The sequence below is a fragment of the Camarhynchus parvulus genome, chromosome 17 (genome assembly GCF_901933205.1).
Source record: "Camarhynchus parvulus chromosome 17, STF_HiC, whole genome shotgun sequence".
Lineage (NCBI taxonomy): Eukaryota > Metazoa > Chordata > Aves > Passeriformes > Thraupidae > Camarhynchus > Camarhynchus parvulus.
The window spans coordinates 6,228,640-6,516,997 of NC_044587.1; the positions used below are offsets into that span (position 1 = coordinate 6,228,640).

The window sequence follows — 288,358 nt, forward strand, 5'->3', positions numbered from 1 at the left end:
CAGCCAAGAGCCACCCAGCTCCTGGTGCTCTGTAGGGATGTGTAAGGGATGTGTAGGGATTTGTAGGAATGTGTAGGGGATGTGTAGGGGTGCAGGGGATGTGCAGTGGATGTGTAGGGATGTGCAGGGAGGGATGTGCAGGGGATGTGTAGGGAGGGTTATGCAGCGATGTGTAGGGATGTGCAGGGATGCTGCCGCTGCTGCCCGGCGGCTCTGCCCGGCCCGCCCAGCTCCTCCAGCACATCCCAGCCTTGCTTCCACGTGCCTTTGTGTTGATCAGAGCTGCGCTCTCCCCCAGCGCATTCCTGCCTCGCTCCACCACGCGTGAACCGGCGATCACCCACTTGCGCTCCGTGAATAATTAATATCTGTGTCACTGTGCTTCCTCCCCCGATCGCTCCTCCGGGGCCGGGGGGTTCCAAGGTCACCGCGGGTGGCGGTCCCGGCAGCCTGGGGGGCCCGGGTGTCATTGTCCTTGCGGCTGCTCCCCGCAGCTCCGTGCCCGGCAGAGCAGCGGCACAAAGGGAGCGGCACCGCTGGGGCCTGGAGCGGGGCCAGGCGGGCAGGGGATGCGGATGCAGGCGGCTGCCGAGGGGGTCGTGACACCCCCGGGCCTGCCCGACCCCTCCGGAGCGCTGCAGGGGCACGCAGGGAGCAGCGCTCCTCCCTCAGAGCCGCTTTGTGTCCCGCTGCCATTCACCGGCGCCTTGCTCGCTGTCTCCCAAAACTGAGGCCGGGGAGGATGGGGGGAAATTTCATTTTTTTAATAAAAATTTTGACCATAACGAAAAGTTAAAAGCTTTAAAAGCCTGTATTCTTACAAATGGAGCGCGCACACCCCACTAAGAAAGGCGGCCGTGGGTCCCCCGCCGCCGCTGACGGGGGCACGGCAGCTCCGGCCCGGTGCCCCTCACGCCCGCACAATGCCGCCCCCTCCCCGCCGCGCACCGCCCCTCGGCCCGCCCCCGCCCGCCGCTGATTGGCTGTGCCGCGCCGTCAGGTAGGGCGGGCGCGGCGCTGATTGGTCGCGGCGGCGCGGGGCGGGGCGGGCGCGGCGCTGTCAGCCGGGGCGCGGCGCGGCGGGAGCCGCCGGAGGGGCGCAGGGCGCGGGCGCGGCATGGCTGGCTGAGGCGGCGGGAGGAGCCGCCGCCGCCCGGCGCCGCTCCCGGCCGCGCTCGGTGCGTGTGCGAGCGCCCGCGTCAATGAGCGAGTGCATGGCGGAGCCCCGCGCCGCACCATGAGGCGCCGGCCGAGCACCGCGCTCGCCCTGCTGTGCCTCGCCGCCCTCCTGGCCGCCGCCACCGCCGCGCTGCCCGCCAGCGCCGCGCCGCCCGCCGAGCCCGGCAGCGGCAGCGGCGGCCCCGCCGAGAGCAGCCTGGGCACGGTGCCGCCCGCACGGCCCCGCGGCACCGCCGCGCCCGCACGGGGCAGCCGGCGCCGCCGCCGCCGCCGGAGGAGGAGGAGGAGGAGGAGGAGGCGGCGGTGGCGGAGGAGGAGGAAGAGGAGCAGCAGCAGCAGCAGGAGGAGGAGGAGGAGGAGGCTGCGGACAGCGGCCCCGCAGGTGAGCGGCTCCCGGGCCAGGCGGTGTCAGCGGGGCCACCGGCCGGGAGCGGGACGGGGCTGCGCCCCATCCTCCGCCGGGCGGACAAAGGCGCGGCCGGGGACGGGGCGGCGGCCGCCCGGGCCCCTCCGGCTGCGGCGACCCCCGTGCGGGGCGGGCGGGGGGAGCTCTGCGCTGTGGGACCCCCCGAGCATCGCCCGGCCCGGCCCGGCCTCCCCGCGGGGCCCCGTGCAGGGCTGTGCCGGCTCCGGGATGCGGTCTGCAGGGGCAGCTGTGCCCAGCCCGTGCCTTACCGGGGCTGTTACCGGGGCTTTTGGGGAGCAGCGGGGCAGGTGCTGCTCCAGGCTGCCCGGAGCATCCTTCAGGCAGTAGTCCCTGGCATGCACTGTGCTCCCGGTGGAGGAGATGCAGACAGGTCCTTCCCATCACCTTGCATCCAGGCAGTGGCCAACAGGGAGGATGCTGGACTCGGGCATCCCCCGATGGGATTTTGTAGGTCGAGTTGCTCCACAACCATCTAGCGTCCCTGGTGTCCTGCCTCGATGAGAGAGCAGGGTTAGTGATGACTTGGGGTCACCGGAGCCTGTGTTCTCGCCAGTGTCAGGAGGTGTATTTGCAGCTCAGCAGGTGCTGGGGTGCTCACATGGCATCTGATGGATGTGCATGGACAGAAACAAGTCCCAAATTTATCTCTGCTGGGAATGATGTGTCTCAGTGCAGCCTGTGTGAGGCCTCATCCTGCCCCTGTGGTGGTCGGGGCTTATACAGAGCTGAGGAAGGTGCTATGGCAACAGGAATACATGGAATTATCAGTGTAGGGTGTAAGGAGGAGAGAGGTGAAGGGTGGATGGGAGGGCTGTGCTCTCAGGTGAAGCTCCTGGGTATAGCATGCACTGACAGCGCTGGTCACTCGCTGGGAGGGGAAACACTGATGCTCTTCAAAGCTGAGACTTCAGTTTACCTATAGATTAAATAGGCAAAGCTGTGCTGGAGTCCAAGGATGGAGCTTTGTCCACTTATTTTACTGGAGAACTTGGCTTCACTCTGCAGTTCCAAAGCTTTATCTTCAGACACATGCAAATTCTATAGCACTGATTCTTTCCTGGTTTATATTTATTTTTTCCCTTTGCCTGGAAGATGTTTAGCTTAAGTACGTTGAGCTTCCTCTGATGTGAAAGGGATGCAGTCTGTTCTGGTAGTGTTAGCAGTCTGAACAAGAGGATTAATCAGCTTTTTCATTTGGTTAGAAATAAAATCGACTGAAGATCTGGAGTCGCTTGTTTTTCAGACTTTAATTTACTTTTTTCTGTTGACTTTTCTCTCTTTGCTTTTTCTGGAAGAAACAGAATGGCTTAAGATTGGGAATTGCTGATAAAGGCAGGATGAGTTGAGTGTTCTTAAAGCAAAGGCAGTTTCTTCTCTTGTGCCTGATCAGACAGAATGGACTAAGCAGCTCAGTGCAGCACAGTGAGATGCTCTGGATGCCAACCAGGGGATCCACAAACACATCCCAAGCTTCCTCCAGCACATTTCCCTCTCTGACCCCTGTGTTGTGTTTGTTTCCCTTGGTATCGATTAGTATCCATTGGATTTGGGTCTTCCACCCTGAGCTCCAATGGCTTCATCAAGAGCCTCCTGCTCCTGCAGGCAGTGACAAGTGCATAAGGTAGCTTTGGGATGCTCCCAGATTCCGTGGAGGATGCTTACATAACATCCTCTATGTCTTCTGCCACTGTCAGGGATGGAAGTCTGGGGAATTTTGTGTCTAATCCCTGCGCTCCCATGGGCTGCCCTCACCCCTGTGCCTCAGCTCTCACTTGGGAAAAGGGAGCATGGAGGATGAGCACTCCCCACCACCACCCCTGGCTGTGCTGAGTCTGTATTCTGGAGGCCAGCATCACCCTTTGAAGTTTTAACGTGCTAATTATTAATGGCTACAGCCACTTAATCACAAAATTGCTCTCTGGTGCCTTCGCACTGTGATGGTGATGGCCAGGGCAGGAGCACGTGGGCAGATTGTCTTCTCCTGGAGCCCAGGCTGTTAGTCCTGAGCGTGACAGGTTGAGATTAGCCCTGGCTGAGGGGAGAGTGCTGGTGTGCTCCAGGGCTGGTGGGTTTTAGGGCACCTGAGGGTGGTGAGGCAGCATCAGGAGGAGATGCTGGGCATCCCCTGTGTGATGGGGGAGCCTGGGCTGGTGTTAGGGGTGCAGGGTACAGCCGTGCTCTGTGTGGGAGCTGCTCTCCGTGGGTTGTGTGGGGTTTTCTGTGCTGCCCCATCTGCTGTGACTTGTGCAGAGGTTTGCTCTCAAAGGCTGTTAAGCACCAAAGCCACAGCAAAGCCAGTGGACATAATGGGCTTAGCTGAAACCCTCCCTTTGCTTTAACTCAAGCATGTTTTCAACATCACTTTTCCAACTCAGTAGGTAATTAATGCATTATGTGCTCTGTTGCATTAAACAAATGGGCCTTTTCTCATGCACATTATTAGAAAGGCTTCCCTTAATGTTCACAGCATTATCACTGATAAGAGCTTGGTGTGAGAGGCCTCAGGGCCAGTGGTGTTCAGAGCTACCAGGATTTAAATTCTGACTTTGGTGCATTTCTCATTCTGATTTAAGAAGCACTTCAGTTTTCCTCGAGCTGCCTGCTTGCTCTGTTCTTGTCCTCCTCCTTTTCCCAGTTTCATGATGTTTATTTTTCTTTCCAAGCCTGTGATCATGTTAAAATCCTGGATTTTGTTTCTAAGGGAAGTAAATTGCTAATCCTTATGTTTGTGGAGACAAGCTTAACATATCCCCCGCCTTATCACCAAAGCCTTCAGCACCCACCATAGAGACTCTGCCTCTTCCTTTTATCCCCAGCAGTCTCATTTTAAGCAGGAGCTGGAGCTTTCCTGGGGACTCTAGCTTGGGAATGGCTGCTGCTTGTGTGGATGCTTGTGCTGGAGCAGAGATGCAGCTGCTGTGGTCCTGGTTGGACTTTCCCTGCCTAGGGAACAAAAATCCTCAATTCCAGGTGGTTCTTAGGGCAGTGTTGGGTAACGTGGGTCTCTTTGAAGGACATTTTGTTCTGACTCTCTTCCAGCCCCGTGCACAGCAGGTGGGTGGGCTGAGAAACCCAAATATCCTTTGACAGCCTTGCTGTGCTGGGTCAGCAGGAGAGCTGCACTCAAACCCTGGGTATGGTGTCTTTACTTCTCTCCTCCCTGCTCTTTTGTCATGTCTCACCTGCCTTCCTGGGTCACCAGCTCTCAGGGGTGACTTTGGGTCTGACTCCTCACCTCTGCAGCACGCAGGAGGGGACAGTGAACGATTTCTGCTGCAGCCACAGGGCCAGAAATGCAGGTGGCTTGGAGCATTAACCACAGGAAGGTGACACATGAAATGTGTGAAAGCTGAGTCAGTGGCTGATGGGTCCCCAGCCACCAGCATGGGGCCACCTCGGGCTGGGGAGCTGCTGCTGATGGAGGAGGTGCAGCCAGAGCCCCTCAATGGGGGTGGCTGCAGCTTTGGGGGGGATTAGCTGATGGGTTTAGCTTGTGGAGAGGAGCCTGGCAAATCCCTGGGGGCGTTGGGATGACCTGGGTAATTGGCTGGGCACAGGGAAGGTGACAGGCTGAGGAGGGGACTGGTGAGTGCTGGCTTTGTCCAGCTGGAGAGGGGGAGGGTTTTGCTTTTGTGCATGAGGAGAAAGGTGTGTGCATCCCCTTCTGGCAGGAGGGGTGGTGAGGGCAGGTCTGGGGGGTCCCCACAGCACTTAGAGTGTTGTAGAGGAAAGGCTGGTCCAGGCCACAGAGCCATCAGCAGCCAGACCCTGCCACGAGGGTTTGGGAGCTCTCAAATCCTGCTAGGACAGAAACAGCCAAACTATTGAAGGTAGTTCCAGGATCTTGTGCCATCATCCCTTTTGCAGCTGTGGGTCACTCCTCCTCTTCTCTCATGCAGCCATTAGATCCTTTGGAAGAAATCTTCCCACCTGTGTATGGGTGCACCTGCCTGACTGCCCCTGCTCTGCCTCTGCCCCTGTGGGGGACAAGCAGGAGCAGCCAGGGGGGCTGAGCTGGAGCTTTCCTCCTGCTCATTACTTGGGAAGGCAGCTTAAGCCTTCCTTGTTTGAGGGCTCAGGATTGTGTTCCATGTGGTTACAGAGATAACTTGTGCTCAAGGTGCTAGCAGGATTTAAATTTATTTAAAGAAATGGAAATGAAGGCATGGATGTGAAAGCTGAGGGATAAGGAGGATGGTCTTGTTCCTCAGGATCAGCACGGGAGCAGCCAGGACAGAGAGTGCCTTTTTTCAATCAAATAATAAGTTTGTATCTTTGAGCTTTAAATAAAGACATGCTGCCCAGAACAGAAAATGTCACTCCCTTGCCTTCCTGCCTGCCTTCACGCTCCCATCTGAATCATTCTTGAATCAGATGCATCCAACTGTCCTGACTCAAGATTGAGATTCTGGGACTTAGCAATGCTCATAAAAATCAGGATATTTCTGGGAGGATCTGTAGAGCATTGAGGGTCTTGTTTGTTAGTTTCTGTCTGCTGGGATTTTGCTTTTTGTTTTTATTTTAAACAGTAGCTGAGATTCCGACATATCATCGCTGAGCTGCCACTTGGAAAATGGCCCCACCTGTGTGAGGTGATGTTATTTACCTGGCTGCTGTTGGCCATACCCAAACACCAGCCAGTGGGGAGGCAGAAGTGCTGGAGCACGGAAACAAGTGCTTTGTCTGAGGTGTGTGGTGGGAGATGTCCCAGTGCCTTTGCTCCAGGCCCTGCGAGGGTGGCTGGGACAGGTGGGACAGTGCTGGAGTGTCACCAAAAAAACTCTTGTGACACACACTGGGGTTTGCACAGGGTGCAAAGGTTGTGCCTGTCCAGACAGCTGGGATGGGCTTCCTGGTCAGTGCCTGGTTCTGCCTTTGGAGCACCTTCCTGGTGCTGCTGCCTGTTCCCCCCGAGGCCCCCTGACCTTGACCCTGTCTGGCTGTGCCACAGGGGACAGTGGTCAAGGAGTGATGGTGTCAAGGCCTACACTGATGTGTGACCCCCCATCCCCAAGGGGACTGTGGTCCTCGTGCCACTCCAGTGTGGCCCTGCAGGTGGCTGGGGTCCTGGGTATGCCCACCCGGGTGGCACTGATGGTGAGCATCGAGCCTGTGGCAGTGATGGTGAGCAGCGTGAGGACAGGGACATCCAGGACATGCCATGCCCCAGGGCTGTGGGCACAGGGGCACAGAACAAGCTGTTCCTGAGGAGCTGAGATCCTGGATGTGAAGTTCTGCTGAAGACTGAGGAAAGACTCCAGCGGGTTTTGACGAGAGCCCTATGAACAACCAGGGCTGAGGCTCTGTGAGCTGGTGACATTTGTGGAGCTCACAGCAGCTGACTGTCAGGGAGTTGCTGCCAATCTGAGGTGCTCACTGGTGCTTCCAAGAAGCAGCAGAGCCATCGTGGTGGTGTGATGCATCTGCCAGCTTTGGGAATAAAGCTGTGCCAAGGCCGGGTGCTGCAGGCTGGGATCCTTTTACAGCCGTCTGCCTGGAAGGGAAGGCTCCTTCTGCTTTACCTCTGACAAGCACCTAAAAAAATCAAACAAAGAAATGATGTTGAGGAGCTGGATTTTTGTACAGCACCTTGACTGCACCTGAGACTTCACTGAGCTCTTGCATGAGGATGGAGCAAGGGCTCAGATTTGCTTTAAAAGTCCTGGAAAGCTCCAGGCTCTGTTGCCCTGGCAGGTGCTGCATGTCTGAGCTCAACAGGGCTGCCTTGTGCAGTGAGGCATTGCTGGGTGGGAGTGGGCCCAGAGGGGCAGAGTCTGGCACTTCATAATTGGTTGGGGATATTAATATATTTTATGAGCTAAAGGCTAGATTGCAATCCAGCCATCTGCCCTGCCTTGGGGAGTCGTGTGTCTCCAGCACCCCAGGAGAACACAACCACTTGCAATTCAGTCTCATTAAACTGGCTAAAACCCAGATTTCTGGTTCACAGGAAATTATTTGCTTTTTTAAAAAATTATTTTGACTTTTGGGTTGTATCAGACTGAAGTGGAATGGTTGTTCTTGCTTTGCTTCTGCTCAAGCTTCCAGTGAGCTCAGTGAGTGTCCTGTGCCTTGAGGCTGCCCGGTAAGATTGTTTAGCCTGGGGCTAAATCCATCCCCAGTGAGGGGCTGGGGGCTGCTGGGTCCCTGCCAGGGGGAAATGCTCCCAAAATCACAGCAGGGCTTGTCTGGAAGGGTCTTTTATCGAATTAAAGCTTGTCAGTCTGGAAGCATTTCCAACAAGACATTCTAGACTAGGAATAATTGACCCTCATTTGTCTGGCACAACATTTCCCCCCTATTCAATAGGAAATTTCCCGGTGCTGGCTCCTGCAGCTGCCACTCCTGGAGGAGCAGGGCAGGCTGTCCCCTGTCCTGCCAGGGTCACTCAGTGCCCACAGCTCCCATCCCTGCACGGAGGGATGCAGGGAGAGCGGTGCAGCCCCTGCATCCCAGCTGCCTGCTGTCCTGCCAGCAGCTTGGCTGTCTGCTCTTGTTTTCTCTGCCCATTTAATAAAGGCAGGGAGCAGGGAGGGGGCTGCTCGATCTGCCTGCTTTGCCGGGATTTCTCCTGGCTGCCTGTGAAGAATGGACCCTCCCAGCACTGCCGGGGCTGACATTGCCTGCCGACCGATGGAGCTGCCCAGAGCAGCTCCTTTGTTGGAGGCTGAATTCCTCCTCTGCCTGCTGCTCATCTGGATCTTGCCATGCAAAATTCCTGTCCCTTGTGTCACCCAAGGTGCAGCAGGGTCGAGGTGCCATGCAGGCTGCCAGTCCCCGGGTTTGGCAGCAGTTCTGCTCCAGCCCTTCAGGGCTTTCCCCCCACCCCAACTCTGAAGAGATTTTGGAGGTCTCTGCTCCTCATTCACACACACAGGTCCTATTTCAGTGAATGAGGAGCTTCCCTGGAGCTGCATGAACTAATGCAAAGCCTTAGCTTGCTCTTGTGCTGCTTAAAGGAGGATTTTTCTTTTTTTTTTTTTTAATATATTTCTGAACACCTGCTGTATGAATTAAATTTGCCTTGTAAATGTAACCAATTCAGAGTCTGAGCATGAGCGATGGGTGTTTGCTTTTTGCCTGGAAAAAGAAAAAAGCAAAAAACCTTGAAGGTTTTTTTTTTTCTTCTGGCAACTTGGCTTTAAAGCAGAGAAGCCAAGGCACTTCTTTTTTAACCATTTTTAATTCAGTTGCCCCCTGTTCTTATAAATAAGCCCCCAGAAACATGACGAGGCAAGCATCCCTGCTATTTATAGCTCTGCTCCGCATGCCTGTTTTAAAAATCGGGCAGCTAAATGGCTCTGCAGCCTTTCAGCAAAAGGCCTAATGACACAGGCATTTTCTATGCATGGATGGGTGGGTGTTTAAAGGCTCTGGGTGCTGAGCCTTTCGCCCTGAGCAGGCAGCATGGTTTTTGCAGCAGGGAGTTTTTTCCTGGGCACTGCCCCATCCTGGAGAAGGGGCTCTGGTGGGCTGCACCCCATGGCTCACCCCTGCTCCAGCCACTGGGGATGCTCCCAGCAGGGTCAGTGCTCCCACCTGCCCCCTTGGGGTTACCTCTAGACGAGATATATTGATATTCCCCAAGTTGTTTGGGTATTTTTTAAATAATAAATTGAGACTGCATTGACCTTACATTCTTTTTTTTTTTTTCCTCCTTTGTGGCATCACCGCCCTCTAATGACGAGGCTGCTGGTAACCTTTACCCGTTTAACTGGTCATGCCACTTCTCAGATGAATCTGCTTTATTCCTGGCAAATTATGCAGCCACAGTTTTCAGGCAGCTTTACTCTATTTTGACTGACTGGCTGACTATATTAACTGATAGTGCTGCTTGGGCTGCTTTGATCCTGTATTATTTATGGAAATGATGGCACATAACTCTGTGTAGCTGATTAATGCTGCGTGTATTTTTAATACGCTGGTTCTCCTGTTTGATCTGTGCTAAATGATTATTCTCTGATGTGTTCCTGGGTTCATTTTGGCTCTTTATGAAAAGGAGATTGAAATGGACTGTTTGTTTTGTTGCCTTTTTTTTTTTCTCCCAGTGGTCTCATCGTGGGCTGCTTTTTCAGCTTTCACAGGTCGTTTTCCCCAGCAGGGCTCTGCCCGCCACATGGAGCACTTACACTTTATTGCTATTAATTTGAGCACTTTGTTGGTGACATTACTCTAAATTCATCCCTGCGTGCACAGTTGTGGGAAATTTTGAGAAGGTGGAAAAACAACCTTTTAGGTGATGCTCAATCCTTCTGTGCCGTTGCTGAATGAGGCTGTGACTGTCAGTGAATGGGACTCAGGTCCAGCAACACCTGAGTGAGAAGAAAACCACTCTAAAATGTCAGGGACGTAATTAATATTTTCTGTGCCCTGTCACAGGATGGCTGGGACTGGTTGATATTAAGAAGATGGCTTTAATTGCCAGGGATGTGTGTGCTCAACCCACAGCTTCCTCCCCTGCAGTGTGAGATGTGGTCGTGGCTGGGGAGGGATCTGTGGGCAAAGCTGCTGTTCCATCCCAGCAAATACCCCCTGGCATGTGCAGTGCAGCGCTGCTGACGTGCAGGAGGGAGGCTCGTGTCCTTCATGCCTCCTCCAAAATCCACCCCCAGCACTGGATGTGGCTCATGGGGTGCAAACCAGGAGCTTGTTCCATCTGTGAGCTGGAGGATCAGCATTTCCCCTTCCCAGGGGCCTGGTAGAAGGGAAGGAAGTTGATGATTTTTTAAATATATATATTTTTTCTCCTTTCTTTTGTAATAACTGCTCATTTTCATGGCACAGGCAGGAGTTGTCTCCAAAGCCCTGCCCTTACCCTGCACATGGTCACATCTACCTTCTCCCTGGGCACGCTGTGTTCCAGCAATAACAGGTTTGTGAGGATGCTTTCATGAGCAATGCTGTAAAGGTGCAAAAGCAATGCTCAAAACCTTCAAATGAAAGCTTTTCTTCCCTTCCTCTGAACAGTCCTTTTTGTCAAAATCAGCAAAACATATATCTTTCTGCAAAAGATCCCTTTTCCTTTAATGGGCTTTTCCATTGAAAACAGTTTGAACTTGATGTTCTGTTCCTTCCCTCCAAATTTTTCAAAGCTCCTTGGGCTTTGAAAACTTCAATGATTCCATTTTTGTTCCCTCTATTTAAAAAATGTATAGGTATATGTATATATTATATATATTTTTTTCTGCTAGCTAAAGGTTTTATCTTTTATCCCTAAGCAAACATGATAGACTGGGTTTTAGGGTGTTCTTTCTCTGCCCCAAAATAGACATGCTCATTTGAGCAGTTATTTGGGGAAAAAAAACCCCAGGATGAATGCAACATGTTGGGCTCTGAGGGAGCAGGCAGGATTTGGGAATTTTTTTCCCTACAAACCCAGCTGCCTTCCCAAAACACATCTCGATGGCAGATGGGTGAATAATGGGGCAGAGGCACCCACACCTTCACCGTGCCACAGGTTTGGAGCATTCCTGGCTGGGGAAGGGACAGGGAGCTTGCACAATGCCCCAGCTGGCAGTGCCTGGGGGGCAGGAGGAGGGGTTGCCATGCACCCCTTCCCACCCCAAACTGCAGCCTGGCCTCTGGGGAGCTGGGCTGGGTGCAGTGGGAACCCCAGCAGAGCCCAGGGAGGATGTGCTCCAGTGGTTTTCCAGGCTGGAAGGGGGTTGGAGTTGAAGTGGAGCACACTGACCTGTTGGCTGGGTGTTTGCTCACTTGCTGCCAGCACAGGTGATGCTTTGCTGGAGCCTCCCCAGCTTTGTGCCCTGCCCTTCCCTGCCATGGCCAGTGGGTTTTTTCCCAGTCCCAATACTTGAGGAAGGATCTGAGGGGAATTTGCCATGTTTTCCAGCTCCCCACCTCACTTGGATGCTCCGGCACTCCCCTCCCTGTGAACATCCATGTCACACTGAGATCTGCCCTGTGGGGTTTTCCAGCAGGGTAAATCTCACTGTGACATGGATGTTCACAAGGAGGAGAGTTCCCAGACAGGGCTGGGGATGCCCAGTTTGTGTCTGGGGAGCTGCTGGGCTGTGTGGCATCCCCTGGGCCACAGGGCCAGCTGGCACAGGGAGCAGATGGGGAGGTGGAGCTGGGTGCTGGGCCAGGTTTCAGGCTATGATAAAGCAAAGTGACGTAGAAAACTAAATAGCTGTTATTGGAGAAAGGCAAACAGAGCCTTCACCTGCCTCCAGCCTTGCTGCCTTCAAGGGCAGGCTGCACACCAGGCATGGAGCTCCCTGCAAGAGATGTTCTCATCTTAATGTGCTTGCTTTGTCTTGGCTGTGTTGTTGAGAAATCCAAGTTTGACTCCAGATAATGAATGACAAACATTTATCTGGTCTGAACTGTTTTATTCTGAGCGTTTTCTTCCTCCTGGAAGTTCACAGTGAGTTGGTGACAGCGTGCTCTTTGACGTGGATTAGTGCTGACACTGGCAGTTGGATCTTCCCATCCTTTTCACATCTTGGTTGTTCCTTTTCAAGGGAGGCTTTTTGTACATGTCTAATCCATTTAAAATGAAAGATAAACAACAAATGGACCAGTCTCTGAAGGGACAGTCAGTTACAGGGGTGGTACTGATTTCCCTGCAGAAGGCAGTGAGCTCATGGGATGGATGGAATGACAGGAGAGAGCCTTCCCCCAGCACCTCAGTTTGGTGTCAGGGGATTTTTGGTTTACAGACCCCTTAAAAGCTTTCCAGGAGATGTGTGGATGGTGAGTTCAAATTCAGGGACTGGAGAATTGATGCTCCCCTCTCTCTGCTTCACCACCCATGGTTTTGTGATCCCTCTGAGAGGATTCCCTGCATCCACTCTCAGGAATGTACATGAGCTTTGTACATGAACTTTGCCTCAGAGGTGGCATCTCTCCCACCTGTATATCTGTAATTCCAGGTGATACATTTATATTTTCAGTGGGTGCAGTATTGGCCCTGTCAAAGCAGAGTCTCAGGGCTGTGTCAGGCACTGGCAGCTCCCTGGTTCAGTAGGATTTTGGATGCCTCTTTGCAGGTGGGGCTCAGATCCTTCTTTCACCTTGTTTCTTTCTGACAGCAGAGCTGAGTGGAAGAGGAGGCACTGCTCCTCCTCCTGCAATGCCAAAACAGTCATTATGAAGCCCTCAAAAATGAGGAAATGGTCAAGATAGAAATGTCAACAAACCTCTCCTAGCTGACCCATTGGCTGCAGAGGAAGCTCTGTGGTTTTGAGCATTTCTTTGGCTCAAAGATCAGGCTTGGTTTTGCCAGCCCCAGACTGAGTGTGCTGCTGTTGCTGAGGGTAATTCCCCTTTGGTGATGCTGGAGGGCTCAGCTCTGGCTCTGTAAATCACACTTTGCTTTCAGCATCTTGGCTCAGGCTTGGTCTCAGCTCAGTGCCTGAGCTGTGGGTGAGGTGGGGAGTGCTGCACAGGGAGCCTGAAACCCTTGTGCCTGGCTGCCTCCATCCTTCCCATCACACTTTTAAAGGTTTTGCCTATTTACAGAGGATTTGGGTGTTCTGTGGGACAGAGCTGTTGTCTGTTGTACTTCCCTGAATGACCTGGTATTTATTGTAGAGGTTTCAGAGAATTGGCTTAGGCTTTAAGTTACTGTTTGTTTGTGGTTGCTGAACTTGTGCTGTTTAATGGAAACATTTCCCTTTGGTAGGAGAGCTATTGCTGGAAATAAGTACAGGTAATAAATACCTCATGGCCAAGGCAGAAGCTGGGACAGGATGGAGCTGCAGTGTCCATCCACAGTGACCCAGGAGAGGGGAAAGAAAAGCTGATGTTCAGCCCTGAGTGGAGTCATCCATGTGCTGCCGGGCTTGGGGCTCCAAGCAGAGGTGAGGGGGAGGCAGGGGCTGGCAGGTGGGCTCTGCCCCTCTCTCTGTGCAGGGGGAATTATGCTCTTTAAATTCATGCCATGGCTGCAGGAAGTTCTGCAGTACAGCTGAGCTGCACCATGCTGGCTGCTCCCCTCAGCAGATGATACTGGATCTGCTGCAGTCCCCTGTTTCCAGTGATAAGTGATGACTTTCTCCATCCAGGTGTCTTTTTCCATGACGTGTCCTGACCCATATCAGTTCCCTCTTTGAAAGCTTGGCTTCTCCTCCATGGATTTGCCAGCAAATTTTGTCTGGCTGCATTATCTACGACCCAGTTTGGCAGGTGCTGGCTGAGAACAAAGGTGTGAAACAAGTTCTGAATGTGGGAATTTAAGTCACTCGCTGTGAGCTCGAGGCAAAGACATCACTGTGCAAAGTACAGCAGGGCAAGTGCAAGGCTGCATTATAAAATAAGGGAATAAAATGTAAGGAACAGGAAACTTCCCAGCTCAGATGACATTTTCCTTGCTCTGTCCCAGCAGCTCTCCCTGCTTGCAGCACGTTGTAACTTACAACTCCTTGTCTGGCAGGAGTTGTGGTAACTCCAAACCAGCCCATAGCACTATGTCATCATAACCTTGAAACAGGACCCAAATGGCAAAACCTGCCCCAAACCAGTTGTGATTACTCATGCTCTGTGCTATCCCTTTCCCCGCTGGGCTTTCTGCTATGGTAATTCCACTTACTAAGCAAGGAGACAAAACACCTTTATTAAACTTGGAACCAAGCTTGGGAGCAGAGAGAGGAGCAGGACTCGCTGGCTGCAATCTGTCAAAGAGTTTTCTTCTCTTGTCTCCCTTCCTCTGCATGGCCTTTAAAGTGAGGGAGAGAGGAACAAAGATACTTTGCTGTTTGTGATGAATAAAAGTCTGCATTTAAATATGTTTGTTTAGAGTAGAGAAGAATTAGGGATTTGTATTGGGAATGAATCCTGGGATTTGTTGGGGCTTTGCTTCTTCTCCAAGCTTGAAAATGCAAAGAGCTGAGACAAACTGGGGTCATAGCTCAGGCTCTGGAAAGCTTCTTTTTATTAACACTTTCAGTTAGTGTTTATTAACACTGTGGATAAAAGGTGCCTTTGTTAACGGGTCTGTCCCTTTGCTGCTTGGCTGGAGGAGCTGAATCTTGAAAGGAACTGCCCTGGGCACCTGCTGGAGCTACTGATGAAAGTTTTCATTCCAGATTTTCACCACAGGCTTAGAGATAAAATAGCCTGACACACTCCAAAGCAAGTCTTCCTTCTCTTTCTCATTAAAAAAAAAAGGTTAAAAAAAGTTGTAAAAATGCCTCTTGCTGTCTGTGTGCCACGCCATGAACGATGGGCCCCTTCCCTGTGTGGAGGGCATTTCATCTCACAGCAGTGTGACCCCCTCCTTGCTCCACCTTCTACCTCTTGTGGGTGTCCAGATGCCCTTGGAGTGCATCTCCTGGCCTGGGGAATGATTAGAGCATTTAAAAATCACTCCTGCATGCTTGGAGAGAACCCTGGGCATGATGCTTGTGCTGTCCCTAAGGTGAAGACCATTCCCAGGGCGGGGTGGGGGCTGTGGCAGCCATCCAGGAGCAGCTCCTGCTTCCAGGAGATGCAGAGCACTCCTCTGCTGGGGGAGGATGCACTTCCAAGCATTTTTATACTGATTTATGGGTTGTGCTGTTGCTGTTGGCATCTCCTTTTGTTCTGTCTTCCCTCCCAGTGTAAGAGTGCTGTAAATGAGGGAGGAAGGAAGGGTAACTTCTGACCACATTCATCCCAGGCTGGGCTGAGCTCTGCCCAAAGTCCGTGAGGCAAAGCTGCAGCTCCCTCCATACACCAGTGAGGAGCTGGTTGCACCATGGTTGCACCTGGTGTAAAGAAATGGAGCTATGACTTCACAACAAAAAAAGCACTGCGTTTTGCAGTGAGATCAGCCATGTGTGAGTGTTTGCCAGCTCCCTGGGAACCTCCCAAGAGACCCCAGCCCTGCAGCTTGTACATGGTGTACCTGCATGGGGGCGGGAGGCTGTCACTGTCCTCAGCACTCCCCTCCTTCAGCAGCTGATGGCACTGCAGCAGATGTGTTACCACCTACTCTGGGATTTCTGTACTCAGCAGAAAATGGCTTTCCAGCAGCCTGGACTCAGCCATTCCCTTTTTTTCCTCCCAGGCAATGTGAGCCATGGCTGGGGATGACAACCCCTGCTCAGCAGCACCCACGGGGCTCTTGGGTTGGGTGCTCTGTGGGTGCTCAGCCCCAGGCTGGCTCTGGAAGGAGGAGCTTGGAGGTCACATCCATTCCTGCCAAAGCTCAGGGAGCATCAGGAGTTGGTTGCAGTGACTTGGGAGAGGAGGCTCTGTTGCGTCTGCAGGCAAGGTCTGGAGGGGAGAAGGCTCTGGGAGGCTGCATGCCTTGCAGCAATGGGTTTTGGTTTGAAGTAGCTTTATGGTGTCAGGTAAGTGTGCAGGCAGGAGGCAGCTCCTGCCTCTGGGCAGATCCATCCCTTGCAGGCTGGACAGAGTCCCTGCTCTGCTGCATCCCTGGCAGTGTGGGGTGGCTGTGCTGCTGCTCCTGCCCCTGCCTGGCATCTGCCAGCAGCACCAGCAGCTGAAAGTTTTGCTTCTCAGCAAAGCCAGCTGTTACTCTAACGAAAGGTTTGACCCTGTTCTCACTGGTCTTGCCCAGAGGAGTCTCTGGGGACCCTGCTGGGAAGGGTAGGATGTGATCAAGGGGTGTTACCCGAGCTCATCTCTGTTCTCTCGCTGGTTATTCACACAGCACAACTTTACAGCCCAAACACAAACACTTGGAAGGATGGTTCCTGCTCAGGGTTTTCTCTGAAGAGCCTCAAATCTCCCATAAATTAACGTGTTCATTCATTAGTTGCAACTCCCCGAAGCACCGAGCAAAGTTTGTGAGTTTAATTACTTTTTGCAGGAATCGGAGCACGCAGAGCCTTCAGCAGATGATTATAGTTCATATTATTCATGCAGCTCTTCATAATCCCTTGCTCTGCTGGGCCGTGGTCAATAGAGACTAAAATTGGAATCTGCTCATAAATTCCCATCCCCATCCCGTGTGAGGTGTCTTGATCATCCAGTGAAAGCGTTTTGCTGACAAAACAATTCAGTTTCCTGAGAGGTGCCACGCAAGTGTATCTGTCAGGAGGGAATGGGCTGCCAGGGTTCTGTGTGCTGTGGGGAGGTGTTTGCCAAAGTCAGTTTTCACCCTGTTTATCTCTAAACCCGGCGTTGGGCTGGCTGGGTCTCACACTGGGTGGTAAAAAATACAGAGATTTTCAAACAGAAACATGGAATATTTATATGGTTGCAGACGTTTGTGGAAATATTAGCGGGGAAAATTTAAGCAACTAAAGTAGAACGCCAACAAAACTATTTTTAAATTAATTAAAAGGCTTGGATTCATTTTAATTTTTTTTAAACTGTGGAGGTTTTAATCCTCAAGTATGTATTTGGTCTGTTTGAAGTTACTGAATTTCTTGTATCATAAACATTTTAGGGCCACATTCCTCTTTGTGCACGGTCTGCTTCGTAAGAGACCCCGGAGGGTTTGTCTGCCTGTGGAAACTTATTGTTCTATAGGAATGAATAATTCCTCAGCTGCAGCTGTGTAATCCCCCCTGCACAGCTTTCCTGCCCTATTACCTGGATCTTAATGACTCCAGGACCCCTCCTGCTTCTCCTGACATCTCCTTGTCCCATCCATGGGAGCTCCTCCTTGTGCTCCAGCAGACCTGTGAGCTGGGGATCTCCCAGTGCTGGAGGAATACTGAGTTAATCAGAATCCATATTTTTCTTTTTTTTTTTCCCCTGATGTTTACAGGGTTTTATCCTTTAGTCTCCCAAGACAGCTTTACACCCGTGAGTCTGGCTTTTGATGCAGTTTTACTGGGGAACGAGCAGGTTCAAAGCTCTCTGCGCAGGTTGCTGACTTGTTTAGCATCAAAAAGGAGGAAAAAGCAACAAAATTGCTCCGTGTGGAGGAGCTTTCAGGAACTGCTCAGAAACCTCATGCCTGCAGGTTGCGTTGCAGGTGCAGGGAAGGAATAGAAATAGGCAGTCCCAGGGAGTGAGCAGCCTCTGCCTTTGGGGAGGGTCTCAGGGTCATGGCTGGGGGGGCAGGAGGGCTGTGAGCTCTGGTGGGGAATGATCTCCATCCCTTTGGAAAGGCAGGGGCTGACACAGGTGAGGCTGAGCTGGAGTGTGGCTGAAGCCCCAAACCTGTCTGCTCCAGGCTGATAAAAAGTGCTTGTGCATCTGCTGGCGACCCCAAAGTTGGGACCTTGGCTTTGTGCTGCTTTCCAAGTGATAAGTGAGAGATTTAATCTGATAAAATATTCCTCAACAGATGTGCTTAATCTTCTAATGATGTTACAAGTGATGTATATGAATTGAGAAATTGTTGTCTTTTCCCCCTTGTTGACCTGTAAAAGCCTTTTATGGAACAACACAAGTGACTCTAACACTCTTAACAGCATTAATGTGAACAAAGTTCTCTTCACCATCAGCGCCTGACTCTGCAGAGCCTGGAGCTTGATGGAGGCTGTGAGTGCCCAGAATGTGGCACTCAGTAACAAAGTGAGTGCAGAATAACAGAAAATGTGTATATAATTTTTTGGGGGGATAGGCAGAGATACTGTTCTTACCTCTTTGGCTTTGCATTGTAGCCTGAAGTGAGAGTAAATTACAGGTCTGAGCACTTCAGTGCACCTTCATGATGCAAGAGTTGACTCTTATTTTGTGCTGAGTGCTGTCTGGATGGGAATGAGTCCTGGGACTTGGCAGAACTCCTCCTCTCTTTGGGAAGCTGCAGTGCTGCAGCTCCTCTCTGGCCTGTTCTTTCAGGAGCTCTTAGCCCATGGCAGGTGTTCCCCAGCTCCCTGGGGGAGAGCTCAGCCAGGCTGTGCCCTCTCAGATCTGCTGCAGCTGTGGGGAAAGGTTGGAAGCCAAAGCATCCTTGCACTGGGATAACAACTCCTGCACTCAGAGCATCAGTAGCATCCAAGTGAGGAGGGATGGAGCTGAACCCAGATTCCAGTCCAGGGCTGGACTGGACCACTCTGACATTGTGCATCAGAGCCATGGAAGAGATGGGCTGGAGCTCAGGGAATTGTTTTACAAGGGCTGGGTAGGATGGGACCTTCCCTTTAACAACTGGCTCATGCCTATTGTCACCATCCCACTGTCCTCACCTTCATCCCATTGTGGGGGAGGTTTGACACATCAGTGCATTGTACTGAGGGGATGAAATGTCTTCTCAGGGGGAAGGGAAAGAGCCTCTTGAGAGGCAAGGGGAAAGACAGAGCAGTGGTGCAGCACAGCTGTGCCTTTGGCTGTAATGAGGAGAAATTCCCAGTGCAAAGAGCAGTGTCTGACTCTTTAAGAGGGATTTGTGTGTTTGGGGGAAGAACTGGAGCAGTGCAAACAAGGAGAAAATAGAACTGCCAGGCTGGCTCAGAGCAAAGCTTCACCCACCCAGGAAGGGCCAGAAGAAGATGCCAAGAGGACAGGGCATGATCCTGACTTTTCTGGACAGAGTTCCAGGCCTTTCCCATCAGGATGCTTCTTCCAGATCCCTGTGTTTAACAGCCACCAGTGGACCTGTCCTCTGTGAGCTTTTCCAGTCCTGCTTTGAAGCCACAGGTATTTCTGGCAGCCAGAACATCCCCTGACAATGAGTTCCACAATTTAATTACAAGGGGAAAGGAAATAACTTTGGATAGATTTTTAAACCTGCTGCCTGATCCCTTTATTCCTGTCTTGTCAGGAGTGGTGCCTCCAGAGGGATTGAGAAGGGGAAATGGAAGAGAAGGTAGGGCTTGCATTTGGAAATGAAGTCTGGGGAAGAGGGAAAACTGCTAAATTAATATAAAAACAAAGCCTTTCCAGGGATGGAATGCTGTTGTGGGCAGTGGTTTAAATCCTTTGGGATATCTGGGGAGTATTTGGGGGGTGAGGTTCTTGCTGGGCTGTGTTGGCTTCAGAGCTGCAGGTGCCAAACTGGGGCTGCATCTCTGGCTCCCAAAAATCCAACAGTACCTCCAAGTTAGAAATTAATTTGGTTTTCTTCCCGTCATCTAGTCTGGAGAACAGAAAATGTCTGTCTCCTTGGGGATGCTTTTGCAGCAGGACAATAAATAGCATCTGTGGGCCTCCACAGCTTGCTCTTACAGCTGCATGTTCTTATAATGAAAAATGTGCTCCTTGGGTTTTCCAGGCTGGCTCCCAGGGAGCAGGTGAGTTCATTCAGGATCTGCACTGGTTCAGGATGTCCCCAGCTAATGTGGTTTCACAGAGACCTTCGTGCCTTTCACAGTGCTGGCTTCTTTACCCTTTGTAAATATTTCACCTGTTTTCTAAATTATTCATTCATTAAGTGGCTTGGAAAGGAGGAGGAATCATGCTTATGAAATGTGTGAAAACTTAAAACACTGCAAAGCTGAAAGGATGTGAAAGAAGTAATTTGAGGAAGGATTTTTTCATCAGAACAAGCCCTGTTTAAGTGTTAGGAGGGGATGGGAGATGAAGGGATGTGGGATGATGATGGATCTGGCACAGGCTGGGATGTTGCTGGGATTTGCAGAGTTGGGGTTTGCATTGGAATGGGATTTGGAGGCTGAGATCTTTATTAGGGGTGGACAGGGCAGGTGGCACAGAGTTTGAGGTGGCCACACTGATGGGTCACAGGGCACCCTCAGACCTGGAGGTTCTTGGTTGTGTCAGTGCATTTACAGCCATGCTATGGACCCAGTACAACATAAAACATCTATTCTCCAGTTTATTGCTAACTTATGGCTTTTGCATACTAAAAATTAATTGATTTTCGGTTGGGGCTAACTGAAATTGGATGTTAAATCTTTCTCCACACAGCAGTGTGCCCCTTGCTTCCCAAATGAGGAACCTTTCCTTCCACTCCACCTTCTTCCAAGCAACAACCAGTGAAGGTGAAATATTGTTCCTGAATGGAGAGGTGTTGGGTTTTTTTGTTTGAAGGGTAAGATGGCAATGGCACACATTTTTATGGTGCCTCTATTCTTGAACCTCAAAACATCCTTTGCTGTTAATGAATTTAAGCCTGTCAGTCCCCTCACGAGCAGAGGTGGTGGGTTTTGTCTGTGATGACCACGTGCTCTGAGCTGTAGTGTGGTGCTTTGTGGGGAAGGAAGGGAACCTTGGTGGTTTAGCAATGGGGAACAGGCAGAGACGATCAGGGCTGGGAGGCCCTGGGGGGCAGGGGAACACCCTGAGATGGGGAAACTGAGGCAGAGCAAGGATGAGTCAGGATAGCAAACTGAGAAGAGTCAGAGCTTGGACCAGTGCCTCATCCCTGAGAGGTCTTTGCCCTTGGCTCCCTTGCTGGTGATGTTATCCCAGCCTCAACACAACCCTCCAGCCATGACTGTGCAGTCTGGAGTGGGACATCCTGGGGCTCATCCACTCTCTTCATTCCTTTGCCTTCACAAAAGCTCTCAGTGAGGTATTTTTGAAGGTTATCTTCAAAAGCAAAACACCAGCCTGAGAAAACTGAATAAAGGCTCCTAAAACCCAGGCTCTGGCCAGAAGCCAGGACAGTGTTCCCTGATTTTCCTCTGTAGTGCTCATCCTCTTTGCTGTGTTCCCAGAGCCCAGGGCAGATGTTTGTTATCAGTTCCTGTTCTGGCTCAGGACCGTTCTCACCTTCTGCCACCTGGCTGCTGTGGGGACAGCAAAGTGTCCTTTAAATCAGCCCTCAGGTTTTCATAGCCTGCTGCATCCTTGTGCAGCCCTTGTCCTTGGTGGAGTTCAGATTCCAGTGCTGCTGTCTGAATCTCCTCCGCTGCCCACCCCACACAGCTCTGCGGTGTTTTGGGGCTGCATCCACGTGTGAGCAGGGCTGGATGCATTTGGGGTGGGCAGGGACCATGTGGGGTGCTGCTCCCCTACCTGGGACCACCATCTTCAAGGGTCAATTCCTTGAAGACCCCACCTACCCCATGACCCCCAAAGATTTCTGGAGTCATGGGGGTAGGTAGGGTCTTCAAGGAATCAACCCTTTTGGGAGACAACTTCTGGATCTGTTGAGTTGTGCCTTAGCACACACTTGGGGTGATTTCACAGCAGACAGGCTCAGCTGCTCTCCCCATCACTAGCAGAACCAGGCTTCACCAAGCAAAAAGTGTTTTACCAGTGTCATTTTGGATTATTGCAGCATTTCTCACTCTCCTGAGGCGCTGCCATTGCAGTGGTGTCTGTGTTGCTGTTGAATTTGGCAGCTCAGGCAGAGCCTGACCTGAACTGGGGCAGTTTTGGTGGGCAGGAGCGTTGGATGGAAAACAGTGGATGCTACAAAGTCAGGTTCAGGTTCACAGTGCTGCCATCCTGCTGGAGCATAAGTGATGGGGCAGAGCTCCATGGTGCTGATGGGGACCATCCTGAAGCACTGCCCTGTCCATCCAGCCATCCATCTGGAGTGTCAGGATGGTGGCTCTGGCTTTGATGGAGCACAGGGGTGGTCTCCACATGGAGCTGCTCATCCCCCTGTGTGGAACCTGCCCTGTCAGTGCCTCCCATGCTATTAGAATGGACACAATGCTCATTTTCTTCCCTTGATCAAGTCTGGCAGGTCCAATGGTGCCACAGGTTGAGTTCTGAAAGGGAAATTTGTTTTGATGCATGTTTGACAAACTCCAGAGTGCTTTTGCTCAGGTTTTTGTGGTTTCTGCTCTGGTGGGAGAGAGAAACCCAAGTGCCCAAATCGATATGGTTCTGCTTGGATAATTGAGCTGGGAATTTAGTTCATTATGTGAAATGGCTGTTGAAGTGGATAATTGGATCTTGAGGTGTTTGTCCTATCTGATAGTTTGGATTGAAGAAAATTTAGGTGCAATTTCACAGGTGTATAGGCACAACATGGCTTGTGTGGGGATCCTATGGTGGAGTAATAAAGCTAAATAACTCACATTTCTTTGTGTGCTAGAAGAGCATGGATGAAAAGGAAAAGAGCTTTAAGTCAAGTTTTCTTGGGATGGGGACCTGGCCTCTCCACTCCCCCTAAAGTGCCCTGAATACTGGCTCTTCTCAGGAAATAACAAACACCAGCAGTTGTGTAAAGCCCCTGATGCTTTATGCACTATTTCTGCAAATAATCCTTGTTTATAATTCAGTCTTGCCAGAAGAAGACTTTAAATTATTAAGGCACTAAATATTTTGCAGTGAAAGAGCAGAGATAAAGCTCTTGGCAGAAACAAATTGCCAGGGAGAAGTTGTTCTCTTCAGTGCATTTGGGGCTTTAAAGTATTACAAGAAATAACGTGTGGGGGGACTGGGAATTCACCACTTGATCAAAAGATTTGCTTCTCTCCTAAAAAAGCAGCTGTTCAGTGCATGCTTTCCAGAACCCCTGGAAATACAGTGTCCCCAAAGACAATGTTTGGGTCCCCAGAGCCATCCCCTCTCACCACAGAGCTGAGGGTGGTCTGGTTTAGGTGGTGGAGGTCCCTGTCCTGCCTCCAGCTCTACCACAGCGTTTGAAGTACAGTTTTCATGCACTTGGTGCTCCCCTGAGGGCAGATTTTCAGGGGATTCTCTATCCCTTCCTCAGGAGTGGGTGGTGCTGCTGCCAGTTTGCCCTGTCAGAGTTTGTTCTGTGGTACCAGGGCTGTTCCAGTGGTGTGGAATGGAAGCTCTTAGAATTAATGACTTTGCAACCTGTTGCTGATTTTATCCTGATATTACTTACTGCTTGTCAGCTCCTGGAGTCAGAGGGCTGGGTGTGGGTATGTTCATAAAGACATTGTGTACAGCTACGTATAGATAAATTTTAGATAGTTATACCCATAATCTTGTAGCTGTGATTTCAAGCATGAGCTGTGGTGTTTCAAACCCTAAGGTGCTCCCAATGTGGTTTTTGTCCATCATCTCAACATTTTAAAGCAAAAATTATCCTTAAAGTGGTGATGGGGGTATGCAGAGGGAGTGGTGATGCCCTGTGATGGTGTTCACAGGGGTCTTAGGATGAGGGAAGAGATGAGAATGTTGACTCCATGTCAGAAGGCTTGATTTATTATTTTATGATATATATTATATTAAAACTATACTAAAAGAATAGAGGAAAGGATTTCATCAGCAGGTTAGCTAAGAATAGAATAGGAATGATGACAAAGGCTTATGACTGACTGAGACAGTCCAGACAGCTGGACTGTGATTGGCCATTAATTAGAAACAACCACACGAGACCAATCACAGATGCACCTGTTGCATTCCACAGCAGCAGATAACCATTGTTTACATTTTATTCCTGAGGCCTCTCAGCTTCTCAGGAGATAAAATCCTAAGGAAAGGATTTTTCAGAAAATATCATGGCTACAAAGCCCTGGCACAGGGTGCCCAGAGCAGCTGTGGTTGCCGCATCCCTGGAAGTGTCCAAGGCCAGGTTGGACGTGGCTTGGAGCAGCCTGGAAGCTGTCCCAGCCCACAGAAGGAGTTTGGAATGAGGTGGGCTTTAAGGCCCCTTCCACCCCAAGCCATTCTGCAGTTCTGTGGTTCCATGCCTCTGTTTCTCTTTCCTTGCAGGAGACCTGTGCAACTGCAGCTCGGTGGGCAGCGCCGGATGCAACCTCACGACAGGGCAGTGCCACTGCCTGCCTGGCTACACGGGGCCACGCTGCCACAGCTGTGCCCACGGCTTCTTCCCCCAGCAGGGAGGCCAGCAGTGCCAGCCCTGCAGCTGCAGCCCTGCTGGAGCCACCAGTGAGCAGTGTGACCAGTGAGTAACCCACGGTTCTGCACACAAGGTGTTGGGATTTGGGGTGGTTTGGGTTTTGGGCAGGAGCCGGTCTTGTCGTCTGTGCTGGTGTTTAAAAGGAAAAGAAATAAGCAGGAGGGAAGCTGGTCTTAAAATAATTTATGAAGATTATAATTCAGCTCCTGAATGAGGAAAAAATATCTGTGGTTGTGGCAAAAGCCCTGGCAGCCCCCAAGGGAGCTGACTTGTGTTTTGGAGTCTCATGGAAGCAGAACCTCTCCTAATGCCTTGTGCATCTCTTAGTCCCTGTTGGGCAGGGCTGCCCTCACTCCTGAGCTGGGAGGGGAGCAGAGGCTGGGGTGGAGCATGGGGACTGTGGGGGGTTTCTTTTCCAAAGGGATGGGTTTTATGCCAGAGGCAGGCAAAGCTTTGTGCTCTCACTGAGCACTGGGGTGGAAGCGGCGAGAGCAGAGTCAGCTCCTGCCTTGCCTGGTGTTTACAGGAACCAGAGCTGATGCTTGGAGCTCCTGTATAATGAATGTGTTCCTCTTCATTTCACCTCACCCACCCTCACATCTTGCCTTGTGAAAGCTGGCACGCAATGGTTTTCCAAGCAGTGATCTGCCAGCCATTAGAGGCAGTGCCTGAGCTGGGGGATCTCTGTTCCTGCAAGATCACACCCAGCAGCAGCCTGACCCACTGGCTCTCCACCTCGTGCTCATGGGGACAGCAAGTTGCAAAGTCTCTCCTTGGAGGGGACCTCAGCAACCACCCTGCAGCAACTTCCAGCCTTCCCAGGCTCCTGCTGCCTTTTTGTCTTCCAGGGCTGGGTCTGGGCTCAGCATGTGTTGAGCACCTGCAGGTCCCTGCCAGGGCAGGGGCTGAGTCAGAGTCAGAATGCTCTGCAGGGACATGCTGCCTGTAATTATTTTATACATTATCTTTTCCCAAACGACCAAACCCTCTATTGATGTCCTTCCTTTTTGTTTCAGTGTTGCATTTTTCTGCTTGCATAAGCTCTGACAATTCAGATCTTAAAAGTAGCTCTCCAGTTGAGGAAAGTGACCTTCTTACTAAAAGAGGTGATTCTTGAGGGTGGAAAATATGAAGTTTTATCACTTATTATTTTTTTTTAGTGGTTGTTTTAGGTATGGGAAGATGTGCCTGGAAGCATCAGGGTTTGCCACAGAATTGAAAGTGTGATTGTGGTCAGATCTATTGGAAAGGCAAATTGGGCAGAAAGGCAGATGGGGCAAATCTTATCCTTGGGAACTGGGAGAGGAGGGGAAATGCTGCTGGAGCAACTGGGTTAACTGGAGGGGAGCATTCTTGCCCCAGCTCTGGGTTACTGGGCAGTGGGTGAAGCATGGACATGTCTGGTGTCTCCCCATGTCTCACTGCATGGGGCAAGCCAAGGAACGCCCTTGGGAGCTTCAGGTGAGATGCTCTGAGTTGTGAAGGAGAATGAGGTGGAGTTGGAGCCATCTGTGTGGAGCCAGAAACAGCAGGGACCTCCCCAGCCTTTCCTCAGCACCATTTCACAGCCTGGAGGGGTGGGGGAGATGCTCATTCTCAGCCATTCAGAAGAGACAGCACAGGGCAAGATGTGGAGGGAGATTTGGGGAGGGGGGATGTTGCTAACAGAGATCACTCTGTTTCCCTTCCCGCCTCAGAGGGGTTTGCTGCAGACAGAGATGACCTCTGGGTGTTTAAAAAGAGAAAAATAGGTCAGTTGTCTGTGTTACAGGGCTGGGGGCATCAGAAGGGCTGCTGTAGTGATGTGTGTGGGAAAATGGAGTGGGACACAAAGGGCAGCAGGGCAGGTGCTCCCCCTGCTCCTGTTGTGTCAGAGTGGGCACCGGGGCTGGGCACAGCTCCTGGCTGCAGCTGGCATGGCTGGGGGCAGGCACCAGGGGTGGGGGGATCTGCCCTGATGGTGGGAGAGCCCATTGCAGGGAATTGGGTGTGTGAATGCAGGAAGGGATTTTTGGCTCTCCTGCTGGGAGCCCTGGGTGGCTGCTGAGCACTCCCTGGAGGAGCAGCAGTGTCCCTCAGGCAATCTCTGCTCAGGGATGAGGCACGCAGGCATTGCCCAATACCAGCAACCAGCTACTGTTTTGTTGACATGGTAAATCCTGTAAGTTGTACACTTTATTTATTTAATAAAGCACCAGCCCAGCTTGACTTGCACAAGCGAATTCCTGTGTGAGGCTTCAGAGGAAAGCCATGGCTGTTCCAGTGGGGCTCTGGGTGGAACAGCAGCAGAGATTTTGGACTCTGACCCTTTTTAAGGGTGGCTGATTGGAGGGGCAGAGTGCCCAAAGGCTGAGCCCTCAGGGCACACAAAGATCCCTCTTAGGTTTCAGTCAGCTCGCCCAGGCTTTTACAAAAAGTGCCTTTTAAATAAAGCACCACCATATGATGATTATTAGTATTATTCCTCAGCACGCTCTTAGGCTGGCCAGATGGCAACCCAAGTCCCCTGTTTGTTAACCAGACCTCAAATGCAGACCATCAAACAAAAATTAATAAAAAAAAATCCCTTTCCTGAGGCACAGAGTTGATTTTGGGAGTGAACATTGACCTGACATGCTGTCGCTGTGAATGGGCTCCATGGCTGCTAATCAAAGGTCTGTTTTGGTGGTGGTTTAAATTTGATTATCTAGGAAGATCCACACAGATCCCCCTGTGGGATGGCAGAGCATTTCTGTGCTCTGGTTTGGGTGGTTTTTTTGTTAGATGAAAAGCTGTGTGTGGCTCAAGCTGAGGGGCTGGATGGAGCCCTGGGCTGCTCAGAGAGGGCTGACACATCTTGGGGAGGGGAGGGAATTGTCCCTGCTGTGGTTAACGCCTAGAAACCTCAGAAAAAATCACATTTCTTTGGGCTGGATGCGGTGCAGATGCTTGCTAAAGATAGCTGTGGCCTGGAAGTGTTCACAGTCCATGGAGGAAGGGTGGGGAAAGAAGCTGAAGTTTCAAAGGGCCATGGTCAAGGTCAGAGTGGTGGAGAATGAGGACGCTGACTCATGTGGGTGCACGGGCTGGGCTGGCAGGGCTGTGTGCCTGCTCTGGGGACAGGGACAAGTGGGGAGGGTGCCTGGCAGAGGCCTCAGCCCATGGGGATGTAACCCCAGCCAAGAGCTGCATCTCTCACCATCTTTTGGACCCCTCGAGTTGAAGGCTGTGCTGTGTCCTCTGAGGAAAGCAGAACCTCCCAGCCTGGTGGGGGAGTGGAAGTGATCAGGGCTGCTGGGGAAGGTCCCCATGCCCAGGCTGGCCAGCCCACATCTCCCCTGTGGTGTCCCTTTTTTCTTTCATGAGAGCAGCAGTCTTGTGCCTGAACTCTCATCTCATAAGGCCAGGCAGGGAGCCAGGGCAGAGGCAGCAGGAGTGTGGGCTGGGCTTGGTGGTCTCCAGTCCCAGTAGCCAGGGCAGCACTGGGAGCACTGGGGCTCCTCATGGTGTTTCTGGCCCTCTGCACCCTTTGGCACCCAAAGTGCCACCCGTGTCCCCAGCTGAGCCAGGGCAGTGGGAGCCAGCACACAGAGCTGGGATGAGCAGGGAGAGGGAAGGAGGTTTGTGTGAGGGAGCTTTTGGTTCTGCAGCCCTCGTGCCCTGGTGTGAGGAGCTGTGCAGGCTCAGCTCTTCAAACACACCCTGAGATAATTCTCCATGCAAACCTGGCCTCTGGCTGTGGGGTGGGAAGGACCAGGACTGCAGGCAGCATCAGCCTGGATGAGACAGCATCCCCCTCCTGAGGAGCAGGAGATGGCAGATGACTCTGCAGTTTTGGTTTGTTTATTTTTACCTTGCTGGCAGCACTGCCCATCCCCATGTGGCACTGCAGATGCTGGCCCAGGGCAGCCCAGTGTGACCCAGCTCATCTGCAGGAGGGCTGGCCTGGATTTACCTCCTTTGAGGTGTTTATCCCAACTTTTCCTAGCCCAGCACTGGGGTGTGAGTGGCTCTTCCTTTCCTGAAGCTGTGGGGGAAGCATGTTTAGCCCACGAGCAGCTGGCCCTGCGTGGGTGCTCCTGTGGGTTTGGGATATGAACAGCGAGTGGAGCTGTGAAGCAGAGATGCTGCTAGGAGATGCTGCTGCCTGGCAGAAGGGTTCAGCTCTCAATTCCCTGTTTCCCTGTTTTGTTTTTTAACTTGTCCTGGTTCTAGGGAAGAGAAGTGATGCAGCAGTACCTGTGCCAGGGAACAAGGGGAGAGCTGTGGCTGCTGTGAGTTTTAAGGATCACAGAATCACAGAATATTCTGGGCTGGAAGGGACCCACAAGGATCATCCAGTCCAACTGCTGACCCTCACAGACACCCCAACAATCCCACCCTGTGCCTGAGTGTTGCAGCTGGAGCTCTGGTAGCCTTGGGGCTGGGACCATTCCCTGGGGAGCCTTTTCCAGTGCTCAGCACCCTGTGGGGGAGGGACCTTTTCCTGGTATCCAGCCTGAACCTCCCCTGACCCAGCTTTGCCACATGGTTTACCTAAACCCAGGTTAGCCATCTAAACTGGGTTAGGTTTTCCCAGTTCCCTTAAAAAGCTCTAAACTAATCATGTACCTATGCTGCCATTGTCCCTAGAGCAAACAGATTCCTGTTAAACTGGGGTCTGTGGATCAGTTTAAGTTGCTCCCTCTGCCTGTGCCTCAGTTTCCCCACAAGTAGAAGGGCAGTGGGAAGCAGAAGCTCCAGCAGACAGCTTGAAGATGATGTCTGGTCTCCTTTGGTTGCTGTGGGCTGACACCCCATGCCCAAGGGTGCAGTGCTCTGCTGCTTTGCTGACCCAGCAGCCTTTCCTTATTGCTGCTGCAGAGCCAGCCCTGCATGGCTCCCAATTCCTGCATGGCTCGTGCTGCAGGCTGGGCATAAGTCATGTGAGAGGGAGCTCCTGTCACTCATTTCCAGTGAAAAAAAGGTGGAAAAATGATAACACACATAGAAATACCTAGGTGTTAATTCAGAGATGCTTTTCCCCCTCAAGGGGACCTGAGGCTTTGTGTTCATGTTAAAGGAGTGAAGGCAGAGTGTCCCTGGGAGCATCTGGGCATGGCTGTGCCCTGGAGCAGGGAGGGCAGGGGCCATCCCTGTGTGCTGCCTTTGTGGTGGGATTCTGTGTGGAGAGGCTGATCTTGTGACCCCAGCTCGTGAGGATTTGCAAGAGCCTGGACAAAGTGCTTTGTTGAGACCTTTGAATAAGGCCTGGGGGTTCTGGGGGTCCTTGGGAAGCTGGGCAGGGAGAGCCACACACTGGGATTGGGGAGCTGGTGGGTTGTGAGAAGGAGCAAAGAGACTGTGGGGACAGCCTGGTGTGGCACAGTCTGGACACACCTTGAACCTCAGGTGAGGCAGGATTTGGTGGGGTTTTTTCAGTGGTCAGGAAATGCAGGTCCATTGAAATTCAAGGTTTTTGTGGAGCTTCACCAGCCTGCAGGGCTGCTGGCCATCCCAGACCCCGGGGGTTATTTGGGGGAAGTGATGGAGTTGTTGTTTTGCATAGATAAAGTCTTCATTTTCTGTCTGCAGAGTGTCATCACACTTCTGAAATGTCTCTCTTTTGCGTGGGATCTCTTTCCATCCTGCTGTATTTCAGCAATCCAGTAAAGCACATCAGGCACTGCTCCCCTTTGGAGCTGGAATCCTCAAGGACTTGTGCTTTAAAACCCCCCCAAAACCAGACAAACCCCCTTTTTCTCTTTAAAAAGACTGCTCTCCCTTTTGTAGATTGGATGAGCACAACTGGTGGCTCATTATCTCCCAGTAATGCCTTGTCAGCATCACTCTGCAGAGAACAGATCTTGTTTTGTAGCGGAAATTATTACATGTGGACGTCAGAAAAGCAGAAGAATACCCTGTTAAAGCCTATTTTTCTGCATGGTTTAATTATCTAAATCTCTCCCCTATTCCAGCCTCTCACATCCTTTATATCTGATTAGCTCTCCTCCTCCTCTCTGCCCCCACAGGAAGGTAAAGGCACCTGAACCCATTTTTATTCAGTCGCAGGCAGGAATGGGAAATGAATGAGTGACTGGACACAGCAGCAGGGAAAGGTGGATTGTTATCATCTCCCCTATGGTAATTATGGCTTCTCAGAAATCCTGTTATTTTGGGGATTTTCGAGCAGGCTTTGCCATTCCTGTGTTGTCTGTTGCAAACTTCGCTGCTCTGGCAAGCACTGACTGCCCTCAAAAAGAAATATGGGCTCAACTATTTAAGCTTTTGTGGCTAAATTCTGGTTGAGAGGTGGTGCCCAGTGTGTACTTCAGGCACTGCTTGTACCCTGGGTCTTCTGCTGTCTGAGCAGAGGCACCAGCAGAGGTCTGGGGGATGGAGGGACCCCTTTGGGCACAGTGGATGTGTTCAGTGGGGGCCACTGAGTGGCACCCCACTGATGTGTCCCTCTCTGGTTCCCTGGCCCATCCCTGCACATGGTCCCCAGAGGTTACTCTGGGAATCCAGCACCCACCAGCTGAGGCTGAGACTTTGCTGTGAGTGAGGAACTCCTGGAACTGTGCAGGATCCCATCCAGCCTCCCTCTCCAGGGTCAGTGTGGACCTTCCATTGCCTCCCTCCCCTCCTTCAAGGGCACCTCACCTGGAGGGGACAGCACAGCCTGGAGATCCCTGGCTTTGCAGAGCCCAGCCCTGGAGATCCCTGGCTTTGCAGAGCCCTGCCTGGAGATCCCTGGCTTTCCCTGGTTCCTGGGGGAGCTGGGGCTGCAGAGGAGGAGGCGGTGGCCAGACAAGGTGGCCCTTTGACATTTACAGAGTGGCCTTTCAGAGCTGTGAAGTGTTGAAGTGTCCCTGCTCCTGCCCTACAAAGCAGCTGCCATGCCCCAGCGCGGAGTGAGGAATGTGGCACACAATGGGCCAGTGTTGGCCCCCATAAAGCTCTGCTTCTTGTGCCCTCCACAAAGGGGCTCAGAGCGAGTGGCTGGTGCAGGGCTTGGCCCTGGCCCCACTGACTCTCCCACAGAGCCACCTCAGCCACCAGCAGCTTTGGGTAGAGCTGGGGAGTGGGGAGGAGAAACCCAGTGTGGGGCTTTTTCCTGCTCTCCCCTTCCTCACGTGCTGATATTCGATAACTGAGGGACAGAAAAGTCAGCACGTGGGTTGGGAGGGTGCTTGGTATCCTCAGGATGAGAGGATGTGGCCTCAAGCTGCACCAGGCTGGGCATCAGGAAGGATTTTTTCATGGAAAGGGCTGTGCAGCATTGGAAGGGGCTGCCCAGGGAGGTGTGGAGTCCCCATCCTGAAGATGTTCAGCAGACTGGGCATGGCACTCAGTGCTCTGGTGATGATCAAAGGTGGGACTCAGTGATCATGGAGGCTTTTTCCACCTGAATGATTCTGTGATTCTGAGTGTTAACACCATTGCTTTCCCACCAAAGTGTCTTGGAGCATTTGGCTTTCAAATGTGAACTTTTCCACGTTGCCCAGGAAGGTGTAAGAGAGATTTATGCCCTGGCCGCTGTCAGACACCACAGAAAATCAGCACTAAAGGAGCCCAGCTTGCTGGAGGAACACTCCATTTTTGGAGACATCTCTTCTGAATCCTCCTAATCTTGCACAGAATCCTTTTGTCTTATCCCATCAAAGTGTGACAAAGCCTTTTCATGGGGTTTGTTTTAAAGATGCTCATGGTTCAACACGATTTCCCTCATTCCCACAGTGCTGTTGCTGCTGTGAACTGTGGCTGTTCCAGGGACACCCTGTGCCCTGCTGGGGCAGCTGAGGGACATTGCTGTCACTGGGGCTTCCCCAGGGGACAGGTGAAGCTGGAGATGGCACCTGGAGATGTCCAGGGAAGGGCTGGTGTAGCTCTCACTTCCCTCTTTCTTAGGGCAGTGTGGCCCTGCCCAGCTCTCCTGGTGCTGCTTGGGGAGATGCTGAGCTGGGCAGGGTGTGTGTGTGCGCTCTGGGCTTCAAGGGAAAACAATAAATGCATTTGGAAAAACTCTTGTTGTAGGTTTTGCGTGGCATGCCCTGGTTTGAGACCCATGGGAGTTCCCTCCTTCTCTGCCTCTGCCCCAAAATCTGACCAATCTCACATGTTTTGAAAATAAAGGCACAAGAGCTTGGTGCTGTGCTGCTTTAGCTGGGTCTGACATGGCCAGGGAGTCCCTGGGCTCTGACTGGGGCTTTTCTGGTGTCTGGGAATATATTCAAAATTAATTTCTCCATTCCTCCTCCTTAGGGGGGAAAAAAAAGAAAAGGAAGAAGAGGAATGATTGGAGCTTGCTGAGGGTTTTCTGTTAGCCCATTAACTGTGCACAGCTTGTCTCCCAACAGCCCCTAAGGCCATGGTCCTTCATCCTCCCATCCATCTTGTGCCTGTCATGTCCCTGCTAAAATCAAGATGTTTCTGTGGAGGAGGAGTGGAGACCCCTTGCAGATGTGGCTGCACATTGTGCTCTGTCTCAGGTCACAGCCACTTTAATGCTTTTTTCCCCTTGTGATGAGGCCTTGAGTTCCTGTGCAGTCTGTGCAAAGTGAGGGCACTGCCCCAGCTCCCAAGGCCAGCCCCTCACTCTGTCCTTCCCCAGCCCCCAGACCTGGCAGGAAATCATCTGCAGGATGCTCTGTGTTCCCTGTTCTCTGTGCCCTGCTCCTGAGGCACTTCCAGGTGAATCAGAACTGCCTGCACTCCTCTTTACCAGTACTCAGGGGAGGGCTGGGTGTCTCTGCTGTGTCCCCTTGGCTTCTGTACCTGTAAAGCTGCAGTCCTGTGTAGAATCCCAGCTCAGGGAACATTTGGTTGCCACCATTAGCACAATCCCTTGGCAAGTGATGGGATCCTGTGGCTCTTTCCCCTTGAGAGGAGTGGAAGGGAGCTGTGGGGACTGGAGATGAGACATAATTTGGGGTGTAGGCTGTCCCCTGCCCCAGTGTTTTATTTACACTGCCCTGCCCCATGGCTGTGGGAATGCTGCTGCCTGGGCTGGCTGTGTCCTAGTCCAGCCCCAGGCTGTCTCCTGAGGCAGAACAGGGACCCTGAGGGTGCTCAGGTGAACCAGCTCCTGCCTTGGGGGGTCCCAAACCTGGCATGTGGCCCTTGTCCCCAGAGGGGACATCCATCATTCCATCTGGATCCAAGCCTTGGATGTGGCTGTCCCTGACCAGCAGTCACTGCCTGCTCCTTTGGCCAGTGCCTCACATGCTGGTGATGGTTTTAATCAGTAGGAAACATCTGTAAAGTTGATGGATGATGTGATGGTGATACACACCACCTACACGCTCTCCAGAGTGAGTGTATTCATAAAAATCTGGTAGAAACCAATGCTGGCAGGAGACTTTGATTACTGGAAGTCTGGTTTTATCCCAACAGATATTTGTATCAATTCTTTGTGAGAGCTGAACGTTGGCTGGCTTCAGAGGGGTTAATCATCATCTGAAGTGGAGTTGAGTAATTGATGTTGCTGCATCAAAACGTTTCCCTCTTCCCATCCCCCTCGTTCTCCCCACTTCCCCCCAAAAAGAAATTCTTGGCTGATACTCAAAATCCAGTTCAGTTCTCACTGTTCAACTATTAAACTGTGGGCCTTTTCTTTCGAATTTCTGGATTTTTATGGGCACAATTGGTCTGTTAACAGGATTTTTTTTTTTTTTGGTTTCAATGCATTTATATCATTGACCTTTGCTTTAAAAAGTGTCTGACAGACTTTGCTGGGCTGGAGCTATAAAAAGGAGTGTTGTAAGGGGGCTTTATTCTGTGGAAGCAATGACCACAGGCAAAGCTTTATATTTGCTGAGTGATTTAATTCTTGCACATGCAGGACTTGGCTCTGTGCCATGTGTAACATGTTGAGAAAAGGTCTGTTCAAGAGGCATTCAAACCAAACTTTCCAAACAGTCTTTTTTTTTTCCCCCTCTTCTTTTTTAAGCTTGCTTTCCTGTTATTTCTAAGCTAACGAGTAAAATCAAGGGACTGTGCCCCAAAATGCTGAATTGAGCTCCAGCAGGGTCATTGGGGAAATAAAGCTCCTGGAAAGAAATGAAATGGGAGTCTGTGTGGAAGCAGGGAGGAAGAGGAGGGTGTCATTGAGAAAAAGGCTGGGTCAGGGACACGAGGGAGTCAAACAGAGCTCTCTGAACTCCGGGAGGAAGCCAGGGAGGGTGAACATGATGCAGCTCAGATGCTTGATCCTACAAAACCCTGCTCATATGCTGCATCCCCAAAAGATGTGTTTTCAGGCTAAACATCAGATTTTCCTCCCCACAGCACTTGCTTTTCCCTGCCTGTCCCTGCCCTCTTACAGGAATAGCAGTAGCAGGCAGGAGCAAAGAATAAAAAGCTGCTTTTTGTTTGCGCTTATTTTAAACACTGTGACAACGTTTGGATTAATGTTGGGTCTTGTGAAAAGCTCTTTAAAAGTCAAACATTCTGAGCTGCTTACCAGCCAAACATACTGAGCTGCTTACCAGCATGCCTTTGAATTTTGCATCTGCCTGCTGTACTTCTAGATAATGGCCTGGAGAGCAAGGAAACATCATATTTCTTTCTTCTTCTTGTAATCAGGCCATTAAATATCCTTGAGATTTCAGATTCTGCAGGTATTTAATTGTGTAGCCCCTTGGGCTGAGGTCCATATTTTGGTGAGTAGTTCCTTTTCCTTTGGCAAACAAACAAACAAACAAACAACAGAAACACTGAATTATGCTAATTTCTAACAGAACAATGTCTTGCCCAAAACATCTCAATTTACTGCATTTTAGTTAAAAACAACACATCAACAGTGCATCAAACATCTATTAGTTTTAATCAGCAGATTTTTTTCTGGAGGCTTTTTAGGAGCAAACTGTGCCTTGCTCAGTCTTTCCAGGAGGAGAGGGGGAACAATGGATGAGCTTTGTGCAGGCACAGTGAGCCCTGCAATGCTGACTTTAAAAGGAACAGGAGGTTACACAGGGGAGAGCTCAGAGGGTGATGCAGCATGGAAGGGCTGTCTGTGGGTCTGTCTGTCTGTATCACCCCCTCTGCAGATAAATCCATCACCTGGAGGGGACCAATGCTGTTTATTTGGGTTGCTGTGGTGGTTCCCTGCAGCAGGCAGGGCTGGGGTTCCTGCAGGTGCCCCCAGGGCTGTCAGGGATGTGCAGAGGCACTGGGTGCTCTCACTGGATGCTCTCTGCCCCTTGCCTTGGCTGTTCCCAGTGTGCCCAGGTGGGATGAGGCACCTCCAGCAGTGCCTGTGCCCAGGGCTGGATGGGAAGGAGCATTTATCCATTCCTGGGATTCCTCTGAGAGTTGAGCTAAATGCTGCCAGTGTATGAAGTCTGTTATGAAAGCAAAGCGTTGGAAGCTCTCTGTGTGGAGAGAGTAGCGCAGAAAGCCAAAGGAATGAGGGTAACCTTTGCTTTTTATAGCTCCTGGTATTTGTTTGCTCATGGCAGCCACCAGCAATGCCCTCTGTGTTCACAGTGCAGAGCTCCACCCTCCCTGCAGTCACACTGTGCCCAAGCAAACAGCTCCTGTCTGGGTCAGCTGGAGTGGAAGCCTCTGCTGGGGAGGGGAGAACCCTCTCTTGTCTCTCCCTGGCTTTACTGGGTGGAATTCAGCTGGAGAGAGGGGTCCATGGAGATGGGGAAGGATAAATGGGATCATGGAGGGGAAGAGGAGGGAGTGCAGGTGGCTGACACCTGCCCTGGCTGGAGCCAAGCAGGACACATGAGCTGCTGCCCCAGCTCCCAGGGGAGCCAGCAGAGCAGGTGCTGAGCAGGGAATTGTCTGCTCACACGAAAATCTGGGAGGTGCTGCTCAGCACTGGTGTGGAGGGGAGAGGATGAGCCAGGTGGGTGCTCTGGGATGGGTCAGGCACAGTGACCACGGGTGTGCCAGAGTCCTGCAGGACCCAGGGCTGGTGCAGGTGGAGCAGGGACTCCAGAGGGGCTGTGGGAGCATCTGCTGGGGCTGGTGCAAGGGAATGGCTCTGGGCCAAGGCTTTCTGGAATGAGCAATGATTTCTGGTGCCCAGCTGGAAATTGCTGTCAGGGCAACTGCCTTGGCAGACACTCATCCTTTCTCGAAGTCCCCATCACTTTTTGGAAATGGCTGCCCCTGGCTTTCATGTCCTGCTTCCAGCAGAAAGGAAGACAGGGAGTCCAGAACCCTGCCTGCAGGTTTGTACCTTGGATGCTGCCAGCACAGCCAGATCTCACTGTTTGTTTTTCCCTCTGCAGCTCTGGGAAGTGCCAGTGCAAAGCTGGTGTCACGGGCCTGAAGTGTGAGCGGTGCAGCGAGGGCTTCTTCAGGTTCAACGAGAGCTCGTGTGAGCCCTGCCAGTGCCACAACCTCTCCCACAGCTGCGACAGCTCCACAGGTGATGATGTCCTCTTGTCACCATGGGGGTGCAGACTTCACCTGCCCCCTCTGTCTCTGCTTTTTCTGTTCTCATTCAGCACACTCCGCTCTTGTCCCCTTCATCTACGTCTTTTTGCCTTGCAGCCCCAAAATCTTTACCTTAAAGCTGAAATGGAAATGCAGGGTTGGGGTTGCTCTCCTTTGAAGGAGGGCAGTGAAGGCTGTGTGCTTTAGTCCAGAGCCCTAACTCAGCAGCGTGTATCAAAAACTGGGCCTCTATTGTTCTCTGCACTTACACAAACACACAACATGGGCTTTTAAAGACCTTTTGTTTAGCTGCTGTTTACCTGGAAACATACCCTGTGCTGGCACTGACGTAAGGGGACTTGCTGCCACAGATAACAGGATTAGAGCTGCTAAAAACTGCCAGCATCTAATTAATACTGCCCACTTCTTACAAATTGGCCTTGTTCATTTTCCCTGATTATTTCTTTGACTGTCTCTCACTCAGATGTTGATGGAGTGCAAATGTTGAGGCACCTGTGCTTGAGCAGCTTATGGGAGGGCAGGGGGAGCCTAATTGCTCTGTAATCTCACCTGGGAGGAGAGATCCTGGAGGAGCAGTTCTGGGGCTGCCTGCACAACCCCACTTCAGCCACAGCACTCGCTTCAAATTCCAAATTCTCCTCAGAACTTCCAGGCTGAAAGGCAGTTCTGTAATATTTATCCAGGAGCTTAGAAAGGGGTAATAATTAAAAGTAATGTTGCAGAATTTGCTGGCAGAGAGGCAGAGCTCATGAAATCAGGTATTTCTGGGCAATTTTTTCCTGTGTGTTCCTTCATGGGCTCTGTGTTTGCAGCAGAGGAATGCCCTGGTCCGTGGGCACTGGGTCTGCGTTCCCTGGGGGTGAATTCCTGCGTTCCCTTGAGGATGAATTACTGCATTCACTCTATACTGAACTCTGTGTGCTTATGTCCTGCCAGTGCTGAGGGATACAAGGCTGTCACTAAAGCTGTGCACACATCAGCTGTCTCACTGATTTGGAACTGGGTGTGTGGGTTTTGTGGAGGAGGAGGATAATCTGCTCTTCCGTTTTGTTCCCTCAATGTTCCTCCTGCTCTTGATTTATCAAAGAAATCCCAGCACAGACCTTGCTCCTGGGATGGGGCTGCTCTTTCTGCTGGGATTGCCCAGTGCTGCCCACAGCATTGCAATGAAAACCCCTCATTTTGCTTAATGACCTATTGTTGATTTGACAAAAACTTTTTGCTGCTGTGGCTGAGGGAACCAAACAAAACCAGAACAGAGAACGAAGTTGATTAAAAATTAGATCGGATGCCTGCTCTAGAGACTGCACTCTGTGTGACCTCCCCAGCTTTACATCAATTCTGTGTAGCCTTTCTCCAATTTTCAAAGTTTTTTCCCATTCGTGCTATACTTTGGGCTCCCTCTGCTGGCTCTGCAGCCAGCTCCTGCTTGGCATCGCTCTGGCCAGGAGGAATATTTGAAATTACTGGGCATAAATAAATAACTTGGGCAGCAGGAGCTCCCCAGCTGACAGAGCTTCCTCTGGCATGACCCTTGTACTGTGTGTGTCTGTGCACTGAGGTGGGCTGGTGCTCCCCAGCTGGGGTCCTGTGAGGTCTGATCCTTCCTGAGGGCATTATCAGGATGAGAAGTGCTATTAATTATTAAGGATCTCCACAGTGATACCTGATTGCATGCCCGTGCATGCTCTGCCTGGCTGAGCAACTGCTGACTCAGGGAAACACTGCCATTGGCAGGGCTGCTGGAGATGGATGTGGGTGATTTCTGCTGATGGGAAAGACATTGGTCCTGAAATGACCAAGGCAACACAGCTGTGATTCCAGATTGATGCCCCTGTTAGAGCCTGGGGAGCACTGTCCAAGGCAGCCTTGCTGTGACCAAGCAGATGAACTTCCCTGTCCAAGACATCCATCCCACTGAAACAGCTGATCCAGGTTTGCAGCTGGAGAAACCAAGCACAGCAGATAATTTTCCCTTCTAAACCTGACATCTCTCCCACAAAAACCACTGGCTCGTGCCTGACAGGCTGCTGAGGGAAGAGCAAACAGTGTGTGGGAGGTGACGCTGAGCAAGGGGTGCTGGCAGGGCCCTGCTGGGTGGGTGAATCAGCCACTTCCTGGGTTTGCTTCCTGCCCTTGGCAGCAGGGCTGGCTGCAAGGACATGCCAGGCTGCCTGGGGATGCTTGGCTCTGGAGTCATCACTGTGGGAATTGAGGAGCAGCAGCCATGTCGGGCTCGTGAGGGAGCCAGACTGTTCTGATATTAATAAGAAAATCTGCTGTGGTCTTTCTAACAGTCAGCACAAACCTCAGTCAGGATTTTTTCCTGTGGTTGATGCTGATATGAGACTTCTCCATCCCCCAGGACTGCTGGGTCAGCTCAGTGGATCTGGCTGTGCTCTCCCACTGCTCTGGGCCACCCCAGTTTATAGACAGGGCTGTTGCCTTTGCAGACTCTGGTACATGGGATTTAATCCAATCTTCCCTCAGCTCCCTGCCACCTCACCGAGGAGCCAGCTGAATTACAGCATGTTCCTGCTGATGGATGGGCTTTATATAGAGGCTGTGCTTTTGTAACTAAGGAGATTTTTCTTCTGGGTCACAGTAGTATCAAAATGCAATTTGGAGGCCATTAGGAGACGGTGCCTGTGAAGACACAGCACGTCGAGTTTCTGATTCAGGGGCTTCCCCAGGAAGGGCAGGTGGCTCATGTGAGTCCCCACTTCTTCTCTGCTTCTCTGGGAAGGTCAGTGACTGCTGCTGCCTTGTCCTGGGGTGGAGGAGCTGGAGCCATGCTGGTAGGATGGAGCTGCCTGCCCCCAGAGCAGGACAGTGGCATGTCCTCACCCCTGACCACCAGCCCAGGTGTACAGGTGTACCCAGGAAGAGGCTGCACACAAAAATCTAAAGGCACAAACCTCAGGGACCCCTCTTGAGAGTGGGGGACTTCCAGCATCAGTGTTCCATCTCACTGGTACAAATGCAAACTGAAACTGCTTTCCTTGAGGAGAATCTTAACACTGATAACTCGTGTTTACCTGCAGTGACCTTTTAGTGGTGAGCTGTGGGGCCTCTCTGCTGGGGCCACCTGCTTTTTCACATTATCTGTGTGTGTGTGGAACGAGGGGATGAGCATCAGAAGGTCATAAGAGGCCAGGCTCATGTTTTGGCCAGAGGGCATCCAAAACCACCTGTGAGCTCTGATAATTGAGTGTGTTCCACGTGGATTCTCGCTCCAAATGTTCTGCTCCAGTTCCTGCTGCTGAATGTTTGCTTGTTCTCCTCTCTGTTCCTCAGGCACCTGCCTGGACTGCCAGGAGAACACGGAGGGGGAGCACTGTGAGCTCTGCAAGGAGGGTTTCTATCGGAGCACCCAGCCTGCCCACGGCTGCCAGCGCTGCCCCTGCTCCACTGTGGCATCCACTGGCACCTGCCACTTAGGTGAGGCTCTTGTTTTGCTCTAATTCCTCATAATGAAGGCTGCTCTCCTCAGTTACATTGCCCCTCAGAGTGTGTCAGCCCAGCAAGGTGTTTTATAGCCTGTGGAGCTCCTGGTTGTGGGCACTGGAAGCAGCACCTGCTGTGATGGGTCCCTGGTGCTTGTGTTGCCTCTTGTGAGAGCAGCTGTGCAGGGGAGGGATCAGAATCACAAAATGATTTGGCTTGGAAGGGATCTTAAAGTCTGGTTCCAGCTCCCAGTGTGTTGCTGCAGTCTGCTCTGAAGAGCCTGCAGAGTTTTGCAGAGAAGCTGCTGAGCTCGTGGCAGCCAGGAGGAGGGCAGGAGATGCTCAGCAGTGCCATGGTAGCCCTCCATACTTCTGAGCCTGCTTCTGAACATCTCCATGGGACTCCATGCAGAGATCTCCCAATGTAACTGAGACAAATCAGAGCTGTAATAGTCAAATCTAAGACTTTTTTTTTTGATATTTCCCTAATCAATTTTGCAAGCAAGCTGCTTCTGGCTTTGTACAGGCCCAAAAGTTCCTTTGGATCACAAGCATCCCTGATATAGTTCCAGCTGTTCTCTGAAATTGCCTGTTTGAGATGGAAATGTTCAGGAATAATAATCTATTTCCTTAGCAACGTGCTGAGTTTGCTCTGTGAGGTTGGTACAAGGCATCAGAACTCCCCAAAGCTGTTTTTTCCCCTGCTAACAGAGAAACTGCTGCAGTTTAAAAGTTGTGTTTTCAGCTCAAAATTTGAGATTGGTCAATACTTGGTGGCTGATTTTTGTCAGGGTGCCTTGTGGTCAGTCCCCACAGAACAAACCCCACAGCAGGGGCGTCTCTGCAAGGGCTGTGCCACATCCCTGCTTTGCTTTCTGTGTTCTGCAGAGCCTGGCGAGAGCGTCCCGAGGTGTGACCAGTGCAAAGCAGGGTACACTGGCCTCAACTGCAACCAGTGTGACAAGGGCTACTACAACTCAGACAGCATCTGCACGAGGTGTGAGTGCAACGGGAACGTGGACCCCGCGCTGTCCCCCAGCGTGTGCCGGCCCGACAGCGGCGAGTGCATCGGCTGCCTGTACCACACCACGGGCTTCCACTGTGAGCTCTGCCAGGAGGGCTACAGCAGGGACTCCCAGGGCACCAACTGCACCAGGAAAGGTAAAAAATGCTGCTCAAGTCAGTGGCAAGGCTCACTGTGCTGCTGGAAAAAGGTTGGAGAGGGAATGCTGGTAATTGTTCGTGTTAGTTTAGATTCATCTGGACTCTGGTGTAGAGAAGAAAACCAGATCTTTGTAACAGAATCAAAGAATGAACTGGGTTGGAAAAGATCATCTAGTCCAACCTATGACCTAACACCTCCTCATTAATTAAACCATGGCACTGAGTGCTATGTCCAGGCTTTTTTAAACACATCCAGGGACGGTGACTCCACCTCCTCCAATTCCAATGCACAGTCATTGATGCCTCCTGGCCTTGAAGGGTGGTTTAGAGTTAGCTCTGTAACCACCCTGATTCCAGACCCTGGCAGGCACTGCTAGTGAACAAGCTGGAAAAAACCCAACCCATTTGTAGTACAACTGTACAGTGAGAGAAAATGGTTCTGGAGTTGCTCCTTCAGTGGTTATCTGGAGGTTGGTTTTCATGGTGGAAACATTACCAGTGTGATGTATTAGATGAGAGAACCCAGAGTTCAGGGAAGTATTTGGGCACAAATTTGTCCTTGTCATGGACAGATTCAATTCAGATCTTCCATCAGGAGCTAATGTGGTTTTCACTCCTGTGCTGCTCACTGGGTGTGTAATCACAGAGTCCTTCCCTGCTCAGGGAGATGATCAGTACAGCAAAGTTGGATGCTCATTAGCTGTAACAGGGCTGGAAATGGCAATTTTACATCAGCTCATCCATGATCTGGATGTGTTTAAAAAAAGACTGGACATGGCACTTGGTGCTATAGTCTAGTTGAGGTGTTAGGGCATAGCTTGGACTTGATGATGCTAGAGGTCTCTTCCAACCTCATTATGCTGTGATTCTGTGAAGGCACATAGAGAGGATATTCAAAGGACCAAAGCGAGTGTTTTCAGCCCCAGAGCAGGTGGTGCTCCTGCTGCCATGGGTGGCACAGCAGGGACTCACCCTGGTGCACTGTGGCTCTGTGCCACCCAGCCAAGCACCGCAGCCTCCCTGGGACCGGGCACGTGGCCTCCTGCCAGAGCTGCTCCACTGCACGAGGCAGCAGCAGCTCTGCAGAGCCGGTGCTTCAATCAAGCAGCTGGATCTGAGGCTCCCGTCAAAGCTGCCAAAGCAGCCCATTGAGGGAGCAGCTGCTGCTCTCAAGGAGCTGCTCTGGGCCATCTGGAGAGCTGGCAGGGCCCCGGGAGCGGAACAGGCAGCGCCGTGTCACGGCCCGGAAGCAGCGCCGGGGCCAGAGCCCCGCACTTCACCGTGATGGTCCCGGGAGTGCCAGGAAATGTCTTCACCCCAGGCCTCCCTGCCAGCCCTGAGCTGATGCTGACTCACACATAAAGCCCAGAAAAGTGCTGTTTCCTTGCTGGTGAATCAGCCATTGTCTTGGTTCTGTTTTTTTCCCTACTTACAGCTTTGCCAGGGATTGAGTGTTGGTGAAGGAATTTGGAAATGATGACTGAATTCCTCATGCCCTTTTCCCAAAGCCAGAGGTTTTCCAGGAACTTCTTGCTCCTGTCATGCTGCTTCCTATTGCAAAATTTTGCCTGTCATGCCATAGAGAAATGCCTTCTGGCATTCAGCACCCTGAGTGTCCTTATCAGCCTGAGGGAACAGAGGAGCTGTTGCAGGGAGGGGACTCTGAGCAGAACCTCAGTCAGGTGTGTGATGCCCCTTCCAGAGGAATTTCTTTCTCAGTTGCCTGAACTGGGAATGTGACAGCCCAAAGTTAAACTTGTGGGAGTTCCCCTGAGGGCCCGTGGCAGGACATGTGCTGAATATTTCCAGCTCCTGTTGCCATTGGAGATGGAACTTGGTGCAAAATTAGTCCTTCGGAAGTGACTCTCCTCCTCAGTCATAATTGCTAGATGTTCAGGAGAGCTGGAAGCTGGATCTATACAGCATGGCACCATCAGCTGTAATTGCTGCAGCTGTACATGGATTTAAAATGAAGTTGCTTTTCTCTTGGCAGGAAGAGAGTGGGAAAGAGGATGCAGAGAGTCCTGTGGAGCAATAGGTGCAGAGAACATTCTGGCTGATTGAGGCTTCAGCTTGTGGAGTGTTCCTGTTGCCTGAACTTGAGAATCTAAAATAGATCAGGTTATTCATGTGAGGAAATGCTTTATTAGCTACATTTGTGAGCTTAATGCTACAGATTTGTGGTGCTCTCTGAGGCCTGTAGCTCAGCAGGTTTGATGCAGGCGTAATGAATTCACATCCCACTTCTGAGATCGCAAGGTTAACCTGACTCCTGAACTGAGAAGGGAGTTTATCCATGGCTGCTGGAAGCAAGGCAGGTTCTTGGCTATTTAGGAAAAGACAGAGCACAGTCTGGCAGTTCCCGTGTTCTGATCCTTCCTGTGGGCACCTATGCTAGCAGCTGAAACCAAACCAGGATCCCAACTGGCCTCTGATGTGTTCAAAAGCTTCTGAAGGACATCCACAATCTTTTTTTGTTGTGATTTGGTGACCTCCTGCTTCTGGCTGTGTAGACTGGGGATCTCCGTGTGGCTTGTGTATGACTTCATTCAAAAGCAGAACTGAGGTTATTTTGCCCTTTTACCTAAAGTGGTGCAAACACTGAGCCCACTGCAAAATGCTGGGATGGCTGAGTAGTTGTGGTTCATTTCTTCAGTTTTGATCTTCTTGTTTGTACAAGTAGAAATAATAATACTGTGAACAAAGTCCTACATCTGGTGCACTGGTTGTGAAGGGTTTAAGCTCCTGGAGTTGCTGTGTCTGAGTGTGCAGCCCACACAGACACCAAGGGACACTTTGGTTCAGAGTCTAAACTTGCTGAGCTTAGTAAAGTCCCATTTTCCTGGTCTGAACAGGAGCTGGGCTGGGACTTGCTGTCATCATGAGCTCCTGTATTGAACCTTGAATCGTGACTGCTGTACCTGTCCCTCAGCACCAGGCTTTTCAGAGCAGTCCTGTAGTCCATGGGCACTTAGCACACAGCATTGTATTAAAAAACCCCACACACCTCCCTGGACAGACATTTTCTAAACTGCTTTGAAAAAATACCAGTTTAGCAGTGTAGCCTTAATTGCCATTAATAACTGTGATATAAATGTCAAATCTCTTACATTTGTGTTCAATTTTCAGCTCAGCAGATTTTTTATTGATCATTTTTTAATTTGTTTTGTAGAAGCCACTCCAGAACCAAGGGAGTTTACAACTTCTGCTCCAAATACCACCAAGGCCACATCCTTTTCCACGGCAGTGCTAAACAGTACTTTGTCACCAACAACTCTACAGACAATATTTCCTATAAGCTCCTCTGACAACAGCACCTCTGCTTTTGCAGATGTTTCATGGACTCAGTTTAACATCATTATTTTGACAGTGATCATCATTGTTGTGGTCCTACTAATGGGCTTTGTGGGTGCTGTCTACATGTACCGTGAGTATCAGAACCGAAAACTTAATGCTCCCTTTTGGACCATTGAACTCAAAGAGGACAACATCAGTTTCAGCAGCTACCACGACAGCATTCCCAACGCTGACGTGTCGGGGCTGCTGGAAGATGATGGCAATGAGGTGGCCCCCAATGGACAGCTCACGCTGACGACTCCCATGCATAATTTTAAAGCTTAAAAGTCATCCAGCTATTCCAAAGTTTGCTTCTCAAAAAGTTACAGGGCTTGTGGAAGGGGTGTCAGGATCCGTGCCAAGGCTCCACGCAGAGGAATTTGCTCTTCAGATACTCTCTGGTGCAAGGCGTGCTGTAGCTTGCAGGTGAACAGGAGGCAGTGTAGTGCACCTGAATTTCAGGTAGTGTGGTGAAATGCATTCAGTGTTCTCCATAAAGATCCATAGAATTCACTGTTGTTATAAGCTGGATTGTGCTGAATTGAAACTTTTTTTATGAAGAGGTGGTGGGGTGGAGAGAGCAGAACGCGATGAGGAGTCAGAAGCTACTTGGTTTCCAGCCAACCCAACACTTGTGTCTTCATCCTTTAGTTTGAGAAGTAGCTCATGAATTAACAGTGGAATTTCAGGAAACAGATCTTTGGAAAGGCATCATCTTCATTCCTGACAGAAACTTACTTGAAAAGGAGAACAAAAAAAAAAAAAAGGGAAGTAATTGTTCACTGTACTACCAAAAGGCAAGTAGGAGGAGTGAGTTGCACACTGAAAAAGTCACCATTATCTGTTCCCACTAAGCAGGGAAATGGGAAAAAATCCTAAGAACATTTGAGTTAGGGAAGAGACTAAGCTTTTCCCTTTCTGAGTATTTATACAGGGTGATGATGCTATTAAGACATAGCAATCCATTTTTTTCTAGAAGGAGTTAATGAACTTGTATAGTTTCTGTGCAAGGGAAGACGACAAGACATCTCAGGGTTGCCATGTAAAAATAAAAGCCAGGCTTACTACCCTACCCTGATAGAAATGGTGTGTTCTGTATATAAAATGTAATATATCTTCTTGGAATTGTATTTGTAATTATTTGTAAAAAAGACAAGCAACCAACTGACCAACCAAAAAATCCCCAACAACAAAACCATGAGCCCCTCCCCAACCTCCCCCACTCCCCAGGTCATGTTTTATCCTCTAGGTTTTAATTGTACAGCGGTTAGTGACATTGTTTAAAAAAGAAAAAATCATGAGGATTGTTTAAAATACTGTAAATTGAGATGGCAATATTGTTGGAGCTGGGCCTCTGGCAAACACCAACTGCTTAAAGCTTTTCTTCCACTGTCATTGAATAACTTCTTTTTTAGAGAAAATGTGAATGCTCCCTACTTGTATCTGTCAAATTTTGCCATTCCTTCAAATACAGAGTGAATACCAGTGTTGCCATGACTAGGGCTGAGTAGGTGTCCAAAAACTGGATGCACTAATGTATTCCTTGCTTTTAAGTCTCTCTACAAAATGCAAATACGCTGTCACAAACACCCTGAGAGCCTGGGCTCATTGGCTGAGGTTCTCCCAAGTGGGTGCTCATTGTGTGGAGGGATCCCAGTGCCATCCCTGCTGAGCTGACACGGCAGGGGGGACGTGCTGGAGGGCTGAGCTCAGCCCCTTGGCCTCCTGAGGGCCAAAGGTCTCCTGGATTTGGGTGGGAGCAGCTTTGGGATGAGGAGCTCTCAGGACCCGATGAGCGCTTCGAGGCTCGGAAGGTAAAAGGCACAGATGCTTTCAGAATTTAAAGTAGCACAAGGTGGTGGTGGGGAATCAGCTGTTAAAAAAGCACTGCAGGGAAGAGGTTTTTCAGATTCCCCTGGTTTTGGTGGGAGGCTGGTGGGCTGTTAGCAGAGAGAACAACTGACAGGCATCACTGCACAGGAGGTCACACTACGGAGCTCCTGGGTTGGTACCTGCAGTGTGTGTGCCTCGGGACAGGGGCTGTGCAATCTCTCCCACCCCTGGAAATCAAATTACTGCATGGAAACAGGGCAAGAAACAAATATTTCCAAATCCTCACTCTTGCCCAGCCTCAGAGCTGCAGCTGCATTGCTGTGTGTGGTGGGGCAATGGTGATACAGAAGCTGGTGGATGTATCCTCTGAGCCAGGAAAAAGTGAATATTTCTCCAGATGAGAAATGGTAGAGAGAACATGTTGGTTATTTATTTGTTTTCAGTGCTGTGAGGAGGTTTCTCTTATCTTTGGAAACTTTGCAGGGGGGTAAGTAGGTGATTCAAACACATGCTCAAAGATGCCATTTCTGCCTCAAAAACTTGCTGCCTGATTTAAACTTGAGGCATGGCAAGTCAGAACGAAAATTGTTGAGGGTGACCAAGGGAAATGATGAGGGCAGAATGTGGAATTGCATATAGGCCCAAGCTGATGGAAAAAAGCTGATGGAAAAGCTCCTGTTGCCTGCAGTGGGCCAGGGTGAGGTCCCATACTTCAGGTAATAAATCTGGCTCGTGTCATTGAGAGCAGTGTTACTTTTAGCTATAAAACGGGGGAGGACTGGAGGAGAAAATTTGGATATTGCTAATCCTTGAGTTACTCATCAAACTTTTAAAGAGCAGGGTGGTGACAAACCAGAAAATTTCCTGGAAGTTGTAATTATTTAGAGGTGCTGATCTAGTGATACACTTGCACTTGGTCACTTCATGGGGTGAGGAAAGGTAATTTAGGAAGTGTTGGCTTCTGGGACTGATGCTAGCAAGCAAATCGAAGGACAGGTTGTTCACTTTAATGTTTCTAAAATACTTTCGCAGATTTTTTAATCTCTGCCACAAAACACCTCTTCCTTAAATTTTGCTGTGACTGTGGGCTGCTTTGTAACAGGAACAGGCTTGGATTTTGTCTCACTGTAGATCTAGGGACCATCTGCTCCAGCAGAGCGTGGGCTCAGGTGCTGAGCCCTCCTAGTCCCTGCCTGCCACAGCACAGGAGGTGCTGGCACCTGGGCTGCTTCTGACCTCCAAAGTAATCCAGAGGCTTTGTGTTTGGGAAGAGGAGGAGTCAGGATGCCCTGCAGGGTGGGACAGCTGCTGCCTGTGGATTGCACAGCTGGATGAAGGGATGGAGACAGCCTGGAGATGTGACGGGAAGCTTGGATGGGTGGGGGGACCTGGCTGCCCAGATCTGGATGGCACAGGATGTTCCTGAACAGGGAGCACAGTGAGGATGTGGCACTGGCACCGTGCTTGTCAAACGGCAGAATGACACAGCAGCCACCTCCTGCCACCCAGGCCTTGGCACACAGGAGCAACAGTAATAAAAGGAGATCAATGCCTCAGCAGGGAAAGAATAAACAGCTTCATGTTTGCCTTTGGTGATGTGAGATCAGCTCATCCGTGCTCTTATCAGTTCCCCTGGCACCATAGGAGGGGAGGAAGAAGCTGAGCTGGTTCTGTCTCCAGTCACCTTGAGTTGGGTTGTATTTGGAGGGGTGACACTTGTGCCAGGGTACTGAGGGCACCAGCACCATGCTGTGTGTCATGGCTTGTCGTGAGGCTGCCCAGATGCTGAGCTTTGTCCTGAGGGTGGGGTAAGGGCAGCAAAACCAGAAGTGGACTCTCAGGGCTGTTTTGATGCCCAGCTGAGCAGCCAGTGAGGCCAGGGGAGGGCACTTGGTGACTTGTGGGGCTGAGGTGGCAGTGAGGTACATGAGGTGTTCCTGATGGCCACTGCAGCACCTTCTGCCTGGGAATGCTGGCCAGCTGCAGAGCTGTCACAGAGAGGGCACTCATGGCATGGGACAGCAGCTGCAGAGCAGAGGGGAGGTGTGACAGGGCAGGGCGGTGGTGGATGTGGGAGAGCAGCTCCAGGCACCGTCCTTGGCAGGGTGAGGGCCCAGCTGGTCTGGCTGGGGTGAGCCCAGCCCGGCAGTAAAGGCGGAGGGACAGAAGGAGCAGATGAAGGGCACAGAGCTGGGGTGGGGCAGGGCTCGGGGCAGCCTGCAGGGCTCTCAGCTTGGGGGAGCACTTGGTGAACAGCAGACATGCAGAAAAGTGATTGAGCTAATGAGGAGAGATGATCTCCAACCTCGTGGACCACTGTAGCTGGAAATAGCTACGAGGAGCACTAGCCCTGGGGAGCTGTCAGGAGATGTCAGCCACTGGAATGATAATTCCCTTGGACCAGGCTGAGCAAACTTAGCAGGCATTTAGGAAAGAGGAGGGGAAATATCCAGCATCCTTCAGGTATCCTGGGCCAGTTAACCACTGCTGTGCAGCATCATCCTCTTCAGTGTTACAGGCAATGGAAATGTGGCAGAAAGTTTGCACAGTCTCCTTTAAATAAAGGATATAAAAATAGTTTTCTCTTTAAAGTCAAGTTTTAGAGTGAGCTCCCACAGGACTCTGCTCTTTATGTGTCAGAGGAATGGATTAAAATAAGAAAAATGTGGGCCTTAAAAGTTGTACTTGCTCCCATCTGAAACCCATCAGTCTCACTCTGCATCCAAATACGGCGTCCCCTAAGCATATGCTATGCTTACAAAGGCATTTCTAAAAAGAAAAAAAAAAGTGTATGATTTGAATATATGTCAGAATTTATACAGAAGAATGTTATTTAAAATGAATAAAAATAAATGTATATAATTTGTATCTATGCCACTTGGATTTTTGCATTTGTGTTTTTGTTCATTGAATTTCAGCAAGAGTCTTCCCAGTGACAGAAAGGATTGAATCCAATCTCATCCCAGTAATAACATTTGTTCCAAGAGAATTATTCCTTCATTATGCCCCTGTATGTGAGATGAGAACCAAGACACAAAAACGTTTTCTATCACACATATTTATAAGCACAGTTGACATTCTGTGTTGGAAAATCCAGCTAAAAATTGAGCCCTCTGATCTCTTGTGTCTGCTATGAACCATCCCAGCCCTCAGCTGTGGTTGGGAGCCCCACTGGCAATGACTGTTTTCCCACTGTTTTCTGTATCATTCACATGGACACATTTTGTCAGAGATGTGAATCACTAACACGGAAACCCTCAGAGCAAAGCTGGAAATGGGATGAGGATATATTGTATCAGATTTTTCTTCATGACCACAGATGGCTTTCAAAGGCCATTTTTGTTACAGATACTCTGAAATCCACATCTGTGGCATCAGTTCTGGGAGTGTTTGCAGAGGGGCCTGTGGAGAACTTGCATTTCCTTCTTACCTGGCAGAGTTAGGAAATTGATTTTGTTTTGCTAACACAACTGCTAAAGGCTCTTTTTTGGTGAAAACTGTGTCTGACTCTTCAGCCCTTATTAAGCAAAGAACTTGGAGAGGTAAGGCTTCATACACTGAGTGAGCGCGTGGTTTTAAGTGTTCATTCAGATGTTTGACTGAGCCAGAGCTGTGTAAGGAAGGGCCACACTGGTGAAATTCAAAGAGTTTATCGAGACCTGATTTGCATTAGCAGAGCAGTTGGATCGTGCATGACTTAACTTAGGAGGAATCTTGCTGTGAACTGTGTGAGGAGGAGGCAGAGCTGAGTCTGAACCAGGTCCCCAGAGCAGGGAGTGAGAACAGGAGGGTGAGGGGGACCCGTGTTCAGCTGGTGGTGACATCAGCCCTCCCTGTGCCAGCACAGCACAGCACAGCACAGCACAGCACAGCACAGCACAGCACAGCACAGCGAGCAGCTGGCTCCCGTCCTGCTCAGCTCAGCCCTACCACTGCACTCCCCAAAAGTCCTTTCCCAGACTCTCTTTAGGGCTCTGCCTGAGGTGGGAAGGATCTCCATCTGCCTTGAGAAGAAGGAAAGTTCCATCAAGGCTTCCTGGCATGAGGGTTTAGTGTAATCTCCCCAAATGTGCTCTTAATGAATTTAAGGTTAAACAACATTAAGCAGATTATCTGAAGGCAAGTTGTTAACTGCTTCTAAACAACATTTCCCAGTCCTGTCTGCCCCTTGCAGCTTCCTGGTGCTACTGCAGCTTGTAAAACATGGGGGAGTGCAGTAATTTCCCAGGGAAATGTTCCATCCTGGCTGTGTGTATACAAAGAATCATAGAACCACAGAATGGTTTGGGTTGGAAAGAACCTAAAAGATCATCTCGTTTTCCCTCCTGCCATGGGCAGGGACACCTTCCACCAGAGCAGGTTGCTCCAAGCCAGCTTGGCCCTGAACACTTCCAGGGAAGATAGACAGGGATGTATGTCTATATATCCATATCTTTGTCCATCAGACAGCCACTTCATGAAGAAATGAACTTCCCTGCTGATTTCCTTTCGACTCCAGTGTGTTGGACATGGGCTGTGACTCTGCAGACTCATGTGCTCTGTGTGCAGAGTGATTTACTCTGCACTTGTGGCTGATGGATGCTGATTTAAAGACCTACATCAAATATGTAAAACCTTGCAGAAACCTTAAACAAGATTAAACAAATTGGTATTATCATTTCAAGTGAGTGGACTTAGTCATTTTATGAAGATCTGCTCTGTAAAGGAGGAAAACTCACATTTCAGCCTGGCTGACCAGATCCTGGTGCCATATGGCAGACCTGATTTTGTGAACTTAATTTCAGCTTGGCAGAAGCCACTGCAAAAGGGTTTCAGTCACATAAGGTGACCAGTGTCTCTTGAGGTCTCTCATGGGGGAGTTGAAGGGACTAAACATCCCTTGGGGTCATCAGACCCCAAATGCAAAGCATGAGGCATGTCCAATTGGACAGGAGATGGGCTTAAGAGCTTTACTTGTGCTAAGCAGTGCCTGGCACTTCTGGCAGTTTGGGACTGCTGCAGCTCCATCATGCCCTTGTACCCATAAAGCTGAAAGAATTAAGCAGGGATGGGAAGCCCACCATGACCCTACACATCCAGAGCTGCAGTGGCTGCTCCCACCAGTCTGGGGCATTTGACAGGTGAGTGTCAATCTAAACAGCGCAGGTACATGGAGGAAATGGAGTTCACAGGGCACCCGGCCAACTGGGAATAATAAACTCACAGAACTGGGAATAATAAACTCATGGAATTCATGGCCTGTGGTCAGCCCTTATCCGTGGCCTAATTCCTGTCTGGCTAAGAGTGCCCTTGAGACAGCCTAGAGGAAAAAGTGAGTGAAACCTGACCTGAGTTGGTACCAAAGAGGAAACCAAATCCAAAAGAGGAAACCAAATCTAAAGCACAGGGTCACTCCTGCGCTTCCTTGTGTTACAGAGAATGGTAAGAGCAAGTCCCAGCATGAGGCACCACCTGATGCTCGATGCAGTCTGGGGGCAGAGTGGCTGGAAGGCAGCCCAGGGGAAAATGGGAGTGCTGGTTGAGAGGGCTGAACATGTGCCCAGGTGGGGGACAAGAAGGCCAATGGCTCCTGGCTTGTACCAGCAACAGTGTGGCCACAGGAGCAGGGCAGTGATTGTCCCCTTGCTGAGCACGGCTGAGGCTCCTCGAGTGCTGTGTCTGGTTCTGGGCCCCTTGTGACCAGAAAGACCTTGAGGAGCTGAAGTGTGTCCAGGAAAGGGTCTGGAGCACCAGGAGCAGCTGAGGGAGCTGGGAAGGGGCTCAGCCTGGAGAAAAGGAGGCTCAAGGGGGACCCTGTGGCTCTGCACAACTCCTGCCAGGAGGGGACAGCCAGGGGGGTCAGGCTCTGCTCCAGGGAACAACAGGGACAACAGGGAATGGCTTCAAGCTGTAGGGGCGAGGTTCAGGTTGGACATCAGGAGAAATTTCTTCACAAAATGGGTGATTAGACATTGGGAAGGGGCTGCCTAAAGAGGTGGTAGAGTCACTGTCCTTGGAGGCGTCCGAGGAGTGACTGGACATGGCACTCAGTGCCCTGGGCTGGCTGACAAGGCAGGAATTGGTCAAAGGTTGGATTCCGTATCTCAGAGGTCTTTTCCAGACTAAATAATTCTGTGAGTCTGTGGTGATGTAAATAAATATTGCACGGAGGCATTTCAATCCTGCACACGGGTTCTAAATGTATTAAAGGAAGGCAAGGATGCACAGCAAGGAGGGTCTGGAGCTCCACCTGTGCCCGGCGCTGTTCCCCTGGCCATGCCCCTGAAGGAGGGGCCACAACAGCAGCATTTAGTGTAGTTCAGCATTTCCCGCTGTGCATGTTCAGAAATGTCCAATGCAGCTGCATTTTCTCCCACAAAAACTGGGAGAGCCGACACGCTTACAACTTCGCTTTAGAAAAGAAACCTCCCAGATCATTCAAAATCCGCCTGCACGGATGATGACAGCGGCTGCCTGCGCCCTTGCCCGTTGCTATGAGCAGTGACCAGAATGTGGAACTAACGCGTGTTTATTTCTTCCGCCAAGCCCAATGACGGCTGTGCCCTGCGGGGAACATGGTAAACATCAGCGCCAGCGGCTCTGCCAGGCTCGGCAGGAGCTGGGGCCTGGTGCCTCCCTTCCAAAGCCTCTCTCAAATGGGGACACTTTTGTAGCAGAGGCGGGGCAGCGGCTGGGATCACCCTGTCCCCTCTCGCACCACCTCAGGGGCCCCGGCCCCTCGGGCTGTCATCCCGGGCTCCTTCCCTCACTCGAGATGGCGCCCGGCCGGCACCCGCCCCGCTCTGCCCTCAGCCAGCATGGCCGCTGCTCGCCGAGCTCGGCCTCCTGCCCTCATCAAACATGGCGGCTCCCATTCACTTCCCATTGTGCCCGCCCTCCTCGCGCTCCACGGCGGCTTCAGCGGCTTCAGCGCGCTCGACGCAAAGATGGCGGAAGCGATTGCGAGCGTTTGAATTCCAGGGAAGCCGCCAAAGCCGCGCACAAAGGCGGCGGGCGCCGCGGGAGCCGAGCTGCCGATCCATGGATTCGCTACCAGGGGAGGACCCGACGCTGCCGCTGCCGTTCGAGGCCAGGTACGGGGGAGCTGCGGGGCGGGGATGCGCTGGGCAGCGCGGGTGCGTGTGGCGGGGCCGGGCCCGCCGGCCGCGGACGGGCTCAGGGGTACGAGCCCGCGGGCGTTGTGCCCTTAGCGATTTCCTCTTTCTTCCCCAGCGCCCTCCAGCTGCCGGACATCTCCCGCGGGGACCCCCAGCCCGGCCCGCCCGGCCGACAAGGTAAGGCTGGATCGCGGCCGGAGCCCGCACATCCCTGCCCCGCTCGGTGCTTCGCGCTGGTCCCCAAACCTGCGGAAAAAAACCTCAAACTCGCGGCAAAAAGGCAAAAAAACCTCCCTTTTAAGTGATGCGCTTTTTGACGTAATTTAAGAGTTTTTAAGGCCAGCAGCTGCTGCCGTCACTGCTGTGTGCTCGCTGCCTGCGGTCATTAGGGCTTTCAGCCTTATATAAGATGATCAGCGGTTTTGTGCGGCGTGTACTTAAAATACTTGGAATATCCATTGAGGCCGTGCTGCCCGGTCGCATTCTGCTCAGGGTTAGGGAAGTTGCACGCTGTGCATCATCCAGTTCTTGCTCTGAGGTTTATTCTTGACAGTGCACCTCGCATAGCCTGATTCCAGTGTACATCGTAATTTAAGTGGGTGATGGAATTTGGGAGTTCAAGTGATGGACAGCTTAGCGTGATCAGAAAGGAATGTAGATACTGACATGTAATGTAAACAGGGGGCCAAGCAGTGCCTCTCTCACTTCCCTAAAGGTTTTGTTATGTTTAGATTAGTGTAGACCTTTGCCAAATTGAAACCCTATTTAGAGAGATCGTGCTGTCTGAACTGATTCTGTCTTCTTTAATGTCTAGTAGTACCAGATGTGGCAGAAGACACAGTCTCACCAGCTCGAGCTCGGACCATGAAGGACTATGAAAATGTAAGCAGAACTTTTAATGTAAGACTCAGTGACAGATTTATGGCCAAGATATTTCCAGCATGCTGGCTGAAGTGTTGACTCTTAGCTTTTTTCAGTTGATACACATCTTTTGGAGGTGTGTCCAGGTGAATGTCCCTGTCCATGCTTTGAACCTCCATTTCTTAAGTGTTGCTTTCAAAAACTGAGGCAGGAGTTTGTTGTTCAGGGCAGTCAACTGCTGTACTGAAGCTGTGAAACAAAATTGGCACCCTCTACTCAGAAGTTCCTGCAGCTCACCAGAAACATCAGAACTTGGTTTGCACATCTGTTGCTGATTTATTTCAGGGAAGCATCAAGTTTATTTTCATTTAGGTTAGTGTGGGATTTGGCTTTTTAATTCATTGACTACAGTATAATGCCTTTTAAATTTATAGTGTGAGTGTGCTTGGAATGCTTGTGTTGTTGAAGTCTAGTATCATTGTGACAATTCTGTAGATAAAAGTATTTTGGCACTTAGTAGAATATAAAGGAAAACATTAGATTTTAAAAATATTTTAACTGTATTGGCTTTTTAAATTGAATAAGACAGTTGGTTATGTCTGCTGAATGCTGATTTGATTGGGCTGTGTTGCAGGACAACTTCCCTGTTAAGAACTAGAGTGAAAAACTTTTGAGTTATTTATTGTTGTGTGAAAAAGCTGTAGAGGGGAAGGCAATCTAAAATCTCTGAGATGATTGCTACAGATAAAGGCTGTGGCTGCTGCCTTTGGGCTGTGCCAAGAGTTTGCAGTTTCAGTGCTGCTACCTTTTGTGGCAATGCTGTTTGAAATGAGTGGTTTCTACAAACTCTTTCAGTTTCTTGTGGCCTTATATCCTCCCTGCTCTTTGCTCAGAATTTAAAGCTTGTTTTGGAAAGCCTTGTGTGAAGGATGTTTCTTGCAGTCTGTATCCATTTCCCTTTCTCTCTTTTCTGTGTGTTGGCTGGGGTAGACAGACACTGCCTTGGCATTGGTATGTGATTAAAATCTCTTACTGTGATGTGTGCCAAAGACCTCAGTCCAGAATATACATTTTGCTAGTGGTTTACTGTCTGCAGGGTTCCTGGGCACAGGGGAATAAGTTGCAGAAAGAAGGAAAAATCAGTTGCTGTTTGTCCTGTGTGGTGTAGAGCAGGGGCCTTCCCACAGATCTGGCATCCTCACGTGCTCAGACCCCTCACGTTACACTGAGCTGTAAAACTTCCCGTGGCATGAGAACTTTTATGGATGCCAGCAGTGTAATGAAGCTCAAAGATCCGTTGCCATGAAGGAAGAATAATATACATTAAGCACCAGTAAACTTATTTCTGTAACTCTGTTACTCATACAGGCTGTAAGAAGGATGTAATGAAAAGAATGGGCTCTGGCCTTGTAGCTCAGAGAGAACAGGATGGATGTAATGACCCTTAAGTGGGCTGAAAGGTGGCTCCATGTAGGAAAGGTCCTTTAATGTTTGTACCTGGAGGAGGTGCTGAGCTGGATAATGTTGGAGGTGCAGGTTTTTGAATTATTTATGATGTCCCACTTTGTTGCAATATGAAGGTAACCATTCTGTTATAGAAAACATGATTACATGGCCAAAGTGAAAAGCATCTCTGAGGAGGACCTTGTTATGGGAAATGAGGTGTTCATGAGCAGACAGGGTGATGGGTATCAAATAAGGGAGCTGGGTAATGATATTTGGGGGATTCTTTCTTGTCTCACCAAATCCTCTTAGAGTTTTGCTGTAAATCTAAAACAGCCTTTGTAGTTGTAAACTGTTGTACTGTGAAACCACAGCCACTGCTGACAAGCCCCTTTTGAACAAAACTGGCTCCATGCAGACTTGGAAAGGAGCTAATCTGAGCTAGGATTTGCTGCCATGCTGTTCATGCTGTGGAATATTCTGTGCACTATGTATATAATTGTCTTGGTTTTCATTCCTTTTGTTTAAATACAGAAATCAAAATGCATAAAGGAATTAAGACTGAGTCTTCAAATGCCTAAGTTCAGAGGGTTGCTTTTAAAATCTTTTTGCAGTGTGAACTTTCTCACATTTTACATGTTTTCTTTCATTAAGCAATAACTTATAAATTGGCTGGGTGCTCTAACATTCATCCAAGAAGCTGAACATCAGAGATGACATTTGTTTAACTCCTTGGTTTATGATTGCATAGTCTGTTTCATTTGCCTTTTGAAAATATTACCCTTAAGCACTTTGGTTTATCTCTGTTGCCACTGAAATACATGTAACAAGAGTTGTGAAATGCTGAATTCTTTTGAAATTATTTTTTCCTTTTGACTCAGAAATATATTGAATGTAGGGAGACTAATTAGAAGTTCAGCTGGTACAACTTCAAAGTGTTTTTGTCATTTGGACTTTTTCTGAATGAGCAGGGACTGCTGGGAACGATTTACTGTCAAGTTCTTCAGGGTGTGGGAGTGAACCACAAAGTTTATGTAGGATTTTCAATTGCTCAGATGATTTTCACTTTTGTGAATAAGGACAAGGCAGCTTTCTGTGCAGGGATTATTAAACTGAACAGTTGTTTGCAGATGCAGGTTCTGAGTGCAGTTACAGAAAGTAATCTTGGGTTTCACAAGGCAAATATTTTGGAAATTGTATTGCTAATAATTTTTACAAATAGCACTGTAGTGTTCTGGAAAAGCCTACATAAATATTTTATTAGTAGCTCTGTAACATATTAGATTTCCATTTGCTGAAAGCATCTGGCAGGGGACATAAATCTTATTTGAATGAATGTTTTATGCTTCATCTCTTAAAAAAAATTAGAGGGAAACTCCTTTCTTTAATGAAACCATCAACTAAGTTACTGCTTCTACAAGGAAGGTTAAAAGTGATAAGGAATTTTTCCCCAAAGAATTGCACTCTGAATTATGGGATGGGATAAAGGTTTTACTGGTGTTCAATTGGGCTCACTTGTGTGCTTGTGGCTTTTCTTGCTATGAGTAAAGTTACCTGGGTCCTGTTAATGAAACTGCCTTCCCAGGCTTTTGCTTAGGAAATATTTCTGTTTCAACATGAAAACTGTATTATGTCTTGCATTTTGTTCAAGTTCTATCATTTAGAAGGATTACTTAGTGTTGTTAGATTAACAAATCTCTCCTGAATTCTTACTGTGTCAAGTCAGTCAGTATTTTGATACTTTAGGGAATAGTTCAAAGGGCACATGGCTATTATATATTTAATTAACACCTTCACAATTGGACATGTGTGTCACTCACATGTGTGTATGAGTTTAACTATGTTGAGGAGATGGAATTCTGGTCTTGCACTGGTGAAAACAAAACTGTTGGAGGTTAGGATTTTTCCTTTTTTTCCCTTTTTCTCATTATCTTTCTTCTTTCACAGCAAATCACTGATCTGAAAAAAGAAAACTTCAACCTGAAACTTCGTATTTATTTTCTGGAGGAGCGAATGCAGCAGAAGTTTGATGGTCCCACTGAAGAAATCTACAAAATCGTAGGCATTTAGAAACATTTCCTGGAACTGTGTCTCTTTTTGAAGAGTTTGTTTTGTTTTGTTTGATTTTGTCTGTTTCACTTGACTTTTAAGTCTTTTTTTGTTATTGGAAGTTTAGGTGTGATTATTTTATTCTGACCTTATCCTTTTCAACAATAACTTAAATTAAAGTGACCTAAACAGGTGCTTTCCTCAGGTCTCTTTTCCATAATGAGATGGAAACTCGAGTCTCTCTTGATGCATATTTCAGTAGTTAAGAACATGAATTGATGTTTGGGTAGATCACAGTCGCAGCTGAGTATTGCTGCCTGGTCTTCTCCACTGGTGATTTTGTTGTAATTGCTGGTGTGTTGAAATGGTGTTTGTCAGCTTCCTGGCCAAGGAGTGCTTTGTACAATTACATCATGAGAGGTTTCCTCAAGCTATAAAAAAAAATAAATCTAAAATTACTAAAAACCTCTGTAGTTGATAAAATCAGGTTTTGAAAAGAAAAGAATATATCTTGTAGCTTAAAGAAAATATATGCTTGGAAACCCTAGAAATTCCCAAACTGAAGTGCAGTACTCCCTATTAGAGCAGTTAAACGTGTGTGCAGGGATTTGTATTGCTTGAGTGCAATGGTCCTTAATGCTACTGATATTTCTGGAAGGCTTCAACCTTGCAAAATCTGTCTTTTAGCAGCTAAATGTCTATTCTTATCCCAATGATACTTTATATTTGCTGGTCCAAGCAAAAAGTAATCTACACACTGCCACTAACTTTTGGGATGGGTGATCTTCCAGTTCTTTGCAGACATTTTCATTCTTTTATCACAGAACATTGAGCTGAAAGTTGAGATAGAAAGTCTGAAGCGTGAACTGCAGGAGAGGGAGAAGCTGCTCGTCAAGGCCTAGTAAGCACCAGTTTATTTCTTGATGTCCACTACTTCGGATTTGTTTCTATGTGTTTCTGTGTGTTTTGTGCTTTAGGAATTGGAGGATCTAAAGGGCACTTATTTAGAAATGTCTGGTTCAAAACTAATCCAGACTGGCAGGTGTTGATTGCCCCACAGGCCTCAATTGCAATGGAATTTTCTTTGTTTTCCTGGAGCAGATGAATTTTGTTTGATCTCTCCAGGTTGCTCAAAGGGTATTGCTGTGCTTCGAAGGGAACCTTGCACAAGGTCATGCTAGAAGGCAAAATTTAGGTGGCTGTCATGAACAAGTGGTCATCTGGTGTTGAGCAAGGAGACACTACCTGTTCTTTTCTCACAAGGTGTTAACAAATACTGAAAAGGCAAATGGAGATCTCAGCATCTCCATGTCTTCAGTTTATTTCATTGCTGCTTCCTGTAGAAAACACAGCTCTGCTGAAGGCTGTATAGTGTATTTGGAAGCTTTAGAAATATAAAGGAAATATTTCACTTTTTCGTCATACATCTAAAATGCTTCTTTATCCACTGTGCCAAGGCTTTTATGTGGAACTCACAGACAGCACCCAAATTGCTGCATAGTCTGTAGAAGTTTGTATTGAACCTTAAAGTGATAAGCAGGTACAGAGAAGGTGGAAGATGCTTGTGCATAATCCATCAGCCTCTGGGACCTGAAATGTTTTCCATGTTGATATGCACTGGGATTTATGTCTGTGTTATTTCTCTCAGTAAGGCAGTTGAAAGCTTGGCCCAGGGTGGTGATGCTGAAGTGCAGCATGGAAAAGAAGCACAGAAGAAGATGCAGGAGATGGAGGAAATGCTGACTGGCAGAATAAACCTTCTGGAAGAGGTGAGTGACCACAGCTGAAGGAATAATAAGGAATCACTGCTGTCTTTGTCCTGTTATCTGATTTTTGATACTGTAATCAGCATATATTTTCATAATGTCTTTCTTCATTCCTCACTATCTGTGCTTGAGCCAGTTTATTCCTGTATTTATTGTTGAGTTCTGGTTACTTTACAGGGGAATTTTAGTGTAAAGGGAAAGGACCCACAAGGATGACTGAAGTCCATTTAAGTGAGTTCCTTCAAGGAGCAGGAAAGAGGAATTTGCATGACCTCTTATTCATTGTAGTGGAACTGGGATTTCTGAAAGCATTCTTTGTGCTGTTGAATTGGTAGAGAAGTTCTTAAATTGCTTCCTCTGTCCCAGATCAGGCAGTCAGGCTGGTGTTTTCCACATCTGATAGGTTGAAGAGCAGATTTTCTGATCTCATGGTGATGGGTTATTTTCTGTAGCCCAAAGGTGGTGTTGGCCTCTGACATTAATTTTATTCTGCTTATGAATTCAAACACTGCAGTGTGGTTTTAGTCACAGGTTTACACAGCACCATGTAGTTATGTAAATCTAGGGAGTGCTAACAAAGATTAATTTCCTTCAGAGTTCTGGATTGACAGGTGAATGTTGGCAAAACAGCTTTTCAGGAGAGGGGTTGAGTGGGGAAGTTCCGGGGTGAAGGAGCTTTTCCTCTCCCTGCCCCAAAAAGATGCTTTTTAGTTTAGATATGAAGGCAAGGGGGGAATGGCTTGTTAGGCTGCAAGGAGGCTTTTATTTCATAGGAAACTAAATTGGGTGAGCACAGCAGGGAAGCTTGCAAAGTAAAAATGAAGATCTGAATCAAATTTGATGTAGTATATGGCAAGTTCTTATGTATGTCTTTTTTTTGGTGTTTTCCATCTCTGTGAGTTGGGTCACCCAGAGGAAGTTGACTGAAATCTCTGGCTGTTATCTCCATTTCTTTTGCTGTTCAAGAGAAAAATGTCTGGTTCATACTTTATCAATTCCTGCACAATATTATAAATGATGTTGGAGAGAGTTCCAATTAGCTACAGTGAGCTTGAGAATATTAATTTTATTGAACAAAAAAGTCCTTCTTTTAACCTCTTTCATTTAAGTGTAGCTATTTATTATGATAGTGAGAGGACAGTGGGACAAAACCATTTTATAATTGCTAAATCTAAAACCATAGCATAGGGGCACTTTTGTTTCTAGTTCTGCTATCAGTTAGGGTATTTTTTATTTCTTTGAAACAAATTTCCCTTCTTTCTGTACTACAGAAAGTGGATTAATCTTGAAAATACAGACACAGAGTTCAGAAGCATTTACAAAGAACTTGAAATACTTGGTAAAAGTTCCTAAATTAAACTTCCTGACATATGTTGGATAGAAGAAACTTCAGTATGTGAAAAAATTTATGAGCATTTAGTTCTTAGAGGCATCAGGATTGTGTGTTTTAATTTCAGAATCTTAAAGCTGCCCAAGAAGAGGTGGAAAAAGCCCTTGCAATGACAGAGAAGGAGAAAGCTCTGAGAATTGCTGCTGAGCAGAAACTTGCTTCAATTATCAATGCCCCTGCCAAGGATGTGGACAAGGTTACAGAAGCTGAGAAAGACAGGTCAGAAGTGTTGCCAGTAATGTTTCTGACTGCTGGAATTCTTTATTGTTAAAGTGTGAAGAGTCAGCACAGCTTTGGGTTTGATTATTTGGTCCTGCCCTTGGGTACAGGAGAGTTACTGGCCACCCATGGAGTGAGTGGCAACACAGCAACCAGTTCAGTGCTTTGTGGAGCAAAGTCATCTTTAAAAGTTCCCTGAGAGCCTGAAAGGGTCAGGATGTGTGAAACATAAGCTCACAGGTCAGGCTGGTAAATTTAATAGGAAGAGAAACACTTTTAGAAATACAATCCAGGATACATCAGTGGTGGCATCTTATGCTGCAAAATTTTCATGTGTAACACTCAGGTCTGCCAGAAAACATCATTATTTTTCTTGAAATACTGGGAGTGTGAAGATGTGTATTGAGAGATGACAACAGCACTGACCTGACTTGTTTTTAGTATGGTGGTGGTTTTTTTTTTTTTGTTTCTGTGAAATGAGAACCACTTAGATACAAATTTAGATGAAACTGACTGCTTGAGAGACATTTGCTGAAGGCACGTAAGGATGTGGTGTGTGGGCTAAGAGAGGAAATAGATTAATAAGGTTTTTGTGTGTGCTGTAAAGGACAATGTAAGTAAAATATTGAAACTTACCTGTTGATATTTGAGGTGATATTGGAGGAAAATAAGAATTTGCAGATAGCTCAACCTTGTTTGCTTATGTTAAAGTTACAGCCCATTTTCAGGTTTTCCAGGGTTATGAAAGTCCTTCCTTAAGTTCTACAAGTATTGTCTTGAGTCTTCACTTAGGAGAGTTGTCTGCAAGATTCACTGCAATGGCTGGAGAATTGGTGGTAGATGGTGCAAGATTAATACTTAAAATCTTGTAATTTTAGACTTATAGAGCAACTGAATCTGTCACTGAAAAGTAAAGAAGCTTTAATTCAACACCTCGAAAAGGAAAAGTCTCAGAGTGGATCTTCTGATGGGAACTTGCCAGCAGAAAAAATCAGAGAACTTACCATTGCCTTGAGGCTTGAAAAGGATAGTGAGATAGAGGTGAGGAAACTGCCTGATGAATTATGTGTTATAAATCTCATGGGGGGTAGGATTTTAAAGGTTTTATGCATGACACTATGTGAATGACATCAGCCAATTTTTAAAAATATTATTTCCTCCTCCATTTTCCAGTTCCTTACCATTCATGGGTTATGCTTGGCTTGGTGGGCAATATTCATCCTTATTTATCCATTCCCTCAGTGAGAGGTTGTGTTTCCCACTGACTTGATGCCTGTGGAATAGACAGAGTGCAGTTACTTTACAGAAGTGTATATTAAAGAAATCCTAGATGTTAATAGATCCCTCACTGGATGACATAACTGCTATAAAAGTTAAGAATGTGACTTGAGAATTTGTTCTTGGGAAGTGTCTCTGCTGTTATGGGCTGAAAAAAAAGCTGTAGTAAGGAAGGTAGGCATAAAAACCTCTCATAAAATAAAGTGCAGGTTTGCCCTTTAGCTCACAAAAGGTACAAGAATCAGTCTTCTATTTCACTTGGCTCCTAAATAGGAAGACAGAGATCCTGAAAGCTGGAATGTAGAAACAGGTCCTGAGGCTTCTTGTCTTCTTTTTTTTTTTCCTATTGGTTATTCAAAGACAAAATTAAAGCTGGCAGAATTAAGAAAGTTAATTATGGAGGCTGTCAAGCATCTGAGATTTTTTTTCTTCCCTTTCGTTTAGGAACTTAATATTGCTCAGCTCAGTACATAGACACATTTTTTGTCTATGTCAAGAAACTTTTATGATTGGATTGATTGGAGGTAGTAAAAGTTTTCAGTTCTGGGTGATCTTGCAATTAAATCTGTGCCAGGAAAACCTCCCCCGGTTTCACAAGAGTATTTGTGTGTCAAGGTGAAAACAGCATCATCTTTAATCATTTCACAGGAGGTGGATAGAGTACATATGATCATTTGGGGGGCAGTATTGGAGAAAAAAAATCTGATGAATACCTTTGCACAACTCTGGTTTTATGTATGATTACTTTTTTGAAACAAATAATTCTGTCACCTCCCCAGGGAAAAGTGCTAATTAAAATCTCTCTTGATAAAAGCATCTTGCTGACAAAGATAAATGTCACATAAAAAATGCACCTCTGTTAACTCAGCAAGTGCAGTTGTTCTGTCTCATGCATGGAAGAACATGTTTTGAGTGTTTTTGTTCTATTTTCTTTTTTTTTCTTCTTAGTTTTGACTGGCTTATTTTATGCCCAGAGTTTTTAAGCTCATTTTGCTTCACTTTAATGCTTAATGAGTGTATTTGTGTTGAGAATGAATGCAAGTGGCCATAACAACTGTTTTGTTCTCGTAGGCTCTTAGAATGGAGCTTAAAAATGAGAGAAATTCCTTTGAAAAAAAAATTCAGGTAAGTTCCAGTTTTGCTTCTGTTTCCTTGACCCCTTTCAGTGTGTGTTGGGCTCCCTCTGTTATCCTTTCATAGGCACAGAGGCCTTGACTCCAGGGAAGCAGAGCAGGCCCTCTGTTAAATTCTCTTTTATATGGGATGACAGGAGGACCCCTCCTGTTTTTGAAGCAATTTTCAGTAAAGCTGATACACACACTCATCAAATATTGAAGCTGATGCTCCCTTCTTATACAATATTCCAGACACTTCTTTAAGATGCTGCCTCTCATTTTGGGAACTGTATTTTATGTTGGTAATCTGAGTAATAAGCTCCAGGAACTCTGAGGGAGTGTACTTATTAATGTGCAGTTACAGTATCTCTTAGTGGGAAGTTAATGCAACTTTTACATAATCTAATTTAGTCACTGCAAGAGGAGCTGCAAGAGAGAGAAAATGAGCTTGCTGTTGAAAAGAAGAATGGTTTGAAAAGGGATAAAACTATCCAAGGACTAACTGTTGCCTTAAAAGCAAAGGAAAAAGAGGTGAGGATCATTGTGAACTTGCTGGTTTGTTGAAGTACCACAGAGGGGGGGTGTTGTGTGTGTGTGTGACAGGGTCTGATCTCACTGGAGCCATGAGGAGGCTTTGAGTGGGTCCCTGTCACTGCTGTCACCTCTCCAAGCAGTTCTGCTTCTCTGCAGTTTGGGCTCTTGGACTGAAGGAGAGAGGAGAAAGTATCAGTTAAGTATCTTTCTCCCTTAAGAGCCTGGAAGAAAAATGTTTTCAGCTGCATACTGATTTTTATCAGCTCTGAGCACCACTTAGAAGATCCGAGGGGTATTTTATGTTGTTGAGTAAGTGGAGCTGTCAAAGGCAGCTAAAATGAGAGAGGTCAACATCAGCTGAAATTCAGATTGTGTGGAAGAGTGGGAAATACTTCACTTGAGTGATAGGCAGTCTAGTGAGTGTGTAAGAGCAAGAATTTCTCTATATAAGATTTACTGTGATGTATTTGGTGTTCTTGTAAGTGTTTTGTGTAGTTGGATGAATGTTTAATGAGATGGGGTAGAAATTCTGCATTGCCATCCCTTGGAAATAACTTTTCCTACATAGTATTCATTTCACTTTATTTAAAGAATGAGGAGCTGGCTTCTGAAATTGAAGAGTTAAATGCTTCATTGGCTAAGGCAAGAGAGGCAACTCACAAGGCACATGTGCAAAAATTCAAGGTAAGAACAAGCAATTTGTTGTGATTTCCCCCATTCCTGCTCCTCCCTTCTCTCTGATTCCACACAGCAGGCAGTGCTTGCTATCTTTGAAAGCAGAGGAATGGAAATCAGTTTAAAATGTTGTTTTAAATTTTTTAATGTTTATTACTTTGAAAAAAAAATCCTAAATAAAATTATTTGAACAATAGTATGTTCAAATAACTTACCTTGTTTCTCCTTCTTGTTTTTTGGGTTTTTTAAAAATCTAAACCAACTGAGAATCTTTAAGGGAGAAACATGTAATATCAGAAAAGTTAAAAATAAAGTCACAAATATCTGGGGAGCTGAGGTTATCTTGAGGGTTTTTTTTTTTTCCCCAAAAGTATGGTGCCAGCACAGGCTTCCTATTAGAGTTGAACTGGGTGTGAGACACCTGCTTGGATTTATTTATACAATAAACTTGAAACCACTCTTTATAAAATACTGGAACGTTATTTGTGAAAATGTGATTTTAGTAATGCTTTTTGTGTGTGTGCGAAGGAGAAAAGGCACTTGATGATTTTTTTAAAAAGTTCTGAGTTTAAGAAGTGTGCACTGATCCCTGCTGCCCACAGAGCCCGCAGTGCAGAGTGAGTCCCGCTCCTCAGCACTCTGCCCCTTAGCTCCAGCCCTGAGCTGAAGGCAGCTCTCTGTGAGTAAAAGGTGCTGCAGAGCCCTCTGCTCCTGTCACCTCTGCTCTGCTCCAGGGCCACTTGCAGCTGTGTGGTGGAACACAAAGTAGATCTGTGCCAAGGGGAAGGGTGCAGTCACCATCCCAAAAATGTGCAGCTGTGGCACTTGAGGATGTGGGTTGGTGGTGAGCACGGTGCTGGTGCTGGGCTGGCAGCTGGACTCCATCCTAAAGGTCTTTTCCACCCTTAATTCTGTGATTCCATGAAAGAATCAGTAACTTCATGCCGTAGTCCAGGTTGAAACTGGACTCTACTCCAGAAATAGTTTGATGTAATTAAAGCTCTGTGAATCAATAATACTGCTGTGACCTTGTCTGCACTGTGGGCTCCTTTGCATGTCAACCTTTGTCTCATTCTTTGTCACCTCAGACTTCCTCAGCCTGCGCTGGATGTCATGCAGAGTTTTGTTACATCAGTAGAGGAAGTTTTTAGTGTTACACTTTCCTTGTTTTGTCATTTCACTGTTTCTTTGCACCCCAATTTTGATACAGTGGGAAGAGGAGTAGAGTTTTGGGATGTAATGGTGGTAAAAACTCCCAGGCACCACAAACCCCCTTCTGGAGGCTGAGTGCTGTTGTGTGTTTCAGGGTGCTGCAGATTACCAGGCTCTGCTGATGGAGAAGGAGACCCTGCTGGCAGAGCTGCGCTCAGAGAACCTCACCAAGGACGCTGAGAACCGCAGGCTGCAGAGAATCATTAAAGTCACTGGGCAGGAGCTGAGTGATCTGAATTTGGAAAGAGAGAAAATGGAGAAGGAGCTGGATGAAGCACAACTGCAGAAGAGCAGAAGTGACAAAACCATTAATGTTATTATCACGTTTTTGCTTTATTTCCTAAAGTCTAGAAATCATTTAGTGCTTTAGCAGGTCCTTTTCTAACAAAATTAGGTTTTTAATTTAAATAAGTTCTGGGAAGGAAGTGCCTGACACTGCCTAATGCTGTGTGTGAAGATTGAGGAAAATTTTGGCACATAATCTGCACAGAATAATGTTTTAAATATAATTTTGATAGTTAAGTCCTAGAAAAAAACCCATTAACCTTTAGAAGTGGTAAATGGTTACTGTTGATCCAGTTTTTCAGATGGGAGAATCTGAACATCAGGATGATGTATGTTTATGTTTCTGCCCTATTTTTCTTGTTGCATGTCTATAGATTATCTTAAATTTCACTACTTAAACTGTCTTCTGATTGTGACCTGGAGCCAAACCTCAGCCTGCTCTCTGCTCTCCTAGCAGGGTCACTGTAAAGGCTGTATATTAAATAACTTCTGCTTGTAAAAGACCCAAAGCACAGGATTAATTCATCACAGTTTAACATAAAAATGAGGTGCTGTTCATTAATTCTGCTGCTTCATATTCTCTTGAGGGTTTTTACCTTGCTGTGGGCATTCAGATGAGCTCTCCTGCTCTCAGCACTCACAGCTGATGCAACCAAGTGAATGACCAAGTTTCTCCTTTTCTTCATTTGGAAAAAGGATGCACCTTCTGCTGAGGCTTTGACACAAACTACTTCTCACCTGAGTGCTTTGTCATGTGGGTTTTGTTAAAGTCTTCTCACCATTGCTTCCAGGAGGGCAGCATTTGCATTAATGAGCAGAGTCCTGCTTTCATCCAGAGTCTGATCCTCCTCAGTTAGGGATTAGTCTCCTGCTATATTGAATTACATAAAAGATTTAATGAGCCTGTCTTTATTCACTAGATGTTTTGGTTCCATTATTAAATAAGGACCTTAATAAAGCAGGGAGACGTGGAAATTGCTGCTCCTGCACTATTCCTTAAAACCAGCAGAGGGGTCTCTTTACCTGCAAATAAATGAAGTTCCTCTCCCCCTCCTACTCCCAATTTAACGCATTTTTGTTTGATTGTCAACTGTGGTTTGGCTGCCATCACGAAATCTCTATCTTTGGTGTGCTTTGAGATTTCTTTGGGGCGTTGAGGTTAAGGAGAGCGAGAACAGATCGCTGCTGTCAGTAAAACAGCCACAAAGAACATTTATTGATTTGAAGTATTTTATATTTAACTGTCTTCTCTATTCAGATTTTTTTTTCATCTTTCAGGGCAGCTAGAATATAACTGTACAGAAAAGACAGGAAAAATAGGACTGAGGAGGGAGTTGCTAGGGGATTTGAAGTTAGCTGGATTACAGAAGCCCTGTTTGACTCCATTATGTCCAAGTTTTTCATGTAAATGATGAGCTCCTTGGGGAAAAGCATTCCTGCCAAAAGATGAGCAGTCTTATAAAAATTATATCCCTAACCTATTTCCTACTCCTTGCAGAACAGCTGCTTCAATTTCAGAGCTGCAAGTACATTGGATAGAGCCACATTGCCTGTGAAGTGTTGCCCATTAAGTAGTAGATATGTGGGAGTTAAACAATATGCTGTGAGATTTTGCTCTTTGACAAATAGGAGGCTGCTTCGGTGATTTGCTGCAAACTTTTTATGAGACAGCCTTAAAAACTCGGTTCTATTTATGCTCCAAGATGCCTATTCATCAGTGTTTCTATTTTGTTGGAATAAAGTTAGCAAAAAAGTGTATAAACTGTAGAAAATGCCCTCAGTCTCTGTAATGAACTGCTGCCCTGGCTCTTCACTCATTCACAGGGAAATTTGCAGTGACTTTCCATGTACTGTAATTGGGGTAATGCTAAGTTTTTGCATCTATTCATTAAAAAAACTCCAAACACCCCAACAAATAACCCCCCTAAAATGTATTTCATGTCCTGCTGTAAACCCAGTTTGTCAGGACATGAATTGGGCATTACTGTTCTGGAAGGGAAGAAGGTAAAACTACATCAAATAAGATTGTTACGTGTGAGCTGATCATCCAGATCACAGACTTGGTCCAATTTTAGGAGTTTTCTGGATTTAGGGGTTTATATATTCTTTAAACATGTTCCTGCCTTAGGATGGGCAACTTTAAAAGATATCTGAAAGAGGTTTTAAAGCTCTTTCAGTTCTGTGCTTTCCAAAAGCTGTTGTTAAGCATCACAATCAAGATGCTGTTAAACATCACTTAAAGCTCTTTGGAGCAAGAAACTTTGGACTTTTATTTTTACACACTATTGGTGAGGAATAAACATCTCATCCTTGATGCTGTTCATAGCTGTGATTGTGCTGTGCCTGTAACAGGGATGGAATGCTTCTTCCTTGAGAAGTTTGTTCAAATTTACGTGACTAAACACTTCACATATCCATTCTCTCTCCAGGCCTAAATGTAGACAGTTCAAGTGTATTTACTAGATATTCATATTTGATCAGTTGGTTGGGGAAATGCATAATAACTCATTAGGCAGAATTTATTATTTAGTCTTCCTAGCTGTAGTTTAGCCTGAGAAGAAGGTTTTGGAGCTTCACAACTTAATTATTCACCAAACTGGTTTTCATCTGACAAGGAGGGGGAGGCATCTGCTCCAGTCTTTTATATTAGAGTGTTTCACATTCATTTTTCTTAGTTCAGCTATCATTAATCATAGGAGAGTCTCTTGGGGAAAAGGCTGGCAGAGAGAATTGCAAAGTTTGTGCTCTGAGAGCTGTAGGTACTATATTACCCTTGCTAGTCAATGTATAGAAACCAATAGATTTTCTCCCAGACAATTTGAGTGGTCAATGAGTTCAAGCAACCTGCTACAGTGATGGATAGTTTGGTGTGTTACACAATTCCAGCTCATGCAAAGAAGGTAATTTTCAGTCTCACCTTTAGCTTGCCTTGGGAAGGATTTAGGGAGTTCTGGGGGCAGAAATAGGAGAGGCAAACTTACGTGCAAATTGGAAATTTCACACAGGCTGTTCTACTTTTTCCACAATTACATCCCTTGTCAGTCCAGCTCTTCCCATAAACCTGGCCATTGCAGAGCTCTGCTGTTTTAAGGCAGAATTCTGGTTTCTGCACCTGGCATGTGCTGTGCACCAGGAGCACTCAGATAACAGGTGGAGTACAGTTGTTGCAGCAGCATCTTTCTAACTCTGCATGTCTGTCATCTTCAAGCTGCTTCTGGTTTTCACTAAGAGTCACAGTGTTGGTCACTTGAAGTTGCAGGCCAGTTGAAAAGTCCCCTGAAGTTTAATTACAGGTAATGTGTCAGTTCAAGCCACTCAGCAACATGATAGTATAAAAATAACATTTAAAAAAGCCAAGGAGTGACCTTTGCAGCCCAGGGAATGTGATAACACTGCTGTTGATCCTTTGCTTCCAATTCCAGTGCTGTGTGGGAATAGGTTTAATGTGACCCACTTGAAGAGTTCTACAACTTGGAGCCAAAAGCCTTTGCAATTATCAGAGCTTCCCACTGCAGTTTGTATTTATAGGCAGCAGTTAGGGAAAAACAGGAACATATTGGAGAGTTTGGGTATCTAGACAAAACTTGGACCTGATTCTGCTGTTCTTCAGTTTTCTTAGTCAAGCAAGTGGTTCTTTTGCTCCTGAAAAAAAGCAGTTTGTAGAACTGAGGGTCAGGGTGTAATCATTCTTTGAATAACGTTTGAGGGGGTTTTGGGAGCTGTTAGGTGTTTCTTAGCTGAATCCTGGAGATGAAGCTAAAATGAAGAAAGTAAACCAAAAGGCTTTGTAAATGACATTTTGCATTTAATGTGCAAAATAAACAGAAATAAAACACTGAAGTAATAAAGTGATGTTAAGGATTTGATGTGAACCTGCATGAAGCAAGGTAATTAAGTCAAGAAAAGGACATAAAACAGTTTGTAAAGAGACTACAATTAAAATGTCACTAGTGCTATTTCTTTGGACTTCGAATAAGAAACAACTATTAAATTTTAAATCCCTGTGGAGGTAAAAATAAAGTTTATAAGTGACTACCATATGTGCAAACTGTTTAAAGGGCTCATGCTACTTCACAAATGGGCCCTTTTGGGGAATAAATAGCAAACATTTATTTGAAGATGTAGGTTGTGTTACCTGGTTCTTTGGGTCTGAACAGAAGTTCAGATAGTATAAAGTCTTCTGTAAGTTTTAATTGTTTAATTTTAGGTAACAGCTCCTGTGTTACAAGTTTCTACCTCACTTTCTTCCACACAGTATGTGCAGTAGAGGAAAAGTTTATAAAATGAGGTTGGTGCCTCTGCAAGCTTTGCCTCCTTCAGCTGACAGTGTTGAAACTCCCCAGCCAACCAGCAAAAATGTTGTGACACAAAACATTGGTGGTGGGAGAGAAGGTATAAGGACAAAGAAGCCATGTTGGAAATTTTTCTACTGCCCTGTCTCCTAAAAGTTTTCCACTCTAACTGTGAGCTGGCTATAAATTCCATGCTAATAATCTCACATATTCACATAGATGCAGTGATTGTCTTGGTGCCCAGCAGAATGTCAGGAATAGGAATTGTTTGATGTTACTTCTTGGGACCCAAGGCTTTGTCAGGTGGCCAGACTTTGAAACCCCATGGAGAGCTGAGGATGTTCAGCTGGAGTGGGACAGATCTGTGGGGCTGCAGAGGAGAGCTGGGATTGTGGTTGGTGCAGCCCAGGAGCTGCTGCTCCTCCATTGCAGCATTCCATGTTGGTCCTAACAGATCTCAGAGTCCTTGGGACTTGCTGCTGTGTAGAAGCTGTTGAAAGAGATTGTTCCTGTTTAGGAGCAGAATGTCCACATTTCTCTGCTGGGAAGCTAAGATGTGGAGGTAATACAGCTAATCTTGGAGCTGCAGGAAGTAATTAACAGAGCCAGAGTCAAGATCAAGTTCTGTTCATCCCTTCTGATCATGAGCTTGACCTGGTTGATCATTTGAAGTTTGTGTTCTTGTCAAAAGGAAAAAGTTTTAACATTTCTGGCCTTTTGTCTGATGCCAAAGTAACCAGTGTGCAACAATTTTCATGGTGTGATGAGAAAAAAGGCAAATGACAAACTGAATCACCTGTAAGCAATTTTCTCCTATTTCTAGCCAGAGAGTAAATTGACTCAAAAGTGAATGTTCATTCTGACAACATCTATGTGCATAATATTCCCAACAGCCTTGGAGACCAGCCATTTTGTATGAAAAGCATTTAAACAACAACCTAGATTTATAGAAGAAAATACTGACATCTTATCTGAAAGTTGTTCTTTCTTTAATCGTATTCATTGATGCCAAGAGAAAGTGGCTTCAGTACGTTCTTCAGTGACAGTGTGGGTTGTTAGTCTTAAACTTTCTTTAAAGTTGATTTGCTGCATATTCAGTTTCTTTTTTTTTTTTTTTGTAGGACCTTAGAAATCAACTAGAGAAATTACATGGTGAAATGACTGAGAAAGAAAAAGCAGTTGAACACCATTACAATATTCTTTTGAGTGAAAGCAATCAGAAGCTGCAGAGCCAAGAACTTGTTATAAGGCAGCTGACAGACAGTGTCAATCACAAGGATCTGCTGCTTGAGGTACGTACACTTACTCTGAAATGAAAAATGGAAAGTTATCATTTGATTTTGTGTGGGGAATTATTACAAAATCACGTTTGTAGTTGGAGTTATTGTTGATTTTGAAGATAATCCTTCACTTCTCATAATACTGTATTTGCAGAACAGACCTGTAATTACAGAGTGTGTGACATTCACCAGGATTTCTTGTTAGGGTTTTGTGAAGCGTGTGGACAGAGGGGGAAGAAAGCTTTACTAATACTTATGTAGGATTGTCACTGTTATAAAAGCTCTGAAGTGCTCATGATTTTCAGTTTATTGTGCACAAAGTGGAAATTGATAAATAGATACTGAAATATTTTACCTTCTTTTCTGGGAGCCTGTATTGGAAGGTTCCTGCCTGAATGGTAACAGGCCCCTGCTCAGTTTTCACAGACTAAAAATTAGTGATGGTATTCAGCAATGCAGAGAGGAGTTGAGGTTGCTCTGTACCTGGAGACAGAGGTGCATGCCTTGACTTCATTTTTTAATACTGAAAAGGTTGCATATCTATGTGGCTTTTGGTTTTGCTTCTGGTGTCTTAAATTGAGCTCTTTTTACAAGGTGTGTAAATAACATGTTCCAGGTCATCTTTGGATATTCTTCTGAATTTTGTTAGGTTTTGTATTTTGCAGTTTCAAATTAGAGTAAATTTTGTAAAACTGCCTGTTTTCTTTTGTTAGAGACTTGATGGAACAGTTAAAGAAAAGGATGCAGAGCTGCAGGAGCTCCAGAATAAATGCAAGAACCTTTTAAGAGCTAATGAAGAACTTGAACTGAAAAATGAGGGTTTAGTAGAGGAGAAATGTGCTGCACAGACTCAACAGTCAATTATCAAGATAGTCAGAGAGCTGGAGGTGAGTTTTGCATAACTGATCATTTGCAAGTACCTGAACTTCAAATTGAAGAGAATTTTGACTTTGGCTTCAAAGCTGTGGACTGATACATGTTGTAATTCACCATGCTTTGTGCTCTGATGAATTTATATGGCATCACTAAATTCCCTACTTTCAGATGTTTTGCCTGCCATAAAGAGGTGGGGTTTTTTTGGTGGTTAGGGCAGACATAATTCACTGAGTGGGAGGATATCTGCATTTCTGGAGAGAGGTGCAGAGAGGAGTTTGTGTACTTTGGATAGATAAGGGGAAAAATTGCACAGAGCTGGTGCCTACAGGAGATAAATGGAATGTGAGGATAAATAGAGGTAGGAGTGAAAACATGTCCAGGGCAAAAAGAAAACTGCTTTAAAGCAAAGAAGAACTTGTACAGAAATATGTATATTAAAAAAGGATGAGCTATATATGCCCATTACTTTATTCGATGCCATGAATTGAAAAGATTTGTACCTGTAGTGAGAGGTCAAAATTCAAAATTTTAGTTTTAGAAGTACTTCCTTCTCTCTTTACCTTCTGTTCTAGCAAAAGAAGTCAGGTACTGTTAAATTTTTGAATCACTGCCTGACTCCATCAGTGCATCATGGTGTACAGATCATTGAACAAATGAGCTGCTTTTGAAGGTACATTTCCTGTCTCTTTTTGTGTTGTTTGCAGCCTGGTGTGTCAAGGTTTCTAAAAGCATCAGGCAAGGTTAAAATAATTAGACTGGTACACAGTAATGGTGGAGAAAGCTTTTTCATTTCTTTGATAATATGTCAGTCATTAACAAGACTTTCTCAAGGAAGTTCAAAATAAAGGGAGCCAGTGGCAGAGGAAACATAAGTGCAGTGTTTGGGTCACATTCTGAGCAGTCTGGTGGTGACATGATGAATGTGATGGGCACTATAATTAACCATGGGAGAGACAAGAACGTGTGGAGTCCTGGTTGTGTGACCAGCTCAGAGGAAAGGAGCTGCAGCCCTGTTTGCCTGGGCAGCAGTGAAGGTTTGTCCCAGTACACGTGAATGTGCAGACACAGAAAATGGTCTGGGAAAGGCTGGGGGGAAATTCCACTTCTGCACAACAAACTGCAGTGCATGCACCTAACTTCTGTCACAAAGGGACCTAGGATGGAAAATCACAAGGAATTAATGGGAATCAAACAGTGAGTTGCCTGTGTACCCCTCCCTCTGTTCAGGTGGGTAACCAGGGCAGGAGCAGTGCAGGAAATCACCCAGACCCACCTTCTAATCACAGCCCATTCTCTGCTCCGTGCACTCAGTGACTGAACAATAGCTAATCACAGCCCATTGTCCTCTCAGCTCAACCTCTGTGTCACCTGTCTCCTGTAAGGACCCACTTGGGCATATTAATCACCAGTTTTTGGACACAGATTAGCCAGAGCTCTGCTCTCATTGGCTGCCTGGCACTCTTGGATGGCTTTGCTGTGCTGCACTGACTCTCAACAAACCCACAGCTGGATCTTCCCCACCAGAGGGGACAGAAACTAGGCTCTTCAGCCTTGCTGAGCTTTTAAAGTTGAAGAAATTGATTGGAGAGATGCAGAACTTTTCTTTCTTTCAGCATATCTTTGTGCTTTATTTTAATGTAATGATAAATTTTAAAGCAACCAACACCCAGAGCTCTGCTGGGTGCCTTGGCCAGGCCAGGAAAGATAAATTACAGATTCTAATTTTGGAGTTTGGATTTTTGAGCCACTGTCATGGTCTAGAGAGAGTGAGTGAGGGCATTGATAATTAGGCGAGTTTGACAACTTCTGAATCAGGGATCTCTGAAGTCTCAGAGTTAAATGTGTTTCACAGACAAGGAATTTAGAAATTGGAAGAAATGACCAAATTCTAGTGATGGATGAATGGATGGATCAGTGAGGAGGTATAGCTAATATCCTTCCCTCAGTCATTTATCCTTTAACCTTCAGAGATTTTGAAATGATCCTGAGGGTTGTTGGAAGCACAGGAACATTCAGCGAGGCAACTGGATATTCTTGTGACTTGCCAATAAAGTTATTTATTGTGGGGATATAAACCTTTTACTTTCATTGCTTACAATCTAAGGAACCTTTAGTGAAAATAAGTTATGTTTTCCACCACTGCTGCTTAGGAATAGTATTTCAGACTTAAATATAGGCTTTAACATATTAGATTGCCTCCTTTCACGGGAATATAAATCCTTCACTGCAATATGGTCCTGGATGTCTTGCAGCTATCTCCTCTAACACATTTTCCCTCACACCATGTGTCAAGAGGTTTAATGTTTCATTAACTCCCACAGCATTACAGTCTATTTAAGTTACAGAGCTGCCTTATGTTTTGTGTACCGTCGGGGAGTTGATTGAAATAATTCACTCCTACGCGTTATTTAGAAATGACAGTAATAATGTACAAAAAAAAGGGATGTTCATGCTGCATCTCCTCATCCTTAATATTCATGAAAGATTCTGAAAAAATCAGGAACAGCTCCTCGTGATTTTGCTAACCTTTGCCTAGGTAGTTGAATTTAGAATTTAATAATTTGTGTATAGCCGGTGACATTTGGAATTAAGAAACAGCTCATGTCTCCTGTTAGGCAGAAAGAGTTGGGAGGATTTCATGAGGTTACTGAGATTTTGGTACAAATGGAGAACCCAACATGTGAATCCTAAAAGGAACAGGGAAGTGGAACAGGGTTTGTGTGTGGCACTGCTTTGTTCATGCAGCAGCCATTCCTTCCCTCATTTGTGCTCACTAACTCTGCACAATGACAGTGCTCTGCCAGGGCTTCAGAAAGAGCTTTAATTAGGATAGAATTCTGTAGTGTCTTCAGTAATAATTGCAAGGTTTGGATCAGACATATGGAGGAGTTCACTAGAACTTTTAACAGAATGTGAAACAACTAAATTAAGTAAAAAGATTAATTTTTTCCTGTTGCTTTCTACGTCATTGGTCACTGTTTGTGATCAAACTTTTCCTACTTAAATTACAACCCATGTATTTCTTGCTTAATGTCTCTTCTTGAAAGGCTGAGATTCCAGCACATTGATAAGACTCCTTAATTTAGGCTGCAAGATGTACTCTTAAACTTTTTTTTTTCATGAGATTATTTTATTACTGGCCTCTGGATCACCCACCTCCATCTGTTTTTGTGTTCTCCGTGCTCAGTCAGCAGCTTTGCTGGGAGCTCTTCCTCTGCTCATCTAGATAATAAATTAGATGTGAAGCTCAGGATTTTTCACTTTGATACAGAATAGTATTTAATGTCTAAATTGCACTAGAACCTGGAAATGTCTCTTAGATGCAGCCTTTAGGTATTGTTAAATTTTTGAATCACTGCCTGACTCCATCAGTGCATCATGGTGGACAGATCACTGAACAAATGAGCTGCTTTTGAAGGTACATTTCTTGTCTCTTTTTATGTTGTTTGCAGCCTGGTGTGTCAAGGTTTCTAAAAGCATCAGGCAAAGTTAAAATAATTAGACTGGTACACAGTAATGGTGGAGAAAGCTTTTTCATTTCTTTAATAATGAGACTTTCTCAAGGAAGATGATGGCAGCTGAACATGGAACACCTGTCCAAAGGCAAGGTCACTTCTTCAAAGACTCTGGAGCATCAGTGGTAGGAGCTGCAGCAGGACCTGCCAGGCAGGTTACCTTAACTGGAGTCACCTGAGCACAGCTTGATTACATTTGCAAAATATTATTTAACATACTTGCTGGCATATTGTGAAGTAAGAGTGTAAATAATTAAAAGTAAACACCGGTTGTCCTTGCTTTTGTGCTGTTTACTTTGCAGAACACTGAATTGTTCAAATTAGCAGTCTTTGCATCTTTAGTGTGAACTAACGAGATTCTTTTGTAGCTGAATTTTTTTTTGGTTGCAATTTCCTCCTTAGGAATTGCAGTTGGAATAATAACAGCTGCTTAAAACTCCTGGGTGTAGGTTTCTTCCTTGTTAATGATCTGTTCACTAATGATTTAGTATCTCTTAAGAGTTCCCTTAGCTGAAATTCTCCCTTAGCCGTGGCACCTTTCTTGTTCCTCCTTTCAGTTTTCAGTCAAAATAGAAAATAGGGAGAGCCAAAAATTCTTTAACAGGGGCAGAATTTGTGGCCGATAATAATGCATCTAAATTTGCTATAATATCCCAGTTATTTTCTCCTTGGAAATGACTGATATGTTAGATACTTTTACATAGTAAGTGCAAGAAAATAGACCATGAAGTAGCTGCATTTTTTACTTCCTGCTGAATAAGTGACTGTCTGGTTGTTTTGGAGTGAAAAAGTCTGGGGAAATTAGTGGATCCTTACTGAGATGTACCATAAGAGTTTATGTTTAGTCTTATAATAATAACATTATCCTTTCTGTGAGCAAGACTGCAGATAAACCATTTTCTTTTCTTCATCCGAGTGAAGCAGCAGCTTGTAGTGTGCAGAAAACTGACTTATGGAGTGTCTGATATGTTCATCCTTTTATTTGGGGCTCAATATAATCCTTCTTGTTCAGAGTTGGAACAGAATTTGTTGGATCTCCTCACCCCAAAAAAGCCAGTTTTATCCAGAACACAAAGAGGACTTGTTCTCAAATGTGTGCTTGGAGCTTTGGCTTGTTTGCTCCCCTTCCCCTCCTCTGGGGTAGCTGCCTGCCAGGTTGTTCCTGTTGAGGGAAGTTTGGGAGTGAGGATGCTTTTGTTGGGGATGGGGGAAGCTTCTGGGGCTGTGAGAGAAATGCTGGAGCACTGTTGAGGTGTGTGATTCACTCATGGTGGGTACACAGTGAAACAGTCTTTGCCTCCCTCAATAACAGCTGGATTTAAGGACAGTGAATGGTTCTCAGATCCATGTTGGTGCTCCTGTTCAGAAAACTGGGATTTCAGCTGCTTCCACAAGTGCTTCAGGACACAAGCACACACATGGGCACAGACATGAAAATCACGTTGTAAACACAGGATGTTCTTCTTTTCATTTAGGAAAATAAAGAAGCTGAATATGAGAGGCTGATCCTTGCTTTGAGGAAAGAACAGAATATTTACTCTACTCTAGTGAAGACCTTCAAGGAGTCAGATAGGTAAGTGCTTCTGCTTTGGGGGATAATCTGAACTCAAAGGGCAGAAGTCAGAAGCTGTAAAAAAATGTGCAGCTTTACTGGAGATTAGTTTGTTCTGGCCAGTTGTTTATAAGCTCTCTGTAGTAGTCTCTAAAGAGAAATATTTATGTAAGTGAGTTTCTATTATCTAAATTACTTAAAATGTTTCTGAAAATGTTTCTTTTTAGATTGGAATCTCAAATGAGCCCTGTTTCCATTTAGGTACCAAAGTAAGCAGCTGGATTTTCCATACTTAGGTCTTTTGTTTTGGCATCTGTTGTAAAACCAAATTGCAGTGAACTTTTGGACACTGGACAATTTGCCATTTTTTACTCCTAAAATACAGATAATGCTTATCTTAAAAGTGACACTGTGAGAATTTTGATGAGAATATAAATATGCAAGATTTGGGAGAAGGTTAAACAAAACAGAGTAATTGAAGTTTGCATTGTACACTTTCAGTGCAAAGCATTGAAAAGGGTGGCAAGAGCAAGTGTTTTTAACCTTTTAAAATCAAAGAACCCAACAATTCAGAAAGAAATCTGCAGCCTACTCTGTATCCTGTTATTGCTTGCCAGTTGAAGAGGAGATGTTATGATAAAGAAAATTCTTAGTCTGTAGACAAATGAAATTTAAATGTTTTATAAATAATTTACTGCTATAATTGCAAATTTCTTAATGAAGTATTTAAAACATTTGAGAGCCAGCTTCTGAAAGCAGTGGCTTATACCTGCCAGCTTTGGGGGAATGTTTATTTATATTTTGCAGTTGTTTTATAGACCACTATAGTTTGGAAACCATAAAGAGAAGTAGCACTAGACTGGATGAGATCTGTGTGTGAGTTAAGCACTTAGCAGCAAGGCCAGCTTGTGCTTGGCCACAGCTCAGGACCTGCTTTAGATACTAGAAAAAATAATGAAAAATAATGCTAGCAGTCAGCTGATGGAGATTGTTTCTGATTTCATATGAAGACTGAGATCTGGCAGTGGCTCCTGCTCTGTGGGCAAGCAGAGGCTCCACATTCTGTACAGCAATGACAGCAAAGTGCCTGTGAAACTGGCTGTTCCTAGAGTGCCTTTCAAATAGGCAAACCCAGAACTGCAGGTGTAATCACTGGGCTTTTGCAATGAGCTTCTGTAGGATCAGGATCACTAGTCCTGATCCCTGATATGGGATTTTGAGTGCTGTGTCCAGTTCTTGGCCCCTCAGGTTGGGAAGGATGTTGAGATGAGTGTGTCCAGAGGAGGCAACGAGGCTGGAGAGGGGCTGGGAACACAAACCCTGTGAGGAACCCCTGAGGGAGCTGGGGGTGCTCAGCCTGGAGAAAAGGAGACTCAGGGCTGCCCCCATCACTCTGCACAGCTCCTGAAAGGTGCCTGTGCTCACCTGGGGCTGGGCTCTGTCTCCAGCAGCACCGACACAACCAGAGCACACAGCCTCAAACTGTGCCAAGGGAAATTCAGGTTGGATAATAGGAAAAAGTTTTTCACAGAAAGGGTGATAAAGCCCAGGGAGGTGGTGGAGTCACCATCCCTGGGTGCGTTTAACAAAACCTGGATGTGGCACTGGGGCCATGGTCTAGTTGAGGTGTCAGGGAACAGGTTGGACTTGATGATCTTGAATGTCTCTTCCATCTCTGTGAATTCTGTGATTTTGGACCGCATGGAGCAGTCAGTGCCTGTTGTGCCACAACAGCAGAGGATGCACAGTGAGCTAGGGCTTGGAGCTGCTTTTATTCCTGCATCTCCCAGTTCTAGGGGCTGGAATGTGCTGGAAACTTCATCAAGGCTTGAATAATCCCAAACTTCTGGAGAATGGATAAACAAGCCCTGCAGATACACAGATGAGGAAGCTGGGTTTAATTGCCATCAGCAGTGACATGGATTTTGGGCAAACATCTGTTTTCTTGCTGACATCTTCTTTTAGGCAATATTTATTTTAAGCAACCTGGATGGTTATTTTTCAAAATGAGTTACTGGATGTCAGGACCAAGACATTCCTTCTCTCTCCAAGAGGGGAATCAGGGCTTGTTCTTATAAAACCTTTAACTCATGAAAATGAGAAAATGTGCTTACCTCGCTTCTAGTCATGTGTTGGTTTGGTTTTACTCTTAATCTTTTTTTGCTGAGCATTTAAGAGAGCTCTCACTTCAAAGAAGCTCTTGTATGAGGATGAATTGTTTAAAGCAGTAGTTTCTTGTGCAGGAACCCCTGACAACAGCACACTTGTCAGGAGACAGACTGAGAGGCTTTTCATATATGTAGCCTTTTAATTAATGTGCATCTGCAATACTCTGTTATTCTCGTGCAAGTATGATGTGCTCTGTGTTCCTGTACAGTCTCCCATCAGGTGGATTGAAATTTTTTTAAAGATCCCTGAATTCTCTGGCATTTAGTGCAGTGGCTTGGAAATTCTGCAGCAGCTTAATTTATCTTAAAAACACTAAGTGGAGTAAATGCAAAAATAAATAATACAAAGAGTTCAGTAACAGCCTCTTATTTATTTTTTATTAAATCAAATTTATTTCATTTTATTGCAATTTCAGGTTGGTTTATTTTCAGCACTTCAGTCTTTTTACAGATTGATCAGAACTGCCTTGTTGGTGTAGTTGAAGGGTGTGGGAAGATGTAGCAAGGGGCAGCTGATTCTGGGACCTGAGGGGCAACTGATGCTGAAGAGCTTCAGTAGCAAGGTTGCTTAAAAAATTAATTCACCTCGACAAATTATAAATTCTAAGTTTGGACATTTATGCCCCGTTGTGGTAACTCAGATAATTGAGACCATTTAGAACTCAAGAGGTCTTTTTACAGGCTGTGAATAAATAAAGAAATAAAACAGTTAGTTGTGTCTGAGTCCTATTTTCAATGGAACAGGATCTTTTGATATTTTTCCTAAGTGCAGGATTAGATTATCTGGTGGAGCTCTGTGGCAAGGGAACAAAGTTTCCATGGTCACCACATAATGGAATACACAAAGCCATCAGCATTATGTGATAATGATACTTTTCTGGCACAGTTTTCAGAAGATAGTAATTTAGATTTTCCTTAAAAAGAGCTGCTCAGAAAGAGGCTGGTAGAAGAGCTCTGTCATGGGGAAGCTGATTTAGGCAGCAGAGCCCAAAAGAGCAGGAAAATGCTGTGTATGTAAACATTTAATCTCTTCTTTCTATGTAGGGATTTGTTGGTGCTTATGCATCAGAATGATGGAAGTGTGGGATGAAACCCAGCCATGGGGAATGGGAAATGGCTGCAAGCCCGAGTGGAGAAAAAAAACAGTGCACACCAAAATGTTTTGAATTGAATCTCAAAGATTTATTTGTCCCTTTTTTCCCCCAGTATAAATAGCTTGCAGGTGGAGCTGAACAACATTTTCATGTTGAGAAAACAACTGGAAGAAGATGTTTTAGGTAACAGGAATCTCCAGAAGATTTTACAAGATCAGATTAAGGACATGAAAAATCACAAAGGTTTGTATCCATGCCCAGCCCAACCCTCCTCTAGCACAAAAGAAAAGTGGTTTTATTACAGTCAGTTTGCTGGCATGGAGAAAAAATATTTGAGAGTAAAAAAGGTGTGAGAATATTTCTTTTTGAAAGGTGCAAAAAGATTTCTTTTTGACTTTTTATACAGTTGATTTGGTGGATTTGTAACAGAATGCCTTGGAGCAATCAGGGCACATACAGAGGGAGAGTTTCTCTCTTTCCAGGCAGCAAATGTTAGAAATTCCATGGCAGTTCTACTGCAGGGATCATTTCACGCTGCCTGCAGCTTTGTACCCACAGAATTTACTGCTTTCCACAAAAGTCAGAGATTCCTGCCCTGGGATCACTTGGTGGCCATGGGATCACTGTCTGACCATGGGATGTAATCACTTCCCAAAGAGCTTGTGGCTCAGGCACTGGTAACCTCCTCCTAACAGAAGTATTTGCAGAGAAAGAAAAAAATACCTAGAAGTTTTGTTACTTAGTAATTCAGAAAAAGTAGAGCTTTTAAATATAGCTTAGCTTCTGGCTTTTTTGCTGTATGTCTTGTAAGGTGTTTTTAGTATATTCTTAGATATAGGAAAGAATATAAGTGGGTATCATTAAATAGTTTACTGCATATGTACAAGATGTTTCTGTTTTATCCCATAGGGGATATATAAATAACAGTAAAGCCTGTTCACTTCCCCTTTCAACTTAGATTTTCAATTTTAGCATCACTTGACAGCTCTGATAAGTGACAAAAGGTAAACTTCAGCTGTTTCAGAGTTTCCAACCTCAAAAGCCCAGAGATAATCAACAGCCAGGGTGGGCCAAAGGGTCTTGTGGATACTCCAGGGTTCTCAGGAGCTCTTGTGCTGAGGGTGAGGCTGGTGGGAATAAAGGCTGGAAAATTATTAATGATTTTTGACTTTTGGGTCCTTGCAGCAGCCACGGGATCAGTGTCAGAACTGGGAGTAGGATTTGCATGTCTCTTCTTTGTCCTAATTTAGTTATGCTTTCTCCCTGTCTAATGAGATTTATTTCTAGAATTGACTGTCATTTATATTGTAAATAAACAGGTGTTTATTGAAACATAAATAATTCCTGCAGTTATAGAGGCAGTGAATAAGTAACTATTTTCAATCCAATTACTGCATTCTTTTGACCCAAAAGCAAAATAAGTTCATTAACTTTGTCTAACCTGGCATTTTTCCTTGAGACCTTGATTCATGCTCATAAAACTGTAGTTAAAATAGAATAACTATTCATGCCTAACTTATCCTTCCTAAAAATTATTTCTAATTGTAATGCTAAATATGTAAATTATAATTCAGAATTACATTCCCACTCTTGCTGATAACCACAGAAAATACAGCCACAGAAAATGCATCAAGTCTGTGTGACAAAAGCACAAAGAAATATGAGGACAAATTTTTTTCAATTAAACAGAAAGCTTATTTTGGGAATGAAACATTCTAAGTGGCCTCCCACAGACTTACTGGAAGGTTCTTATTGGAAATGTCCTGTGCATTCTGTGCTGTGTTTTCCTGCAAATGGAATTTCTGAAATAACATCTGTCCTTGGCTATTTTGGCAGATGAAACTCTATCTTTCTGTGGAGATCAAACATCTTATATGAGTATCTGTTTAGGAGAACAAGACCATTTAAGCCTTCAGATAGACCATCTGTCTCTGGAAGAACTTAAAAAAAAGGTATTGATCTTTTTCATTATTTACTGTTCCTAATGGCTTAATTCTGCTTTGTTTCTAGTTTCTATGTCTCTCATAGAAACGTTTATTTAGGTGCAGTTGGGTGGATCTGAAAGGATTTGAAGCTCCCATCTCTGTGGTTTGTGACCCACCTTTTATGAACTATTTAGACTTTGTTACACCCATGGGCTTCAGAACCAGCTGAGAGCTGAGTGATTTCCAGCCAGGGTTTTGTGGTCTTGGACACCTGGACCCAAGGTTTTGACTCAGTACAAGTTTCAGACTTCATCTACATCGACTCCAAAGAAAGGTTTTGCCTTGAGCATCCCACAGTGTGTGTTTCATGTACTTCTATTAATCATGGAGGTGGTGGTGTCTATACTCTATATTCTGTATAGCACACTCCACCCCAGGATTTGCAAATTTTTTGGTAAATAGGGCGTGTTACAAAATAACCCTGAGGTGAGTTCTCTATTCTGTGTAAGGAGAACTGAAATTTAGAGGTGAAATATGCAGACCAAACAATGAATCAGTATTGGAGTGCAGAAACTTCTTCTCTTTCTCCTGATCCTGCACAGTGACATCTGATCCATGCACCAGTTCATGACAAGGAATAATTTTGAATATGGTTGGTTGGGAGTGAGCATAAGTGAAGTTTTTCTGTTTCTCAGGGACAGCTGAATTGTAGGCAGGTGCTCATGCTCTGGAGGTGGGTAGTCTGAAGGAAGGAAGTTTGTCTTGGAACAGGTGTCCCTAAAAAACCCCAGATTGTGTCCCAGTGCCATTCTGGGGTTTCACCACTTTTTCTCTGAGCATGTTCCTTCAGAAGGCTCAAGGACACTCATTTGGAAAAGATATTTATAAGTAATTTCTTACTGGAAAAAGGGTGTGACTGAAAGCTGACCTGGTTTTCCAGGTATATTAATTGGTCTGATAAAAAGATTCCACTTTTTTCTTCAAACTTCTTGATACACTTCATGGCTTTGTGGCCATGAGAGTTTTGAACCCAACTGCTCAGTCAGATTCTGTGTCTGTGAAACTGCTCAGAATGAGAGTGGCTTTTAAAGGGGTTGGAAAGAGAAGAACATCTTGTTCCTGAATGCTGCTTCTTTCCAGTAATGCTGTTTTTTCTTGCATTAAATGTTTCTTTTCAGATCAGCTGTTTGTGTGAGTGCCCTCAGGTTTGTTCTTGCTACTGAGTTGTGAAACTTGTTACCTAAACTTAATAAGAATGACACAGACTGTGAACTACAGTGTTCCAAATGAAGGTCCCTTGAACTCTAATTCACAAATACAGCAGCAGGTTTCCATACCTAGGGAGATGAACACAGGAGCAGATACAAAACCCAGTGCAGTTTACATTTAGCTGGAGATTTATCTGCCATCATTTGTTTTCCTCTTGTTTGGATGTTACCACTTCTGCTTGTTCTTCCTTTGGTTGTTTAGGTTGCTGACCTGCTCCTGATGGTCAAAGAGCTGCAGTCAATTAATCAAGAGCTTAAGGCCAGACAGTCTGGATGTTGTACAAAGGATTCTCAAGGAAAGGAAGCACTGGAAATACTAAACCACAGAGAGGTAGGTTTTCTGTTTTAGAGTCTGACTCTCACATCCAGTCTGCCTTGTGGAGTCATTTACATCAGTGCAGGAGTGTAAAGCCCTTGGGGCTGAGGTTGCTAATTCCTTATAATAACTTTTTAAATTAATGATGTAAGCAACTTTAACATGTTAGCACGACAGAGAAGCAGCTCAATGCAAGTGTTCAGTGATGTGTCAAGTTGATTTTAAGGAAACAACATACTCATTTAAATATTAATTGGGTCTGTGATCTATTTGTTTTGTCAATTGAAAGGGAGGGAAATAGTTAATTTTACAAAGAAAGCAATATCTTAAAAAACATTTTAGTTATTCCTGTTTGCTATTGCATAGTCATTCTCAGGCTGTGTCTAATTATTTAAGAGTTTCCTTCAGATCTCTGATGGATCTTCAAAATAGGAGGGTTCAGTGTAGCCAAAACCCAGGGAACAGAACTTCAGCTCACCTAAACATGTGGCTATTTCTTCATATGGAACAGAGAAGTGCCTGAAGAAGGGGTCAGCACTGTAGTGGGTTGCTGAGAGGTGCCAGGAAATAATCCCTGCTGGGTGTTTCATTCATTTCCCCAAAGCTGGGACTGTTCTCAGCTGTGTGGAAGGAGAGACCTTGGCAAAATCCTTGCACTGGGAGCATTTTGGGTGCTGGGTCCCCACGTGTGTGTGAATGGTGAAGGTTGTTCAGGAGGTTCTGGGTGACCCTTCCAGCTTGGAAAGTATTACTTGAAATGTGGTAATTCAAACGCTGGTGGTGTTTGTCTTTATGTTCCTTTGTGGCTTTTGCTTTCGGTTCCATCCTTGTGCAAAATGTATTGAAGAGGAAGGAAAAAATACAAAAGGAATGATGATGGTGCTTTGTGTCTTGAATTTCTGAATTAAACTCAAAAGAACAAGATTAGAAATAGTTTGAATCGGTTACATGCAGGACTGGCTGATTCAAGAACTGGGAGTGTGGAATTAATGTTTTTTCTGCAGAACTCAGGAAAAAAGCTCCTGTCTTTTCCTGGATGTGCTGCAGGTGTACTGGGACAGTCACAAAATATTTTTTGCTTCAGTTTTAAGACACAGTCATGCTGTCTTTAATTGAAGTATATTTAAAATTAGAAACAGACCTTTAGGTGTGCCATGGTTTTATTGAAATGGTGAATTTATACGTCACTGAGAGGTTTGGGAGAAGAGCTGGTGGGTGATCCCTTTCCAGGTGCCTGCACTCTCCATAATTAACATTTTTAGCAATTTGTCTATCATCCTGCAGAGGGCTCTGCATCCCCGTGGATGCCACAGTGAATTCCAAAGGAATTCCTGTCCTGTGCCAGGATTATCGTGACAGGATGCCGTGTGCTCCTGCTCCCCTCGACATGATGGGTACATACAGGGCTGCTCACTGAAGAAACTGCAGAATCAAATGGAAAATGACACAGAGTGAGGCTTGTAAAATATAAACAAACCTCAACGTTCTGGGAAAGGAAATAGGAAAGTTAAATATGGTTTTTAATCAGTGCCAGAATGATTGTAGTACTATTGAGCTCAAAAATGAAAGGATCTTTAGTTAGAAGTTTTTAGTTCAAAAGCTGTCTTTTTATCAGCAATAAATGACAACCTGGATATTGGGTTATGGGTGTCACAACAGTGTGTTCTGCATATTAACAGCCACTCTCAAAACCCCCCTTTTTTTTGTGTGTGTTTTTTTGAGCTAGAATTTATTGGCAGGTAGTGCTGGGGTGACAGTGACATCTGTGTTATAAGAGGAATTTGGATATGGGATCTTTCTCAGGTTCCTAAAATGCTCCCATCCTGTTTTTCCTTCCCAAAGGCAGAGCACAAGTCAGGAATGTGCACTTTGGTGCCTCTGCAGGCTCTGACAGCTCCTTGTCCTCTGCTCCTTGGCTTCCTGCTCATGCTGGGAGGGAGAAGGAGGAGAGGAAAAGTTGTTTTTGTGCTGTCCTCTGAACATCTTCCTTCTCAGAGAGGAGCAGCCTCCGTGATTTCAGCTTTCAGGGCTCTGGGGAGCTTTGCAAACCAAGCACATCAGTGCTTCATTTAGGAGAAACATTCTCCTGGTTTTCAGTCTCCACGGAAATAGTTGAAAACAGGCAGCTTATTTTTGGTAGGCTTATCTTTCTGGCCTTAAGACACTTATTTTCTTTTAATATTTTGTTGCACATGAGGTCATATTCCTTGGAGTACAGGATGTGTCAGCCTCTCAGACACAGGACCATAGTGCAGTGATTTATTGTCATAGTGTATTTACAGCCTGTTGGTCTTATGCAGTAATTTCATTAATGAATCCTCACTTATTAAACCAAATACCAGCCTGGGAAAAGCTGATACTAAATAATGTTGATCCATAAAAGGTAGTTGCATTGCATGGATAAGTTACATGTGCAAATAAGTTTATTTTTTAAACACAAATTTAGGGTTTGCCCTGAACCTACACAAGGAAGATTCAACCTGAAAAAATAATAGTTAACATTATTGGACTTTTGGCATCCCATGATTGCAACAAAAATTTTTTTTTTGCAATGCATGCCCTACATATACCCTAACCCCCTCTGTGTCTTTCACCAGCTTTCAAATTGTCTTTACACTGTGTTGTCCTACAAAACCAAGTCTGAGTGAAAATACCAAGATAACCCAAACATGACTTGAAAGTCAGTTTTCCATACAGAATTCTAACTGTAAAAGGCAAATATATTAATCCTCTGCACCATCCAGTTTGTGCCTTTTAGAATTCATACCTAAAACCATTAGCCTTGCTTGCACTGCAAGGGGCTGGGAGATGAAAGGAGTTTTCTCATTTATTTAGTATATATATGTATATTTTTATATACATATACATATATATGTATATAAAATACACAGATATAAATGTATATTTTATATATATATATGTATGTTTTACATATATTATATATATGTATATATGTCTATTTTTAATCTAGATATATGTATTTATATATGCATACATTCAGTGCATACTCAAAAAATCAAAACCAAACCACACACATCCATTCAGTTCCCAGTGTTCTGGGGAAGCAGAACTCACTCTGTCCCTCACAGGTTGGGCTCCTCTGTGGCAGGGCTGTGTCCTGCCCATAGATTGGGCATAATGAGAGTTTCCAGAGGAGCCACAGAGATGCTCCAAGAGCTGGAGCCAGGCTGGGAGAGCTGGGGGTGCTCACCTGGAGAGGAGAAGCTCCAGGGGGAGCTCAGAGCCCCTTGCAGGGCCTAAAGGGGCTCCAGGAGAGCTGGAGAGGGACTGGGGACAAGGATGGAGGGACAGGACACAGGGAATGGCCTTTAGATGAAGGAGTGCAGGTTTAGGTGGCATATTAGGAAGAAATTCTTCCCTGGGAGGGTGGGCAGGCCCTGGCACAGGGTGCCCAGAGAAGCCTCTGGATCCCTGAAGTGCTCAACAGCATCCAAAGGGGTTCTGCGCCTGCTCTCAGTGATCCTCGTGTCAGGGACTTGGGTGCTGCTCCTAAAAAAGCTGAATCCTCCTCTTCCTCTTTGCTCAGGCAATGAGATGGGTTCTGTGGGAAACAGGGAGTAAAAGATGATTTGGCAGCATTTGCTGCAAATGGGCAAATTTAGGCATAGACACAGCAGATTGTAACCTTCAGTGGCACAGTAAATCTTTCTAGTGTACAGCAAGCCACATGTGCTTAGTTTTAAAAGCATCTATTTCTTGAATGCTGGAGAAGAGCCTAAATTGTGTAGCAAATAAAAATAAATTCTGGAAATTGGAAAATAAAATAGGCAGAATGGGGACACGACTGAGGATGCAGAGCTCCTTTGCCATGAGAGGTTATATGGTTTTTATATGTTCTATAAACTCTGAGGAGGAAGGGTTAAATAAAAATGAAGGAACATATAAGATAAAGTTTCACTTTATTTGATATGAGTAATTCCTGGGGTTTGTATTAATTTTCTTTGATCTTGTTGAAGGAATCTAATTCAGTGTTTGTTACTTTGTATTACAGGCTTTTTTATTTTTCTTTTAAGACATATCACTGACTTATTTATGCGCGTTTCATATCACAGTATTTTTTTTTTGTGCTACATTTTCACGTCATTCCATACTTTGTGTAGTGTCTTGAAACACCAGAGAAGCCTGTGATGCAGCCTGAAGATGGTGACAATGACAAGAAGGTGCAGAACAGTCAGTTTTGTGAGAGGGTCAGTCAGGTAGGAGCATTATGGGACAGTGCTGTCTTCTCTCTGCATACCTTTAAAATGTCTTCATTTTCTTAGAGCATAAAGTATTTTGCGAACAAAACATACTTTTCTTGGTTTCTGATTTTGCTTTCAACTAAATGTTATCTCCTAGAATCTTTTTCCTGTATTTCTGGGCTGGTTTTGCATTCAAGATTGCTTTTGCTTTCATTGTTTTCTGTTTGAGTACTCATGGTCACCCTGAATGGGGGTGACAAGAGTCCCTTGAAACTGTGTTTCTTTACATCCACACAGGTTGATCTCCTGCCTTCATTGCAGTCAGGCCTGGAGTACAAATTGTGTGAGATTCACTTGCTGTGGTTGAGGCAAAAATCCTGTAGATCTTTCTTTAGGGTTGAAATGCTTGATAGCTTGGTAAATGGTAAACTGCATTTTTATACAAACAGGAATCTGCTGGCCTCTCAATCTAATCAATGTAAGATAAGGCATCAGGTAATCATAAAATAATTCAGGTTGCAAAGTGATTTGTAATGTTGAAGAAGGATGATATTTTGCTCTGTGAAATCTGTAATTTCTGTGTTTCTCTGTTTACCAGGTGTGCCTTCAAGTATCTTTGGATTTTCCTTGTGAGGTGGATAAACAGGTAAATGATGTATTGTAAAAACTCTTTTTGGCTCTTGGTGCTGATGGGGATTGTACCCAGATGGGCCCAGATTGAGTTCTCATGTCATTGCTGCAGATTTTGATTGTTTAATTGGGGTTTGAATGGCTGTGGAGATCTCAGGTAGAAATTCCCTTGGACACATCCATGGTGTTTTATACAGAAAGTTGGCAGCTTGTAAATGCTTCCAAGTTTTGTCCTGTCCCAGCCATCAGGGCTTGAATCTGGAGATCCCAGGACAGAATCTGTACTGTAAATACAAATGATTCAAAGCTGAGCTAATAAAATTGTTAGCTGCAGTCTGCAGGCAGCATTCCAGAAGTTTCATACCTCTTGTTAGATAAAGACCTTCAGGGAAATCTTCTTACTCCTTACTAAACAACTGATCCCTATGAATTAATCATATGAAATAGATGTTAATTAGTTTTTCTATTAATAAATAGTCAGCAAAATGTCTGTGGGTGCTTCTTAATGTAGATAAAGAGCATCAGGAATTACAGAACCTGATTACAGAAAGATTACAGCCCTGAATTTAATAGAACATTACATACCTGTGTAATAAGACAATGTTTGCAATTTTTTAACAGATAACTCCATCAGGCTATTCAGAGAGTATCTGCAAAGACAGACATTATAGGAGTCCAATTAAGCCTCAATTTGAGCATGATACAACTGACAAACACTTGAGAACAGGAATGAGTGAACATGAAACAGAAGAGAACTTGCTCACATCTCCTCTAAGAGAAAATAGAACATCTGTGCTGGAATCTACGTGAGTATGAGGGATATGCACTGCTTTTGACAGTATTTCTATTTGGGAGGAGAATAAGGCAATTTTGCTAAAGTGAATTTAGATAATGGCACTGTCTAATTTACCTGAGAGATTGGCAAGGCACCTTCAGAGCCATTTTAGTCTATCATGCAATTAAGTAATTAGGAAACATACTATCAGTAGAAATCCTTAAAAAAAAAACCCATTGCAAGAAAGAAACTCTGCAAAGTTACTGATCCAGGGAGCTTTACTGCAGGGACTGATTGTTTCCAGGGTGGGGTCTAACAGAGTCAAAGGGCTTAGTTGACAGTAGCTGCTATTTTTCTTGAAAAAACCAAAATATCTGAGAGCACAGGCCAGTGAAAAGTGGTGTGGTGGAAGGGACAACACCTTACTGCTGTAAAAACAAAATGTAAAAGGATCTAAGGATGGAGGGATTGGAGTTAGAGTGACTTTTTACAGGGGTAGTTTTGAATGGGTGGTGCTGCACACCTGGACTGCCTGGACAGGGCTTTGCTGCTCTCAGTTTAGGGGATGGGGGCCCTGTCCTACACTTGACCTAAAGGGTTATTCCATGTGTAGGACTGGCTGAGCTATGTTCTCAGTTCATGTGTCACTCTCCATGTAAGAGAAAACACTTGTGGACCTAAATCTATTCAAGCCCTACTGGCACCAGTGGAATTGAAGTGTGTGTGTGTGTGTGTGTGTGTGTGTGTGTGTTACACTGGGATTTGATCAATTCCCAGCCGAAATGCTCATTTCCATAGGAACTGGACAATCCCAAGCAAGGAAAACCACACACCCTGACTGATTTATCCCAGTTTCATGCCCACACCATTTAATCTCCTGGTTGAGAACTGAGTAGTTTGCTGTAGGTCATTCTTATGTTCCTTTCCTTGATCTGTAGCTCCTTTTCCTTCTCTGGTTGCTTTCCTGGTCTCTGGACTGACTATGTGCAGAATTCTGTGACTTTTCAGTGCTGGGGGCAGAATCTCCAGTGGAGTTACACAAGTCAAACCCTGGTTTCTGTGTTCACCATGCTGCACTTGGCTTCACTCAGGCAATTCTGTGTTTTCACATTACTATTTAAAACTCTCCCAACAGGCATAAATTGTCTTAGTTGTCACAGGAGTAGTTAGTGGTGAATGAGGAGATACTACTCCCTTAGAAATGAAGAGAAAACATTGTTTATTTGTTATCTTTACTTAAAAGTTGGCTAATGAGTAATTCTAGCACCGTCATCTTTACCACTCTAGTGTGTAATTTTTCCTGTGTTCAAGTATAAATGACCAGGCTGATGGGTGATGAGCCTGTGCTTTGCATAGCTGAATTCTCACTAATGCCATTCGATGCCAGAGGAAGCCATAAAAAGCCTAGTTAGCTTCTACCATTTCAAATGCTAAATGATACAAATGCAGTTGTTTAAAACTCTGGTTTATATGTTTAATGGCACAAACAGCTCTCTATTGGACACATGAAATTTTCTCTAGAATTCCAGAGCTTGCTTGTGCTTTAACTGCCTCTTATTTGGCTTCAGTTTCTCTTAAAACATTGCTGTCCATGAGCTTCTAGTTATCCATGGGGCAGTTTGGTGTCTGTAATGAGCTGGTTTTGTAGGCTTTTTGGCTGATTTCTCACTTTTCATCTTCCCTGTTCCATTAGAAATTCATGGAGGAGTAGATTTGTACAAGAAATCAACATCAGGGCCAGGAGTTGCAATTTGATGGTCCTTGTGGGTTCTTTCCAGCTTGGGCTAATCTATGATTATCTATGGCCTATAGTCTGGTGTGCTGTTGGTATAAATTAACTTTTAAGGTAGAGAGTAAACTTTTTGAGAATCCATTCATATTTTTTATATTTCTGTGTTAAATAGGAAAAAAGTCATGATGAGGCAATTTATGATATAATTCATGTTGTGAAAAGGTTCCAAAAACTCTGTTAGTGAGTAATTCATTAGTGAGTAAAAACAGAACCTCCTGGGAATTTCAGATATGTCACAACACAGCAGAAGGGTTTCTTGGAAGGTATTTTTGTTTGCTTAAATAAAAATCTAAATTCATGTCTTTTCTCTCCTCTTTCCTGAGTGTAGCAGACAAGAACAAATGAAAATTGTAAATGAACTGTTAGATCATCTGAACACGACAGAGGAAGAATGTTCAAGTGAAGATATAGAGAAAAAGGATGAAAAAGATCTTAGGCAAATGATTATTCAACTAAGAGCTCAACTCAAACATTTCAAGCAGGTCACTAAATTCTTAAGGCAGCGAGCAGAATTGAAATCAGCTTTTGATGGGGAAGAGAAGCTTTATCCAGATGCAGTGCCACAGATTAATAAGGCGAGTCAGTTGTTGAAAGTGGAATTGAAAGATGCAGCTATGCAAACAATGACTTTAGAGAGTAATGTCATGAGATTCAAACATGAAGGCAAAAAAGGAGCCTCAGAAGAAAAGTCAAAATATTCAAGATTAAATGCAGAAGCAGAACATCAGCAAGAAAATGTGTATAAGAAGGGTGAACAGCATGAAAGACTTTCTTTTACTAGAACAAATGAAGTAAGTTTATTCTCCTTTTTGTACTTAGGGAATAGATGTATAAAAAGGGAAAAATATGTTTCATTTCTAATATTAAATCTTGCTTTTGTATGATTTTTAATATTAGGAAAAGAGATGTAAGCCAAATATATTTTCGATAATTGTTCTTAATGTTCAGAGCTTTTCATCTCCTACTTCAGCGTGCTTTAGAACATTAATTAATTGAATTTCAATTCTCCCTGGGACCACACACTCGTAAATATTACAGCTTTTGGAAAAAGAGAGTCTGTGTTTCCTTGTTCATAATGTACACAACTAGAGTTCTTGGAACTGATGAAGTCTAAATGACAAAAGTGTTCTAGAAAATTCCAGATTTGCATCACATCAGGCAGCAGGCTGTGGAGGGGTCAGTGGGACATTCCACAAACTCAAACCTTAATTTTAGGGTTTTATTAACATCCTATCATTGTGTCTTGCTTCCTGAGAAGTGTGCCCAGGAGTGCCCTGTGGCATGGGGACCGTTTGTTGTGTTTGTGTGGCACTGAGTGCACAGGGGCTGTTCTGGGAGTGCAGGCTGGCTGTGCTCCGGCCAGATGAGTTTTGAAGCTTCTGTCTGCAGGCAGACTGTGATCCCAAACAAAGAGGTGGGAAAACAGTGTCTGCTAAAGAGTTCTGTGTATTGTTTCAGCAGCAGTGATAGGAGTGAAGCTGAAAACTCTTTGAAGATCTTGGCTCCTGCAGAGCAGACAAAGGGGAGCGTTGCTTTTGATTTTGTGCACTGCTAACAGGGAATGTTGTAGCACCTTCTGCAAAGAGTGGTTTCCATAACTTTAGTGATCAAGAGGTTTCTGAGAGGTAGCAATTAGATGTGGTTCATTTTTATTCCAGCTTGTTTCTCTTGGGTTCATTTTTCTGAGGGAAGGGGCTTGTAAATGAAGTGATGTTGATAAGGCTTTGTTCTGGGCATGAAGTGACAGGACAAGGGGAAATGGCCTGAAGATGAAGGAGGGCAAGATACTGAGATATTGAAGATGGATATTAGGAAAAAATTATTCCCTTTGAAGGTGTGAGGCCCTGGCACAGGTGCCCAGAGAAGCTGTGGCTGCCCCTGGATCCCTGGCAGTGCCCAAGGCCAGGCTGGATGGGGCTTGGAGCAGCCTGGGACAGTGGGAGGTGTCCATGACAGGCAGGGGGTGGAATGAAGTGACCTTTAAGGTCCCCTCCAGACCAAACCATTCCATGATTTTGTGATTCTTTCTGCAATTTTCTTTTCTTTTTCAAGTTCCTGTTTTTCCTGGGTTTCAGTTTGCTGTTCTTATTCACCATTTTCCAGATTCCTCTCTGGTTTAATCAGTGGCACCCTCAATGCAGCCTTTGAATGAGTTGCTTTAAAAGCCTTCTTGTTTGGACTAATGCACTGTATCTTTAGCTTTGGAATGGCTTTTATAAATAATTTGATGTAGCCAGCTGAAGTGGCCTTTGGGTAATCTGGGTGACAAATGTGTCTGTGCCACAGTCCTGAGACAGCTGGAAATGGTTTGGTGTTATTAAAGCAGTTTAGTTAGCTGGAAGTTCTGGATTTATTTTGCAGCCTGTGAAGGATACTGTTCTCATATATGTACAAAAGGAATTGAGGATGGCATTTGGAAAATGGAACTTGTTTTTTATGATTTTAAATTGTGTAAAGACTGTAATTGCTGAGAAGTGAATGTGGAAAGGTATTTCAGAATACATTGAGTGGTGAAAGAAATTAGGGGACTTAACAGCACTGGTGGAGCAAATGAACAGCAAAATTATAAACTAAATCTATCTGAACATGCCATTATTGGTTTTTATTATTATTACACACAATTCCATAACTCTCATCAACACATGGCATGCTTTTATCTTTTTGGAGACAGGACTGGTTTATGCTGTGGGGTTTAAACAAGGAACATTTATTTTATGCGGAGTCTTCCAAAAGTGAGAGGCTAAAATGTAGTGACTTAAGAAATGCAGCTTCCCCCAGCTCCAGTGAGGGAATGTGTGTTACAGCAGGAAATGGAAATCCTTCAGAAGCAATTTATGGAGTGGATGGGTGAAGAAACTGGTTTTGTTCATACAGGATTTCTCTGTGGCAGAATAAATGTCCTCTGGCTGATGCAAAGTTATGCTGATTTTCTCAAAGCTCTGCAGGTAGGACATGTTGGGTGGAGACTAAAGGAAGAAAGGAAAATAAGCTTAGGAGTTGTTGAAAAATGAGAAGGATCCTCAAATTAAAAAAAAATGGTTCTAAGGGAAAAAGTTGCTGAGCTGGCAGACATTTATGATATAAATGACAGTGGGAAGTAGCAGTTGGAGAGGTCAGTTTGGGTGAGAAACTGTTTTCCTAAGGCAGCCACAAATCCAGAGCTAATTGATACACCTGGTGGTTAAAAGCCTTTGGTAGGCACTGCTGGATTTGCTGTCCTGCTTCAGGAGCTGGAAAGTTACAGATGCATGAACAGCTGGGACTTACAGAAAATTGTACCACTGAAATGGGTGTTTTGCCTCTCTGAATGTTTCTTTCTCATGTAGCCAAGGGTATTGCAATTTTATTTTCAAAACTAACGTGACAGCTGCCTGATTTTACAGGAGAATTTTTATTTTTCCTGGCCTGTTTGTTTATACTTCCTACACTTGATTGTTATACACAAGTCACTAACTCCCCATTTTCTTCTATGCCTTTTTCAGGCTGGCTCTGCTTCCTTGCCCAAGAAGTCCCGGCTGCCTGTGCTTGTGAGATCCTGCAGGGCATTAGGAAATGTCCCTTTGAACTCCTGGCTGCAGAAATCAGCTCCAGAAGCACAGCATCCTTCCAGGGCACCTCCTGAAGGTCTGAGAACTTGTGAAATACAAACCATACCATTTCAGGCACAACCTAATGGAGAATTACTGCATGAGTCTGGAGCTGGAAACCTTCCAGAGGAGCCTGCACAGGGAAACACATCAGGGAGAGGTAAATAAAGAACAAATCTGGTGACTGTGGTCCTGCCTGGAGTAGTGGCAGCTTCTCTTGCAGCAGAAGTAAATGCAGATCATCTTTATATACGACAATACTGCTTAATCTTGCAAGTTTCTTGAGTAGACAAATATGTGTAGACCTTGAAAAAAGACCTTTTTTTCTGTTTGCCACTAGGATGTAAACCAGCTTTTTGTGGGACAAAAAGTGCTGTGTACATGTGTAAGGTCTGTAATAAATGGCAGAACACAAGGTGCTACATGTGCACACATATATCAGTGTTAGGGTAAATTAAAAATTCCCTTAATAAGATGCCAAATTTAATGAAATCTGCCTGTAATGGAGACAAGAGAGTATAAAAATCCTGATTTTGTTTATGCTGGATAATTAAACTTTTCCAATATTCCACTATCAGTCAAGTCAGCTGTGTCTGTTCCCACTGTGGCTGGGTTAATTTAAACTCGGTTGTTGACAAAGTACTATGATCAGCAAAGTATGACAAATTGTAAGACAGAGCAATGGGTATTAGATAAAGATTTGGGGTGGTAGAAAAATGAAAATGCACTTAGCAGTTAGATTAAAAACTAAGGAGGGGTGTGAAGGATAGGTAAGGGAAGGTAAATATAAAAATAAAACTCAGACAAATTGTGGGTGAGCCACTGTCAGACCCAGAGGATGCAGAGAGTGTTGTTAAAAATAACATTGTTGTGGTAAGGCACAGATATGGTACAATTTGTTATAAATACTTTGGGTGATGGGACTGGAGCAATTAATTCTGGTAGGTGCAAAACCCATGGAGAATCCTGAAGGGCAGGGCTTTGAATTAGGTCCTGAAAGGAGTCAGGAGCTGCAGTCCTGTGATTTCCTCTCCACTCTGGCTTTTTCCCTTGGGTAACAGCTGTGCTGCACACTTGCTGATTCTGAGACTTGCTGCAGTGATTGCAGCAGATTGGTTTGTGATCAATGCTCACACTGGAGAAACTTCTAAGCCTTTTTTCTAAGCTGAACATAAAACATTTAAAAATGCTCTAGAGATTGATTTACTGTTCCATTACAAAGGGCACCTACAAATGTTTATCTTCATTTGTTAGTAGGAGCCTTTGCAATGAATTCTGAGTGGTTGCCCTTATAATTAGTTCAAGTATTTAAAGATACTCATATTATCAGTAAAGATTTTCCTGTTCCAGACTGTCATAGAGCCAGGTTTGTGTTTATGAGATGTGAGGTTTTTTACTTTTTGATTTTATTTATTGATTTGGTTGCTTGGTTTTGATTTGGTTATTTTTAAACTATCCCCACTTAATTTTTTTTCAGTCTCTTACTGATTTCTCTTTTACCTTTCCTCACTGTTCTCCAGTTGTCTCATTGCTCAAACTGGATAATACTGAGACCCAGGTGGAGTTCCAAGATGTTGATCCAGGTACAGAGGACAAGAATGAAAATGTGAAGGACAAAAATCAGCAGAACTATCAAGGTAGAGCATTTATATGGTACAGAATTCCAAAAAAAAAGGAAATTTAAAAGCTTCAATTTCTTCTGAGTTGTACAAAATTGTAAATTGCTTCAGGTAATCACTCCCTTGCTGTTATTTGTGGATTTTAAATCTGGTTTTCTTAGCTGCTATGGATTAATTGCTCCAAGAATCCAAGTTGGTCTTTCAGGGTTGTGCTTTCAGAAGGGCCACAGGGATTTATGAGTCTGGTTTCCAGTAAAAATAATGAGTTGTATGCCTGACTCTGATCTCTGTTGCTAATGACCTCACTTCTGAACTCCTCTCTGAATTAAATGTTTGTTACTGCTTCTCCATCTAGTTCTGAACTATTGGAATGAAGCAACTGAGTGATAGAATTTTGCTTATCTGAATTATTTGAAGGCATTCAAGTAGGCTGAAACCTAATGGAATCATTTAATGAAAATGTAAATAGACTTAATGCTGTGTGTTCCACGTTTGTGCATCATCCATTAGTCTTTTTTGGGAGGGCTTGAGTAACCTGGGTAGCACTGGAGAGTGCAGAGGATTTGGCCAATTCTGTAATCCTTTGGTGTGCAGGGTCCTGCTCAGTGCACCCTGTGGGGGTGTGGACACAGGGAGCTCATTAGTTCTCCTCTTTAATTAAAGGGCACTCTTGCATTAAAAACCATAGCCAGTGCTCTGATCTGGAATATCTTTGTTAGGATCTCTTTTTATTTTCTCTGTTTGCTACCTGGAATGATGCATGGAGTCAGGGTTTCAGAGTTTGTCTTCACCTGATGTTGGGGATTTTTGCCATCTGTGTTACTGCAGCAGAAGTTCATGGGTGCAGTGTTGCATTCCCTCCTTGTGTCCTCCAGAATCCATACCCAGGCACTTTCCTGGAAGCACTTCCTTCCTTTGGAGTGCCACACAAAATGAGTAGAGTGCAGCAAACATCCTCAGATGTCAAATCAGAAATGGTTTGGGTTGGAAGAGACCTTAAAGCTCATCCCATTCCCCCTGCCATGGGCAGAGACACCTCCCAGTGTCCCAGGCTGCTCCAGCCCCTTCCAGCCTGGCCTTGGACATCCCAGGGATGAGGCAGCCACAGCTTCTCTGGGCAGTGTTGATATTCCAGATTCACAGCTTCATTTTATTCCAGCTATTAGGTAATATTTATTTTTATTCTCCTGATCTTGGTCTTGGGCTTTCATACAGAGCTGCTCCCCCTGAGTTTTTGTTTTGATTTACAGCTTGAACCTGGACATTGAAATTCTCCATGGAAACCAATCTGAAAGTATTGCAACCTGTCTGAAAGATCAATGAATTGGCTCCCAAAAGGGAAGTTCTAATTCAAAGTGATCTTTTGCAGAACTAATAGAAGGGGAAAATTTAATTTACTGGTAACTAGAAAATAATCATTTTGCTGGCTACTTACACCTACAGCCCTCAATATGCACAGAACTCTAAACATGGATCTTCTGTAGGAATTTATGGCTTTTATTGGGCTGAATCTGAGGTGATTGCATTACTTAGGGATGGCAAAGTCACCTGAGGGATGTGATGTTCATATCAAATGTAAAACCTTTAATATCAAACACTTTAGTGGGGTTTGTTTAGAACGCCTTTTAAAAAGAAGTTATTATAGCCTCCTTTTCAAATTTGACTGTTTTGTTGACAGTCTTTTTAAAATTCCACTGACTTTATGCTCCAATTGATTTTGTATAGATTTTTGAGGTGGGGAGAAGAAGAATATTTAATTAGAAGCTTTAGGAGGAACCATGTGAAGTCAGAGTCTCCTTTGCCTCATGTTTGAGGTTATCATTTTTGTGGCTGGAAAGGTCTGGGCTTGATCAGTGCCTGATTCAGGAGAGCATATGGCAAAAGGAATTTTCAAGAATTTGGGAAGAGAAAGTTGGTTGTATTTTGAGTATTGTTTATTTGAAAGGTAATAAAGGTTTTGAAATACTTGATGTGCAAATTGAATTCATGGCAAATCACAAAGAGAGGTCAAAAGTTCCAAACTAATAATGTATAGCTTGTAATTACCTACATTTTGATTCTGCTCTTATAGAATTGAAATAATTCATTCTAGTGCTGAATGTCAGGTAAAGAAATACTAATATTCACACACAAGCCTCCTGTTTTTCAGAAATGCAAAATCATCATAGCATTAGCAATGGGAATATCCAGAGTTCATTAAAAGAGGTGGATGAAGAGTTTTATCCCATGGGACACGAGGACACTGACTCAGCCCCTGCACATTCAGACTCCAAGTGCCTGTGTGCTCACCAAGAGAGTGGAACAAGAACTGATGCCCTCCAGGGCTGTGGAGCCACAGAGGATATAGAAGAATTGAAACAAAGAGTTAAGAATATGCAGTCTGAGCTTGAAAAGTACAAAATGTTCCTGCTGCAGCTGCAGGGCTCTGAGCAGCTCTGGTTCAGTGGTGTTTCCAGTGGGGCTGTGAGGGATGCAGCCCTGCCTGTGGAAGGGTTTGTCACACCAATACAAGGCACAGCTATGGAAGGAGTTCAGACATCCTCTGGTGTCCCTCAGCTGGATTTGGATGAGATCCACACCAAAACCAGGGATTCTGAGTCTGTGCAAGCACCTGATATGTGGGCAGCACAAAACCTTAAGGAGCTGCTGTTGGCCAATGAGGCAGAAGCTGACAAAGAGCAAGTTGTGAATGTGCATCTTGATGCAATGTATCCTCTTCAGAGCAGTCTGAGAGCAACATCACCATCCAAGTGAGTAAATCTGCTGCTCTTTGAGCTTCCCTTTAGTAAGCAGCAATATCAAATAGCACAGCAAGGTGAGATGAGGATAATTTTATTCACAAGTGTTGTTACAGTAAGGGCTAAATTTCACTAACATTAGCATAAAGGAACTGAAATGTTTTGTTAAAAGACCCCCTAAGTACAAAACTGATAAATTTGTGCTATCATCTGTGCCAGGCACATCTGTCTCTCCCACACCTCAGGCCCACAACTCTCTTTGCTGTGAGAGATCCTCTCTGGAGCCAGCTCAGATCTCAGGTTACCTGTGGGACAGGCTCACCTCTGTCAGCAGAGCACCACAGCCTGCAGCACTCAGGATATTTTCAGGTGCCAAGTGTAGGAAAATGGAACACCCCATTTAAGACAGAAATGTTTTTGTGGGCAGTGGGCTGGCAGATTGGTGCTGGCCCTTCTGTTTGAGTGCCCAGACTTGGTGTGTAAACATAAGATGTTCACGCTCTAGTTCCAATTTATTTTGCAGTTGAGGGCTGTAATGCCTTCCTGTTAAGGATGTGAGAGGAGATAAATATAGAATTAATGAATGAAATTTTATAGCATAAGCTCATAAGCTGGAAAATCATTTAGGGGAGACTGAAAAGTATCAGTCTTGGATTTTGTATGAGGCTTGGGGCAGCATTTTGGCTGCATTTGTACAAATTGCAAACATACAATGGGGGATCATAAGAGTGAGCCTTTTTTAACATCCACCCTCCTTTTCTCCCTTTTAAATATTGTTATTGTGCTGAGGGCCTGTGAAATACCAGAAATTGTAACAAGGAAAGGCATTCAGCCTTGTGCTTTTCTTCCAAATGCTTGCGTGGAAATATTTGGAGACAGCGAACAACCACCAGCATGGACTATTGTGTGTGTCTGAGGCTCACTGTTGTAAAATACAGTGGTGTTACAGAGTCCATAGGAATTTATATGCCTTGAAAATATACCTCATCCATTTTACAAAGAAAGATCCAGCTGTGAATTAAGGGATGAGACCCTGTGGATCACTGTGAGGTTTTTATGGCCACTGTCTAGGACAATGTCATGAGTTACAAATGACAGACCCCAAAATGAGTTATGCATCTTTTCCTATACAAATGACAGTAAAAATGCTGTAACAACCCACATCACCATAGATTCTGTTTGATTCCCTGCATCTTTTAACATCTTCTCTCCTTTTTCCCTGCTAATGGGTGATTCTGGAGAGAGAATTCTGCCTGTGGTACAGACAGTGGCGGTACAAAGGGGTTGCCTGCATTTGCAAATGTAAATTCAATAAATAAATTCAGTTGATCTGAGTTGAAATTTATATCCTGGCTTGTGGAGTTTGGGCATCACAGTGGTTGTCATTATTTCTTGCAATACACATGCAGAGATGTGGAGAATTTTCAGACTGGGTGAAACCATCAGTTCAGAAAGTCCAATACCTGTTTTGGCAGGAAATACAGTTTCAGAGAAGGTTGTCTGCTTCCATAGGGAGTTAAGAAAACCACAAAACACCAAGCCAGAAAAAAATCCCCAACCAGTCAGGAAAAATATGTGTATTCTTGAAAAAAATTTACATGTATTCACTCTTATTTAGTTAATTTGGCACCTTTGCTGCCATCCATGTTCTTTCCAAGCACGCCATCAAGTCATCCCATTAGTTTTGGCCCATTTTATAACTGATACAGTTAAGTGAAGGAGAATAATCTCTAAATACCAAACTCAACAAGCAGAGACAATACATCTCTCATTGTGGCTGTTAAAAGCATTTTAAAACCAAATTGAACCACATAAAATTATAGTTTAGGAATATAAGCTTAATTCCCATTTTATTTATATTTAAATATCATTTATGGCCAGCAAGCTTTACAGCTAATTTCATTTTCTCAGATATGACTCGTTGGTTCACTCACAAGTTCGGGAGCTGTCCTTCCAATGCCAGCAAATCAAGGAGATCCGCTGTGGCTGTGCCACCTACCTCCAGCACCTCAGCAGCCTGGTGAAGGCCTTTGAGGAGCTGCTGCAGGCCAGTGATGTTGATTATGACGTTGCTGAAGGCTTCCGTGAGCAGCTGAACCAAAGTGTGCTGCTGTTTGAGAAACTGGAGATGAAATTCCTCTATGGTGAGCAGCACTATTTGTGCTTCTTGTCCGATCGATGAACGCCCTGGGAAATGGGAAGGATTTTATTTGGTTGTTGGTGAAAGGAAGCTTTCCTTGCTGTTGGTTGCTTTAGGATGGGTTATGGGGAGGACTGTCATGGAAGGTAAGATTTTTATGATCCACAAAGAATCACAGAATTGGAAGGGATCTCTAGAGATCATTCAGTCCAAGTCTGTGCCAAGGCAGGGTCACCTGGAGCAGGTGACACAGGAACATGTCCAGGTGGGTGTGGAATATCTGCAGAGAAGGAGACTCCACACCTGTTTCACCCTCAATGTAAAGAAGTTCTTCGTGTTGAGGTGGAACTTTTTGTGTTTTACTTTGTGGCCATTGCTCCTTGACTGGGTTTTACTTTTGTAGCTGTACTCTTTATTGACACCTGCTCATTGGGGTCATCTCAATACAAGCATATTTTAACTGCCCCAAAAAAATAGTGGTTGTATAAAAGTTTTGTTACACATAGCTTCAGGGTTTCCTGTTTCAGCCCAGCTGACTGTTGAAGACACCTGGGGACATGACTTAGTGCTGGGCCTGTCAGTGCTGGGTTGAACTCAATGATCTAAGATGTCTTCTCCAACCTAAATTATTCCATGATTATTTTAAGGGATCTGCGTTTTGCTGCCTGCTAGTCTGGCTGGAAATGTACACTACCATTCATAAGAGAGCTAAAATACAACTGTGTTTTGGAAAATGAGCATCACAATTGACATTTGGCACTAGAAGGAAGAGTATAACCTGCATTCTGCCTTCAGTCTGTAGTTTGGAGGAAGTTAGCAGGAAGGGGATGGAAAGGGATGCTGTTGGAAGGAACAGCAAGCAAGATCTTTTCCTGGCATCACAAGTGCTGCTCTTGCTGACCCAAAGAACCAGCAATCCTTCACAGATATCAGCTGCAGGAGCAAAACACCTGAGGTGCCTGAGATGGGGACTGACCCTCCCATCCCCCTGGAGCTGCCTCTGCTCAGCCCCATTTGGGGCCCAGCCACAGCATGATCTGTGTTCTGCCTTTCACTGCACATCATGGCAGGATGTTGCAGTTTTGATTGCTCATATAAAGCAGCTGTGTGTGAGAAAAAGGTATTACAGCCTTGTGTCATAGCAGGGTAATAAAAGATTGAGTGTATTCAATGATTTCGGTGGCTACAGAGATTCCTTGCATTGCAAATGAGAAGACTGTAGTGAATAAACATTAAATGCCTTTAAACCAACAGATGGTATCCTATATACTATGAAAAGTCACTGACAACTGAGACAATTCAATATATCTAACACAATGGTGCTGCATTGAATCACACATTAAAGTAAAATGATGTTTGTAGGGTTGTAAAGAACATCCAGTGTACTAAGAATTGACTGTAAAGAAGAAGCATGAGCAGCTGTCTGTCTCTGCATTTCCATCCTGACCTTCAGTTCATTCCCCTGAAATTTCAGCTGTGCAACTCTTCCCTGCCACTTTTGCTTAATTGCACAAAAATTTTAAAATAGGGGGAGCCAAGGTGACACCACCAAGCTCTTATTTCTTTATTCAAATTAGAGTCTGAGTCCAGGTCTCTTGCACTGAATTGTGCCTGTGCTCACACACAATTCCACAGAGAATGTTGCAGGCAAAATCCTGTATGTGCTCCTTCATTAAGGATGACTGGTTAGCCTGACTCCAAAACCAGCACAAAAAATCCAAGTGCAATGGAATTTCTTTTATATAAATGTTATTGAAGAAGTAATAACAGGTGCCTGTAATCCTTTTGTTTAATTAGCATACCAAATAGATATGCTAATTAAAACACCAAGGCTGTAAAATCTGGCATCTGTGGTTGGTCCCTATATTTTTTTTGTGAGTTCCAGAGCAAAGCTGTTGCTTTGTTGCTGGGCTATAAATGGTTTTGGTCATGTACAGCATTTGACATTAATACAAAGTGTGCTAGTATCTGTTGACTCCTCTAATTTCTCATTAATTTACTACTCTGTATTTAAATAGAGTAAGATGAAGGGGGGAAAATTGTCATTCTCAGTATGTGTTTTTAATCAGCTGTTTCTGCTTTGCAGGAGAATCAATAGGTACAGAAGTCACTATACTTTATGAATTAGCTCAAAGGTAAGAGTGCAACTGAATGTTTAGCAAAAATATGGGTGTTTCATAAGTTGATAAGGATACTCCATGTTTTGTAGCATGTTTAACTGTTTGGCAGGGCTTTGCTTATTAATATCTATTTTGTTAATAAACCATCCATTGAAAACAGATTAAGGCTTTTTTCTCCACTTCTCACCAAGCAGGTGAGAGGCTGAAAGAGAAACACCGTGCCACCAGGATTGTTCTTTTCGTGAACAAAAATAACCATGTCCACAATCCACTGTGGTGCATGCTGAGACATGATCCTGCTGCAGGTGCCAGGGGGGACAGTCCCTCCCTGAGTGTCCCCATGCCCTTGGGGCTGGCTCAGGGTCACTCCAGTGCAGCACTGCTGAAGTTCATTATTGTCACAGCACCTTGATGCTGAAGGTGAAGAGAGCAGGTGTTGTTGTGCTGTGCTTGTTGGTTTTCTGCCAGCTTGGGATTCTTCTGTGCTACAGAAATGCTCAGCTCCCCGTTCAAGGCACTTGAGGTCCCCTGAACACAGAGGTGACTGCCTGGTGCTGGAAAATGCAAAGTAGGCTGGAGGGCCAGTGATTGTTCCTGCTGACTTCAGTGAGCTCTGAATTTCAGTCTTGATACAACCTCTGATGTGCAGTGGTTTTTCATGCCCCGTCACATAAATTTACCTGTAAATCAGTGTAAATTTGGCATCTTCTGTCCACTTTCCAAAGTCATAGAATAACTTCTATACTTTAAACCATTTTATTTGGCACAAAAGGAATAATGAGAAGAATGCCACCATGTACCAACATCTGCAGGATGAGTCTCCTGTGCCATCTGCTCTTCACAGCTCATCTGACTTTGATGTGTCAGAGAAGTCTCCTCTTGGCTCACCTGAGCACAGGCATGACCTGGAAGGCCAGCACAGCACACTGCCACTTCTGCCAAGCAAGTTTCCTCCAGGTAATGTTTTTCCCATGGAAGATTTGCTGGATATTGGGAAAAGCTGATAAATAACACACAAGGGAACTAATTAAGAAATAATGAAGAAAGTTTGTCTGTCTCATCTTTCCAGTTCCTTGCATAATCATTGCAGTTTCAGTGATGAGGCACACAGAGATGGCAACCATCTGAATTACTCTTTTTGAGGCAGTATAAAGTGTGTTAGTTTGTGTCCTTGTTGTTTTAAGCTACCAGCTTTTACATTGCTCCAGACACTCTTTAAATAGACAAGTTATAAGGTGAAAATAGACAATTGTCAAGAGATTATTATGTGGAAAAGGAGAGATTTTCTAATTTTATAGGAGCCAGTGTTGTGTTTCCTTGAGAATTGTTAAGTGCTGCATAATTAATAAGTGGTGTCATGTTTGACCTGGATAGTTCCACTAAACACAAGTGATGCTTGCAGTACTTTATCGGCAGCAATGAAAATTTAATAGCTGAGCTGGCACATCCTGTTCAGGGAGAAATATTGCAGAGCAAACCAGGAGTGTGTGACATGGATAAACTGACACATCACACGCTGACAGGTAGAACAGATCTGCTCCTGAGGAAGGATGAAACTTGCAGCCAGTGGAAGAAAAATTGTAGAATAGCAAAGCAAGAAGGAAAAGGTACAGTAATGAAACTTGATAGAGCAGATTTCTTTACTGTGGAGTGCATTGTCTAAGTGAAAGTCAAATTTCTCTGAGTTACTCTGGGAGCTTCCTATTGTTGTAAGGAAAAATGTGTGCTGGTGGTGTGTGGAGCTGCATTGCAGACTTTTGGATTCTTTCCTCAGTACAGGCAAGGTTTAAGTAGATAAAATTGTTATCTATTCCACTTTTGTAGGAAGAAGAAATCTGAAGAGTCTTAAAGTGAAAAAAAAGTTAAAAGGTTAAAGCCTTAAAGTCTTTAAGTTAGAATGTAGAGTAGGAGTTGTCACTGAATGCATGGTTTGAGCACTGTATAGGAAAAGGGTGTTATGGAGTCAGATATTCAATATCTGCCATTTTTAACAGCTCTGTGTCATCTTCTAGAATTAACACCCATTAGATTTGACAAGAGTACATAGTGTAAAAGAATACAATCATCTGCTCTAAATAAGAAGTGGTCTCTTGCTTTATTTAGAGTTATTAATGGAGCATCTGCAGGAAATTAGAATCCTGAGACAGCGTTTAGAATATTCCATAAAAACTAATGAGAGACTGAGGAAGCAGCTTGAGAGACAAGTAACAGACAAGGAACTAGATCAAGGTAAGAATTCGTTTAATGAGAAACTGAATCCATCTTTCCTGCTGAGAGCCTGAGGGATCAAATGCCACTGGAAAGGTTTGGGGCCACTGTTCTCTGTTCTGGTGTTCAGCATCTCTGAAAGCCAAGCTCTGAGGTGGATTTAAAGCTTTTCACAAGTAGCCAGCTTTCACTAAAGATGCTTTTGGAACACCTTTTGAAGGACCCCATCCCTGCATTTTTCTACACTTTGCTTCACTCTCCTTCCCACCTTTTCCCCCATAGGAAAATTGATTAATATGCAATATTACTCTGACTGGAAGCAGGTAATAAATACAGACATACTTTCCTTTTCCTCAGTTCCACTGGTATTGACATTAGATTCATTATGTTTTACATCATCCCCATGATCCATTTCTGTTGTTGTTTAAATGGAGGCAACCTGCACATGGCAGTTTGCTTTCAGGGATAATTTACAGTGATGGAAAGGTGGATAAAAAGCATCCATTTCATTCCTGAAGTATTTACACTGCTGGAAAGGCATTCTGTGCTCGTGAAATAACCACACTGAAACACTTCCAACTCTTTTACAGCTTCATAAAGATTCTGGCAAGGGCATCCATTAATGCAGTGAAAGTATATTTTCTTTATAAACTGTCTTAAGGCTTCCATCTGTCTTCTTGTTGCCTTAGCACATCTACCAATGTGTACAGGAGAAATTTGGAAAAGTAAAGGAAAAAAGCAGCTACCTGTTAGAACAGCTCCTTTTTGTCACTGTGTTCTTTCAGTTCTTGTTTCTCTCTGTATCAAAGATCTCTTTCATGCTATCAGATATGCACATGCTTTCTTGCTAGTGATGCTCCTTTTTCCCGATAGATGAGCTTTTTTTGAATTTTGGTGTAAAAAGAAATCCTGAAGTGAAGCTGAGAGGATTCCCAAGGGCATGTGGGAATGGCCTTAAGCTGAAGGAAGGCAGGTTGAGATGGGATATTGGGAAGGAATTGTTCCCTGTGAGGGTGGGGAGGCTCTGGCACAGGGTGCCCAGAGAAACTGTGGCTGCCCCTGGATCCCTGGAAATTTCCAAGGCCAGGCTGGAGCACCCTGGGACAGTGGGAGGTGTCCCTGCCCATGGCAGGGGTTGGAACTAATGCAACCTTAAGGTGCCTTCCAACCCAAACCATTCTGTGACTTGCATTCACCATTTTTGCTTTTAACTGAATATCCTTCCTTAGTTTGTTTTTCTTTTAAAACACGAGGCCAAGTTGTAACATGCTTAATTGTTTATGGCAACCTACTAAATTCATGATATTGAATTGTTTGTTCAACAGAAGTTATTGCATAGATTTATTCTCATTCTGAGTCTCATAAATATTGTATGGCTGTATATACACACATCTGCCCACTGTTCTTGCCATGTTATTTTTAATATTTAGATTCTTTAAGTATTTAAATGCCTCTGGGTTTCCAGTATCCTATAAATGACTCAAATGCTGGTAATGACTACATCATTCCTGTAGAGCTGGGGCTTGCAGTGCAAGTAGGACTAAAATAATTGCTTCAATAGTTTCAAATGTTAGGCTTCAAAATAAAATCAAAGGTTTAATTTTGAGTGTCCTAGGTTTCAAATGTTCTTAACAGCAGTTAACATTAAAAGGGGGTTTGTTTGCTGTTTTTAACCGACAAGTAGCTGATGTTTCTGCTCAGACTTCTTTTCAGCTTTTGAATGCCTTTATTTTGCTTTCCCTGGGAGTGAATATCTCCTTCCCCATTGCTGTGATTTTCAATAGTGCCTTTCTTTCAGTCAGTGTTTCCTTTGAAACCTTCAAGGTATGCTTCCTTAGCACTCACTTTTTCAGCACAAAACAGAATGAAAACTCAAGTGTATTGGAATTGTGGGCCCTGATGCTCCACTTTCCTCTGGTTAGATGGACCTTTGCCTCTGTGGGGAGAGTAATTGATGTCAGCAGGGCTCTGCACAGAAGTAGCAGCCTCAATAGTGGGTCAAATTGTGGGATTGTGGCCCTATTACCACTGGCTCTACATTATCCCTTATTATGTAAGATAACCAATAGTTATATTCTAAAGCCTTTCAGTAGAACTGCAATAGCATAACTTTTCAAATAGGATAAAGCTGGGTGATGGGCAATAAATTAAATTAGAATCAAGATGAGACCATCAAGCCTTGCCACTTCAACTTGGATTGCTTTGTTACAGTCTGAAAGGAGAAAGCCTTTTGAGTTCACATAGCTGCCTCAACTCTTTAACATATAGATAGTAAAATGCCATTAGTGCCAGGCTTCCAGAGCCTTTGAGTCTTTCAGCAGTGACAAGAGGTTCATATCATGGCACACTACATCCCAGTTAGGTAGTGGGTAAAAGCTTCAATTGGGATTACAATAAAATGAGATTACTCAGAGGAAGTGCAGCACATCAAATTGAATTGAACTGCCAGAGCTGAAAGGCATCCTCCTCATACATTCAGCTAATTTTTTCTGCCAGCTGGTTATTTCTCTATTAACCAAATAGTTGACACTCATGTACTTATCTCAGGCTTTAAAGTGTGGAGATACTGGGATAACCAATCAGCTGAAAAATGCTTTTAATTCTGATGGGTCCTGAAGTGTTTTAGTGGCCATGAGAAGGTTACAAAGGGCAATAACAATGACTTAACTTGCATTTCAGAGGCAGCAGCCTGGGAGTGGTATGTGGCACTTTGCAGGCTGTGCTGCACCAGTGCAGTGCACTGAGGATTGCCTGGGCTGGGGTTTAACTGCTGCATGCAGGGTTTAACACTTAGAGTCACCTGCCTAGTGCAGTAAGGTCCTCAGAACAGGATTCATCAGCCTTATGTTTGTCAAAGTCAGACATTTCATTCCTGGCAGTTACCCAGAGCTTCTTGAGGAGGATCTGGATGGAAATCCAGCCCTTGGAGGACAGGGGATCTCATCCTCAGAGATGTGAGGAGAGGAGACACAGGGTGAGTTGAGCTCTGGAGGGGCCTGTTCCTCCCATGGCTGCTGTGTGATCAGGACTGGCTTATTTATCTAAATGTTAGAAACACAGATTTAACAGGGATAAATCTTCATCCCTGTGATCGTAAATGGGCTCCGAATTTGTAATCTGAGGCCAGGACAGTGACTCCAGCCTTGTGCTCTTGCCTGTGTGGTAAGAGATCTCTCACCAGACTGTTTACAAGCCTCCCTGCATTAACCCCTGTGGATTAGCTGGTAGAATCCCATTGTTCTCTCACTAAATACAATGGACTATGAGCAGAGCAAGACTAAAATACGTGGTAAACCCTCCTACAGTTTTCTTTTCAAATCATGGCAGTGTCACAAAATACTCCTGCATTTTGTCCTGTTGGGATTTTAGCTGATAGGTAAAGACTGCCAGGGATAATTCTGCAATTTTAGTGATGGTTGCCCAGCAATGAGAGGCACTTGTGCTGCACAGGGCTTTGGATTACTTGGCATTAACCTGAGCTGCCTTTTAGCCTGTAGTGATAACCTTCAAAATATATAGGGAGAAATAGCTTTTATAGCATGTTTTTCTGCAATTTTTTAAATTGTTCTTGTCTGGAAAGTTTAATCTTTAATGACCCAGAGATGACTCATAAATCATCTTTTATGTATATATTTATAGGTTCTGCAAACATTTTTATCCATGGCTCAGAGCAGCATAATTCCCTGACTTCTGAAATACATTTCCTGAGGAAGCAAAATCAAGTTCTGAATGCAATGCTAGCAAAAGGATCTAGAGGTAAAAATGTAAACTGTTCTTTACAGGAGTGGCCTGCAACTCATCCCAGATCAGAAAACAATAAAATATTCACAGTCCACTCATTAAATTGACTTAACCATTCTTTGCACCCCTGAAATTCCATGCTCAAGTATAAACATTCAGGCTGGGATTAGCAATAATGGAATAGTCTCTGAAAAAGCTGATTTAGTTAAAAATCATGGCCTTAGTGCATTGTGGGCATTGCAGATACCTTGTGTTTCTTCTTGTTTCAGATAAACAAAAGGAAAATGAAAAGTTAAGAGAATCTCTTTCTAAGAAGAATGCAGTCATTGAGCATCTTCACGAGGACCATGAATGCATGAAGAAAGAAAATGAAAAGTTGCAAAAACAAATATGCCAAAAGGAAGATGAAATCAGATACCTGACATGTCAAATTTACAGCAGTCGCAATGAACTGAACAGGTATTGATTGTGTCCACACTTAAAAATTCATTTAGAGAAGAAGTTGTCAGTGTGACAGGCATCTGTTTAGCTGTAGCCATTAATATTAATGAGGGGCATGGATATGTTCAAAAGGCAAGGGAAGAATTATGGAGGGAAAGAGGAATGGATTTTAGATTTTGGACAAAAAAAAATCAGAATTTAACTGAGCTGTTTATTGGGACTTAACAGGTTGCAAACAGAAATTAATGTAAAGCAGCATCAGATCTCTGAGAATGAGAAGTTGCTGCAGTCGCTGCGGACTGAGATCAAGGTGTATGAGAAGCTGGAAGAAGCAAGAAGGAAGGGGACAGGTACAAATGCACAGTTGGCTCTGTGCCCTTTGCCCTTGCAGCTCTTCCTCTGAACATGCTCTTGTCAAAGGCCAGGAGGGCTGGGTCACTGTTCCTTTGCTCCTGCTTGTGTCTGCTCTTCAAAGAGAGCTGACAATGTCCTGCTCAGATGCTTTCTCCTTGGGGTGGCTGCAAGCCTGAGGTGTGTCAGATGTTGACCAGATACCCCCAAGTTTCCTTTATCTTTTTAGCTAAGCTAAAAACCAGAATTGAAGACTTAGTGGCTCAGGCTGGATGAATTTCCTGGGGATCTTAGATATTTACTTGTCTTCTAAAATCCTGCTGCTGCATCCTTGCAGGTCCTGCTTACCCAGGTAACTTCTGCTGAAGGTGGAGGGGGAGGCTTCTCCCTGGGGCTGGCAGAAGTGCTGGCACTGCTTTCTGAATTAGATGTTTAATAATTTCATGTCCACTTTGCTGTCACTGAAAGTTAGAGGAGGACTGGAGCTCCCCTGAGTTCTCCCTCCCCCTTGGAAGCTGTGCCACCACGTAGCTGTTGGTGTGCTGAACTAAAGAGTGGGATGCTTTCATTGCTGAAAAGCCCTTACCACATTCAGCAAATTTCCCACTGGAAGTTCTTAAAAATTGATTTTTTTCTCCCTGCTGCTCCGTGTTATGCCCTGCAGCCACTGGTTTTGCTGCCTGGCTGCAGCAGAAGAGCCCTGTAGGGACGAGGCTTTGAGGCAGAGCCCAGGGGATGGAAGGAACTCTCCTTGCAGAGCTCCTGATGCCATTAGAGAGTGGCTGCACCCTCCTCGTGCAGCTGAGCCCCTTCCCTGTCTGGAGAGCACCCTGAACAGCTGGATTTCAGCAGGAGAGAATGCATGACTTGTTTGTGTACTGATCTCTTTCTGTGAGAAGGCAAACACAGCTCTTGCTTTTCTCAGGTTCAAATTTGTTCCTCTGGTTGCCAGGTGATCACTGTTTTTTTTTCCTTTGGTGTATAAAATTAAACTCCCAGTTCTACTCCATCCCTCCTCCACACTCTGATGTTCCCCATTCCTTTTCCTTTCCCCAGAGTGTGCATTACTGCACTTCACATTTTGTAAATCCTCTTCATTCTCCTTTTATCTCATTTTTTAGCTTTTGCCATGAGACATAGTAGCTTTTATGGACAAAGTGAAAAAAAAATTTCATCCCTTTAAATCTTTCAAGAGTAGAAGCAATTAAGACATGCTTTTTTTGGTCAAACCATTATCTCAATGCTGTTTGTAGTTAATTCTTAATATTGAGGATAGCACTGACTATAACTTACTTGCTGAGTGTTCTGGTGGGTAATATTATTTTAATTGTTAGAGATGTTTGAGTGTTTCTTTTGAAATTCTCTCAGATCCCAGATGTGATGGCTCAGAAGAATTCCAGAAAGATCAGAAGAATCCACTGGATTTAAACGAACTGCTGGCTGAAATCCAGAGCCTGCGAGTGCAGCTGGAGAGGAGCATAGACACCAACAAATCTTTGCATGAAAAATTAGAGGAACAGCTTTCCAAAGGGAAGAGAGAGGAAGTGGGCCCAGTGTCAGCTGTTAATATCAACTGTGTGTTGAAGGCAGGCTCTCAGCCCTGTGCAGGACTGGATGGTACTGTGCTCTGTGTGCTTTTGGCTACTACACAACCTGTGCCTCTTACAGCCTAAATCAATATCAGCTCTCTTCAAACCCCTCTGCTGTTAGAGCAGGGTGTGAAGTGCACACTGCACTGTCCTAGAGCAGCTGGTGCTTTCTTTGCATCCAAGCAAATCAGAGTCTCTGGGCTGGGAGGATGCCTGCAGTAAATTGCCATAAATTCTGCTTACCTGGGGGGTTCTTTTTCCACTGCTGAGCTCTCTAGTGTTTGCTAAGGGTGAGTGTGTATTACTCAGGAATGATCAATAAGTGCACTAAATGGGCTCTGGATAAATCAGTTGTCCCCTCTTTGCCCTTGAGGAATGTTTTACCTTTATTTCAATCACTGTTAAGTGATGCTGTTTTAGCAAATAAAGGGAAGTGTAATGTTTACACCTAGGGTTAGGTTATTGTTCCAGTATTGATGTACATGGGACACAGAGGGCACTAGAATCTTCCTCCTTAAAGTGCTCTGCACAATAAAAGCTTTCCATACATCCAGATAAATCCACATGGACCAGAAAGATTCCTTGCAATGTCAGCAGCTGAGTTTTTCTCCTAGGTGCTTAGGGAATGTTGAAGTTCTGAAGGAGGAATATAGAGACAATCTTTAGTCTGGTACAGCTGAGAAAAGTGTCCTACTTCTTGTGGAGTTAATAGAAAGCTTATATTTGTTAATGAAATATGTTTATCAGGATGTATTTTAGCTTTTTTACCTATGGTTTGATTTTGGGAGATACCTAGAATTTGCATGGATGCTCAGGTATAAAAGTCGGTAAATACTGGAAGATCCTTGGCATGGCACTAAAAAAATCAGCTGTTTTTCCCTGCTTCCAGAATCCAAGTGTAGCATCAGCAATAAAAGAACTGAAGAGCTGGGAGGGTTTTTAAAATCTAATAATACAGCTTTCCTTCTCCCTTCTTATCTGTAGAAAATCTCTGCAACTGCTCTGCTGCCAGGAGAAGCATTGGTGAGCAGAACGGACGCTGCATTTCAGCAGAGAACCCAGATACACCCAGCCCTGTTCAACAGCAGTCGAGTACAATTTTTTTTTTTTTTTATGAGGATAAAACCTGTAGGAGTGTCAGGGGGTAGGATGGACGGAGACCAGAGATCTCTGCAGCCAGGGCTTGGAACTTGTGGTTTATTGCAAAGGGCCTGGGTGCAGGGCCCTGCTGGGGCTGCCAGCCACAGCTCAGAGCAGGACTGAGAGAAGAGAGGGGGAGAGAGGATGAGAGGGTGAGAGAGTAAGAGGGTAAGGGCGTGAAAGGGTAAGAGAGTAAAAGGGCAAGAGCGCAAAGGAGTAAGAGAGCAATGTTCCCATTACAATACAATAAATCTTCATCTGTGTTGAATATTCTCATTCTCACTAACCAATCTAGTACAATATACAAATCTTATAGCATTTACATACAGCTATAAGAATCATTACATCGCCATACTGTGTTACATTTTAAACCCTAAAAACTCCTCTTTGGGCCCCTTCTGCCAAGCTGTAGGGTCTGCTCTGACCCTTGGGCCTGTCTGCAGGCAGAGGGTGTTGTTCCATCAAAAGGGGATTACCTTCAGCCAGCCACACCATTGTTTTCCAGGTGTTCAGTAACTGAAGTATCTCAAAGCTGCTTTCATTTCAATCTCACTTATAGTTTCTATATTCTCAAAATCTTTTGCCAGACAATCATATTTATAAGGTTTTCCTGTTTTGTCTTCTTCTACAAAAACCAACCTGATTTTTCTGTGCCAGGTCCTCAGGCAGCCCCTAAGGGTGATGGGGACAGTGCCTCTGTGTGCAGCAGCAGCTCCAGCAGGACGTGCACCCCACGCTTGGTGCCCGGGCACCGCATGTGGGCGGACAGGAGCGGCCGGCACGTGCTGGGCCTCATCGAGGACTACGATGCCCTGAGGAAACACATCTCAGAGGGACAGCAGGTGCTGGCACACATGGAGATGGCTCTCAGAGAGCTCACTGGCACCAAGCTGCAGGAGCCTGGAGTGAAGGTGAGTGTTGGTTTCTCTGGGTTTGGATTGAAGGCACTTGAGATGGTAGTTCCTGTTCGGACTCAGGTGTTTATTATTATTTATCAGTAAAGCAGTCTCACTGCTGTGAGTTTGGCAGCTTTTCATTAGAAGGCACAAAATGGCCAACAATCTCTTCTTACAAGGTCTTTTAAGACTAAACTGACACCTGGATTATTTACCTTTTAACCCAATAACTGATCCCACAGAGCCCTCAATGTGGACTTTTCCGCCCAATTACAAAATGCCACCCAAACCCATGAAGAAGAAGGAAGAAGAAATCCAGGACAACACCCTGTGCCCTCCATCTTGTTTCCACCCACAACCTACTAAAAATCCCAAAATCTAAATTTCTCACCAAGTGACACACCTACACTACTCTCTATAATCTGTTTCACACTTTTGTGGATTCCAGTCTATCTGGAAGTCTGGGAAACTTTCTCCATGAATGAGGGTCAAAGTCAGTGCTCCCCTGGGGGTTAGGACACCCCAGAGCAGACAGAGGAATATTCCCAATGCCCTGTGTTTCCACAGGTGAGCACTGAAATCCTCTGAAGGAGGGGATTTTACCCACAGGTACAAAGTGGTGCAAAGGGAAGAACTGACTGAATAACTCAGGATGCCTCAAGCTTGGCACAGTCATTGTCTAGGTGGACTCAGTGGGATTCTGAGGTAGTTAATTCTAGGCCTTTAAGCAATCTCACTTTCAGTTTTGGCTTTAAATGAGGTAAAACTGCTTGGTTTTGCTATGGAAGTTGGTGTTTGTTGTGCTGGAAATGATAAAAAAGCCAAACAAAAGCAGCAGCAGAAAACCCCAGGTAAAAATCTAAAATGCTGTAGAGAGGGCTTAAACTAGGGGTATGTAAAAGTAACCTAAAAATAAAAATAATTAGGATTTTCATATAATGAAGGCTTGAGATAAACCCAGGAAATATGAGACAATTAAAAGAAAAGTGATACAGAGCTGATAAAGTTCTCCCCTTAGTTAAATTCAGCCTTTTAGTAACACCAGGTTATAACTGTACATTAAAGATTGATATATGCTGATGAGGCTTGTTTCATATTACATTCATATTTCAGGGAAGATTTTTTAATATTTTTCCACTTCCTGGTTATCAGTTGAACATTTAACAATATCATAAACTTGTCCAAAAACTTGAATATTTCATTGATGATCAAATACTGTCTTCTAGGACTCAGAGCATCATCCTTTCTTCATTCTCTGACAATGTTAGCACTCATGGTGCTCTTGCTGCATCTTAAGGATGTTTAACCAATAAAATATTTATTTTGTCTTGAATAACCTCAGTCCTTTTTGTCTTGAATAGGAAAACCTAGTTAGTGTTTACTTCTGCTAATTTTCTCTTACGTAATATTAATTTTTGGACGCAGTTAATGATGGCTTATTTGGGGTGGTTTGAAAAGACACATTTGCCTACAAGCTTCAATTAAAGGGAAGGAACAATCTGTGCACATCTGTGGCATTTAATAAGGAGCTAAGAAACTTAAACCCCAGCAGGAAGGGCCTGGATCAGGCATGGAAAACAGCAGCCAGTGGTAAAAATAATGAACCACTGGCATGGAGGGTGCTCAGAGACACTGACTGGGGGCAGTTTTGAGGATGGATTATGCCAATGTTTAAAAAATTCCATGTAATGTTTTCCTGCCTTGGAGAGGGAAAGGAAACTAAGTGTCTAATGAAGGTCCTTTTCACCCCTATGATTTTATGATAATATAAATGCTGTAAAAAGCATGCTTACTGCTCTTCAGAAAACAGAAGGTCTTAACTGCAGGGATAAATTCGTGCTACTTATTTTTGCAGTTATAATTAGTGAAGCTGTTGAAGGTGCAGTCTGCAACAATTCTGAAATTCTTTTTGTGATATCACATGTGTGCTCACGCAGTCAAATGATGCCTGAATGACACTTAAGACTCTCTGAAGTATCATATATTTCCCAATGACCTAGTTAACATACTGATAATGACTGAAAAAGTGATCTCTCTAAGTTTTTAACTTGTTTTGTTGGTGTAAAGATAAAAGCAGTAAGTTTCACAATTTGCAGTTTCCTATCAAGCCTTACATCACTGAAGTTTCAGACTACTTAGCAAATGGGATATTTTATGTGACAGGAAGATTCTGGTTTGATAACAATGCTAAATAAATATTCAGATTGTATCCTGCATGGGGCAGGAACTGCAAATACTTTTTTTTCATTACCCTTCCCCCTTCTGTAGCACCATTGCTTTGGTAATTCATTTGCTCCCCTCACATTCTTTCCCTCCTTTATTTCACATTTATGCAATTTCTTCCATTTGGTTTCTCATCTGTCAGCAGAGGAAAACATTTTATGTGTACCCTGATAGTTATTTTAGCATTAAATGGATCAGTTTAAAGGGTCTGCTAAGGAAGAAACATCTATATTGCTTAAATTGATGTCTGTAATCATTGACTTTCAAATAACATGACACAAAATGCAAATGAAGAAAGAAGAGAGTTGCCAAGTGTTACCATGTGGCATAGCAAATCTAGTAAATATAATCTATTGTTAATCATGGTTATTGATTAGGATAAATCCCCTCCCTCACTGAAATTCTCAGATAATACATAATTCAGCAGCCTTTGTTAACTAACAGATTAGTTTTTATGGCACACAATGGCTGTGTACATTATCTTAAGTATGAAATCACACCAGCTGGATTAAACCCATTAATTAAGATTACATTTTCATAATGGTTTAAGTATAAAATATAAAATGTCTCCAATCCTGTGATACAGGTACCAGAACAGGCATCCCTGCATGGCTTGTCCACGAGCACTCACACAGTACAGCAGATTTTGGAAGAGGCTGCACGTTCCCTGAAGCTTCTGTGGAGAGTTTCTCTTCCCCCTGAAAGCTGCTCATGGTACTGCTCAGGGCATTCAGGTACTGCTGGGCTTGGCTGGGGGTTTGGGGTGTTTTTTGGACTTTGGGAATGTCTCCAGGAAGATGCAGCAGTTACAGATGTGTCATTTTGGAGAATCATGCCCCCAGTCTCCAGCCACATGGATTTAGTGTAAGGCTGAGTATGTCCAGGTGATGTTGCATGGCCAGGTGTTCATTTACAGCATCCTTTGTAATAAAAATGGAATCTCTAATCCTGTTACATGAGATCCAGGAAATCCAGGGAGGTGGCAAAAGCTCCACCTCAACAAGAAAAGGTTTGGGCTCCTTTTACTTGAATCAAATTCAATTTGATTCTGTGTGTATTGGTAAGAAGAGAAACATCAGCAACTTTGATGTAATCTCAGCTACATTTTCTTTTATGTTCTTGATGCCAAAGTGGTAAAAGAAGAAGCTTTTGTAAAAGTGTGACAAAACCCCAAGACATGTTTTATAACACTTTAACTAAAAAGGATTGCACTATGCAAATGCATGAAAGTAAACTAAATGAGGAATGAAATATCTCTGCTGTCAGAATACCACCACTCAGCATTGAAACTGTTTCAAACCCTGGCTTTAAAATAAATCTAAAGTGATTTCACTGAGGTTTTTGTATGTGTTTATTAAGGGAAGCAGGATATTTCTGAAAAAAACCTCAAACTTAGGGAAAACAAACATTTTCTGTATAATGTCATAACATTTTTGGTGATATTTTTTAGCATCCTTAAATATATAAAATCACAAAAGCAGTGGGAGTGAAGTTTGCTGTCTGATACATTCACTGATGTTCCAGCTCCAGATTTGGGATGCCTTGGCAAGAGTGTGTACTTCCATTTTTATCCTCATGTGTGTAATCCATGCAGACAGCTCCCTGCTGGCCTGGATTGCAGGGATTGAACATCCCTCACCCCCACAGGGCTCTCAGGATGTGGGGGATGCATCTCCTGCTCTCCTGTCGCTGATCTGAACCCTGACTTGGATCAGTCTCTTCTGCAAGGCTGATCTTAATGTGTGTGGGGGTCTGAATTCCCAGGATGATCCTAATTAGAGCCTAATAGAATTTTTTCTGGAGTTTCTTATCCAACACCCCCTGATCTTAAGGATGTTAGATTGCTCCTAATGTCTTAAATGCAGAATATGAAAGAATCTCTCTCTCTCTCTTGAAGTTTGGGTTCTAAAATACTGTGAGTGTTCAGTGCCTTCTCTGCAGCCCCACAGGAGCTAGGAGTAATCAGTTCTTCTGCAGAGATAAAGAGTGGAGCAAATTCCAGAAGTTCTATTATTTAACAACAAGAAAAAAACCTCCAAGCTTAAATCTGCACAAGGACCCAAATCAGTGACACTGGCAGATGTGCCAGGGCTTCTCACAGTCCTGTTTTACAGGTCACTGACCAGAACTTTGTTGGGATTGGTGGTGAAAACTGAACCTTAATAATAATGCTGTCAAATAATTTTGCACTTAAACTGTCCTAGTGCCTTTTAGGCCTGTGACAGAGGCAGCATCAGCCATTAACAGAACACCAGGAGGAAGCTGGAATTCTGAACCTGGCACACAGGGCACTGATCCTTTGGCACTGATCCCTTCCTTATCTTTTCTAGTTTAGAACAAAAATAGGCACCAGGCTAATAGACTTCCCTCAGTCTAATAGGAAAATGACTTGCACTAAATTCCAGGTAAGAATTGGAGTAGTATCACAGAATCTCATGTCATGGGGGATGTGAAGGAGGAGGGACAGGGCTCAGTGGTGGTCCTTCCCTCCTCTGAGTTATTGGTACTCCAAGGAAGCTTGAGGGTACTTGCACAAAAGTATTGAGCAATTCCCAATGTAGAAAGTACTTTTAGCCAGTAGTTTAATATCTTACTTTCTTCTCTCAATTTAGGATGAAGGAATGAAAGCAGAAATATTTAGGTTACGTAAGAAACTGTCTGAGCAAGAGAAGAAGTTGCACAGCACAGTGAAACGCCTGCACTCCACAAACCAGCTGAAGGAAAACATGGAGAAGGTCATCATTGACCAGTGTGAGTGTGTGCTTTAATAATGACTCTGATTTTATTTTTGTAGGCTGTGGCTGCCTTAAAATTGGTGTTCTTTGTGTGCCCCAGCTGTGACAGACAGGCTCAGGCTGTGCTGAGCTGGTGGAGGCTCATTCCAGTGGGTAGAAGTTGCCCAAAGTATAAAAGGCTGTAGAGAACATCCTGGGAAGCTGTTCATGGTTTTACAAAAAGCACTGATAATGTGTCAATCCATGCAGCTGCCACTGATTCCTACTTGGGTTATTCCATTTTGGATACTCCTGTTTCTATTTTACAGCAGCTCTGGACAGAGGCAAAGCTTCTGTTTGCTGTAAACATTTTCAGACAAAGTTTGTGACATTCTCAAAATTGTGATTTTGTCCGAGTCTTAATAAATGTGGAGTTAGGCTTTTACATTTTCTGAGGTGCTGCCCTGCAAGGAGCTCTGTCAGTGCTCTGCACCAGCCTGAGAAGTGCAGGAGAACAAGCTCAGAATAAGGGAAACAAAATCTTGCTATGAATATTTTTTTTAAGAAAAATTAGGCCATGCTGTGGAATTATATTTTACCCTTAGTGGCCCATGACTAGAAAATGATCTGGAAACATGAAAACAAGTGGGACATAGGGAGTGTTGTAGCTGTGTTAAGCCAGGTGTCTGTTTGAAGAGATCCATCTCTGCTGCTTTAGACTTTAATCACTTACCAGAAGAGATCTGAATGGAACTCTGCTCTACCTTCCTGCTCCAGCTGTATGTGAGCTGTGGGAGGAACAGTTCATTTTCTTCTGTAAAAAAATAAAATGAAAAAAAATCCATTCTTGCCTCCTCTGAAGTGGTGGGACTGAATGGCTCATTAGTCCAGCTGGAGTGGCACTTGTGTTATCAGTAATTAATCTAGACTGGAAAATTTTCCACACCATACAAAGTGATAGAAATATCTGTAATATTATATGTTACTCAAGTCAGTTAAATGGAATGTAGAGTGATAAATGTTATTTTGTTCCATAGCCTGTAATTTTTATATCTAAGGCCCATATACCTTCTGCCTGCAGATTTTTGTTGTTTCAAGCATTTATGGGTTGGTGTTTGGTCACTTCTTTCAGAATTGCTATATTATATGTGTACAAATTACTTGTATTAAATCATAAATGATGTTCTGTTCAGGTTGTAGAGCCAAATAGCTCAGTTTGGGGTTGTCATGTAAAAATCCAAGCCATTCCATTATGTCTTTCCAAATAATATCTCTGGGGTAGATTCACTGGTCTGATTTGTCCAGTTCCAGTGTCATGTCAGTCATTTCAGAGCTAGGCTGGGTATAAATCAACAGATTTTACCCTTATAGCCAAAATGTTATTCCTGAGCCACCTCACCCACCCACACTTCCCTAAAGCAAACAGTGCCTGTTGCCCTAAATTTGCTCATTTTTTTTTCAGGGCATTCAACCTCCTCTGAGTGAGGTGCTGAGAAACTGAAACCTGCATTTTCTGCAATCTCTATAATGCAAATCTCTGCTTGGAGAGCAGCAGCTGTGCCAGCAGCGGCACAGCTTCCAAATTCTCACCATTGGCTGAATTTAAGAGTTTTGATATAGGAAAATCTAGTTTGCCAGGTGAAATGAGTTTACTAGCAGAGCTCTTCTGAGCAGTGAGCACTCTGCCACACAAAGAGACCTGGATGTGATTTTCTCAAAGTTTCATTGATTATGGGAATTATGGATGTCGAGTTGCCTTTGTCTTAAAAGAGCAATTCCAGAAATGTTTGTCATTTGCATCTGTACACAAATTCCTGGCCAAGCCTACAGCAAAACTGAGGGACCACCTGAAGCTGCTGGATTTTATCAGGTGGTTTCCCCTTGGTTTTGAGATTTCTCCCCTTCTCCTTTTGCTGGCAAGAAGGGAAAAGCGCTGCAGTGGGTGACCTTGCCTGCCTTCATTCTGCACACATCCTGTTACCTGCCTGCTCCAGTGAGGATATTCAGGTTCCCTCTGTTATGTAGCTGAACATTCCTAAATATATTTAGAGGCAGAGACTGGAACATTCTTGTGGCTCAGAGTCTTCTGTGTGCTCTCTCTGGTGAGAGAGCTCATTGCTTATAAACCTCATCTGAACCTCTGAGCATGGAACAAAGCAGTGCCAAATTGCAGTAATCTGCCAGGGGTGTAATTATCTCGTGACAGCTCTACCCTTGGAGTTGTTGGCTTCTTATTGTTGTAATGAAAAATCTTTATTATGGTTAAATTGTTTATTTTTGAGACTGGAATATCAAATTGGTGATTGTGAGTGGTGCATTTCAGCAGTTACAGGACTGACACAGATTAGAGACTCACATATTCAACCTGACATTTCTAAATACCAGTTCTGTTTGGAAACACCCCCCCCCTCCATTCTCAGGTCTCCTGCTGGCCCCACAGAGACAGACTGGGCTGGATGAATGGAGAAAACCTGGAACCCTTCAGGGCAGGCCGCTGCTTTTTGATTTCCCCATGGCACAGAGAGGTTGCTTTGTGCTTGAACTGACTCCTTTTGCCATCTGTCCTCTTCTCCCCCTCCTAACTGCCCTCCCCAGCCCAAGCAGGACACTTAAAGGATCAAACTGGAGTTAAACCATGCACCATCTCCCCTTAAAAGGGACAGAAAATCTTCCTGTGTGGCTTGGATGGAGGGATGAGCAGGGGCTGTGCAGATCTGGGGGGTCCATGCAGGGCTGAGCTTTGCCTGTTTCACGTGGCAGAAAAACTTCAAGAGCACTTCCAGGATGCTTAGGTTTGAAAAGCAGATTGTGGAGCACAGAACAGCAGCAGGGAATGACATTCCAGGGGTGGCACTGCTCTGGAGCTGCAGTCCTGAGGGAATCCTCTGCTCAGACATTATTTCATGTTTGGTCATAAAACAAACTCTGGGAATTTACTAAGACTTGCAGTATTCTTTTTAATCTTTTTTCTTTCTTTCCAGTGGTTTTAACACATGATGTCTTGAAGAAGGCTAGAGGAAACCTGGAAGTAAGTAAAATTTTTGTTTGTATTGAATTCCTTGGTCTCTGCTAGTCAGAAACACACAGTGCTGTGTCAGGAATATTTTGCAGAATTAGTCTGATTTGCTTTAGGTTTGCTACCTAATCAAGCCTGGGTGACAGCAGTTTAGTGTGATAAATAGCCTGCTGTGTTTGATGGCTGAATTAAGAGTTTTATGAGTGACCACATAAACACCTAAACCCTCTCCTTCCTGATGCTTTCCCCAGATTAATATTCATGTCTGTCATCATCTCCCAGCAGTTCATTTCCAGGAGATCACAGCCTGATAACCTGCCTGCTGTAGAGACATCCTTGTTCAAAGCTGGAGCCTGTGTTAGTCACTGCTGGTGCTTTTGTTTTTTACCCACACACCCAACAGGGGCAGCTTTTGGGAGCAGCTCTCTGCTGGTGCAGGGAGTTCAATCCCTGGGAGTGTTTCAGGAATCCCTGCTCTGGTTTGATTTCTCTTTTTCAGACTTTTCTCCCTGAAGGGTGCAATGCATTCCTTGACTCTGAAATCCCACCCTTCCCCTCTCACCCCTCCACTCTGAATAATTGTACAATTCCCAGCCCCTCCTTACATTTTCCTCTAACCTTTTCCATGCATCCCTTCTCCCTCCTCCCCATCAGCATCTCCCTCTGCAGCTGCTGTGCTGTTCTCAGCCCTACCTGAGCTACAAAGTGATGACACAAAATAATCAAACAATCTTTCTGCTCACAGAAGTCTTAGCACTTTAATTTGAAGATCTGATGAACACAGGAGCTCCTCTTGCCACATCCTTGTGCAGCAGGATGGGGTTAGGAAAAATTGTGGGCATTGAAGTACTGTATAATAATTATAATTATTGCTTTTCTAACCAGGTCCCACCAGCTGAGAATCAAAAATCACCTTCCTACACCAGCAAAAAAAGGATTCTCTGAAGGAGAAAGTTCTGCTAACAGAGACTGGTTTTGTGAGTGTTGTTTGCTTTGTGCTGCCTTAATATTTATTGATGTAAAAAATGTTTGTTCAGCTCTTTTAATGGAATCAGCCTTTGACCAAAAAAAAAAAAAAGGACAAAAAATGACACCTTTTGGTAAATAACTTATTTAACATTTTCTGTAATGTAAAGATGGTTTTTAATATTTATTACCAGAAGCAAGGTACTGCAGGTATTGAGGAAAAATCCAGATTTTTTTAAAGTTGGCACATTTGAAATTTTATATTTGTACTTGCCATGTTGTAAAATTATTTGTTGTTGTAGTCAAACAGGTCCTGAAAGAATCAAGAATGTGATCCACCTTCCACTGTTTCTCTCCTGCTAAAAGAATGTAGGTTAAAAAAAAATACTCTGCCAGTTGTCATTGTTTTGTAACAATGTGAAAAAATGTTAAATATTTTAAAGCATTTTAACCATCTCTGGAAGGTTCTTCTGGAAGCTGCCTGATGCTTAGGTACTTAGATTGATGGTGTGTCTGAAAATGTTACTTAGAGTCAGACAATTAAAATGAAAAATAATCACAAATGTGTTTGTGTTATTTTGTTTAAAACCTCAGACTTTGGGCATTACTGACCAAAGCAGCCACATCACATCATTTATTTCCTGAGTGACACAAAGTGAACTGGGAAAATAATTCAGTTTAACATTAACACGACCATAATTTGAAGTGATTTTTGTTACAAAAGCAGAGTTTGTGGTGCAAGCATGACCTCACTGAACAGATTTTGCACTAAACACGATGTTTTTTCCCCCTCAAGCTGAGGACATCCCCATTGCACAAGGAAATTTGCCCTTGGCATTCAAGCACTGGAACTGGGAGATCCTAATACAGGATTGGGGTTATATTTGCCCTTTTGTAATGGGTGCCACAAAACTCTGAATTTGTGCTCTGAGGGTGGGGAGAGCTGGAACTTCATCCACCCCTGAGCTGAATCATGAATAATTATTATAATGCAATATGAATAATTCCTAGTGTCTGGGAGGTGCTCTTTGCCATGCAGACCCTGTGTCCCTGAGTTTTCCTGCCGTTAATTCCTGGTGTCTGGGAGGTGCTCTGTGCCCTAAACCTTTGTTCCTGAGTTTTTGGGAATTAATTCTCAGTGACTGGGACGTGCTCTGTGCTCTAGAGAACCCCTGTCCCTGAGTTTTTTGGAATTAATAATTCTTGGTTTCTGGGAGGTGCTCTGTGCCCTGCAGAGCCCATGGCCCTGAATTTTCCTGGAATTAATTCCCAGTGTCTGGGAGGTGCTCTGTGCTCTGCAGACCCTGTGTCCCTGAGATTTTGGGAATTAATTCCTGGTTTCTGGGAGGTGCTCTGTGCCCTGCAGAGCCCAGCCTGCAGCCTTGTGTCCCTGAATTTTTGGAATTAGTAATTCCCGGTGTCCCATCCCAGCAGAGGCTCAGCCGGAGCCAGCAGGGGGAGCCAGCCCCATTCCTCTGGATTCCGGGAAAACGGGAAAAGTTAAAAATAAACTCCACGAATTGGGGAAAACGGGGGGAGGTAAGGGAAGAGCATGCAGTCAAACTTGTTCTTCAGTCTCTTCACACATTATTGTCCTCACAGCTCACTAAAAACGTCAAGTTAATTTTACTAAGTAGCTAAATTATAGACACTCAGATGTAATCAGAATCCGCTATACATTTCAACTTTCAAAATTAATCATCCTGTGTTTCTGAGTTATCACACCTGAAGGAAACAGCTGTACAGCTATATATAGCATTCCCCTGACTCTTGGTCTTCTTGCAGCCTTTTATTCCCCCCACACCATCTGCACTTCAAAATAAATAAATAACCAGGTTAAATGTTTCCCTTTCCTGAGATGATTTGCCACTTACTTCTTAATGGTTTCTGTTGTGCCCTCTCAGAGATCTTCTCCTGACCCCCTTTTTATTTTTTTGATAGGCTCTAATTGCTGCACCCAGTTCACACCTGGGCAGCTCTCACCACTGAGCTTGGTTAAAAAAAAAGGATGCAGGATATCATTACCTCTTTAAAAACAGATGATCCTACAAGATCAAAGTATTTCATCTTAATGAGAAGTGCCTCTTAACCACACACAATTTACTAGGCTGGTTTAAAAATAATTAGAAAAAAAAAATCCAGGAAAAAAGCTCACCAGATGGTGGCTGTGGAAGACAAAGCTTACCAAGTGTTAAAACTTTGTACCCATTAAACAAAATTAAATTTTCCTTTAAAAATAATTATGCAGGAGAAAAATAAGCAGCATAAGCAAATGGAATTATAGGAGGGACTCATTTGCTTAGTGAGTTGCTGCCTGAGCTTTCATTCTGTGGGCAAGGTGAATGGAAACATTGCTGAGAGAGAGGTTCAGGGAGGAGCTCTGGGGGCACAGGGAGGCTGCTCTCACCACCTGTGACCTTGAACCTCCTGCTCATTCCCCAGGCTCACAGGCACTGAACAGGCTGAGGTCTTCTCAGAGAGGATGCTGAGGGCCAGTTGGGATTAAGGAAAAAAAGAAAGGGGGGGGGAAAAAGTTAATAAAACAAAGGGGTTATCCCAGCTCTCTAGGCCCCCTGCAATATGTGCAGCTGTGCAGTAGCACAGAAAATGCAATATTTACTGTCCTGGGGGCAGAGCAGGGCCTGTGCCCACCACTGAACACCCACCTCTGCCAAAGGGAACAAACACAAACAATACCCAAAGCTCACAGGGCGCTGCTGTATTAAAAATAAATCAATGCAAATGCATTCAGGTGTTTTTAAAAACAAAACCACAGCAGATTTTGTGGTATTTTAATCTCCACCAAAGCTGCCCATTCATTGGGAGGCTTTGCAGGGTGCTGTGTGCTGGGGTTTGGGGCTTCCTGGGGCTGCTGTGGGATCACAGGGAGATTTGGGGAGAGGGCAGAGCCCTCCCCACCCTCCATATGGAACCACAGAGCAACCAAAGTTCAATTTGGGTGAACTTTTCCCATTCCAGCCTGGCCCAAAGAGCCAAGCAGAGCTGAACGTGCCCTCTGGACATTTTGGGTTTATTTTAAACACTCCTGAACCAACAAAAAGCAAATCCTGTCATCACTCCCAAGTTAAATGACAACGTGGGAAGAAAAATACAAAAAAGGAAGTGGCAACACTCTGCAGCTCTATTGATACAAATTCCTGAGGTGCAAAGAGCCCAAACCTGACCCTGGTCCCTTGTGGTCCCTCCTTGGAGCCCAGAGGGTCCCAGCACAGGCAGGGCAGGGACTGGGGCAGGGCAGGGACCTGCAGGGAGGCCAGTCTGTGCTGTGGGTGACATCCAGCCACTCCAGTGCCAGTGAGACCAAGCTGCTCCTCGTGTTAAACCCCAAGAGCCACTCTCAGTGGCTGTGCAGGGGGATTTGCACCTCCAGCTGCTGGCAGAGCATTTTTGGCCTCTGGATGCTGGGAACAGCCAAGCACAGCCATGTCACACTGAGGATGCCACATAGCAGGGCATCTCAGGGCTGTAACAACCTGGAAAAAACCTGCTTGAATAGCACAGACCCCCTCCATATACTGCTCCCTTACCCTCCTTCCCTCCTGAGCTGGCACTTGGCTCCTTGGAGTGGGAGGAAAAACCTTGGGTGGTTGTGCCACTAGATGGCAAGAGCAGGATGTGTTGGCCCTGAGCAGGATGTGCTGGCCCTGAGCAAGTTGTGATGGCCTGAGCAGGGTGTGCTGGCCAGGGCAGGATTTGCTATCCCAGGCAGTTTGTGCTGGCCCCAAGCAGGTTGTGCTCCAGGGGTGCCACAGGACCCAGCAGAGCTGAGCCCAGCTGGGCTTGAGCTCCTGCCCAGCTCCTGCCTGCAGGGAGCTGAAATAAACCCAAACAGCCCTGCTGGATCGGGCTGGGCTCATTAGTGTGAGTGACATGAATAAGATGAGAATTGGAGCCTGAGTTATTACTGAAATTAGGGAAAAAAATCCCCAAGCAAGCCTGGTGTCAAGTTGTGCCCTGCATGGATCACAGGGATCCAGGAGCCTTGGGCATTATTGTCAGGGGGAAATTGTGAGTGAGTTTACTGCTTGCTGAAGTTTTGGGGCTGCCTCTCTACATCCCTGGAGGCAAATTCCTTCCTCTGACCCTTTTCAACAAGCTTGGCCTCCAGCCTGGACAGGTTTGGCTTGCAGAGGAGCAGACTCCAAACCCCTCTGTGCTGCCTGCACAGCCCGTGGGGATGGATCCCTCATCATCCTCCAGGGGGAAGGAAAAGCAAACCAGCTCCTGTCTGCTCCTAAAATACCATTTTCCTCCAACTCAAATTTAGACCCTGGCCCCACAGCTCAGCTCCCAGGGCTCACCACAGTGCTGGCTCCTGAGGGATGGGGCAGTGGATGCTCCCTGTCCTGCAGGGATGATCCAGCCTTAGCAGAGGCACAGGGAAGGAATGTGGTCCCTTACTTTGGCACCTTCTGCAGAAAACTCCTCTTGCAGGGAGCAGAGGCCTCATCCTTGTCTTGCAAAGCAGCAGTGGGGGAAGCCAAGGCTGCTCCTGGGCTGGTGACACCTGAGAAACAAGAAAGGTTTTGGTGACTTGTTCCCATCTTTATGTCCCCCTCCTCACCACCCTCCACACCTAAAATGACCTCCCCCACACAGAATCTGCATTTTTATGGCTTCTGTTTCCAGAGAAGTGGCACCAAGTCCAGTGTCTCACAGCAGCACAGAGCTACAACACATCCCTGCAAACCCAGCACACTGAAAGCGATAAATAAACCAAATAATCCCTTTTCCTACCTCTCTCCATGGGAAGTCACTCCTCTAATAAGTTCCCAACACCAAACCAAGCCCCCAGAGACCTCCACAGGCAGCTTTGGGCTCCCCCTGTTCTCCAGTAGCTCCAGGACCTGCAGCTGCCCCTGCCTCATCCCCAACCTGCTGCTCCATATTCTCCAGCCCCATCATCCTTATCTTTAATTTCTGAATTGACCCCCTGGAGAAAAATCTCTGCATGCCTATTTTTTATGTGTTTATCTTGTCATTTCTTTAGAAAGATACTTGTTACAAATATATTTTTCCCCTCCTTCCCCCCAGCCCTGTCGGAGGGATCTACTTGGGTAATTTGTTGAGCGGGTTGCTGGGCCATGCATTATGCATGAGATGCAATCTTGATTTTTGCACTCCACTGTGTGCATTCAGAAACAGGAACGGCATCGTGCCCACACGCAAAATGAACATTAACAGCTAAAAAAAAAAAAAAGAAACTCCAAAAAAACAAAACAAACCAAAAAAACCAAACCTAAAAAACCAGAAAATGCCCATTTATTTAAAGGAAAATGAAAAAACATTTTTTCAAGCTGTTCTCGCTGGGATTGCTCAGAGCAGTCAAGTTGTTCCCATGTAAGCTCTGCTGGGGGGTAACTGGGCTCAGAGCTGCTGGGTGGGACAGCAGTGATGGTGCTGCAGCATCCAGGGGTGGGGCTTGGGATCCTGGGCTAGTGGGAGATGTCCCTGCCATGGCAGAGGGTGGAATGAGATGGGCTTTAAGATCCCTTCCCCCCAAATCATTCTGGTGTCACCATCATATTTTCTGGAAAAATCCCTTCGCCAGAATTTCTCTCCTGGGAAGCTGAGAAGCCTCAGAGAAAAATGCAAACCATAATTACCTGATTTGCTTCTCCTGTGTTTGGCTGCTTTGGAATGTGGTAGGTGATTGTTTCATTGGTTGCATGTGAATTGTTTTTACTCATTGGCCAATTATGGGCCAGCTGTGTCTGGACTCTGAAGAGTCAAGAGTTTTTCATTAGTATCTTCCTAGCCTTCTGTCTGTATCCGTTCTTTATTCTTTAGTATAGTTTTAGTATATTAATATAATATAATATATCATAATATAATAAATTAGCCCTCTAAGAACATGGAGTCAGATTCATTCCTTCCTCCTCCATCCATGAAAATCCCACATTCTGGGATTGTGTGTGAGCCCAAAGGCAGCAGTGGAGCTCAGGTGGAACATCTCTGCTCAGAGGAGGAGGATCACCCTGTCCCTCCCTCCTGCTGTCCCCACAGACACACACACACACACTACCCACACAAACACAGACGCTTCCTGCTCCCAGGAACAAATAAATCCTGCCTTATCCACTCCTGTTCCTTCTTGTGCTGCAACAGCTTTTGGAGCACTATGGGGCCAAACACTTTGGGTCAAACTCCCAAGGTCACCATTCACTGAGGCTTTTTGCCAGGTGTGCACTTGTTAATCCACCACATCTCCACCTTCTGCTGGCAGGGCTGGATGCCCAGCTCCTGAGCTGGAAGCAGATGATTTGGGGACACGGTGGTGACACTGGCAGGTGACACAGTGAAGGCACAGGCTGCTAAGTGTGGTGTCAAACCCTGCAGGTTAAAGGCTCAAAGCAGAAATACAGACACAAGAAAACAGATGCAGAATGTTCCCAGCCCATCCACCCCCCAGCACTTGGCCCTGCAGTATGTCATGCTCGGAGGCCATGGAGTATTCCAGAGCAATCACACCTGTGGCTCATTTTAAAGTCCATTTAAAATCCAGTGGTGTCCTTACCAACCTCTGCTGGGGCACCTCTGTCACCTGCCTGGGCAGGGGCTCCTCCTGCAGCCCCCCAGGTGGGACATAGCCAGCTCAGGCCACGCTGCTCTCCTGGACAGAGCTTGGAACATCTGCAGGAGAACACAGGACAAGAAACCATCTGATCATGAGCAGTGGAAAGGAATCAGAAAGTGGCCCCTGGGCAGGAATTGAAAAGGGAAAAAAATGTCAGAGAATGAGTAAGAGGGAGAGAGAGGACAGGTGGAAAGGAAAAAGGAACAGGATAAAATGGGGAGCAAGATATAAAGCCAATTATTTTTGATTCTTTGGCTTAGGGGCTAATTTATTACAGCAGTAAATCATGCTTAGGACAGGTAATACAGCAGCCAGAGCATGGACATTATTTAGACAGTGTGATCACGGTATTAGCGCTCAGAAAAGTGGAAAAATTTAAATTTTAACTGCCTCCAGGCCACATCTCACCCTTTACAGTCTCCTCTTGGCTCAGCGTGAAGAAATATGGTATTTTCCCAGAGCCAGGGACTCCACGTGGAGCCAGAAGGATTTCATGGGAAAGCACAGGGCTGGGTCCCATCCCATCCCATCCCACCCCACCCTAAGCCTATGCCTGGCTCTCTGCACCACTTTTTGGGGTGTTCACCCCGTGCCCTCCTGGACCTGGTGTGAGCATCCCTGTCCAAGGCACAGGCAGGGACTCGAGGGGCAGCAAGGGATGTTGGCAGCCCTGAAAAATGATGTTAAAGATATGAAAAATCCTAACCTGCCTCCCCTCCAGTCACTGCAGCAAATTCCCCAGCAGAATTAAGTAACTCCATTATTGGATTTGCTGGGAATGCCCCAGTGAAGGCAGGAATGATGGATCTGACTCCATGTTCTCAGAAAGCTAATTTATTATTTTTTGATACTATATTATATTAAAGAATGTTATCCTAACTATACTGAAGAATACAGCAAGGATACTTACAGAATGTTAAAAAGATAATAATGAAAACTCCTGACTCTTTCCAGAGTCCTGACACAGCTTGGCCCTGATTGGCCAAAGAGTGAAAACAACTCCCAGCAGAATCCAATGGAACAATCACCTGTGGGTAAACAATCTCCAGACACATTCCACATGAGCACAACACAGGAGAAGCAAATGAGATAAGAATTGTTTTCCTTTTCTCTGAGGCGCCTCAGCTTCCCAGGAGAAAAATCCTGGGCCGAGGGATTTTTCAGAGAATGTGAATGCCACGCTCCATTGTGCACAGACCTGGCTGCGAATGGGAGGGGAAGCTCTCTGCTTCCCCCAGTGCAATCTGAGCCTGTTTGCTCTGATTTCACCTGCTGGGAACCCACAGCGAGGTCCCAAGGCACTGCTTGGCAAACTGACACCAGCACAGGCAGCTGCTCCCTGCTTTCTCCTGCTTTCCCTAGGCATGGAGCACAGGGAGACAGAGACCCACCATCCAGCCTGGGGCTCTGACTGTCCCCACCAATATTCTGCCTGCCTAAAGCCACGGCAGGATATTTTTCTTTTTGTAGATAGGAATATATTTAAGAAATAGGTTTACTTCTATCCTTTAAAAGCACAATAAACTTAATCTCCAGCCATTGCATCAAAGAAACATCATGATTTTAAAAGCTACTTTGTTCAAAAACTCCTCCAGGCAGGAAAGATTAAAAAGAACTAGCAAGGTAGTGGTGGCTAAGGAAAAACAGAGCCATGCTGTTGTAATTTCACTGTCCCTAACAGAGCAACACATGCAGGGCACATGTGGGATGATAAGTTAAAATAACTTGGAGAAAGCTTTAATTTCTAACAATGGCAAGCATGGACAGCAGAGGTGTTGTAAAGCACTGTTCAAGTTATTGAGCCCAGCAGATGCCACGCAGGCACTTTGAAGCCTCAGGTGGTTGGAAATGCAGCATAGATTGTCTTGTGCTTGATCTCCCACTCCTGTCTCACTCCATCACCATCAGTGGATTTCAGGATAACTGGGGCCAGCATTGATGGGGACCTGATTGGTTTGTGTTGGGCCCAGAACCTGACATTTCTACCTCTTCTGTGGGAAAATTGTGACTTTAAGCAGGAACAGGGCTAACTTCCACCCCAAAGCCAATCTGCCTGATGGAGTTCAGGCTGCAGAGCAGGAAGGATTTTTGTGTTTCCATCTGCCTGAGTGCAGGCTGCACCCACCTGCTCCTTGATTGTTTAGTTACAGCTGATGATAATGCAGAGAGAAAGATCAATATGAAGTGTGTTGGCCTGCTAACCTCCTGAAACTGCAGAACTTGCACTGAGTTGTGACAGGGGGAAATGGAGAAACAGCAGGAACATTTTGTGCAGCCAGAGGAGCTCTCTGAGGATCTGCTCCCCGTGGGCCATGAGGTTTCTGTGCTGGGCTGCTTCTCCTGACTGCCCAGGAGGGATTTTGCAGCTGCTGCTGGAGTTTGTCAGCTGTGACAAACTGCTGGGACACGCAGAGCAGGGCCTGACCAGTCCCCTCCATGATCTCCTGCATGGATGGGAGCACCCTGGACCTTCTCTGGCCTCAGGGCAGTGCCCAGAGCAGCTGTGGCTGCCCCTGCATCCCTGGCACTGCCCAAGGCCAGGCTGGGCAGGGCTTGGAGCACCCTGGGATAGTGGAAGGTGTCCCTGCCATGGCAGGGGTGGAATGAGATGGGATTTAAGATCCCTTCCAACCCAAACCATTCAAATATTGTATGGCCTAAATGCACCCTCTGCCTTTCAAAGGGCTGGGCCACCCCTTGCTGCAGCAGTGGCCACCCTTGGCATTAGCCACCTTGGGGAACTTGTGGCACCACCCTTGCTGCAGCTCCTCCCCCAAAGATGCCCTCTAAAAAATAGAATTTTCGCAGAAATTGGGGTTTTCTCCTCAAAGCCAAAAGCAAAGAACCCCCATCTTGTGAGGCCAAGAGGGCACATTCAAAAACAAACCAGCCCAACCCAAAGCTTTGCAGCTGCACTGATTAAACCCCTGAGCTTTGCAGGGATGTGCCTGGGGGAGCCTCTCAGAGCCTGGCTTGGCTCCATCCCCAGGGATCAGTCACCTGGCTGAGGGCACCAGGATTTTGCTCAGGGGACCAGAGTGATGTGGTGTCCATTAAAGGTTTCATTAGCACTGGCTCCTGTGGCTCACCAGTGCCAATAAACCCCTCATACCACACCACTCATTGCTCTGTAGATGCCACATCACTCTTCTGTAAAATACTTCATAAAGCAGTTTAAATTTTTCCACTGTCTTTTTTCCCCTTGGCCATAAACCCAGGCTGGGTTTAACAGTCCAGAGCTCAGCTGAGCAGAGCTGGCTGGGATGGGGAAGCCATCCTCACCTTTTCACTTGTTCCATGGTCTTAAACATTTTTTCTTAGCTGGGAAAGCATGAAATGGAGTAAAAGAATGCAATGTGTAAAATACAGCATCCAAAGCAACCCTGCAATTTCTCCTGAGCCCCATGGTGGGCATTGAGATGCAGGCTTTGGGGCTGGTATTTTGGAAAGTTTTCACAGAATAAGGCAGAGGGTGCTCTGGCAGACTTGGATTTTCAGTCTATTTTAACTGAAGACTGCAAAGGACAGATTTGAACACAAGGACAGGTAGAAAGGAGGACTCATCTCCAGCAGTGATGGGAACTCTTTTCAAAACAGGGAATCACTAAAAGAATTCCCCAAACCCAGCCCAGTGCTGGGAGCACATGCTCCAGCTGACTGCTTCCCAGCTTTCCTCAGTGGGCACTGAATTAATGGAGATTCTGGGCATGAGGAGCCCAAAACCCAGCATAGAGTCAGTCAGAACAAATCTGGCTTGTTCTTGAGGGACGAGGAATGAATTGACATTAGGACAAAATAAATTCACTTCAGCTCAAACCTCAGCCAGGATGGTTTTCTGTTGATGTGGGAAAAGATTAGCATTTGGTCACTCCTAAATCTCTAGGAAAGGGGAAACTGCACAAGGCTGGCAATGAAGATGAATCCTTTCCAAAGATTCACTTTTAAACTACTTCCTTTTTGTGACCTTGAACTACCACTCCTAGGGTGTTGTTTTAACTCTACTTTTTCTTTTTTTTTTCCTTTGTCCCTTCAGGAGTTGATACAGTTGAGAGAGCAGAGAAATTAAACTGTGCAGAATTGCTTCCTGCATTGATAGACTCAGATTCTCATTCATGCAGAGACTTAAAAAAAAAAAAGTTTGAAAAAATCACTGGGATCTCTCTTTGCTCAGAAATCTGTATTCCATTAACTCTGACATAAGGCACAAAGTAAACGAGGAGAAAGAGAAACTCACCCCAGTGGGTGGCTGGAAAACAGAGGCAGAGCCCATTAGCATTCTCTGTGTGTGCAGGGAACAGAGGGCTTGGGCACACAAAAAGTGATCCTGATGGAAGGAACAGCTAATCCCTCCTTGTAGCAGCAGTGAAAGCCTATGGCCAAGAGAGTCTGCCTGGATTTGGTAGCAGAGATAAGAGGGAGCCAAATTCCAGTGAGCATCCCCTTCCTGCAGCTGATTAGCAGCTCCACTCCAAGCTGGAGAACACGCCCCAAAATCCTCTGAGTGGAGAGCACCCTGAGAGCAGCCCTGAGCACAGACACCTGGGACAGAGCTGGGGGACAGCAAAGGCACAGTAACCCCATTCTCAGGGACTAAAGTTTGGTTCTGTCCTTCAGGGGGCAGACACAGAGGAAAGTGGAGCTGGGTCCATCCCCACCTGGTGAAGAATTGGCTCCTGAGCTCCTCAGGGAGTTGGAGAGCCCAGGAGGGGCTGCAGGAGCACCCCAGGAACCTTCCAGCAAACCCTGCTCCACCCTAAATCCCAGCAACACTGGCCCTGGGAGCTGCCTGCGCTGGATTCTAGTTGTAAATCATTTTAAAGCTAAGGCTTTGAAGGTACCAACTTGCAGGTGAGTTGTTAATGTACATCAATTTTCCAGAGAAGCTGTGGCTGGATGCCTGGAAGTGTCCAAGGTTGGATGGAGCTTGGAGCAACTTGGGATAGGGGAAGGTGTCCCTGCCATGTCAGGGAGTGGAATGGGCTGAGTTTTAAGGTACTTCCGACCCAAACCACTCTGTAATTAATAAAAATAAAATTTGGACATAAAAATAAAATTTGGACATGAAATCCAGAAAAGCCATTCAGATGGGTGTCCATACAGGAAGAGACTTATCACATCAGCCTGTTCCTAAATACATTTGCCTGCAAAAGATCCTTTAAAAAGCAACATTTCCCCAGGCCCTGCAGAGCACAATCCCTTTGTGCACAGCACATCAGGCCTGGGGCACTTCAAGGGAATTCTGCACAGGGCTGAATTTCACCAGGAGACAAAGGAGGGAGAAATCCTCCAAATCCCAGAAAGGCTCCCTCAGCCCCAGCAGCCCTTGTGGGAACCCTGTCAGAGCCCAGCCAAAAAGTAAAACCCTCACAGAAGCCAAATGGCAGAGTTTGAATGGTCCACCCAGGCAGAGGTGATTATGTGACGAAGGCATGGATCCTTCCAGCTGGAGGTATTTTAAACACCCAGGAAATAATGTCAGAATCATAGGACTGCAATCTTTAAATTATATTCAAAAAAGATGCTCAAAGCATATATCATTGAATTATGAGCAGCTTTGGCAGCTTTATTGATGATGTTGAATCTGGTTGACAGATGCATTTACACTGCATAAGCATTCGAGATGCAAGAGTAATTGCTTATTAGTCTTGTTGTGAGGCAAAACACCAGATTGAAATAAATAGGAGCTCATGAACACAATTTTGCTGCCTCTTTGATTATTTTTTCAAGCTAACCATCTGCTAAGCATCTGGGATTCTTAGAATCCAAGATCCATAGCCCCCACACAGGTGGGAATTAAAAAATACAAATAGAGGGAGCTTAGGAACCCAAACAAACTATAAGATGAAATTGTCCAAAATGACTGGGGAGGTTCTTTCACTGCTTGAATACAAATGTGGGGAGTTTGGTTCTTGCAGGATACATGGAGCAGATGCTGCACTGGTGCCCCTCAACTCAGACAGGGCCAAAAAATGCTCTGTAGTGACCCCAGGGAGGGATGTAGGGACCCCAGAGATCAGCTCAGCAGGACACTCAGCACAGGGGTCTTCTCCACACATGAGACACAGTGGGACAGTCCAAGTTCCCTCGAGGCCTCCAGGAAAACCTCCAGGACTCTCTGGGGCCACTTGCAAGATTTTTGGTGACATTGTAAGACTTCAGTTTCTCTGTCCCTTGCTACAGGGTTTTAAAACTTCCATCAAAATATAAAGAAACCACAAACGTGGAAAGAGAGAAAACACAAACAAAGGAATTAGGAAAAGAAACAACATAGGAAAGAGGGGAAAAAAACCCCAAAATAAAGAAAAGTGCTGCCAGTAAGGGAGAGGCTGCTGTATCTGCTCAGCACTTTGCTCCAGTGGTTCCTTTCCTCTGCCCAGCAGTGCTGGGTGCCCACACACCATCCATGGGGACAGATCCAGCCCTTTCCACCCTCTGCCCACCCCTGGTCTCACAGATTCCCCATTTGTGTCCCCATGGGGTCGGTGTCAGCTCTGCCACCAGCAGAGGACAAGGACAAATCTCCATGAGGACAAAGCCAGGAGCCAGAATGAAGTTTGCTGCAGGGTTTATTGCAGCCTGTGGGATGGCAGCTTTGATAAGAACATAAAATTGATATTTGAATTTTCCCCAGCTGCCAATGCACTTGGTGCTGAGAACATGAGTTAATAAAAACAGCCAGTTAAATAACTGTCAAACTCAGGCAAATACCCATAAAGCAAATGTTCTTTTAAAAAACCAAATTAGACATGCATTTTCCTCCATGAAAAAGGGCAATTAGAGAAGCTTTATAACTAATATTTGGTTTTGGTTCTAAAATATTAAGGATCTTTCCTAAACACAGCACAGTGAAGGGTTTCAATTAATCTCCTTTGAACACACACATTCAGGTGGTTAAAAAGGAAAAAAAGAAGAAAGAATGATTTGTGCATCAAGGTCTGTCATCTCCAAAAAGCTGTAAACAGAATCTTAGAGAGCAGAGTTTGTGTGACAAATTTGAGATTAGGCGGATTCTGATCTAAAAATTAACTTGCTTATCAGAGAAATAATATTAGAGTAAAATAAATTAGAATCTCTACTGAAGACTCTAAAAGTAATTTTTAAAATTAATTAGAATCAAAAAGATGGATCTCAAAGGATAGGACAACTCTAATTTAGACAGACGGTAATTAATTCCTTATTTCAAAAATTCATTAACAGGCTGTAAGAGCAAATCATTCCTTTGCTGGAGTTGAGCTCCAGAGGGAAAGATTCATCTGGAAAGGGGCTGTGGGAAGTCCCCTGCTGCTGGAGGGCAGGGGAGCCTCTCTGGCAGCAGCTTGGGCTGAGGAGGGTCATTGGGGTTTGTTTGGGGTGGGAGCTTTGGTCCCACAGCTGCTCACGCTTCAAGCACAGAGGCTCAGCTGAACCATGGCCCTCACATGGATTTGTGGATAGGGAAAACAAACAAACCACTAAACATTGCTCTCATTTGCCATTAAAGATGCTATGATGTGTTCCACACTCCCTGTCTCGCTTTGGGCTGCAGCTCCCACACCTTCCACCTCCACCAAGGCCCTGGCACTGTCCTCAGACCCCAGTGTGGGGACAAAACCCTGAAGTTTTGGGGACTTGCACCTCAAAACTCTATCATGCAACAGCAGGGAGGTGATCTCAGAGCAGACACGTCCCCCCTTTTCCTCTGCTCCCACCTCTGTTCAAGGAACCTCTCCCACAGCCCCAGATCCCACCAGCCCCACCTCGTCCCAGGGCAACACCCACAAGGGAAACACCGGCCCTCACAAGGATTTGTGGATGGGGAAAACAAATAAACCACTAAATATTGCTCTGATTTTGCATTAAAGATGATATGATGTGTTCCACACTCCCTGTCTTGGTTGGGACAGCAGCTCCCACACCTTCCACCTCCACCAAGGCCCTGGCAGACCCATCACAGGTCCTCAGACCCCAGTGTGGGAGCAAAACCTAAAGATTTGGGGAATTTCACCTCAAAACTCTGTCATGCAACAGCAGGGAGGTGCTCTCAGAGCAGACACGTCCCCCCTTTTCCTCTGCTCCCACCTCTGTTGGAAGAACCTCTCCCACAGCCCCAAATCCCACCAGCCCCACCTCGTCCCAGGGCAACACCCACAAGGAAAACACCTCGTGTGAGTTTGCAGCCCTAAATTCCAGCACCCCCACCACATCCCAGGGCAACATCCACAAGGAAAACACCTCGTGTGAGCTTGCCCTGGCCCTGGGGACGTGCCTGGTGTGCTGCCATCCCTCAGAGCACTCCCAGTGCCACTCCACGCCCCAGGCCAGGCCAGCATGGCCGTGCCAGCCCGGCCTGGCAGCTGCATGCCACTGATAACTGGGATAAGCTTGGAGCTGATCCTCGGAGCTGGAGGGCTTGGCAAGGGGAGGATAAGCCAGGCAGGAATCTGCACCCAGCTGGAGAGGAGCCCAAAATGAAATCCTTATCTGAGCAGAGCTGGGCTCTGGATGCCAGGAGCGTCCCGCGGCCTTCCCATCTGCAGCCCAGCCCCAGGGCTGGGCGAGGTGGCAGGGAGGGAGCCAGGAAAATGGATTTATTCCTTTGGACTCAGCTCTGCCACATGCCTCGTGGCTCTGGTGGTCCTGGGCTGGGCTGGTTTCTTGGCCTGTGACCATTTCCCCAGGAGGAGCCCTGGTGACCCGTGCAGGGATGGACAGACGGCTCCCAGCTCTTCATCCAGGAGGAAGGAGGCAGGAATACAACAGGATTAGCTCCTGCTGGCCCCAAACCAACCTCCCTCCGAGGGGAGAGCAGCTTCCAGAGGGGCAGACAGGTCACCTGGCAGCAGGATTCACCATCTGGGACCAGGGAGGAGCCACACAGCCGGACACAGCAAAATCAGTTTAGCACCAGGTCCTGCTCACAATTGCTCAACATTTTGCTCACAGTTCTCTCCTCGAGGACATGTTCACTCCCCCCCACCACAGTTCTTTTAAGCCCAGTTTTATTCCACATAAACAGAGGTAAATGTCTGCAGTTTCTTTTTGCCTAAGTCACAAGTCTGCCCAAACATAATTTGTTGGAGAAGGGAGTTGCTCCGGGTTGCGGAGCACTCAGCTCCGAGCCCCAGGGGCTCCAGAAAACAAAGACAATTAGTTGCTACTTCTGAAAAATTAATTTAAGTGACAGACTGTGAAGCTGCCAAAAACTAACAAGCATGTGAAAACTGACTTAAAAAAATTATAGCAGTCTGTCTGTTTTTCTTTTTTTCTCAGGAAGAGCCATTGCTCCCCTGAAAGTCATTGCTCAAAGAAAAAAAAAAACAAAACCCAAACTACTGATTATGAAAAGGAAAGTCAAGAAAAGATCTCTTTTCTCCCAGATTTTGTCTCTGAAGTTTCCTGGGATGTTTTATCTGGAGGCAGGCACACTGGCACAGACTGGTGAGGATGTAAAATTGATACAAAGCATGAACATGAGAAGGTTTTGGGGACAGGTGGGATGCTCCCACGTGCACAGCACTAGGTGTTTGGAGCAAGGTCTGTGTGCTGATGGAGAACTTTTCCTTTCCAGTGGCATTAACAGGTAAAAAAGCTCACATTACCTTCCTGACAAGTCTTGCTGCAGGAGCTGCACTGATGCAGCCATGGACCTGCTCATGGTGAAGCCCCTCTGCAGGAATGAGGAAAAGAAACAACATAGGAAAGAGGGGGGGAAAAAAATCAAAAAGAAAGAAGAAGAATGTTGCCAGTGAGGGACAGGTAGCTGTATCTCCTCAGCGCTTTGCTCCAGTGGTTCCTTTCCTCTGCCCAGGAGTGCTGGGTGCCCACACACCATCCATGGGGACAGATCCAGCCCTTTCCACCTTTTGCTCATCCCTGATCTCTGCCCCTCACAGATTCCCCATTTGTGTCCCCATGGGGTTGGTGTCAGCCCAGGCTGGCCCCAGGGTTGTATCTTGGCACCTCAAAAACCCCACTGCTGCTTCCATCACCTGGGTCCTTCCCAGCTCCCAGGGGGGCTGGAGGACCCCAGAACATGCTCCAGAGCTGGCAGAGGTGGGTGGAACAGCAGCTGGGACCCCAGGGGAGGTTTCCAACAGAACTGAGAGAGGAGTTGGGTTCTGCTGTGGTTCAGGTGCCTGAGACAGGGCATGGTGTGACACTGACAGTGCAGGGGCTGTCTGGGAGCTCACTCCTCCACCATGCCAGCTAGAGCAGAGCCATTTATATCCAAACCACACCTCCAGCTGTCAGACAATGTGCTTTAAACAAGATCTGTGCCACAGATTTAGAGTTTGGATTTAACTTTGAACCTCTCCTGATGCCCACCCAGCCTCTGTGGCACCTCAGCACCTGATGCACTGAGCAGGGTTGGGGCTGCCATGACACTTTCCTCCTCCTCCTCCTCCTCCCACCAGCTTGTTCACTCCATTTTCTCCCTAACAAGCCCTTGAAGGTGGTGTTGTGGGCAGCTGCCTTCACAGCCCAGTGAGCCCGACACTGCCTGGTGCCACCTTGTCTCATTCACTGTGACAAATGCCTGGCACTTGTTTGGTTCCTGTCATTATAACCCAAGGATATTAAATTTACATCAACCTGACAATGACAGCAGGGCTGAGGACATGAAATGATGCCTCCAGAGAGAGGAGAGGACAGGCATCCCTTGGAATGCACAATGTGGGTGTGGGGTATTGCTTCTCCTCTTCACCATCTCCCAGGCTGAGCACAGTTTGGTTTTTTCAGGAGAGTGGGCAGAGGTGGCAGAAGAGATGGTGCTGGGGATGTCTCTCTCTCTCTCTCAAGTTCCTTTCAAGCCTGCATGCCCCAAAGTGCAGGGCACCATCCCCTGGCAGGCTGCATGCCACATCCCTGGTGACCAAAGCCACATCTGGACTCTGCCCCTCATTCCCTTTCCTGTCCCTGCCCAGTTCCCCATCTGGGGCAAACCTCAGCCCAAGCACGAGCAGCTGCAGGGGTTGGTCCCTGCCCACCGTGGCCAGTCCAGCACCCCCTGCTCCCCTCAGCAATGCCCAGGTGCCTGCTCAGCTGCTTCCAAATCCTCAGGAGGCCTCTCCGTCCCTGCATTGCCACCAAAAAGCAGTTCCACTGCAATGTAAGTTCATTATCTCACCAAAGTGCGTGCTCAGTGTCTCTTATCCCGTTACCAAACAGGAAGAACTTCCATTCTTTGCACCTACCAGAAAGAAATTCCTTTGTGTGTGTGTGCGTGTTTACAGCTTTGTTACCCAAATACCTCCCTCCCACCCACATTTCCCTGATTGTTGATAAACATGAAAATCCATTCCCCTCCTAGCAAGGGGAACAGGGAATCTTTTATCCTCCCCTGATAAACAGTAATAAGCTTCTTATCCTCTTACCAAAAACCGAGAGCGTTGCAAATCCTGTATCAGGCACACTAGGGTTAGGGTTGTTTGCATTACGTGGAGGGATTTTGTAAAGTGGCAAATAAAAGGCGTATCATTTTGTTCTTTTATCTGAAGCTTCCTTCTAGGAGGGAAGGCAGGGCTGTTTAGAAGTACATTTAATTGGGTATTATTCAGTATCAGGTTGAGGCAAGTTCTCCTGTCTCCCACAAAGAACTTCTGCACTAATTTGTTCCTACTCGTGGATGAAAGGTCATTGTGCTGACTAGGAAGTTAAGTAAACAAAATTAGCATCTGATTTAAGAGACTTCTTATTCCCTCTGGTGTAAATTAGTGTAAAAATTAGCAAGACTTTCCGTTGCTTCTGTTTTCTGCATTTGAAATGCATCAGCTGCCTGAATTTAATGGTGTGGAGGCTTATTATTTCTTTATCTATGGAAGTGCATACAGATGGGTGGGGAGATGGAAGGGGCTGTCAGCTTCAGCATCAAAGTCGTTCAAGGTCACCAAAAGTGACACAGAAGAGCTCCCAGCAGCTCTGACACCTGGACACTGAAGGAGCCACAAGAACTCACAGATGGGGAAACATTTTAGAAAGGCAAAGTGGGCTTCAGCTGTGAAATTCAGCACCATACAATACCCACCATCACTACAGAGGACACAGGGAGCTTCAAGCAAAGGTTTGATTTTTTAAAAACTGAAATAAAAAATAGCCTCTCAAGTGTTCTTTCAAATCTGAGAGTTTTCTAGAGATCAGAAAAAAACCCAGGCACTGCTTGGGATTATGGTAAAAAAATCCCAACAAATGTTCCAGAAGCTGGTTCTTGAAAAGTTGCTCATTAAAAACCTTTAAACTTCATCCAAAACATCTACTCTTGATTATTGCTGCCCATTCTAACAAGTAACCTGATGGCACTGCACTCCTGAAAAAACACAGAGACAAAAGGATGTAAAAGGTAAAAAACACATTCGAAAAAGGCAAAAATGCATTGGAAAAAGGCAAAAAACACGTTGGAAAATAACCTCATAGAAGGGAGGTGATGGAGGAATATTTTTGTATCTTGCTGGGCAAAATGGTCCTCCAGAGGAAGAGCTGGACTGGCAGAAAGGGAGCACCTGAGCCGTGGTGTCTTCCAACAAAAGTGTGGGAGAGGTTTTTCCGATCACCACTTCTGTGGTGTAAAGAATATTCCCAGTGTGCCACAGATAGCCTGGCAGCTGCAGCTGGGAGGGATGAAGGCATCTGGTGAATTGGAAGGTCAGAAAGAAAGCCCAGGAGGGAGATTTTGGGGAGTTTCTTTGACAGAAATCTTCAGCTATCCTGTAATAGGGGGAGCTGGAACTCTGGGGTCACACAGATAAAGAACATCTCTCCTAAGATATTGTTGCTTGGAAAAGAACTGGAGAAAAAAAAAAAAACAAAAACCAAAACAGACCAAACCAAACAATCTTCTCCAAAACAGGACTGGCTTCAAGATATTGGCCAGAGATGTTGGAAATTTTGTATTTTTTTTCCCACCAGCACCTGATGCTCTGCAGACACCCACTGGAGTCCCATTGCACTGACCTCAGAGAAAGGTGTCTGCCAGCAGCCCAGGCAAGGAATGATGCTCTGAGCCCACCATAAGCCTCCCCAAGGACAAACAGAGCACAAAACCAGCTCTCCCAGAGAGCCTCTTGAGCTGAGGGTTACACTGGTCTCTGGTGAGGTCCCACTGTTGCATTTTTAATCTTACACACTGTAAATCTGCCTGTTGATTTTTTCACTGTGCAGATCAAACATATTTCCACTTTAATTGGTAAAACTCACATCCCCAGACCCCAAAGAGAGGTGCAGCATTTGCAACCATGCTCATCATTTTGAGCCTGCAATTGCTTGTTAAACCAAAAAGATGTGGAACTGAGAGCAATATGTTAAATTTAATAACATGAATATTAATTCCCTGAAGAGTTATGGAATATATCTATCTCACCAGCTCAGGAAAGGTAACACTCCTCCAGCCCCATAAGAGAAAGGCAGGCACTGAAGTAAAAGTTTGCATTTCTCACTAATTCAGCTTAAAACATGAGCAGGAATGTTGGGTTTCTGGTTAAGAGAGCAGATATTGCGCTGACCATGAAGGGCTGGCTCCAGCAGAGCTTTGGGACCTCCCAGTTGTGGCTGGGCACAGCAGGGAAGGGGCACTGATGCCCCACTAAAGAGGGCAGTTCAGAGACAGCCCCTCTGCTGCAATCCCCAAAGCCAGGAATCCCACACCTACAGCCAAGCCTGAGTGCCCAGATCTGCCTTGTGTGTCATCAGCTCCTTCCCTGCACAGGCACACCAGTTCTTCCAGGAGAACTCCACCATGGACTTTTCCCTCTGATTACAGAGGCAACACTTGGTGGGAACACCAAATTTGCCCAGTCTTGTTATCCATGTATAAAAATGCCAGCTTCCTCAGAGACTGAAATGAATAAACTCCCCAGGCCGTGGGGTTCAGACACCTCTAGATGCAGGTGACAGCTGAGCAAGGGTTTCAGGAAATTACCTTAAGGAAGTGGGATCTGCAGTTCACCCAAACCATCCCTGAGGGATGTGTTCCTACACTGGACCCTACATCCACAGTCATCAATGAAATAATTTCAGGCACTGAAATATTAGAAAAACCCTCAACTTTGTGTTCTCCCATGGGGACAATAGCAACCTTGCAGCTGGGATATTTTCTCCTGTTGCTCAGCTCCTGTTTGGATCTATCAGGCCCCTCTGATGGGTCTGGCCTTGATGCCATTCTGAGACAGGATTTGGTGCTGTAGCTCTTTTCCTCTCCATTTTATTGCTCCTTCCAGTTCTTCAGCCAAAAGCAGTGCTAGAGAGGAGGACAAAAGTTCACAGCCTGCCACCAAAGGCACCTCTTGCCAGAAGGTCAGCAGCCCTTGCTGGGCAGGGACAGTTTGTGCCTGCTGTGGCCACAGTGCTTCCAAAAACAGTGAGGAAAACCACAGTGACAGAGATGAGCAGCAGAGCCATTAAGCATATGCTGGGCTGGAGCTCATAAACACATAAACAACAACAATTCTGGTTAACCACAGGCAGAACTTCCGACGAGCCGCAGGTACCAGGCACAAATTGACAATAATGAGGTTTAATGGGGGTGGTTTACAGTCTCCCTGGTTTGCATGTTTTATTGTTTCCTGCAGAATTAGCCAGTAAAATAAAGTCTCTCTGCTCTTGCAAATCTGTTGGGGTAGGAAAGTCCCAGATGTTGGAGGAGTCATCATCAATGCAGATCCCCAGGGACAGGGACTTTTGTTTTTTCTATTATAGCACTGAGGCCTCAGGCAGAGGGTGAAAAGCACAGCAACAAGGAGGAAATTTGGATCCAGCCCAGCTAACAAAAGTTGTCAAGTCCAAGGAAATAAAGTTCATCCCTGGATGTGTTTAAGAAAGGACTGGATGTGGCACTCAGTGCCAGGGTTTAGTTGAGGTGTTGGGGCTGGGTTGGACTCAATGATCTTTAAGGTCTCTTGCAACCCAATGATTCTGTGAATTCTGTGAAAGTCAGACTTTAGTTTCCATTCAGATGGAAAGACCTTTGCACTGGAAAAATACAAGAGGTTCCAAGCAGAGGGATGTGTGAAATACAGTGACTGTATTTTCAGCGCAGAACTTGGAGCTTTGGTTGCGCTAGAAATGGAAACAAAAGGAGCTCGTTTGGAGGAAAACATGGCAACTTCCTGCTCAAGTTCCTGCAGGGGCACAAACAGCCCACAGAGGCACCACTCTGCCTGTGGTGCAGGGAGCTGGGACCTTCTCAGGATCAAAGCTTAAGGGAACACACCATGGGGGCAGGAGTCAATGGCACAGACACCCATCAGTGCCATTTGTGCAGCACCAGGGGTTTGGGTTCTACTCCTCAAACTGCAGCAGGGACTCTGACCCAGAGAATGGGGCAGAACACACACAAACCCCAAAATGCAGAGGTGAGAACAGTAGGGAGGAGAAGATGGAGGAGCAGGCACTCAGCAGAACCTGAGGAGATTTCCAGGTGAGTGCCCCTGGAAGCAGAAAGAAGTGATACCACAACTTACCTGGTTCCATGAACCAAGGGCAGGTTTCAGGCAGGTCCTTGCCCCAGGCCAACCCCTATAACCATTAAATGGAGGAGGGCACCAAGGAGCTCCTCTCCCACAGCTAAATAACCTTCTCCCCACCTTCCTCTCCAACTGCTCTGCCCTTTGCTGCCTGATTGCCCCCAGGAACCTCACACAGCACCGTGTGGGGAACTAATTGCATCCTCCTAAAGACTGCTGATTAACATTTCCATCACATGCTAACGAGACACTTCCTGGCTTCAATCTGCTTTCCTTCATTATGGCTTTCTGGAGACAAACTTTATACGTTTATGAGAGCATTAAATGCACAATGGTCTGACTACAATTTATTGCTGTCCTGGCTCTGGGGTGTTTGTGTAAAGACTGAGTATATTACAGCATGAAATCTGCAATGGGATCCTTAGAGCACACAGCTGTTCCTTAGGTCACTTTGGAGGTTGCCATCACTGAAAAAACAAAAAGCAACCAAGTCCAGAGGTGTGGAATGATGCACCTGAGAAAATGGAGGGGAATGCCCACCTCAAAAAACAGCAATGAAGAAAAATACCTTTAGATCACCTACCAAAAGCACAGGGTGATCCAAATACTAATTGTACCTCCAATAGAAAGAGTTTATTGAGGCAAAAAAAAAAAAATTATAGAATTGTCATTTTGGGCAGCAACTGAAAAGGAGGCAAAAATAATAAGCAAAGATGATGGAGTAAAACTTCTAAAGATCAGAATGAAGGTGGACACCTGGAATATTTCTTGCATTTAATGCAAGAGAAAGGTTCCAAAGTTTGAATAAAATGACTCACCCTCCAGAAAGGGCTTTGCAAAGTTTAGAAGCCCTCACACTCAGCACATACATCCAGCAGCCCGAGCCTCCCTCCAATACATAATACAATAAATACATAGGAAGCTTATTGTAATAAACACAACACCACCACAAATGAAATTGTAATTAGAAGCATAATTCAGGCAGATTTTAGTTAATACCTGTTTGCTAGGAGGTGCTAATCTCCCAGATAAATGTCCAAAGTGTACAAATGGTGCCTCTCTGCTCCCAGCTCTCCTCTGCCAAAACCTGCTCACCCCCTAATTGGAATTTTAAAAATTGCCCCATTTTTTGGAGTGCATTGGCAGCTTTTGGAAACTAAATGTGGCCAAGTTGAACCGTTCAGCACCTCACTTGTGAAAGCTGCTGTGAGCAAAGCAATCCATCCACCCTGCCCTGCTCCAGCCAGGCTGGGATCCCTCACACCACAGCTCTGGGATAAAAGATGCTGACAATCCCATATCACCTTTTCCTGCCTGATTCCCAGTGTGTGCCCTCTCCCAGGCAGCTTCCTGCAAGCCCAGGGAGCTGGGGAAGGTGCAGGGTGACCTGCAGGGCTCAGGGCAGTGTGGCAATAACCTGGCTCTTATCTCTGTGGGGTGGAGCAGGGACTACTTTGCCAGAGCTGCGCCTCTGCTTGGGACTCTGAGGGGCTCAGCTTCATGGCTGAGCTCTGCAGCGAGCCTGGGAACTCGTTACACATCTGGAGCAAGAGGCACTAGAGAGGAAAATTGTTTATTCAGAGCAGAGTGGAGCCCAGTGTGTCCCAGTGTGTCACAGACATCTTTTATGAAAAATCCTTTCCTTAGGACTTTTTGTCCTGAGGAGCTGAGAGGCCTCAGGAACAAAATGTAAACAGTGGTTATCTGCTGCTGTGGAATGCAACAGGTGCATCTGTGATTGGTCTCCTGTGGTTGTTTCTAATTAATGGCCAATCACAGCCCAGCGGGCTCGGACTCTGTCCAAGCCACAAACCTTTGTTATCATTCTTTCTTTTTCTCTTCTTAGCTAGCCTTGTGATGAAATCCTTTCTTCTATTCTTTTAGTATAGTTTTAATATAATATATATCATAAAATAATAAACCAAGCCTTCTGATACATGGAGTTAGATCTTTGTGTCTACCCTCATCCTCGGACCCCTGTGAACAGTCAAACCAGGGCAGGGAGATGTGTCTGCTCTGCCCACACCCACAGCCAGGCAAGGCCAGGGGACAAGGACAAGGACAAGGACATCCCTTTGCCTCCACTTGCAGGAGGGGAAGGGAATCAAGCCTACAAGTCTCACTCAGAGGCACAGATAGCCAGCCCAGGGCAGGCAGGGGTGCAGCTCTTCCAAGCTCCACAACAGGATTCACATCTTCAAATTATTCAAGTTCTCAGTGAAGCACTGCTGAGCCAGCAAAAAATGAGCTGCAGCCTTTGCCCAGGACTTGACCCTTGTTCTCCAGAGGAAAGATTAAAATAAGTAACAAAAGATCACTTTTCTGTCTCCTTTGCATGTGGCTGTGGTGGCCCTGGAGCCTTGCCCTGGCTGGGAAGGAGCACCCAGGGGTGCTGAGGGGGCCAGAGGAAGGCTGTGCTGGCAGAGGTGCATTCTTCCCAGTGGGAAGAGAAAAGGAGACCCTAGGAGAGCTTACCAAAGCTCCTGGACAATGCAGACCCCATGAAGAAGTCCTTCAGCCCTATCTTGCACTTTCAAGACCTGGAAATCCCCAAATCCTTCAGGCTGGAGGTGGAGCAGGCTGGGCTGCAGGGAAGTCTCCAGATCCATGGGCAAGTGAGCAGCAGCAATTCCCAGCAGCCCTGGAGCTGGACCCAGGAGCACCTGCCAGCCCTTGATGAAGCTGAAGCACAAACCACCATAAGCTGTGACAGCCCAGGATTGATCTGGCCCTGAGGAGACACACAGAGGGAGAGTGGAGAGGATTTGCCTACAGAGACCATAATTCTGCAGCCCCAGGCTGTGCATTTGCTGGGCATTCATTTCTCCCTCCATCACTGGGGTCATGTGCAACAAGGAATTTTATCCTGCCAGCCTTTTATTCCAAGCTGCTCATTTTCTCCTCAGAATCCATCTTCTGGCCCAGGACACACTAACCGTGAGCCTGCATTTCTGATAAAGACCATGAGACATAAATATTTTACACTGGTAATGAGATATTTAGCATTGATATAGAGCTCAAAGCCCAGTGCAATTCCAGCTTTGTTAATTGTAATGAACTATTGTGGGGCTCAATTTCATCTGCTCCTTGTAAATCTTGCAATGTGCTGGTGGCTCCTTTCCAGGGGAGGCTGGAGCTCAGCATGAGCAGAGTTTAATCAGAAATTGGGGCCCACCAGAGGAGCAGCTTGTGAATGGTGTGTGGGTTGTGTGGTGCTGCTGCCTGCTCCTTCCTGGAGATGCAGAGCTGGTCCTGTGCATGGAGCCCATGGAAACCCTCTGTTCTGCTCCTTGTGTTCTCAAGCAGGGATGGAAGCTGCCAGCCACGAGGATTGTCTTCTACTCCCTACATTACCATGATTAGCAGGACAGCAAACCAAATTTTCTATAATTTCACCTCTGGGAGGGGAGATGGACCTCAGCCATCACTGTTTGAAGTATTTGGACACCCTCCTCTGCTCCCTGCTCTTCTGGTGGTGCTGAAATGTGAGAGCCTTGTCATTCCTCCAAGAGCTCTGTCCCCACCTCCTGCACCTGCTGGAGCACCTGGGGTTGGGAGATATCAATGGAAGGAACTGCACCAGGTTAAAAACCTGGTGCAGTGGGAACTGCCCTGTGGCAATGGCACAGTTCTGCCTTTATTTAGAATTAGAGGATACTTCAAAAAGTAGCTTAACGTTTTGTCAGATGCTGAGCATAAATCTGGATAATAATTCACGCTACACTAGGCTCTTTATAACAGTAGTTTGCTAAAACAAATTGAATTCAAACCTATATTAATTTACTAACTTAATGCTTGACATATCTGTGAATAATTTTTCATAGCCTAAAAAAAATTCTAGGCACAGGCTTAGTTGGAAAAGGGCAATGAGATCTAAAACTAATGTACATTAAAGCAAACTGGTACTCTAAGAGCATTTGTTATATGCAGCAAAAACTGCTTTAAGCTTTTTTTTTTTGTTTGGTTTTCTTTTTGTTTGGGTTTTTTTTTTTTGGTTTTTTTTTTTGAGGGAGATGACTGTTTGAGGGCTGAAAGAATTTTAGATCTGAAAATCCTGGAGTAGGATGAAAAATCAGAGCTTCTTATATTTCAAACTGAAGTTGTGTGAATTTGGGAGGAGGGAAAGACCCAAGCAATTTGGCACTTGGGAGATGCAGTGTTATTAATGGAAAAAATTAAAGAAAAATTTTGCCTTTTTCTTCTCAAATTGTTACTGGGAGTGGAGGGAATGAAACTTCTTTGCTTTTGAAGATTTGTTGAAACATCTCCACTGTCTCCCCACCTCTGCCTCAGCTGAAAACGTGACTTAAAATAAAAAAATTCACTTTTATGCATTACATCCCAAACGAGAAACCATTCCAATTTCATTTTATTTTGAGTACAATGGGGAAAAAGCCGCTAAGTTTTGTTAAAGTGGGGGCTCATTTCTGTACTGCTTGCCCACAAAGCCCATGGATTCATATTTCAGGGAGCAAAAGCCCTCCTGGCACACCCATCCCAAGGCTGCCTTACATTTCACCTCTGTGTCATCCCCTCCGATGCACATTAATATTAATTCCTTCTCCTCCCTGTGAAAAGTGCATATTATATGGCTCTATGCAGATATTTACTATATGTATTTTGTTGTATTGATTAGTAGTGCTGTATTAACATTTTAATAGTATGGTAAATGTAGTTTTGTAGGTAAAAGGTAACTTTTGTTGGTAAAGTAGGAACTATGTATGTGGGATATTTTTTTTAAGAAAGGAATGAGGTATTTGCACCAGATAGCAGCCACAGGACACCCAAATCTTTCAGAGAAAGAGAATTTATTGTTCCCTTATCAGAAGAAATGAACTTCTTCCTGCCTCACTCAGCCCTGAAGAACCATTAGGATTCAGAGGAAGAAGCTAACACTGACCAGACAGAATCCTGTGTTTGAATGGAATTTATGCATCATGTATGAGGTGTATGAATATGCAACAGGTTATTGTTTTTAAGGGTTAATCCTCTGTTAACGTGGGTCCTTTTTTGGGCTTATTTTGCCCAGAAAAAAGATACCTGGACTGTCCGTAACTCTTTGTTTTTATTGTCTCATATTGTCCTAATTAAAATCGTCCAAAATTTTTATTACTCTAATTATATTGCTATTTTTATAACCATTTTATTACTATTAAACTTCTAAAATGTTAAAAACAAATGATTGGCGTTTTTCACATCCCCCATCCCAAGAATGATTTACTTACAGATGATTTACTGTGACACTTCAGCTGAAGGCAATGCTTATAAGCCCCACTCCTGCTGTACGAGAATTAATTTTTAGCATTCTTAATTTATTACCAATTAATTTATTCTAAATTATAGGAGAGACAACCTGCTGTAGATAACTGTTTCTTTCTAATGCCTTCCTAGAAAATCTTTCAATAATGAGCCCATTAATTTGATGGTGGCAGGGGCAAATCATGCAGAGAGGACCCTTCAGTTGCAATCTGTGTGTCCCACCCTGTATTCTTGAGAACATGGCAAGAAGAAAGCTGGATTTGTTTGCAATAAATGCTGGTATAAAATATGCCTGGATATGTATGTATGCAAATAGCCTGATCTAGCATCATTAAACCTCTTAAGGAAATATGAAGTTTTGAAGGCATTTCCCACTTTAGAGCTCAGGCAATGACTGGAGCATCTGCATTAAATGTTTAATGTTCAGCGGAAGTGCAAATCACTATTTAATTAACTCCTTCCATAAAATATGATAGTTTAGTGAAGTGAACACAGATGAATTATCATTATTCAGGAGGATGCTGAATGTGTTGGTGAATACCAGACTTTGCAGAGCTGACAACAGTGGATCAGGAGGTTCCTGGTATCTAAAACAGAGTGGAGGCTTTTTTCCAAGGGAGCATTTATTATTCATGAAACTGCATTTTTCCACAGCAGCCACTGTTATCAGACTCAGGCATGTGAATACACAATTAAAAGCAAAATAACTACTGCCAACAGCTGGCAAAAATAGCTTCCTTGAGCAACCATTCATTAGCTTCTGAGCTGGAGCCTCTGCAAAGGCACTGCTTGATGCTAAAAATGCTGTCTTGAGAGGGAGATCATTTGGGACCTGTCTCTGTGCCTGTGATGAGGGACCAGCCATCCTCCACTTCCCTCCAAAGGCCACTGTCCCTGCAGGAGGGATCCCATGGAAAAGGCCACCACACAGAAAGCAGAGCAGGATTTCCCCTTGGTGCCTGTAAAATGTTAGGTTCCTGCCCCAGGGAGAGCTGCAGCTGAGGCTCCTCTGTGTAGAATCCATCAGATGAGCCCAGGGTGTACAAATGGCACCAGGACTGGATGTCCTGGCCCTGCCTGTGTGTTCTGTGTCCCCTGAGAGCTGAGCTGTGCCAGCCTGTGCTGTCCCCTGAGCTCTGCAAAGGCCACCTTCCTCTGCTCCAAGAGCCCCTGTGCCTCCATGAGCTCTAAAGCCAAAGGGTGCTCACTGATCCCTCGCTCAGACTCCAGTTTTGTGGAATTCTATTCATCCCCCAAGCCATCTGGAAGGGATTAGCCACTTTGAATGGATTAATTTTATCTGACTGCTGCCATCCACCACTATGCTACTTGTCCATGCCCCTCTACAGCCTGTGAGATGAGGACAAGTCCATTGAGCAGCCTTATCTCAGACACATCTCCTGGTGAGTCACCCCTTGGAATACCTCTCCCTCTCTCTGTTGATTACAGATGAACACCAGCTGCTCATTTTATTTGGAACAGTTATTTATTTTTTTTTTAAATGCTACTGCTGTACTACACACTGACAAACATCCAGACAGGGCTGTTTCTGGGGACTGCAGAAGCTTCCCTACAATATGTCAGCTTAAAAGGCAGCAGGAATGTGAGCTAGTTCAGAGAGTGTCCCTGTGGAATAATGTTCAAAACAGGGGAAAAAAAACCCTCTGTGAAGATGACTTGAGGCAGCTCTGATTGTTCGAGGAGTAATGAAGAGTAATGAAGCCAAATGTTTCAAAGTTGGAGTTCTCCTATTTTATTTCCAGTCTTCCACTAACAGTGATCTTGCACTTCATCTCTCAGGTTCTGCTCTAACAGTGCCTCTGCTTGCTGAAATTTTGTTTTCCCTTTTGATAGATGTTTCCTTGAAACAACCCTTCTCAATATAAAAACCACATTCCATTTGAGCAGTCACTAAAACTGTCTCCACTCCTGGCTTGAAGACAAACCCCGGCCCCAGCGAGGTGATCCTCTGCTCACAGAGGAAAAATACATCTGTGTCAAAAGCAAATTAATTTAACGTCACTTCAGCAATCATTTAGCTCTAGGCGGCTGTCAGAAACCATCTCCTGTGCCTTGAATACTCCTGATTAGCTTTCCATTGGTAACCCCCTGACCTGTAACAACCCTGTGCTTTCCCCCTGTGCTTTGCACCAGCCCTCCCCTCCTCAGGCTCTCAGTGATGCCCACCAAGGAGGGCTCACACACAGCTGACAGGGGTGACAGGTTGAGAGCTGGCACTCACCTTTTGGACCAGTTTTTTGCCATTATTTTGATTCGGTGTGCTGCTGACACACTCACATGTGCACACACATTTATACCCTGCTTCTGGCTGGAGGAGAGGTCACCGAGCTGCCCTTTGCCATCGTGAGCTGGGGTGTCCAATCTGAAATTAAAAATGGTTCCTACTGAGAAAAGACAGTCAGTTGGCACACATGGGGGTACAAAATTGTTGGGAATTTTTTTCAGTTTGTGAACAGGAACAGACGGAAAGAGGGTTCTATGCCCAGAAAATAAAACGTAACAACAAATGTGTGTTTCAGTGCTTAGATAGGAGTGTCCAAGAGAACCCTGGCTGGAGTTTCTACAGGCACACTGGGCACAGGGACACTCAGCTGTTCTCAGAGGGGATTTACAAGCCCTAGCACACTAAACCAGCTTCCTGCTGCCAGATGAAAACACCAAAATCCAACCAAGTGCAAGTCAGGGATACCCTGTTGTTGTGGTGGTGTTGTGAGGGTCCCCAGGATGAGGTGAGAGATGAGAATTGACTCCAAGTTCTCAGAAGGCTGATTTATTATTTTATTATATTATAATATATTAAAAGCAAATTATATACTAAAACTAAAGAAAGAGAAAGGAGACATCAGAAGAATGATAATAAAAACCCGTGACTGACCAGAGAGTCCGACACAGCTGGACTGTGATTGGTCATTAATTAAAAACAATTCACATGGAACCAATCAAAGATGTGCCTGTTGGTAAGCAACCTCCAAACCACATTCCAAGCAATCAGATAATTATTGTTTACATTTATTTTCTGAGGCTTCTCATCTTGCCAGGAGAAAAATACTGGGGAAGGGATTTTTCATAAAGTATCACAGTGACACCCTGTCACAGTGATTCCACAACTGACCACGACAACAAAGGGTGTGAATTTTCCACAAGCACAGAACAGAGCAGTTTTTCAGCTCTGAAGATGCCAGAAATGCAATCACCTGAGAGGAGCATGAGAGGGTTTATGCAGGTGGTAGTTTATCAATAAATCATCACTTTCATCAACAGCTTTTCATCCCTTGTTCCCATCAGTTCCCGTCTCAGAAGGTTCGTTCCGATCAGGGCACACTAATTGCTACCAGAAAGTTCAGTGTTTGAAGATCGTATGATTAGGGAAATGTACAAATTCAATTTCTTTCAACCAGATTCAATTCTAATCTAATCAGAAAGATAGAAAACTCCAGTGTAATAATGACAAAGAAAATGACTTTGTTTCAGGCCATTTAAATGTCCCTTACTGCAAACATTCCAACGGAAGAGCCTGAGTTTAGAGTCAGAGATGAGGTATTTGCTTTGAATTCAACAGCAAATGGGCCATTTTCTGTCCAAATTAAGATTCTCCCTTTTTGAGAGAGAGAGAGGCAGACACCATCTAAGTCAAATGAACATTTGTGACATTTAATAAAGCAATTATATCTAAAGACCAGGGGCTTGAGATAGAATAGACTGGTTAATGCTGTCTGGGAGAAGTGTCTCAATATAGCAGTGATCCCTCTCTGCAGGATCTGCTGACCTTGAGCAGACTCAAATTGCTGCTGGAGAGCATCTTCTACCAGTGCTACTGAAGTCAAAACCAGACCTGGACAAAATCAGGTTATTATGTATTCCTGGGTAGACATTTCCAGACCCTAAAGGACTGGGGAGCCTTGTTGGCTCCCAGGCTCTGAAATGCTTCCCAGCATGGCCAGAGAGCCAAGCCAAGGACTGCACCAGCTCTGGTTGCCCTGCTTGGTGCTGACTGGGCCAGAAGGAGTTCTACACCTTGTACTAAGACCAAAACTGTGCTGGATAACTCAGTTCTGATTGTGAGCAGCTCCAGAAATTTGGAGATGGACATTCAAACCTGACTGAGGTTCTTGGCTGACCATTCTGGAGATCAAAATCCTCAAATTAACAGGAAAACGGGGGCAGAATGGTTACAAAATGAGCTTTAATTCAGTTCTAGCGCTTTGGTGGGTCTCAAATTTGGGCTGGATGGAGCAGCTCAAAGCATGAGACAGCTTTTCCTTTACTTCCTGGCTAATAGGAAACTTGCTGGTTTTATGGGTGACCCTGAGGTTTAATTTCAGATTTATCCTGTTGGACTGTTGAGTCCATGCAGGGATATGTGACCACGAGCACAGGCCAACCCCTGGCTGCTGGTGTTGTGCAAACACAAGGAAATGGTGTCCTGGTCATTTTAATCCAAAACCTTGGACAAAAAGGGCTTTTCCTGAGTGCCCTTGTGACTTGTTTGATGAGATGTGGTTCAGTCCTGCCAGCCCCAGCAGCCAGAGGGGTCCATGCTTACCACAACAGACTGAGGCACCCTCCTAAATCTAAACTCATCCAGTGAGTCTCCAGCTGTGTGAGATTTTTGAGTTTGTGGTGGAGGAGTGAATGCTGTTTCCACACTGAAATTTTCTTCAAAGATAACCTGATGCAGTGCCATGAGAAAGCCCCTTCCAGTCAGAGGGCAATTTAAATCAATAAATATCACCATAATTTAATGACACTAAAAATCATTTCAGAAGAGAAGGTGAGCCAACACCAGCAGTCTTTTAAATTTAATGACCTATGAATAAAACCAAATAATTCCTGGATTTGACATAATCATTTCTGTTTGATTCCATTTAATTATTTGTTAATAAACACAGACCTCAGTATTGTAATTTAATACTCTCAAATTACAGGTTAAGGTAGGGGTTAACTCTCTTTTAAGGCAATAAATGATTGGCATTTTGCTTATAGAGGATTTTATTACCCCAATAATACCATTTTCAGGAGAGGTTTTCATAAGCTTCATTTGCATGTTGATTTTTTATAGCAATTATCAGTAAAAGGTCAAATATTTGCTTTATCTATATAATTCAATTTTAGAAATGCCTTTGGGATTCAAATTAACTCCCTTGTAATATCTTCATTGAAAAAGAAGATTAATTATGCTTACAAGGAACCTAATTTGGCTTATCAGACCTTTAATGTTACAGAGATCGTTAATGCATTTAAATTTAGGATTAGTAGAGTGATCTGGTTCCATTATTTTGGTGACTTTAATATTTGTCTTTATTTTTATGCATACAGTTGCTTTTCCCTAAAGTGAAATTATAATGTCTATTATAAAGGAAATAAACATTATATATTGACCTTGGTAATTATGCTTCTGGTTTTTAAGAGTGCATAAAAAGATGTATTTGTGACTCACATATAAATTCAGCGTTCCTGTGTTAAGTGGAGTCAGGGTGGTAACACTGCCAGCTCCATCTCTGGGGAGGAATTGGCAGGAGGATCCATGGCCAGAGGGACCCCCAGGAGGAATTCCTGAGCTCCAGCCCCATCCCCTCCACCCCTGCAGGAGCTGCTGCCCACCAGAAGCCTCTGGGAGATCCCAGGATGGTTTGGGTTGGAAAGGACCCTAAAGATCATCCTCATCCCCCCTGCCATGGCAGGGACACCTTCCCCCAGCCCAGGTTGCTCCAAACCCATACAGCCTGGCCTTGGGCACTTCCAGGGATCCAAGGGTCACTGTGATATTTTATGAAAAATCCCTTTGCTAGGATTTCTTCTCCTGGGAAAGGTGAGAAGCCTCAGCTTCTCCATGTTTTGCTGCTCTGGAATGTGATTTGGAGAATTGTTTACCCAGCGTGTGAATTGTTTTAATTTAATGGCCAATCCCAGTCCAGCTGTATCGGTACTCTGGTCAGTCACGTGTTTTTATTATCATTCTTTGCTAACCTTCTAAAGTATCCTTTCTCTTTCTTTAGTATAGTTTTAGTACATAATTTTCTTTAAATATAATATCATAATATAATAAATCAGCCCCCTGAGAACTTGGAGTCAATTCTCATCTCTCACCTCGTCCTGGGACCCTCACAACACTGCAATGTCCAGGGGCAGCCACAGCTTCTCTGGGCACCCTGTGCCAGGGCCTTGCCACAGGGAAAAATTATTCCCAAATCTCTAATCTAGACCTTCTCTCAGTCTGAAGCCAATCCCCCTTGTCCTGTCCCTGCACTGACTTTGTTGGGAGCAGAATCAGAGCAGCAGTGAGCGTTCTGGAGAATACTGCAGGCCTGGGTTCATCCCACTGCTTAAAATTACCCCAAACCCACCTCATTTCCTCCACTGGGAATGAGCCTTTCTTTCTCCCTCCAGAGCCCTGTGCCCAGCCCACCCCCTGGTTTTGTGGGGGGCTGCAGGTGCTCCCTGTGCTGCCTGCACAGGGACAAACTGCGAGTGCTCCAGAGCAGGTGCTGCTGTATAAAATGCAGGAATAAACTCATATCAGTGCTCTTCCACTTGTCTTCCTTCTGCCTTTGCTATGCCCTGGCTGCTGGTACAGGCTGCAATTTTTCATGCCATGCTGATTGCCAGGATTTGGGGTTATTTACGCCGGGCTAATTGCTGTGGTATCACAGTGTTCATGCTAAGATAATCACCATGGTATTGGATTATTCATACTGAGCTCTCTGCTGTGCTGTTGGGTTGTTGCTGTTGAGCTCATTGCTGGGGTATTGTGTTATTCAAGCTGTGGTGTGGGGCTGTTTATCTCATGCTTATCCCTGTGATAGCTGATTAAACTGATTAAACCAGTTGCTCCTTTAGTGGGTGATTCTGCTGTCTGATCTGGTACCAGAGAGGAAAATCAGCCCCTTCTCTGCTCTCCACACCAGGCTCACATTGAGGTTTTCTTGTGGTTCACCTTCCACAAAGCCTCCTGGCTGCTTAAGTCCAGAGGAGAACTTGGATCTGGGGTTTGCAGAGGCAGTGAAGTCGTGTCAGAGCCGTCAGGGCTCTTCTGAACCATCTCTGTCTCTCTTCAGACACTCCTTGAGTAATAACCACTGTGTTACAAGCCCATTTTCTAAGGGATGACCCTTTGGAGGCCTCTCTGAGTGACCAGATTGTTACACCCTGGAGTAAACAGAGACATTTGACTTGGCCATTTTTCTCCTGCAGCTCTGCAGACGCAGCAGCTGGAGGGAATGTGGATTTGCTCTTTCTCAAATGGGGGATGCTCTCTTGGAAAATGATTCTGACTTGTAGGACTGTGACTGGGACCTGCCTGATGCCTTGAGATACCTGCTCAGGTGACACCAGCCCAAATCACTGTGGCCACCAAAAGCCACTGAAGCCCTCCTGGAAGGCACAGATCTCTTCAGTCCTGCCCTCTCCTTGGCTTGGAAAGCCTCGCAGATTCGCCCCAGCTCAATGCCTGACTTTGGGAAGAGATGGATTTCTTCCCTAATGGATGTGCCCAAGGTCACACAGCAGAATTCAACCCCTCAGTGTCCCCTCAGCCCCTCACATTCCTGTCCTTTGCTCCAGCATCCCCTGTAACTGCTCATCTCTGCCAGTTACTCACAAATAAAAATGCTCAGCTTAGTGGCACCTGCCTTTCTTTGTTTCTGGGGTTTATTTTGTGCCTCAGTCCTATCTGTGTTTCAATACTGCAGACTTTAAAGGTGCTTAATACATCACAAAAAATAAATCACTGCAAGAAACAAGCACTGATGTTAGCTGAGGAGAAAATCTTTAAAGGTGTTTTTTGTTTTGCTACCAGAATGCTGCTATGTATTATTCATTACAGCCTCTGAGATTTAATTATTATTAGTGCTACTGATGATTGCTGGAAAAATAAACGGTAGCAGAAGGTGTCCGTCATTGTGTGAAGGGCATCTATATGTTGTAGAACTCCCTGTACCCATTTGCATTAATCTCATTAGCTGCTCACAAGGCAGCTCCTGAGCTCGGGAATTGAAGGGAGGGGACACATATGCCCTGCCTGTTCTGCCCTCTGTGCCCAGCTGGACTCTGGAGCACAGAACTGAGTTTATCAGCTCCATCTCTGGCTTTGTGCCCATGGTCTCTGTACCTGGGGTTCCCTCTGTGGGGCTGCTGGATCATTTTCTGCCCACCCCTCCCGGTGTCACCTGCAGCCCTGAGCCCTCGTGACAGAGAGGATGAAGATGTTCTGTTAGACCTGAGATCTGCCTGGTGCCTTGAGGCAAATGCAGGAGAGATCCTGGAGTGAGGAAATATCAGTTCAGCAGGAAGGAATGCCTTTTAGCCTGCCCTGAACAAGGCACACAGCCTGGCAGGTGGAGTACTCAAAGGCTCTGCCATTCCCTGCTCCCCCCCAGCCCCAGTCCCGTGTTTTCCTCCCTTTATTCACTGTAGCTCAGCCCAGCCCTGCACAGTGCCACTCCTTATCACACCAGCCACACCAACAGCACCCTGCAGCCTCTCCTGGGACTGCACAGCACATTGGAGATGCTCCTGCCAGGAGCTCTGGGGGTGAGGGAGGCAGTGGCTCACCTTTTGTCCATCCCTGCTGTGTCACAGCTCTGCACCCACCCCTCTCACTCACCCCAAGCCCTGTAGGAGGCTGGAAGTCTCTCTGCTGGCACCTAATTTACCCATTGCCTTGGAAATCTCATTAATTGCCTGCTAGATCTTGCATGGCCTCTCTCGGAGGTACCTGAACTGGGAGTGATCTCTGTGCAGGGGTTTTGACAGAACCCTGCAGACATGGTGCCTTTCCATTTTGGACCTCTGACATCCCTGACCCCACACTTGGGGCTCTCATTAGAGACCAGAGGGAGAGCAAAGGAACCTGAGTGTTTTAGGCTTAAATTCAATCTCTGCCCTTTGCTCTTGAGTGACCCTGCCAAATCACTGGATCTTTTGAAGATTCAATGTCTCCATCTGCTCTGCTAGGACAGAGTGAGCCAGTTATGTCAGGCTGAGCATAGCAGAGATGTGAGATCTGTTCTCTCCTCTTTAATCCCCATTTCTTCTCCCTTCTTAAAAGCATGCCCACAAAGTGAAGGCTGGGAGAAGGGCCAGGAGGCTCCCATGGATCAGGAAACATGTTCCCTAAGATGGACAAGTAGATGGACCCAAGATGGGTCCAAGAATGTGCAGTGTCTGACCACAGAGAGTGGACAATGTCCAGGGCAATCCAGAAACCTACAAGGCTCCATAAAAGGGAAGTGTGTCCAAATAACTTGCTTTTCCACTCCTGCTGTCAGATGAATGCTTTAGCTGCACAGGAGCACAGCAAAAGAGAAGAAGCAGGAGCTGAATGTTTCAGAAGAAAACAACACCAGAGATCACAGGAGAGCAGGGCACCAGGTATCAGTCAGGGAGGTGGGTATGGGAGAGGTTTGATATCCTTCATTTGCAGGACATAACTTGAAAACAAGACAAGGATTGAAATCTTGGCCAGGCTAGTGTCTCTCATGCAAAGCAGACACAAAGTTTGGTACTATTTATTTTGGGTGATTATAGATACAAACTCTCCATGTATCCTGTGTGCAGATGTGAGAACATAGATTGTCCATCTCCTGCATCGGCCCAAATATTTGGATTCAGCTTTCCCCTCTCTGTTCTTTATGTAGGTTGCTGTCTTGCCTGCTCTCTTTAGCCACTCCAGCGGCAATTTAAAATCTTTGCTGGGTTTTACATCACCTTTTGCTGTTTTCAGCAAAGACTGAATGAAGACCTCAGGATTTAGCCCAGCAGTTCCCTACCCTGACTTTGGGGCCCTGCAGAGAGCGGCAGCAGAATTGGGGGTGGTTTTCCAAGGGGAGCACAGGAGGATGGCTCTCAGTGCTTCCCCGTGGCAGCCACTCTGTCCTCAGAGCCACAACATCCAAGATCCTGTCTGGGATTTGCGTGTTTAAAGGCTGGAGCTAATCTCATAAATGAATGTGTAAAGTGCTGGACATTTCCTCTTGGATTGTTGAAAGCATATGGTCATGGGGCCACGGAGGGGGTTTCTCTGATTGCAATGCAGAAATATGCATTACATCTAAATTGACACTGGAAACTGACTGGAGCCTGGTATTAGAGAAGATTAAATTAACCCCCAGCAATAGCACCATATTACAAAAATGGTTAGATCTTAATAAATTGAAAATGATAACAGTGGCAAAAGCTGTACATTTTCCCTCGTGTTCCTTTATTGCTGTAACACTTCTTTCCAGTTTGTTGCTTCCGTGGGTTTTATTAGCACATTTCAGTGGAGTAGATTTGCTCTGAAGTGATAAAAGCCGACTGTAATCAGAAAGCTTTATGTTATCTGCAGCAAACAATGGTAAATGCCACCTGAGAAGGGCTCTGCTCAATGCCTTCATTACTGTGATTAGTCTAAGATAGCAACAAACTCCAAAGCTGCTGATAACAGACTTGGTTAGGAACACAATAAACACTGAACTCAGCCGAGGAAAGAGACAGCTCCCAGTGCCCTGGGGCTGTGGGATGGGCTCACCTGGCCGTGCTAACCAGGTGTCCTCACCTGCGGGGCTGGATCCATCCACAGCAGGGACCCATGGTCCACCCAGTCCCTTCCAGCCGGAGACAATCTGTGACCCTGCCACTGGGTGGGAATCAAACTTTGACTCAGCAAAGCACTCCCTGAAATACACTCATTTTTTTAAAGAAAATATCCAGGCTTTTTTGGGACCTCACTGTGTCCAGTTTACTGAAGTAAGAGACAGTGGACAGGTGTTTTCCTCACTCACCTACACACCTGCTGGCTTGGGAGAAATTATCAGCAAATACTGGTTTTACTTTGTGGATAAAGCCTTATAGGTTCATATGTCTCCTTTAAACTGGTGCTCTAAACTAAATGTTTCCAAGTCTCAGTTGAAAGCTGAAATTTCCAGTGACACAAGCTGGTGAGACATACCAGGGTCCTGCCAAACCTGCAATTTTTTTGCGTATTTCTTTTACACTTTTGATAGCAAGCCCCTGGATAAAGAATCCTGTTCTTTGCTCACCCTGGACACAAGGGAGGATGGGATCTGACTACTGCAGGAATGTTACTCTGGTCTTCTGCAAGAGGGAAAATTTTATACCTGGAGATTAGCTTTGAAATGAAACAAGGTGTGCAACTATATAACCACAATAAATGTTGTTTCTGCTTTGTAAAACTTTTTTTTTTTAATAGCATCCATGTCAATACAGTAAGGTTTTCTGGAGAGTTTTTTCTTGGTGTGAATTTTTGTGTTTGTTGGGTTTGGTTGTTTTTGGTTTTTATTTTGGCTGAAAGCCACAATCATTCCAGGTGAAAGCATTGCTGTCTTGGTTTATAGCAAGTGTGGTTTGGCTCTGGAGGAAAATAGAAATCACCGACAGAAAAACCTCCTGAATGGACAGCAGGTCCTAGAGGGCCCCTGAGGCTGTGGCAGGGATGGGATGGGAGCACACCCAGGGACTGGCACATGCCAAGGCTTGGCTGGGGAGCCCTGTGACCACAGGGAGAGGGAACAGCAGCCAGCTGGGCTATCCCTCCCCTCAGCACTGCAGCAATCTTCCAGAACAAAAATACTCCAACTTCCAGCGAGAGAAATTAATTTGTGTGCAGAATTTCTAAAAACAGAGTTAATATTTCCATAGAGCAGATAAATCTAATTGAAACACCCCTTAGAAAATCAGCAGTCAAAGCCTTTTGGAGAAAAATCAGTTCAGACAGAAATGTTGTGCTCAGGCTTAGCTCTGAGCTGCTGGGAAGTGTTTTCCCTCAGCCCAGGGAGCAGCATTTTGCTTTCCAGGGCTTGGCACCCTCCCTGCAGGTAGCCAGGGGCTGTGCCTATGTGCCCAGCATGGCACAAGACCCCCCCTGAAACACACTCACTTCCAGCCCTGGTGACAAATGCAAAAGGCAGAAATCTTAAATAGATCCGGGAACAGCAATCCTGCTGCCAAAAGCTTAGTTTTGAAGTGTTTGACATTTCCTACCCGAGCTGAGCAAATAATTTATCTGATTAATTTAGTTTCCTCCCCGTCCACGAGTTGTCCAGGAGCTGTTGCTGAGATTTGCTCCTATTCATTTGTTATCTCGAGTCCCTGCCTGGGTCTGCAGCTTGTTTATGGGCAGTTTGTTATAAACAGCCACAAAATTCAGAGCTGTGCTGATTGCTCTTGATGGGGAATACGTGGCAGGATATTGTTCTAGCTCTCTGATGGGGTGACTTAACCCTTAGAATTCGACTTCTAATGTGTCTGCAAGTGAAATTTGCTGCCTATAAATAGTCTTTGCTGTTTGCCTAAAGGTCATTGCAGCTCAAGATGCTTCTGCCAGCTCCCAGAACTGCACCATAGGGTGACAAAGGACTGTCCTGGTAGTGCAACCTGACTGTAGGAACAGCATCCCCCTAGTTCCACACTGACAGAAACATCAACAACAGACTCCTTTAAAAAATCCCACCCTTGGATTTGAGGACCATGAACTGCTGGAGAACATTTCCTGATATGACATTGATAAGTAGAGCCTTGGAAATAAACAACTGGGGTTTTAAAGTAGTGAATCAGAAAAAGAAATATTTAAATTAAAAAAAAAAAGCAACTTTTTCAAGAGAGAAAATATTTTTCTAATTTACTCTTCTCCCACATTTTCCCAACTACTAATTGATGGGCCAAATCTCTGCCCCAAAAGTGGTTTTCCATAACAAAATAAGGGGTAAGGAGGTAGGAGGAATCCCAGCACTGTATTTGTGGGCAGCACAGCATCAAAGTGAGAATAATGAATCTGGGGTTTGTATAATTGAGATGTTTTTTTTTAATGAGACTTGGGCTGGAGGGCTCACCTCGTTCAACACTCAGCAAACACTTTTACAACATTACATCCATATTTTTCTGCTTTCTAAGGATAATTTCCATGACTTTGTTTGTGCTTTCAGTAGCAGCTGACATGTCTTGCTGATCTGTGCATTCCTGCAAGGCTCAGTGCAGGGGGGCTCAGCTGAGGGACTTTGAAATAGAGACAGAAAGGAAAAGGGAACTTCTGATCTGTGGAAAATTCTGACATTTTGAAACAAATAACTATTGCAGAGCATGATGAATGGACACACTTGTGAAGTTCTCTGCCAACTGATTTGTCAGGAGTCTTGGTTCAGTGCCATCAAGACATGTTTTTTCAATAATGTCCAATTGCTTTAGTTTGGTGCCACTAAACCAAAATGAACAAAGTCCAAGGGAAAGCTGCCGACCTTTTAATTAAGATATGATAGATTATATCAACCCACTGCACTAGCTGCATTACAATAACAGTGCAAGGAGAAGCTACAAAAGCAAGAAATGTTTTTCCCATCTGAGAAGTGAGTGGAATTTGGGTGATGCCTTAAATTGAGGTTCCACCTGAGAGCAACAACCCTGGTATGTTCATGTGCCTCAGGTGGGAGAGGCAGCACCTGGATCCCCAGGGTTTCACAGAGAACCATCATTAGAAGGTAAATTATTTTTCTTCACCTTTTTTTTTTTGTCTTTATTTTTTCAAGGTCCTATTTCTCTGCTTCACTAACTGATATTTTCCATGCATTCCCAAGGAAGTAACACACCACAGGCATTAAAACTTGTCAGCTTCCCAAGACACTGAGGAGCATCTCCCTCTTGCAGGATTCCATGGGACTTCCCAGAGCCAAGGAGCCTTCCCAGTGCACCTGGGTTCATACCCACAAGGAGAGAAGGTGTTTCAGGCTGCTCTGGCCACGTGGGGAGGATTTCTGTGAAAAGTCACAGCTGGACTCATTCTGTAGCAACAACAAATCCTGCTTGCTGAAGGAAAAATCCCAGTGAGCACACAGGGTGTTACATGCACAGTGTCCCTCCACCTGCTGTGTGTTACTCTCTCACTCTGTGATAGTATTAATATCAAGAAATCTCATCTGAAATTTTTTTTATTGCTTGTGAGGGGGATAAAAAAAATCCCTTGAAGACTCTGCTAGAGGTGGATCAGGGTATTTCATAAAAGCAAAGTCACTAGGCATTTAAATAGTTTGACATATATCTTAATTCATATTCACAGTCAATTATACAGAGGAATGGCATTTGTACTTATTGAAATCACCTGACACCTCTCATTAGAAAAACACTGCTGGCAGTTGATTATAATTTTGCCAAACCTTGGGCTGGAATTTTCTGGGCCACCAGTTTTCCTGAGGCAGGTTTGAGTCTGCTCCTTTTGCTGTAAAATATCAGAAAATACACTTCTGAAATATAAACCAAGCAAATACACCTCTGCTCCTGCCACTCCAGCAAGGAAATATTGGGTTTTTTACTTGTGTTTCAGTGACAGAGCAGGAACCAAGAGCCCAAGGATGCCATTGTCACATGGAGCACAATGTTTGTTCAGACCAGTTATGGCTTATCAGGGCATGCAAAATGGATGGGGTTCTTAAAAATGCTTCTCTTCAGGGGCAACCAGTGGGAAGTGATGGGATTCTGAGTCCAAACAGAGCCTTGCTGGCATGGTGGGGTGTAAGGTGATGGATCACACCCCACCTTGGTGCCTCCTGGGCTGCTGCTTCTTGTCAGTGAGTGCAGAGCAAACACCACGAAGGACCTGGGAGGCTCTTTAAGAAATCAAACCCTTCTACTTGTCCAACTGCAATTCAAGTTTAAAATGTGGCCTATGTTTGAATGAAGGGCTTAGGAACTTGTTAAGTAAGGTTAAATAATGCAAAGCCAAAACGTTTTGTTTCACTGCGTTTGACTGTTCTGGATGGAAATATTTTAATCTTGCCTTCAAAACCAAAATAACTCCTCCCCCCAAAAAACCCCAACCCAGAGCACTGTCTCAATTTCTCTTGTTTTCCTGCTCTTTTCAGCTCCCCTTGCCTGCCTGACTCCCCCTTCTTGTTTCTGGAGAGCCTTTATCAAGCCAAGAGGCTCTGCCTCTTCCCTTTGAGGTCTTCATTGCCTCCTTGTTGAGCACACTTTGAGCAATAGTTCTCTAATTGCTCTTCAGAGAAAATTCCTGAACCACTTGGAAGGGCCCTCTAGCTGTTCCAGGGGAAGGGGACTGCTCTCAGGAAAGGCTGTCTGTTAGCACTGAGGAGTTGTTTCTCCGTGAGCCCTTTGTGCCACTGTCAGCCTTTCCATGCCGAGGACGTGCAGCTCCTAAAGCAGCCCACGTGGAGCCACCAAGGCTGGAGATTGCCAGAGGGAAAGATGCCACAAAAAAATGCCACAAAAAAAAAAAAAAAGCCACAAAAAAGATGCCACGAAAAAAAAAATACCACAAAAAAAAAAGTTTTCCTTCAGCTGACCTTGGGATTGTAAAATGAAGGCACTCTGGAGAATATCTCAGTCACAGGATGCTCTCCTTTGATCAGGACATGAAAGGACACCGTGTCTCTCTAATATCTGATGGGGCCATCAATCATCCCCATGCAGATTGAGAAGTGCCACTCTGCTGTTCCATCACCTTTGTGTGACCTTGGGAAACTCCTCCTGAGTGCTGAGAGGAAATGTCATGGAGCAGCTGTCATTAGAGTTCCGTGATTAGGTGACCAAATCAAAAGGAAAACTGAAATGAACCGTCTTCAGCAATTTCCTGCAATGAAAAAGGGGAGTTAAAATTCCTCCTCAATCAATTAAAAAACCCCTCAAGCTGATTGATTTTGGAAAGCTCTATTTAATACCTGCATATTTAAGTTTAAATTTGATGAGGCTAGACTTAGGCTGGAAACGTTATTCCAAACAAATCCCCTTACAGTATTTTAACGAATTAATCCTAAGTATACAGTAATCTGTAATAAATTCCCTGATCCTTATATGAATTTGGTGCCTCTATAAAGCTCGAAACAAGGCAAGTTTTGGCTTCAGAAGGCTGTGAAAAAGCCTCAGCCACTGGAGTATTTCTCCCAATTCCACTGGAGGTCAGTGCAGCCCTACAGTTCTGCTGGCACAACTGTCCTTTTCGCTCTGCTCTTGTGCTACAGCTGAACACAAACCCCTGTAGAGCTGTTTTTAAACCAGATTTGTGTAGTAATAAATACAGGCTTAAGAACCGTGTTTGGTGGTTATATTTGGAACATCCTAGCAGGGATGTGAGAATCACAACTCGTTTGGGTGCTGGTGGGTTTTTTTTTTCCATTTCTTGTTATTGTGGCAGTTGTTTTTCAAGAGCTTGGGGTGATATTTTTTTTTCCTTGTAAAAGTAAAATTACTTGGAATGCAAAAGTAGAAGATTTTGTGACATGTTTTCATAGCTCCAGAGAAAAACACATCTCTGAGTTCCCAGCCTGTCAGAGGAGTGAGATAAGTGCAGTCCCGCTTGTGTCCTGTGCACTCAGGGGCTCTGGATCACATTTTTGTAGGATTTAAGTGTGAATTTGTTCAAGTTGATGCTTCCTTCTCTTTTCCTTCCTGTTCTTCATCCTCTTTTCTCCTGTAGGGCATTCACACATCACCCTCACCCCTCCTAACTGTGCAGATTCACCTGAGCGAGCTCCAAATCCCCTGTGGGAGAAGGTGAGTGAAAAAACCCCAAAAAGCAGCCAACAAAACCTGGGCCAAGCGGTTTAAAGTTATTTCAGACAGGCTGTTGGGGTTGTGGGTGAGCCCCCAAGCCTTGCTGCATGCCTGGCTCCTCTGCCATGGGCACAGAATTCCAGGCAAAATCCCAATCCCACAGCCCTGCACGACAGACATCACAGGCAGACCTGCTAAAACAGGGGAACAAAGAAAACAAAAGGGAAATCTGAGTGCTGGGTGCCACAAGAGAAGTTTGTCTGAATGGTCAGTGCAGGGGGCTGTGTCACAGGAGGGAGGGTGACAACACCCAGCAGGCATCACAAAAAGAGAACCCTGAGTCCAAGGCTGCAGGGTCCCCGAACACAACCTGCTCCAACCCGGGGTTGATGTGGTCCAGCTCAGCCAGCTGGGCCAGCTCTGCTTCAGAAAATCCCAGTCATGGCCAGGAGGTGACAGGGACCAGGGTCCCCTGAGCCCAGTGACAGCAACAGGCTGTGTCAGGCTGTCAGTGATCTGCCCTTGGGCTGCCTGCCCGCTGCCCAGGCACAGAGGAGGAGGAGGAGGAGGAGGAAGCTGGAGGTTTTTCCCTGTTCTCTGCTCTCAGAGCCTGGCTGGGAGCAGCCTGGGCACAGCTGGTGGGTTTGCTGCAAAAGCAGAGTGCAAAGAGCAGGATGTTTCTGCCCTTGGGGTCCTCAGGCAGGTTCCCAATCCAAAGTTTTATGTTTCTGGTCCAGGTACTTTGTTCCTGCTCATTGATTTACTTTTCAGCTGTACTGGCCAGAGAGCTCATTAGGAGAAGGGGCTGCAAACCTCAATTCCTACACCCCCCAGGGAAAGGAATGACTCAAATCTCCAGGTTTGCATCCTTCCTTCCTTCCCTGCAGGGATATTGGGGTGGGAGCTCTCTCTGGCTGAGCTGGCAATGGAGGACACTGTGTCCAGCATGTTCAGGTCCCAGTTAAATTCAGTGTACATTCAGCTGAGTCAAAGCAATGTTGGCAGAGCACGAGATGATCAGGCTCAAACACAGACATTTCCAAACATGCTGCTTTGACTGTGGAGGATTTCTTGTGCAGGAGCAATCTCATAAAGGAAATGCTGACAGCTGTATCCACTGGTTAATTTAAAACTCAGCTGGAACAAGACCTGGGCAAAATATTATTGTGAAGTGACTCTCATTCGCTGTTGTTCCATTACTGAAGCAACAAGTTCTACCACAGGCTGCCCTCCCTGTGTCCTTGTACCCTGACTTAATTTCCCTCTTGGCTCCTGCAGTAATATCCTCCTGCACCAGAACATCACAGCGCCATCCCCCTCCTGCTCTGAGCCTGCTCTTGCAGATTTTGCATAAACACAGACCCTTTCCTTCGGGAGGGCTCTGGGATGCCTTGGGAAGGTTTCTGGTTCCCCTGATTTTGCAGCTCCCTTCCATCCCCACTCTCCCAGCTCGTGGTGGGTGGCAAGAAAAGCTCAGAGCCTCTCCTGCTGTTCCTGCCCAGCACCAAGGCTCAGCTCCTCTCTCCACAGATGGGTTTAGGCTCTTTGAGGGGCAATAGAGAGGGTTCCCAACCCCATTCCCTACCCCTTCACTATCTCCCTAGAACCACCCCACCTACCAGGGTCATGTTCCCCCACATAAAGGAACCTCTGCTGGGTGAAAGAGACCCCCCTCTCCCAGTCTTCCAGGTCTCTGTAGCAGCTGATTAACATAAAAATATTTTCTGTTCCAAATCCTATGATTTCCATGTCTTTCTCATGCTTTCATTGAGAAAAAAAAAAAAAGGCTCTTTATAGGCCAGAACTAGGAAAGCTGGAAACTTTGCCTTTGTTTTTAGAATTAACAAGTCGTTCTTCCAAGTGATTTTGTACAATATATGCTTTATAGTTCTTTACTCTGTCCATGACTTATTTTATGCTAATAGTTCCCTAAGTATTATTAATTAGATTTTTTTTTAAGTAAGAGAAAGTTCTTGAAAGTTAATTAAAAGTTCCACGCAGTAATTGTGCAAAAGTAGCTTTTCCGTTCTAAAAATGAAACCTCTATAATTAAAATCCGATATTCATTTAAAGATTCAAATGGGGTGTTTATGACTCATTTGTTTTTATTTTTTTTTTTTTTTGCCACTTTGGGAGTGTAATTGCTCCTCCAGCGGAGGAAAATCAATTGCAGCCCTGGTGCTTCCATGCCTTCTGTCCCCCCTCTGGGAATAGGACACTCCCCTCACCCCAATTGTGTCACCCAGGGGATGACTGAGTCAGGAATGGAGGGACAGGGATTTGTGTTTGCACATATCTTGATCTCTTCCCCTAACAGCCTGTCACATTTTTTTCTTTCCCTAGGATGTAAAAAATTCGTTGTCTTGTTATCTCAAGGCTGGAATATAGATTTCAGAAGCTTATCAGCATCTCATATTTGCCAGCAAGAGGCTACTTACTGCACATTCAAATAACAGCCAGGCTGGAAATCCAAACACAGCAGCTTGGCAGAGCCAAAGGAATGTTGGGAGGAGAGTTTGGGTGCTGGTGTAAATCCCAAGGGACTCCCTTCAGCACAGGGTGCCTGCCAGTGGGAGCTTTGGATCCTTCCCTTGGCCCTGGTGTGTTGCTACAGGACACAAAATGACACAGACACTGGAACCTCCAAGGTAAAAAAAGAGGGAAGTTTAATTTCTGACTTCAACATTTATAGTTTTTCAAAAGTGACAGTGGATTGGAGGGTGACAGTGCCACCTCTCTAATGACGCTGGACAAACCAACAGTCCATCAAATTTCTCTTCTTCCAGAAAAGAATGTAAAACAATAATTATTTACATAAAAATGTGTGAGAAAGTTCGTTACAAGAATGTAAACATCAGAAGGCTTAGAAGAACTTAGAAGAACAGGAGGACACTGGTGCTCTGCATGGATGGAGGGGGAGAAAACCCCACGGCCAAGGCTGTGTTTCTGTGTTGTTTCCACCACTGGAGTGCTCAAAGAGAAGTGGAAGAAGGAGGATCAAACTTTTCAAAAGTGAATTTCGTGTAATGATCCAACTTCAGACACCAGGCAAGGGACACGATTTTCCTGCTTTGCATTTCTTGCACACCAAAGGAAGAATTCCTTACTCACACCTTCCTTGCTCAAGGAAGCCCAGGTGGCTGGGCATGACCAGGGATGTCTTTGGAGTCCCTCAAAAATCCAAGAGTGACACAATACTGCAAAAATCCAAGTGTAACACCATAATGCAAAATCCAAGAGTGACACCATACTTCAAAAATCTGAGAGGCCCAAGCCTGGGCAATGTCCTCTAATTAATGGTAACTAATTATCACGTCCCTCTCTTGGCTCTGGAAGTGTCCCAGCCTTAGTGCAAAGTGGCTCATGGGCAGAGCAAGGTGAGAACCAGCCTGGGTAGGTTTTCCTTGTGTGTTCCAGAGCTCAGGGCTGAGGAGTTGTACATCATTATCATAAAATTATTAATTATTGTGCTCAGCAGATATCACCCATTCCTCCTGGAATGGCTTTTGCCTCTGTGAAATGCACAGCATGCCAATAGAACAAGACAGTGGTGTAATAACCGGCATATAATTAATAATTATCAATAACGAATGCGTAATCAAGAGAGAACACCTCGTGCTGTGTTTAGGAAATGGCTGGGCCCCTCTTTGGGCCACAGGGTTATTAAGAGCTATTTTTACTGAACAACTATTTTGGGAGCACCAGAGTCACAAGAAGGAGAAGGAAATTTTTCTGAAAATCTAAAAGGAGTCAATAGGAATTAGCTGAAAACTTTTAAAACCTGGAAACATTTGGGTCAACTGCACAAACAAAGGCTTTAGCAGCAGAGAGAGTGCTGTGAACAAACAGCAAATTCCAGTAATACAAGTGTCACCCACAGAAATAATCAAGAATAAACAAAATCCTTGTTGAATTAGCACAGAGAGAGCTCATTTGTCCTTTCAAGGCTGCATTTGCCTCCAGAAATGCTTCAGAGAGTGGCAGTTGTCCCCAGAAAGAGTTTGCAGAGGTATTTTGAGGCTGGACACTGATTTTTGAGCATCACATTTAGGTCTGTTGAATCTCAGCCCTAAAATCCTCCCCTAGGTGATTTTGGAGAAGTCACTTCATAGCCCCAGACCTCAGGATGTCTCAGTGAGGCTGATATTTCTAAATTTTGAAAGAGATAATAACAATTCCTGAATATTAACCACTGTGCACCACGGACTCTGATAAAGACAATTACAGAAATAAACCACTAGTTGATAACCAAATGCAAAAAGGAAAAAAAAAGTTATTATTCCCCAGCATTATCTCTATGCTCTGCACTAGTACATTTTGAGGCAATCTCAGCTGAAAAGATGAAGACATAGCCATCCTTATAAACAAGGATATTTCAGTCAATAGATGGAAAGCTCTAAAGGGTTCCAGCTTTGCTGAAGCACTGAGAGACTGAAGATTGAAAAAGGTAGGGAGAATTAATTAGACTTCTGATATTATCCTGGTAAATAAAAGTAATAAGCAAATCTCTGAAAAGGAAGACCTGATTCATATTCAAACATTTACAGAATAAACAGCTGCTGATTCTCCTATCTAGCCCAGCCCTTATCCTTTAAGGCTGCAATAAGTGACCTCTTAATCCCAGGCAAAAGACTGCATGAGCATCTGGAATTGAAAAAGAAAGCATATTTCCTTCACTATTCCAATTTCCACTCAATTTCAGTATAAAGTTGTTTGTGTCTCTTTTTTTTTTTAACATTTTTTTTGGTCCCTCCAGCGATGAGCTTTTGATGATGAGATTTTGTGCATCTGAACACTTTGGCAGCTTTTTCCCCCCCCCGCCTTTCTCTAAATAGGAGCACTGCAGTCCTTCAGCTGGGTTATATCTCCATTGTGCTGGCCATGCTCTTAAAGCACTTATAGCAGTAATTTCTGGGCATGATGGACAGACTCAGCAATAACCTGATCCTGCAATGCACTGAATAAACCCTTTAGCATTTAGCACATGGATGCTAATGTGCTGGGAAGTAATTGCTTAGAGGTTCCCAGCTTCAATATAAGAATGCAGGGATTGCATTTATACAGCAGACAGCAGAGGGAAAAGAATTATTATTGGCCAAAATTCCACTCTCACATTTTTATTAGCACAGCAGGAGAGAGGTGAAAGTAAACTCGAGGTGATCCCAGGTTCCCACATCCCCTGAGCACCAGGGGCTGGGTGTGGATGCTTCAAACATGGGGAAATTCCACTGATTTCAGCCCATTTATTCTGCTTTTACACCAGCATTCCTGAGAGAAGGGCCTGGCCATTAATATCCTCCTCCACTACAGTAATGCTGAAACGAGTGAAAGATTAAAAATCCAATGCTGGCTTGGCAAAAAAAAAAGTTTTTTAAAAAAAGAGTAGCTTCACAGTAAATACATAAACATGCAGGCAGCAATTCCCTGGGTGAGCTCAGCTTAAAAAAAGCTCTGTGAAGTTAGGAGGACAGTGAACTGTGCAGAAACACCAAAGTTTTGTATTTCCACTTATGTAAGTAATTACTCCAGCCCTCATCAACATTTCTCTGTCTAAATAGCATTTCTAAATTAAAGACGTCTAAACTTTAAATGAAAACTAATTTAGGTATTTATTATTAAAAACTTTTTCCCTGGACACTTTGAACTCATAAATGATTATTAAACAGTTTTGCTATATTTTTGCCATCACTTTTCCCCTTTCCTAAGCACTGCAAATGAGTCCTTAGCAGCACACAGAGTGGGACCACGTTTAGGATACAGAAATGCTGCTTGAAGACAATTTCTTTTTAAAATATTTGATTTTAGAGCTACCAAGAAAAAAAAAGTATTCAGAGGGCCAAAATAAAAAGAACAGCTTTCCCAATCTATTATTAATACCAATAAATGGGAGCTGGCAGATTTAAAAGCCAAGATGTAATGCATTTTCCTGGAGCAGTGAGCCTTTAAACAAGTTGGAGTTATTGAGATTGTGTAGTAAAAACTGGTAAAACGAAATATCTTTTCAGATAGGATAATAAAGATGGGGTATATTAACATCCCCTTCCTGGGAAGCACAGGGACAGAGGTGCCATTGCCTCTGTCCTTTGTGGCCTGGGCTGGGGGAGGCTGGCAGGTGACTGCACAACTTCATCCTCTAAACTCCCTGGGGATTTGGGGAGGGGAATGAGGGGGAGCCATGGCCCTGCTCCTGAAGGGTCTCTCAGGCGGTTGTTTATCCACTGCCTCCAAGTGGGATATTTCCTCTGCCTGGATGGTGGGCTGAGCCTTCTCTTGATGCCTTAGGATTCTAGTTTTATGTTTTTTCATATATTTGATTACTCCTGCAATTCTGTAGTGTATAACTCTAAACTCCACACACAGTGTGAGCTGCTGCTTTCCCATTTTGGGCAGACACAGCAATTCCTCTCCAGGCCTGGCAATCAAGGACACCTCACTGCCTCAGGCTCTGAGAGATGGAAACAAAAGTGTGTTGGGGGGAGCAAACTTGGGGTCAATGACTTCATTACATGAAACTGTAATTAATAAACCCCCAATATGTAAATAGAGCAAACTTATAAAAGTGTGAAACCCGTGACCTGGGGTCCATTTTTGGGTGTAACCTCTGGGGGGCTTCATCTGCCTGAAATATACTTGAAGGCTTTTCAATAAATAGAAATACTTTTTATTCCTTTAATTTTGCCTGGCCTCTGTTTTTAGGTAGTCCCAAAAAGGCACCACCCTGGTGCTTCAGCAGGTTTGCAATGTGGTGTCAGTGCCTGCTGCTCCCTGGAAGGAATGGAGGGCGTGGGAACAAAGGGAAACTGAGGCACAGGATCAGGGCACTGGGGCACACCAACAACTTTGAATTAAACTCTTGTTAACCCAAAAGCTGCCAGCCAAGACTGGGGGAAGGCCTGCCAAAGCTGCCTGAGGAATGGCTGGAGGATGGCAGAGGATGGTGTGGGGCCAGGCTGGAGCTGCCAGTGCTGGGATGGGAAGGGACGGCTGGCAGTGTGAGTCACAGCAGCCTGGCCTGTCACACAGACATGCAAGCTCTCCATTTGCTAATGTCCCCAAGGATCTTGGCAGTTTCTTACTCTCAGGTTTGGTAGTTCAAATGTAATTTATCTCTAAGAACATCTTTTATTTTAACTCCTGCAACCCCCCATGTCTTTTGTGATTCTCACCCCAGTAAAGACTGCTGCAACTCACTTTCCTGCTGGCCTCACCAGGGAACCTAATTCAGATTTGTTATTCAGCAGAGCACAAACAATCTCTCCTAGCTGAAATGTCCAGCTGAGAATGACTCTCACCCTCCTTTGGGCATGTATGAACTTGAGATCACCAGGTCAAGGCAGGTACCAAACTTAAGCAGCTGAAGTTTGGAAAGAAGTGCCCCTGTGGAAGAGAGACCCTGCTCTGAAATGTGACTGCTTGGAGCACTGTGAAAATCCTACCTGTGGTTGCACAGGGAGCCTTCCTGCTGTCTCTGAGAAAATCAAATCCATGCCTCTGACTTTAAGAATTTTTTTGGGGACAAATGTCCCGATTTATTAATTTTTTTATTATTATTAATTTAATTTATTTTTGTATCCTTTATGAAGTGGTGTCCTGCTGCAAGCTTCTGCTCTGGTCTCACCGCCCCCTCGGGCAGATGCAGCACCACTGCACTTGGTGGTGCTCGAGCTAGAGGGTCAGCTCAGCTGAGCTGCAGCAGCTCCTCCAGCTGCACCCAGGATGTGGAGTTTGCCACGAGCATCCTCCCTCTGCCTCCCGAGCTGCTCAGCTGCATGTTAAGAGCAAAACCAGCAATAATACATCTGTAACTGCTCGGGGAAAGAGCGTTTTAAAGGTAAAGGAAGAGATTTAAGAAAGCGAGAAAAAAAATGAGCAGAGATAAGGCTGAGACAGTGCCAAAGAGATGGAATATACATCTCAGAGAAAATCTAAAAGCAGATCATTACCCAAAAAATACTAGCTGTAAGCAACGGTTTGTAGTGCAGAAGAAATATTTACCCACCAAGCTTTTGATAGTCTTTCTATTTCTTTCTTTTTCTTCCGCCCAGGAATATTTATTCAGAGGATGGAGGTGGGGGTTTGGAAGTGGTTGGGTCTGGTGTTTGATCCTAATCCTGCCCCTGCTCTGGGGGCTCCCTGGCTCATTAACCCCTCTGTGCCCGGGGACTGGGGCTGCTGTGCTGGGAGCTGCACACCCCCAGGGCAGGGAGTGCTGAGCCAAAGGGTTTGTGCATACACGGGAAATCATTTGGATTACCAAAGATCAGCTGTTTGGGGTCACACTCAAAGTCTCTTTGAGCATCCCCTCCCTAACAGTGGGTGCTTTGAGCAGGGTATTTGCAGAGTGCTCCCACTACTGCCTCAGCCCCTCTTTGACCCAGGAAAAGGATTTTGTGTTAAAAAGCAAGAGATGGGCTGTGAATTTCAATTCTGTGGCATCTTTTCTTTTGCAGTTGGCATGCCTTATTCCTGTTTAGTTTAGCTCACTTTCAAGCAGATTAAACTAAACTGGTACACAGCACTCTTATTATAGGATAAGTGCTCACAGAGAGAGCTGTTCAGGAATAATTATTCTGATTTAAACATTTCTGAATAATTCTATGCAAAGGCAAGTCCTGAACAGAGAGACAGTGGGTGGATGTGACATACAGATGGGGGAGCACAAGGAGCTGTAATCCAGTGTTTGTGCTGGAGTCCGTCTTCCAAATGTTAACACATCCAGAAACCCTCCAGGTGATCAATATATCCAGTGAAAACTGAGGTGATCATGGTGAATTCTCACCATTCAATATGCCCAGCTCACTCCTCCTGCATGAAGCACAGAGCAAATACTCCCCTAAAATAATTTAGCAAATAGCCTTGAATAAAAAGCACAATCCAGAGAAATCTGCTTATGGACAATTTGCAAACAGAAAGAAGGAGCAGCATTCTTTTAATGAGCGATCCATTATGAATTATTCACACAGCTCTAATTAACATTAAGATTCCTAATTTCTCCAGGAAGCCTTACTGAAAGGATACTCTATGATTCCTTTGCATTTTCCACCTCCTCTGGGCTCTTCCAGACATTCAGGAAGAAACCCCCACCAGCCTCCTCGGGAAGTGGCTTCATTTGGCAGGGGATGAAATGAAGACACAGCAAATAATTTGATGTTTTTCACCTTCCACTCCTTCATAGCACAGTGCATATCAGCCTCTGCCACTGCTGTTTGTGATAATTTGGGCAGTTTTTACACTGATGCAAAACAGCTCTGCAGGTGAGTGAAAGTGGTGATGTAGAGTATGCTCAAGTGTCACAGGGACATGAGATTTGTCCTTCATATCTTGTTTGGTGGTGGATTTCTTTAGCTGTAATTGCAAAATGACAACTGTAATGCCCAAAGTCCAAATTTTCAATGATATTTTGGTGCTGAAAAACACAAAGTATGTGCCCAAATGGCCATGGCAACATAATACACTAATAGAGTTGAAAATAACCTCAAGGGAAAATAGAATTTTTCTAATTTTTATATATACAAAACAAGTGCATCCACCTATATTCTTTTACCACTGCTTTCCTGCAAACACAGAAGTCTCAGTGTGTAACAAATCCTCTCTTTTTGCAAATATTTATCTAAAGCAGGGATACCTCTTTAGTGACAGTATTCCCAACAATGGGAGCTGCACATTTTTGGTCTGGAATTACAGTGAGAATTATGAGTCAGCATTATCCACTTATTATGGTGGGAGGAGGCTCCTACATTGCTATTTGAGCACGAAGATTTACACCACAGCCAAAATCAAACATGTAGAGAACACTGAGGTTAAAGACAGCCTTAATTCTGCCTTTATGGAAATTAAATGTTAGGGGTTTTCATTACAGACGAGCTGGGCTAAAAATGAATCCTCATTAACAGAACGCTGTGATGTACGGTTACATCTTCCTTGTTGGCCAGAATGTGCCGTCTCTGAATTTAGCTCAACAATTTCAGATGGCATTTTCCTGCTCCCTCCTCCTCCTCCTCCTTCACAGTTCAAGAATAGGAATAGCTCTTCCAGAAGGACAGAAGTTGTTTTTCATTAAAGTATCATAGTTTAGGGAAAAAGCCCAACCTGATTCATCTCCTCTCCCTGCATGTCATGAAACACGCTCAGCGTGCAGCATCTCAGGTGCCTTGCAGGTGACATCCTCACCATCCTCACAATCAAGTTTCCTGCTTCCCCCAGCTCCCAGGCTCACCAGCACATCCCTCCTGCCTTCTCATTTCCAAATCAAACACATCTTTATTAACCTCTGACTTCCCAGAGTGAAGCCCGAGCTTTCCCTGGGGAAATCAAAATCAAAGCCATGATGTTATTGAAGAAATATGTACAGCTGGTTAAAACAAAGGCACACTCTTGGAGAAAAGCAAGGAGAAAAGGTCAGAAGGCTTTAAAACCTGGGTGTGCACAGAGTCACAGTGTGCCTGAGTGACAGCATTCTTACACACAACTGCCTGACAGGGAAGGGGAGGTGATTAATTCTGTGAGATAGGATGGAGCCTGGAGGTTACGATTTGTAGGATCAAACACCTATCCATGTCATACTTTATTTGAAAACAATGTTTTTTATCTCCTGGCAAATCTGGGGCTCTATCCTTGCTGGGGACTTTCAGCACAGTTGTGATGCAGCTGCATGAACGGTACCAATTAAGAAACAAAAGACTTCCCAGAAGAGACAGTATTTAAAGACCCAAAACAATTCAGGAAGAAATCTTTTCCCTGGGCTACTGGGGCAGAGTCATCAGGAGATTGCATTCCAGCCTTACCTGGAAATTGAAATTATATAGAACCACTGTTCTTCCCCCTGGACTTAGAAACTGAGTCCAAGGGCAGAATGTAGCTGTCAAGGATGGAAAACTTTTCCATGTTGTCATCATCTTCATGGGTACTTGGTATGTAGAAAATTCAGGCAAGGCACTGGCTGTGCAGCCACTGCTGCCTTTTCATCATGCTGGGATTTTTAGGTGAATGTGGAGAGGCTCCATCCCTCACCTGTAACAAATCTGTTACAGTCCAATTTTTGATTGGCAATACCTCTGCCTGAATTAAGGTGTAAATGAGACCATATGCTAAAGTCAACAGTATGGATTTTATCTGATAGTAAATATGAGAAAGGGAGAGAAAAATCAGGAGAAAGAAAAGAGGTGGGGTGGACAGAAAATGACAGAGACAGATTAAAGAGAATATCACCACTCTCTGGATGCCCCTGGTGTCCTGATGATCCTCTCTTGCTGGTCTGGGTGGTGAGGGTCCCCTGAAAAGCATGGAATCCAACAGATTAATGTACCCTCAGGCCAGGTGGGCATGGCCAGGTGCCTCCCTGGGGGAGTTGGACACTGTCTCTTGCAGCAGGCTCTGGGTCTGTTGCATCACTTCGTGTCACACGCAGTCCTATGGTGCAAGGCCTCAGGAATGAGTCTGGGGAACACTTTGGGGTTTTTTTGTGGATTATGGCACCCCCTCAGCTGCCTCCCATGTGAATGTTCTCCAAGGAGGAGTGGGCTTCTGTGGTTGTAGCTTCTTGATACAGCTTTTGCTGTAATGGGCAGAACTCCATAACAAAGTTTAAGGCATGAACCATTTCAGTCTCTGACAAAGTGATTGTAACAAGGAAGGCAAAGCATGAATTCAGCATCTTAACTTCAGTACCCATCAGCATTTCCAGCTGGGCAAGCCTTTATTGCTCACTGTGGGACCAAAAACCACAGGGCTCAGGTCAGTGCACGCAGGCAGATGTTTTTTATAGCACTGGAGTTGGTTGAATTCCTTCCCATTTTGCTGGGATATTCCAGCAGCCGATGTTGGGAGCACTGGTGTCTCTGCTGCCACATCCCCTCTTGCTGTGATTCTGCAGGGAGGGACAGCTGTCAGGAGCTGGGGCTCTGAGGGGCTGGAACCCATGGCAGCCCCAGGACTGGCACTGGATGGATGTGGATGAGTGGCATGTGCAAAGTGCCCCACTGGGCACAGACCCCTCTGGGACAGCATTGCTCCTGCCCAGCGCTCAGATCCCACCACAACCCCATGTCCCCTGCTCAGAGGCTGCAGGCAGTGCTGCAGTGGCACAGTCCCAGTGTTCCCATATCCCTGTGCATGTCACTGTGATCTGCCTTACAAGTAAAGGGGAGGAAATCTCCCCTGGCTCCCCCTGCCCAGCTCCCCACTGGGTGCGTGTCCTGTGCTGCCTGGCTGAGCCCTGGCTGAGCTCTGCTCCTGGCTGAACTGCCGTGGTAAATCAGGATTAAACTACAGTCTCTGCTGCATCATAAAACCTTTAGCTCTTTAGCACCAGTGGAGAGGCAATACCACTCTCAGCCTCATCAGGAATGGTTTCCTCTTACAGATGTTCACTGACCGTAACTCCCCACAGCCTCTTCCCTGCCCGGCTCGCTGCAGACAGCCAGCGCTGCCCTCCGAGGACAAGCGATGCTACAATGAAGAGATTGGGTTCTTTTTTTTTTCCTTTTTAAATAAAATAGACAACAGTCCATAAATCTAGTCCTCCTGCCTGATCATTGCTCCCCTCTGTTTCCCTCTGGCATTGTCAGAAAGTGGCTCTTGGAACAACCTCTTAAAAATGTATCGGTGAGAAGAAGGGAAATTGTTCTCAGCGACAACAATGCTGTACACATATTTGTATATTTATTCTGGAGATCAAATTGATAACAACAGGTCCCTTCATGGCTGCTGATTTATCTGCTGAGCAGGTATCTGTGCCGTATGCAGCGCAGGGCCATAACTGTCATGGCTGATACAGGGATAAGATGAATAACCTCTACAGATTTCAGGTACAAGTAGGAAAATGTAATCATAACTCACTTTAGAACCAAGTGATACATATTTATACTTTGCCTATCACAGACTAGCAAGACTTTCCCTTTTATTTTGCATTCATGGACCTGTGATGCACACCAATCTTTTTTTCAGTTTGTTAATATTGTTGTCACTCAGCTGAAATTTATTATCACATGACTTATGATTGGGAGACAGTTTCATCTGGGGAATATTCACTTAATTTTCCATATTCAAATTTCCTCTCCTGGCTTGACTCTGCAGCACAGAGACCGAGACTTTGGTTGGCTCTAACCTATTCTCCCAAACTAGCAGCAGTAAATGTCACAATATTTATAAACTGAGAAAGAGCAGAAGTCAAAGTAGCAAAATAACATGGATATAAAATCCTAATCAGCCTCAGATGCTGTAATGAACGGACTCAAATGCCTGTGGGCTGATTTCTCTTGGGAAACCTGGCCTTGAAGGACCCTGTTTGGGTCATGATTTGCTTCCTCATGGTAAAAACAAACTATTAAGTGCAGCAGCCCTGTGCTAAGGCCATTAGATAAGCAGCTTTGCCTACTTTGGGCAATTTTTTAGGACTTTAAATGCTTCTTGCACTTCCAGTCCCTCCAGGTTTCCTCTGGATTTGATGCCTGAGTGCAGCAGCAGCGGGACTGGGCATGGGGACACCATTCTGTCACCGTGGCCAAGCTGGCAGGGCTGGGCTCTCTGCACCCTCCTGCTTTTGGGATGAGGGTGACCCTGGGCAGAGCAGTTCCATTGGGCAGGGTGGGTTCACTCCTGCTGTGCCTGCATGAGGGCAGAGCTGGCTGCTGCAGAGAAGCCTCCACTGTCAAACTTCACTGAGGGAAGAATTAAACTTTTCTTTCTTTCAATCTTTTTTTAGAGGTCATAAATATTTATGAAGAGCCTGTCAGTCATCTTTAGGGTTTCTGACTGAGTGTGTCACAAGAGAAGGGCTTTTATGATGATTTACAGTAAATTGCAGTAAATTGCTTTCCTGCCAGGGAGCACAGAGGAGTTACACCATGCCAGGGGATGCAGGTGAGGTCCCCAGGATGGCAGGGATGCTCTGGGGTGAGCTGCTCCCTGCCTGGGGGACACTGTGGAGCCTGGGCACTCCTCAAGTGTCACTTCAATCCTCAAACTGCAGCGAGGCATGGCTGGGAGAAACTCCCTCTTCTTGGGCAGAAATCACAGCAAATATTCCTGATCTGGCAGGTCAATCACTTTCCTGGATTCCTCCACATTCCCTGCACACAGGGCTGCAGTGCACACCAGCAGCAGGGCTTGTTCCAGAGCTCAGGTATCACACACAGCTCCAACCCTCCTTGGACTGCATCCCACAGGAAGCACTCACAGGTTCTCACAGCAGCCCAAAGGATTTTGGTCCTTCAGAGGATGTGGAAGTGGGTCTGACATATCAATGTAACAGCCAGTGTTTAAGAGACACTTTCTGCACATAAAGCAAATCAAGACAAAGCCAGGAGTGCTTTGTTGCAGGTGTTTGAAGGAGACAGAGACTTCTGTAGAGTCACAAAATAATGGCGTGGACCTTAAAGATCCCATTTCAACCCTCTCTAGTAATGAAAGACCCTTTCCCACAAGCCACATCCCTGCTGTCCCAAAGCATAACCTGCTCTTTGTCCCTGTCTCTCAATGACTCAGTCCTGGCAAGTTTGGAAACAAATAAAAAAGTCAAGTACAATATTTTGTAAACATGCCCTAATTTAATCTGATTTTGTTGCTCATTATTAGGACTATAAAACACTAAGGGAAAAACTCATGGTGCTCCAAGATTGGAGCAAATCCTGCATGGATCTCAGCACTTTTACATGGAGCACACCATTGCATCACCATCCCCACTCCAGAGCCATGCTTTTATTCTTGGCTGATTCCATCGCTTTATATTTCACTCATTAAAATGGGGGAAGAATGTCAAGTTCATATTTTGCCCAACAAGTAAGAACTGTGAAGATGGGAACTGCTTTTGCATTAATTGAATCAAGGATGACAGTGCAAGCAGCTTTAAGCCCCATAAATCTAGACAGGCTCCTGTCAGATAAAGTATCAATGTGCTTTATCAAACTTTGTCCATAGATTTATAGAGTGCTCAGGCCACAGATCTGTAGCTCCTCAATGTAATCACTTCAGCATTTTCTAGCTATGGTAGCCAAGCTCCATGTGAAATAATGGAATTTATTGACAGAGAAGCAGGCACTGCAATTTTGCTGTTGTTTAGAAAAATTGCCCATCAATGAGGTGCTGGTGGAGAAAGACAAAAGATATTACAGTGAGATGACTATCTCCTGACTCCTGCTGAATTGGTAGATGAGCCATTAGCTTCCAAGGAGGGAAAGGAGTGGCCACTCTTCCAGACAACTGCTCTGGCTTGTACTCAGAAATTGTACTGCTCCAAGATGATAAAAAAACCTAAATAAAATCAACCCCCAAACTCTAGACTTGTTCCACTCTGCTGGATTGCTTCAGTCACGGGTTGCAAGTCAGAAGTCTGGGTTTTGTCAGGGTTGTTTTGGCTCAGCTATCACAATATTTAACCTTGTAATTACATAGGTTTGTCTTTGCACAATTCCTGTTCACATTTCACTGTCTATTAAAATGTGTAACTACCATTGAGCTGTGTATCATCCTCCTCACAGCATTAGAGGGGACAGAGTGTGTGAATTCAGGAAGGGCTGTTGAAATGAGGCTGAATATAATCTCTTTTTTTTTTCTCTGCTCTAAGTCCTGTGACTTAGAGGACTTGGTTTAAGGAAGGAAACGGAGGAGTCTTGCCAGGAATTCTTAAAGAAGAGAGTTTATAATTACCTCAGGTAGTGGGAATGCATGTTCACGTGGGCATCAATTTATAATGCACTGTGCTCTTGAAACATCCTTTTCAGAGAGGGCTGCAGGAGCTGGCACATGGTCCAATGCTCTGGGAGCAGCATTTTGGGATCTTGCTGTGCTGAAGGTGACTGTAGGACAGGGCTGCCAATGTTTCTCCAGATCACCTTGATTTCAGCAATTAGCATGACCTCCCTCTGTGGTGACTGTCCTCGAAGAGTGCTCAAAATGGCTTGCAATCTTCCCGTAAAGAATTTCCATTTTCCACCTGTCAACACCTGAGAGTGTTTTATGACTGAGTGACGGCTGGTGCTCAAGCCAGGGGAAGGGCCCCCCAAGAACACACCTGTGCTGCTGTTGAAAAGCCCTGATCATGTCATCAGCACATAATGGTGCAGCTTGTCTCCCCTTGGGTTCTATTAATCCTGCTTCCCCAGCACCCTCTGATGCCTGTTCTTGCTCCAATTGCTAGTGCAAGCTGCTCAGAGAGGCTCTGCTGCTGGATGGACACCTTGGGGCTCCAGATGAGACTCTTCCTCCTTTATTTCCTTTATTTCCAAAACTACAGGGTTGGAAATGATGTACAGGAAAGGAAAGGCATCCCTGGTAAGCAGACACATCTCCTCCCTCATTCCCCCATGACAATGACAGCAAGACAGTGTCACTTGCTCATTAACTTCATCCTCCTGCTAAATCACTTTGTGGGACGCAGAGGTGGGAATGAGCTCTTTCTTCTGTGCTGCAGGAGCTCAGGCCCCCAGTGAAATCAGGGCTCTGTCGCTCCAGGCAAGATAAACTTGCTTGGAAATGCTCCTGGCCTCGAGCACACACTGCTCAGGCAAAGGGAAGGAAGGTGGAAGGGGAAGCAGCAATCCTAAAGGAAGAAGTGACTTGCCTGAGGCTACAGGGGAGGTCAGAGGCACAGGCAGGGCCCAAGGAGCTCTCTGAGAGCTGTCCTGCTAGCAGGGACCTCGACCTAAGAGATAATCATGAATGAGGTATAAGCAGTCTCAAGCCTGTGTCTCTGGGCCGGGATGAATTCCTTACTTTGATAGGACATTTTAAATTGGATTAAATTCCTGGCCTTCTCCTCGTGCCTCAGTGGCCCTTAGGGAGCAGAGTGCGATGTGCAGCAAAGGGCAGCACAGGCTGTGGAGGCAGGCAGAGACATAAAATGCTAGAACAAAGCACTGTGGTTTCGTGCCATCAGCAAAACCCTAAATTCCAGCCCAGCCACACGTGAGCCATTCAGTCACAGGCAATAAATAGCAGAGAGGAGCACTGTGTAACTCTGTGCTGGAGTGGGACAGGTACATCACACAGACAGGATGATTTCAGGCAGATAGCTCCCACTGGAAGAGAATGGCTGGCTTGTAACATACCCCTGTAAATGGACATTTCCCAGCTGGGAGGCCACCTGGAAGCACACTTGTCCTGGCACTGTAGGATGTCATGCTAAAAAAGACATGGCGCAGGCAGGGCTGGGAGAGCTGCTCCAGCCCTCACAAGGAAAGGCTGCTCTCACCAGAATTCCAGTCAAACTGAGTTCTCCCATGGTTCAGAGAATGTGCACACAGTCAAACTCAGTGGGTGTGAGGACAAGGCACAAGTGTCCTCGTGTGACTCCACTGGGCTGGGCTGCTGTGCCCTGGTTCTGCCCTAAGGGGATGGACAGACTTTCCCCCATGGTTTAATGAGAGTAATTAAAAACCTGTTCTGGAGCTTCTCAGGTGAGCTGCTGTATCTGACTGTCACTCTAGGACACAAAATAAAACAATGTGGACACTGGAACCTCCAAGGTAAAGAGAGGGTGTTTAACTTCTGACCCCAACATTTATAGATTTCCAAAAGTGACAGTGGATTGGAGGATTGACAGTGCCACCTTTCCAATGCCACTGGACAAACCAACAGTCCATCAAATTTCTCCTCCACCAGAAAAGAATGCAAAACAATAATTATTTAGAGAAAAGAGCGTGAGGAAGTTCATTACAAGAATGCAAACAGCAGAAGGCTTAGAAGAACTTAGAAGAACTTAGAAGAACAGGGTGACATCTGACTGCAGGAGCACCCTCTGTGTCCCTGCAGAAGCCCCACAGACTTTGGCAGTGGCAGTGGAAGGGTCCAGCCATGCAGCTGATAGCACACTCAGCCAGTGCCTTGAGATGGTCTGGCTGTATCATAATTTCCTTTAAAGACACATTTTTTTCCTCCACTTACAATAATTCAGCTTATTCTCCTGCTTCAGTGCCAGCTGTAAACTCCAACCTTCTTCCTGCCTGAGCAGAGTAGAGCAGGCACAGTGTGACATCCTGGGGGTGCTCAGCACACACCAGCCCCAGGCAGTGTCAGGACCCAGCTCTGAGTGACAGAGTGTTCTACAGCTCGGAATATTTGCCATTTGGCCACACTTCCTGTGCTTTCCCTGATCATTCATGTTCCTGACCTGGCAGCAAGGTGAGCAAAGTGTGTGGTGCTCAGGTTTGAGAGAAAATTATCAGCAGTTGATTCATATTGTGCCTCACTAATCCTGCTTAATGTGCCTGACCACTGGGAAGAGATATTGATGAAGGTATAACCAGGAAATTCACCCATTCTGATTTTATTCTGGCCAAAATGAATTTACTTCACCTCTCCTCCACCTGGTCATAGCAAACCAAAGATGTTTTTCTGTTTCTCCACCTCCCATGGCCTTGCTGAGTGGTACTGAGTAACTCCAGTATGATTTTGTCTCTGTTTTTCCCCATCTGCAGGGATGGTGGTGGTGGTGTTGGCATGTGTCCATGCCCCAGTGTGTGAACCACAACTGAGGTACTGCCAGGATGATATTTATGCAAAGAAACAAGGAGAGAAGATGCATCTGGGGGAGAAATATGGAGAGAAACAACACAGAACAAGTTAACAAAATTCTGATAAAGGCATTTACCTTTGTTCCTTATCAGACAGGAGGTTGCAATGTGGTTCCAGGCGTTACTGGTACTGTCTTGGCTTCCAAGGTCTCAATTATCTTTGTCAAACAAAAGCTCAGCCAGAACTGCTTCCCCTTTGTTGGGATAGTCCCAATAAAGAACCCAAATTCCAAGAAGTGGAGCAAATGTTTTCTGAAACACCTCAAACCCATGTGTGAGCATCACAGGAGAAACTGTGCCAATTACCTTCATGTGATTAAAGTTCCTTAAAATAAGGAATGGCCAACTCATGTCCATTCATCAGCCCAGCATTCACTGAGCACACAAATTTAATGTCAGGAAGTTGTGCAGCAGGAGTTAATTTCTTTATTTAGCTGCAGTGTATTACTGCTTCTCACACTTAATGGGTTTAAAAGACAGAGCCCAAAATACATATTGCGCAGAACACAAGCAGTGCTGCCAGGCACATGCACAAACTCACTCAAACGTGCAGCAGCTCCTTCTGCTTCCTCATGACCCCAAATTAATTTCTACATTAACCCTGCTCTTCTTCCTAACTAGCCCAGGCTCTTCACGGATTTGCTCCTGGCTGACAGGGGTGACTCTGTGCTTCCTGACCCTTCTCCATGCCTGGAATTGCCATCTGGATCTGTCCATCACTGTGCCCGTATCTGTGATGCCTCTTGGGTGGCACGAATTGGGGTTAAACATGATCCAAACAAAACAAGAAGTGTGCAGAGAGCGCTGGGTGTGACAGTGCAGAGGGGTTTGAGTTGGAAGACAGTTGATGCTGGAACAATATTCAAAATCTAAGGTCCCTTTCAACTTAATTTGTAAGTTTGCAACAGTGGAGATGAGTGGTTAATTCCCCCCTGACAACTTTATTCAACAATTAATGTATAGTCCTTGAAAATTAAATAATGAGGACCAGTGATGTCTTGTATTTGTTTTTAAGGGTTTGAAAGACATCAGCCATCATCCAGTAGAGAAATGGACAGGTTTCTGTAATCAGAGACATGAGTAGAAACAACCAGATTCCCTGATGGGGTAGGAGCCCCTCAGAGCTCAGCTGGGAGATCTAACAGGGAAAAATGGCAATTCTGCAGGACTGTCCGAGCCCAAAGTTGTTGGAAAGAAGCTGTGGAAAACACTACAGTGATCATCAAAAATGTAATATTGACACCTTGGTCAGTGGAAAACCCTGGTCCTCCTCTCATGGAGGTTCTACATCAATCTGGTGTTGGCAGACCAGTGTGGAAAGTGGTGCCCATGACAGGAAAGTCAGGCACAGTGCTCTGAGCTCTCCATGGGATCTGATCTCTGGTAGAAAATAATCTCTGAGCCTAACACAGCTCCTCTAACCCCTGGACTCTCAGCCAAATGAATATTAGCACATCTTCCCACAAGAAAATTCCCCTCTCCTATACAACATGGTTCTGGGAGAAATTTTATCTCATCCTCAATTAACCATCCAGTTCTGGAGAACAAAAATAGAGTGAAATTTTATACATTCTGCCTGTGAGCTCTGCTCTGCCACTGCATGCTGCAGATATCTCTGATATGTTCCAGAGAACCACAGGCTCCTGGTATTTGTTTAAATGTCCATGACATCGTGGCACTGTACATGGAATAGCCACATGTGCCAGGGGAAAAGCGCAGGAGAAAGAAGAATTTGTGAGATGGAGAAGGCAGGGTGGGAATCTAGACTTAGCAGAGGTGTGATTCAGAAGAGCAAGTTGCAAATTAACTGATATTAAAAAAGGGAGGTTAATTAGTGACAGCTAGGCTGATCCTTTCATACAACATGTTTTAATGTCACACTTTCTTCCACAGAGCAGATCAAGCAGCTTTGGTCTCCTGAACAATAGAGTCACATGGATTAAAGCAGAGTGATTTCCATTAAAAATTTCAAAAAAAAGTAAAAAAAAAAAAGAAAACAGAAAAAAGGACACGACTTTAAAGGGGATTGGATGGCTCAGGGGTCTGTTAATAGTTGTTCACCTTTCAAGATCTCTACTCTGATTGCAGACCAGGTCAATAGGGAGAAAGAAAGCCATTGCCTGTAATGGCTGGGTAGTGATGGATGTGAAATGAATTGATGGGCTCAATCCAGTCCAGAGCAGACTTCACAAAAATACCTTAACCTGTCTTGCTTTTATTTTCTTTTCTTTTTTTTTTCTAATGGAAATGTAGAATTTTAAGGAAGGAAAACCTAAGATGATTAAAATGCCCATCTGAGGTATCTCCTAGTCTGTTCCTACCTCTGCTCTGCAATTTCTCTCATCTCTGGCAAATCACCTGGTCTCTGATAATGTCAGTTCTCTTGATGTAAAACAGAGGTGACATTTGAGTGGCTGTAGTACAAGCTAAACACCTCAGTGTTGTGACCAGGATATGGCAGGTTTGGGTACCCCCTGCACCCCTGGGGATCCCTGTGTCCCCTGCCCCTCTGCCTGCACAGATCTCTCATTTGCCTGGAGCTCAGGCAGCAGAACAATGTTCCTGGGTGCTGCTTCACAAAGTCTCAGTCCTCCAGGCCATCAATCAATCACCTTTCTCAAGCACTAAATTAGTTTAAGAGAGGGAAAAATAAAAAGTGGAGCAAAGAAAGAACTAGATTTCATCATATGGGAAGACTGTGAGGGGGAGTTTGCCTTTGAAGTGCCTACAAGGGAATCTAATCAAGGCATTTACTATAAACAGAGAAAATCGATCACAGAACATTTTTAACATTTAAAACATGTCTCTGTTTGGACAGCTGAGAGATCTCATTACTGTGAATGACACCGCTGGATCAAGGGTCTGCACAGTTTGAGAGAGCTGTAAATCAGCCCCAGACCTCTGGGCACAAAAACATTTACAGAATTGCTTTAAATTATTTGTAAATAAAGGGCTAAATTCAGCCTTGGGCAGAGCATGGCTTACCTCACATCAGGGCTGAGCTGGGCAGGTGGGACCTGCACAGGTGGATTTGGGGATGACAGCTGCCTTAGGGGTCTAACAGCTCCCAGCTGAGCAGGACCTGGCACTGGGATTTGCACAAATGTAACCCCAAAAGCCACGGGGTAAATGCAAGCAGGGCAGTGAGAGCTCTGTGTGCTGTTCCATCCCTGCGAGACACTCCTCCAAAGGTTTGATGAACCAAAGGCAAAGACAGAGCAGGGAAATATTTACAGGCTGATTAATGAGGGTGATTTTGAGGCCATGGAAGGTTGGATTTCACTGACATGGGGGGGACTCTTTGCTCACTGAATGCCAGCTCACAGTGATGCTGGAAGCAGCAGGTGCCTCCCTTGCTGCCAGCACCTGGTGGAGGAGCTCCTAACCAGGATGACAAGGTTTAAAGGATCACAGTCAGAAAAAAACCCTCATAGTTTGTGCCTAGGGAAATGTTTTGTGGGGGGAAAAAAATAGAAAATAAACACTTTAAAAAGAAATCAGCAGGGGCTAAAACCAAGCCCAGCTCAGTTCTGTCTGGGAAAACTGTGCCATGTGTTTCTTGCCTCAGCGGATGGGTTTGTCAGTGGTCAGCTTGAGGAGTTTGTTAGTGTTGTACACAATCATGCTGATGGTGCAGTGCCCATCCTCAGAGGTGTCCCAGGAACTCCTGGATGTGGCACTCGATGCTCTGGGCTGGGTGATCAGTCACAGAGCTGGACTCAATGACCTCAGAAGTCTTTTCCCACCTAAATGACCCCGTGATTCCACGGCTCTGTGATTTTCAGACTCTAAACAGATGGTTGGCAATAGGGTACAAAGTGACTCAGAGGGTTCACTGAGGGAGGTGGGATCATTTAGGGAAGCTGTCATTATTAATTAGCTATTTCCAGGTCAGAGGTGCATGAGTGACCTGCACCACTTACCCAGTGCACAGAACCACACAAATGTTCTCAAAACATGATAAGGTTAAACTGATGCCTTAGGATTTTAGCTTTTATACTTTTTATATATTTGTAATCCTGTGATTCTTCAGTGTGTGACTCCAAACTCCACACACAGTGTGAGCTGCTGCTTTCCCACTTTCGGCAGACACAACAATTCCTCTCCAGGCCTGGCAATCAAGGACACCTCACTGCCTCAGGCCCCAGAGATGGAAACAAATCCTTTCCTTAGGATTTTTCATGAGAAGAAGCTGAGAGGCCTCAGGAACAAAATGTAAACCTTGATTATCTGCTGCTGTAGAATGCAACAGGTGCATCTGTGATTGGCCCATATTGGTTGTTTCTAATTAATGGCCAATCACAGCCAGCTGGCTCGGACTCTCTGTCCGAGACAGAAGCTTTGTTATCATTCTTTCAGATTCTTAGCTTAGCCAGACTTCTGATGAAACCTTTTCTTCTATTCTTTTAGTATCGTTTTAATGTAATATGTATAATAAAATAATAAATCAAGCCTTCTGAAACATGGAGTCAGATGCTCTTCTCTTCCCTCATCCAAGAGCCCCTGTGAACACGGTCACACCTGGTGCATTAATGAACCACTGCAATGAGGATTCCCAGTTACCCTGCCCTGCACCCCCCTTTTCCTCCTGACATGTGCATGAAATACGTGGCCATTGGTGGCCAGAGACAAGGCCCTTCCAAAAAAACCCATTTATGACCTGACAGCTGGCACCAGCCACACACCAAAAGGCAGTTTAGATTTAGTCGAGGATTATGATGCCATCGGAGGAAAAAAAGCTTTGTTGTTTTAGAGTCTTAACCTTGTCTCGAGCCAAAATTAACAAAAAAAAAAAAAAAAAAAGAGAGAATAAAGAAAATCAATAAATCTAAAATTGTATTCAGCTGGGACAGATGGCAATGATATTAAACATTTTGGCTTTTAGCCAAGTGCACTTTTAATGCAAAAATTGATGTCAGCGAAATAACCTTTTCTCCTTTTAAAAGCCCTCTCCAAGATGATTATTATCCACTAAAAAAAAATGGAAAAAGAACAAAATAAAAGAAAAAGGAAAAGGAAGAAAGGAAATAAAGGATATCTAGCTCAGAGATACATTAACAGATCACTCTGAGTAACAACCCAGCAGAGTTTATGGCACAAAACATGAAGATTATTTGGAAAGCATTTGGTTGGGGTTGATAATGCACAGCATCACCAGAGAGGCTGCACTGCCTGGGCCTGAGCTCTCTCCCAGCTCCTCCTAATTTAGTGCACAATTAAGACAATGTCTGTGAGATCTAAAGCCAGCACCTCTTCCAGGGGTACTCCTAGATCTAGCTACTGTCATGCAATGATATCTTCTCCCAAATGAGTACCCAGGCCTTGCTGAGAGTCCCCTGATAAAAGGCACAATCCTGGCAGGTGCTGAGGACCTCCAGTCCCCATGAAATTCACTGGAGGATGAAGGTTCTTGCACTGGGGAGGTGTCCAAAGCCCAACTCTCAGAGCTCAGCATCCCTCAGGATCTGCTCCAAAGCACATTTCCATTCAGAATTAACAGCAAGTGAATTCTTTTTTTCTTTTTTCTTTTTTTCTTTTTTTATTACAAGTGAATCAAATAAATGGACTGAGATTTATTTCTCCCTTGAATATTTCTTGTGCTTTTGAAAGATTCTCATGGCAGACTGATTGCTCTGGAATATTTATTTAATTTTTTATTTTCTAAATTTATGCTGCGTGTTCCTTCGCTATTCTCTAGGTACACAGACCAGAAGAATATATCCATATCTTTTTTGAAATATACCATGCCACAGATGTAACCAGAGAAGAATGATGTCAAGATGGAGAAGATGCTGAAAGGAAAGGCTGAGATATAAACCCAGCAATGCTGGGATCTTTCCACTGCTTGGAAAATGAGGTCACTATAGAAGACCTTCCATTACCTATGCAGAAATGAGGCACAGAACAAGGCTACAACCTTCCCAGCATCTCTGGGCATTTGGAGCAGCATTAAGAACACACTCAAGGGGTCTCTGTTCCAGAGTGATGTCCCAAACCTTTTTGGCTTTCCCCACCCATTAGAAGCTGTGATCAGGGCCTCTGAAAACTCCCTGTAGCCAGCCTAGGAATTATCAACCTTTTCCAGAACTCTATTACTTAATTGCTTTAAAAATTGAGCTAGCTTTTAATTTTGCATTTGCTATAAAATGTATAAATCATACAGCTGCAAAAGTTTTGGCTTTGTAGCATAATTAAGTCCATAGATGTTGAAAATCCATGCTTGTGCCAATCATTGATTGTCAAAAAAGAAAGAAAAGCAAGCCAGTTTGGATATCTAAATACTTCTCCCTCATAAATAAAAAAAAAGAGAACCCTTGAAAACAGCCTTCAAGACCTACTCAATTTAATTCTCTAGTAAATTTTCCTTTTTTCCAGACAAAATTAGCAACGCGCCCATCGATTTTTGTGTAGCTGGAAATGCATAGGTAGAGCTAAAAGAAGGGTAAATAAAACATGATGGACTCTCAGGGTTAGAGAAAGAAAGTGCTTATAAATGCAGAAGTCCAGGAGCAGAACAGAACCCGTGCAGGGTTCAGGCAGGAGGCCAAGGAGGCGACTGAGAGCTGATATTTGTGTTGAAATCTCCAGGAATTGACTGAGTCTGAGCTTTCTTAAGCAAAACCTCCTGCCAAAATCTATACAGTTATAGTCATCCCACATCATTTACATCACAGGAATTTCCCTAAATAGCACCTCTGCAAACAGAGGGACCAGGTGCACACGGGCAGTTTAGGCAGAGTGGGTGACACGATGTGATGCCGTTGGTTTAAGTGATCAATGGCATTCATGGAAACATCTGAATTTTTTTTGTCCTTAATGCCAGGAGGTGTTTTAACACTCCAGTAGTTTTAAAATCAGGGGACTGAGTCCAAGAAAATCAATATGAAAAGGAAAATCTTCCAGGTTCATCATGGAACTTACAAAAGGTGCAAGGTAAAATGGCCCAAATCTCAACCAAAGCTGCCACTCCTTGGCTCTGTTGTACCATTATTGTATTGGTGGGGTGCCCTCGTGGCAGGAAGGAATGATGAATCTGACTCCATGTTCTTAGAATGGTAATTTATTATTTTATGATACTATATTATACTAAAGAATACTATACTATACTAAAGAATACAGAAAGGATACTTACAGTAGGCTAAAAAGATAATAATGAAAACTCCTGACTCTTTCCAGAGCTGCGACACAACTTGGACCATGATTGGCCAAAGAATCAGAACAATTCACATGAAACCAATGAAACAATCACCAGTTGGATAAACTATCTCCAAACACATTCCAAAGCAGCAAAACACAGGAGAAGCAAATCAGATAATTATTGTTTTCCTTTTTCTCTGAGGCTTCTCAGCTTCCCAGGAGCAAAATCCTGGGCAAAGGGATTTTTCCAGAAAATATGACTGTGACATACCACCACCTATTCCTTCCTCCTGTGGAAGGGGACAGGTCACCTCTCCTTCCTCTTATCCTCATTATCCCACTTTCAAGGCTGATTTAAGAAATTAGATTACCTGCATCAGGCTGATCATACATAGGGTGACATTCAATATCTGAAGTAGTCCCAAACACGAAGGGTGTTAAAGATCTGAATCACCAACGTATACCAAAAGCCACAGTGCAACAAATCAAACCTTAAAAGTGTGTAGCTATTTAAATATGCATGTGTATGTACATAAAAGCTGTAAGCTCCATCCAAGCTGACAGGAGGAGAGAGCTGACAGTAGCACAGAGCTCTCCTGGATCAATGTTACCTTGCCCTTCACGTGTCACGGTTTTGATGCTGACACATTTTTTGCAGAATCAGAAAAGCCCCTGCTCCTCCTGCAGAGGAATTTCCTCTATCTCAGTGATGCAGCCTGCGTGGTATTTAACCTCCAGCTCTGATTTAAAAGGGGTGTGCATGCTGCTCCTGGGCCAGGGATAATTTCTACCTCTCCAAGGGGGCTCCGAAGGACAGGGCAGATCCTGCATGGGAAGAGCTGCAGAGTCAGAGCACAAAGAGCAGCACAAGCTGTAATGCAGAGACATCTGGTAAATGAAGGGTTGAAAATGTGATGTTAGAGTAACATCATGAAATAATTCCCCTCTTCTTGCATTAAACAAGAATGCCAGTGCCTGGAATTAGGTGGATGTGCCAAGCTGTCAGCACTGAGTGCATCACTTCTCTGCTTCCCCTTGTCCCCTTCTCCTGGACCAGCAGAAGCCTCTTGGGACACAGACTGTGCCCAGACAGGACCACATGAAGGATGCCTTGGGGTGGGTCCATTTTTGGGACTCTAGTGGCCACTGCCATGCAGATAATGGATGACACCATGAATAAAGGTGAACTCAAGCAGAAAGCTGAAGTGGGAGGGGGTTTGATGCTGCATTCTTGCCCTTAGTGAGCTGCAGACTCATGGAGTGATGCTGTACATGCTTATTCAGATGCCTCAGCTGTCACATCTGCACCAAGGAGATAACCACACCAACCAGCGTGCCCTAAATACTTTGAGATGGAAGTGTTAGGGAAGTCAAGATGTAAAATTTGTACAGTATACTGCAGTATTATTCACCACCTAGACATAATCAGCAAGAAGGATGACTCAGATATGGCTCTCGTTGCTCCGGAGCCATAAAAAATATCTTCCACCATAAATTTTAAAAATTAGTTTGTGCCTTTTCTGAGTTACTGGAAAAGTAACTTTGCTTGTTCTGTTCTTATAAATAAAATGGCATCGTATTATCAAACCCAGCATGAAACATGATGTTCAGCAGAGACAATCCATAGCCAGGGGTCTCTTTGTGCCCACAGATTTGAATGTGTGGTACCACAACTCACCTGTGAATTGAACCACTTGCAATTTACTTCATCCTACTATAACCAATTGCTATTAAATTCACCCATCAAAAGCATTTCCTTATGCAGAGTATCAAGTGTTTAATCTCAGACCAGAACAACAGCACCAGAAGGTTTTATTTATCAAATCAAGTCACAGCGTGTAAGTGTCAAAAGAAAGAGTAAAAATAAGGTTTTAAGACTATCAGGAGAAAGTGAAGCGTTCCAGGTACAAATAGAGAAACTCAGGCTGTCTGTCACATGGCTAGCACAGAGAGAAATGCAATCTACCGGAACAGCACTGCTTCCTCTTTATTTTCACTCTGCTCAAAGGGCACTTCTCATCTGCAGCTCCCAGCATGGGGGTGGCAGCTGTGACCCAGGCTCAGGAGTCACACCCCACACTGATCTGTCCCAGCCCAGCTCCAGCCCACGGCACCCAGGCTCACACAGGGGCTGGCAGGCGACTCCACCTGGCCTGAAGTGATTTACATCAATTTCAGGAATGAAAATAATAAAAAAATGCATCATCCCTGCAGGGAAGTGTGCATGAGCCAAGGCTGGGGTGCTGCAGCCTGTGACACCTTTTTGGGCATTTGTGATTGCACAGGAGGGACTGACCCCTGAGTATTGCCCTAAAGGCAGATCAGATCAAAACACTTAAATATATTCATTTATTCCCTCTGTTTTGTTTATTCATTCCTTCCAGGAGGGAAGACAGAGTTATGTTCACCAGTGCCCACCCTTGGGCGCTGGGACTGATTTTCCCCCCAGGTCAGAATTTAAATAAACCTTTCCCCACCATGCTCCCCTGCCAACATTCAATCAGAAAAAGGATGTGGGGGGAATTGGCTGCCTTGCAGTGCTGGTGCTGGCCCCAGCTCTACCCCTTGCTCCACAGTGGAAGTTGCTGCAGGTTCAGCTCATTCCAAAGGCCAGGACAGAACATTTTATTTTTATTAAAGTTGTTCGTGACTTTCAGGCTGAAGCTACTGTTTGGTTTGCAAGGACAGAAATAGGACTGTGGATATTAACTGCTAACAAATAATTGACTGATAGAACAAAGCAGATCATCACCTCCTCCCTCTGCAAACTTTTCTTTTTTCCTGGTGCCATTGAAAGTAGGTTTTTTCCCCCTATTTTTGACAATGCAGCAGAGAAGACTAAAGATTTGCTTTCCCAGGGTGGATACCAAACCCCATTTACACCTATAGGGAGTGGGGTGCTGGATGCTGCTGATCAATTTGAATTAGCAGGCACTTTAATTCTGAATTTGCAATTTATTTGCTGTGCAATCAGGGCAAGAACATAAGTGGAATGAAATAAAAATTGAGGTCTCAACTCAACAGTATTTGCTAGCAGATTACCTGTGGTTATGTGCATAATTTTCAATTCCTTATCTGTCTTTCCCAGACAGGTGACCCAGAGTTATTAGCACTGTTTATACCATTAAGCACTGGGCTGGGATTGTGGCCTGAGTGACTGCACAACACTGGATGTGAAATCCAGATCTCCTGAGCACCTGCTAATCGAGCTCTTTTGGGCTGATCTTCCATCTCTAGTCCTGGCTAATCTAGGATTTGATTTAAAAAAACCAAAAAAAAAAAAACCAGGCAGCCTTTTCCAGCTCCTTCACAGTTTAATCTGTGTGTGCAAAGATCATCCAAAGCAAGCTGGCACTGTGAAGGAAGGGGAAATATCCAGGCCAGGCAGTCAGACAGCACAGACCCACCTCACCACCTCTGTGAGGAATATTTTCAGCATCATGGAACTCAACTAGGGGCAGAAAAGCATGCAAACACTCCAGGGTGCAGGGAAAATGCTCTCTCCAAGCAAAGCAGAGCAGCAAGATGTCGTTTTGTGTGTCTGGTTTATCTGTAGGAGGCCAGGCTGAGCAGGTAAATAGTGTTTACCAGCAGAGCTTCATTAATGCCTTTTCCCTGCTGCCACGGAGGCTCCCAGTGCTTGGGATTGTCCCCACATCACACAGGAGGCAAATATTTGCAGTGTGGGATGAGATGAGGGTGGTTTGCTCTCAGCAGGGTGCGCTGGGGCACTGGTGCTGCTCCCAGACGTGTCCTTGGCTCCCTGTCTGCCCCAGGACAGGGGACAGGCCACTGAGGGACCTGCCCATGCACCTGCACACGTGTGAGGTCAAGAGAGCAAGGAGCAGGACAGGAGAGCTTGGTTCACAGAAATAACAGAAATCACAGAATTCACAGAATCACTGGGTTGGAAGAGACCTCCAAGATCAATCATTGAGTCCAGCCCAGCCCCAACAGTTCGACCAAACCCTGGCACCCAGTGCCACATCCAGGCTTTGTTAAACACACCCAGGGATAGGGACTCCACCACCTCCCCGGGCAGCCATTCCAGAACTTTCTCACCCTTCCTGTAAAAAACTTTTTCCTAATATCCAGCCTAAATTTCTCTTGATGCAGCTTGAGACTGTGTCCTCTGGTTCCAGGCTGGTTCCTGCTTTAGACAGGTAAATGTGGTTTTTTTTCTGTTTTTCCAACAAAGAACAGCACCTTTGGACAATAAACACCCTGAATTTGGACAATAAACACCTGAACTGCTCACAGACCCACACAGCTATGGTGTGGCACATGGATAATTCTGGTTTAGCGACCACAAAAAGCACTTTGGACTTCTCCAGGCACCACATCCCTGATCACTCAGTGCTGGATCAGGGCAGTCAGCACCACCCAGCCTGTCTTATGGATGGCACCACTGCCTTCCTTACAAAGGATAACCAGTTCTCTTTTTGTTGTGAATAAATCACCCAGCTAGCAGCTACCTTCCTCTGTTTCATGCAGAGATTAATTTAAAGTGGAATAAACACTGTACTACTGTTACTATAGTAATATGCCAACATAAAAAATACAACAGAGCATTGATATGCTTATTTGAGGTAAAAAAAAAATCTGTATTTACTAGCTAGTGAAATGTCAACTAGCATATTTTTCTAGCAGGTCTGGGATATTCCAGTTCAACCTGCTGCTGGTGGCTGAACCCTGGTGTCCTCCAGCCACATTAGGCCTCTCACTCTTCAGGGAAAACCACACCCCAGCATCTCCTCCCTGGTCTGAGCACTCCATGCACAAGGACAAGGTGACAATGAGGGGTTGCACAGAGCTGGGCTCTGTCTGCAGCCACCCTCCAGCTCAGATATCCAACAGCCGTTTATAAAAAAAGAAATGAATGCTGAAGACTCCCAGATTTCAAGTATTTTGGAGACACTGGGCTTCCTCCCTTCCCCTACATGATTGTCCCCTCCAGCAGAAGCAAGAATGCCAGATCTGTCTGGAAATCAACCCCCTCTGGCTGAGCTGGGCAGGGATGCCTGCCCATGGAGAAGTACACTACGTGCACTTTATTTACCATAACTTCCCAATACCTGTCCCCTATGTTAGACAGTGAGCTTCTACTCTAAACCAATCCAAAAGTGCCACCATCACAGCAGAAGATGGAGGCCCAGAAGATGAAGAAGTAGAAAGACTGGACACACCCAGATCCCTCCATCTTGCCTCCTGAACCCCCATTCTAAAAACCCCAAAAATCTATTTTTCACCCCATGACTAACTATTATTCTACTTAGATTTTCTTGACTTGTAATTCTTCATATAAAGGTTGGTAATTGTTTTTTCAAGGGCTAAACCAAAGGCACAGGGGTCTTGGGCTCCGTGCCAAGGTCTCCAAGCCCCCTGCCAGGGCCTGGAGTCCTCCAGGGCAGCCAGAGGAATTTCCTGGGTTCTGACAAGCCAGTGATACCCCAGCAGCACCTCAGGTGTTTCAGGAGAGGTTCCTCATCCCCAGGTGCACGAGGGGTTTGAAGGGGCACGGGCACGAATGTGCAGAGGGGATGGATGTTGGTTAAATAAAGATATTGTGCAAGGCTCAGCTGAAGATGGACGTGTATGGGAGAAATTCCCTCCTCCCTTCCTTGTCTCTGAAGTTGAATAAATAAACCCTTGTTCTTGCCTGAGGCAGGTTTCTGCTCGATGTGAAGCCAAAACCTTCCCAGTGATTCACTTAACAGTTGTGAGTATGATAATAGCAATAACAAAAACACCCAAACAAACAACACAGCAGAACACTGGTGGGTTTTGCAAGACCTCAGAGCTGAGTGCTCCAAATAACTGACATGCCATTGCATTTTCTTGCTTGGTTTATAGGGAGGGGTGAGATGGGAAAAAGTGGCTTATTTCATTCCTATTCTCTTACTTATTTGACATTATTTTGATTAGAAAAGAGAAGCTATTGGGACCAGGTATGATAGGTTTATACCTCTCCTCAGTGTCAATATTTTCAAGGCAAAATTCTCTCATCAACCAGCACAAATTGCTCTAACTTACTGAAAAGAAAAAAAGAAAAAAACAAACTAGCCATTTTGGTAGAAATATTGCTCGCTTGGAAGTTATTTTTTATGGATATTGGAAAAAGTTTTCATCTATGCAGCAAACTCCAAACTTACAAAGACTTCCAGCTCAAAGCACTAGAAAGCAGCCAGTCTGCAGCCAGCATGGTGTTTCTAGTTTCTCCCTGAAGAATCCAGATACTTATATTTCTTTAGAAAAGAGTTAAAGCTGTAAGCATCACCATTCCTAAGAGGACGCTGAAATGTGAGAGGGGAGTCTCGGGATGGTGACTACAGGGTGTGAGAGCTCTTTGGGGATGATGGTGAATGCCAAGTTCCCTGCTCCCTGTCCCCTCTCCAGTCCCACAGGGGAGTGCTCCCACAGCTCATCTTTGCTGAGCCAGCCATGAGTGTCCCAGGAACTGGTGGGACTGGGGGGAGGAGGGGAAATTGTTGTATGGACTTGGCCTTTAGGGAGCAAGGAACCACCTTGCATCACAGGGCACTACTGAGAAAGGCCAAGATGTTCACCTGGATGCTCTTTTCCCACCCCCACGAAGCAGGAGATGGCCTCAGGATTAGCTCTGGATATATAATCAGCAGATTATATCCCTGCTTTGAGTGGGAACAAATCTGATCTCACAGGTCTCCCTGTTCTTTTAAGCCTTCTGATGTTTACATTTTTGTAATGGAGTTTTTCACGCACTTTTCATGTAAATAATGATTGTTTTGCATTCTTTTCTGTAAGAAGAGAAATTTGATGGACTGTTGGTTTGACCAGTGTGACAGTTTCATCCTCCAATCCATGGTCACTTTTGAAAATCTATAAATACTGGAGTTTGGAAATAAACTGCCATCTTTTTACCTTAGATGTTTCAGCGCGTGCGTGTCGCTCATTTCGCGTCCCATTGAGATGCTCGCAGTGGGCAGAGTTTCAGGGTTTGTGGTGCTGTGGTTGCTGCCAGCATCACATCTGTGGCACAAAAAGGCCAGGACAACTCACACAACAGATCAGATATGTTTCAGCACTGCCCTGAGAGGCACATCCTCACACACAGCCATGGTTGGTATCACAGCACTCCAGCAGCACCCCTTGCCCCAGTGCCAGCTGTCACTGTTGAGTCAGGAATGGATGAATGAGTGACACACTCCAGATCTCTTCAGGAGGCTAATGATAATTTCATTAGGAAGCCATTCCTTTTTATACACTTTTCTGACACAGTTGGACCTGATTGGTCCTTTAATCAACACACCTGATATGATTGGCTAATTAAGGAAACACCCTTTGGTAAACATCTTATGAGAAAACAAACCATATGTTCAAAGCACCAGCTGTGGAATTGTTTTAATTCTTTCCCTCAGCCTCCTCAAAACTGCCCAGAACAATTCCTGGGAAAGTTTATCTGTTTCCCTCTCTGACCAGGCCATCAGTATCCACAGCTAACAGATGAAATTCACTTTGAGCTTGCCATGGCTGATGTTATCACAGCTGCATTGGAAACACCACATCTGGCAGGATTTGTTTCATTCTTTGCCAAGTGTAAATGCTGTCACCTGCCCAGCATGGTCTTTGAGCGAGGCAGATGAATGAAGGAATCCTCTCTCCTGCTCAGCTCCTGTCCCTGGGGTCCCTCTGAGCTCAGGGAACATCCCTGCCTCTTTGGGCTGTACTTTGAAATCTCACTCAGGTGGGTGCTCAAACACAGGTGACAAAACGGAGCCCCTTTGCGAGCTGCCAGCGCAGATCAGAGGCAATCAAAGCCCCAGGCACTTCAAAGCATGGAGATTTACCAGGATGGCAGTGGGGAAGAGCCCTCAAAGCAATGGTGTGAAAGGGCCGCCTTACCTAGCTATACTTGTGCTGGGAACAGAAATTTTAAAAGCAATTTGCATAATATAGATTCTCCTCTCTTGGAATAGCAAATTAACAGTTCATTTTATGACTCCACCAATCAACACCTATAGCCCATTAAATTTAACAACAAACTTGCCTCATGAAGGAGGCTGCAGCTCAGCCTTTCAACAAGCACTCCCTATCATTTATTCTTCGCCCTGAATTGTGCTTCTTTGTTTTATAAACCAGCATTTCTATTTTCTCATTAGCAAGTGGCATGCTAAATTAATTCCAGGTATTAATTTACACACTGGGTGCTCAATTCAAAGCTCAGCTCTGCTTTGTGTCAGTGAGGACTAAGCTTGCTGTATCTTTAGTTCTCCAGAATGAATCCAGAGCAGCCCAGGTACTGCGGGTCTCAGGTAAAGCTGCCTCACACTCTGATGTTGCAGAAAAAACAAACAGAGCAGATCCACTAACCCCATTCTGTCCCCAGTTAGTGCAGTGTAATTTGAGAGCAACTTCACAGAATGGTAAAAAAAAAAAAATAAAATTCCTCAGTGTGAACAGTGAATATAACTGGAGGCAAAAATTGGCACAAGAACTGAAAATAGGCAGAAGTTTATTTAAAAGGTTTAGTTTCAGAAGCAGCTCAGAGCATGGGGTCACTTCAGTAAACAATGAACCTGCTCCTAATTGAGGGGGTGCCACATCACATGGCTTCATTTGCAAAGCTATTTAGAAGGAATAATCAATATTTTATAAATACGTGAAGGTGGTAATAAAAGATGCATGATGCAGTGTGTAGGTAGGAGCCCTTCTGGAAGGAAATGAAGGAATTATAGATAACCCTGGCATGCTGAAGTTATGCAGCTGGAATGGTTAAGGGGAAGGGCTTTTAAGATTCTTTAAGTCAGGAGAGTGATAAGAATTCTTCAAAGCAACCATGACACTTTCTTTATATTTAAAATCTGCTTTGCCAGCAGTGAAATGTTTGTATCAGCTCTTAGACACATTTCACCCCTGAACTTTTCACGGGGGTGTTTCCACTGCGCTCCACACTTCACTCACACATAACAAAATAATTTGTGCTTCTTGCAAAACCTGTCCAAAAGTATTCAGACAAAATTCTGCTTAGCCCGAAGACTGGATGGAGTGAGAATAAAAACACAGAAAAAGTTGCACCTACAGGCAGTGAAAATGCCCATTTCCAGTGTTCTTTTCTCAAAAAAAAGGGAATGAGTATAATTTCTGTGGCACAGGACAGACTTGCAGTGGGCCCTTGTGAACTACAACCCAGGTTACAACAGCTACTCAGTGTCAGAACCACAGCAGGGAAAAATGGATGAAAAGTGATTTTTTTCCTCCCCTTTATAACAAGAACTTACCATTCCTCATTTTGTTTCAGGAAAAAGAAAATCCCTACCAAAACATTTTCAGTATTAATTTATAAAAAAAAAAAAACTTGAAAAAACGTTTATTTTGACAAAAATGGGGGGAAAAATTGAAACCAGCTTTTTTTAACCTACTCCAGCACAGACAGAAAAAGAATCTCCTCCTTATGCCAAACCAGAGGCTCCTGCTCCATGGGTAAAATGCTGGGAGCATTATGGAAGAGGAGATGCAAACAAGCACAATTAAGTGACTCTGCATCACACAGCAGGGGTTCCTGGTAAATACACACCAGACAATTTGTAACCATGCTTATGTTTAAACATTTTATGGGTCTAGGAGATCCCAGCTTTAATTTAAACAAACATAAACTTCAGTGTATGGAGATAAATAAAAACAGAACGATAGCTTTCAGTCTGCCAGGGCCCAAATGTGAGACACAGTCTGCATTGTATGAAAGAATTATTTACAAAAGTACAAAAATAAAAGAATTATTTCCAAAAATACAAAAATATCTACAAAAGTACAGGGCCTAAATGTGAGACACGGTCTGCATTGTATGAAAGAATTATTTACAAAAGTACAAAAATATGGTTTGTTTCCCTCTCTGTGTGCAGGCAACTCTTTCCATCACCTAGTTTTTAATGATTTTTTTTTCCTAAATTCTGAGGCAAACAATCTAGAAGGAAAAATAAGAGGAATTATCTTGATTGTACATTGTAAGTTTGGGACTAAAATGGTTAACATCTCTAAAAATGAGAGCTGTGTCCCAAGTATATTTCCCATACTAATTTTTCAGCATCTTTGAGGCAGATGTTTCTTTTCCAAAGAACACAGAGGAAAGACCAAACTCCTGTTTGCATCTATTACTGGCAAATAGTGACTTTTTAAATGTTGTCGCTGTGTTGGGCACCCTTCCAACAAGGTGGTAGGGATTATACATTTTCCTCTCAAGTTTTTTTCTTTTATTTTAATTCCCTAAACATTGTTGGATGATTTCCCTGTGCACAATTAACTAACCTGGATCTGCTCTGCAAGAATGAGATGGCAAAGTAAGAGAGTCCTCCAGGACAGGGGATAATGCTGACCAGGTATTAAATTCATGCAAAACACACACTGACCTAGAGATTAGAAACTGAGGCACTGAACCAGGAAAAGTGCTGAGGAGCAGAACAGGCACATTAGAGCCAAAATCAAAACAACAAAACAAAACCCACAGCAGAAAATACTACACTAAAAAAAAAAAAAAAAAAGTGAAATTAAAGAAAAACCAAAAAAACCCAGAGGGAAATAAAACTCCCAAACAAAATCCTCTAAAATTGTGTAAGACAGCTTTGGAATGTTTCAGCATTTGCCTGTCTATATATAATAAACCCATAAGGAGAACACTCACATGCCTACAGTAGATAATCATCCCCTCCCTGTCAGACAAGGCTCCCTCCATGCTGGATATGCACATTTTACAGGATCTTCATCCTTCATTATTGAATCCCAGGGTCAAGTTCTCCCTTTTTGCCGTGCTTCAAGCAAAGGTTTGGGTTTGCTCTGCAGGAGTTGGGTGCAGATTTCCAGGACCTGCCACAATCCCTCCTTTCCCACAGGTCTGGTACAGCAGGAGTCACTCAGGGCCTGGGGCAGAACTTCCCTCCAACCTCATTTTACACCGGGAATTTCAGAGGTTTTGGGAATATCCAGACACTGATAAAATAGGTGAGAAAATCTTGGGCCTGTAGAGCTTTTCTTTTTGAAGAAGGATCTTTGGTGGCTTCTCTTTTCATGGGTTCCTACAGTGAGGACTGAACAAATTTGGGGGTTCAAATCTGGGAGGGGGAGAGGTGGGAGTCAAAGAAGGAACTCTGTTCTTTGGCCTTTACTCTGTCCTTATAAAAGCAAGAACAAAAAAGTGAGTGTATTTCTAATTATAGCATTGCAATACTGTGTATTTCAGAAAAAAAAAATATTTAGGACAGCATTCAGCCCTTTTTTCTGACTTACTACTTCTGCAAAGGATTTTCCTGGAGTCCAGATTCTGCTGCAGCTAAAATCCCCAATTATAGTAAGAGGTGCTTGCAATACAGGTTATTTTGATGGACATAATACCCAAAACTAAGCTTTCTACCATCTGTTTGTCCCTAAAATTTGAAAGCAAAGAGAACATATTTCACCACTGCGTCAGTGAAAAGTAAGATAAATGCTATTTAGATGCATGTGCAGCATATGTTCTCTCTTCTATGACACGTTCATCTGTAAGGTTTTACTCATTTCTCTGGAGACACATATCAGTAGGAAAAGGAAAAAAAAGCCACCAACTTTCCACCCCAACCAATCCCTCCAGAAAACCAGGCACTTTGACCACAGGTTTGTGGGACTTGAGGGTGGGACATGGAGGGTGGGATGAATCTGGACTCCAGGAAAAGCCCTTTGCAGAAGTAGCAAGTCAAAAAAGGGGCTGAATGCTGTCCTAAATATATATAATTTTTTTTCTGAAATACACAGTTTTGCAATGCTATAATTAGAAATACATTCACTTTTTTGTTCTTGCTTTTGATAAGGACAGAGCCAGGCCTGACCCTGGAGTGATGGTGTGAGTGATTTGTTCTTTATCCATCACTGCTTTCCCTGTTCTGCCCTCTTTTCCCTAATTAAGCAGGTGGGCCTGGTGTCAGTGTGGATGCTGAGAGAGAGAAATGGAGAATTTCCCAGTTATTGTTCTGGGAAAACTGAGAGAAGCTCAGAGAAAGAATCAAACCAACCCTAAATCTCAGCAGCTGTGATCATGTTAACATGTGCTGCATGATGTTTACAGTAAGATGTTTACCAAAGGGGTAATTAATTAGCCAATGGTGATGGTGTGTTGATTAAAAAACGAATCAGGTCCACTTGAATCAGAATAGTGTGTAAAAATAACAAATTGTGTATATAGTGAAATAGTTATAGTAAATAGTTATATATAAATATAAAAATAGTGTATAAAAAGGAATGGGTTTCTAATAAATTGTATTATTAGCCTCTGGTCACAGATGGAGTATATGTCACCTGTCCTTCCTGTTCCTGTCTCAAAGGTGACCTGTCAGCCCACAGGAGCCCTGCAAGGGGCACAGGGGCTGCTTGCAGGGAGCAGGGGCTGCTTGCAGCTGTGCTGAGCAGCTTTTTCTTTGGGATTTTCCTCTTTCAGGCTATCCAGCTGAGGGTTTGTTGAAGCATCAGCAGCCCAAAGCAATGGCCAGTTGTTGATAAGTTGTAGGTTGATAAGATGGAGGAATTTGGTCGTGGCCTCCCAGTCTCTGTGTTCTGCCCATTTTCCCCTAAAATCTGCAGACTCAGCACCCACATGGAGTGGCTTTGCCATGAGCTCTGAAGCAGCCACCTCCTGGCTGCTCACACAAATGCACAGAGAGATTTCTGCCCAGGATTTTGGAGATGCTGCAGCAAATCTTCCTTGGTTCATGGAGAAATCCTCTGCTTTCAGTTCCTGGTGCTTTCTCACTCCCCAGGATGCTGATTCAGCCACACACACAGCCTGGTACTGCTCAGAGGCTGCACTCAGGAGAAGACTTGGAGCTCCAGCTGCCTGAGCGTGCTGAAACATTCCTGGTGCCCCAGTGACATGCCCAGCACTCCCTGAGCTGGGTCTTTCTTTCAGCTGTTGGCTCCAATTGACAAAAATCTGCTTATGTGCACCAGATCAGGACTCTGTTGGTTTGAAAGGAATGGGAGGAAGAGAATGCAGGGCTGATCAGGGCTTGCAAGGAAGAACTTTTTTTTTTTTCCAAAAAAAGGAGAATTTTTCAAAAAAGAAATCTAACGTGATTATATATTTCTAGCTCCTCTTCCCATCTGTTCACCTTCCAAAGTGACATTTAAGGGGATGAGTTTATGGTGCTGGAGGCATCAACAGCACTGGATTGAGTGGATCAGATCCAGGCTGGCTCTAAAGCTACTCAAACCTTGCCCAAAGCTCAGCCCTTATTTGTTTTCCTACAACAGAGGTACCTTGATCTCTGGAAATACTGGCATCTGCCCTTTTCTTCTTTGCAACCCTTTCTGCTGAGAGCATTATCTGCCTTTTTCCAGCACATGACTTGGCAGAACTGCTCCAACCCCCTGACATGCCTGAAAGCACTTTGGGTGAGGAGAAAGGCAGCTCTGACACGGTGTCTGGAGTTCAGAAGCCACAGATCAACACAGTGGATGGGTTTCAGAGAGAGTCAATGGCCAGAAAAGGGCTCATTTTGGGAGGTGCCCGGGCTCCTTCATCTGAAATGTTGGTTTTGATGCAAAATGGGAAACGTTCCCCTGTTTTGTGGTGCAAACAGGAAGAGCGGCTCAGTAGCTGATATAACCAAGGCAAAGCTTCCTTAAAGAGCAAAACCAGCTCAGGTGTGGGTGTTAACTGTCCATGCAGCACAAGGATCCACCTCAGAGGTAAAGCAAGCAGTGAGAAGGAATGGGTGTCTGAGGGAGGCAGGAAGCTCATGGGCAGTGCAAAATGTGGAAACAGGGAATACATCTGGATAAACTCAGCATGGGAGGAGAGGGAGAAACAGCCACGTGAAGACATGGGCAGGAAGAGGAAGAACATCTTTATACATAGCAAATAAAGGGCTGAGGAGCAGGAAGTTCTCCTTCCTCAGGCACTCACACAGCCTGACACCTGTCCTGGATTGCCAAGCAAACTGTATTCTATTTGCCATCTGTATGGCAGTTGTTTTCTGTTCAGTGGGCAGTTTTCCTTATCTCTCCCACAATCACTTCTCCCTCCAGGGAGACACCTGCTGATAACAGCTATTGAATGTCCCTGCATGGCTGATAAGGACTACAGCATCCCACTGGGAGATGTGAGCCCAGGGGAGGAGCCAAGCATTCCTACCTGGATATAATCTGGAGATTCTGGAACACCAGCACGGCTTCTGCACTGGATTCCCAGAGGAACAGCAGCTGTCTCTCCCACTGGATCTTCAGAGGCAGAGACTGCACCTTTCTCCAGGATCCCTGCTCCAACAGAACCACCCTGACACTGCAGGAGGGCTGAGCCACAATTCCAATGGGACTGCTGCCAGCACCCTGACCCACAGGGTGTCAGGTTGGGTTCTGACTCTGTCAGTGTTGGTTTAGTTTACTGAATTGTTTAATTTTACCCTTTTATTTTCGTCCCTAATAAAGAACTGTTATTCCTGCTCCCACATTTTTGCCTGAAAGCCCCTTAATTTCAAATTTATAACAATTTGGAGGGAGGGGGTTTACATTTTCCATTTCAGGGGAGACTCCTGCCTTCCTTAGCAGACACCTGTCTTTCCAAACCTAGACACACCACAGGAGAGGATTTGGCCAGATTGCCATTGGGAAAGTGCCAATTCCTCTTTTGCCTCTCCCTTTCCTCTCCAGGCAAACAGGAGCTCGTCCTGCCCAGTCTCTGAAAGCTCTGGAGGCTGCAGGCACAGAGCTCCCCATGGCATCTCTGAGCTACCCTGGGTGTGTATCCTAATCCTACAATTGCCTCTACAAAATTTTGGGTTTATTGATTAAGGGCACAATTAGGGGAAGAAAGGAGCCGGCCGCCCATGCTGCTTCTGTCTCTCTGTTCTTCTGTCTCCCACAGAGGAAGGGCTCTGGCAATATTTATAGGCCTGTAATTTCCTGCAAGTTTATATAGCATGAAAGTAGAAGAAGTGATAAAATATGCAGTTTAATTGCAAAAACCCCCATGTACTAATCTCACTAATGTGCTAGATTAAAACTGTAAATGTGTGAGGCCTCAAGGTGATTACACATATTTAAAGCAAATTTTCCTTCTAAGTGTCTCTAACCAAACTCATATTTTATGGTATCCTGGACCTTACAATTGACTTTTATTTGGTTTATTTTTATGAATGATATTGAAAGTATAATATTGTCACAAGGGATTCTCTTCCTCTGTGGATTGTTTCATGATGCAGGATTTCTATTAATTTCTCTCAGAATTTTTTTGTCACACTAGGCTGCTTTAGTGGCTGCAAGCTCTGTTATGTCACACTGGGCTGTGTTAATCACTCAATCTGGAGTTTCCTCTTTGTGAGGAGGGAGAGGACAAGGACTGGACATGTTGAAAATCTTCTAAAATTCTGTTTGGAGAGCTTGGTACCAGCTGAAGACTCTGCATTACTTCCCTGAGCTGCCAGCAACCCACATCACCTGCATTTCCTCACATCTGGGGTTTTTCTATCCATGTAAAGACATTTGCCACAATGTTCTCTAAGCCCTATCTCCTAAAGAGAATTAATGAATTAATCTACAAGCAGTGTCTGATGGGGCTCTGCTAAAAGAAGTGACCACAGAAGTTGACTCCAGTCCCAGGAGATTCTCTGACTGGTTCAATATCATGCATTCCAAACTGGAATTTTAGTGGACTGTTATAGCAAACTGCAAACTTGCTAAAATGCTGGTTAAACAGCTCCTCTGGAGCACACTGGGCTCTCTTTGAACAGTAATTGTTTAATGGATCTGCTGTTTATTTTCTTTGGGAAGGAGCAGGTTGATCCTTCTCTCTTCACAGCCACCTCTTTATCACTCCAGTGGACTTATTTCAGAATTTGGGGTGGACAACAGATTATTGTTAGCCTCCAGGATCATCTCAGGCTGGATTAGAGTAGGCAAGGTCCTCCAAAGAGCCCCTGGCTCAGGGGAGCAGAACAAGTGGCCCCTTGACACACACCCCTGCATGTTACAGAATCATTTAATCAGAAAAAACCCTCAGGATCATTGAGCACCCCTTGGCTGGGCTGAGAGCCCAGGGCAAAACCTCCCATGGGCAGGGAAACCTGTTCAGGAGCACACAGAGCAGCTCTGGAGCCTGAGCTCATCCCAGTGGCACCACTGGGGGCTGGAGGACATCCCTTTGGGATCTTGTTCCAGGAATGAGGACCACTTACTCTCAAAAATCCCACCAGAAAAGATGATTAATTGCCTAAAAATCCCCCAAATCTATAAACCCCCAAACTGCAGCACCCCCCAGGCCCCTCCATTCTGGACACACTTTGTGCATCCCCAGGCAGGACCTGCTGAACTGGCAGGAGCGTTGACTTTGGGACCTGGGAGTCCTCCAAAGCCCACTCACATTCACTGTGCACCAGTTCTATTTAATGCTAGGAAGGGAGAATAATCTAAACATCATTTTGCAAATGGTAAGCTATTAAACTAGCAAATGATTTGAGACAAGAGCAACTACACCAGGTCAGCTTCTCTTTCAAACACTCCCAGGGTACATTGTGTGTAGCTCTGCCTCATGTAAATACCACGGCCTTGAGGTTTTTCCTTGTGGCTTTGTTCTTTCTCTCATTTCTGCAAGGAGGCAGAAGGAATAAATAGATGTTTTTATCACCGCTTTTTTGCTTTCAGAAAGTTCACATATTGCATTTTTGACATTATGTAAATTAAAAATCACCATGGCATTACCTGAAATAAACTATTATATCACTCCTTTCACGCTACTTTAGTTAAGATACTGTCAGCACTTCCATTACTAGCCCTTATTTCAAGGAGTTTCAGACTTAGCTGGTAAAAAGGTGGGGAATTCTATTTATTTATTATTTTTAATGGAAACTTCTAACATGTTGCCATCTTGGGGAAAAATTTGATTTTCTTCAGATTTTAGGAAAAAATTCTTGTCCATTTTGTTGTTCAGATGCTATGAGGGTATTAACCCACTAACAAGTTAATGATATCTCAGCTCCCTGATCAATTCCCTTCTCCATTCAGGTTCCAGTGGCAAAACAATGCAAAACCCAGCCCAGCTGTGGTGTTGGGGCACAGCTGGGGACACCTGGAGGGACAAGGAGAGTCCTGGCACACAAATGTGTCCCTGGCGCCTTTCAGAACGAGCCTTTGTGTCCCTGCTCCCCCTGGCAGGCTGAACTCCACACACACATCTTTAGGGAGAATGAATTTGGTCTCCGTGTCAGGTGGAACAAGGAATAATGGGCTTAAAATTACAGCCAGGGAGATCCAGACCAGATATTAAGATAAACTTTCTAAGGGCAAGGGTAGTTAAACTCCAGAAAAGATAGCCCAGGGAGGGTGTGAAATCCCAGCCCAGGGAGGTTCTGAGTACAGATTAGACAAATGCTTGACAGAAGTGACAATTTTGATGTTCCTTTGGGGCAGGGGATTATATCTTGATTTCCTGTGACCGTGTTCACAGGGGTCTTAGGATGAGGGAAGGGACGAGCATCTGACTCCATGTTTCAGAAGGCTTGATTTATTATTTTATGATATATATTATATTAAAACTATACTAAAAGAATAGAAAAAAGGATTTCATCAGAAGGCTAGCTAAGAATAGAATAGGAAAGAATGATAACAAAAGCTTGTGGCTCGGACTCTCTGTCCGAGCCAGCTGACTGTGTTGGCCATTAATTAGAAACAACCAAGACCAATCACAGATGCACCTGTTGCATTCCACAGCAGCAGATAACCATTGTTTACATTTTGTTCCGGAGGCCTCTCAGCTTCTCAGGAGGAAAAATCCTAAGGAAAGGATTCTTCATAAGAGATGTCTGCGACAATTTCCCTTCCAGCCCTGTTTCCCACAGTGCTTTGGAAATCATTTAGAAAGAGAGGATACGTATTTTGATGGCTTCCATCCCATCCTGTGCAGTCATGTGCTGTGGGACACCTCACTCCAGTGTCTCCTTGGGATCTCTGTGAAAATTCCATAAGCTTTCCCAGTCTGCTGTGCCACCCCTCCTTGGCACACAGCACTTGGGGTGGCCTGAACAGGGTCATTCTCATGGCATCTGTCAGCCTTCACCAGCCACCACCAGCAGCCAGAAAAAGGCTGTTTTTTAATTAATAAAGCCTTTAGCAGGTGAATCCCAGCCCCTTTCTGGTGTCTGCAGCCAAGATCTCCACCGAGCTCTGCTAATGCGTCTGCCTTCCAATTTGTGAGCACCAGGAAATTTCACAGGCAAAATGCAAACAGCCAATTCCAAGCTTTGTTTAGAAATATTTCCTGTGTTTCCTGCTGCTGCAAGAAACCAAGAAGGGGGGAAAAGAACCCAAACAAGAATTCACTCAGCCTCTTCAGTGCCACTCATTTTTCTGCCCCAGTAAAGCAAAATGCGAGCTATAAACATGGAGGGAGCCACGAGGTAGAGGGAAGAGCTGATGCTTTGCTCTTCAGCCTCTTCCTCTTCCTCTTTCTGAGGTCTTTATGTCCCTTTCTTTAGCCTGTCCTTTATCCTCCCCCACATTATCCCAGCCCTGTCCTTCCCAGTTTAAATTTTGCAGGACAAACTTTGCCTCTCGCCCCATCCAGTTCATTCTCCTGGGTCTCTTGTTGGCACCTTAGCCTGAGCAGAGCAAAATTAGGCAATATCCCCCCTTTTTCCAGCCTAGGCTGGAATTCCTAGTTCAGCAGCTGCTGGGACAGTGTTGGCTTGTTGCAGAATTTCCCAAGGTACATTCCTGCAGTCACATTTTGCCTGGCTGAGAGCATGCAGGGATGGCCACAAAAGCAAATATCACACAGAACCACATGTCTTATTTTCAGCTGGGGCAACTCCTGGTATTGTGACTCTCTCCATGCTTTGGTTCTGTGACTCACCTTTCTAACCCCCCAAAAAACAAACAGCATTTTCTTCTCCCACTATCAAGCCCCATCTTCACACATATTAAAGTTATAACAATCTCTACACCTTCAAGCTGCTTACACACAGATTTCACGCTCAGAATACAGACTCAGTTTTCTGTAGTCATCTTTCCTATTTTTTAATCATCCCTAACCATAATGCTGGCAAGCACAGGGACAGACAAAAGGGGCTCAAGGCTTTTAAAAAATGCATGTATGTAGGCACATATATATTTTTCATTTTTAGATGTTTCCCTTAATCATATCTTGAATTAATGCAGGGCTTGTTCATTCGGAGCTCTCATTACCCTCTTAATTAACTGTGCACAGATGGAAAAAGTCGGAATTGCTTCACTTGAGCTGTTCTGCTAGTTTTAAAATGAGATGGCAGATGGAGGACAAGGCAGAAAGGGCTCAGCTCAGAGGTAGGAAACAAGTTTTCAAGCTGTCACAGAAACGTCAACAAACACTCCATCTGTTTATGAGGTGTACCAAGCAGAGGCAGTTTTAAGTGCCATCCGCAGACGTGAGTTCAAAGAATTCCAAACAATTAGCAGCAAAATGAAAGTTGCAGTTTTGGTTTGAGGTTTACCAGGGCGCTGTCAATCTGTGCTGTGACACAGGAGCTGGGAGCAGCCACCACAACGCTGCAGGAATGGTCTCAGTGTGGCAGTGGCTCAGCACCCTCAGCTGAGGGTTGGCTTGCTGAGACTCCATCCCCAAAGCTCTGCAGACAGACCCAGAGGCAGGACAGATGTTGCCAAAGGCCCCAGAATAAGAGAACCTCTTGAAATTGATCAAAAACGTTCAAAGTAGCTCTGAGTTTGTTCCTGTGAGCACAAACCCACAGAAAGGAAGGGTCCTAACCTGAGGATCCCAAATACAGACAACACAATTTTCTAGGAAAAAGTCTAATTTCAACTTTCCAGAAGTTTTCTGTAACTGGGTGTGTTACAGACATATTTTATGAAAAATCCTTTTGCCAGGATCTTTTCTCCTGAGAAGCTGGGAAACTTCAGCTTCTCCATGTTTTGTTGCTTTGGAATGTGATTTGGAGAACTGTTTACCCAGCGTGTGAAATTGTTTTTACTTGATGAACAATGACAGCCACCTGTGTCAAGGCTGGGAGCAGTCACAAGATTTTATTATCATTCCTTTCTATTCCTTTCAAGCCTTCTGATGAAATAGTTTCTTCTGTTCTTTTAGTATAGTTTTAATATATCATTTTTAAAAATATAATATATATAATAAAATAATAAACCTGCCTTCTGAAACATGGAGTCAAGATTCTCATCTCTTCCCTTGTCCTGGGACCCCTGTGAACACCACCACATGGGTGGATTTCTGCAACTAATCAGTGTTAGCAATTGGGAAGTAGAGACAGTCAAATGTAACTGAAGACAAGAACATAAATCTAAGAAAAAATAAAATCCTCTCCTGTCCTTTCTTAGAATATTGTCGCAATAGGACACGAAATGAATGACACACACAAGCTGAGATGTCTAAGGTAAAAAGAGGGCAGTTTATTTCTGAACTCTACTATTTATAGACTTTCAAAAGTGACCATGGATTGGAGGATGAAATTGCCACCTCTCTAGCCACACTGGTTAAACTAACAGTCCATCAATTCTCTCCTCCTCCAGAAAGGAATGCAAAACAATCATTATTTACATGAAAAGTGCCTGAGAAACTCCGTTACAAAAATCAGAAGGCTTAGAAGAACTTAGAAGAACAGGGAGACAGAACACCCCTTGTTGAACTGCTCCAGTGGGATTTTAAATTGTTCTCCTGCTGGAAATGATCCCAAAGGTGGAGGGCACAGCGCTGTTATTGGCACTTTAGAGAAGCAACAGCACAGAGTGAAATCACCGTGTCAGGGCAGTGACACGTTTGCTCTGGATATTTATATAACCAAGGAGGGGCACATCTGCATCCAGGCTCTGTGGGTTTATGGATGGGTAGCAGACATGGTTATTGGGAGCTGAATTGTACCCATGTGGTTTACACACAGGCAGGGATGCTAAAAGAAATGCACACACAAAGCACTTCTGCACAGCTTCTTGTGATATACTTGCTAATTCTTTTTCCAGTAGGTTGAGCTTTTTTTTTGGGCAGCACCATATGTTCCAATGAGGGGAAGATCCAGGATCCCATCCACGTTCTCTCATTTCAAAACCTAAACCACACCCTTGACTTTTCCATTTGAAAAGGAAAGAGTTGAATTTTCCTCTGATTCAGTGGTATCTGGGTCTGCCACAGGTCCAACACCTTCCATACCCTTTTTTAAAAAATAGTGAACAATTTCCAGACACAAATTAAAAATTATTCACCTGACACATGCTTACAAACAACATCCCCACCAAAAGCTGCAATAGAAGGTTTTATATTCCCTTTTGATATGGAACATATGCTTTTATTTATAAGAAACTCCCAACTCCTCTTCCTAACTTTTCTCTAACTCTCCACATGGAGAAACCCACACTTTACATTTAATTTTGTTTAGGCCCAGCAAATATTTAATTATTTTTGACCCAATTGGAAGGAACATGTATGAACCATGAATTCTGTCCATTCTGAGGGCACACTGAGTGTTATCTACTAGCTGAGAGAGAAGAGAAGAGAAGAGAAGAGAAGAGAAGGGAAGAAGGGAAGGGAAGGGAAGGAAGGAAGGGAAGGAAGGGAAGGGAAGAAGGAAGGAAAGGAAGGGAAGGGAAGGGAAGGGAAGGGAAGGAAGGGAAGGGAAGGGAAGGGAAGGGAAGGAAGGGAAGGGAAGGGAAGGAAGGGAAGGGAAGGGAAGGGAAGGGAAGGAAGGAAGGGAAAGGAAGGAAGAGAAAGAAGAGAAGAGGAAAGAGAAGAGAAGAGAAGAGAAGAGAAGAGAAGAGAAGAGAAGAGAAGAGAAGAGAAGAGAAGAGAAGAGAAGAGGAGAGAAGCAGACCAGGCTGCCTGGGCCTGTTCAGAGCCCTGCCAAAATTTGCTCTGTAGGTTCAGGCAATTTCACGTTGCTTTTGTGTGTGTGCACCTACAGCAGCATTTTAAGACCAAGAGTGCATTTCTTGAATATCAAAACTTCCTCTTTATTACACTTAAGTTCATTTGATGCTCAGAAACTGAATTGTTTTTGGGTAAAACACACTCCTAATTCACTGATAATAGTCAGACTTTGGGACCAGACCAGAGGCAGCCTGAAGTAATTCCCTCTAAATGATTGTGCCATGGACACTGCTCCTTTGCACCAAATGTTTTGCTCTCCACGGGTACCACACACACTGCCTTAGTCACCTTTTCCTCGTGGGACTGACAGAAAGTGCCTTGTGATGGAAGGGAATATTTGAGATGTGAAATGATACAGGAGAGGTGGGATGCAGCTGGAGGTGGCTGTGGAGGAGCTGGGCAGCTGACAAGGCCATTTGGGTGATATGGGCTGTGTGAGTGCAAGTGTTCCTTTGGTTTTTGGAGGGTTAATCCCCTCTGCAACAAACCACTTTCAGCAGAGTGTGAAGATCCACGTGCCCAAGGGGAAGCCATGGTCTCAGCTTTGCCTTCAGTTCTGTTGGTACACACTGTTGGTGTGCTCAGACCCCTGAGCACTGCCAGCCCACCAGGGGATGCTGGGGATGCAGAGCTGGTGGCCCCTGGGAGCAGGAGAGCTGAGCCAGAACGTTTTGTCACAGCAGAGCCACCACAGGTGACACTGGGACACCGAGGCTGCCCTCAGGGCATCGTGGAGGAGCCCAGAAATATTCAAGGCCCTGTCAGAACAAGGATGTGAATGTGATTTTCTTCAGACTGCAGCCCAGGAGGCTCAAAAGGCAAACCCCCCCCACCAAAAACAACAAAAAAAACCCACCCCAGCTCTCAAAGCTTTTTCTGTAGAAATAAGGAGGAAAAAAACCCCCAACAAACCAGAGTAAGAAATAAAAGAGAAACTGAGATAAGAGCAGCAGCTCATCTCTGTGCATGTTCTGAGTCTGACAGGAGAGTACCCTTCCCAGGGGCTTCTTATCAGAGCCTCAGCTCCCTCAAGGTCACAGATCAGGCTAATTACACTCTGATAAGCACAGTCCTTGCTCATTTGCAGTTACATGCCATGGCTCCTCATTTTCTGCTCTGAATACTGGGACAGAATCAGCACCCCACAGCACCTGCAATAGTCTGCAGCTCCAAACTGGTTGCAGTTCAAAGGAATGATGTGTAATTCTGGCATGAGCACCTCAAAAAGTGCCTCAGGAGCCTTAGGTGCTAAATAAAGGCAGGCAATGCCAGTGTTGAGGAGCCCAATACTATCCAAGGCTTCTTGTGGGCTCATCGGGGTAAATGCCACAATCCAGATTATGGAAAAAGGCAGCAGCCCCTGTAATAGTTTTTTTTTCTGGTATTACAAAAATCCTGAAGGAACCACCACGGGAACATCAGCAGTGACTGGAAAGGGAAAGGATTTGTTCATCTCCTGGGAGGCCTGCAATGAGTTGAGGGATTAATAATCCAGAATCCTCCATCCTGGCCTGATCATCTTTTTAGCAGCTTCCTGTGCAGCTTCTGAATTGCTCCACAGAAGTGAATCCTCAATAGCAAGTCCTGGGAAAGGCTGCTGTGTCCCCCACAAACACAGGAGAACCCCATGGGAATCCTACACCAGACCCATGGAGCACACAGAGGTCGAGGCAAAGGGCAAGATCCCCTCCTTAACCCTTGCCAGCCTGCCAATTCAGCAAGTATTCTCCTAAAGGAGTCTGAGCAGCCCTGGAAGAAGCTGATCCCTGCTCTGAGCAAGGCCTCAGAGTCCTGCAGCCTGCCTGGCCTGGAGGCCGGGCAAGGAAAACTCCCCGAGGCATTGCTGGGTCATGAATTTATTTAATGACTGAGCAGAGGACAGTTTCAGTTTTAGAATATTTCCCCCCACGAACACACCTTTACTTTTTTCTCCTTTCTAAAAGAGGCACTTAAATCATCCCAATGAATAATAAGGATGCTTGCCAACCCAATTTAAGGCAATTTCCATTTCAGTCCCAATATTGTCCTCAAACATACTTTTCCCTTTATCTGTGGAATGGCCTGTTCTGCACAGCACCTTAAATAGAAAGTGCTATGCCAGCTAAATGCTGCCTTTCAACTATTACAATAAATATCTGACAGTGAGGAAAATAAGAAAAGAGGCAGGCGGGGACTGATCTGCTTTGTCACAGCTCCTGCCTTGGCACCCAGAGCTGTGTCAGTCCATTAGCTGCTCTTAATTTCCTTGTTCTTGGTGGCAAAGGTGGCCATAATTGGTGGAGCTGCTGGAAATATCACATAAATGGGGTGATTCACACTCAGAACTGTCACTGCAATAAAATCCCATTTAGAAAATGTCCCCATCCCCCAAGGGATAAAAGCAAGCTCCAGACGGCTGTCCCTCCCCCTGTTTGCTCCTGTAGGGATGAGTGACCCATCAGCATCAGCGAGGAGAACAGATCTGTCCATCTCTGAAGGCTGGTCAGAATCTGAAAGGGACATCAACTCTGATAGCCTGTAATCAGTTCAGACACAACAGCTCTTATTTTGATTTTTTTTTTGGTGGGACTTTTCAGACTGGACAGAAGCCAAGGAAACAGAGATAAATATAAAACAGAAACCCCCTGTCGCTATTATCAGTATCATTAATGTGTGTGTGCTTGAGGAAGTGATAGATGTGAAAAGAAATAAGCAGATCTGCCTTGGGGAGACTTGGCATAGCAGGAGCCTGCTCACTTTACTCAGCAGTGCTCCCAGATTCAGACTCTCAAACTCATCTTTTCACCTGTGAGATGGAAAGAATTGGAGGGACACCTTTACTGGAGTATGGTACAGCCCTTTAAAATATAAGGAATATATATCAAGTTTTGCGTCTGAGAAGCAGCAGTTTTTTCATTTTGAATACATTCCAAGTTTCATATGGAAAACATCCTTATTATTTACTTTTGGACGCATCTTTTGGTGACACTCTCAGGAACCTTTCTATACTTATAACCCAGATGTTGAAACCACCCCTTCTCCACTGTCCCCTCCTCCCCAGACTTGTCTATTCTAAATTTCATGGTTCTTGGGCAAAAATGCAGCTCATTTTTAACTACAAGACCTTTCACTCTCTAATAAATTTCCAATAACCAGTGAGAACAAGCTGCACAGGTATCTCCAAGCATTTTCAGTGAATTGAGTAGACATCTTCAGCATGCCAGGGTTAATCCCAGCCTGACACCAAGCCTGGGGATGGATGTTCAGGTCCTTGCTGACCTTACTTTGCCCCAAATTTGCCCCAAAGCACAATACAAAACCCACCAGCAGATCAGGGTATGCTGCTGTGAATTCTGAGCATGCACTGAGTCCTTCTTAAGAGGATAACAAGGAGGATTTGTGGTCAAGGGTTTGGTGTTTCCTTTTGGACCAGGCTGGTTAGGTAAGGCTTGTCACTGAAAGGGCTGGATTAGGAGTGTTTTGCAGCTGTGCTTTCTAAAATATTTACTCAGTGTCCACTGGAGCAGTTTGCAAAGCCATCAGCACTCACTAATCTTCCTGAGCAGCCTGAGTGAGCAGTGAAATGAAAGACTTCAGCAAAGTCCTCAAATATCAGGTGAGATTAATCTTGTCAATTATAAACACCTCTTGACTCTGAAGTGGGTTGGGATGGGGAATTTGAGACTGGTGTCCTTTTTTTACAGACCCACAAAAGCCATTTTCCCCCACTTGTAACAGAGGAAGAGAAAAGCTGCCTGGATGACATGGTAGGAAAACCTGTAATGTTAGGGAGAAACACCGCCTGCAGATGTGGGTGGGGAGAGGCACAAGGGGTTTGGTAGCTCTCCACTCAAGCAGGAACTGCTTCAGAGAGGAAAAGCTCTCCTGGAAAACAGAACATGCAGGGTAAGGCCTGTGATCTCCCATTCTACCTGCTCCTCAGCCAGGAGGTTCTGTGCGGATGTGTATGGACAATGACATTTTCTTGGTTAAAGAAGAAAATGGATGAGGAATATCCTGCCCATAGCCCGAAGGTTAATCCAATAACTTTAGGAACTGCTCTCTATTTTTTAACCCTCTAATGATATAGGTCTTGTTACAGCCTTGCCAAGTGCCTGGAACTCATCTCCAAGCAGGAACAAGGCTAATTACCAAGGACACCAAAAAATGAGGAACACTCAAGACTCCAGACCAGCAGGTCAATCCAGCCAAGCACTTGAGCACACAGAACCAGATCTCATCAATCCAACAGCCCCCAAACATTACAAGTTACGGATGTGCAGGAGTCCTTTGTCACACAGGGGCATTGTGACCGGGGAATATCATCTGACCCAACCAACTCTATCAACCTGACACTTGGGTGCCTCCCTCCTTCCCTCACAGCCTGGCAAGACACAGTAAATCAAGAAGTCAGAGCAGCACCAGGGAATGAAAAGCACTGCAGTGAATCATGAGAGCAGCCCCTGGCTCCCAGCATTGCCTGCAGCAGAAAAATCAGTGCCTCAACATCTCTCACAAGCAGCATCCTGAACTGGGGCTGTGAGCACAGCCCAAGCAGTTGGTGCCAGCTATTGTGATAGCTGGAATGAGCCAAGGAAAGCAGGAATCTGGCTTGAAACCAAGCACAGGTTCTGAAGATTAAGACATTTTAGCTAATGAGGAGGTGTAGCAGAGAGAGCAGGAGAAAGATACAGAAGCAGTAGAATGGAAAAAAGGCAGTGGGATGTGAGCCTTCCCAGGAATTCACAGCAGGACGAGCTGTGGTGGTTATTGTGTTCTGTTCAGAAGGGCCACAGCAGGAGCAGGCAGCAGAGGGAGACTCTCTTTGCAGCACCGTTGACCTCCCGTCCATGAAATATCCCCTTTTTGCTAAGGTGCTGTAGCACTGTAGTTCATTCGTGCCTCCTTTGCAAATCATTTTGTCTTTGTGATGGCCTGAGTCAAATAAGGAGTGTCACACTAGGAATAATCCCATTTCTCTGCAGGATGAGACATCTAAATAACACAGTTGGGTCCCACTGACTCTGTGTCAGTAGTGTGGCAACTTTTTTTTAGTTGTTCTAAAATATTTGTGACTTTAGCACTCCCTTGTCCTGTGCAAGGGGTAACTGCTATCACAAGTGGTGTCACTGATACTCTGTACCGCTTTTGGCTCTGAACAGCACACACACAGAACCAGCTCCCCAAAACCTCACTAACTGAACCATCTCATACAAAGGAGTTTTCTCCTTTTGACAAACTTATAAGATATAACCGAGTTTTACTCACACAGATGCCTGTCCCTCCCATTTTCAAAGCAAATTGCTCTTCAGGGCTGCTAGGAAGTAGCAGATGAAGAGGACAGTGATGGATGATGCACTATAAACCACATTCCAGCACAGAACCTTTGTTCCCCTGCTCCCCCTCCCACCCCAGCACAGTGTGCAGTAATCCACAGCAGCTCTTTGTGCAGTCTGAGCTTTCTGCTGGCTCTCACTGCCTTTTACAGTATTTCTGTACAGAAGACAAGCATGGCTTCAGGATGCAAGTAGAAGAAATATAATATTGTGGAGTAATTGAAGCTGGAAGGACCTCTGTGGGTCAGCTGGTACCGCCCCTGACTCAAAGCAAGGCCAGCTTCAAAGTTACATGAGATAAACTGGCAATAGTGATTATTTAGGATCCCTGTGGTCTGTTTGCATAAAGTCAGCTCAGGCTGGCTTGTTTTATTCTGCCCTTAGCCTTGCTGAAGTCACAGCGCCTCTTCATCCCAGAGGGCTCCATCTTCTCTCTAAGCTGAGACACTCTCAACTCCAAAGGAACACCATTTCCTAAAGGACTCCAAATTTAGAGAGTCTGTTCAGAGCAGGGAAATAAAAATAAAAAAAAAAAAAATAAAGCATCAGCAAAGGGAGGAAGACTCAGCCAAAGCCAGCAGGCAGGACCAGACTGGAATCAAGACTTTGTACAACTCGCAGTTTGCCACCAGCTCAGCACACATCCTTCTCACCCAGCTCCATAAAACACCCACGTTCCAGCAGGGAGAGTCTTTCCACTGACCAGAAAGCTCACAAACACGGTCATTGTGTCTCATCTGGCTGTAGCTTTTGGTCTCCACCAGCTCAGGGCAGAGCAGAACAAGGCGCTCCCAGATGAGGTCTGTGCCCAACTGCAAGGCTCCCCTCACTGCTGGCAGCCCTCGGTGCCTCCCCCTTCATAGGAAAGGAGATAATCTAATTAGCACCTGAAAACAGCAGAAATGAGGTCACTTGCTTCCTGTGTAAAGCTTAATTTTGTATAATTTATTTTTTACATTTTCTAATTGAATGAATATTAATTAACTGGAGTTTAATGCAGAAGATGAAGACATTAAACTCTCATTAACAAACACCGAGTCCTATTCATCCCCAAACACTTCACATCTGCAGCATTAAGTTATCAAAGGAAAAATCTGCTATGATTTATGTCATTTTCTGGTGGGAAAAGGGAGGCAATAAACCTGCTTTATCAGCTAATTATCTGCAGGGTGGCACATGGCTCTGTGGGCACCCAGGGACGGCACGTGGCTCCCAGTGAGGCACTGACAGGCAAAGCCATGTGGTTTTCTTGCCTGCAGCACCATCCATGTGCTGGAAACGACCTGGAACATGGAGCTGGAAAACAAGCCTGGGCCACCTGTGGCATCCCATGGGACTCATTGAAATGGGCACTGGGGAGGTGAACACAGCAAGGTTTCAGAGCTGGTGGGAGCTGAAGGTTTCAGAGCTGTGGATCATCTCTGCCACAGGCACTGAGCCTCACTGGAGGGCTGGGAACAAGAAACTTTGCTGGGCTCAGCCTGGGGAACTGGAGGTGGCTTTATTTGTTATCCCACAAGTTATTATTTCCAAATGCTATTGTTCACAAATGTTGTTATCAACTGAGTGTAGTGGTTAAAATGTCACCCCTTGGTGGACCACCCATTCATTAGCACAGGGCTGTTTCTCCTCCAGCCTGAGGATGATGAGGGGCAGTAACTCTTATCCCGCTTGCAGAAGGATCCCCCTTCCTCCTAAAAAAGCTGCAGGTCTTATGGCCAGAGCTCCTGAGCAGGGAAATGAGCCCAGGCTGGCAGAGACTCCCACAGCTCCCCCAGTTTCTCGTGAAGATCCTTCACTGTTCACTGTCAGATCCTTCACTGGTTCAATTTACTTTAAACACAAACACTGCGAGATGTCGCTGTACTTCAGAAAGTGGAGCACAGGTGAAATGTACTAAAAGTGTCCCAAAAAGTTATTCAGTGATTTTTTTAAAGGTGTTTCTTCCTTGTCACGTCATTTATAATTTAATTAGTGGCAGGTTGTCGTGCAATAACTATAAACTATAGATTTATGCACTGGAGAAAAATAGCAACTTCATTCTTGAAGCAGCAGAGCTTGCTCCCCCTGAGCTGGTGGAGTTGCCATCTGCTGATGGTTCCCTGGAATGTCACCTGTTCTGTTAAGTACATTTATATAAATGAAACTGTAGATCTTCATCACTTCCCCCCCCCCCCACTATGATTTATTCCAGCAGGTTTTACATTTCAATAGCGTTTTCATTTCTCCAATAGAAATCTTTTGTGGATGTGAAACATGATTTTATATCTGCAAGTAGATGTTACAGTAAAAAAGTGGCAACAGCAATCAACTATAAATCATGGAAATAGCCTAGAGAAGTAAGACTGAGAACCAAAACAAGAGGTGACAGTGGAGACATTTAAAAGCTCAGAGAGAAAAACAAGCCTTGTGAAGCCTTTTCCACATCAACAAGAATTCAGTGAGCTGGTGGAGAGGCAAGGAAGGGAAATCTGGAAACGTGGTGAAAAAACCAAAGCAAAGGCAGACCAACCTTTGTGCCCTGCCACCACAGGGCAGTTGAGGCAGAAAATGGAGCTGCTGATAACAAACAGGAGACTGGCACATGAACAATATCCTGCCCTGACACTCAGAAACCTGAAAAAGCAAAACTCCCGTGCTGCACTGCTTTGGGGAGGACAAAACACAGAAGTGATTTAAGCAGAGTGGGTTTCACTGATGGATCTGTTGTCAAACCCCAACTCCTGAGAAATGCAAGCAGCACTAACACACAGTGGGAGCCCTGAGGGCAGAGCAGGCTGGTGCTGGGACTGAAAACATCCAGATCCTGGAGGGACTGATTCTCCTTGGTGTGGGCACAGCCAAAAAAGCACTTTTAGACACCAAAACTACACTTTATTTGAACCCAGCCTGGAATTTTTAGAGTTGGGGTGAGCTTAAAATAAGTAGGAAATTGGCTTCCTTAAGGCTCACTCGCTGTCAGGAGCTTCCTCAGCTGCTGCCAACTCCACTCTCAGCAGTTGTTTCCTGAGCAGTCCCTGCAGCATTTGAGCTCCTCTCACTCATGGCAAACCCTGTTGCCTTAGTGGACAGGACAGCTTTCATTGGAAAAGAATTAAATTTCGCATCAAACTCAGAAAAAGTTATCCCTTCTTGGTTAAAATGAAAAATTCTGACCAACTGCAAACATTCATTGAAAGGCATCTAAAAAATGACACCAGAGGACATCATCTCCCCCTGAATGTGTTTTCCTCTGGAGGAAGTTTCCCATTGAGCAGAACACCCAGCACCTGCCCAGCTCCCCCTGCTCTGTTCCCAGTGCTGTGACACAGAGCAGTGGCTCCCCCACCTCCCTCTGCTTGGCTTTAATGAAATATGAGCAGCCTGAAAAGAGCATGTTAGCTCTGGCAACGTAATCCCTGCTCCTAAAAACCACATCAAAGCGACTGTGCACTTGGCCTTGCCATCCCCTGCCTGGCTGCAAACACAGGCTGGTGCCTCCCTGTGTCAGGATTTCACAGGACACCTCAAGGATGTTGCTGCCGAACTGAAAGGCAGTGAGGAAAATTAAAAAAAAAATAAGGATGTTCACTGCTGTAGTCTGACAAAGGCAATCGTATGATTCAAGGACTCACTGAAGGTCAGCTGCTGTGAAAAAGACCTGCTAGGAAAAGCAAGCTAAAATGCCGTAATTAAATGGACAATTTGCCACCTACAAAGCTCCCAGCTCACTCTGGAGTTTGGTGATAAATGTGCAGGATTATGATAAGAGATAGAGGTTTGTGGTCTTCAGGACATGGGAGATCCTCCAAGAGCCAGTGTCAAGCAGACTTATTTCTGTGGAGAATTTATTTCTGTGGTGAATTTATTTCTGTGGTGTGGAGCAGGACCAGCAAAGGAGCCACCAAGTCCCCCAGGACTGGAGGGCAGAGAGGAAAGGGATAATAAAAAAATATGCTGTGTGCAACCAAAGGATGCACAGATCTCCTCTGGTGAGCAAATGGGTTGGAAGGACTTTGACAAAGCCTGTGAAAAAAGAGCAGGAGATGAACCCAAGGCAGTGAAAACACCCTTGATGGGTGTGAATGTATGACATGGTACCTGGTGTCAGCGCGGCACCAAAAGTAGAATTATTGCATGAGAAAAAAGTTTGGTTTTTTTTTAATATGAGGTGTATAATTCTGGGAAAATATATTTTTTAAAGACAAATCAAACGTGATCTTTTTAAAAACAGGGTTTAATAAAGCAATTCTGCAGCTGAGTGTTCAAGAGATGAAAAGAAATTCTGAAAATCAAGATTCAATTCAAATGACAGAGTAAACCCAGTTTCGTGTTTTCACAGGAAACTTTCGTCTTTCACCAGAAGGAGGGGGAGTTGTGAAAAATTTTCTACAGTCTCTGCCATTAAAATGGAGTATTAAAAAAAAGAATTACAGCACTTCTGTTAATCATGACACCTTGAATGTTTCTTTATCTCATTTTGTTTTTTCATAGTACATCTCTTTGCCTCTAGATTTCATCTGTCTTTTCTGCCTGGACTGTAAACTCTTCACAGCAGGGACTGTTTTCTTATAATGCATTTGTCCAGCACCTCAAATGTTGTGAACATAATGTGATGTGAATAATATATGACACTCCTCTCCTGAGCAAAAGATAAAACTCAGAAGCAAAACCAGATGATGATGGCTTTGTGATAGTGAAACAAAATTCAAGACAAACCTCACTGCAGCATGAGGTCTCCATTGTGGCTCATGAAAGTAAAAGCCAAATGGGCTTGACTGTAACAGAGATGAGCTCTAAATCATTGCAGGCTATGCAATTGCTGCACATAATGCTCCTAAAAAACCCAACCCAAACTCTCCTCCGTCTAAAAGTGGAGTTCAAAATTTTATTGGAGTTACCTCCTGCCAAGAATAGCAGAGAGCAGCCTGCACACAGCATCTGCTCACAGAGAAGGGAGCAAAAACATCTGGGAGCAGGAGCTCACACCTCCACCTGCCCCACCTGCGATAATCCTCCACAAAGGAGGAGATAACACAGGTTTTATAGGAGTGTCTCTGTCCCTGGAAATAGGATTTCCTCTAAGGCACCAAAATCTGAGGAAAACCAAGGGAATCTTCACCTGTGTGGGTTTTTCTCTGTTCCCATCTCACACCCAGCTCCTCGTGCCTTTCCCCCATCTTCCTGGCTGCTCTTGTGTGAGGTTTTCTCCATCATGAGCAGCCAGCCTGGGTCTCCAGATGTCTGTCACCTTTTCAGAGAGCAAAATACCTCCAAGAATCAGGAGAGGTACTGCTCCATCTTCCCCTTGCTAGAAAGCAGCCTTGCTCCTGCCCCTACAAACTCCCACCTTGCTGTGCAGCCTGTCCCTTTGTGTCTAAAGGGGAACACAGGTGAGGCAGACTCAGAAATGTCTGTCTCATTGAGACAATGACAGCTCAGAATTTTTAACAAAATGATGGAGGGCAAACCAGATCTCCAAATGCAGCACGGAGAGCTGTCATTTAGCAAGGATAAATGACTCCACGATACCTTAAATCTGTTCTGTTGTCTAATTCTGGAAAAAAAAACCCAATGACAGCCGTTCTAGAATCAGCATCTGGAAATATACAACAAAAAGAAAAAGCTTTATTAACACTGGAAATGTACTCTTAGCTTGGATTTCCTTTTCAACACCCAGCTTGTTCATCTCACAGCTCAATGAACAGTTAACAGCACATATTTCTTCTGTTCCAGCAGCAAGTCCAGTTACTTTGGTTTCTGCTAACTGCAGACAGATGAGAGTCAGCTTTCCTGGGGAGATGGGAGGGGGAGAGGGGAACGGAGCTGCAGGGAGGGGATGGGAGGCACGAGGTCTCAGAAAGAGAACATGGATGAGTTACAGCTTGGACTTGGAGGTGCTTTTGAGCCAAATGCTGCAGCTTTTCTGTTCTTTGTGCATTATGTGAGCCGTTCTGCATTCAGGTGTTTTTAAACCAAGCCAATCCCTCAGCATTCAGTAAGGATGCAGAGCATTGTGTCAATAGCTAAATTGTGGAATATTGATGTGGGTTTCATCCTCTGAACCTGACATGTTTCCCTTTAATAGCCAAACCCAGCCTCCTTTCTGGAGACCAGGAAATGTCCTTGTCCAGTTGCGCATAAACACACCACCCATAATAAAATTTCAGATTCCCCAAGTTCAAATGAAGTCAATATTCTGTAAATAAACAAAAGTTCCATCTGCAAATTACAGCTGTAAGTAAAAAGTTCACAGTTAAAGTAAAAATGTAAGGGCAGACACTTGTATTACCTGTATTCCCTAATAATTTTATTTTGCTTTTATCTTCCATCCCTTGCCATAATGTCCTGTGTTACACCTGTGTTTGAGCAATGAGAACATGGAGAAATTATCCACCTAGTCAGGTGGAGGAAGAGGAGCAAAGCAGGTGTCCTGGAGGGTGGACTTTCATATCTACCCCTTGTCTGGGATGGTTCCAAAACCATCAGACCTGGGGGAAATCTGCTTTGTTCCAGGGGTGCCACTTGTGGATTTAGGCTCTGGCCTCAATTCTTAGGCAGTGAGAAAATCCAAAGGGTAGAAGATGACAAAAAGGACCAAGAGTCTGGGGTGCCTTCTTCTGTCAATAATGTAGATTTTTTTCAGTGCAAACTTTAATCAGTTTGATAAGAAATGATTGCTGGACACAAATGTGGGGTGAATGCAGAAGATTTGAGCTGGCCTTGAAGGCATTCACAGGTGTAGTCATTCTCTGGCTCTGATCCTTTCTTCCAACCCTCCCTAATTCCCTGTCAAAACTTGTGCCTTCTGCACCCTGATCTGGGAGTGTTATTTATGGGAAAATATGAATGAACTTTTATTTTTAAATGACAGCTTCAGTCATGATCCACTGAACTATCTTCTCTTTGTCAACACAGTCTGCCTTTTCCTTTCACAGGCCAATTCCATGGTTTTTATGTCACTAAGCTGGGAAAGAGGTGGCTAATCTCCTGTTTTTGATCACTGAGCTGAAAGGATATGTTGCTACCACCCTACCCCTCTGTTACAGCGACCTTTGACTGCAGTTCTGTGCAGATGATGGGATTCAGCCTCGAGTGCGAATTGGGAAAGTTAATATTTTTTTCTAAACATTAATTCCTCACACATTTCCCCCAGGAAGACAGAGAAAAAGGAAGAGGCACTTAGCATTCAGGAGTGAAAAAAAAAAAAAGATGAAATCTAATGAATTCTTTTCCCTCTTGGGGGCTAGAAAACAGTTCAACATTTCTGATTAAGGACAAGAGAAAGGTGGCCTTGTGCCATGGCGCTGCCTTTCTCACACAGGAGTGTTCTACATGCTGCAGGATAATCAAGAGAATAACAACAGCAGCAGCAGGCAAGAGCTTTGGACTTGTAATCTGCCCGGGCTCCATGCAGTTAGGTCTCAGTAAAGATGACTTGTTAAAAATCTAACTAACGTATCAAGGCTCATTGGGTTTCGCTAAGCTCCTACCTCTGTAATCACCATTTACCAAATTAGAATAGGGGGAAAATGAGCCACTTCATCTCTGTGTCATATAATGAACTTTTTTGTGTGTACCAGAGAGGGTGATTGCCTCTAGGTATAATTATTATAATAAAGATCAGTACAAACTCAAGTTAAAAAGAAATTGTAGTTATTGAGGCCACCAGTGCGACTCGAATGGAGCCAGTCCCTGTGTCGTGCACAGATGAGTCCAATCCACTGATCTCAACCATTTTAACATCCCAGGAAAGCCAGAGCAATGATTCTGCCCAGTGTTTGCTCGTCTGTCTAATGTAATTCAGATTATTGATTCTATTTGATGTGAAATCCACTGATTTCACTCAATGTAATCAAATCAATTAATCCCATCAACTCCAGTCCAATCCGTGTGCACAATCTAGTACATCTGACAGTGATCAGCTGGCAGGCACAGAACAAGACAGGCACAGAGATAAATAATAAAAATCAATAGTTTTATAAATAACACCTACAGTGCGCTGGGTGTTTTGCACACAGCTGTAAAAAGCAAGCAGCTTGATGTTCAGCCTATATGCATTTTGCAGATACACCAAAATTAGTAACTGATTCATGCATATTTTGGTTGGCTGGGGGGCCTTTTCCCAAGTTTTTAGGCTATGGCTGGTTAGGGTAGCTCAAAATGGCCTTTGGGATAAATTTTGAAAATAATACTTATATGGTTCATAAAGGACTTTGAGATGCACCTGTGAAAGGAACTGAGTAAAGTTGGTGTTATCCAAGTTCTCTTGCCCTTTAACACTGATGAACATCTTCTTCCTCAGCATTAATAGGAAATCCTTTATTTCAGAACAGAACATTTCACAGATGAAGAGAGAACTGTGCTTTTTATAACAGACTTGAGGAGTTCATTGGAACAGGCTGTGGTTTTTTTTCCAATTGAGCAGAGGAAAGCACCCACAGTTAAAGAGATCTACCTGTCATCTGTCCACTGCTTCCTGGACACATGAGACTCTTAAACACAAGCACCATAAACAACAACAACAACAAAAAATGCTAGAGGTGCATTTTAAAGTTGGTGCAGTCAGCAAGGTGTATCTGTAGTGGTGCAAACTGACCTGGCCCAAGACCCTGGCTCCACATACTGCTTAAAAAAATTCTTCTATATAAAACAAGGTCACAATATAAAAAGAAGAGAGAAGTAGACAGAATAGCCATGCTATAAACCAGTCACAATTCCATTAGAAGCCTGTTCTCTTGTCCCTTTCAGAGTATCTTTCCTTTAACTCCATGTTTAATAATATCATGCGCTGATAAAAGATCAGGGAAATGGCAGCTGTACTCCAGCTTGTAATGTATTCAGAGGGTATTGATGCTGCTGCCCCAGGGATTCCATCTGCTTCTTTCACGTTTGTTCCATGCTGCAGTGCTGGAGATGTTTGAGGTGAACATCTCAGATAACCCACAAGAACGTGGGAAAAGAGAATCCTGTCCCTGTGCAATGCAGGAGAACAGGCCAGGTCCAAATGAGAGGCTCCCAAGGGACAGAAAATAAAGTGAAGGCTGCGTGGTTCAAATTTTCTGTCACCTGTTTGGCTCCACTGAAAATCCATGGGCTTGGTAAACCTTGCTGTAATTTTCTTTCACATCCAGGACTCCCAAATCACTGTTGTCCTTCAGGTCCTTTGTGTGTCCTTCAGTTTTTCTGTTTTACCCATGTGGACATGCAGCATTTTTGCTCATGTTTTTTTAATTATATTTTATAATAAGGTCAAGAAATTATGTATTCTGGCCTTGATGGGAAGAGTGTCTCAGACTCATTGTTGCAAATTGTTGTGAATTAGGGTGATACCAATGCTAATTGTCTTTTCCTTGCTTCACTGACTCTTTAAATAATTGCCCTCCTCCTTGGCCACTTCTTTCCTTGCACCTCTGAGAAATTTGCACCTCAACTCTTATCAGTCTCCTTCCACCCAACCAATGTAAAGTACATTGTGGCCACTAAATCCAATTAATCCTCCCAGCCCTCCCCAGTGAATAAAATTAGTTACATTTTCCAGCTGGGTGGTCAGGGGTGCAGGCAGCTTTCCCAGCAATGGCTGCATTATCTCTCCTCCTCTGAAAACCTGACCTGCCTCGTGAGTAGTTGGGTCTTTGGAGAAATGAGGGACGTTAGCTGCAGGGAAACTCAGGGTGAGGGATGGATTGGCATATCACAGGGAAAAAATAAGTGTTTTGGTGATGCCCAGTGCTGAGTTTGACTGAGTAGTTCTGTCCCCTGTGAGGGTTGATAGGATCCATCCACATCCCATCTTCAAACACACACAGAAAGCACCCACCTGCAAGCGCCAGCTCAAAAAAAAAAAAAACCCAAAAAACCACAAAAGATCCCTTTAATCTATCACTCCCATTTTTATAATAATGTTGCTCTATCTTTTTCCACAGGACTGCACATCCTTTGCAAGATGAGTGGAAAATGAGGTGTTGAGCTTTCATTCGAACAACTGGCTTTGCTCATTTCAGATCTTCAATATTGGATGCAACAGCTGCTTGCAAGTGAACTGAAGGATTTTTTTTCGCCTTAAAAAATAAGAGTTAGTCCCCATGACCTGCAGACAACTTTTTCAGTTTCTGTGTCTTGAGTATATTCAAGTTTGATTTTTAAAAACTTTCCCAAGCGATTAGAAGTCATTGTGGGCTAATCAACCAAGAAATTTAAACATAAAGTTTGCTGAAATCTCTCCTTAAAGTACAGCTAGAGCATATTTCACTTTTATTGCTCTGAAATATTTACGTATATTTCAAATACAAAGATCCAGATTCTCTGCTGGCCCAAATCTAGGTGATGTTTCTGCCTTCATTATGATACACAACTTGGGGCTTGGCCCTCTGTTTTATGGTCTGTCCTCTTTTATCACAATATTCTCTATTTTGCACAAATCTTCCAGTGGATGAAAGGGATGGGAGATGGCTGAGTGCAACCCAGTGAGGTTGCAGATCCCCTGGGTGTGTTGTTTTGTTATGATTACTTTTGTGTTTGGAAAGCTGAGTGAACTAAATGCGTGAACTCCAGAAAGGGGTAACTTTGGCTTTGGAGATATTTAACCTACTGGAACCCATTCCAGTCTCACTGAATCAAATATGACTTCATAATGAATAAATGCTTGCAGGGTACATAACAGCTTCTGTTGTACAGCATGCAAAAAATGGGAAAAGGTGCTTTTGATACCTTTGTGACAACTTTAATTCAAGCAAGGAATGCTCTGCATCATCCAGCACAAATTTCTAACTCAACCATGCACTGGACCATGCTGGTAAAACAATTACATGGGAGTGTTCATGTGTGGAAACAGGACTGCTCAACAAAATCAGCAGAGGAATTTGACTGGGCTCCTGGAAGGTAGAAAAGTGTTGCTCCAGTTAATGTACTGCCCTGCTCGTGAGTTTGTTAGCCTTAATGGGCAGGAAAAACAAAAATAAAGTGGGAATGCAATGGCCTAACAAGGGTGCCTTTCTGTTCTCCATCCCCCTGTGCACAGGTGGAATCACCCCATCCATGTGGAGCAGCATTCTCCCAGGTGGATGTCCTTGGGTGGTGCTCAGGATTTTTGGGAACACGTGCACGGGGAGCACTGTCAGCTCCAAAGGGCTTCATTTATTTGTTCATGCATTAAATGATACCCCACTAACCTAGGAATAGTTCAGGGCATGCATAATTTATTTGTAGCCAAACCCCAAAGGGAGCAGTAGGAAGATGGATGAGAGTTCTTTCCTGGCATTAGCATGGATTTGCTCAGCTGCTCCTGAAACATCCCATGAAGCTTCATCTCAGCTAAACCCTTGGCTGCAGGCACGTGGGACACAGGAACACTGCACTACACATGCTACAATCCATAAAACATTTTCTGCTATTTGGAAACTAAATCCTATAGTTCAAAAGGCCAAAATCCACAAAACCTTCAATTTGTTGGGGCAGACAAGTGGATGAGACTGAGACAATCAGCAGGTTCTCGGATATCTGCTACAAAGGGAGAGAATTCATTATTTCTTTTGCTTCAGAAAGAGCAATTCTCATGTTTTAAATTAAGCCTGCAATTAGATAATTCATTGGCCTGATCTTTACTTTCCATCCCCCCAAACAGACAGGTGCTCACAGATCTGTTCTCAGGAAAAACACACAAATGGAGAGGAAAAACAAAATATGAGTAAAGGAGAGCAGGGAGATCAGAGGAGGGTGGCCACAAGCACCACCACCTTTGGCACCCAGCATGAACTTCAGCAGGACCCTCCTGCAGGGACCCCACACATGGAGCATTGGGTGCCCTGGTGTGGATTTGTCTCCGTGTGAGTTCCCCACAGCAGCAAGTGCTGCAGCTTGTGGAGAAATGACAGCCAGACGACAGGGGGTGGATTACAACTGTGAACAGCAAGGGCTTTTCATTCCTTTCATCCTGCCAGACATGCTGTCCCTATTAAAAGCTAATGTTGGAAAATCATCTGTTTCTCTTAAGCTCTCTTTGAATCTGGTGACTGGAGCAGTAAATGTGGTTTGTGCAGTGGCTGGGGGGGATGAGCTCCTGCTGCTGTGGTCAGTGGGAAGGCCATGTGCTAATTGTTTACAAGCCCCCCACAACCCAGTGCATTCATTTAAATAGGATTCCTTGTCCTCCCTGTTCGAGTGCTCTATATCTCAGGCTATCTCCTTGATAATCCTTTTTAGATTAGTGTCAGACCCCAAGATGAAATCCTCGCTCATTCTCTTGCCACGTTTACCAGGCTGATTTCCAACACTGTTTCATATGGATTAGGCAGAGCAACTTAGTGCTCATATGTTTTTCAGTGCATCTCAGTACCTCATGAAATTACATTATAGATTCACTGTATAAATAGAAGACTGAACACAATTACAGTCCAAAAGCCCCAAAGCGCAGGACTAGAATCTGAAAGTAGATGTGACCAGATCTTGCTGTGTGCAAATATCTCAAAATAAATTGATTGCACACTTGTATATTTATTCTCTGTTTTTAAAATTTCCTTTTATTTTTATTTTACAGGAAAATAACCTTTTTTTCACAGTTGGGCAGAAAGAGGAGGGAAGGCAGGTGCACATTGCCATTATGGCCAGGTCAAACCAAGGGTGTCAGTGGTTCAACCCACTTAGGACATAAACCAAACTTCATAAAGGTTGTTCAAAGTGAACTTCCCATTGCTTTTCAAGGTCATGGCATTTTAATCACAGCTGTTACCACCACTGCCTCATAGAAGCCTAGAAAAAATTGAGTCCAAACGGATGTTTGGGTCGTGTCATCCAACCAGCTCAAAGCAGGGTCAATTTTGAAATAAGTTCCATCCACAGGAGGATTAAACTGGCTGAAGTGCTGTAGACAAGGGGTGAATCATCACTGGAGAGAGCCACTGAGCTTTTTATTGCTGGTAAATAGAAAAGGTTTGCAAAGGAAATGAATAATATTGGGGTGTGCATGCCTGAGCACACAGGAGGTCTCACTACTGGTGGAAAGCTGGGGATTGTGTCAGGCAGGATTGTGCTGACAGATCCATATGTTTGAACTGCTAATTGATATTTGAAATTCCATTGCTGAAGATCATTTGGCTTCCAGTTGTTGCTGGAAACACAGGCTTCTCCCATTGATGAATATAGCTCCCTGAGTGGAGATTAGCAGAGACAGCTATGGTTGGGCCTGTAGGTGAATGGATTACCCTTGATTTAATAAGAAGTAACAGGCCATTATTTCCAAAGCTACAGGATGGAAAATGACATCTGGATTCTGGATGTAAACATTATTTATCATGTCGGATGCTTTGCTGTTCTTGCCAGTAGCCCATGCTCTGCTGAGGCTGTTCTTTCTAGGGCAAATGAATGGTGAGTGCAGGGTGGATTTATTCAGATTTATCTGCTGCATCTGAGTTCTGTGTGAATTGGCTCAGCCTGGAGCTGGGCATTGCTGGTTCTGTGGCCAGGGTGATGGGACAGGCCCTCAGATGGTGTCAGGTGGCCCCAGCCCATGGGTGGCACTCTAGGAGCTCTCCCATCCTGTGCTGGCTTCTCCTGCCCATCCCCATCCAGAAATATCAGGATCAAAAGCAAAATGAGATGAGAGAAGCTGCCAAGCTGAGCTCTGTGTCGTGGCTGTGATGAGCAAAGGGCTAAATGACTTTTGCTAATACATACAAAGGGGTTTCCACCTCTGCTTTTTGGAAGAATGAAAGGGTTGGAAGGTATGGCCATAAATCCCCCCAGGTTTGTTTGCACTGAACCCAGTGAGCTTATTGTGCTGAATGCTTTGAGTAATTTCTGTTCAGCCCAACAGCTGGAAGGCCTCAAGATGGTAGATCACATTATATGGCACTTTCTGCACATATTTCTAACCTCACATAATGGTAAATTAATTTGGGGCAAACCCTTTCATGTTCAATGTGAGCTAAAAGTCTTTAAAATCTACCCTATCTTGGATAATCCAAGAAATTCACCAAAAGAGGTGGCTGATTCTTCTGTTCTGTCAAAAATAAAATTCTTTAATAATATTGAATTGTTGAAACAAGTAATTTTATTCCTGCTTTCTTCACTACCATGCAAAAAGTTAAATGATACATTGGTTTAATGAAATTATTTCTCCTTCATTTCTTCTGAGTGGCAAATTCAGGAAGAAAAAAAGAGAGAATAGAGGATAAAGGATGGAAACCCATACAGACAGCAGGTGCAGAAGTAGAAACAAAATATTGTGTAGGACTTTTCCAATAATTAAAAATATTCTGCAAATGAAACAAATATACATTTCTACAATTGCAAATTTTCAAGAGGTCACAGAAAATTTTTGAAGCTGGATCTATTATGAAATGAAATGCTGAGTAGTATCCTGAAAGTGACATTCTGCAAGAATATCTTGCTGCTGTGGCTCTCCCTTCCTGAGGCAGATCATTCAGTCTCTCTGTTAAAGTGTGTTTTGTGCTGGGATAATTTTGTGCCCACTGGCGGTTTGTGAGTTCAGGCTTTGGTGCTGGGCAGAGCAGAGGAGTTGGGAGGAGATTTTCACCCAGGTCTGTTCCTTGTCTCAGCAGACAAGAAGTGCTGAAGGACTCATTCCTGGGTATGATTTCCCACAAGCTCTGCCTGTGAGGGATGGTCAGGAATTACAGGTGCTTCAGGAGCTTTTTGCTCATGGGTGATGAGCTCTGCATGTGGGAGCTCTGCAATTCCAAACACGACTGTTCCCATTGCACAGAAACACATCCCTGAACACCCAAATGCCTCCAGACTGAAATAATTTATAACAGCACAAGCTTGTGCCCCCTCCCCCTACAAATATTACTGTCTCTGTGTAGTAATGAATTCATTGATTTTACCATTTTTTATCAAATCAGTTGTTTCAGAGATAAATGTCCTTCATTTGCAGTTATTAAATCTGCCATGTCTAGGACGGCCATTGGAATAATTGTCTAGCATGGACAGAAAAAAAATTATCTTTGTCCTCCTGCTGGTTGATTTAATATCCAGTGTCCTTCTCTTAGTGACAGTCTGAAAGGTAAGATCTTAAAACTTACCCAAGATGAGCTGAAACCAAGAACAATCTCATGGGACTGGAGAAAGAACTCTGGCTCTTCCAACAGAATGAGAACTCTTTGGCCCCAAGGTCAGAACAGAGTGACAAAATTCTGCTACACACTCCAGGAGCAAACCCAGTTTATTTTGCTGTTCCCTTCAGCCTGGGATGGGGCAGCAGGAGAAAAGAGCTGCCTAAGGAGTGACAGGGCCATGTGCACAGTGATGGAGGGAAATGTCCCTTCTGAGCAAGCCCAGTTCCACATTGTTAACCTCTTGCTGTTGTTGAACAGTTGGAAGCTGAATGTTGCAAATTAAAATTACTTCCTTGGCTAGCCAGAACAATCCTTCATGTCTTCAAGGCTCTGATCCTTCCTGCTGCAGGGACAGGGAGCTCTGCAGGGACAGTGAGCTCTGGTTAATGAGGCTGGGAGCACACTCACATCATGGTCCCAGGGCTGTGCAAATTGCTTTGGATGCTCTGGGTTCCTGTGTCCCAGTGACATCCCCACACAGGAATGGGAGCAGTTGGAGGCTGTGGGAGGCTCTGAGACATCCCAGAGAGGGAATCCCTTAACCCTGCTCACTCCCAGCCTTTCCCTACCTTGCAACGCTTTTGTATTTGCAGGGAAGCTCTGACAAAGGCAGGAATGATGAATCTGACTCCATGTTCTCGGAAGGCTAATTTATTACTTTATTATACTATATTATATTAAAAAATACTGTACTATGCTGTATTAAATAATACAGAAAGGATACTTACTCAATGTTAAAAAGATAATAATGAAAACTCCTGACTCTTTCCAGCGTCCTGACACAGCTTGGCCCTGATTGGCCAAAGAGTGAAAACAACTCCCAGCAGAATGCAATGGAACAATCACCTGTGGGTAAACAATCTCCAAACACATTCCACATGAGCACAACACAGGAGAAGCAAATGAGATAAGAATTGTTTTCATTTTTCTCTGAGGCCTCTCAGCTTCCCAGGAGAAGAATCCTGGGTGAAGGGATTTTTTCAGAAAATGTGAATGCCACACAAAGCCATCAAGGCATTGGTGTGTCCCACCCTCACAGGCTGGGTGGGTTCTGGGCAGTTTGGACCTTGTCTGGGGCTGGATCAGAGCCACCACAGACCTGCAGTCAGGACTGGCTCAGGCTGCTCTCCCTGCACGTGGAAGAAGTTGGGCAGACATTGCGAATGGGCTGGAATCAAGAACAGTTGAAAACAAGACGGTGATTTTCTACCTAAAGGGGTGAATGTGTACACATGAGGTGAGTCTGAAACCTGTCCCATCAGTGAGGAACAGCAGGAGTGTGATACAGGAGCAGGAGACCACAACCAGCACTCTCAGCCGCTTTGGCTCTGTCACAAAGGGGCAGACACCTGTACCTCAGACCTCCCAGGTGTTTCCAAGATGAGGAGTCAGACCAAAGGCTATGCAAGGAATGAGAGATGTGGAGATGAGCAGAACAAGCAGAGTGAAAATGGGCATTGAGCTTCGTTTCTCTGTGTTTCTCCTTTGTGGCCAAGCACTGCAATTTCTTCTTGTTAGAGCTCAGAAATGTATTCCAGAAATGCACCAGCTCTAGGGAAGGCCTGTGAGAGGCTGGTCCTGCCCCACTGATCCCAGTGCTTCCTGGGAGGTGAGTGAAATGACTTTCCACCTGCAGGGATCTGGAAGACTTGAGGCCTTTAATCAGTTTATGGCCTTGTGAGTGGTTTTAGTCATATCCTATCTCCATGGTGCAGTTTTTCCTTGAACCTTTCACTTATCACACTTCCTCCTCAACCCAAGGCTGTCTCTTGCTGTCTGCCTTCCATTTTTTCAGCTGGATCTCAGCTGTGGCCAAGGCTGGACATCCTTTGGTGTTGGGGCTGGTGAGCTTCACTCTCCCAAGGCTGTTTCCTGTGGAACACAACAGAAGGGCTTAAAAAATTTAAATGTCTCTGCAAGGCTGATGTTCCCTTTTGGAGTGTGCTCAGCTCATCATTCCCAGGCCCCTGCTCCTCTCGAAGATAAAAGATTGTTTCTGGAAGTTAATGAAGTTCCTCCTTCAGTGAGAGCTCTGCAGGCTGGTGGTCAGCAACAACCACAGAGCCCATCCCCTTTGGAATCATCTCCATTCCCCATTCCCCACACTGTACTAGTGAGGTCAGGATCCAACACCCTGGGGCTACATCCCCCTGAGGACCTCAGAGCTGATACCAAGGTATGCAGGACCTGTACTGCCCTTGTACATGAGCAATAAATAAATAAAGGCATCCTGATGCCTGTGCAAGGAAAATTCCACATATTCATGCCCCTGTTTCCTTTATCACTTATTCTGTAACAGCTGTTTAATTAATTGCTTGAATGATTTCCTAATACATCTTATTTACATACAAAATTACAGAATAATGGTTTGCCTTTGAGTTGAGTGAGAATTTAAGGTCTGCTTGCCATGCCTCATGGAATGTGGTTACTCGACAAGAAATAAAAGTTCTGGTTGTTTTTAGCTGCTTTTTTTTTTTTCTTTGGAAAGAATTAAAATTATTTTCCTCCACAGGTTTTGTTGCTGTTTTTTACAGGCATGATGGGATGATGCTTTGATAGCAGCAAGAAGGGCAAGGTTCCTTTTAAAGGTGACTCAAATCTCTGGGGGGAAAAAAAAGTAATGAATAGGATGGCTTCTATTGAAGAATAAAGAGTCATAGAGCACCAGTGGAGAGAATACAGCTTTATCACTGCTGTTCAGGTTTATTCCCTGGCTGGCAGAGCTTGTCCTGGGAGCAGGAGGCTGTGTAAGCAGGAAGGGTCCTGCTCTGGTGGGTTTCTCACCCCAGAACGCTCCTTTCTGACACAGAAACCTTTTCTTTGGGTCACAACAGCACCAGCAGCTGTGTCACTGCTGCTGCTGAGCCTTGTGCCAGCTGATGTTGTCCTTTCATGGACCCAGATTCAGGCAGCAGCTGCACCCCTGGGCTGGAATCGCTTCCTGGAGAAACACTGCACGAGCACAGCAATGTGGTCTGGATTTTCTTTATTGCCCAAAGCTTTATTGCCCATATCCTGACTAATGTGGGGCGCTTGATGAGCCTGGATTAAGGGGTCAATTCCATGTTTTTCCTGCTTACTCAGTAAAAGAACCAGAACCCTGAGGAGCTGCTTACCTGTGCTGCCCTCTGAACATGTCAGCTCATCCTTGTTGGCTACAGCACAAGTCTTGAGCACTTGAATTTCCAGCTTAGAGGCTTGAAAATGGAGTTATCTGGGGAGCTGTGGAGGCCCTCATGCTGACCAGCAGCACAGCAGGGCTAACACAACTGGCTTGGCTCTGCTCGGTGCTTCAGGCCATGTCTCAGGGTGGCATCACCTACATTATAAATCATGAGTGAAGCTATGGGCCGCCTGCACTGGGAAATTTGTGGCTCTGGACAAATTTAGGAGCTAATCCTCACTGAGGAAAACTATCCCAAATGAAATAATTAGTGGAACCTTTTCAGTAAGGTTGCTGCTGGATCCCAGCCCAAGGTCCCAAGGCAAAGGTTGCTCTTTTGAGTCAAGTTTCCCTTGAATCTCACCCTCCACTCCAGGCAGGGAAGGGCAGCACTCCTGATTTTGGGGCCAAGATCAGAGGTGGGATGGCTTGTTCAGGGGCAATGTGCTTTCCAACCAGTAAGATACAAGTTCTTGTAGAAGCACCTTGCTGAACTTGGTCCTCAAATACCAAAAATCAATGGCTCATACACAGATACCAACATTAAATGATTTTCTAGAGACTCACATCTTCAGACCACTAGAAGAAGAAATTACTTCATCTACCAGATGTCACAATTGATATCCTACTGCTGCCTACTCAAAAATCTTACAGTATCTTTTTGGTTGCTAATGATCCAGTACAAGTATTTGAAACATTCCTGAATACACCATGGCTGTGAGATTTTTTTTTCACTACTCATAGGGCAACTGATATTAAATCCATATAAAGAACTATTGCACTTTTTACTAAGTGTAAAAGGGAAAAATATTACCATTCATTTGCGTTACTCTTTCTTTCTAACTATCTTCACTTAATAAGGTATTTTCTTGCAACACAGTGTGTTATATATTCTGTGTTTTATAAACCATCTCCTGGGAAAAATAACCAAGGAAACACAATTTTTCGGAACCATCTCCTTTTATTAAGAATAATGAAAAGGGAACAAGAGCCATTCCAGCAGTCAAACATCCTTCTACACTTTCTTATTGGTCTTTTTATGATAACTGTGTCTCTCAGCACATAACCTGAGCTGTCTGAATTTCTTTATTTACATTTGTCCTTTTAATGCATGTGGATCAGTGTGGAGGTGACATATAATGGACACACAGTGCATCTAACATCAATGTCCTCAGACAGAAGATGGAAATCCATCAGAAATACTGGACAGGATAATGACAGCAGTGAGGTCTGGCTTTGTCACCAAGTTTTATAGCTTGAATGGAGGGTTGGATTATTTTGCCTGCTCTGTGCACCATGCCCCCCTGCCCCTGTTATATCCACAGTGTAACAAGGAGCCTGCTCTCTCTGCAGGCACTGCTTGGGTCAATCACACACATGTAGGAATAGATCCCAAACTCTCACTCCCAGTCCTCTCCCAGTGGGTTTTGTACCTTCATTATTTCATTTAGAGCACCTCCCAGGGCTGCTGATGGCTCCTCTCCTCTCTGAATTGTGTGTGGTGCAGTTCCAAGCTGGAGGAACACTCTTCCCTCTGTGTCCGTCTGCACAGGACCAAGGGATGTGTCAGTGCTCATGGAGCACCAGCTGGAACTGGTGACTGCCACCAGCAGATCCCATTTCAAGGGATCCCATTTCCCTTTGGGTCTCTGTCTAAAGCTGTAATTTATACCCTTGGCAGGTACTCAGATTTGTTTTCAAAGCATCAGTCATTCTTGAGCAGTCACAGATGATTCAGGCTCCCTCCACAGGTTCTTCTGCCAGATATTGATCCTGGGGACATTAATTATCAATTACTAAAGGTTTATTTCTGGCAACATTCATAACTAAAAGATCTGCATATTTATTTTGCTGAGTGATTTATTGACGCATCATTCCAGGTTTCAAGGAAAACTGCATTTTATAGATGGTGGTGGGGAGAAATGCCTCCAAAAACTCCAATTAGAAAAGAGCACTCAAAGACAAATAACATGATATTTCTTTGGTTTGCCTCAAACACAGAGACTGAAAATGCCTTCCAGTTCCCCTCTGCCCACTGGGGAACTGTTAAACCACTTACAACATAAATCACCACCCTGCATGTAAAACCTACAGTGTTGCAGGTGCTCCACATCCCAGTTTGCATTCATGAAAGGACTAAAGAGCCTGCCATGTGCTGGGACAGTCATTTGCTAAAGAATGGCTTGGAAGATGCAATGCCCTCCGCAAGGAGGCAGCTGGAGTCATCAAACAGATCCTGATATTCTCTAAAAGCTGTCACACTAATGAGCCATGAAAGGGAAAACTGATATCTGGGTTAAGGTGAAAAGATGGTTTTTATTTCCTCTTTTTCAGTACAAATGTGCCAATGTTTGTTTTTGTAAATTTGGTTGCAAAGGGGGCCAGTAGCTTGAAGGCTCCTTGTGGCCAAAGGCCCAACCCTTGTCCCCTTGTCCAGTGTAATGCAGTGACAGGGACAAGGTAAATACCTTTCATTGGCAGGAAACACCACTTTCATGAAAAGCTTCATCAGATCTTCTAGCACAGACCTCTGCCCACTGGAGTGGGTACCTAGAACAGAGGCTAGACAAGATTAAGAGAATAAAAGTGGGTATTTATTAAAGGCCTTCAATAGGGACACCTTGAGCAGTCAAAGCCTCCCAGAAGCTACACCCAAGCTGGACAATGGTCACAAGATTTTCATACAGATATAAGTTTGGTCTATTTGCATATCAGGGGTTAATTCTCCAATTACAGCTTCAGGGAATGAAGTCATTTACCCCCAGTTTGCTCCCCCCAATTCACTTTTGTTTATACTTTTCTAGGTCTGAGGCTGTAGGGTGTCCTTGGATCTCAGGTCCAGAGGAATTGTTTTGTCTGACCAAAATATGAAGACAGTTAACTAACACTTTATTTGCTATGCACTAATTCAGTACAGGATTTGAAAAATATGAAAGCTAAAATCCTAAGGCATCAGCACCATACCATGTCCACTGGCTGTGCTTCTCCACGCTGACTATTAGACATATCTGTGGTAACAGGCCTTTAAAAGATACAAGAAAAAAAAAACAACAGAGTTATCCAAATCCAAATAACTGTAATACAGTAGATGCAGCAATTCCTCAGTGTCCATTCTTCTTATTTGCATCATTAATTGTTGTCTGATTAAAAATCATTATGAGGCTGGAAACGAGTTAAAACAGAAAAACAAAACCCGGTGTGGTAGGAGAGATAGGCCTTTATAAATCACACTGAAAGCTTAAACAGATTCCAATCTGCAAACCAGAAATAATTCCACTCCATAAATAGAGAAAAATGACGATGCCTAAACACAGACCTTCCACAGTTCAAAAGGTTAACATAAAGAAATCAATAGAGTCCTGTAAAATGAACAAGGAAGAGAGTGGAAATTCACAGTACTATAAGCTGCTGTGGAACTTTGAGGCTTGGAGTTCAGGTGTTTTCCTCTGTGTCCCTGGAGAACCTACCTGGAGACTTAATGAATGGTCTGGAGAGGAGAACTTTTTGTTTCCTGCAATCCTGTTACTGTTTGTGCTGTCAGAGAGCAGCTGGTGGCTCTTTCCAGCACACAGGTTTGCCTCAAACCTGGACCTTGAGATGGAATTCTCAATTCTCCTCTTTTCCCGGGCAATGAGCAGCAGGACAAGAGGAAACAGCCTCAGGCTGCGCCAGGGGAGGTTCAGGTTGGACATCAGGGAGAATTTCTTCACTGAAAAGGTGGTTGAGAGTTGGAAGGAGCTGCCCAGGGAGTCACCATCCTTGGAAATATTCAAAAAGAACTGCAAATGGCACTTAGTGCCATGGTCTGGTTGGCAGTGTGGTGATGAGTTAAAGGTTGGGCTCAATGATCTCAGAGGTCTTTTCCAGCCTAAATGACCCTGTGATTTTGTGATTCAGGGTGGAATGTAAATATAATTTTAGGGACAGCATATTAATGTAAATAGATATGTGGAGCCATCAAAAGGTTAATAATCCCAGTACAAAAATTCTTAGACAAACTGTCCTGCAGTTGAGCTGTTAGCAGAGCTATTAAATTTAATTGCAGTATAATTACACAGCCATACACCTCACTGATACCCAGCTATCCACAGGCACAGCACAGGGGCTTTGCCTCAGGTGCTCCAGCATCCTGCAGCCAGGTGTGCAGCCAGGCTGGATCCCAGCCCCAGACATGCCCAGGAATACACCGCTGATGCCTTTTTGGGCTACCCAAAACCGGAGCCCAGACAAAATTAAGGCAATAAAAAGCAATTCTATTTATTGAAAGGCCTTCGAGGTACATTTCAGACAGACAAAGCCCCCCAGGGGTTACACCCAAAAATAGACAACAGGTCACAGGTTTTCATACTTTTATAAATCTGGTCCATTGGGGGTTAATCTGCCAATTCCAGCTTCAGGTAATGAAGTCATTCACCCCAAGTTTGCTTCCCCCAAACTCACTTTTGTTTCCATCTCTCAGAGCCTGAGGCAGTGAGGTGTCCTTGACTGCCAGGCCTGGACAGGAATTGTTGTGTCTGCCCAAAATGGGAAAGCAGCAGCTCACACTGAGTGTGGACTTTAGAGTTATACACTACAGAATTGCAGGATTACAAATATATGAAAAAAAAAAAAAAAGCTGAAATCCTAAATCACCACTGCAAGGTTCAGCACCAATGCAAAGAGGGTCAAGCTGCTTTGCAGAGCAGGGATAAGGAGCAAGATAAGCTGTGGTGGCACTGTTTGCTGTGAGGAAAGCTAACACACCTCTCGGGCTCTGCGGGATTAGGGCCAAAGCAAACAGCACATCTCACCCTCCTGGACCTGTCAGATATTCTTTTCCTTTTCCTGAGGGAAGCTGCTGTCTCCTGAATCACTCTCATCTCCAAGGCAGTGAGCCCAGAAATGTGGTTTTGTGCATCCTTTCGTGCAGGATGGATTTCATACTAAATGCTCCTCCATGTGTCCTCACAGAGCAGGAGATATTTTGGGAGGGAGCTGCCCAGGAACGGGGAGCTCAGCAGCTTTTGGGAGGTGCCAGCTCTGCAGGGCAGGGAAGTGCCCTCTGTGACCCTGCATCTCTTACAGAGGGCACAGCAGGTCAAACTCTCAGGCTCCCTCTGGGCTTGCATTTCATGGTTTTAAACAAACGATTGTGTGTAAATAAAGGAAATGGCTGGAAGGAGCCACTTTGCTGCTAGGAACTCACTGGGCTCATCAATTATAGAATGAGAGTACATGTGGAATTTGTGCTGAGCTCCCCTTTCCTTGGGGGAGCTGCCAGGAGAACTTCTGCTCCTGCATTAAGTGGGAGCAGAGGATTTGCCTTATCTCCTGTGATCACCCAGAGCATTTTCATTGCTTCCTGCCTTTCACAGTGCCCAGTCTGTGATGAGTCAGTGGAAAATGACCTCCCCTTCCCCAAGCCATTTTTCACTGGACTAATTGTCCAATGCTTTGAAAGAAATTACTTCCTCATCCCTGTGGGAATCCATGAAAGCCTTGAAGCTCTGATGTCTTTTCCTCTGGCACGGGTTAAGACAGGTACAGCAAACCCCACTGGCATCTCAGAGCACCCTTTGGGTTTCTGTATTTTTGGCATCTGGATTATTTTGCCACCAGGATCCACTGCTAGCTGCAAGTGCTGTTAGTATCCATTAAATCCTTCCCCACTTTTTCAGTCCCCCAGCAATTGCATTTGATCCTGAAGTGAAAGGATAAAGCACTGCTGAGTATTACATGCCACACTGGGAACTCAGTCTCTCCTTGGTCAATCTGACATGAGTCAAACAAACGAAAACCTAAAGAAAATAAAGTGAAAATTAAAACTCAATCCATGGGTGTGCCCACAGTGGGCAAGGACAAAGCAATGTGCAGCTACAAAAGGAAATAAGAGAGGGGTAGGTTTTCTCCATGCTGCTTGTTTGAATAAGCCCCTACTACAAGGATTTTGTGGAGTAGTGCTTTCATTCCAAAAAGCATTTGTGAGAGTGCCAAAAACATGATACCAGGGGTTTTAGGAGGAAATGAGGGGTTCCCTGCTGCAAGGTAATGGTGTCGATAAAATGGGATTGGGGTGAGTAAGAGCTGGGGGAAGGTTCCTGCTGCCTGTGCAGGGCACTCAGCCAGAGGCAGGATTGCAGAGTGTAACTTGGGGTGCCCACACTCTCTGGGCTTCCTCAGCATCAGGCAGAGGGGACCAACAAATGGAAGTTCAGGTTTTCTCCATTTTGGTACCAGAAATCACTTAATGTGATGGATTTTCCCTTTCTATCTTACAAGCTGATTTTGTGATCACAGAGGTTTCCTTTTTCCCTTTGCCCACCCTTCCTTTAAGCTTAATAAAAGTGGTAACTGAAGTAGCTTTTCTCCCCAGTGCCTGTCTGTTCAGTCTGAAAAACCCCATTTGCAGCTTGAATCCCAATCCAAGCTCCTCACCTGTGGCACGTGGAAATATTCACCTTCCTTGTGACTCAGAGATTTAAAATACCTTAAACTGATCATGTGCAGCTGATTATTCTTGAAATAACTCTCTGGCTACCCATCCCAAAATTCTATGTCTGGAAGTGAATCTGATCTTTTTTCCTACCAGTGCTCTGGAGAGTTGCATGTCAGCTGCAGATTTGCTAGATTTTAAACATCTTGCAGAGCCATGTCTCCAATTTGGTTGGCAGCATCAGCTCTGCTCTGTAAGAGCTCTTCATGCAGCCCAGCATTCCACAAAGGGGATCAGGAGAGTTATGGACAGGAAGAGCTCGTGTGATCTGGATATTTTATGTAAATGTGGAGTCTGCAGACACCTGGTTTCACAAAAGCAATTAGGATCCTACGTGTGGTGGACTTTATTACACACATAAGCTCCTGTCTGCTGCAAATATGTGGGGAAATGTTCCATATTCTTGCGTTTATTTATCATTAGCATCTGTGTGTGTTTATTTTGTGTTTATATCTGAGGACCACGAGGAGCATGAACAGGCAGGTGCACAGAGGTTTTGTCCACACTCCCCTTGCACACAGGAGTATTGTGATTAATACTTGAGATTTATGTGTGCATGTTGTGGGAAGCTCTGTGCCATGAGTTGGGATGGTTGCAGACTGTCCATATTAACTGTAACCATGTACCTGCAGCCCTAATGAGGTGATCATAAATCCTTCAAACCTCTGCTTTTTGCAGGGCTGGGATGAGGATCTCCTGAGCTGTACAGGGTTTCTGTGCTGCATGTTTATCCACTGGGATAGGAAAGAGCTGAGAGCAAACATGCACATGTGGTGTTTGCTTGTGCGCAAACACACCTTGTTTCTTTTTGGAAACTGTGCCTCACTCTTGAAAAATAGGAAACAAGACAACTTTGGAAAAAGCACAGGAAGGATCCCAAAAGATTGATCCTACCCAAACCCTACAAAAGTGGTGTTCAGGCCTCCAACGCAGAGTGTGGGAGGAGGTGGCGCCACAGAAGGGGCAGAGCTTTATCACTTAAGTCTATTTTTTCCAAGCATTTGCTTTTTCAGGTGTTACAGCACTTAGACATGAATCTGCCCCTGGGATCCTGATGATTTTTCAGTACACATAAGCACCACACCTACAAGCATTACTCCAATTCTTTGCAGCATGCAGGGGATTTAAGCCACAGGTCTTTGGGGAAGCCAGAAACATATGGTGATCATAATAATGGTGATCTTCTGCTGAGAACCTGCCCCTCCTGGGCAATGTGGTGTTGTTCTACAACAGTCACTGTGTGATACAGACTGAAGAGTCAGAAATCTGTTTATCATGCGGGTGTGCACTCGATGTACTGGGAATAGAGGTCGCTCTGCAGCCATCTCTGGGTATTTTTGTGTTGATCAAGTGCACACAACTCTGTGGTACAGTGGAGAGAAAAACATCTCTCCTCTCTCCATGAAGACTGACAATGCTGTGAAAAAATGCTGGAGAACCCAGAGCCCAGAGTGTACCTGTGTTGATGGGAGTGGAAATCAGCCTCTTGTGCCACCAGTATTTCCTCTGGTCCTGCAGAAAGGATTGGTCAAGGAAGGGACTTTGACTAATTACTCCCAGCATGCTGGAAGGCCTTCAGCTGAGCCAGGTGCTGGAGCCAAGCAGGATTTATCAGGTATGAACACTTTGTGCTGTAGTACAACACCCAATCATTTGTGATTGGATTTGGAGGCAAACAAAGACCCAAATAATGATGGCAAATGCGCTGAGCAATAAAGGGTGAAAATCACCTTCGTGTAGCAATTGACAGCTCTGCCCTTCATCTGCCCCTTCCTTCTCCCTCTTTCTTTCACTCCACGCCTCCACTGATGGATTAGGAGCACAATAAATCACGTGCAGCCAGCAATGAGCAGAGCAAACAGGGATTTGTAGTGAGTGGAGTGGTGCTGCTTTCCATGAGCACAGCCCTCACTGGAGCACACTCTGGATTTACTCACCTGAGCTCTGCTGCAGGAATGACTGGCCACACACACCAGCAGCACTCCAAAACATGAACAGCTGCATTGGAATTGCTGATAAATTGTCCACAGTGTTAGTTTCGATACTGGGTAATTGTCTGCTTTTATTTTTTAAACCCCGCAGAGGAGGGTAGATAACAGAGAGAGACTTGGGATAAACAAACAATTGTGTGGGAATGGAGCTGAAGAGGTAAACTCAACCCTATTATTTGCCTCCTTTTTTTCCCCCCCCTCATCTTGACCCAGAGAAATAGGTGCCAGCAAAGCTGCTGGGGAAGTGGACAAGTGGGCTCTCAATATCTCAATGTCACTTTTCCAACGTTGCTCAGAAAATTTCAGGCCTGTGTTGGTCAGAGCAGAACTTCTCTGCTCTCTGGCCTCCTCTTTCACAATTTCCTGAGTCTTTTATGCCATGAGAGGAAAAAAAAAAATCTTCCTTCTTCCCCTCCAAACCAACAATAATAATGAAATACAGTTGTTCTGAAGATTGCTTAAGAACCCAGGGACTGGTGTGAAGTGCCCAGCCCTCCTGCACATGGCACTGTCAAAAAGACATTGGCTTCCACATTGACTGAATATCTGCCAGCAGAAGGTGTTGTGTAGCTCTCCTGCTCAATCCACGTTAATCAAATTGTTATCAACTTACTGAAATTTCCTTTTAGAAATGCTTGGGTTTGGATTTCTACTTTTTTTTTTTTAATTGAAAGATGCAGCTTCTGCATACTAAGAAATTTCCAGGTGAAAATGTTAACCTTAGATTTTGTAATAAGGGAAGGGCAACTGCAGCACTTTAATTTGCTGTTTTGAAACCTGGGTGTTTCAGTTGGCTCAACCTGAGTAATGTCTTTTTAATGTTTTATTTATTACCCTCCTGGATCTGCTTCAGCACCAAGCTATATATCTCCTGTGAGGCTGGCACAGGGACATTGGGCCTTGGCCATCTCCTTGCCCACAGCTCTGATCCTGCTGGCTGGAGCAGCTTTCCCACTGCTTTCCCTGGGATGGAGGTGGGTGATGCTTTTTGGGTGCCTCCCCTGCTCTTTGCAGCTTCTCCGACCTGGACACATCTCTTGTCCCTGCACTGCTCAGTGCCACCCTCACTGTTGTTTCACTGCGAAGTTCTGCATTTTCTGAAGCTGTAAATATTCTGCAAAAGCCCCAGAATTGGCTGACAGGTTAAAGTTAGGCCAGCAGCCCCAGCTAGGAAACTTTTCAGTGTTTTAAACTGTGTGTCAAACTGAAACACAAACCAGGAACGTTTTATGGCTTGTGGTGCTTTCAAGTCAGATATTTGACTTTCTCTTTTTAATCAAGAGATGATCTCATGGTTTTACTGGTGGTGGAGAATATTTCAAAGCACAGAACCAGGCCAGACTGACTGAATCCACCCTGCTGTTACTTTTGTTTCCCAGAATTATCCCCAACTACTCTGCTGACACCATAAAATGTGTCCTATGGCATTCCCAACGATACTGAATGATACTGGTACTGATACTGGCACCCCAATGCAGACCTTGGTCCTCTAATGAACTTCAGATAGAAAACTTATGTTCCATAGCTACTAAATTGTCCATCCATACACCTGGCACCTTTTTTTGGGTAAGTTTTTATCAAAGACAATGGTAATTACAGGGACCAAAGCCAGCTATGCTGATATCACTGTTTTCTTCTTTATTTGTCACAGCAGGAATGTACCACAAGGACAATGCCCAACCTGTGTCCTCCCTAAGTGTCCTGCTGGATAATCCATGAATGATCTGGCCACTAGGAAACTCAATGAGTGCATGGTTTTGGTGGAAAATGGGCCACCTAATCAATCCAGGGGGTCCAGGTGGGCTACAAAACAAGTATGTTATTACTGTGTATAAAGAAGAAGTGAGTGGCTTTGGACAATTTATTTTTAGTGGCTCAAGCCTTCAACCAGCCCATCACTCACTCAATACCTGGCAGAAGAAGGAAATGGAATCCACCTTATTTTTATGATAGATTGAAAACTTCATGTCAAAACAGAGGCCAAAGTGTGCTCTGGGCTATGCAGAGACAAACAGGGCTCAAATACCCCTTGTATTGGTTTGGCCACCCAGATCCTATCCCATGTAAATGGAATAAAAATGCTGAACTCCCTGTTTACTGTCTCTGCTAACTTTATATCACCATCCAGATCTCCCTGCTTTGCTATTCCATCCCTATTCCTTGTCCCAGCAGAATGGCTGCTGCCTCTCCAACTAATTCACTTTATTTGCTTCAGTGATTGTACCTGGCATCCTCTCCCATATCTTCACTTGGGCTTTTCTTTAATTCTCCCTTCTCTCTGACTTTCTCAGAATATGTTCTCCATGGTATTAAGGATGGATTTACTTCTGAACAGGGAAAACGAAAAAGTCATGAAAATCCTTTACAGTTCTAATTAGAGCTGAGTAATGTGCGTAGACAGCCAGCCTTACCTGGACCAGTAAATGGAGGATTTGGGAATCCAAGTGCCTTTTGCTTTATTACTCAGTGGAGAACTATGAAACTTTCTATTTAATTATTACCAGGAACAACGTAAGCAAGGAACAACTGCCATGGCCCAGTGTAGTGGGCTTGGGGAGCTTAAATAGGGGATTTGGGGATCAGCCAGTCCTGCCTGATTTGGCCTCATTTTTCTCTGACTTCAGACAAGCCACTTCCATTTTTCTGCCCCCGACTCTCTGCATGTGACAGGCAGTTAAAGGCACACGTGTCTTTGTGGCATTCCCATTTTCTGGAAAAATCCCTTTGCCCAGGATGTTTCTCCTGGGAAGCTGAGAAGCCTCAGAGAAAAAGGAAAACAATTCTTATCTCATTTGCTTCTCCTGTCTTTTGCTCACATGTGGAATGTGTCTGGAGATTGTTTACCCACAGGTGGTTGTTTCATTGGATTCTGCGGTGAGTTGTTTTGACTCAATGGCCAATTGAGGCCAAGCTGTGCTGAGATTCTGGAAAGAGTCACGAGTTTTCATTATTATATTTTTAGCCTTCTGTATTCTTTAGTAGAGTATAGTTTAATATTCTTTAATATAATATTGTACCACAAAATAATAAATTAGCCTTCTGAGAACATGGAGTCAGATTCTTCATTCCTGCCTTCGTCTTGGAGCAACTCAAATACAATATATCAAATAAAAAATGTGTGGTAAATGTGGGGAGTGTTTTAGCAGGTGGCAAGTTTGTCAGGAGTCCTGGCAGTGGTTCTCAGGTACAAAGATAAAGGATGAGAAATAGGAGGCAGTAGAGACCCCACAGGTAGATTTTTTCCTTCCCAGAGAATTCCCACAAGACGTCATGCAAGGCAGTTTATTCTGTGCCTCAATTTTCCATCTCTCAAGCGGGCACTACAGGCAATACTTTAATTTCTTTGGTGTGTGTAACCAAGACTGAAACCTTGATGGAATCCTGAAGCTTTGAAAATTAAATGCTCTGTCACCCAGTAAGTTGTTTTCTTCATCAATAAACAACTTTTTCTGGCAAAGGAAAAAAGTAGACAAGAACGAATCTGAAGGGAAGGGTGTTAATAGGTTAAAAGGAATCCTCCCACCTTTCCAGAAGGCAATGCACATTTCTCTGAATTGGCTGATTGGAGTTGGTTATGGAAATTAATTGTTAATATCTACACATGCTTTATTCTGTTACAAAGAAGTCACAAATCAAATTAGGACAAAGATTTCTCTTTAATTTCTGTGCTATTCTACTCCTTTTTTAATTACTGCATTTTATATAGTTTTTCATCTAAATCTGACAGCTTATTAAGAGGCTTGAAACCCACAAATTTGCGTTTTTATAAAGCCCACAATAAGAAGAATTGCAAACCATCCATCAATATATATATTTCTTTTGTATTTCTAGTGACAGATATTTAAGCCTGAGCTTCAGTCTCTTCACAGTCAACATTTGAGCAAATCCAACTCCATTCTTTACGTGGTTGAGCACTTACAGAGTCACACGTGGGGGGCAAACACATCACCACGGCTGGGTTTTGTTGGCTTAAATCAAATGCAGACATTTAAATAGATGGTGGAGGGGAGCAGGCCCCCTGCAACAGCAGGGGAGGTGAAGATTCTGCTCTCCTGGCCTGCCTGTATACAGAAATTTAAAGAAACTGGTATGAAAAACGGGCCTGTGTTTGCAGCAGATATCACCCACGTTTTCCAAAGACCAAAGAATCCCTGGAGAGTTCAAACAGGGAGGTGTTGTGTGAGTGCAGCCCGTGGAATGATCAACACTCCTGGGATAATTTAGATGTAGAAGGCACACTGAGAAACACAATTTCCACTGCAGCAAGGCTGGGGCGACAGAAGTCTTGTGGTGCTGTTTGTTCCCTGAGTGCAGCAAGGCTCTTACAGACAGCATCAATTCCCTGTGCCAGGATTTTGTGTGGTTTTGAAGTAAGAACCTGTTCCCTTCATGGAAGAGGATGTCACAGCTGGACAAAAGACCTCAGCAGATTAGATTCTGCTTCTTCTCCACTGTAAGTCTCTTTATTTCCTTACTGATAAATTCTTCTTCCAGCACAGCAGCCCTCACTATTTTCCTATTCCCTTGCTATCCCCGTGGGCCCTTTCATTTGAATTTCTGATTTTTTGGGAATCCAGCTGATTCTTTGGGCAGGTGAAATCACGTATGCAAGAGAACTTGGCAAATAACTGGAAATAAGAAAACTCAAAGTCAATTATTTGTGAGCATGTCATAAAGCTTGTTTGTTTTCCTAACTCCCTTGAAATCTCTGGAAAGCAAAGTGCTCTGCCCTTTCAAATCATGCTTTGTAACCACTTCTCTGTTACAATCAGATTTTTGTTTGCTAAGATGAGAAAGGCTATGAAGGAGAGGCAAATGTGTGGTTTCATCTGCCTTGTAGGCCCCAAAATAAGCAGCCAAGACAAACCTCCAGTGCCCCTGCCTGCAGCCAGGGACCTGCCCAGGGCAAGGACAGGAACTGAATTATTCCAACAGAACAGGAAAAACAGGGAGAGTTTCTGAAGGGACAAGAGTTCTTGTGTTTCCTTGTTTAAGCTCCTTGAGAATTGAGAAAAGTAAGTCATTCCTGAAATGTAAGTCATTCCTCATTTATCTAATCTAATTACTCTCATATTTTTTTCTTGGAAGCACAGGATGGCAGTTTCTGAGAGGCAAAAACCTGGATAAAATAGATGAGAATCCAGCTGTTCTTGTGCACCAGTGTTTACTGCAGTAATGCAGGAACTTGGGCTGCCCTTGCTGGGCCTCACTAGACCCTTGTGTTTTTCTTGAAGAAGCTGAAACAGTGCTTGCACCTTTCCATGGTAAATCAGCATTTTTGCTGAAAAAAAGTTTTGTGCTTGCACTGTTTGCCCAGAGCAGCTGTGGCTGCCCCTGGATCCCTGGCAGTGCCCAAGGCCAGGTTGGGCTTGGAGCAGCCTGGGACAGTGGGAGGTGTCCCTGCCATGGCAGGGGGTGGAAAGATGAGCTTTAAGGTCCCTTCCAGCCCAAACCATTCTGTGATTCTATTTGTAATTTTCTCCCAAAGGTCACTCACTCCAAGGGACCTGCCCAGCTGTGTCCCTGATATCACACTTACACGTTTCTTTGCAGGGCATAAAGATGCAGATCTTGTGTCTTCCAGGAAGAACAGATTCCTGCCAAAAATGCAAAGTTAAGAACAGGCTAATGGATGGTTGTACCTGCAGTGAAGGGCTCTCAGCTCTGACAAGTGTGAGCATGGCCAGGAGGCCCCTGAGCAGCAGAGCTCACATCTCCTCGTGTTTCTTTGCTGATTCTGCTTCAGCCAGATCTTTGGGGTGTGTTTAATGATTGGTTCCTCTGTGAAATAACACAGGAGGAAAAGGACATCTTGCTCTTCCAGCAGTGAGTTTTTTTACTTCTTTACTTGTCACAGACATCTTTTATGGAAAATCCTTTCCTTAGGATTTTTCCTCCTGAGAAGCTGAGAGGCCTCAGGAACAAAATGTAAACATTGATTATCTGCTGCTGTGGAATGCAACAGGTGCATCTGTGATTGGTCTCATAGAGTTGTTTCTAATTAATGGCCAATCACAGCCCAGCTGGCTCGGACAGAGAGCCCAAGCCACAAACCTTTGTTATCATTCTTTTCTATTCTATTCTTAGCTAGCCTACTAATGAAATCCTTTCTTCTATTCTTTTAGTATAGTTTTAATGTAATACATATAATAAAATAATAAATCAAGCCTTCTGAACCATGGAGTCAGATCCTCATCTCTTCCCTCATCCTGAGACCCCTGTGAACACGGTCACATTTACTAATTTGCTCCCTTGAAATTTGCACTCATTTTTACTTTGTGGTGAAAGAAGGCAAGTCTGTGCTCACAACCACCTGTGCATGGCATTTGCTTTGCCTGCTTGGACTGGCTTTTTCAGGATTACACATCAGATTGGTTGCCTCTGTCTGGTTTAGAGGCACAACAGAGAATTCTGGCTGAATTGAGAGAAATCTTTGGAGAGCAGTCTGATGCTGGGCTCACCTGGTTGTTTTGTACTGCTGAAAGATCCTGGAACAACTGGCACAATTAGACATGCAGAAGTATTTGAGCAGCAATACCTATTCACAATGAAGCAATTAAGACAATTACTGTATGTTTTATGTAACAGGACAAATGGATCTTACTCTTAAAGTCTTTGAAAATCTCCTGTAAAAGCTTTAATAATGCATTAATACATTAATCCTTCTAATCCTGTCAAACTACACAAGTGTTTTTGTGGAGGGGCTGATAGGAGATCTCAGAACTGAGAGGAGGAGCAGCAGCCACTTGCTAGAGCTGCTTTCCCAACCATTTATCCATGCCAGGGGCTGCAAATCGCAGTGACTCTGTGGCTGAAGGGTGGGATCACATGGGATGGTTGGGGTTGGAAGAGATCTCTGAAGTTCATGAGCCCAGCCCCTGCCACAGCAGGCTCACCTGGAGCAGGATCACATCCAGGCAGGCTTTGAATAGCTCAGAGAAGGAGACTCCGTGAGGGAGAAGGGGAATTTTGGAAAGCCTCTCTTGACCTTGGCCCTGGAAAAGGTTCCCTGACTTGTGCATGCTGCCATGCCTATGGAATCCAGTGAAATACAACAATTTCTCCTGAGTCACAAATCTAGAGGCAGAGGGGCTTTGGCCAGGGGTGATCCAGAGGGATCTTGAGGTGTTCCTGAAATCCCCCAGGCAAGGAGCAGCCCCAGCCTGTGCCTCTCTCCCTTAGCCCAGGCACAACCTGCCACCTCTGCAGTCCACATGCTCTGGGAAACTGAGGCTGAACTTTGGGAGAGGGGCCAAATATCCAATCAAGAAGTAAAAATAAAAGCAAATGTAAAAGGAAAGATCTTTTGTAAAATCAAAGGTAGAGGTAGCACAGTATCATGGAAAAAGGAGAGAAATAAAAGAAAACTGTTTCTGTTTACCTATTCCTAGGTCAGATCCAAGAGGCTTTCCCAATTCTCCATTATCTGCCTGGCAAGCCATTTGCAATGCCTGCTTAATCATGTGCCTGTGCCTCCTGCTCTCAGGCAAAGCTCATGTTCTTAGAAAACTGTCAGGGGAGAAGATGCTGATTTGGATATACAAGTTCTTAGGATTTTTTTCCTTTATTTTTTTAAATCTTACCTGATGCTCTGTTCCAGCTGCAGCATCTCTCTGCATGGATATCTTTGATACCCAACATAAATTTAAATTAGTTTTAACCCTCCAGCCACCAGGCTCCTGCTGCCTCAAAGCTTTGGTAACTCCTGAGCATGTTAACCTGTTGTAGGCTAACAAACTCTTTTCTGCCTGGCATGGCAGTGCTGAAATCTCGGTGTGAAACCTTCCTCACAGAGCCAGCCTTGCATTTCACAGCATCCCAAAATTGCCAATCACGTTTATACAATAATATACATCTCACTGCTACAAGTAGCTCATTAATAGCTCTTAATTGAGACTAGACTCAATGGCTAAGCAGCCACTTGGAGAAGATAATGGGTGTGAGGTGAGTGACCCCTGCACAGTCTTTGAGAGATTTCAGAGTGCCTGGGTTTTCAGAAGAGTCTGGGGAAATTATACATAAAATGCCTGTCATATCTCACTGAGAATGGGATATCTGGGCTAACTCAGGGAAAAAAAATCTCAATTTTAATTTTTCTGCATTTTAGGTCTTGATTGAAAGCCAAGGCTAATGCTTCTTTTCCTAATTTAGAGGGACATGGATCCCTTGAGGTCTCTGAATTAGGTAGATGTGAGTGTACTTGGGGCTAGTTGAGTACAGTACTGCAGGAAAATCCAGGACACCCACAAGCAAAGACTGTGACTTCTGTGTTTTCCCAAAAGCACAAGGCAAAAGAAAAGCTTTGGAATCCAGTCCTTCTGTGTAGCAGAGGCCATGGGATAAGAGGATCTCTCTACTTCAGGAGACAGTTTAGTGAAAGATGCTGTCCTGACCCTCACCTGGGCTATTTATGCTGATTTGCAGCAGATGAGGATCTGCCTCTCTGTGCCTAAATACTGTGAAGACTCACATGTAGCAGACAGAGAACAAGGTGGAGGGGAGAGGCTGTGCCCTTTATCCTGTGCAAATTTTTGGAAGGGGAAGTTTCTCAACAAAACCCTGAGGTATTTGCTGAAGGATGGTGTGAAACTGTTCCCAGGGAAATGCAAAGGAGGGTGAGAGAGTCATGCTGGGGGGTGCAGACCTTGTCCCTGTGAGATCAACAAGGAAAAGTGCTGCTCATGATGCTGAAATAAATGAGGGGTGGGGTGGCTGGAGGATGGAGGTGTTAGGGTCAGGGATCAGGGTCAGCCCAGCCAGGCTGGTGTTGGACAGCACCACATTGATATCACTCTTTATCTTCTTTTATTTGTTCCAGCAGGAATGTACCAGTAGGACAATGCCCAAACTGTGTCCTCCCTAAGTGTCCTGCTGGATACTCCATGAACAATCTGGCCACTAGGAAACTCAAGGAGGGCATGGTTATGGTGGAAAATGGGCCACCTGAGCAATCCAGTGGTTCCAGGTGGGCTCTAAAACAAGGTGTGTTATTACTGTGTATAAAGAAGTAGTGAGTGGCATTGAGTAATTTAATTTCATGATGTCCCAACACAGAGACCATCTCCAGCAGGAGAGCAGCAGCACCCCAGCAAGGGACAGCCACACACCTTTTAATTAAATAAAAACTCCCTTCTCTAAGGGGAGCCATTTGGCAATCCCATGGCAGGATGGGCTCTGAGCATTGCAATCCTTGCAATGACTCAGCCAGGACTCCACAGGAACTGGGAAACTCCATGGTTCAGTGTTAACAAATCTCTCCCTGCCAGGAGCAGGTTGTACCACCCAGGCCAACCTTTGGCATGCCCCAAAAATATGTTCATGCAGCTCCATGTAAGTGCACACTGTGGGAGGGCTGGTGACCTCAGCTCCTGCTCCTGATGGCAGAAGATGTTTACCAAAATTAAGGTTATTGATTGCAGTGATTCTTCTCAATCAGCCTATTAATGCTTGTTCTATGTAACAGGACAAATAGATCACTGTGTAAAGTCTTTGAAAATCCCCTGTGAAAGCTGTAATAATGCTTTAATGTATTAATCCTCTTAATCCTGTCAGACTCCCAAAGAATTTCTGTAAAGGCTGACAGGAAATCTCAATACCAACAGCAGAACCAGCAGCAGACACTTTTCTATAGGTGTTTTTTTAACTATTTGTTGGTCTCCTCACTTTAAAATATTCCTGAGCTGGTGAGAACTGCAGTTTGTGGAACCCAGGGAAAGATTTTCAGCTGTTTTGCAGGTTGGATTGTTCTTTAAGTTACATCATGTTAAACCAAAGCTACTGCTGGCTGTCAGCATTTAACAAACAATGTCTTCTCCTGCATCTCCCTCCTTGCTGCTGTGCTTTGTGTGCCTGCACTTTGCTTTGGTCCCTTTCCAAGGCACTCGAGTTCCCCAGCGTGCTCCCATGGATGGTGATGCTCTCCCCTGTATCCCAGGCTCTGATTCCACCCTCCTGTGGGCTCCACATGCTCTGCAGGCTGGCTCTGGGATTCACAGGGCATCAATGCTGTGTCACAATGCCCAGGCATGTCTGCGCCCGAGTGCTCCAATGTAGAGAATAACTCTGAGAAGGGAAAAATCAGATAGTGAAATGTTAGCAACATAATGGCAGTGCTCCTTTGAAAGGTGGCACCTCCACTCTCAGGCATGTCCTCAACAGTCTGTAATTTAGATGGAGCTGGAGCATTTTGTCAGTAGGATGTTGTTTTTCTACCTTCAGCTTTTCTTTAACTCGTAAAGAAAATGACATTCTGTGTAAAATGTAATAACCAATAATGAATCCTTTAAAGTGCAACATTATCTTTTCAGCACACATTTCCCCTGCACCTCTCCTAATTATTTGATTAAATATGTGCCTTAGTAGGTGTAGTGTTTGCTGGAGTGATCAGGGTGAATTCATTTTCCTTGTACTGAACAGAAGACAGGGTATTTGGGGATCCTGTGCAGGTACGTGCCTTTGTCATAGAGGAGGTAAAAACAATGACAGCTTTGCAGTATCAGAACAGCCCATGTATTAACTCCAGCTCTGCTTTGGATTTCATTTACAGCAGTGCAAATGGATGGTAATTTCAGTAAATCAGCAGGCTTGGTTTGAACATAAAATCAGAAACTACGTGTTCCTCCCTGCCGTCTCTGGCATGGCTGGTGTCCCCACACCTTCCTGGCCAGCTGCTTTAAAATCAGATTTTTCCATTCAAGGTAAGACCAGTGGAAATTTAAGGCCTCTCTCAGTATTAACAGAATCATAACATCAGAAAGTGGTTTGGGTTGGAAGGGATCTTAAAATTCATCCCATTCCAGCTCCCACTGTCCCAGGCTGCTCCAAGCCCTGTCCAACCTGGCCTTGGGCACTGCCAGGGATCCAGGGGCAGCCACAGCTGCTCTGGGCACCCTGTGCCAGGGCCTGCCCACCCTCACAGGGAACAATTTCTTCCTTATGTCGAATCTAAATAGACTCTCTTTTAGTTTTAAATCATTACCCCTTGGACTATCACAACAGGCTCTGCTAAAAAGTGGGCTCCCATCTCTTACAGCCACCTGCAGGCACTGGAAGGTGCTGGAAAGTCTCCCTTTCTCTTTTCCAGGCTGAGCAGCCTCACCTCTCACATACTGAGGGAAAATCCCTTCTCCCTGGCTGCAGCTTGCCCTGGTGGAGCAGTGCTGAAGGAGGAGAAGGTAACTTCCCAGTCTGGAGCCGCAGAGAGACAAAAATGGACAAACGTTGTGCTCACAAATGGAAATGCATTGAGCTGGATGAGCCTGGGTCCATGTGCTGCTGTTCTCCCCTTTCTTGTGGCTGTGTCTGCTTTGGTCTGGGCTCCTCACATGCACACAGAACTCCCTTTAGGCTTCAACTGGTGGCTCCTGTGATGAGCCAAGGAAAACACCAACAAATGAAATCCCAGTGCACTGGGGATGTGCTGGGATCCACCCTCGGAGCACACCCCACACAGGAGAATGGAAACACGATGAATACAGACACAGACACCTGGGAAGTTCTGTAGCATCATTTATTATTTTCTGCTTTGGTATACAGGATGTGCAAAGTGTACAGTTTAGAGGTATTCATGTAAAGATCAAAGTTTTCCCTAGGTGGGCAGAATAATTATTTTCTGACAAAGCTTAAACTCTGAGTCACCACCAGAAGACAAAGCTGCCACTGTGGGAGCAGCTCCCAGGACAGCATCTCCATCTCTGCTCTGTGGTGCCCCAGGCAGAGCCTTGCTGGGTCTGCCTCTCCCCACTCTCCCCAGCAGACACAGAGTGGCTCAGCCTGACTCATGCATTTTCCACTTTATCCTGTGCATTGATAGTTTATTCAAGCTCCTTTTGCAAGAATAGCATTCAACATTTTCTTGCTTAATGCCTTGGCAACAGCATTTTTCCCCCCCTTTTTTTTTAGAGTAGTACAAGATGCTGTGCCAAGAAAAATCTAATGCTCATCCAAAAGGATTAACTGGGTATCATAGCAATATCCTGCCGTTTACCCACAGAAGAATGGAAATAGTTTCCTTTTGTGTAATACATTGGAGAGAGCATTTCACCTTAACTTTTATGTTGAGACTGTTTGTAGTCCAGAGATAAGTCTTTGCAAGGAAATCGATAATAATTCATGCATGCACAACTCACATCAGCTTCCACAGGACATTAGGTTTTGTATTAACATAAGTGAAAATTGGAAAGTTCCTTTTTCAATAGAGTAGAGATAACTACTGTTAAATGCTGCTCCACGTGTGTGTGAATCCTGCACGAGGAGGCAGAGTATAAAAAATGGCTTTTTAGTGCATTGTTTCCTGCAAGCTTTGCTCTGCAAGTGCTTTCAAAAGATGGCATCAGGAATTCCTGACACAGACTGGCTTAGTTAGAGACACCCAGGGATGGAGGATTCACCTGGAGAATTGTAAATGACCAATTTGTCATTACTTTCCCTGTTGATCAAATAAGGATGAGAAATCAGGGAGCTGGCAGGTCTGGGACTGAAAGGGAAAAAATGTCTCTTTGGTACCATAAAATGTCTCTCTAATTAGTTGGGGAAAATCAACAGAACATAGAATTTAAGGCAGAGAAAATATCAAATAAACACAGGTAGTGTTGGCCTAGGGAGTACAGACCCTCAATTGTTTTACATGGAGCCTCTGCTGCTCCTGATGCTTCACTGGGCTACCAAAGAATGCAATAAATTATATTTGTGCTTAAAAGAATAAAAGATAAAATATGGAGTCTTTCACTGGGTTTAAAATCTGGGCCAGGTTTGCAATGATCTGTGACAGGTCAGTTCTGGAGCTCAGGTTTATTATGCTGAAAATCTACGCTGCCAGGCATGTTCCAACATGAATGCAAAGCTCTGCTACAGCCAGGATTGAAACCAAAGGGAAAAAAGCTTCCTATCAGTAAATATAGACTTATATTTACTTATATAGTAAAAATGTGGCTTTCCCATCCTAAGATATAGAAATAAATAATAATAATGATAAAGTTATAAATAATAAATAAATCCATCGAGATTCCCTACAAGGTACAGTGACAAGTGCAGCTCCTGGTCCCAGTTTTGTGCTTCTTGCTCTGAGGGCTACTGAGGTCTGAGGAGTGACAATGACAGTCCCCTGTCCTACCTGTGTGTCCCCTCACAGATGTCAGAGCATGAGTGTTTAATTTCCTCAGAGAGGGTTTTATCCCTCTGCTGGCTAGGTATTGGATGAGGTTTATCTATTTTTATCAAATAATGAAAAACCAGAACACTCCAGAATCTGCTGTTGACCCAACTGGCACAAGGTATTGCTCTCTGAGCTCTTATTGATGGAAAATCTAAATCAGAAAAGCTGTTCTCTTGCTTGGTGTGAGCTGACTCATCTGCCATCATTCTCCCCAGGGAAACCAGGAGCAGAACTGGCTGCCAGGACTGCTCTGCTGGGCATCCTCTCCAAACAGGGGCTGTGGAAAATGTGGGGCAAACTTCTTGGGAATATTTCCTCTGGTGCTCAGCTCATTGCCAGGGTATGGCTTTGCAGAAGTGGCTCCCACCTCACCTTTGTACCTGGGGACATGCTGGAAGTGGTGTTTGAGGTATCTGCAGCTTTAAAATGGAGGTTCTTCATGGAGACACCCCAAATCTTGCATGAAAAAAACATAATCTGTATCCTTTATTCCTTTTGAAAACCCTGGCTATGAATTTTCAGTCTGCTGCAGATTTCCAAGCCCCACAGCCACTCAGCTGAAAAGGGAAGAAAACTCTACCCATGAAATCTTTCAATGGAAAAGTATTTATGTTATAGAGATGATTGGTTCTGTGGTATATTTACACTATTTTATAGAGACATGCATGTGGGGTTATATATTTACTTCAGTAATTATATGCTTCATGGTGCTCTGAGAAGAAAAAAAAGCATGCCAAGAACAATTCAAATAAATATTAAGGCCTTGACACAACTTGTATTGCAGTGACGTGGTTTTCCAAGAGCAAAAATTTCTCCAGCTCTTTGGTATGTCACGAAGGAATAATGAATGCAAATGCTGTTGATGATGACAGTCATTAAAATTCTGCAAATGAAAAATGACTCACCCCTTCGTTAATTCCAGCCCATTGCAGAGGGAACCTGTGAATGCCTTTGTCAGTGACACTGTTAGCTTTGGAAAAGTGAGAAGGTTCCTGAGCAGCTTTTCTGTTCCTGGCAGACTTTGTCCTTGTATGGTAGCAAGGATGATGATGATGATGATGATAAAGATAAAAACCATTTAACCACCTTTGACGTGTGTGTGAAGTGTCTCCAAAAATAAAGTCTGTGTGTGACAGTGGGATCAGGATGTGAAATGAAAGGGTCATCATGGTGATGAAGAAAGGAATGTCACCTGTGTTCCTGAGGGAATTGAGGCTCCATTGTGCTGCCTTCTAAATAAAGAGTCTCTGGAGAGCTTGTAATATAAATAGGAAAGTCTGACAAAACATGAGAGCGATTTTAGAGATGGAGGCTTGAAGAAGTGAAGGGTTATTATGAACCTTGAAGCAGGCCGGCACCTCGTTGGGGTGGTTGCTCCACCAGCAGTGACCTCAGTGAGCCTGAGGTGCCACAGGGTCTCCAGAAGGAAAGGGAGATGGGAAAATGGGGAATTTGGGAAGCTCGCTTTGGCACTGCCCTTGGAGCAAAGTGTCTTCACTGCTGTACCATGTCTCTCCATAGCTGAGGTGGTATAAATGACCAGAAATTGGAGGCCAAGTTGGCTGGAAGCAGCAGTAGGAATAATTTGTCTTTGACAGAGCTAAAGTCCTTCATTTTCATTTAATTGGATAACGTGAGCTACAACCTTGCGATTTGCTAATTTGTTGCACTGGAATATGATTAGAAGATGTTTTGAGACTCAGTGATGAGGAATTTTAATAAGACATTTCTGAGGTGGGGTTGTTCTGACACCAAGGATTTTGTTACAGTATTTTAAGCTCATTGTGACTCTAATGATGTTACAAATGTGGAAGTGAGATAAATATAAATGAATTGCTATCGAACCAATCCAACGAGAAACTTTTAAAGTGTTGTGGGACATATGCAAATGAATATGTAAATTACATGGTTTGGGTTATAAAAGGACATATCTGAGGAATGGCTCTTCGGAGGTTCTTTGAATCAGCATCAAGGATGCTGATCATTTGGAGCTTTTACATATGTTAATCATCTTGTTCTTCCAGGCCAAAGAGGCTATGAATATAAAAGTGCTAACAGCCTATTACCAAGTTGTTTGCAAGAGTCCTCATAATAGAAACATTAGCTGTATAGCTTAATTTCTACTTAAATAAACCTGCAGCTTTCTGTAATAACTGACTCTGATTAGCTGGAATTGGATCTATCTAAAATAACCAGTGTGATTAAACCTTATCTCAGTTTAGTCTGACAGTCCACAAAGGGTTTGAGAGGGAAACAAGTTGTTTTAGGGGTGATAGATAGGAAGTAGCTGAGGGAAGGTGACAGAGGAAAGTGTGAAGGGGTCAGGGGGGTGGGTAGAGAAAATGACGTTTGCAGCAGTGCTTGGAATTAACAGGAACAGCCTTGATTACAGCTTTCCAAGCAGAAAGCAAACTGTCAATCAGGATACAAGATGTTGAGTGGGCTTGCTTGGGTTGGCTCTGTGGACTATCTAAGTATAGAACAAAAATCTGCAAGTTTTTTTTACCAATAGGCCACAATGTCAAAGCTCTCAGACTTCTCCTTAGGGAAAAGGCTGTTTCTTGTCGTTCTTCATGAAAGACACCCACAAAAAAGTCCTATGCTGACTCTGCAGCTCAGTCACTCTCTGCAGCAGCTGCTCCCCTGGTGAAGGGACAGTGCTGAGCTCTCCCTGCACTTGCTGTAGGTGAGGGCCAACCTGTTCCTTTGTGAATCCCAGGTCAGGTTTGTCTTTGGGAACTTCCAGCTGTTGAGGAATCTTTTCAGTGCAGGTGGCTGCAGTGCCAGCTCCAGGAGAGCTCTAGGGCTGGGAGCCCAAGGCAAGAGGCTGGGACCTGGTAAGGGCTTAAAGAATGCAGGTGCCTGTCCCAAACCATGCCAAGGCCACAGGAGAAACTGTAAGATGAGCCACCACAGCAGGAACTTGAGATAGCAGGAGAGCAGTTTGAAACAGGAAGGTGCTAATTCCAGGCCTAGAGGAGGTGAAGGTTTGCGTAGCATACCAAACAAGAATTCCTGCTGTGCACACTGTGGGGAAGGAAAGACAACCACTGCTTAAACCATGGCAGCCTGAGTTGTGGGAACATCTGCAGCCACCCAGAACATGGACTGTATAAAGGTGGCACCTCCAGAAGGACAACTCTGGGCTCCCATCACCAAGAACGCTGGGGTGAAGGACTAATGGGATGCTGTGAGATGTCCATGACATGTGTAAGCCTGGTGTGTTTTACCTGGCACCTGTGTGGTGCTGCCTGGCCATTGCCACCACCATGGCCAGTGCTCCTGGTGGCCCAGAATGTGAGGGTTTTGTGGCCCTGGTGCACATTTCTCATCCCCTTTGGTCCCACATGCCTGTGACTGCAGGAGAAGTTACTCATCAAAGCCTGGCTGATGCCTGATGTTTCCTTGCACACCAGCTCCTGTGGGTTCTGATGGAAAAACATCTCTCCCTGGCAGTCTTTAGCTCTTGAACTTCCTGCTTGCACCAAGCAAAGACCAGCAGGAATGATGCTCCAGGGCTGTTGGGAATGCAGACTTGCTTTTCGCAGCTCTGGTCCCTAAGGGTGAGTGAGTTTTTATTGTTATCACTGTTTAGTTTTGCACTCTGCTGAGGAGGATTTGCTCTTAGATCTCTTGGTCATGAGTGGTGGGAAGGGAAACTCAGGTTTTCCCCACTTGGGAATCACTGAAGGAAAGAGTGATGCCACCAGTATTTCCATAAAACACCTTTTTTTTTTTTCAGTCCTTTGAGGAACACTCTTTCCCCAAGCTTGACATTTTCAAATAATAACATCTAATCTAATTTCTGATGTATTTAACTGAAATCTAATTTCCATTTTTTTGTCCTGTGAAGAACAGCTGGCTCTGGGGATCCCTGATAAAGTGGGAGGGACCCCCTGCTTCCATATGCGAGGAACTAATCAATCTGCCACCACCAGCTTACACTAATATCTGTGGTGATTGCAGCTCACGTATAATGAAGACAAATCCTGTTCTGCTGAAAGATCAATAATTCAAGAGGGAAAAGGGGGAGCCAGGGATGGGGGACAGAGACTACATCAGCCCCTGCCAATGAAATGGTTTTTGAAAACAATGAGCTTTAAGTATAAAGTGTAGGACAATTACTGAGAATTACTGAATGCCCAGTGGGTATGAAGAAGACCCTGTGAATACAAAATATCCCCTCCCACCCCTTCCAAAATCCAATTCCTGCTAGGAGCTCCTAGGAGAGGTATTTAGAGCCTATTAGAATGGCAAGAAACCAGCTGTTAATCAGCATGCTAATCCTGGGGTGACATCACAGGGACCAGGGCTGCTACCTGCATCTGCCAGAGGCTGAGGGAGCTGAGCTGGCAGCCTGGCTCTGATTTCCTCAGCCTGCAGCACCGCAGAGCTCTGGCCTTTTCTGGGGACTAGGAGGCATCCAGGGAGAATGGAACAAGCCTGGGATGTGGATGTAGAGGTTTTGTGGTTCATTTGTAGCAGGCTGCCCAGGGAAGTGGTGTAATCACCATCCCTGAAGTGTTCACAAAATATGTGCATGTGGTGCTTGAGTAATGCCTCAGGTTTAGCTTTTGTATTTTTCACATTCTGTGCTGCTTTAGAGTGTGGGTCTGGGCGTCACATGAGGGGATGGGGAGCTCTGTGCACAGAGCAGGGAGACAAAACAATTCCTGCTCCAGCTGGGCACCAAGGACAAATGATCCAAATCTCAGCCCCAAGAGCACAAACACCGTGGGCTGGAGAGAGAAAAACAAGCAGGGTGGGACTGCATGGGCTAAAGCTGGAATGGGACAATGAACTGCAAGATGCAAATGGAGCAGAACTGATCCCAGGGAGAAACCCCGTGCCCGCTCGTGCATTTTGGGGCCATTTTGGTTCATCTTGGGTGCAGCCCTGGCTGGGCTCTTGTGCTGCCCAGGGTGGATCCATTGAGGCCTTTTAATAAATCCCTGCTTTATTCTTTAGCTGTGTCCAGCCTGTGCTCTAGGGCAGCCTGCACAGGGCATTGTGGGGACGTGGGTTTGTGTTGGACCTGGCAGGGCTGGGGGAACAGCTGCACTCTTGGAGATCTTTTCCAACCTAAACCATCCCCTGGCTTATGCTGAGGGGGGAGAAGTGCTGTGTTTGCTCACTCTCAATACAACAGTTTGAGGACAGGGAGGTGAGCAGGGCTGTGAGACAGCTCAGCTGCTCCTCTGGAGATGCTGGGGAGTGCCCTGTGCCCATCAAGTGATGGATCACACGAGACATGAGCCCCTGGGGTGCAGGGCCACATCTCCTGCCAGGCAGGGATGCTGCTCCTCTCTACCCAGGCACTGCACTTGCCATCAGTCTTAATATTTTACCATACACATCTTGTATTTTTAAATCTTTATTGGATGTGGGCTTGGGCTGTTGTCACAACATCAGAGTCAGATCAGAGAATTAATGCGAGCAGCCATGACAAGACACAGATCAGTTTGGAGTTATTTCTCATCTTCTTTAGAGTGGGAAAGGGTTAAAAAGCTGCCTCAGACTCTCCTTTTGCTGAGACAAGAAAACTAAAGGTGTATTGATTTCAGCTTGCCCCCCCCCCTTTTTTTTTTTGAGCACCATGATCTTTGTTTTTTGCTTGCCCTGCAAAAGTGATTATTCGACATAAATACAGACAGTTTTCAGTGTTTACAAGTTAGCTGATATAGCAAGTCTCCTTGTCATATGCTCCTGGAATATAGGGGAGGGCTGAAGTTGCCAACCTTGAGCATTCATGAGTGAATTGCTCCTAGAAACCAAAAGCTTTGTTCCAAAATGGCCATGTTTTTCTTAATGAAGAAAGGGAAGATCCAGACATTTGTTGCTGTATCTTTTCAGACCCTGGAATGGGTCACACGGATTCATTTTAAAATTTTTTTCTCTCCAGTGAAAAGGTAGAGACACTTGCATTATCTTCCTATATTTTCTGAGCCTTATCACATGGCTCTGGAAGCTGAAGTTTTGAGATTAAAAACTGCCAAACAGTGTGAGACAACAGCAATATGAGCTGATGCCATTGCATCAACTCAGCTTTATCTTGATTTTCTTTGGGCATCAGAAGTAAAGGGATAGGGAACTTCTGCTGCCTCCTCAGGAATATTTTAGTACGAACTAAATTTTGAGCAGTCAGCTGAAAATACAAAGAAATACAGAGTGTTTGCATGGTTTATGCACCCTTACAGCTGCAGGTAGAATGAAATGCTGTGTCTGTGTAAGGGGAGGGTGACAAGGCTGTAGGACAGGCCCAGGAACGGCCAGGTCTGTGCAGGGGAGAGGTTTGAAAGCTGGACACAGCAAATGCTGCTCTGCCTCTCTCCCTGCCTGGACAGGAGCCCAGAAGTGCCTCACCCCTGGGGACTGCACAGAAACAAAGGCTGTCAAGGCTGGCACAGCTTTGCTGGGTGTGTTTTGGCTGGATTCACAAGGACTCTGTTGGAGGCACCAGGAGCCAGAGCTGGGCTCTGTGGGCACCCTGATCCCAGGGCTGGGATTGCTCCACAAGGGAGCTCACGCTTTGGGCTCTCTCCGGGAGGAAATGTAATTTCTTTGGGTGGGTAGCAGGTTGGAAGAAACGGAAAAGAGAGTGTGGAATGTGCTCACATCTCCCCAAACTCCCTTCAGACCATTCCTGGTGTGTTTTCCAGCTGTGAGTAGGCTGAGATCAATTTTATTAAAGGTTAAGCCAGGCTAACAAGTTTCATATCTTGATCTCAATCCCATCTGTTCTTCCGCCATGGCTGTCCTTGGGGGAACATCCTCTGATGGTGTCTCCAGTGCCTTTGGATCAGGATTCAGGGTCTGACAGGGTCACTGCTCTCCTGTCCAGCTCTGACCCTCAGCCAGGGCAGCACCTTCCTTGGGAAGCTGCAGCACAAGGAATTTGAACCAGATTTATCAGAGCACACCCCACAGCAGAGGGGTTTGGTGGAGGAGGCACTTTCCAAGTGGGAATTGCCCTTCTGCCCCTCCTCCTGGCTGAGGGCAGCCTGAGCACACTGGGGAGCATCTCTGGGAAATCATCCTCCCCAGTCCCTGCTGGAATGGTCTGTGGCTGAACAGAACATCGCATTCCCAGGAGGGACAGCCCAGGAGCTCCAGGCAGCGCTGAATTCCCCTCTGTAATAACCCTCAATGAATCAGGTGGGAAATGCCTCACAAACCTAAAACACCAAACAACCTGCAGGATTCTCTTAAATGGAAACCCATGAAAGTGCTTGCCACCAATTTTATTTTGAGGGACTTTGGGAAAGAGAGAGCAGCAATTTTATAACTTTGCAAAGCCACGGCTTTGTAGTGGAGGGAAACATTGTAACATTCATGAGCAAGGTCCTTCTCATTTTCTTTTTCTCCCCTCTACAATTGCAATCCTTTCCATCAGCTGGAGGAAGAACAAGAGGCCAGCATCCCATCTGTTAAGCTGAGCTTTGCAAAATGGGAGCAAGCTGGAAACCCAGTGGACTTGCCTGGGATGCAGAGGCACAGCAAAGGCACATATGCTGCAGTTCCAACTATGTCATTTTACTGCTATATGTAAAACACCATCTGTGGTGCAGAGACCTCTGACAGGAGGGAGGTGCACAATCAACCCAGAAAATTGTCAACTGAAGTGCTGTAAAGTTCTCTCTAAGCGTCTTCATCACTCATTGCTCGAGGAAAGCACCTAATATTGTGGTATGCTGCATTGAAGAATTAATGTGGATGTAGGAAGCCAAAACCAGCACTGGGGTGAATGGCTGCAGCTTTCCTGCCTTTAGGAGTCAGGGTCAGTCCAAACTCCATGGATTTCACTGAGGAAAAGGGATTTATTGCCACTGAATTTAGAGGTGCCTCAGCGTGGCACCGCTCAAAGATGCAGTGAGGGGGCTGCTGTGTGTTTTCCATATGATTTACTTTGGGCTGTAATATTTTGCTTAAAGACAAATTTTATGGAAAACAGGAGGCCAGGGGTGATGGAATTGTGTCCTCCCCTAGCAAGGCTGTAATTCACAATGTTATTTGGAGTTAGTCCCTTCAGCTTCACCTTCACATCTCCTCCAGGCAGCGGCAGCTCGAAGGCAGGAGCTGCCTTCACACACAGGGACCAGCAACTCCAGTGACATTCACATCCTATTCCTGTGAAAATTTACCTTGCAAGGAGAGGGAAAGAGTGTGCTGTGCTTTACTGAGGTGTGTGATGCCACTCATTGCCACCAAGTGACCTGGTGCAGTGTCAGTAAGGCAGGAGGTGCTGAGGTACAAAATAGGTACCCAGGCACATTGCAGCTCAGCCCTGCAAGGGCTACAAAGGTGAAATCAGCTGCTTTTTGCTTCAAAAGAGGGAAGCAAACTGCTCTCAGCCCTCCCTCTGTCCCTCCATCCAGCCCTGTCCTCTGGTCCTTTGGATCCAGATTAACTCAGCCAGCCACCAGTGCTCCTAAAGCTTGGGGAACCAGAGGAGATCTCACAAGGGAAGGAGTTCTCAGGAGATGTGTGGAGAAAACTTTGCTATGCTCCTGGAGCAGCTGAACCAGCAGACATGCCTAAAAATGTACTAAACTCTAATAAACCTTTTAAAAGAAAAACTTCTCCCTGTGTCATTTTTACACGAGGATCTAAAGCACAGCCACTCCTTCAAGAGCCCTGAACTCTTTAATGATTAGAGGCTGAGTCCAAGCCCAAGTTAAACTGTTTTTTTAAATCCTTCCAGCAGTAAATCATACACCACAGCACACATTCCAACCCCTCTGGGCTGGGGTAAGGGGTGAAACCCTCCAGTTTTTGCTGTGGGGTGCCTGTGTGAGCAGTGCTGGATGCCCTGTCCTGCAGCTCTCCCTTTTCCCAAGGCTGGCAGGCAGAGCTGTGCCAGGGCCAGCAGGAAGGCTGATGTCAAGGAAGGGCTCAGCAGGGGAACTCACTGCTCAGTCACTTTGCTCTTCTTGTTGCTCAAGGGAGCAGCAGGAACTTTGGAGTTTTGGCAGCAGCTCAGTCCTCAGAGCAGAGCAAGCTCTTAGATGGTGAAGCAACCACAACCAGGGGGAAAAAAGCCCTCTGGAGCTTGCAGGCAGTTTGCAGCTGTGCTGGGAGTGTAAGGGCAGAGCAGAGAGGGAAGCAGGAGGAAGAGGCTCTTTTGCTTCCCAGTGTTTGTTGAGTTTCATTGCTGCAATGGGTAGAAGTGAGGCAGTGACAGGGATAGCAGCAGAGGGTTCAGAGGGAATATGAATGGTGAGTTTTGGAGCTGTTGGAATGAGTGCTGTGTTGTATTATTTACTGCTGAAAGGATTAAAAAAAACAGTGTAACTTGGGCTTGGACTCAGCCTCTAATCATTAAAGAGTTCAGGGCTCTTGAAGGAGCGGCTGTGCTCGAGATCCTCTTGTAAAAATGACACAGGGAGAAGAACTTAGATGGAGGTGGGAGTCCCATGAATGCAGGACTGGGGACAGAGGGGACAGGGATGAGGAGCAGGGCAGACAGAGCTCCCCGTGTGGCAGGGTCTGCTCACACAGAGCCACACTGGATGCTCAGTGAATGTTTTGGTTCAAGCTGCTCCTCCTGCCCCAGTTCTGCACCCATTGCTGTGCCCAGGGCTGAAGCCTGCACTCACATTAGGCTCAAGATGAGTAAATTCACTGAGGTAAATGGAGGTGCTGCAGATTAAAGATAAGATTTTTGGTAAAGTACACAACTCCTTTGCTTTCCTTCCTCTCTGGAGCACACAGTTTTTGACCTTTGCTGGGCAAGCTGCTGCCACTTCATCATTATTAAAATATACAGACTAATGACCCTGAGGCTGCAGCCACTGTCCATTTTCTCCTCTGTGGATTTTCCATCTTCTCTCTCCTCGTTTGTATCTCAGTCTCCACAGGACAGAGCCTGTGCTCCTTCTCTTCTCCCAGTAGCACAGGGGAGCCATCAGAGCCAAGCCTGTAATCAAATTGCAATAATCTGCCCTGACTGTAATTAGACTGCCTTTGCTCCTGTGGAAGGCACAGGGCTGGGAGCCCGGGGTGAGCTGGGTGTGCCAAGCCCAGAGCACAAACCCTGGTGTGTGCCAATTCACACTCTCATTTATTATGGGGAATTAAGATAGCAGCTCGAGATGCTGCTCCTGAGCAGAGCACACAAAGTGTTCACAGTTCCTCCCACGAAAAACTGACAATGTGTGGAGGATGTAAAAGAAAGGATTGTTGCTTCATTTGAGGTGAGAGGAATTGTGGTTCTGAGCACTGTGCAGAAAGCTGGAGGCTGAATCAGGGGATAAACTCTGTCTTTTAAGCTTCACCACAGTGATTTTTCTACCACACTCTCTCACCCAAGTGATATGAGGACAGTTATGAGACAAAATCTGCCATTCTTATTCTATTCCATTGCATTTTGGTCTGCCTGCCACTAGTCATGGGGGAAGAAAGGCCATTTTGTGCACTGAATATACCCAAAAGGTAACTTAGGCTGAAATCAAAATGTTTTGGTTTTTCTGCACTGGAATACAGAATAACCTCAACTTCTTTCCTTGTTTCTCTCCTTTAGTGGAGCCAAGTGCTGCCATTTGAATTGGAAATATAGCCTGGCTACAACATGGAAACCCTCCTGCCATCTGCTCCACCTTGATTCATTGTAAACCCCAGCAGCATTAACCCAGGCCATAAAACATAAACCCATCAGCACATTCACCTCCTGATGGCCAATCTGGCACAGGGGCTGAACCCATTCCTCACCACCAGCTTATTTGATGGCATCAAATTGGGGTTTTTTATTCCCCTGTTTCACAAACCATTCGTAACTTCCATCCTCATTCTCATAAGCTTTGAACCAACGCTGAAATTCAGCATGAACTGCTGCAGGAGATGCTGGTGCATGGTCCTGTACCAGTGCTGGGGGAATAAACACTGGGCAGCGCAATTTCTCCTCAGTGTCAGCTGGGGGGTCAGCTCAGTTTTGCCCAGTTTTTATTTTGATCCCTTGCATGAAGCACTTTCAGCAGTTTTGGGGGCAGTGTTCTAGTGCCTGTCCCAGTAATATTCAACCCTTTAGGATCACTTTCCTTTGAGGGAGGGGAAGTACAACTTGTGCATGAAGTCTGAGAGGGAGACAGAGGCCAGTCCTGGCTTGTGCTTGCCCTGGGCTGGTTGCCACCCCATTGCCCACCCCTCTAAGTGAATGCCATGCACGTCCATGTAGCAGATTAAAGGTGCCTTTAATGCTCCTATACCGTGTGCTTCAAAAAGTCATGAAAGATAGATAGGTAGAGTCCCTTGGCACCCTCTCTAATTCATGTGTTTGTGACTTTAATCCTTGGCTTGATGGCGTTTTAATTGACAGAATGTAAATTCCTTTCTGTGGTAATCCTTCTGGCACGGGGAGATGTGGACAGATGCTCTCAGTTCACAAGACAGCGAGGGGAGCAGGCAGGAGGGGCTGCTGCAGCTGCAGTATTTACTCAAAAATTCCCTGATTATTTACTTTTGTGCACTTCAGCTCATCCCATCCCACTGAAGTTCACTAGGATCGTGTCTCTGCCTCCCTTTTCAGGATTGCTGTGGTACAGCACCAAGTTTTTTTTTTTACCCTGGGACTTCTGAGCTCCTCCCAGGGAGATTCTCAAGAAAACACAGGAAAAAATGCTCTTTGTGAGAAAAGGAGGAAGCCATATCTGGCTTTTTACTAAAGAATGAACTCTCTTTTGCAGCAGCTTTTAGCTAAGGAAAATTATTCCCTGCTTTTTTTTTCCCCATCAGGATGAGAATACCTGTCCCTGCTGCCTTAGCCCGTGGGAGGATGCTCAGTTAAGGAAGGGTCAGCAGCTCCCAGCCCTGCAGCTGTGGAAAGGAGGCAGGAACAGCCAGACTGCCCCCAGCCCTCCCTCTGTCTGTCCCTCCATCCAGCTCTGTCCTCTGGTCCTTTGGATCCAGATTAACTCAGCCAGCCGCCAGTGCTCCTAAAGCTTGGGAAACCAGAGGAGATCTCGCAAGGGAAGGAGTTCTCAGGAGATGTGTGAGCCAGACCTTGCTGTGCTCCTGGCGCAGCTGAACCAGCAGACATGCCTAAAAATGTACTAAACTCTAATAAACCATTTAAAAGAAAAATTAGGCAGGCTTTTCAAGGCTGCAGGAAGAGTGGTGTTCAGATAATTTTTAGATTTACTGTCATTTCAAGTAGTTTGATCTACCAAGCTTATGTAAGCACATTTCCTTCTGAAAACAGCTTTACCTTTTTGGGCTTACCCCTAATAACTGAAACCCCAACCATTTTAGTTATTTGTCATAGCAAAAACTCCCCCACTGAGTATAATCAGAGTTTTGCTACAGAGAGAAATGAATAGCATCTGGGAAAGAATTTTATCTAATGATAGAGGAGTTAATGGGGGTTTATTTAAATATCTTAGTATTTAGCAGTTCGGGGCTTTGAATAATATTTCCAAGACTTTTAGACAGATAAATACTGACATTTCCAACCTTCCTTGTTCTGCCCAGCCTCTTTTTTAGTTTTTTTTGGGGGGTTCTTCTGTTTTTTTTCTTCAAAAATATCTCTGTCACACACTGCCCTCCTTCCCCATACTGGGAAAAGCAGAAAAGCCAAGGGAACTCTTTCAGTAAAACAATTGGTTTCTTCCCAGCACTGCTGGGTCAGCTACATGATTAGATTTCTCTTAATTGTCTTGAAGTGTTTTTTTTTTTCTTCTCTAGATAATTGCATTGTCTGTGGCTCTGCCCCACAAGCCAGGGGCTCAGGGCTGGTGGCAGTGAGGCTGCTCAGGGGGAGCCCCTGCTCTGCCCTCCCAGAGATCTGCTCAGTGATAGAGAAGGACAACTACAGCTTGCATGTCCTTCTCTTTATTTCTGCTTGATTTACTTGCCCTAGATTCAAAACTTTGACTACTTCACAAGTTGCTGCCTGAAAAACAAGTTCCATATGTATTATTCTTCATCTGCATTAGACACAGAATAAAAAAGAAACGTTTCCATCTGAAGCTGTGTCATCTGAATTAACTTGCAGAGTGCCTGACTGGAAATGTGAGGATTGTGCAGGTCCTTTCTCTTTCCCTCTCTGAAACATCTTTTTAAGGCTCTGACATGCTGCTGGGTACCAATGAGGACAGGACACCTGTGCCATCACATCTCTCTTTAGGGATCCCTGCGAGCCAATGAACTGAAAATCCTCTGTCAGTGTGTGCTGAAAGAAAGAGCTGAACTTCCAAGCAGGAAACTGAGGAGTGAAAGTCAAACAAGCTCCAGAGAGGATTTATTTTCTCCAACACAATCACTCAAGAATCAGCGGGTTTGTCCACTATTTCTTTAGCTGCTGGTCTTCATCTCTAGATGTTTCTTTGTTGTGCATCCTGTGTCCTGCCTGCTCCTGGGCTGAGCCTGGAGTCCCCGGGGGTGCCCTCCCTGACCTGCTCGGGGCAGTGCTCTCCTGTGGCAGGTGCTGTTTGCCCTTTCAGCGCTCCAGAACCTCTCAGGTGGAGCTGAGTTACCCTTGCTCACTGCAATGGCAATAGCAGAGAGTGGAACAACCCCAGAGGGGCTACAGGGGTGGATGGAGCCTCTGGTGGCTCTGCCTGGCTCCAGGTGGACCTGACTGTCCCCACCTTCTGCTTGTGCAAGGAGAATGGGGACCTTCATCCAGCACAGGGCTCTGTCTGTCTCTCCTCTCTGCCCTGCTTATCTGGTACAGTGAGAGAGATTGTCACTCTCAACACAAACACAGGCATTTCTGGCAGAAAGGCATAATTTCTCTTTGGATACACTCAGCAAGTCTCAGGGAACCAGATATTTACTACTCTTATGAGGTTAAAACTGTCCATAATCACATCAATGGACCACCAGACTCATGGTGCAAAATCTGCTTAACTGTAACTCAGTTCTCATCTGAGTCTGGTCTGGGGAATTTCCTTAAAGAGCCATTTGAGTGATCCCCTGCTTTTTTTTCCAGTCTTCAAACAGCAGGAATGTGAGCAGACTCGTGAGATTAATGGCACTGGTTGGGGACAGATCAGGTGCAGTGTGAGTTAGAGAGGAGGAAATTTCATCCCCTGGAAAGTGAAGCTGAAGTTGCCTCATGTTGTGTAATCCCAGCCTTCCAGCAGCCCCGTGTAGGGACGTTCCTTCTGCCCTGCATCAGCCTCTGGCTTTTCAGCTGGGTATCCTCGTGCTGCCTTTCCTACACACCTTGCCACCTGCAAACCTGTTCTGGTCCCAAACCAGCCCCAGTCAAAGGCTGACCAAGGAATTGAAGAGCTGTCTGATTTCAGGAAATGGAGAAGGACCCCTGAGGTGAGGCTGGCTTTGAAAGGTTGGAAATATATGGCAGGAAAGGCTTTTCTTCTCAGAGATAAACCTTTGAAACAAGCATTTCCTCCATGAGATTTCTCCTGCTGATCTTATGAGGGTTCAAGTGAGGGATCATGGGATCATTTATGTTGGAAAAGCTCTCTAAGATCATTGAGTTAAACATGAACCCAGCACAGCCAAGCACCCTAACCCCTGTACCCAAATGCCATATCCACGTGTTTTCTGAACACTTCCAAGAACTGTGACTCCACCTCTGCCCTGGGCCGCCTGTGCCAGGGCTTGACAACCCTTTTGATGGAGAAATTTCCCCTAATATCCAATCTAACCAGCTCTGGTGCACCTTGAGGCTGTTTGCTCTTGTGCTGTCACTGACACCTGGGAGAATGAGCATTTCTTGGCATGGCCAAAGGGACTCAGTGCCCACCTGACTTGTTGGGCTTGGGGATTCCATCAGCTCATCAGAGCACTGAGTGTTAATTAGAGCAATTCCAAAAAGCATTTGGTTTGTAGCTTGGCTTATCCAGTCTCTTTGATTTAAGCCTAGAAGACTTTCTGTTTCACTCACAGTTACTCAAGGATGCTTCATGCAGGTTTATTACACAATATTTGTAAATTTTTCCTCTTGGGGCTACACTTTTTGATCAATTTGCATTTCTGAAGGCCTCTACCATCCTCTACTCATATCCAGCAAAGCCCAAGGCAGCAGGAGCTGTGAGCAGAAGTCTGGTGGACAAGTTTTGAGAGCAGCAGTTGAATTTCTCCCTTGGATTGGCGCAATGCTGAGTTCTCCAGTTTGCTGTTCCTGGTATTGAGAGCAAAGGGAAACTCCAGAGGGAAATGTCAGAGAAGCTGCCCTGTGTCCCAGCTGCTCTGAGAAGCTCCTGCTACACACCCTGAAAGGAAACTGTGATATATGAAGAGTGATTTAACATCTTAATATTTATTGGACCAAGTACTGCTGAATATAACCCCTCACTGATCATGGACTTTGCAGCATGGGTTTATTTGTATCATTTTGGGAGACTTCAATGGCTTTTGCATTTTCATTTCATAATGATGAATTACCTGAAATCATTCCTCTCTGAACAGATTCCCCCAGCTTTGACTCCTGCTAGGATGTTTCATTTTGTGTTGAAGATTGCAATAGGAAATTTCCCTGAGCCATTGATATGTCAGACTGGAGTTTATTATCACTCACAGTCCCAGCACACCAGGGCTGTGTGAAAGGTTTTGTAAATAATATGACATGGGCAGGAACTCATTTGATGCTGTGATAGGTGGTGAATATTCCCAGGCAGGCAGGCAGAGGGGAATGCAGGAGCAGGAAGTGTGATCTTCCCTTCTCACTGTGTACTGTGTCTTGGTAAATTAATTAGAATTTTTAGTGGGCAAAGTAGGATTTCAGTGGCTGATAATGGCACAATGCGTTGTCTATGTGTTGCTAAAACTGTTTGCTGTTCTTATACATCTCTAATGAACCAGGACACAACTTCTTGTGGTCTCTTAAATTCTGTTTCTGACCTCAGTTTTTATATTATACATTATATTTAAGATGCAGCACATTAGCTTTTCAATAGTGAAATATTTTAAGACCAGGACAAACTTTAGAGATATGATCTTTACCTGTGGCCTTCCACCAAACCAAAAGCAGAAAAAAGCCACTACTGTACTTAAAATATATCTATTTTCAAAATCTAATAGTTAAATTCTAATAATTTAGAAAAGCTTCTTCAATTTGGTAGTAATAAATGGTCCACAAAAGTTGGATTATTTATAACACGTATTATTTATAACATTATGTATCATGTATAATGTGTTATTGATAACATTATATGATATATATTGTATTTATAATATAATACAATATATATTATATTTATGTGCTATTTATAACATTATATTTATGTATTATTATTAATATTGCTAATATGTTAACATGAATATATTAAGAACTTCTATTAAATATCAGGTTGTATATAGGGAGGATGCTCAGGATCAGTTCAAAGGTGTTTCAATGTTAAATCCATCCTTAAATGTGGAGGTTGCTCCAAACCCCCTCTTTCAATAACCTGTGTAACCCTGGGTTTATTGAATGGAAAATGAGGGCTGTGTCTGGTGGTGCCTGCCTTAGAGTCACCAAATTTGTGTGTACATTGCAAAGAAACTCTGTAATGTCCTAAAACTCCTACTCAGCTCTTATTAAAACCAGGCTGTATCCATTTACCTTTTAGCTTTCAGGTGTGTGCAGCAGAAGGAAATTAATTTAAAAATATCCCTGCTTTGCCCAAGTGTCATTACCTTGGTGTCTAATCATAGTCCTTCATTTACATATGAGGAAATTGACACGTGAAGAGGTAAATTTTCTCATTATGAAATGATCTCTGAGTAAGGCAGGAGCTATTGATTTGCCATAGGTTTAACCTTGATGTGCCCCGTGTCAGGTTTCTCCTCCGAGGGAGGGAAGGGCTGTGGGCTCAGGGAGCAGCCTGAGGGTCTCTCCAACCCCACAGCCCTGCATCATTGGGAAGGATGCTTCCAGCCTGCGCTTCTCTCTAACCTGTTTATTTTCGGTCTTGTGTGCCCCCATTTGTGGCAGGAATCACTCAGGCAATTCTTCCTGGGCACTTAGCTGTTCCAATTATATTTAAAGGAATTTTGTGTGCAGCTCAGTTCTCTATCCCTTCCTCTGCTCAGGGGTCTCCTGACACTTCTTAGTGGTTTCAGCATTAGTTTATATGCAGACAGAGAGCAGATTTAGTGCTCCTTCCCTAAGTTTTTTACCATTTTGCCAGTGTGTTTTTCATAGCCCAAGTGGTGTTTCCAGCTGGATGCTGTTAATTGTTTACTATTCAGCACAGCTACGAATGAAATTTTATTTTTAGCTTCTGTCATTCTGTGTCTTTACATTTTAAGATAAATCCATCTCTGCTGTCTCCCATTCCTGAGCTACAAAAATCTAGGTTTCATTTCCAGCTCCCAACTGTTATTTCATTCATGTATTAACTTAGCCTTTAAGATCTCTTGCTTTTATTTATCAGACATTTCCAGAAGTGGTTTTTATTTCACTGAACCTCTGGCACAGGCTCTGTCACAGCCCCCACATTGCAAGGGGCCTGTTGATCCTTAGACTCACAGGATTGTGGAATATCCTGAGCTGGAAGGGACTGAAGACCAGAATGGTCTTAATGCATCCAGCAGGACCAGTTTCTCTCAGGGAAACTGAGTCATTCAGTGCTGGCTGTGTGGACATCCTTGCTGATGCTGGGAGGGAGCACTCAATATTTCTACCAGCCTGAAATCTGCCCTGGAGAAGTTGTTTCTTCTGTCTTCATTTCCATCCAAACATATCTCACAAGCATTAACAAAGAGCTGGATAGTTTCAATATAAACAAACCCCTTTTAGATATATTTTTTTTTTCCTCTCTAAATCTCCATTCTGCAAATTACTATGATTTAATAATGTAGCACAATCCTTTTTTTTTTTTTGGTCTGATCTTTTCCCTAGTGATGCTGCAGGCAAGATTTAGACAAAACAGTGCACAAGAACAATAAAACAAGATGAGTGTGTTGGACCTCACCAGCCACAGGGATGGAAAACTGCGGGAGAAATGTGATTTCTTGGATGTCTCAAAAGAAGGCTGCAGGAGAGGTCAGCCAGGTGGGACCAGAAAGAAGAAAAAAAGATCTCCTGGAGCCAGGCACTAATATGTGGTTCACTGAAAGCTTTGTAAATATTTTCAAATTTAGCCTTAACTTTTTTGAAGTTATTTATTGAAGAGCCTGAATCGGTGAAGCTGCAGCTGATTGCACTCTGGGCAGTTGTATACAGCTGTATCCAGCTTTTCAAGTGAAGCTTGTTCTGCTTGTAATGGCCTTTCTAACCTGACTGAAAAGCTTTTCTCCCTCTTGCCATCCTCTTTTTACATTTGATTTTTTTATTGTATTTCATGGAGTGGGGCGGACTATCCTTATCTTGTAGCATTCTAACGTTGTCATGGGAAACTGGTTCCAAAAATGCAATTTCTGTCCCTCTTTTTCCCTCTCTCCCACAGTCTCAGGTGTATTTACACATCCTGTGGCCTCCTCTCTGCACCTGCAGCTCTGCTCCCAGGGCACAGCAGTGGCACCAAGTCAGAGCCACCCATACTGGGTGGAACAAAATTGTCCCACCTGAAACTTGAGGAAATTGAGTTGTTTATGTGACTGCTTCTGTGCTCCACTGAGAAATTGTCTGCCTTGATGCAGCTTTTGCAGCCGTTGAGGACCTCAGATCCTTTGTGGTGCCCAGGATTTCTCGATTTTTCAGCTTTAGATGAAAATAATTTCTAGAAGCCACTTTTCCTTTCCTTACTGCAGCCTGTGAGTTACAGGCTGTGCAATGGCTGGTTTGGAGCTGTCAGCAGGGACAGTAAAGAACTGGTCTGGGTGTCACAAGTTGGGGTTTTCTATCTGGATTCCCCGCTGATGATTTGGGAACAAGTCACCCCATTGCTCCGTGCCTCAGTTTCCCTGTGTGTAAAAAGGGGAGAATCCCTCTTCTTGCTGACCCCCTCCAGCAGCCACAGCTGGGAGGCACCTGATAGAAAAGAGCAGGCCTCTGTGAGAGGGGCTGTGATCATTGCTGCTGCTGTGCAGGACTGGGTTTTCTGTGAGTCAGGTTAATTCTTGGTGCCCGTGTTGTCACCGCTTTCAAATTCCACACTTAAAGCCTTTTCTCTTCAGCTCTGCAGTCTGGCAGAAATCTTCCTTCAGACAGCCAAGCCACAGGCTCATCAACTCATTTAAAACCTAACTCAAGTTCTTTTATGCTTTTTTCCCCCCCACTCTGCCTAATCTCAGTTTATTCTTGCTTTATGTGCTTATCCATGAGCTTCACGAGGGGCTTGTTTTGCTGCCTGGCTCTGTGTTTGACTCTGGTGAAAGGCACTATATTAAATCTGTAATAAAGTGTGTGTAAGCCATTCCTGTCACACTCTGCACCAGGGAGCACAGCCCATTATGCAAAATGGTCACTGCAAGCTTCCTATAAACTGCAGATACTCAAAGGTCACTGCCTTTCCATTGCCCCCAGCCAGCACACACACGGGGAAGGGACAGGGAGCATGGGGAAAGGAGCTGCTTGCTATCAGGTTCTTACATTTTGTTCCTCTCTACAAGTGAAAATACCCTCAGGAGGCAAAGCAAGGGGTTATTATCTCCAGTTTAATACTGGCTAAGATGGCCTAAACTCAGTGAAACTCCTTCTGCTGGATTTAGGAGGTTATAGGAGAAAATAGCCAGGAAAGCAGCCAGTGTGTCACTGTCATGTTTTCTGAAAAATCCCTTCACCAGGATTTCTTCTCCTGGGAAGTTGAGAAGCCTCAGAGAAAAATGTAAATAATAATTATCTGATTTGCTTCTCCTGTGTTTGGCTGCTCTGGAATGTGGTCTGGACATAGTTTACCAACAGGTACATGTTTGATTGGTTTCATGTGAATTGTTTTTACTCAATGACCAATCACAGCCAGCTGTGTCGGACTCTGAGTCAGTCACAAGTTTTTCATATTCATTCTTATTAAGCCTTCTGTCTGTATCCTTCTCTTTCTTTAGTATTGTTTTAGTATAGCATAATATGATATAACATGATATAACATTATAATATAATGTAATGTAATATAATATAATGTAATGTAATACAATATAATGTAATGTAATATAATATAATGTAATGTAATACAATATAATGTAATATAATGTAATATAATATAATATAATATAATTAATATAATATAATATAATATAATATAATATAATATAATATAATATAATATAATATAATATAATATAATGTAATATAATGTAATATAATGTAATATAATGTAATATAATGTAATATAATGTAATATAATATAATATAATATAATATAATATAATGTAATATAATATAATATAATGTAATATAATATAATATAATATAATATAATATAATATAATATAATATAATATAATATAATATAATATAATATAATATAATATAATATAATATAATATAATATAATATAATATAATATAATATAATATAATATAATATAATATCAGCATTCTGAGAACATGGAGTCAGATTCCTCATCTCTCACCTCATCCTGGGGACCTCACAAGCACCACACCAGTGTTGTGTGGGATTCAGAGTGGGTTTCTGTCCCTGCAAGGGCAAACTCTGCTCTGCATTCTGGTGCTGCAGGACTGGAAGGGGCAGAGCAAGGTCAGAGAAAGCCACAGATGTTATCCCTTCCCCACAGCCAGGTAACCCTGACCTGCCAGAGGCTGCAGTAGAATGGTCCAGATATTGCACAGACCTGCTTGGAGCCACTCTGCAACAAATATTGCCAAATCCAAGCTGCACAGATTCCTGGTGGACAGTCCTGAGCATCCACAGGGGCTTCCAAACCATCTCACCCAGTCAGGAGAGAGAAGCACATCACCAATCTGCTCAGGTTCATTGTGATGCACGCCCACAGATCATCCCTCAGCAATGGGCCATGATCAGACACATGAGTGATTGTACAAAACGAGCTCCAAATAATGGACACATCTGAGAAAGTGCCAGTCTGCTGGCAGATAGTTTGCAAACAGAAAAACACAGAAAATTCGTCAGCTAAATGATTCATTATAGCTCCCTCTGACTTTTTCATGGCAAAACCAAACTGTGCACAGCTCCACCAGGCAGCCTCTGAGCTTTGCATTTCCTCCCTGTAATTGTCATGCATATAATATCTTATTACATTTGATATTAATGGCAGAGCTGTGCTCAGGTATTGAAAATCCATATGGCCTCTGTAATATTTACAATATGACAAAGTAATAAGTCACACACCAGCCTGCTGTCATGCACTGCCAGCATTGCCCCCAAGCCTGGGCAGGGTGTTTGTTTGGCTTTTAATTAGTTGGATTTGTGGCTTTTAGTGGGGGAGTGTGAGGGTGGGTGTTGCTCTGCATGTGTTACCTTGGCACAAAGGCTGGGAGCAGAGGAATGGTTCAAGTGTGGCTCTGCAGGATTTTTTGGCCTCAGTTTGTTGGCAAAGCAGATGGAGAAAACCCCATGAGGAGCCGTTGTTGTGGTGGGGCTGCCCTGTTTGAGGGGATGGGCATGGGGAAGGGAAGGGAAGGGAAGGGAAGGGAAGGGAAGGGAAGGGAAGGGAAGGGAAGGGAAGGGAAGGGAAGGGAAGGGAAGGGATGCTCCCTGCTACACTGCTGGATGTGGGAGCATTCCTGAGCTGCTGAAATGGTTTCAGGAAACAAGGCTGTGACCCTGGAAATGCTCAGGAGCTGTGGAGAGCAGCCAGGAGCCAGGGTAGTGCAGCAGGCAGGGTGCAGATGGTTGTCAGTGGCACCTTGGTAATACAGCTGCCAAGCAATGGATAGAGTGTGAAGCTCTGCTGTCAAGAGTGGGGATAAAATGAGGGTGATAGTCAGAGTTTGAGCAAAGGTGTAGATCTGAGAAGGGAGAAAATAACCCAAACCCTGAGATTGATATGCAGCTTGGTGTAGCTGAGTGTGACCCTGGAGGGGAGGGAAAAGGGGGAGGTCAGGGATGACTGACAGGGACTGGACCTCAGCAAGGGGAAGGAAATTGCTGTTGTGAACAGGAGGCAGAGATTGGAGGCTGCAGACAATCTTGGGGAACAAGGTCAGGAATACAAGAGGAGCATGGCTGGAGCTGCAGCTCCCAGGGAGAGGGAGCAGAGAGAAGGAGCAGTGTGGCTGTGTGCTCCTGACGCCCAGGCATGGCAGGGAGGTGCCTGCTGCTGCTTTTCTCACAAAGCCATGGGCAGCAGTCCCCATATTCTGTGCCTCACAGCGATGTTTATTCTTTCCTCCCTTCAATCTGAACCCCAGGAATCCAGCCCTACCCCAAAGAGCCTGCAAAGATCCTCAGTTCCTCCTCTCTGGTCAGGGCTGGGTGATCCCTCCCTGCCCCATGCAGATGGGATTTTATGGGACAGGAACAACTGGCACCTGTCACTGAGGCTTTGCTCTTGTTTCCAGCCAGAAGATTTCTTATCTTCTTTCTTCTATGAGGACTTAAGAATCTGAAAAACTTTGCAGAGACTCTGTTTCTTGGGGCATGGAGTGGAAATGGGATCTCCTCCTCCAGGACGTGATGGCCTTTTCCAGGGGACAGTTTAATCTTTTAGAGACAGATGAATATGAGGCTGGGTAATCTGGTAATGCAAGCAGGAGATGAGGGGAGATGGAGAGAATTTCAATAAAGCAGCTGAAAGTAAAGAACATGGAGCTGCTATAGTTTCCCTTTAGAGTCTCTGCTTGGTGAACCTGAGGTGGAGCTCATCAGGGCAGGTGGAAGTGTGTTGGTTCAAACCTGGTTTATAATGGAGCAGCCAGTCCATTCTCTCCTTTGATTGCACATTGATGTGCCTTTACAACCCAATTGCCTCCCCCCAGCCTAATTTCCCGATTTTTCTTACTTTTCAGTAACTCTGTGCCCTCCCAGCTCTCAGGCACTTTTGGTTTTCTTTCCTCCAGGTTCTCACCTCATTCTGCACTCTGGAAAAGGCTCTCCCTTTCCTCGACAAGAGCCTGCCTGGGGCCTGAGCTGAGAGTTTGTGTTGGTTGTTGAAGGCAGGGGTTTCTCCTGGGCTGTGAGAAGCAAAGGCAGGGCATGAGGGGCAGCTGATTTCTGCTCTCATTGCTCTCTGCTCTCAGTAACTATTGGGGCAGAGGCACTGAAAGGCACCTGAAGGGGTGTCCCCGTGAGAGAACACACCACCCAGAGCTCCTGTCACGCTCTCCCACCTGCTGTAGCCCTCAGGGCAGGGACATGTTCCACTCAGAGCCCAGGAGCCACCACATGGATAAGTCATGGAAGTGTCACTTTGCCATGCCCAACACAAAATCCCTCAGCAGAAGAGCCATTGTCTTGTAACCCCCACAACAAAGTTGAGCCCTTAGGGCTGTTTTTATTCTAGTAGAGATGTCATGTCTGACAGTTGCTGTCACCCTGTGATTAGACCAGCAATCAGCCCCAGCTTCTTTTGATAGAATGAGCCCTGACTGATTAACAGAGTGGCCTTTGGCCTCAGGTTAATAACAGATTTCACAGCACTGCTACGGAGTAATTATTATTTAAAAAGGTCTTAGTGGAAGTTTGATATTCTCCTACAGGCTTCCGTCCATCTGAATGCAGAATTGGAAAGTAACAATTACAGGCATGAACACCAGATCAGCTGGAGGTCTCCTAGTCCTGATGTATCAGTATTCTTGGTGCAGCTGTCACATCTCTGCATAGATGGACCAAAATATTGGGTTTGCTTCTTTTTATGACACCTCAATGTATGAATCAACCCAAGTATGAAGTTGCCTCAGTTCCTCAGTTGCTGGAATTATCAAGTCACCCTGTGTATCAGTTTCATCCCTCTCAGAGCACAGTTCTCAGGTGGGTCTGAGTTCCAGGTGTGTCCCATTCCCTTACCCTTGATTGCCATGGAGATATCCATCTCCAAGGCATCATCTTGTCCCTTTCTTATTTCATTATCTCTCAGTTTCCTGGGTTGTTGGAACTCCGCGCATCCCTCCGGGTGTCCAGAGTTGCCAAGGACCCCCACAGGGGGCTCAGAGACCCTGGCACAGCCCAGAGCACCTGGGGATTTGACTTTGACGCCTGGAGCAAGTTACCAACTTTGTATGAGGACGTGAAAGTCACACAGGTTTGAACAGTGTAATAACAAAATGATCACAGGGTGAAAAGGTAGATTTTAGGATTTTTGGTATGGGTGGTTTGGGGACAAGATGGAGGAATCTGGGCGTGTCCAGCCTTTCTTCTTCTTCTTCTTGTTCTGCAGTGATGTTGGCACTTTGGGATTGGTTTAGAGTAGAAGCTCACTGTCTAACACAGGTGATAGGTGTTGGGAATTAAGTGTAAATATGTTATATGTAGTTTGTAGTATAAAAAGACAACACCGCCTCAGGGGTGGTCAGAGTGCCTGTGGCTGCCCTGCTGAGCAGACCTCGGCTGGGCAGAAAGAAAATTTTATAGATAAGAATTAATAAACAACCTCAAGACTGAAAAGTGAAGAGTCCAGACTCGTTCTTCAGTTGTGCGGGCCGAAGCAGAGACACCCTGCACATCTCGGGGCAGCAAATATCAACAGCAACCCGAGACTGGGTGAGCCTTTTGCCTGGGTGGCAAAGGCAGCACAGCCTGGTGAGAGGTGCTGCTCTGTAAACACAGACATCAATCACCTGCAGCACTGGCTGCTGCCCATGGAGCAGAGCTCAGGGACTGCAGCTCTGAGCTGTTCATGGCTCACCAAAGCACCCCAGAGCCTCAGGCTGCAGCACAGCAATCTCACATTTCTCCAGCCTGGTACAGAAGTGCTGCTGCTGTCATGTCTCAGGGGGTGATGGGGGAATAGTCACTCCAAGGACCAGGCTTGTGAAGGGATAGATCTGAGATTCTGTTAAACATCACATGTCTTGAGTGACTTAGGTGTCCATGTAACATATTCACAGTGATGCATTGAATTAGTGGCTTAATCTCAGCTGAAAGTTAATCTTACTTTCCTAAATCTTGTCTCTTACAGCACTTTGCAGAGAAATGCTCAAGTGATGCATTAAAGAATTTATTGGGACACCAACAGGAAGCTTGCAGTGGAACAGGGAACTGAACTTGTGTCTCCTAATTCCCAGACCAGCTTCCTTTCATGTGCATCCTTCTTTACCTGATAAAAAAAAAAAAAAATGGAGCAGCAGTGCCTATTTGACCAGTTGTGGATATCTCAGAATCCAGATCCAAAGAGGAGAAAATGGTCCTGCTAATGCCAGTAGAGAAGGTATGGCAATTTCTTCTCCTCCATGCTGAAAGAACCTCATTGAATGTGCTCCTGTACCTGCAGACCTCTGCATCTGAGCAAATGTTTTTGCCAATTAAAGAGTTTCCTGCTGCTGTAGTTGATCCACACAAATGGAAATAGAAGGGAGGCGTGGAGGAAGGAATCATTAAATCAGCTGAACAAAGGCATGAGGGCAAGTTAAAAGACCTGATCTGAATAAAAGAAGCTTCTCAAAATATCAGCTCCTTTGTCCTGCCTGTCCTTCATCCATCCAATTCTCCTGAATGCTGTAGAGAGGCTTTGTCATTCTCAATGCCATGGCAGGAGGAACCAGTCCCCCAGCACGCTGCCTGAAATAGCAGCAGAAAGGGACAAAGTGCTCAGAGGTGCAGCTTAGTCTATGAAGGCTCAGAATTTCAGGGCCAGATCTGGATTATTCAGTCCTCACACACAAAGAGCTTCCCCATCCCAGAAACTCTGTGGGCTGAGCTCTACAAGCAGCCCTGTTCAGCGTGGCCCCTGTGTCATTGCCCATTTCAGGTGAGGTGATGTGTGTTGCAATGCTGCGAGTCAGACCCACATTTCTGGGATGTCTTTAGAAAGACTTTTGTCCCCCTGATGAGATTGGGATCCATTTTTGCTCATCTCTGACAGTCTTCTCACTCTTCAGACAGTCACTCTACATTCTTGCTCCTTTCCAGGTTCCTGTTCAAGGTTCATTGCTGTGGTGCTTCCACTCTGTGAGTGGGTGAGCGTTCCAGTACTGAGATCATTGCAGCTGTACATTTATTTTATCAGAATTTCCCCTACTGCTGCCTTTTTCTTCCATCTTTTCCTCTCCTATTTATCTAATAATTCCCCTCTTGGGTCTGAGAGACGTGACCTGTGTGAGGAACCCAGCCTGAAACTGCTGGTTCAAGAACTCTGATCGAGTTACTTTCCCATAACTATGAATATCGAACCTCCAAAACTTGTGTCTAGGACATTGCAACATGCCCTGACTTGCAGTGTCAGCAGCCTGAAATTCTGCTACAGGACTTTCTGTCCTCACAAAACACCAGCAGCAGAGGCCTTTCTATTCCTGTTAGTATTTACAGGGGTCTCCTTCCACATGAGAAAGCAACCCCAAGCAAGGCAATCATTTCGCTCCCACAGACCTTCTCCACTCCATTATCCACTACATGCTTTTGTGCATCTAAAGCACAGTTCAGGTGTGTGTGGATAGAATGAAATCAGGCTGCTGAAGTCGCTGTGTTTCAGATGGATAGAGCAGAGCATGGAAAACAAAGTCTTCATGCTGCATTCCTGCAAAAAAAGGAGATGGGGTTATTCTTCATAGAATGGTCTGGGGTGGGAGGGACATTAAAGCCCATCTCATTCCAGCCCCTGCCATGGGCAGGGACACATTCCCCTATCCCAGACTGCCCCAAGCCCCATCCAACCTGGCCTTGGACACTGCCAGGGATCCAGGCACAGCCACAGCTTCTCTGTGCCAGGGGCTCACCACCATCACAGGGAAAGATTTCTTCCCAATATCCAGTATCTTTTTCAGTTTGAAGCCATTTCCCCTTGTCCTGTGACTCCAGGCCCTTGTAAAGAGTCTCTCTCCATCTTGTAGCTCCTTCAGGCACTGGAAGGCCACAATGAGGTCACCTCAAAGATTCTTCTCTCCAGGCTGAAGAATCCCAGCTCTCCCAGCCTTTCCTCACAGCACAGCTGCTCCATACCTCAAATCAACTTGGTAGCCTCCTCTGGACTCACTCCAACAGGTCAGTGAGCTAGGGAAGTTCAAATCCCACAGATTCCCTTCATTTTAGAAGCTGTGGCTTCTGCTAGAGTTGGGGTTTTTTTTTGCAAATTCATGAGCAGAGCCCAGCATGTCCCTGGCTTGCAACCACCACTGTTTCCTGACCAGCAAAAGGGTTAACTGGACCTTGCTGGGGAGGGACACTGTGTCTGCATAAGCCATTTCAAAGCCTCTGAGCATTTATCATCAATCCTGTCTCCCACCTAATGAGCAGCTAAAGTGATTTTCTATTGCTTGTAATTCACCAAAATTGTTCTAACTGTTGGAAGAGGCAGAATTGACAGGCTAATGCTGCTGCCCGCCTGACTGTCTCAATGGCTCAGTGCAGGCTGAGCTGATTGCTGCCTCCATGATCAGCAGAGGTGCTTCAGACAACATCATTTCACTAATACATCAACAAGCTGAAAGCTGAAAACAAAGGCCAGAGGAGAGCAATCATCAGTCACCATGCAATGCTTAAGGCTAAAATAGGTCAGGGCTGAATACTAAAGAGCACAAGGAAGAAAAAGTATTCACCTCTATTCCCTGTTGGTTTTTCTTTCCTCTCTGTCTCTGTGTCAGCCTCCAGGCAGGGTCCTGGTGGTTCTGGACCTTTCCTTCTCTAAGCAGACTGGAGGAAAGTGGAACTGAGGATAGAGTGGGCCAGTTTTGTTGTCCCGATTTGGTTTGTTGTTGCCCTGGTAGGTTTGTTGCTGGCTCTTGGAAGACAGAACAGTGGAAAGAGCAGCCACTGAGTAGACATGAGTGCACTGGAGAAGTCTCAGCCTGAGACAAGTTCTCCACTGTGACCATGTTCACAGGGGTCCGAGGATGAGGGAAGAGATGAGGATCTGACTCCTTGTTTCAGAAGGCTTGATTTATTATTTTATGATATATATATTATATTAAAACTATACTAAAAGAATAGAAGAAAGGATTTCATCAGAAGGCTAGCTAAGAATAGAAAAAGAAAGAATGATAACAAAGGCTTGTGTCTTGGACTGAGAGTCCAAGCCAGCTGAGTGTGATTGGCCATTAATTAGAAACAACTCTATGAGACCAATCACAGATCCACCTGTTGCATTCCACAGCAGCAGATAATCATTGCTTACATTTTGTTCCTGAGGCCTCTCGACTTCTCAGGAGGAAAAATCCTAAGGAAAGGATTTTTCATAAAAGATGTCTGTGACACTCCACATGTCAGAGTCAGTGTTTGCTGCTCACTACGCTTCCCTCAGTCCCAGATAATATGGCAGCTTTGGGAATTAATATTCTCAGGGATGCAAACCAAAGCTCCCCTCAGATCTGTATCCTAAGTCAGACTATACTGATAAAAATTCCAAACATAAACCTGCCTTAAGAATCCCAAGATTTTGTTTTTACAGGTATAGGAGTACACACTTATGTGCATATATTGCCCACAGAACTTTGGACTTCTTTAGGAAAAAACTGAAAAAGCCTGTATTCAAGTTCTCACTTGGTTGTAGGAGCTGAAATTTTCTGAGAACTCCTTAAATGATTGGACTCTAGGAAACATAAAAAGTACTTGGAAAACTGATGCTACAGGGAAGTCTAACTGTGGGTTT

The 288,358-nt window shown here is 45.0% G+C and overlaps 2 protein-coding genes across 2 annotated transcripts; both read left to right on the forward strand.

The window, feature by feature from the left end:
• Positions 1–1,237: 1,237 nt before the first annotated feature.
• On the forward strand, positions 1,238–46,074 carry MEGF9 (multiple EGF like domains 9). Its single transcript, XM_030961749.1, has 7 exons — positions 1,238–1,315; positions 1,375–1,561; positions 24,020–24,212; positions 36,374–36,513; positions 39,840–39,983; positions 40,877–41,149; positions 44,325–46,074. The coding sequence occupies exons 1-7, from the start codon at positions 1,238–1,240 to the stop codon at positions 44,771–44,773; spliced, it is 1,464 nt and encodes a 487-aa protein (XP_030817609.1). The 3' UTR covers positions 44,774–46,074.
• Positions 46,075–53,246: 7,172 nt separating this feature from the next.
• CDK5RAP2 (CDK5 regulatory subunit associated protein 2) lies at positions 53,247–123,973 on the forward strand. Its single transcript, XM_030961343.1, is given in 40 exon segments — positions 53,247–53,394; positions 53,534–53,595; positions 54,233–54,300; positions 57,670–57,780; positions 58,596–58,672; positions 59,420–59,540; positions 60,995–61,146; positions 62,025–62,187; positions 63,496–63,549; positions 63,951–64,070; positions 64,665–64,757; positions 66,055–66,273; positions 71,659–71,829; positions 72,531–72,704; positions 77,684–77,781; positions 81,135–81,265; positions 82,859–82,974; positions 84,418–84,546; positions 88,653–88,748; positions 89,332–89,379; positions 89,985–90,169; positions 92,259–92,721; positions 95,413–95,677; positions 97,038–97,154; positions 99,286–99,886; positions 101,786–102,018; positions 104,101–104,149; positions 104,979–105,091; positions 106,238–106,363; positions 109,982–110,098; positions 110,353–110,542; positions 110,753–110,874; positions 112,244–112,492; positions 113,449–113,556; positions 114,262–114,515; positions 117,310–117,417; positions 117,419–117,457; positions 119,336–119,474; positions 122,419–122,465; positions 123,339–123,973. Coding segments are annotated over 40 exon segments (5,841 nt in total). The 5' UTR covers positions 53,247–53,341; the 3' UTR covers positions 123,399–123,973.
• The last annotated feature ends 164,385 nt before the right edge of the window (positions 123,974–288,358 follow it).

What these genes read in the sequence shown, in the direction of transcription:
- MEGF9 (XM_030961749.1), top strand. Translation starts at nt 1,238, where the DNA reads ATGAGGCGCCGGCCGAGCACCGCGCTCGCCCTGCTGTGCCTCGCCGCC. An exon ending in CAGCTGCGACAGCTCCACAG is followed by an intron (nt 36,514 to 39,839) that starts GTGATGATGTCC and finishes TCTGTTCCTCAG; the next exon opens with GCACCTGCCTGGACTGCCAG. An exon ending in CACCAACTGCACCAGGAAAG is followed by an intron (nt 41,150 to 44,324) that starts GTAAAAAATGCT and finishes TTTGTTTTGTAG; the next exon opens with AAGCCACTCCAGAACCAAGG.